Source organism: Ornithorhynchus anatinus, chromosome 12 (genome assembly GCF_004115215.2).
Source record: "Ornithorhynchus anatinus isolate Pmale09 chromosome 12, mOrnAna1.pri.v4, whole genome shotgun sequence".
In the NCBI taxonomy this organism is placed as follows: Eukaryota; Metazoa; Chordata; class Mammalia; order Monotremata; family Ornithorhynchidae; genus Ornithorhynchus; species Ornithorhynchus anatinus.
In genome coordinates this window covers 11277702-11566059 of record NC_041739.1, presented here as the reverse complement: position 1 = coordinate 11566059, position 288358 = coordinate 11277702, and the positions used below count along the sequence as shown (strand labels likewise).

Here is a 288358-nt window from a genome sequence, read left to right as displayed (position 1 = left end):
TGGATCAACAACAATTTCAAAAAACAATCTGTTTTATCATAGAGTGAGCCTATATTGACTTTGTCACCATCAGGACATCAGGATTAGCAATCTAAACCTAAAAAAAAGGTCTCCATACCTCTAATAGTCAGAAAAGGGAAATTTTGTGGCTGATACCCTGTCATTCTAGATATATCGGTGAACCTCAGATAAAAATACAAAATCAGATAAAAATAGAAATATGTGATATGGAATGGCGGGGGATGTAGATGCATAAAGATGATCTTTGGATGCAGGCCAGATGTGAGGATAGTGTTATGTTGTGTGGATGTGGACTTAAAAAAAAATCCTCTGGAAGACATTAGCAATTTACTGGTCTGACAATGGTGTTCTGGGGATATAGCTTAAGCTATATCACTGCCTAAACCATTTAATTTGGTTTTATATTTTACTGCACTATTTCTGGTTTATTGGTGAATTGTATAAGGGAATGTTCTTCTGTGTTTAAAAAATCAGATAAACCCATCTCAACTAGGGACCACCCAAAATAAAATGGGACCCCAGGCAAGGATTAACTTCTGTGTCCCTCCGTCCTTTGGCAGCACTTGGTTCAACTTATGAATCTTCTTTATTGTGCCTGCGCCCATTTGATGAATATGATATATGATTTGTTGACATGAGTCATGCCTGACATAGAAGATGAGGAGTGTTCATCAGGGATCTGTGAATCTGTTTATTTCTGCACAGGGCCTGGCTCTCTAGAGGGTTGGTTCCCCCTAGAGAACCTTAAGGTCTGCTTATGGGACTCCTATCCAAATGAGACATTTGTAATTTCCAGGTTCTTGCTGCATTTTAATAAGTCAAACTGTGTTTATTGAGTGCTTACTGTGTGCAGAGCACTGAACTAAGTGCTTGAGAGAATACAATAGAGTTGGTAAACGTAATCCCAGCCCTCAAGGAATTTATATAGATAGGGGTCTCTGGGATGGGGATTCTCTGGAGAAGACTCTTGCCACCATCTGTCTCTGCTTAACACATGTAGTACATGACAAATTGTGGGAGTTAAAAGAGGTAGAGGACTGCTTAGTATATCATGAACAGGGGAGGCAGAAATAGATTAAATTGAGTTTTTTAAAAATGGACAAATTGAAAAATTGGGACATACCATTGTGAAATTTCCAGGGATCAAATATTTTAGGCTGTGGCTTTTTTGACCACTGATTACAGCGTTAGCTGGAATAAGTGTGAAGCTCCTCAAGAAGCTACAACCTCAAGCCTTCAGGATAGAGATGAGTCCCCTTCAACTGGTGAGAGACTAATTCATCTGAAACAATCAATGTATTTGAGTGCTTACTGTGTGCAGAGCACTGTACTAAATGACTGGGAGAGAATAGCTGCAACTGAAATCACCTGCTCAGAGTGTCATCAATGAGTGGTAGTTACTGAGCAGTTACCTTGATCAGAGTCCTTTACTAAGTGCTTGGGAAACCATGGTTTGCCTTCTATTTGCCCTCCAAGACTCCTAAGTTAATGAGTATTATAGCCCACTGTCTTGATCACAGTAAGTGCTCAGTAAATACCATGAATTGATTGATGGTACCCTGAGCCAGGGGATTTCTGATGCAGCTGTTCAAATATCAGTTCTTCTATCCCTTACTCCTGGGCTATGGAACATCTTAACTATGCTCACTCTCCTGGGGAAGTTAGAAACATTACCCAGCAGGTGGTTTTAAAACACCATAGTTGATCATAAAAAGTGCAGTTCAGGTTAAATAGCATTTGAGGTGTTTATTTTTGCAAGTTGTTTCCTTTATCAACCTGACACATCAAGACCACAGAACCTTAATTGATGTTTATATGAACTGCAGCTGAGCGATTCTTCCTCCACCCCCTAGGGAGTCTTCACCATCTCCTAACAATGCTCTAGACATTAATGTGTTTTCCCCATTTTAAAGCCCAACCATTTCCTCTACATATCACCACTCTAAAAAGTGATACAGAACAAAAACATGGCCAGATCAGGCTCACTGTTTGCTAATCTAGTGGAATTGGTTCTTTCACTTCAGGAGGATGATTCAAAAAGGCCTAATATAGCCCTCCTCTTTCCCTCAGTATGCTAGAGGCTCTGTCCTTCATGGATGGGCTCTACTGGTTTGTGAATCTATTCTCTAGGAAAATAGAAAGCTGCCACATGATCCCTTAACTCTAGACAAAAGACATTCATAAAAACCATGTGTCAATGCCTACCTCTGGTGACAGCTGGGACTATAACAGCATATAAATGGTAAGGAACTGTACTTTAACTCAGCATGTCAAAGAAGGCTTTTTGGTATTCTTGGCAAAATGTCTTCTGTGAGGAAGAGCCTAGGAGACTAGTGATTGGAGTGCTCAGGAGAAGAACGCTGTGATGTCTGAGCAGCCATATTAAGTAGGGAAGAAGTTGGACCAGTACCAAAAGCCTACTGCTAAGGTTCAAAGTGACAAGAGAGAGAGGTTGGAAATGTGTAATACAGAAGAGATTTTTGGTCATATATGGTCCTTTTCAGCTACCCCTATAAAGATGCAGCATGGCCTCCTGGAAAGACTCTGAGTCTGGGCTTCTAAAACCCAATCACTTGCCTAAAGCAAATCTCGTCTACTTTGTAACTGTGGGCAAGGCAGTTAACTTCACTGCACCTCAGTTTTCTCATCTGTAAAAATTAAGATAGTATGCCTGTTCTCCCTCACTCTTTAATTGTATGCCCTCTGTAAAACAGGGATTTTATCTGACCTATTTATTCTATATCCATTTTAGTGCTTAATATAGTGCTTAGCACATAAAAAAAATGCTTAACACATACCACAGTTATTACTATGGACAAAAAAGAGTCCCCAGATCTGCCTGCGCCACAACCCAGCTTCATTAAAGAAATGAGGTTGGTGAGATTAACCCATGAGTAACAATATCATTAAAGGGGACATCTTAAAATCAGACGAGAAGATACACACGCAATGCACCTGTTGTTCACAGTCTCATTTCAGTGGGTTGGAAAGAAAAAGTATCCTCCTTTTTTCAAGTATACTAGAATAAAAGAGTTCTGAAGTCAAAACAAGGAGAAGCAGCATAACCTAATGGAAACAACACAAGCCCAGATGTCAGAGAATTAGGTTTTTAATATCAGTTCTCTCAATTGCTTGCTGTTTGACCTTGGACAAGTCACTTACCTTTTCTGCGCCTAAATTTCCTCAACCTGGAATGGGAGCCCAATGCAGGACAGGGACTGTGTCCAATATAGCTAACCCATTCCTACCCCAACACTTAGAACAGAGTTTGACACATAAGTGCTTAATACTTCATTATACAGGGTTCAGTATATAGTAAGCACTTAACAGATACCATCATCATTAACAACTACTATTAATTTTATCACAAGCCCTTAACTCATTCCTGCCAGGACCTTCCTGGAACCAGGAGAGCCTCCTTGACACATAGAAGTAAAACCACACATCTAATCACCAAGGTTAGTGTGAAAAGTTTTTTACTTAGTTTTACCAATGTGCAAGAAAGTGACACATTTACACACTCTCACTCACTCCACCATGGGTCCAATTCCAGCCCATTCCCTCTCACCTTATTAAAACCATCGCCCCTGCCCTCCTCCCTTCCTTAACTTCTATTTTTAACCACTCAATCTCCAGTGGCTCCTTCCCCTCTGCCTTCAAACATGCCCACGTCTCCCCCATCCTAAAAAAACCCGCTCTCGACCCCACTTCTCCCTCCAGTTATCGCCCTATCTCCCTACTACCCTTCCTTTCCAAAATCCTAGAACGAGTCGTCTACAATCGCTGCTTAGACTTCCTTAACTCCCATTCTCTCCCGGACCCCCTCCGATCTGGCTTCCGTCCCCTCCACTCTACCGATACTGCTCTCTCTAAGGTCACCCGTGACCTCCTTCTTGCCAAATCCAATGGCTCCTACTCCATTCTAATCCTCCTTGACCTATCCGCTGCCTTTGACACTGTCGACCATCCCCTCCTCCTCCATACCTTATCTCACCTTGGCTTCACGGACTCTGTCCTCTCCTGGTTCTCCTCTTATCTCTCTGGCCGGTCATTCTCAGTCTCCTTCGCCGGCACCTCCTCCTCCTCCCATCCTTTAACTGTTGGAGTTCCTCAAGGGTCAGTTCTTGGCCCTCTTCTGTTCTCCATTTACACTCACTCCCTCGGTGAACTCATTCGCTCTCATGGCTTTGACTACCATCTCTACGCAGATGACACGCAGATCTACATCTCCGCCCCTGTCCTCTCCCCCTCCCTTCGGGCTCGCATCTCCTCCCGCCTCCAGGATGTCTCCACCTGGATGTCTGCCTGCCACCTAAAACTCAACATGAGCAAGACTGAGCTCCTCATCTTCTCTCCCAAGCCCGGTCCTCTCCCAGACTTCCCTATCACCGTGGATGGCATGACCATCCTTCCCGTCCCTCGGGCCCACGATCTCGGTGTCATCCTTGACTCGTCTCTCTCGTTCACCCCACGCATCCTATCCGTTACCGAGACCTGCTGGTTTCACCTTTACAATATCGCCAAGATCCGCCCTTTCCTCTCCACCCAAACGGCTACCTTACTGCTACAGGCTCTCATATCCCAGCTAGACTACTGTGTCAGCCTTCTCTCTGACCTCCCTTCCTCCTCTCTCGCCCCGCTCCAGTCTATTCTTCACTCCGCTGCCCGGCTCATCTTCCTGCAGAAACGATCTGGGCATGTCACTCCCCTTCTTAAACAACTCCAGTGGTTGCCTATCAACCTCCGCTTCAAACAAAAACTCCTCACTCTAGGCTTCAAGGCTCTACGTCACCTCGACCCTTCCTACCTCTCCTCCCTTCTCTCTTTCTACCACCCACCCCGCACGCTCTAATCCTCTGCCGCCCACCTCCTCACCGTCCCTCGGTCTCGCCTATCCCGCCGTTGACCCCTGGGCCACGTGCTCCCGCGGTCCCGGAACGCCCTCCCTCCTCACCTCCGCCAAACTGATTCTCTTCCCCTCTTCAAAACCCTATTTAAAACTCACCTCCTCCAAGAGGCCTTCCCAGACTGAGCTCCCCTTCTCCCTCTACTCCCTCTACCGCCCCCCCTTCACCTCTCCGCAGCTTAACCCTCTTTTCCCCCATCTCCCTCTGCTCCTCCACCTCTCCCTTCCCATCCCCACAGCACTGTACTCGTCCGCTCAACTGTATATATTTTCGTTACCTTATTTATTTTGTTAATGAATTGTACATCGCCTCGATTCTATTTAGTTGCCATTGTTTTTACGAGATGTTCTTCCCCTTGACTCTATTTATTGCCATTGTTCTTGTCTGTCCGTCTCCCCCGATTAGACCGTAAGCCCGTCAAATGGCAGGGACCGTCTCTATCTGTTGCCGACTTGTTCATTCCAAGTGCTTAGTACAGTGATCTGCACATAGTAAGCACTCAATAAATACTATTGAATGAAAATACTATTGAATAAAAATTCTTTCTGCTTCCAACTACTGCTCACCTACTGTTTCACTGCTTGCATCTGTCTGTACCTCACATCCCTCTATGTACCTCCAGGTATCCTTTGCTGGCCTCAATGCAGCTGCCTTTAATCTGTTTTAGGCATGGCATATGTGGCCCTATGTGGCAGCAATTGATTGGCTCAGGCCCATTACTGAGTAGAACAGGGAGAAAAGGCCACACCTCCACAGGCCAGCAATCACCTGTCCCAGGTAAAGCCCATCAGTGCCTTTGTAAAGTCTCTTCCTCGTTGTTTGCGGGATCATGACCGGTCATTATTAAGGCAACTTGTTGTGGGCTCACCACAGATTTTATTATATTGTACAAAGTGGGGAAATGAAATTAGTTAATACACAATTTTATTTTCCCTACTTTATTTCTCCTCTTTTAACCTCATGTATCACAATACAACATTGCAAAATTCTCTTTACTCCTTGAGAGACATGATAGATCACCAAGTGGATTTTTGATTGGTTTCTGCAGAATCAGGATATGTCTATTCAGTACTGTGGAAGTCAATAGGAATCTGGATACACCCTGTCAATCTAATCATTTGGATTCCACTGTTTCTATATAAGGCAGTTGTTTCTATAGAGGACAATTGCCATTCTTCACTATGATTTAGGATCTATTATTACTGGAACAGCGTACCCTAGGCCTAATGTAAGAAAAAGAAGAAAAAAAAAGAAAAAGGTGCATTTTGACCAGGGAAATACAGATAAAGTCAAGTGGAGAGTTGAGAAATTATCTGGGTCATTTAATCAGTGCAGAAAGTCAATTTTGGTTGACTTGTTGAAAACTGAATAGACAATCTGAATACTAATTACCTGAAATATCAGGATAATTGCCTCCATTTTCCACTTTAACTTTTCCTATGCAGGCATATCTTCAAAACAAGTGCTTTTTTTTTCCACATGGGGAATTAGAATTTCTGCTTACAGGGAGGTAATTGGGCTTTCTTACACCTACTCAAACAGCAGGCTAAAGGCAGCAGGTTTCATGTTGTTCACACTTCTTTATTTCATCTGATGCATCTCTCCAGCCTCCTTCATCAAGGTGCAACTCATTTGTAAAATGAAGTCAGTGATAACACACCAAATGAAAAAATAACTTGTAGTTCATCCCTGAAACCAGATTCTGCAACACACAAATAAGATGTATTACTGTGTAACAACCCTGCATCTCTGCTTTGGCTTCTCAATTAAACAAGGAATCATGCTAATAAATGCATGTATTTATTCATTCATTCATTCATTTGCACACCAATTGGTAGAATTTCTGCACTGGGTTCTGCTGCTATTGAACCTCTGTTATTCAATCCTTTCTAGCTTTAGAGAGGAATCACTGGTCCCTGTGACCCTCAGTAGAACAATAAAAACCTCCAGTTCCATTTATAGTAGAGTGTTGGCCTGGGAGTTTCTAGAGGCTTCCAAAACTAGGCTGTAGCACATCTAGTCTTGTCTTGGACACTTGGATCCTAAAGCAATGCTTAATTATAGAAATCTAAGGCCAGGGGTCAAAGCTGCTGCTTGTATCTACAATCCCACCCAGTGAGGAGAGCTTTGCTTTCCTCTGGAGCTATTAACCCTGGCTCATGACTTGGCTGCCTGTCCTGATTTTCAGCCACATGAAAACCTCAGAATCAAAGAGGCCCTGAATGATCTGCCAAGCGAGGATGATTTAAGAGAAAATATCAATGGACTTTCCTTCCCAGGGGCTCCAAGTAGCACCGTGAAATCCTACTGATATCCGAGGGTCTGCAGAGACAGGTGAGCCTTACTCTCCCTATTGCACATATACAGAACCAAAGCAGATAAAGTTTAAGAGACTTGACTAAAGTGTTCCATGGGGAAACCAGACTAAGCAAGAGCAGTGTGTCCTAGAGAAAAGAACACGGTTCTCGGAGTCAGTAGACCTAGGCTCTAGTTCTGGCTCTTCTACTGCCTGCTAAATGACCTTGGGCAGTCACTTAACTTCTCTGTGACTGTTTCCTCATTGGTAAAGTGAGGATAAAATACCTATTCTCCTACCTCGTTAGACTCTGAGACCTCTCTACATTCCTCTCATTTGCCTCTCATCCCCCACAGGAATTATCCTGGCCCTCTTTCCAATCTGGCCCTATCCTGGTCCAACACAGCCATTCCTATTGGTCCTGCACCTCCAAACAAATCAAGAATGGCACCTGGATTAGCTTGTCTACCTCTAGAAGGAGCAAACCAAGTGCCATAATATATTTTTTCTTCATTAAATGCCATGTTAGGCGACTTGGGTTTTTACAGAGAGCACTGTAATAATAATAATAATGATGATGGTATTTGTTAAGCACTCGTTATGTGCCAAGCACTGTTCTAAGCACTGGGGAGATAGAAGGTAATCAGGTTGTCCCACATGGGGCTCACAGTCTTAATGCCCATTTTACAGATGAGCGAACTGAGGCACAGAAAAGTAAAGTGACTTGCCCAAAGTCACACAGCAGACAAGTGGTGGAGGTGGGATTAGAATGTACCAATGCTGGGAAAGAATTCACACTTGAGTCCTGTCCTAAGGGGGCTCACAATCTCAAAATGCCATTCAGGTTCCTTGGAGATTTCCTTTATATCGTTAAACCTGTCCACGTGGAGCATTTTTATATTCAATAGCTAAGAGCCTTTTTTCCCCAGAAGAATATACAAAGCTTAGTTCTAGCTCTAGAAAGGAAAATCTTGGTGAAAAATGGACTTTTTTTTCTTTTTGCCCTTTCTGTTTCCTAATAAGGACATTTACATGAAAGGTACCTCTATCTTAGCATGCTGACTGTGCTTTTTGCCCAACTCTAATAACACCCTGGGGATATTGGACGTCAGAAAAGCAAAGGCTACCCTACTTTGAGTCTTGCCTGGCTTCACTGGAGGTCGCTGCCACACACTGACAGTTTAAAGGCTGAGAGGCACTTGTTTTTTTGAGAAGTGGTTCATTATACAGCCGGCTACAAGTTGTTTAAGGCTTAAGAGATGCCCTCCTGCTATTTCCTGGAGAAGATCACTTTATTGAGAGCCAAAGCCTATTCTCCATACTGCTTTTGAGAAGAAGGACTGTCACATCCACACTGAGTCTTAGTCAGCCTGAACAGGACTTTTCTCATTCTCAATTTACTAGGCCACTTCAATCTGGTGTGCAGCTTGAATGAATTATCAACATTGAACTACTAACAAAGTACCTCCCTACCAGACAAAAATCACAAAATATCTTGGCTTGAAAGAGAGCAAAATAATGAAAAATGGTATTCAAATTTAATCAACTTTTTGATACACTCCTTGCACCAATGAATTAGAGACTTCTCTCTTTTAACTGACTAAGCCAAGCCAATCGAGAATAAATCTTTGTTTAATTCCAGGTCTGTTTTCCTACCCCTAAAAGAATTAACCGACTTTCTAAGGCAAAGATCTCTGAATCCCAGAAAACTCTCAGTTTAAGATTTGAGTGGCCATTTGAATTTATTCCTGTAGCTATGTCTTTCAAAAGACAATTTTTAAACAGAGCCAATTTAAGCAGACCTTCCCAACCACCTGTCTTTGATGAGGGTTAAATTTTCCACTGTCTACCAGTCTTTGCCTAGTATTTCTTGTCATAGTCCTGCTTTTGATGTTTCAGTGCTTGTCAGTGGGCTGAAACCTGTATGGAAATTGTTGTTAATTTTCCTTTCCTGATCTTCTTGCCAACTCTCTATGAAGAGCATCAACCATGGCAGGGTTTCACGGTGGATTTACTTCTCTATAATGATGTGCATCTACAACAGGGCAGTTTGGGGAAGGTTTTGGTGTTTTAACTCTTTGCTAACAATTCAAAAGCAGATTTTATGGCTGAATTGTACTTTCCAAGTACTTATTACAGCGCTTATTACAGCGCTCTGCATACAGTAAGTGCTCAATAAATACCATAGGATAAATGAATGAACAGCCACGGCAAATTTCCTTTAAGGAGAATGTAAAGCAAAAGATTGATGAAAATTGAAGATGTTATGAGGTGGGTCTTCCTTTAATTTATTTACTTATTTATTAATGTATATTCATGTCCATCTCCCCCTCTAGACTGTGAGTTCATTGTGGGCAGGGAATATGTTTGTTGTTATATTGAACTCTCCCAAGTGCTTAGTGCAGTGCTTTGCACACAGTAAACGCTCAATAATATGATTGAATGAATGAATGAATGTGCAGAAGGGTGCCAGCTTCTTTTTCCCTGGCAAGCTGAAAATTTGGCCCATATCTCCTCTTTGCTAATGAAGGAAGTGTTGGCCACCAATTCATTCATTCATTCAGTAGTATTTATTGAGCGCTTACTGTGTGCAGAGCACTGTACTAATCGCTTGGGTAGTACAATTTGGCAACTGATAGAGACAATCTCTGCCCAACAACGGGCTCATAGTCTAAAAGGGGGAGACAGACAGCAAAACAAAACAAGTAGTCAGATAAATGCTCCTCAATGGCTAGGTTGTGGGACACGACTGGGTTGATGCACCACTCTAATACTGGCCCACTTCCTAGTATGTCTTCCTCAAACAGTTTCTAACATAAAGTACTTGACTTAAAGCACAGACTTATTAAATTAGAAAACACATGAGTGTCTTTGCCTCAGATGAACTACCCCAGAGCGTGTGTAAAGAGAGAAGGTCAGAGGGTCCCAAACAGAGCTTTGCAGAATGCTCATGGTGAGAGGATTCATTCAATAGTATTTATTGAGTGCTTACTATGTGCAGAGCACTGTACTAAGTGCTTGAAATGTACAAATCAGTAACAGATAGAGACAATCCCTGCCCTTTGACGGGCTGGATGAGAGGCGGGTGAGGAGGTGGTGAATGGAACTGAGAAGGGGTAGGTCACAGCTAGGTACCTCATCAAGAAAACCAAGCCTGATGGTATGTCATGGAGGATGGAATAGTTCACAGTGCCAAAGGTCATGGAGAGGCTTGAGGGAGGACAGTTACAAAATGTAGCCCTTGATATTTGGCTAAAAGGAAGACATTGGTGACCTTGGAAAGTTCGGTTTCAGACAATGAAGCATCAGAAACCTGATTTTAATGGGTCAAGAAGAAAAGAGCTGGGGAGGAAATGAAGCCAGCAGTTGTAAAAGACACATTTTAGAAGTTTGGATATGAATGGGAACAGGGAGATGAGGAGATCATTGGAATGATCTGTGGGATAGAGAGAGAGCTTTTTTTAGAATGGGGAAGCTATATCATTAGGTGTATGTTCATCACAAACAAATAATTGTTCTTCAACCAATGTCATAACAATAGATATAGGGGACCCCCACTAAAGTTGAAGGTTGTAGCCTAAAACCAAAAAAAGCAAACTGCTTTTCGTAGTGGATGGATGATAAATGTATACAATTCATTTCTACAAAAAAGTTATACAGGCAAAAATTATCAGTAACTTCAAAAAGGGTTTATACAAATTCATGGATGAGGGGCCTAAAATGTGTTAGCAGGAGGGAATTTAGGAATTTAGAGAGAAATATTAAAGATGTTAAGTAGTACAACCCTAACTATTGTAATGGATGCCAAAGACAGCAACTACTCCATTGTTTCAAACATAGAGTTGCCATTTTTGGAGATGGAATACTGGGCCGGATGAATCAATCAATTAATCATATTTACTGAGTGCTTACTATGTTCAGAGACTGTACTACGTATGTGGAAAAGTACACTATAACACAGTTGGTGAACATGTTCCCTGCCCACACCGAACATCATGCCTAACCCAATATAGCATTTCATATGTTCTTGTTTTCCCAAAGTTCCAACTGTCCTGGAATGCCCACAAAGATGAACCTCTTTAAGAGGAGTGAAGACTAAGACTGTATGGAAATATTAGAAGGTGGGCAGATAAATCTTGATTATCTATGGATGAATTATTCATGTAGAATTTCTAAATTCTCATCAACTGGCCCCTACCTTTACTCTTCCCAATGTAAGACAGTTGCAGTCCACAGCTATGGCCAGAGTTGTGGCCTTCCCCATCCTCCAGTGAGCCAGAATGCTTCTCTCCAATATCCTGATGGGACCCAGGCAGCTTTTCTCTTTATAGTCTGATATTTTGCATTGCTTCTTTCCTCTCCTATGCTGTGGCAAATGATTCAGGGTCCAAAGATCTGGCTATGCTACTAACTAGGTTGCATATAGAAGTAATAAAAATATTAGTGGCTTTTGTTAACTGGTCACTTATGTAAGTGATTAGCACTGTAGTAAGTGTTGGGTTAGACCCTGGATAATCAGGTCCTTCATGGGGCTCAGAGTTTAATTGAGAAGGATCAGCCCCATTTTACAGATGAGATAACTGAGGCACAGAGAAGTTAGGTGATGTGCCCAAGGTCACAGAGTGAGTATGTGCCAGAACGGGGATTAGAACTGTGAGAATGCATGCCTGGGAAAATCATGAATTTTCATAATTATATGAAGTTTTATCATCCACTGTTAACAGGGATGTCTTTTTTTTCCAAAAGATTGAAAGGAATCACTGAATTACTTTGAATTTATCATGATAATTGTTCAATCATTATCTTTTTAAAACCCTTACAGACTATTTAAAATATCTTTTGTCAGGGTGCAATTGCATTTTACTTACTGGGACATTTATTTGAAATAAATTAGCAGTTCTAATTACTGGCACTTAATGTAGACAATTGATGGTTCAACCAAAGCTTTAATCTTCAGCCTAATCTCCTGGCTCTCCATATGAGAAACTCTGAACCCATAATTCACTACATGGTATCACCCTCTGTTGTCATGGAAATCAGTTTAAATCCACAAATAGAGAAGGGTTTAGGTGGAAGAATTTGTTGATATTCATCATTTCTTGCAACACAATGCCACAAGAGTAGAAATATTTGTAATCAAGCTTTCATAGAAATGGTGATCCAATCTAAGTGTTTTCAAGTGTTTCTAATGAAAAAGCAAACTGCAGTTTCCTACTAGATATTGCAGTTGGTCCAATAATAGTAAAGCTTGGCAAGGAACATGGCTACTTTGGTGGAACTGTGCTCTTCCAAGCACTTAGTACAGGGTTCTTGCACATTATAAGCACTCAATAAATGCTATTGATTGATTGTTCGAATGAATAGTATCCCGAGCTTTGAGGAATTTGGGAAAAACAGAAATCTACGTTGTAAAGTATTCAAAATGAGGCCTATTTGATAACAGGCCACAGTTCCAATGGTGGAAAAGTATGTAGTGACACTTCCAAAATTAGACATCACTCTGTGGAATATATGAGGGATGAGCCACAATTGTCATAGTACTGCTGTCAGCCACACTTATTAATATACACTTTCTCTTCAGTTTAAGAGGGGACTGTGCAAAATTGATTCAGAGGAACTTCATCATGTTCTGAGCTTCATTGTCAAATCCATCTCTAGAGTATTTTTACTGTCAGCATCTGATGCTCTTGAACACTTAATGCATTTAACATGGTCTCTTCTTCCCCAGCCTATCTGCATCTTTCAAATTTTGTGCAATTAAATTTCATCTGACTCCTCACTCTTCAGTAATGATGAGTTATGAACTGAGCAATTCAATGGCAGACTTCAGAAAAAAAAATGTCTGGAGGGGAAAAAGAAGATATATCCTTGAAAATGTACCTTCCCTAGTGATTTCTATTATCATTCTCATATGGGTGACAAGGTGAATTATTATAGTAAATCCAATAGCGAATAGTAAATGTGACATTCTACTGCAATATAAACATGATTTCATTGTAGTATCATGCTCAATTATCACCTTAGAGATGAAGAATGTACGAGAGAACTTCCTACAGATATACCTTAGGAAAAGAACATACTTGGTGAAGTCACTTCTCGGTGTTTCTGTTATCTCACCTGTAAAATGGGCATTAAATCCATCTACTCCTGACTTAAACTGTGAGCCCCATGTGAGACTGTGTCCAACTTGACTATCTTGTAACTACCCCCAGACTTAGAGTGTTTGGCTCATAGAAAGAGTTTCATAAGTGCCATTTAAAAAAATGTCAAATCCAGTTAGATAGATTTGGCTACTGCTGAAGAGTGGGGATGAAGACAATTCAGGCAAGGCTAGGGCAAATTGTTAATAATAACAATGATGCTATTTACACTGGGAAAGACAACCAACTCAATCCCTTCCATAAATGGGGTCACAGCTGAAAAGGGGAGGATAACTAAGTGCTCGAGAATCAGGTGTTCCTGGTGGAAACTTAGTTAGTGATCATTTTTCCCAAGGGGCTGATCCCCAGTCCTTCCCTCCTCCTCAGTAAGGGCTCTCAGGACCTAAGAAGCAGAACTATGTAATATGAGCATTCATATCTTTCTCTCCCCGAAGCATTAAACTCTGGCTAAAGGAGACAAGTAAGGTGGAATTGTCTTCAAGTAAATTGTGGCCCTAATGTGGCAAAGAGCACATTCAAAATATTGAGTTCAATCCCAGAGATCATTTTCACATACCCGGACTTGAGCGAAACTCCAAACGTTAAGTCCAGAGGCAATCAAGACCATGGAAGGCAACATATGAAATACCAGATCAACCCTGCACTGGACCTAGGAAACGAACTTAGCCCATTAAGGACTTGGTTTGTTACTTCCTGTTCCAAATGAAATTGTCTCTTGAACTTCCCTGTTGATTTTTAGTCCTTTGGGGTAGAATGGGGTTCTGCCACCTGTCTGCTGTGTGACCTTGGTCAAGTCACTTAACTTCTCTGAGCCTCAATTTCCTCATTGTAAAGGGGGGGAATAAGACTGTGAGCCTATGTGGGATAGGGACTGTGTCCAATTTGATTACCTTGCAAGTACCCTAGCACTTAGTACAGTAAAAAGAATAACGGAGACTTGGTTAGGCCTAGAGATATTGGGGTATGTGGCATCTGATCTGCCCAGATTATACATGGTCCACTGCCTGAAAGGTAGAATTGTACCAGCATTTTTCTTTCCTGTAGCAATCATTCCACCTAGTTAACTATCTAGTCTTTCTTTTCTACTTGCTAACAGTGCAAAGAGCTGTAAACACACATTTCCTTTGCAAAGAGGTAAATGTTAATTCTTAAATAAATAATTCTCTTACCTCACGAGCATAACTGACATATTTTCTTTAAGTTGATGAAAAAACTGGATGCCAGCCATAAATATAAAACTTTCCTAGGCTTCGTTTACTTGTAACTGTTTCCATGAGATGTTTCAAGGGTCAATCCTTTAGGTCTGTCTCATGATCAGTTTACAAGTCTCATCCCAAGTTTTTATTTGTGTAGTGATGACAGTTATTTGAATATGGACCTCATTGATGTGGAGTTACTTTCCTCCATTTTACTGATAGTGGGAGTCTCCGTGTTACATTTTGTTTGCTCTGAGCTCAATATTTGCTCCTTTGAGCTTAAAAGAAAGAAAGGACAGAGATGAAAATGAGCAGAGATAGAAAGGAGTGAGTTTTTTAGAGGAATAAGTAGGAATAAGAAAGAGTTGTTGGAGGAAGCCTTTAGCTTCCAACTGCAATCTGAAGAAAGGGAAGAAGCAGGTTTGATAAGTAATTAATATGTCTTTATCACTAAACACATTTGAAAAAGAAGACTGTTTCCAACAAACAGTTTTTTTAGTCACTAAATATGGCTGAGTTGCGTGACTATTCCTGATTTCATTTCTGTAACAAAATATAGGGAATGCAGCCAGAAGCAGAGGTAGAAACAGACTCTTTTTTTATATGGCATTTGTTAAGTGCTTACTATATGCTAGGTACAAAATAATCAGGTTGGACACAGTCCCTGTCCCACATAGGGCTCACAGTCCTAATCCTCATTTTACAGCTGAGGCACTGAGAAGTCAAGTGACTTGCCCAGGTCATGCAGCAAAACTGGTAGAGCCAGGATTAGAAGCCAGGTCCTCTGATTATCAGGCCTTTGCACTTTCCATTAGCCCTTGCTTCTTCTCATGCTGAACAGGGCAGGACCAAGGAATTTTAAGGTACCTGGCTGTCCAGTAAGGTCGGTCAATTTTTGCCAGCATAAAGTGGCGACACACAGAATGTCAAACTGCTATGGTGACAGGAGAAGTCTACCCTACCTGCACAGACTAAGCCCCACTTTTCCTATCTCCCACTTCCTTCTGCATCACCCTGACCTGCTCCCTTTGCTCTTCCCCTCTCATCCCAGCCCCACAGCACTTATATATATATCCGTAATTTTATTAATTTATATTGATGTCTATTTGTATCAGTGTCTGTCTCTCCCCCTCTAGACTGAGAGCTCACTGTGAATAGGGATTGTCACTCTTGATTGTTCTATTGTACTCTCCTAAGCACCTAGTGCAGTGCCCTGCATACAGAAAGGCAATTAAATGAATGAATGAACAGATGAGGAGAAGATCTCTGGTCATCTGGCTGAAGGAGCAGAAGCAACAGGTAGGTGCAGGGATCAATTTCCTCCCTTCTCTGGCTTGCACCGGAGTGGACTGGCAACCAGGCAAGAAACAGCAGCGGCCTCTCAAGATGAGCTTGGGTCTGATGGGGACGGAGCCCGCTCCTTGCCACATGGGTCAGTGAGGGACAGCCCAGTTCGCATAGCTATAAAGGCACAAGTCTAAGCCGCTTAAACTGGTGTCGAAATTTCCCATCCCCTTCGCTAAGCCCCGCACCCAAATAAAGCCTCCTCTTTGGAAGAACTGGAGTAAGAATAGGTATTCTCTTCCCAGTGCTCCATTCCAGGCCCTTCCACCAGGATTGGGGCAGATCAAAGTTTCACCCTGCCCAAACCAAGACCATTCTCCTTTGGAATAGTAGTGGCATATTCATTCATTCAATAGTATTTATTGAGCACTTACTATGTGCAGAGCACTGTACTAAACACTTGGAATGTACAATTGGGCAACAGGTAGAGACAATCCCTGCCAAATAACGGGCTCACAGCATATGAGAAGCAGCGTGGCTCAGTGGAAAGAGCATGGGCTTTGGAGTCAGGGCTCATGAGTTCGAATCCCAGCTCTGCCACTTTGTGACTGTGGGCAAGTCACTTAACTTCTCGGTGCCTCAGTTCCCTCATCTGTAAAATGGGGATTAAGACTGTGAGCCCCACGTGGGACAACCTGATTCCCCTATGTCTACCCCAGCGCTTAGAACAGTGCTCGGCACATAGTAAGTGCTTAACAAATACCAACATTATTATTATTATTATATGCAATAACACATTCCAATATGACTAAATTAAGAGTAATGCAGAATAATGTCTATAGGGAAGGACATAATCAGAAGTTATAATATGAGCTTGTCAACAATTTTGATCTCTTTCGTGGCCTAATGGAAAGATTCCAGGCCTGGGAGTTAGAGGACCTGGGTTCTGATCCCAGCTCTTCCACTTGTTTGCTGTATAACCTTGGGCAAGTTACTTATATTATCTGTGCCTCAGTTTCTTCATCTGTAAAATGGGGATGAAATGCCTGTTCTTCCCTCACTTAGACTGTGAGCTCCACGTAGGACAGGGACTGCATCTGTTTTGATTATCTTGTATTTATTGTTCTGTTATACTTCCCAAGCGCTTAGTACAGTGCTCTGCACACAGTAAATAAATACAACTGAATGAATGAACACCCCAGTGTTTGGCCTCAAGCTTAGCTCATTATAGTAGGTGTTTAACGAAACCACAAGTATTATTATAAACATTTTAAAGTTTCAGAAAATATATATTTCTTTAAATCTATGTTTATATTCACTACTACTTTTGAGATACTAATGAGTTTCTTCATTTTTTCAAAGACTAATGTTCAGTAAATTGGATTTCACTTTCTGAAAAGTCATACTTGGGTTGCATCTCTTCCTCTCCTTAGAGTTGCACATTTCTATTATATGAGAACATTTTATGTCTCAAGGATAAACATGATTTTTAAAGTTCAGGAAAAGGTTGAATCATGGTTATTAAATGAAATCAAATGGCTGACAACAAACCATTGATCAAGAAAGCAGACAAGGGAACCTGATGGTTACTTTGAGTTAATAGGAATCTTAGTACATTCAGCATCCAATGATAAATGTTATTCATGGTATCACTGTCCATGACCACTGAATGCACATCAATCAATCAACAGTATATATTGAGTGCTTACTGAGTATAGAGCACTGTACTGAGCACTTAGGAGAGTACAATACAAGAGTTGGTAGACATGCTCCCTGTCCACAAGAAGCTCAAAGTCTAGAGGGGGAGAGACAGAGTCCGCTTTGGCTTCCAAGTTGTTGTGGAAGGTGAAGAAACAGCAGAGCAACAACTGTTTCTCTCTCTCGTGCCATGGGACTAGCCCAGAGTGACCTACCCCAGCTCTGCCAGGTGACCTTGGTCAAGTCACTTCACTTCTCTGGGCCTCAGTTCCCTCATCTGTAAAATGGGGATTAAGGCTGTGAGGCCCACCTGGGACAGAGACTGTGTCCAACCCGATTTGCTTGTATCCACCCCAGCAGTTAGTACAGTGTCTGGCACATAGTCAGCACTTAACAAATACCACAATTATTATTATTATTATTAGAGTGATTCTGTACCACTGAACATCACTCCTGGAGGAAGAGGAGTTCTACTAGTAACAATGCAAATAATAATTGTGATATTTGTTAAATCTCTACGATGGGTCAGGCACTATGCTACCCTCCAAGGGTAGATAATCGGAACCGATACAGTCCCTGGACCACAGAGTCTATGGGGGAGAGAGAACAAGTATTCAACCCCCATTTTGCAGATGAGGACAATGAGGATCAGATAAATTAGGTGATGCCATACTGGGTCATAGTTAAACCTTTCTATTAGGGAGTGGTACACATTCAGAATCAATCAAACTCCTCTTATGAAATCCGCACCCTGTCATGGCTCCCTGAATGTCAAAAATAGTCATTTTTAAAAAAATACTTTAGGCCTCTGATGTGGTTTTGGGCTCAAAATACCCACTGTCATTGTGTCACAGTCTCTCATCCGTTTTCATCCTCATCTAAATAACCTGCTCAGAAATCCTTGCCAGACTTCTACCACCTGAGACATTTCAGGTGATGATGTGATTATCCCTCATAATGTATACCTGTTGAGAACTTGAACGGAGCCTGAGGAGCTACTTAAAGCAATAGAATATCATTCCACCAAATGTACTACTTCTTCATGCAAATAGATATTTCACTGAAACTTTAGACAGAAGAGGAAAAAGCTGAAACTCTAGGATTGTAGGATAATTTGGAATGTAGATCTATTATCTTGCTTTGGTAGTATGGAGACCAGTGTACCCTTTTATTTTTGTAATTAGTTTTCCACTCTATGTAGATCAATGTAAATGACCTTTAATCAGATGTTTAAGCCAAATGGCTTGTGGTATCTACCCCTAATCCATGTGGGTATGCTATTAGATTCACTTGTATTTTTTGAGTGCTTACCGTGTGCAGAACCCTGTACTAAGCACTTGAGAGAGTACAGAATAACAATTAACAGGCACATTCCCTGCTCATAAAAAGCTTGCAATCTAGAGGAGGAGACAGACATTTATATAAATGGAGGAGAATCGGTGATGACAGAAAACGTAAAACCGATTCCCCTCCATCTCCCTGCTGACTTCCTTCCCATTAATACTACTCTGAGTGAGTAACGAAGAATTGGAAGAGAAATCAAATGTGAACTGTCCATTCTGCTATTTATTAGAAACTTGGGTTGAAGATTGAAGATTCACTTGTATTTATTGAGTGCTTACCGTGTGCAGAGCCCTGTACTAAGCACTTGAGAGAGTACAGAATAACAGTAAACAGGCACATTCCCTGCTCATAAAGAGTTTGCAGTCTAGAGGAGGAGACAGACATTTATATAAGTTACAGATAAGTACATAAGTGCTGTGGGGCTGGGAAGGGGGGTTGAATGATGGGAGCAAGTCAGGGCGATGCAGAAGGGAGAGGGAGAAGAGGAAAGGAGGACTTATTCATTCAATAGTATTTATTGAGTGCTTACTATGTGCAGAGCACTGTACTAAGCACTTGGAATGTACAAATTGGCAACAGATAGAGACAGTCCCTGCCCTTTGACGGGCTTACAGTCTAATCGGGGGTGACAGGCAGACAAGAACAATGGTAATAAATAGAGTCAAGGGGAAGAACATCTCATAAAAACAATAGCAAATAGAATCAGGGTGATGTACATCTCATTAAACCAAATAAATAGGGTGATGAAGATATATACAGTTGAGCGGATGAGTACAGTCATGAGGGGGTGGGACAGGAGAGGGGGAGGAGGAGAGGGAAAGGGGGGAGAAGAGGGTTTAGCTGCGGAGAGGTGAAGGGGGGGGTAGAAGGAGCAGAGGGAAAAAGAGGAGAGCTCAGTCTGGGAAGGCCTCTTGGAGGAGGTGAGCTTTAAGTAGGGATTTGAAGAGGGGAAGAGAATTAGATTGTCGGAGGTGAGGAGGGAGGGCATTCCAGGACCACGGGAGGATGTGGCCCAGGGGTTGATGGTGGAATAGGCGAAACCGAGGGATGGTGAGGAGGTGGGTGGCAGAGGAGCGGAGCGTGTGGAGTGGGCGGTAGAGAGAAGGGAGGAGAGGTAGGAAGGGGCAAGGTGATGGAGAGCCTTGAAGCCTAGAGTGAGGAGTTTTTGTTTTGAGCGGAGGTTGTTAGGCAACCACTGGAGGTTTTTAAGAAGGGGAGTGACATGCCCATAGCGTTTCTGCAGGTAGATGAGCCGGGCAGTGGAGTGAGGAGGACTTAGTCAGGGAAGGCCTCTTGGAGGAGATGAGAAGGTATAGGGGAAGATAAAGTTGAAATTTTTGGCTAAAGTCGGGAAAGTCAGGGATATTCGATAACCCATCTATAAACTTTGGGGTAGATTCCTCAAGCATCCCCTTGCCTCTGTCAAATAGTGTAAGGACTGGATGGTTTACTAGATTATTCACTCAATCATATTTACTGAGTGCTTACTACGTGCATAGCACTGTACTAAGTGCTTGGAATATACAATTCGGCAATAGAAACAATCCCTGCCCACTAATGGGCTCACAATCTAAACGGTATAAAGATTATACCAGGGATGACAGGGCTTGGGATCTTATGTTCTACGGTTCCCTTCTTCTATATTTGAAAAAGACCTTCTTAGGAGGAGGGGTGTGGATGGGTACCTCAGACTGCTTATGCCTGATTTTTTTTTTCAGGTATCTGTTAAGCCCTTACTGTGGGCCACTAAACTCTGGGCTAAAAATAAGCTAATAAAGTTGGGCACAGTCGATTCCTCACACGAGGTTTGCAATTTTAATCTCCATCTTCCAGATGAGGTAATTGAGGCACAGAGAAGTTAAGTGATTTGCCCAAGATCACACTGTAGTCAAGTTGCAGAGGCAGAATTAGAACCCAGGTCCTTCTGACACCCAGGACTTTGCCACACTCTTTGAAAGCAGGGATTGTGTTTATCAACTCTATTGTGTACTCTCAAGTTCCCTGATTACAATAAGTGTTAAATAAGTAGTACTGATTGATTCCTCAGTGGGGAGGGATTCTCAACTGAAGCACACATGAACATCTTGGGGGCATCTTAGATGGAAAGACATGTTCCATGGAGACTCTGTAAGCTCATTATGAGCAGATAACTTGTCTGCTAATTCTGTTGTATTGTAGTCAGCCAGTCAGTTAATGGAATTTAATGAGCACTTACTGTGGGCGACCATTCTACTAAGCACTTAGGAGAATTCAGTAAGCGTTCAATAAGTATTAGTGATTGACTGATTGAAGATTCATGATCCTAGACTAATATGCTTTTCTCTTGAATTCTAATTTCTTGTTTCTTGTTTTTTTTCTTTTAAGTTTCATGGACTTGACAGCAATTCCCTAGGGATACAACAGTGATTGTAGACTAGACTACACTAGACTCAGGGAGAGACAGCTGAGCGAATATCTCCGAGATTCTTACTCAGCTTCTCATAATCTTTTCAACTTAGAGAACTGAATATATATAAAATCTCATACTTCTCTGGGGACTCTTGCTTTGTTTAGAATTGTAATTAATGTTGCTGCCACATATGTAAAGGAATAAGAAGCAGAGGGGGTCTAGTGGAATGCATGGGGCTGGGTTCTGATCCTGACTCACGCACTTATCTGCGGTGTGATCTTGGGCAAGTCACTTAACTTCTCTGTGCTTCTGTTACCTCAATTATAAAATGGGGATTAAGATTGTGAATGAACTCTGTGTGGGGCAGGACTGTGTTCAACCTGATGAGTTTATATCTACCTCAGAGCTTAGGAGAGTACTTGGCTCATAGTAAGTGTTTAACAAATACCATTAAAATTCTAATAGATTCTTGGACATTCTAGTACGTGTTATTTGAGACTTTAAGTTCTCCGTGGGCAAGAAACATGTCTACCAATTTAGTTGCATTGTACTCTCCCAAGTGCTTAGTAGAGTGCTTGGTATAAAGCAAACATTTCCATTTCACTGAATGGTTGATTGACTTTCCAAAGGATAGCCTTCTAGATAGTCCCAGATCCCTTTCCTATTGACTAAATAGTTGGGGCAGCTTTTCTGAACTGCCTCACTCCTTTCAAACAACTTTTTAAGCTGTTTGTTTTTTTCTCACCAAATAGAGAAGGAAACATGCACTTCTCCTGCTATTTTCGGTAAGTAGTAAATTTACTTGCTCTTTTTTTCCACTTTGGAGATGCTAATGAACTTTTACATGTGGGTGGAAGTGTAGAACTAGGTAACATCAGTTACTATGTCTGGGGGCAAAAATTCTGGGAAGGAAAGGTGTTTCTAGAAGCCACCATCTGCTGCCAAAAGAAGTTTTGAGCTCGTTATTTTAGAGAAAAATCTTCTAAAGTCTCTTATGAAAGAAATTAATGACTGAAGTGATAAAAAAATTCTGTAAAGAAAAACCATGATCCCACAGGGATTTTGGGAGTGAGGGTGTTAGCGCTCAAAAACATGGTAAACAGTGAGAAGTCCATCTCAAGCCTCCCTTTCTTCCTCTTCTTCTCTTTCTTCCCCTCCAGTCCCCCCGCATAGGAGAAACAATGCAGCCTAGTGGAAGGAGAATGGGCCTTGGCATCAGAGGACATGGGCTCTAATACCAGCTGGGCCACTTGCCTGCTACATGTCCCTGGGGCAGTCATTTAACTTCTTCAGTTTCCTCATCTGTAAAATGGGGATTCAATACTTGTTTCCCCTCCCTCTTAGATATGAATCACATGTGGGGCAGGGGCTGTGTCTGATCTGATTATCTTGTACTTACCCCAGCACATAGTACAGTTTTTGGCACAAATGTGGTTAACAAAAACTTATTTTATCATCATCATCATCGTCATACCTGGTGAGACCCCCGAATGGGCAGATTCTAGGCTGCACTGATCTTCCCTAAGGGGCACTTTAAATATTACACAGTACAAACTTGCGTATTTCTTGAAGTCAAAATGGAATTTATGTAAGTTCATGAGAACAGCACCTTCCCTGCCAAAAACACTTACTATCCGTGGGTGGTTTAGATGTCCCTAAACACCTAATTAACTGTATTTTTCTTATAAATTCCCTGAGCTGCATTCAGTTGTACCCATAACTAATAGCAACCCTGTCTCTAGGCAACTGGCCTTGATGTTATTAAGTTTCAGGAAGGGGAAAACAACAACCCGATTCACTGGAAGAACTTAACAAAGGGAGTTAATTCCATCCAATTTTCTGTATTCTCTGTTTATTATGAGTTTCCATTAGAAAAGAGGAAAAAAAATGCACTTGGCTGCAATCTAAACATCTTGAGATTTTTACACTCTGAAAATAATACATTTTCAGATGCCTAAGAGTCCTGAAAAATCCACTTTTCAGTAAACTCCAAGAAATATGAAATAACAAGATTAGCGAAGTGATTGGATGTAATATGTATTGATTATGGATTGAGAACTTGGGTAGAATTAGAATGTTCTTTTGACCCTATAATACTATTTAATGAGCATAATCTCCTTTCCTGATGAAATATTTCAGTCACGCTAATTTCTGAAGTTTCTCTTGTTGCCATTTTTGCTACTTAGGAAATGGACTTCTTGACTTGGAATAATATTGGTGGCATTTCACATAAGAGTTTAGGTTGTAGTTGCATTAGATGGCTGAACTGAGCCTCCCATATGTTCAGCGTGCTGCATTTAGTAATAAGTGTAAGTGCTCACTATGTGTCAAGCACTCTGCTAAGTGCTGGGATAGATACAATATAGATAGATCAGCTAGATCAGACGAAGTTCATACATAGTAGGGACTCAAGAGTGTTTTGGGCTGGGAAGGTGGTGTTCTCATGAACTTACATAAATTGACTTTAACCAGTATACTGTGTGGTTGTATTTCAGTGCTCTTTTTAAGGACAATCAGTGCAGCCTAGCATCTGCCCATTTAGGATCTCACCAGTGATGATGATGATAATTATAATAATACTGATAATAAAAATCTTTGTTAAGCACACACATGCCAAGCATAATGCAAAGTGCTGGGGTAGATACAAAATAATCAGATCACACACAGTCCCTATCAGATACGAATAGACTTCAGTCACCTAAAGATGACCTAGGTGAAAAATACTTAAGTTATGCACATTAATCACAGCCTTTTTCATGTGCACCTTTGTTATGTTGATATTGGACCAAAGAAAACTCATTTACCCTCATTATCTACTACTCCATGCAGAAACTGCAGAACCATTGCAATTCAGGAAAACTTGGTAGGACAAGTATCACTTAAACTGCTGATTTCCTAATAGAGAAATATGCTTTGGGGAGCCTACCAATTTATTATCTTTTTGAATCATTATCAAGGACTTAGGGCCAAATGGGAAAAAATAAAAAATAAAGACACAGCAAAAAACTTGGATCCATCTGACAATCAGTAATTGAATAACCAAGCAAGGAATCAGGGCAGCAGAAGTTCTGTTGTGCCTGTAAGTAGGGCAGTAGGTTCAATATCTTCATTGGCTGAACTAGGCAGATAGAAACAATGGAATTGCTGACAGGTACATCTGTCCAGGAGGCCTTCATCTCCAAGAAATATCATATCCCTGGTGTTAAAGGTCCAGGTTACAGGAAAGGACATAGAAAGAAAATTAACATTATGTCATTTCATAAGGGGACCATGGTACTCTTCTCCCTCTTCAGCCAGATCTGAATTTTATAGGCAAAATGAATATATGAGTAGAAAGAGGCCAGTAACTATTTCCCTGAAGCCTTTGTCCAGTTTTTCTTAGAGAATTAGATAATAATTACTGAGATTTCCTTCACTATCCCCTATTTTGGGGATTAATCTTGGGTAGTCCTGCCTGCTTAGGACAGGAGAAATGATCCATGACATCAATATGTTCTCTTTAGGCCAAAGTAGACAGGATCATGTGGGAAATAGTGATTGATTGCCGATGACTTCAGGAACCTAATGTCTCTGGAAGTTCAAACTAAAACTTGCTGTGGGCCGGGAATGTGTCTACCAAAATCCTGTTGCGTTAGATTCTCCTGAGTTCTTAGCACAGTGCTCTGCACAGAGTATGTGCTCAATAAATACAATTGATTGACTGACTATGAGTCTCTTTTCAAGGCACAGGACTTTGTAGATATGTCCAAGCTTGGGCTTTCCTAAAATAAAAAGTTAAAAAAAATGAAGTGTTCATAGATATATTCCCTCTTGGAAACTAAGGGCTTGATCTCTGAGGAAAATGATCTACTTGAAATAAAACAAAGGGCACTGAAGTTGCATGAGCTCCTTAAGAATGGGTTCACAAATGCTCTGGTATGTTTACAGGAGGCCAAATGCCTTTTTTTTTCCTTTTCTCTTTTTTGAGAATTGAAACTGAGGAAAGGTAAAAAGATGAACAAATTCATCAGGAAATTGGGAAAAAGAAAAAGTGAAGAAGGTTTATTGGAAGTGAGTGACTGATACAGCCAGATGGGGGAGAGTAGCAGTAATAGTTTATATTAAGTGCTTACTGTAAGCAGAGCATTATACTGTGGCCTAGGAAAGTGTATTTAGGTGGGAATTAGACATGGACCCTATCCCTTAGGGGTTCACAGCTCACTTTCCTGGGCTATGTCAAAGGAGTTGCAGGTTGAAGAAGTTACTTCACTCTTGCGTCTGGATTTGCTCCCTTTATTCACCCATGACCTCTGACTCCCAAGCCCATGGTCTTTCCACTGACCCATGCTGCTTCTGCTAAGACAAGTCTCCCCACTTTCAAATCAAATCTCCTTTAAGAGGCCTTCCTCGTTTAAGCCCTTTCTTTTCTGTCTTGCCTACACACTTGACTAAGTGCCCTTCATTACTTGATATTCACCTCAGCCCAACAGCACTTATGTACAGACCATTCATTTATTTTAATATGTCTGTTTCCCACTCTAAACTGTAGGCTCCTTGTGGGCAGGGAACAAGTATATATATGCTCTTCACATAGTAAGCACTCAATAAGTACCACTGATTGATCAATTGATTGATTTCTATTTAACAATATTTCCTGGTTCATCTTTAATCTACCAGAAGGGGGTCGACCAAGGGTAAATTGATTTACTTGGACAGCAAGTCCACATCGGGCGGAGAGTCGCAAGAAAGCCTGTCCTCGGCTCTCTACTTTATTTAATTGACAGATATATCAATAGAAGCAGCATGGTCTTGTGGATAGAGCAAGGACCTAGGAGTCAGAATGGTCTGTGTTCCTATCCTCGCTCCACTACTTGTATGCTGTGTGATCTTGGGCAAGTCACTTCACTTCTCTGTGCCTCAGTTACCTCATCTGTAAAATGGTCTCCATGTGCGACAGGGACTGTGTCCAACCTGATTAGCTTGTATCTACCCCAGGGCTTAGTACAGTGCCTGGCACATAGTAAGAGTTTAGCAAATACCATAAAAAAATAAAATCCTGCATCAAATGGTGGAGAAATGGCAACATTTCCCTTTACTCTGTCTTATTTAAAATGTAATCCCTGACGAATAGGATTGGAAACTCAGCAGCCCTGCGTTTTTTCCCTGCACCTACCCTGATGCTGGGAGATCCCGAAATGCCAGCTCCTCCTTCCCCTCAACTGTTTTATTTGCTATTCCACTACACTGCCTGTGAATTATTGCAATTGCCTTATTTAAAATAAAAAACTTGGTTTTATCTGGTAAAAGCAGATGCTAAAGCTAGATTCAGTAATTATCACATAAAATGAATCCATACATATGTATGGCTTTATCAGGTAGTAGCAGGTACTGACTATTTATCCCTCAAGCCACAATGGTTACACATTACAAATTTATGACTCTTCAGTATCTCCTATTCAATTTGCTTCTAGCTGCCTCAAATGGGCAGATCTTACCTATCTCTCCTGGGGCAATGATGCCGTTTTTCTCCCCCACCCCTCATTGCTTTCAGCTTCTATAACCCAAACTAATCTTGGGATTTCGGTGCAGTGTGGAAAAAAAAAACACTCCACAAAACATCTTATAAATCCAACTAAACTGCAGATCCTGCTGACAGAGACCTGTTTGTGTCAGGAGGTTAACAAACAGGCCAGTGAAAACTACAGAGCAGACAGCACTTTCAAGGCAAACGAGGATTCTGCCCAGATGACCTTGAAGTGTAGCACTTTAAAAGCTTTCATAGATAACCCCTCAGAATAAGAGTCAAGATGAAATTCAAGGACCTCTATGAGAAATCGCTCACTTCTAAAAATAAAAAATAAAATATCTATGTAAACAGGTCCTCACTGAAAGCCTTCTGTTTCTTGATTGTAAAGGTATTTCTCTCACTATAAGAAAATCCCCTTTCAGGACCACACCTGAGAGTTTCCAATACTCTACCAGTCTCGGGTGCAGGAGGGACAGTCAGGCAGAGACCTACCCCATTCCATTCCTAGCTTGGGTGGTGGCTAGCGAGTTGAAGGCAATCTGCTACAAGTCAAATCTCACCTGTGCTGGGCAGCAGTGGCAGGAGGGAGGAGGGTGGTGTGAGTCAAGGGAGGAGACTCAGGTTGTCTGTGCGGAAGAAGGCTAAGGTAAACCATTTGGTAAAAATACCAAGAAAACTCTTTAGATACACTACCAGAACGACTGCAGATGGAGGTAGGGCATTCTGGAAGAGATGTGTACCTGGAGTTGCTATGGGTGGGAAAGAGTTTGACAGCATAAGACAAGACATAAAGAATGTTCTCATATATAATTCAATCAAGAATATTTTTTGAGCACTCCTCAGGCAGAGTGTAATAGAGTTGGTAGACTCAATCCCTGGCTTTGAGGAGCATGCAGCCGACCGGGGAGGTAAATCTATAATATCTACAACTAGCTGTGTTGATTGGTATTTCTGAGAATCTACAGAGTGTAATGAAATGTGTTAAGCATTTGGGAAATATAACTGAAGCACAAGAAGAGCCCATGCCCACAGATAGATTACATTCTAATGGCAGAGACAGGCTTGGGAATAAGAACATGCAGTAGAACCAGAATATACTGTAAATAAGATTTAGTTCAAATCCAGAAGTGGAGTTTTTCAGCAAGTGATGAGGTTGGGGTGGTAAAGCTCTATTATTTCTTCGAAGGACAATTTGAATTTGCCTCAGGATGTTGCCCTCTCAACTGCTTCTCAATCCTAACCCCACGACACATACATAGTTCAAGTAGGATAGCTTTCCTCAAGGTTTTTTTTCGCTGAGATTCATTAAAGGATAAAAGTAGTCATAGGATACGTTTGTTTATACATTAGACTATAAAGTTAATAAAGTGCCTGACACATAGTAAGCAGTTTACAAAACCCACAATTATCATTATTCTCTGTGCCTCAGTTACTGTGAGTGCCATATGGGCCAGGGACTGTGTCCAACCTGATTAGCCTGTATCTACACCAGAGCTTAGAACCCGTCAAATGGCAGGGACTGTCTCTATCTGTTGCCGACTTGTTCATTCCAAGCGCTTAGTACAGTGCTCTGCACATAGTAAGCGCTCAATAAATACTATTGAATGAACAGTGCTAGACACACAGTAAGCGTTTAACAAATATCATCATCATCATTATTAACATCTATCCTTCTGTCTCTGTCTCTCTGTCTCTCTCTCCCTCTTTCTCTGTCTCTCACTTTCTCCCTCTGGCTCTCTCTGTATAAATGTTACACAATCACTCTGAAAGTGATTAAGGTGCTCCATTTTTATCCTGGATAAGGAGTACCAGAAGATAAAGTGTATGGCAGGGTTACTACTTTGCAACTGTGCCTCAAAGCTGCTTGATATATAACACCCATAATCATAAAATGACAGTAATGAACGAACTGAGAGGTAATAAATAGAATTGGATTTGTCTGAGGGATGATAAATATACTTCCTCATTTTGCATCACCGCCAGTAAAGACGACGCACCTTTCACCGAAGTGTGCATTTCCATAATCGCATTATAAAGTTTAATAAAAACAATAGGAGATAAAGCTCTGCTGCCGCCGTTGAACAATTCCCTAGGAGGCAATTCAAATGGCACATCGATTGACACGCCAACAAGGCCCAGCCTCATTGTCCATTCTCTTACGAGGATCCTGGGAATACCTGACAGGCCGCGGACAGCGAGAGTTGATGATAGCACAGAGGAAATAACTTCATCCTGAGAATGAGGGTGGACTATGAATCCTTCCTTTCTGGGGAGACTTTTGACCCTGTTCTGACATTTGCCCTACTAAAATCACATCATCTACAAGAGGTCTTCCCTGACTAAGCCCTCATTTCAACCAACCAATAAGTCAATCAGTGGTAGTTAGAGAGTGTTTACTCTGGGCAGAGCACTGTATTAAGCGTTTGAGAAAGTTCAGTACAGTAGAGTTGGTAGACATCATCCTTTCCCAGAAAGAGGTTAGTTTCCTCTATTTGACCTCCCTTCCGCATTGGTCATGCACTTGGATATGTGCCCCTAAAGAACTTGATGTTCATCCCACCCCCTTCCCCACAACATCCATATTTCTCTCCCATTTCCCCTATTTGTAATTTAATGTCTGTCTTCCCTCTAAACTTGTAAACTCCTTGCAGGCAGTGTTCATGTCGACCAACTCTATTGTACTGCATTCTCCCAAGTGCTAAGTAGGGTTCTCTGCACACAGTGAATGCTCAATAAATACAACTGAATCACTGAACATATTTGCCAAGCACTGGCTAGATTACTGTTGTCTACCTTTACACCTGGCACATAGTAAGTGCTTAACAAATACCATTATTACTAATATCACTCTCCCAAATATTTAGTATAGTGCTCCGCACACAGAAAACACTCAATAAATACCATTGATTAATTGATTTAGGATGATGGGAGACGGGAGATGAGTCATTTAGATGGTCAGCTCCTTGTGGGAAAGGAATATGTCTACCTGCTTGGTTATACTGTACTCTCCCAGGTGTTTAGTACACTGCTCTGCACAGAGTAAACACTTAATAAATGCCACTGATTGATTGACAGATGGGAGAATAAGGACTCGGTTGGGAATATAGCATAGTAAAGATATCTGCAAATAAGGAAATTGACAAAACAATAACATTTGAACTACCCACTATAATTTCATGTTCCTCTGTGAATTTTTAATTTAACTGCATTTTATCTTTAAACCAGCCCCTGGCAAAGTAATTATGAACAATCAAGACTCCGTTGCTAATTAACAATGGCATTATATCCATGTGTTAAGTGAAATGTAATAAAGGCAGGAAGCCTTCATCAGTTAGGATCATACTGTGTATAATACTTCTTCTCAGATGGAAGTTAATAATAAACTATGTAAGTGTGGTAATTTCAAACTGAAAGATGTCAAAGAATGAACAAATAGACTGAAGTTACTCCAGGGCAGAAACCATGACTTCTTTTGAATGTTCCCAAAGGCCTAGTCCAACCCTTTTAATAATGATAATAATAATTATTATTATGGTATTTAAGTGCTTACAATGTGCTAAGCACTGTTCTAAGCTCTGGGGTAGATACAAACCAATCAGGTTGTTCCATGTGGGGCTCACACTTTTAATCCCCATTTTACAGATGAGGTAACTAAAGCATAGAGAAATGAAGTGACTTGCCCAAGGTCACACAGAAGACAAGTGGCGGAGGTGGGATTAGAACCCACATCCTCTGACTCCCAAGTCCATGTTTTTTCCACTAAGCCATGCTGCTGTTGTCACAGTACATCAATAATAAATACTATGGGTAATTAAGAAAAAAATGTAAACTTTCGATCACTGTACTTATCATCCACATTGTGTCTTGGGCAAAAATTATTTTGTCTCCTAGAAATATATGAGCTTTTGTTGAGGAAATCCCAACACCCACCAGTCATTCAATCGTGTAAAGAACTGTACTAAGCAGTTGGGAGAGTACAGTATAACAGAGGTGTAGACATGCTTCCTTCCTACATTGCTGAGACTCATGCATTTTATTCCTATTCTCAGAATATGGCTGGGAACCTGGCTACCAACTCTGACATATCGTACTCTCCCAAGTACTTGGCACAGTGCTCTGCATGCAGTAAGTGTTCAATAAATACCATTGATTGATTGATGAATAGGTATATATGTTTATTTTTATTTATTTCTACATTTAATTATTGACTTGGCTACTTTATCCAGATAAATTTGTACTATTTCCTGCTATATTCTTGTTCTCCTTCTGCTTCCACTATTTAGAAACTTCATTTGTCTCTCTCTGTCTTTCCCATTAAATTTCTAGCTCTTTGAGAAGCAGGTAAGGTAGGTTTTGGTTCAGCTTTACTTTGCCAAGCTCTCAGTATTCATTCATTCATTCATTCATTCACTAGTATTCATTGAGCACTTACTATGTGCAGAGCACGGTACTAAGCGCTTGGAATGTACAATTCGGCAACATATAGAGACAATCCCTGCCCATTGACGGGCTTACAGTCTTAGTAGTACCTAGAACTTAGTCGGTAGTCAATAAATAGCCCTACCTGATTGAGAGACTCAAGTTCAGTCTGGACTGAGACTATACAATTCAGGTGTTTAGTATAGTGCTGTTACCACAATAAGAACTCCATAAATCCCATCGATTGATTTCTTGAGGTGTCACTCAATCCCATAAGCACAAAAAATGTTTCCCTTCATCTCTGCAGGGGTGGTGCAAACAATAATCTGGCCATGCACTTTCCTGAGAAAATTGAAACCATCAGGTATGATCTCCCTAAAATCTCCCCTTTTCCTCACCAGTCCATTCTCCTCTTCTCCCATCTTTCCCAGCAGTATCTCAAGAGGTGACCACCTGCCTTCTCCCAAAACGCACCCCTTGCACTGACCCCCATCTCTTCACACCTTCTAAAAATGTTTGGCTCTCCTCTTCTTCCCTCCCTGACCACCAGCTTCAACTGTTCACTTTCCATTGACTTCTTCCCCACTGCTTTCAAACATGTTCATGCCTCCCCATGAGTAGTTTAGAGGTGCAAAATCTGTCCATTGTGAAAGCATAAATGTTTCCCTAACTGATGCACTGAACTGTTTTTACCTACTCTTTATAGACCCTGTCTATAGATTAGCATATTTTGGACACACAATCAGGAGGACTAATTCTCTGGAGAAGACAGTAATGCTAGGAAAAGTCCAGAGAAAACGTGGATGAGGCAGACCAGCAGTGAGATGAATAGTGACCATAACAACAGTAACAGAAGAATGATTATAAAGCTTGCAGATTTTGGCAGAGGACTGGATTTTCTGGAAAAAAATATACCCATGGAGTCGTTATGAATCGGAAACGACTCAGCACTTGATGATAATAATAATTATAGACCCTTGGTCATAACCGTTCACTCGCTCATATCAGCCATCTCACAACACGGCCTGAATGGTACATGGTGTGGGGCCCAGGACAACAGCCTCTTTGGGCAGGGAATGAGTCAGCTAATTCCGTTGCATTGTACTCTCCCAAGCACATAGTACAGTGCTCTGCACTTAATAAGCGCTCAATAAATATCATTGATTGATTGATTGATTAAAGGGGCAAGGAGGTCAGCATGGTTCCAGGGCAGGTAATGGAAGAAAATGGTGGGTTGAAATTCATCATAAAAACCTAGCTAACACAGAGAAAGGGGGGTTGTGGTGGAATTACTGTCTTTGCTCTCTGAAGACATCACTGATTCCTTTGCTGAAAGGAATGGAAGGATTTGTGAATTTCAAAGTAAAGTCTCAAAGTAATAGACACTTTATGTAATAAACAGCATTCTAAAACCTTTAAAAATGACTTAACTAAAGAACTAAGGGGAACCAATAAACTTAGTTCCTCGAGGAGGCAAAATGTTTAATCCATGCCTGGCGGTAGGAAACACTTCAACGGTGGATGAGAAAACAATGTAAATTCTAGTCAGAGCTCAGTCGCAAAAGGAAAGGTAAAGCAGGACTAGGGGAAAAGTGGAACTGGGGACCAGTAAAGAAGCTGAGGAGACAATAAATAAAAATGCAGGATTTGTCTTGGCCATGGGTTTCTGGGGTTATTTCTAGCCTCGTAGGCAGTAACTCAATCACATTCATGGTTTAGGTTGCTTAGATCCTATTGAAAACGTTTCTGTTTCTCTCTTACCTGTTTGTACAGGTATGTGATTCTGTGATTTTATTTTCCTCTGAAATGTAACAGCACTCCTGTTTCAACTATGAAGATAGCTGTATTTTTACAGAACCCCACATTTAGGAAAATTTGAGTTGTAGCCCTCAATTTCAGTCCTAAACTGCTGACACACAGATGACTTTTCTTCTCACGGCATTCTAGTATGGGAAACAGAGGGAGGAGGTGACATGGACAGCGTGGCTCAGTAGAAAGAGCCAGGCTTTGGGAGTCAGAGGTCATGGGTGCGAATTCCGGCTCTGCCACTTGCAGCTGTGTGACTATGGGCAAGTCATTTAACTTCTCTGTGCCTCATTTACCTCATCTGTAAAATGGGGATTAACAGTGAGCCTCACGTGGGACAACCTGATTACCCTGTATCTACCCCAGCGCTTAGAAGTGTTCTGCACTTAAGCGCTTAACAAATACCACATTATTATTTTATTATTATTATGGATGGAAGGGGAGATGAGTGGTTTGGGAAAGAGGGGTCAGGTGAAGGGGTCTTTCCTGATGGCCTGGATGCTGAGCTGGCTCTGTCTCTGCTGGATGCCAGGTTGGTAGACTTTGAACCCAGTTGGTGTTTTTTGTGCCCTCTGGAATGGATGGGGGTATGAGGAATGGGCAGGGCCCCTCAGTTCCGGTGTCTGGTGCAGCCTCAAGTGCTGCTCACTTACAGGTCCCCTAACCTGCAAACATGGGGCCCACAGACCCCATTGCTCAGGAGACAGACTTTCAATTGTTTGGTTGGTTGATGAATTTGTTTGGATAACCTATCAGATTTACCAATCCTTAGTAGAAGCAGTCAAACCATGGAACAACATGGTGCTACCTCCCCCTGCTTATGCCAATGCCTAACCCCTCTGGGTCCTTGGACAGGGTCAACCCTGTCTAAGACTGATGCGGGCCCAGGAGGATTCATTTTTTGTCTTTTTTTTTTAAATAAAAAGACAGTGAGCCGTCTCACGGGTGTCTCCTCCACCTGCCCCTTGAATGGGGCCAGAGGGTCTGGGGTTTGATGAGAACTGCCTGTGCTTTTCTGCTTTGCCTGCTCTGGAATGACAAGTGGGGAGCTGGATGCCAGGCAGCATGAAGCCTTCCAAGAAGCTGAGTCAAAGCCACTTTACTCTCCACTCTGAAAAGACATTAGTTGACCAGGAGACAAGTGAGATAAATTAGGCACTATATTTATGAAATCCTGTCCATTTAAGAATTTGTGATTCAGATGAAAGGGACTGAAAGAGCCAGATGTGTCATTTGCTATGCTTTGCCTTGTGGAACTTCTAGTAATATTGACCAAACAGTTTTTTTAAAATTTTCCAATACACAAGTGGAGGCACAGGTTATTTGGGAAACAAGGATACGTACTGAATATTGTGAACAAGGAACGTGTCTCTTATATTGTACTCTCCCAAGTTCTTAATGCAGTGCTCTGCACACAGTTTGGGCGTAACAAATATGAGTGACTCGCTGACTGAAAGCTTGTTGACTGATTGACTGAAGTAGAAATTAGTGTGTTCTTGGGCTTTGTCCTTGGGCTTCTTGTTTTTGTCCTTTCCCAAGTGCTTACTTAGTACAGGGCACTGAACTTAGTAGGTGCTCAATAAATGCCATATCACTATCAATGTGATTAATAATACTTATGGTACTTGTAAAGCACTTACTATGTGCTGTTTTAAGCAATGAGATAGACACAAGTTAATCAGGTTGGACAGAGTCTGCATGGAGGGGAAATTGGGGTGAGCAGAGGTGATAGAACTCGCCTCTTTGGGAAGAGTTGCAGAATCCAGTGGTGTTCTCTGCTCCTAATGGGGGAGAAACTGGCAAGTTGGTGTGCTGAGGTGAGAGGCTTGGGATGGTACAGATACCCAGTGGACAAAATACAGGGAGCGTTTCTTAGGCGAGTTGAGTGATTCCCCTTCCGATCCTACAGTGAACAAGGAGAGAGGGTCACTGTGGAACATAGAGGCCCCATGTGGTTCTGCTTCGTTAAAAGTGTGAAGAGCACAGCCAAAACTATCTTGGCTCCATGAGTTCTGCTTAAATGGGGAACCGATGAACAGGATTTTCAACAGAAAGGATAACAAATCCACAGCAGTAAAAATTTCTCTGAAAGGCTAATGGTCCCCAATCTCACTGTCTGCTACAGAAAGAAAGAACAGGCCAGAGTAGGTACTATCGAATTCCCCATTTGAAATGAATATAGCAAATCATCTAAATGCTCCAGGCCTTGCTTTTTCATTATTAAAAAGTCATCTAGAAACAGAGACAATTTAATTATGCCAGCTCAAGCAGGGTGCATTTTTATAACAAAACAAAATAATTTAGATCATATATTTTGGTCAAATCACCTCATCATTGTTTGGTAAGTACTTGGGGTGTCAATATAATCCCATATTATTTCATCCAGAGTTGTTTTAAGATGATTAGCTGGTCAAATATTATCTACTTAACACAATGTGTCTGAGAACGATCTAAAACAAAGCTTTGTATAACAGGAATGAAAGGGTTTGTGATATGACTGCATGTTGTTAGCAGGGCAATAAAAAATACAAGAAAAATACAACATTAGACTCCACTAAAGTTTGCGACAGATCGAGATAATATAATGAAATATTTATTACTGACTAAAAGATATGGCTTGCCTTTTCGTTTGAATGGACTACTGATCGAACCACTTATACTCTAGCTTTTCATTCATTCATTCAATAGTATTTATTGAGCGCTTACTATGTGCAGAGCACTGTACTAAGCGCTTGGGATGAACAAGTCGGCAACAGATAGAGACAGTCCCTGCTGTTTGACGGGCTTACAGTCTAATCGGGGGAGACGGACAGACAAGAACAATGGCACTTTGTATTTTCCATGTATGGAGCAAATGTTGATAGGAGGCAGGGGGAGTGGAAGAAGAGCTTTATATTCTGTTTGATTCTCCCCTACTCATTAAGAAACGAATATGTACTCCTTGGACCCTCAGAAAGAAATTTCATCTGCTCCCTTCCACAATCTCTCCTTTACCCAAGATTATGGTAGGGTTATAGGAAGACTGTAAGCTGCTTGTGGGCAGGGAATATGTCTGTTATATTGCTATATTTGTACTCTCTCCAGCACTTAGTACAGTGCTCTGCTCACAGTAAGGACTCAATAAATATGACTGCCTGACTCAGTCCTCTTCTCAGGCACTTCCTCTCTGGTATACAGGCAAAAGTCACTTTGCTTATTTTTTAAATGGCATCTGCTAAGCACTTATTGTAGGTCAGGCATTCTACGAAGAGCTGGGGTTGATACAAGTTAATCAGGTTGCCACAACCCATGTCCATATTTAGGACTCATAGTCTTATTCCCCATTTTTACAGATGAGTTCACTGAGACACAGAGAAGAAGTTGAGCCACTGGCCCCAGGTCACACAGCAGACAAGTGGCAGTGCTGAGATTAGAACCCAGGTCCTCTGACTCCACAGCCCATGCTTTCTCCGCTAGGTTACTCTGCTCCCTGAATGTTCAGGGCAGTGCTGTACATTGGCCCAGAAAGTAGGGTGTCAAAGCTTGGAATGAGTGACTTCCTGCAACTCACTTGGCCATGTGCTTGGGGAAGTTGTGTGTGTGTGTGTGTGTGTGTGTATGTGTGTGTTGGGGGGGAGGGGGAGGGTATTAAGCACCAGAATGTGTTGGTGTGAATCAAAGAAGTTCTTTCTAGAAAGCAATATTCATTCAATAGTATTTATTGAGCGCTTACTATGTGCAGAGCACTGTACTAAGCGCTTGGGATGAACAAGTCGGCAACAGATAGAGACAGTCCCTGCCGTTTGACGGGCTTACAGTCTAATCGGGGGAGACGGACAGACAAGAACAATGGCACTAAACAGCGTCAAGGGGAAGAACATCTCATAAAAACAATGGCAACTAAATAGAATCAAGGCGATGTACAATTCATTAACAAAATAAATAGGGTAACGAAAATATATACAGTGGACGGGTACAGTGCTGTGGGGATGGGAAGGGAGAGGTGGAGGAGCAGAGGGAAAAGGGGAAAATGAGGCTTTAGCTGCGGAGAGGTAAAGGGGGGATGGCAGAGGGAGTAGAGGGGGAAGAGGAGCTCAGTCTGGGAAGGCCTCTTGGAGGAGGTGATTTTTAAGTAAGGTTTTGAAGAGGGAAAGAGAATCAGTTTGGCGGAGGTGAGGAGGGAGGGCATTCCAGGACCGCGGGAGGACGTGACCCAGGGGTCGACGGCGGGATAGGCGAGACCGAGGGACGGCGAGGAGGTGGGCGGCAGAGGAGCGGAGCGTGCGGGGTGGGCGGTAGAAAGAGAGAAGGGAGGAGAGCTAGGAAGGGGCAAGGTGATGGAGAGCCTCGAAGCCTAGAGTGAGGAGTTTTTGTTTGGAGCGGAGGTCGATAGGCAACCACTGGAGTTGTTTAAGAAGGGGAGTGACATGCCCAGATCGTTTCTGCAGGAAGATGAGCCGGGCAGCGGAGTGAAGAATAGACCGGAGCGGGGCGAGAGAGGAGGAAGGGAGGTCAGAGAGAAGGCTGACACAGTAGTCTAGCCGGGATATAACGAGAGCCCGTAATAGTAAGGTAGCCGTTTGGGTGGAGAGGAAAGGGCGGATCTTGGCGATATTGTAGAGGTGAAACCGGCAGGTCTTGGTAACGGATAGGATGTGTGGGGTGAACGAGAGGGACGAGTCAAGGATGACACCGAGATTGCGGGCCTGCGGGACGGGAAGGATGGTCGTGCCATCCACGGTGATGGAGAAGTCTGGGAGTGGACCGGGCTTGGGAGGGAAGATGAGGAGCTCAGTCTTGCTCATGTTGAGTTTTAGGTGGCGGGCCGACATCCAGGTGGAGACGTCCCGGAGGCAGGAGGAGATGCGAGCCTGAAGGGAGGGGGAGAGGACAGGGGCGGAGATGTAGATCTGCGTGTCATCTGCGTAGAGATGGTAGTCAAAGCCGTGAGAGCGGATGAGTTCACCGAGGGAGTGAGTGTAAATGGAGAACAGAAGAGGGCCAAGAACTGACCCTTGAGGAACTCCAACGGTTAAAGGATGGGAGGGGGAGGAGGCTCCAGCGAAGGAGACCGAGAATGATCGGCCAGAGAGGTAAGAGGAGAACCAGGAGAGGACAGAGTCCGTGAAGCCAAGGTGAGATAAGGTATGGAGGAGGAGGGGATGGTCGACAGTGTCAAAGGCAGCAGAGAGGTCAAGGAGGATCAGAATGGAGTAGGAGCCATTGGATTTGGCAAGAAGGAGGTCATGGGTGACCTTAGAGAGAGCAGTCTCGGTAGAGTGGAGGGGACGGAAGCCAGATTGGAGGGGGTCTAGGAGAGAATGGGAGTTAAGGAATTCTAGGCATCGATTGTAGACGACTCGTTCTAAGATTTTGGAAAGGAAGGGTAGTAGGGAGATAGGACGATAACTGGAGGGGGAAGTGGGGTCAAGAGCGGGTTTTTTTAGGATGGGGGAGACGTGGGCGTGTTTGAAGGCAGAGGGGAAGGAGCCCTTGGAGATTGAGTGGTTAAAAATAGAAGTTAAGGAAGGGAGGAGGGCAGGGGCGATGGTTTTAAGAAGGTGAGAGGGAATGGGGTCCGAGGCGCAGGTGGAGGGGGTGGCACTTGCGAGGAGGGTGGAGATCTCCTCTGAGGATACTGCAGGGAAGGATGGGAAAGTAGGGGAGGGGGTTGTTGGGGGGGAGGGGAGAGGCGGAGGGGTGACTTTGGGGAGCTCAGACCTGATCGTGTTGATTTTCGTGAGGAAATAGGTGGCCAGATCATTAGGGGAGAAATTGTCATGAGTCAACCTTCTGGCCCAGATTGAAAATTTTATCAAAACAAACTTCGTGACATTCAGTGATACAGTTTACTTCTTTCAGGATCGTGTTGTGACACTACATTGATTATATTATTCCTGGCAACATAATTTTTCTCAATCAACCTTGTTTATTAAGCATTTAATGCATGTAGGTCACTGCATTAGATGCTTGGGAAACAAAAAAGAAAGAGAAGGTGGAAATAAAAGATTTTTTTATGGTATTCGTTAAGCGCTCACTCTGTGATCAGGTTCTATAGTAAATGCTGGGGTAGATAAAAGCTAATCAGTTTGGATGCAGGCCACATCTCATATGGGACTCAGTCAATCTCCATTTTTCAGATAAGGTAACTGAGGCAGAGAGAAGTTAAGAGACTCACCCAAGGTTACACAACAGGCAAGGTGTGTATTCAGGATTAGAACCTGTGTCTGACTCTCAAGACCATGCCCTATCCATTAGATCATGCTGCTTTTCTAAAAGATGACCTCGAGAAGATTAGAATCTAATGGGCCAACCACAGTTATAACTAGATAAATCAATAATGAATATAAATTACATTTACAGGTAGATATACCAAAGAGATAATGCATAGCAGCTTAGGTGGCATAACCAGGTGTGTCCCCTACTTTGGTAGCGTTGCTATCAGAAGAGAGAATTCAAACTGTGAAAAAATCCCGATGTTCAGTTTGGGGCATTTGAAAGGAGTTCACTAATAACATCACAGCAGCCCTCCCAGAGAAAGGAATCCCAGTTACAAGTAAGAAGCATGAATAGAGCTCCTTGATAACTGGAACCATATCTTCAGGAGTAATAGTATTTTCAAGCACCAATTTCATACAGAGCACTGGGAAAAAAACATGCTGATGAAAATTAGAGAGAATCTCTGGCCCCCAAGGGATTCCGGATCTGAGAGTAAGGTAGGGGAGAAGGGGAGAGCGACAGACTCCGCTCTGAAAGAATGAAGCAATAAAAACACAAAATGATATAAAATAAGGCAACGTATATGGAGAGGCAAAATTTGGGGCTACTCAAAGTCCAACAGTAACAACCACCGCCAAAAGCACAGTCACAACAGCAACTGCGGCCTTCCCAACACAGCAGACAAGTGGCAGAACCGTGGTTGGAACCCAGGTCCTACTGACCACCGGGTCCGTGGTCTATCTACTAGGCCACTCTGCTTCCCTGACAAAGCATACGGTCAAATTGTCAACATAAAATATGCCTGGTACACAGCCCAGTAGCACACATAAAGAACTGGAAAATCAATTCAGAGGTCATTATATCCTTTGGTAGGGTGACAAAATAGGATGTCAGTAAGGCATTGTTTCCCATCAAAATGAGGGCCTATGCAACTGAAAAGTGTCGAACTTTCACCTATAGGCATAAGACCCGAATACACCATAGGTCTTCACCCCGCCCAAGTTCTCAGGTGGTTTCCAAGCAGCACCTATAAGCATGCTAAACATGCAAATACCAGACCCCACAGATCAAGGTCCTGAAAAATAGCGATTCATCAGCGTCGAGGAAATGTTCATTGCTATCATTCTTTCTTGGGAAGATTCGTGAGGAGAATGGATTCTGGCATTAAGATAAAAGATCTATTCACCTGTAGGGTGAGCTGAAATAGGACATGCACATGTGTTTTAAAAACTGTGATGTTGCATAGCAGCAGACTGTTGGAAATACCGGAGGCAAAAAAATCTGTTGGACTATGGAGAGAAACGGTTCCACACGCAGAAGCCTAGAGAAGATTTAGATACCGAGCAGCAGGCTTGGAAATAATGCCCACTGGGAAAAAGATCAAACCCATCAGCACAACAAAGGGAAATTTTCATTTGTAGCTAGTGATGAAATGTCAATCACATACCGATTGTTTCAGCCCTGGATAGCATGTAGTGTCTAAAGTTTTATTTTGAAACCTGAAGGACGGCTCTAGCTGCTCTTCTTTTATTCTATAAAAAAGTTTTTACAAAGCATCAGTGACACAGTGCATTCCGAAGTATTTCTGTTCGGTAGAATTTATTGAGCATCTACTATGCTTAGAGCAAGGTGCTGAGTGATTGGGAGAGTACAGTCAAAGTGAAAAGGCAATTTGGGACCCTCAAGCATGCAGTTGGTGCCTCAGGTAGCCAAGGATGTCAGGAGCACAGGAGATTCTGGGTTGAATAATAATAAAAATAATGTTGGTATTTGTTAAGCGCTTACTATGTGCAACACACTGTTCTAAGCGTTGGGGAGACACAGGGTAATCCGGTTGTCCCACGTGAGGCTCACAGTCTTAATCCTCATTTTACAGATGAGGTAACTAAGGCACAGAGAAGTGAAGTGACTTGCCCACAGTCCCAGATCTGACAAGTGGCAGAGCCAGAATTCAAACCCATGACCTCTGACTCCCAAGCCCGGGCTCTTGCCACTGAGCCATGCTTTAACTGAGTTCAAAATGGCTGCTCTTCACAACACTGTATCTGAAACAGGTTTGAGTTCAACCTGTCCTTGCTTAGAGTACATAGAGGACAGATCAGCTCAGCTTAACTCATTTTCAGTTGGCTTAGTTATTCCTTCCTCTACTTCACCTGGAGAATCAGGTTGGAAGCCACTGACATGGACTTAAGAGTAATAGAAAAGGTCTTAGACATTTAGAATACTTAAACTAACAAATAGATTTTTTTTCCTGAGTGTAGTAAATCTGAAATGAGTTATTTTGATTGGTTTCAATGGAACTGCTCACAAAGGCCAAAGTAATTTGAAACAAGCGGCCATGGGATTTGTAGATAAGCGGTCTTGCTTCCCACTATGTCACAGTTACTGAACAGGCATGCAATCCTTTTCCTTCACCTTAGAAAGCATCTTCTCTCATCTGGCTTTCTTCCTTTCTGTTATGCTGCAAAGTGTTTGCCAAAGTCTGCTTATGCACTCTCTCTTGGAAAATGTCCAGGTGCTTGTTTGGGAGGTCATTTTGTGGCTTGGAGGTAAAAATTGAACTGTGAAACAGTAAGCGGTAATTGGAATGGATATTACCAGCTAGAGTTATGTAGATGAGATTTCTGGCCTTCCATCTTCACGGTGCAATGATGTAATCGACTTGATTCTTGCAGAGCTTGTCTGGAGAGCTTCAAGTGTCTTTTCTTACATGGCAATATTGAAATAAAGGGTTGTTACGGGCAACCTGTTTCTCGGAGAAGAACTTAATGAGTCAATGTCCTTGTTCATTGATCATCCCCAATCCACATCTTGCCATTACATTCCGATCAAAAACCTCTTCCCGCACTTTAGTGCTTGAAATCTACCGTAATTAGGAGCCCCTCATGTTCTGGCACCTTATCAATGAATTCCCTTAGTCGGCTGTGTAGCGCAACAATTTCATCATCCTCGGCTGCCGAAGTCGGTGCCTGGTTTGAATGGTGCTTAGGTTTTCTGAGATCTCTCTGAGGAGCATAGAAATAAGGTTGGCATTGATGGGATTCAATTCCCAAAGGGATGCAGATGAATCTTTAGCCAGAAGGAATACATTTTCCTCTTAGCTCACAGAGCTTTCCTCCTGCACTTCACTCTCCCAAATGCAACCCGATGAAAAATATGCTGATGATTTAAAGAGCTCAGGATGGTTCATGCATTCTTGATCAGGAATGAAGCCCATGACCATCTATTGACTAAAAAAATGAGTTGGGATAGGACTTGGATCTGTACTCTTTGGGCAGATGATATTCACCTCACCCTCAACCCCACAGCACTTCTGTGCATATCCATAATTTAATTATTCATATTAATGTCTGCCTCATTCTAAATTTATGGTGGGCAGGGTACAGATCTACCAACATTGTATTCTCCCACGTGCTTAGTCCAGTGCTCTGCACAAAGTAAGTGCTCAATGAATACCATAGATTGATTGATTGGTTTACCATGGACTTTTCCCCCTGAAGGCTGGATCAGTTGTCCTTGTTGCTTCACTTTCTGCAAATGCTGGCATTAAATAAACAGGCTGACCTACAGATGCTGATGAATCTGTTGGTGAGAAGTAATAATAATAATAATAATGTTGGTATTTGTTAAGCACTTACTATGTGCAGAGCACTGTTCTAAGCCCTGGGATAGATACAGGGTAATCAGGTGGCCCCACGTGAGGCTCACAGTCAATTCCCATTTTACAGATGAGGTAACTCAGGCACAGAGAAGTGAAGTGACTTGCCCACAGTCACACAGCTGACAACTGGCAGAGCCGGGAGTCGAACTCATGACCTCTGACTCCGAAGCCCAGGCTCTTTCCACTGAGCCACGCTGCTTTCCAAGGAGAAGTATACACTGATAGACAAGCATGAAGACCTGGGACTTGGGAGAGGGGAAGTTATACCTCTGGAGGTCACCTGATCCATCCCTCTGCCTCCAAACAAGTAACAGTCAGGTACTAGGAAGAAAATGATCTCAAGGAAGAGAAGTGGGAAGATGAACCTGGAGTGTGTCTGAGCTACAGATCTTTAAAGACGGGGAAGGGTAGAGTTGGGGTTTCCGGAGCAGAGCTGGGGATGGGACTTCTGGGACAAGTTCTCAGTGGACACAACAGCAGCAGCAACTTTGCTTCCTTTCCGTGGTTCCTAAGTCTGGGTCAGTGAGAGGCACTGGGCAGTTTCCTTGGTAAGGACTCCAGAGTTTACTGGATCAGGTAGGAATTCCCCCTCTGAATAAGGATCTTGATTTGAGGAAAAAAAATGATTGTGGTGGGTGGGTGTTCTGGACACAGTAAGCTCTCAATAAATACCACTGATTGATTAATGGCGAGGAAGGGCCATTCATTCCACAGGTCATGTTTTTGTTCTGACTGGACCTGCGATGGTTTGGGGGCCTGGTTGGGAACCAGACAGCTTCCAAGCTAGTTAAATAAGCTGATGTCACTCCAGTTAAGTAATCAGACTTGAATACTGAACCTTACCCTTATGTCTGCTGCTCTCCCAAAATCAATGATGCTTTAATCCCACCTAAATAATGAGCCCCATAAAAATTCTATTTTCCCCATGAAATTGACATTAAACCTCCACATATACCCTAGTATTACCTGACTCTTCTCTACCCCAACCTCTATCTGTGGTTTCCTAGATTAGGCACATTCATCTTTAGGAATTACAATAAAAATTCCCCTCAGGGAAAAACAATCCAAAAGGAATAGAAAGGAGAAGCAAGTTATGTTCATTTGATTTTAGGCTCTCTGCCTCATTTCCTGAGTTCTTTTAGGCTTTGTGGAAATTTAGGCCAAATACCTTAGAAGGAATAGGCTGAAACATAGGTCAAGTTACAGAGAAGTCTGATTCCTGCTGGTACTCCCCAAATCTTTGGAAAATCTGCATTGAATTTTCCTTGCTTGTCCAACTTTTCCTTTCTCCACGGACCCTCAGCCCCACAGCCCTCATATACATATCCATAAAATTATTTATATTGCAGTATGTCTCCCCTTCTAGACTGTAAACTTGTTGTAGATAGGGGATGTGTCTACCAATTCTGTTATATTGTACTCTTCCCAGTGCCTATTACGGTGCTCCGTACACAGTAAACACTCAATGAATGCAAGTGATTGATTGACTGACCTAATCCCAACTCCTTATGTGAACATGGGAGACCTCAAACCCCTTGTCCAGAATCACTTAGACCATAGTCTTCTGTTTCCTTCCTCCTCCTGGAAGCTAGAGGAAGGGGTCACAGGCAGCTCTCAGAGGCAGAAACTATTTACCAATGGCTACCATTAGCTGAAGGAACAAGGAAGACACAGGAATGCAAACCCTTCTTGGGCTCTGTTCAGGACTCCTTGGAAACCAGATGGAACCTTTGAATGCCGGATTCTAGCTTAAAACCACTGGAGTGGCTAATGAAATGAAATGCCATGCAAGGGCATAACAAGGCTGCAGGAAATACAGATTTCCTTACAATAATAATAGTAGTATTTGTTAAGTGTTTATATGCCAAGCACTGTACTAAGTGCTGGGGTGGATACGAGATAAGCAGTTTGGACACAGCCCCCTGTCCCACATGAGGTTCACAGTCTGCGAAAATCATTGATTGTTGCCCAACATTTTAAAAATCTAACACAAACCAGGGCTAGCAAACTAGTGGAATAAAGTTGCTTATCACAGTAGGACTCCACTTAACCAAAGTTAGGTCATTATAAAGCCCAGTCAACCTGAACAAAAATGGATCTAAATATACAAATGGACCCATGCCATGTTTTCTTCTCACTCACTCAGCCTTCCCTTACAAGCAGTAGCATTTAATCTCCAGAAATAGAAGTCTGCAAACAGAGGAACACCGATCCCAAACTGACCACATCATGCTCCACTGGGATCCGTATCCATTCTCTTGATGCAAATTCTCATCTCTCTGCCAAATTCTTTTGTTCTGCTCTCCCTCCATCAATCTCTCACTGAACCCCCAGTTCTGGGTCACATCCAGAGTACCATTCCTCTATTCCTGCATTTCTGTCCTGCATTTGTGTGGCAATTTAAACACCAGCCTGACTCCAGTCACTATTCTTCCCTTCTTGACCAGCGTTCTCTTCAACTGTCATTTTTACGCCTCCTTCCCCTTAGCCTTCAAATATTCCCACATCACCTCATCCTAAAATAATAACAATAATAATCATAATCATAAAAACTCTGAATCCCACTACACCATCCAGGGGTTTGTTCTGAAGCCCCACCTCTCCTCACCTTAGGGATCGCAGTTCCTCCCATTATTTCAACTGCCACTTCTGAAGTTTCCAGGGAAATTATGGGTCAGAACGGTTGTTAATCTATGCATTCTTTATGCCAAATACTCAAGTACTGACTGGAAAAATTTGAAAATCAATGGTGCTTTAATACTGGAAAAGATGAAGTGTCCAAATATGGAGATGAATTGAAAATCTTTTGGCATAATTGAGATTCCCTTTTAGACTCTACCCATAAACGGTAGAGATTGTAACTAATTAAATGTTTTTATTTACCACAGTGCTTGGGACATAGTAGTTACTCAATGACTAGCCATTATATAATTATTATTATTATTAATTCAACTGCCCTCTCCCTCCCCTCAGCACGGTGCTCATTTGTATATATTATTTATTACCCTATTCATTTTATTGAGGTGTACATCCCCTTGATTCTATTTATCTCTATGATGTTGTCTTGTTTTTGTTTTGTTCTGTTTTGCTTTGCTGTCTGCGTCCTCCATTTAGATTGTGAGCTCATCATTGGGTAGGGATTGTCTCTATCTGTTGCCCTAATGGTACATTCCAAGCACTTAGTACAGTGCTCTGCACATAGTAAGTGCTCAATAAATACTATTGAATGAATAAATAAGTTTTAACCTGGTGCCTAAAGTCAGGAAAAAAAAATCCAACAACCGTAATTTGTTGTTCTAGTTATGCTTGTAATGGTTTGGAAATTTTGATTCAGAGAATAGGAGTTGGACCAGTACCCATGAAGCAGGACCTATATTGGAAGAGGATGTATCAAAAACGAACAGGAAGTCATTTTAAGCAGAGCTCAGAATCATTTTTTTTTAATTTAGAATAACAAAAGCATTGAAGAGTGAAGCTTTCTGGGGTAGGGTTGACCTGCATCTTTCAAAAGTAGAGGCTTGCTTTGGTGATTTTTCTAACAATTTATCGTAATTAGAGTGTTATTGTATTTTACTGTATTGAGTCACAGGTTTTATTTACAGGTTTTATTTAAGATACAGATGGCAGATCAGGAGGTTAATACTGTTTGTGTTTTAAAGAAGTTAAATCAGAGACAATAAAATCTGTGACTGTGCAAGATGTTTTTCTTTGTGTCTTGGACACACAGAATATTTTCTATGTTTATTGGCAAAGCTATGCCCACGAGCTGAGAATTTATTTTCAGCCTAATAAAAAGGCCGAAAGGAGACTGATCTTCATTCAACTCTCAGTCCTGACCAGTGAAACAATATGATTTCCTGGCAGTCTGGGTTAGCTGAATTAATACTTTAATCCTTTAATGCAGGGGCAAAGTCCAGTTCAATCTATTCTTTTACTTGTTTATCTTTAGATCTTTCAAGATATTCCATACATGAGACTCAACTTTTTGCAGTAAAATGTTTCCCATATTCCCAAAAAGTCTAGTCTTAAAACTTATGGACTCTCTCGACTTCTACAATGTTGTGTTTAGATGACTATTGCTAGAAATCTTTTCCATCCTTCTTATGGTCCCTAATGTCTCAAAATCTCCAGAAAAGACACATTTTTATCTTTCCCATAGACCATAAACTCTTATGGACAGGGAGCGCATCTACCAACTCAGTTGTATTGTACCTTCCCAAGTGCTTAGTACAGTGCTCTGCAAACAGTAAGCTCTCAACAAACAGTGATCGATTTATTGATCTTTGTATAGCTAATCATGTGGCATGAGTTGGGTTTTGCTATAATCTCCAATCATATCCTATCTCCCTCATTATTGTGTAAGTTAACATGGGCAGAATAGTGTCACCTCTTTGTTTTGTACTTCCCAAGCGCTTAGTACAGTGCATTGGACCAGATGGACTCCCATTAAATATGATGGATATGATGGATGGAAAATAAAATGGACTCCCTATTTTACAGATGTGGTAACTGAGGCCCAGAAAAGTTAAGTGATCTACTCCAAGTCACACAGCAGACAAATGGCGATGCTGGGATTAGAAACCAGGTCCTTTTGACTGCCAAGTGCATGCTCTATCCACTAGACCATGCTGCTTCAAGTGACGCTGCCCAAGTGAAGTCCCAGCACCTTGGACCCAGAATTGGATTTGAGTGGCACCAAAATGGCACCAAAATGGAACTGGATTTCCATGTGTGGGAGGATACAACTGTCTGTGTTTTCAGGCATGTGCAGGTGATGCAGAGGGCTGCTGGGATTTGCAGTTCCAGCTAGAAAAGCTGGGCATGTGTGAAAAGTCATGTGTGGTTTTCTGCTCCCTTGTCTGGAATGGCCATAAACATAGAGGTTTAGTGGGGTAGAAGGGGATGAACAAACCTGACCCAATTTCTATTGAGTTTGCTTTTGAGCTGGACAAGCCCAACATTCACGCATTTTCAAAGTATCCAACGACATTTATTCATTGTTAGCTCATAGAGATTTAAAGAGTAAATGTTTGCGTGCACTGCTGTCAGTTTGAGTGAGAACCCGTACATAGTGGAGACTGGTAAGCTTGGCTTTGTAATGAATGTTGGTTACAGTTGGCTGTGAAGTTGATTAATATGCGTTATTCACAGGCTCAATTTTTATAAAGAACTAATTAAAGGAGAAGGGAAGGACAAAAAGTATAACCATTGAAATAAATCACTGTCCGCCTTATAGAACCTCCTGATCTATATGAAGACACTTCTGAATAGTCATCGGAGAAAACTTTCACTTTCTCCTGCCAAATTTTCAGGTGTCCCAAAAAAGCCGGTCTCTAGAGTCCTCTTGCCAAAGATTCCCACATCAATATCACAGGCATTTGCAAGATTTTACATAAATCATCACTTGCTTCAGTGTGCCTAGAAAAGATCATACTACTCATGATTAGAATGGCATGCAAAACGTTTCGATTTCAGATACGTTTTTCAGGTAGGTCATTCCCTTCAAAAATATTCCAAAATCTTCTAGCCTCAAATTATAATAAATTGCTCATTATGAATAAATCAATGGTCTTGAATGGAAGAGAGATTATTTTATAAACATTATTATTGTGGTATTTGTAAAGTGCTTACTATGTGCCAAGCACTGTACTAAATGCTGGAGTAGATACATGATAATCAGGTCCCACATGTGGTTCACCGCCTAAGAGAGAGAAGAGGCACTGAATCTCTAAGCAGATGAGGAACCTGAGGCCCAAAGAAATTAAATGACTTGTCCAAGGACACACAGCAGGTATGTGGTGGAACCAGGATTAGAACCCTGGTCATCTAACTCCCAGGCCTATTCTCTTTCCACTAGGCCTGACTGCTTCAGAACATGAAATTGGTTATCAATCAATGGTATTTATTGAGCTCTTACTATGTGCAGAACATTGTACTAAGTATTAGGGGGAATGCAATACAACAGAATTAGCAGTCATGTTCCTTGCCCATAATGTGCTTACAGTCTAGAGGACTCGTTGTAGTTCATATGGGGAAAAAAAAGGATGGAAATCTTTTCTACAGAATAGATTCCATTAAGGGGCTGAGGAAACCCTTTGTGGCTAAGACAAACTCAGTCTTACTTCTCAGTGGTCCTTACCATTTCACCAGTGTATCCAAGTACCAGCTCTACAATTTTTTTGATTAGAGAAATCTAATATAGTATTATATGTATGCAACAAGAATTTATTTGTTTTTTCACCTTCCAATTTTTCTTACTCTTTTGGGTTGCAATTTAAATAGTGCTTTATAAAATGGAATTCATACGAAACCTCAAAGCATAAACCAATAGTCCATTTTTTTTAAAGAACTTGTTTTGCAGTTTAAAATGTTGCATTTATAAGAGAGTGAACGTTTAACCATCTTAATCCATTTGCATTCTGTTGAGATAAGTTATCAGGAGTTCGGTAATTGAATTTCTTTCTAATTTATATGGAGTCTGCCTGCAGGGGACACATTAACTGCTAGGCCCCAGATTACATATATTTTCAAATGCTCAGCTAGAAATCAAACACCAGCAAGCCAAAACAAATACTATATACAAAAGCTTGAAGCCATCTGTACTATAGAAACCTGGCATTTGTTTACAAATCTAAGGTCCGGCCATTCCTTGGGAATGGCAAAAATACTGAACAATACTTATTGTTAAAAGTGTGTCAGGGTTACGATTGTGCTCCCGATTCTAATGATTCTTAAATCTGTTAGAGGGATACTTGAAATTTTAAAATATCTCCAATTCAGATATTCCCCCCACCCTTTGCAATTTTTCTTGTTCTGTCTAGTGCAGTAGGAGCAAGTATACAGCAAATGAGTAGACCGGCAGGGCGTGATTCAAAAATGGATTGACGCATTTAATCCGAGGAAATCCTTCAAGATGATCCGATAAACCAGTGGTTTATAATGGCTACTGATTGATCATCTTCAGAATTTAATTTACTAGGTCACTAGATCTTCCTATCAGGGGCCGACGCTGGGGAAGAGAGATTTCCTGTGTCATTCCCTAGGAGGAAGGGACTCAGGCCGACCACTAGCATGTGGAACAAACAAATAACGGTACTTGTTAAGTGCTTACTATGTGCCAAGCCCTGTTCTAAGCACTGAGGTAGATGCAAGGTAGTCAAGATAGACACAGTCCCTGTCCTCCATGGGGCTCATTGTCTTAATTGTGAAGAAGCAGCGTGGCTTAGTGGAAAGAGCACAGGTTTGAGAGTCAGAGGTCGTGGGTTCTAATCCCAGCTCTGCCACTTGTCAGCTGTGTGACTTTGGGCAAGTCACTTCACTTCTCTGTGCCTCAGTTCCCTCATCTGTAAAATGGGGATTAAGACTGTGAGCCCCATGCAGGACAACCTGATCACTTTGTATTCCCCTCTCAAGTGCTTAGAACAGTGTTTTGCACATAGTAAGCACTTAGCAAATACCATCATGATTATTATTATTATTATGATAAATAATCCCTATTTTACAGATGAGGTAACTAAAGCCCAGAGAAGTGATTTGACCTGTGAAGGTCACACAGCAGACATGTGGTGGAGCCAGAATTAGAACTCACATCCTTCTGACTCCCAGGCCTGTGCTATATCCACTAAGCCAAGGTGCTTTTCTTTTTATTTAAAAAAAAATGACAAAAACTAAATTCCCCAGGGCCGAGGGCAGTCTGGAGCAGGGGCGACTCTCAGACCAGGTAGTTGTGTGGCCACCGTCCAGCCCACTGGGCCCTGCCTGTATCGCCATCACAACTGCATGGCTGAGTGGGGAAGGTGGGCACCAGGGCGGCGACATGTGACTGGCAGGGGAGGCAAAGCCATGTTGGGTTGTAATTCAATTGCTTTGCCTTGGGATTGGTAGAACTGATAGCATGCACAGACAAATCTAACCAAACCTCTCTTAGGCAAATCACACCTCAGTTATGGACCCTGAAGTGCAGAGTTTTTACGGTTTTTGCACATGCAGTTATTCAAGCGTACTTGTTGAGCACTATACTAAGTATTTGGGAGAGTACAATACAGTAGAGTGTATACACGTTCCCTGCCCACATTGAGCTTACAGTCTGGAGGGCAGAACCATTTACAGTTGAAGTGATTGTAGCAGAGCACCGTAACCCAGCAGATTATTTGCACGGAAGTGTCTGCAGTCTTTGCCAGAACACAAGAGCAAGCTATTTTTTAGGATTCCCAGGAGGCCTGACTGCCCTATAGGATGTCCTATATGGTTCTTCAGGCAGAAATCTTCACCACAGCTGAGATTGCCACATGCCTTGAAGAGCTGGGGCTAGAACACAGATTTCCCGATTCTAGATGGATGGACCCAATCCAGCGCTGTGCAAGTTCATTCCCTAGACTGTGAGCTCACTGTGGGCAAGGAATGTATCCATTTATTGCTATACTATACTCTCTCAACTGCTCAGTACAGTACTCTGCACACAGTAAGCACTCAATAAATACAATTGAATAAATGAATGAATATCTAACAGACAATGACTCTCCCCCACTTTAAATAGGAATGAATGAATGAATAATGGGAAACTAACAGTATGCCATATCACAAAGCTGAGAACACAAGCATTGCAAAGGAAAGAGTAGAACAAATTCTATTAAATTTTTATCTTCAAAGGTAACTTACTAGAACACTAAGTATTCTTGGCATCTCTTGACATTATTGGAATTGCCCTGACTTCGGCTATCGGATCCCAAAAGAGAATAAGCAGATTCAGGCACTCCTGGATGAGAGTTGGTAGCAGGAAGTTCAAATCTACCAGCACAATTCAGGCAAGTTAGTTCTCCTATTTGTCCGTTCCCCATCCAATTCCAAAACTCAAACTGAATAGTTCCAACATTCACCTCCTCCTAAACCCCATTCCTTCCTCTTCTTCCACTGCTGAAGACAGTGACCTGCCTCAAAGAAAAAGTTCAGTCCTGGAGGGATAATCTCCTTTGGAACACCTCACAGTACCCATGATATCTTTGGCCATAAATATTGGTAGAACAACTGAGATAAGGCTTGTACAGTGTATTGTACAGTGTAGGTAACTATTACCATCTGAGAGGTTTGTTTTTCCTTTTTAGAATTTGTATAGTTTGTACAGTATTGTTTTTCCTGTCTCTCTAGCAGCTGTGATATTTTTTGCTTCTATTTTTCATCTGGTATGCTGCAATTATGCTATCTTTTATCCATTTATACATAGTGCCTACTGCACAGTCCATCTTTAGAATTTCTGAGGATATTGTCCCATTACACATGGAAGTGCAAAACAAACCTGACAGGAATTTCAGATCTCATCTATCTCACTGACTATTGGCCATGTCCTGCCTCAGGCCTGGAATGCCCTCCCTCCTCACAACCCTTTCTAGACTGTGAGCCCATTGTTGGGTAGGGATTGTCTCTATCAGCTACCGAATTGTACTTTTCAAGTGCTTAATACAGTGCTCTGCACACAGTAAGCGCTCAATAAATACAATTGAATAAATGAATGAATATCTAACAGACAATGACTCTCCCCCACTTTAAATCTTTACTGAAGGAACATCTCCTCCAACAGGCCTTACCTGACTAAGCCCTCATTTCCTCCTCTCCCACTCCCTTCTGCTTCACCCTGACTTATTCCCTTTATTCACCCCACTCCCAGCCTCATAGCACTTATGTACATATAGGTAATATAAATCAATGTCTGTCTCCTCCTCTAGAAAGCAGCATGGCTCAGTGGAAAGAGCACAGGCTTGGGAGTCAGAGGTCGAATCCCAGTTCCACCACCTGTTCAGCTGTGTGACTTTGGACAAGTCACTTCATTTCTCGGTGCCTCAGTTCCCTCATCTGTAAAATGGGGATGAAGACTGTGAGCCTCACATGGGACAACCTGATTACCCTGTATCTACCCCAGCGCTTCGAACAGTGTTCTGCACATAGTAAGCGCTTAACAAATACCAACATTATTATTATTATTACATTGAGGGCAGGGAATGTGTCTGTTTATTGCTGCACTGTCCTCTCCCAGGGACTTTCTACAGTGCTCTGTATGTAGTAAGCGTTCGATAAATACAATTGACCGACTGACTCAGAGATCTTGTTGAGGAAGAAGTAGTGAGATATTGCAGGGAATCTTATATGAATGGAGATGGCCAGTTAGAAGTCGAGAAGATTCTGGATTAGGGAGTCAGTCTACTGTGATCACCTTACCTGTCTCAGGTCTCTTTGGTGTTTCTGAATGAGGTCATGGAAATCTACAATTGCAATCTCTCACTGTTTGGGCAGTAAGGATGGCATACTCTGGAAACTGATGTTCTGTTTTAGTAACTGCAGTTGATCTGATCCAGTGTTGATGAAGATATGTGTCTCCACGAGGGATTAAGTTTGAAGTCTCTCACAAACCCTTATACTCTCTTGGGCAGGGAATAATAATAATAATGTTGGTATTTGTTAAGTGCTTACTATGTGCAGAGCACTGTCCTAAGAACTGGGGTAGATACAGGGTCATCAGGTTGTCCCACGTGGGGCTCACAGTCTTAATCCCCATTTTACAGATGAGGGAACTGAGGCACAGAGAAGTGAAATGGCTTGCCCACAGTCACACAGCTGACAAGTGGCAGAGGCGGGATTCAAATCCATGACCTCTGATTCCCAAACCCTGGCTCTTTCCCCTGAGCCACGATGCTTCCCTAGCCATGCTGCTTCCCTATGTTTCTACTAACTCAGTTATATTGTATTCCCCCAAGTGTTTAATATAGTACTCTGCACAAAGTAAGTGCTCAATGAATACCATCAATTTATGTCTTCTAAGATTCAGTATTTTTCTTTGGCTGGAGAGGTGGTTGGCATATAGAGACAGTTCTTTTGTTTTTGAGTTTCATTCAAGCCATTTCTTTAAACATGAACTGGAAAGACCATCTCCCACTTAAAGGGCATAAGAGAGTCTCTCTCCCTCCTTGTAGATACAGTGGAAATACAAGCTACCCAAAATGACTGATAAATTATGGGAAATACTAATTTCAGTTCAGAGTCTCAGGCACAACATCAAAAACCCACACTAGAGAGTACTTACCTGGATGTTGCAAGGAATTACAGAGGGAAGTCAAAACCTAATTTCATATCATAGTCAAAGAATCTTACAGAGATTGCTTTAGGTAAAACGGTGTCTGTCTATGTAGCACCATTGGAATTTTCTCAGGGGTCACTGAAAACGATTAAATACGTTCACTGATTGTATTTTTAGAAACTGAAACTGTCAGATTTTCTTCAAATCTTGTTCTTGCAAAACAATGGAAACTCACCCAGGAAAGTGTAGAGAGCTAATATTTGACATGAAACAGAAACCGTGCTTTCCGGTTCCTTGCTCGAACAATGAAAATGCATTGTTCAGGAAACTGATGTCTGAATATCTGACAATAGATAATTTTTCTTATAAAGCAAATACATGTATGTGTGGCTCAGTATTCTGATCAAGGGGCCTTCATCTAACCTAGAATGCTTGACCTCTTGTCTTTTTGGTATTGTGAAAAACTATTCCATTTCCTAAGCAAACATTAGATACTTTTCAATAATGTTTTAATGGATAAATGAGCCATTTTGGAGAAAGAAAAAAAAGCAGCCTATTTTCTCCCTCCCGAGTATACATTTCAAGCTAATTGGGCTGATACTTTGATCCTGCCCTGTACTTTGAGGAGTTAGTAGGAACTGTGTCTCGTTCAGTCAGTCTGAAAAAGCAGAATAATGAGGTAAAATTGTTTTCTATAACTCTGACACTCTATTTCAATATTGTAACAATTTCATTAGATCTCCAGTTATTTTACTCTGGGACAAATGGATTGATTGAATTTAATTATGTGCCAAAACACTGGTGTAAATTCAAGGAAATCAGATTGGACAAAGTCTTTGTACCAACATGGGGCTCATGATCTAAGTAAGGAGAGCAGATATCTTAAAACCATTTTCCAGAAGAGAAAACTGAAGCACAAAGAGGTAGGGCCTGGCTAATACTCTTATTTACCCAATCCTAATGAATTTTGTGCCCTTCCATCCCCATGATTCATGATGCCATTTCTTCATACTCTGTAGGATGACAATAACATCAACTCCCCAGTTGAACTGATTTGAGCCCAACCTTGGGTAAGTCACTTTATTTCCTCATGCCTCAGTTACCTCATCTATAAAATGGGGATTAAGACTGTGAGTCCCATGTGAAACATGGACTGTGTCCAACCTGATTAGCTTGTATCAACCCTGTACAGACTGATACATAGTAAGCACTTAACAAACACGATTAAAATAATCGCGAAGCCTTCCAGCAAGTCTGATTCAAAAATGGCTTCTTTTGTTTACGTTACTTAGTTAGCTCTGAGTTACCCACGCTAGCCTGCAAAGATGAGAATAGAAATGAATGTCATTAGACCTGTCATTATAAATAGGAAGTGCTATTTGTCTTGTTTTGAACCCAAATCTGCATGGGGTGAGGTATTGTCAGCAGGGATGGTCCTGGGAGAAAATAGTATTCTAAATCACAGTATTTATTGAATGCTTACCCTGAGCAGGGCACTGGACTAAGACAGAGGGAGCACACAGAAGAATTAGTAGACACTTCACCAGGTGTATATCTCCGTGATTCTATTTATCTTGATGATGTTGTTTTATTTTGTTCCGTTTTGCTTTGCTGTCTGTCTCCCCCATTCAGGCTGTGAGCCCAGCATGGCTCAGTGGAAAAAGCACGGGCTTGGGAGCCAGAGATCAAGGGTTCAAATCCCGCCTTTGCCACCTGTCAGCTGTGTGACTGTGGGCAAGTCACTTTACTTCTCTCTGCCTCAGTTCCCTCATCTGTAAAATGGGGATTAACTGTGAGCCTCACGTGGGACAACCTGATTACCCTGTACCTACCCCAGTGCTTAGAACAGTGCTCTGCACATAGTAAGCACTTAACAAATACCAACATTATGTCATTGGGCAGGGATTGTCTCTATCTGTTGCCAAATTGTTTCCAAGTGCTTAGTACAGTGCTCTGCACATAGTAAGCGCTCAATGAATACTATTAAATGAATGAATGAATGACAGAGGCCCTGGAGAAAACATGTTTTGGGCCAGATGGAGAGCTGGGGCAGGAGGTTAGAGCTGTTGAAATTGCTTCTGTTCTTTTTCCCAGGGCCTGAGGCAGTTGCAACAGCCAGCATATAGGATATATATGCCAGAAGGTTTCAGGAGACAAAGAAAAGCACATCCCCTTTTGGCTATCTTCTTCCTCCTTTCAACTTCTCTATTGAGACCATTCCTTGGCTTGTTCAGGAAACTCTTGTACATTTTCCTTGGACAGTCCTCATCCTCACTACTCTTTAAGAAAAATGTGACTTCTATAAAATATTTCCAAGTTGCAATTAAGTTTGTCCTGGGGAGAACCAGCCAATCTCTCAGAACCTCATTTTAACCGTTACCTCCAAACTCTCTTCTCCATTCAATTAGGAGCAGAATTGATTCTGAGTTTTCTTCCACTTGCCCTGCCCGTCAATGAGTAACTTGACAGATGGCTGGCACTAGGAAGGAGAAGAGCAGCAGCGAGGCTATGGGACTGGATAATCTGCAAACTAAATAAGTAACCAGAGAAGAAGAACTGAATGCCTCATGACCTAGTGGATAGAGCGTGGGCCTGGGCATCGGAAGGACCTGGGTTCGAATTCCAGCTCTGCCACTTGTCTGCTGTGTGATCTTGGGCAAGTCACTTAACTTCTCTGTGCCTCCATTACCTCATCCGGAAAACGGGGATTAAGACAATGAGCCCCATGTGGAACACAGACTGTGTCCAACCTGATTAACTTGTATCTACCCCAGTGCTTAGAACAATGCTTGAAACATAGTGATCGTTTAACAAATACCATAAAGAAAAAAGATTTGCTTCTACTTCCTAGATAAACATGGACTAATAAAACTAAAAGGGTATTAGATGGGGGGAAAGAGGAATGCTGAAGATATTTCATTAATCTTGGGCAAACCTAGCTAGTGCTTGTGGAACAAGATTGCCATTTCCTGGGCTAAAATGGCTGGAGTAAATACTGTCAGAAAGACATCAAGTGTTCTTGGAAATTTTAATTTGGGTTTAAAATTCCAAGGTGTACAAGGTGCTATGCAGATACAAAAGTAAGTCACCATGGCCTTGTGGAAAAAGCATGGGATTGGGAGTCAGGAGACTTGGATTCTTTCATTCATGCATTCATTCATTCATTCAATCATATTTTTTGAGCACTTACTGTGTGCAGGGCACTGTACTAAGCACTTGGGAGAGTACAATAAAACAATGAACAGACACAATCCCTGCCCACAACTATCTTATCCTGTTTAGGCAATTGCCTACGTTTTGACCTTGGCTTAATCTCTTAACTGCTGTGTGCCTCCGTTTCCTTAACTGTAAAATGGGAATTAAATATCTGTTATGTGGGACAGGAACTGTATCTAATCTGATTATCCTGATTTGCTTCTATCCATCCCAGCGCCTGGCACATAGTAAGCATTTAACAAATACCATTATTATTATTATCCCAGTGCTTAGTATAGCACTTGGCATATAATAAACACCTATCAAATAGCACATTAAACCCTGGTTGAAGCCTACCAAAAAGTTAGCAACAAATTTTCACTTATGTCAGGTCCACAAAAGTCCCATCGTTAATATTCTTCAGGCCATGATACTTAGGGTCACAGTTTATGTAGATCAATCCTTTTATGTGTTAATAACTTCTAATGTCTTAATAATAATGCTACAAAGTCTAATCCTCCCAGGTAGTAGGTTTGTCACTTTGGGAAGAGCATAGACTAGTAAAATGACTTGTCCAAGGTCACACCTTAGCAGGCAAGTGGCAGAGGCGCTGACTCCCTATCCCGGGCTCTTTCCACTGGTCCATATTGCTTCCACGTTTGTCTTAGTCTAAGTGTTGATTTCACCATTAATGCTATCAGTTTGTGAACCAGATTGCCTCTAGTTTAAAAGTTCCTGGAGCATCGAAAGGGATGCATTTCGATGAAAGGTTGGGCTTCAGATCAGGTGACTTCAAAGTCTTGATATTGATGCCCTGGGTATTACAAAAATATATTAGTGGTTATTTATTGTGGCCTTGCCTTTCGCACTAGTGAATTACCATTAATTTAGAGTAATGGTAAACTTAATCTAGTGCGTAAACCAGGTTGGAGATCTGATTTAAATGATTATGCACCTGCTTCTTTCTTGCTGTGCTTGCTGTTTGGTGTTTCTTCAGCATTTTAAAGTCAAGTTCTAAATCACTGATTATTGCAACTAGCAATATTTTAAGCCTAGAATATCCACAGATTTGAGCAAACTATATAGTCTTTTCAATCAGGAAATCAAAAGGTTTATTAAGTGGACTTGATACACTTGATCTCTAATGACTTGCTGGCTGTCAATGAAATATATTAACTGAAAATACTGAATGGCAATCGATCAATCTATTGTATTTTTTGAGCACTTACTGTGAGCAAAGCACTGTACTAAGCACTTGTGGGAGCATGATACAACAGAGTTGGTAGGCATGTTCCTTGTCCTAAGTGAAAATGTCCATCCATGACTGGGAGGCATGTGATCGCTGCAGAAGTTTCATTTTCAATATCAGGAAATTCTGAGAACAATATCAGGAATTCTGAGACCTTGTGAGGCCACATAGAATTTAACTATGTTCCACTATGAAGTTTTAAATATAAGCTTCTAGAGGGCAAATACTTGTTCTTTAAATTCTGTCAGAGGTTCCCAAGCACCTCATAGAGTATGCTGTCCACAGTGGGATTTCAATGGATGCTTTTGTCAATTTTATGCTGCAGGAATTCCCCTTGTAAAACTATACCCAGGTTTTTGTGTGTGTATTGTACACATTACATTTAATTACAGTTTGGTGTGTGTGTATGTACAAGAAAGGAAGAGAGAGGGGAAGAGAGAAAAAATGAACATGTGCATTGAGTGATAGTATAGGCAGGACACCAGAACAAACCTTAAATCCCAAACTATGGTGAGGAAGAGGATGGGTAATAATAACATTAATGATGGCATTTGTTAAGCACTTACTATGTGCAAAGCACTGTTCTAAGCGCTGGGGGGATACAAGGTGATCAGGTTGTCCCACGTTGTTGTCCCAGTTTTAATCCCCATTTTACAGATGAGATAACTGATGCACAGAGAAATTAAGTGACTTGCCCAAAGTCACACAGCTGATAAGCGGTGGACCCGGGATTAGAACCCATGACCTCTGACTCCCAAGCCCGGGCTCTTTCCACTGAGCCATGCTGCTTCTCAGGGAATGGTAAAATCTAGATTGTTAGACAGTATAGATTGTAAGGTCCTTGTGGGCAGGGATCGGACCTATGAACCCTAGTACACTGTACTCTTCCAAGCATTTAATACATAGAAGCAGTATGGCTCAGTAAAAAGAGCCTGGGCTTGGGAGTCAGAGGTCATGGGTTCCAATCCCGGCTCTAACACTTGTCAGCTGTGTGACTGTGGGCAAGTCACTGAACTTCTCTGTGCCTCAGTTACTTCATCTGTAAAATGGGGATTTAGACTGTGAGCCTCATGTGGGACAACCTGATTACCCTGTATCTACCCCAGTGCTTAGAACAGTGATCTGCACATAGTAAGCGCCTAACAAATACCAACATTATTTTTTTTGCCCAAAGTAAGCACTCAATAAATGTCATTGACTGATTGATTTATAGTGATAAACTGGACAAGAGGGTTTCCACATAGGCATTCTCTGTGTATCCCCAAAATACATCCTAATTTTTAAGTAAGAACATTTAACCATGGCATGTTAGATCAATTAACAGGTCAAAATCCATTCTTGTACTAGGTGCTTTGACAGCATGTTGTGAGGTTTCTGAAATGTTATTTTAAATCACAAAATGTCACAAACTCCCTTCAGACCACTGAGAAATCAACTCATCAGCATATACTATGTAAATGTAGTAAGAAGCCAAACAACCTGCCAGAGAAGTAACTGATAATTTTTTTGATAGTAATATATTTCTGGTAGAGTATCACCTTAATGAATTACTTCACAGTTTCTATGGTTACTGGTATTCTCACCTCTAATACAACAAGCAAAATGCAAGTTAGAATACCTAAATATCCTAAACAAAAGCTGCCGTGTACATTTTCATATTTCAGTGCAGATTAGAAAAAGGAAATATATTTCCCCGAACTGTTAGGGATTTCTAAAATGATTAGATTTAAGATTAAATTGTATGCTGTATTTTGATAAAAAAAAAATGCACAGAGTAATCTTTTAAGCCTCTCTAACTTTCGAATTGGCAGTTCAATGACATATTGCTTAAATTTTTCTCTCATTCCTTTGCAACCATGTTTGCAATCTGTCTTCTGTCCTATTACCTGGGATTGACTGCAATTTTTAACTTGCTTTTTCGTATTTCTGGTGCCTCCAAAGCCAGACTGATCACTGAGATACCAAGTTGTCTTTATCATTTAAAGTGGTCATTAGTCCAATTTTATATCAAACAAGCTGGTTTTCAGTTGGTCTGTTATGGATTGCCTCTCTAGACTGTAAACTCACTGTGGGTAGGATACGTGTCTACCAACACTAAGCACTCCATAAATACGATTAATAATAATAACTCTGTTGTACCGTACTTTCCCAAGTGCTTAGTACAGTGCTCTGCACACAGTAAGCACTCAATAAATACGATTGATGATGATGAGATGCAGCATCAACATCTTTGTGCCCATTCAGTTGATCGATGGTATTTATTGAACATTCACTGTACTGTACTAAACATTTGGAAGAGTACAATGAAATAAGTAGACACAATCCCTGCCTTCAAAGAGCTTACAATCTAATAATAATAGTAATAATAATAATAGTATTTCTTAAGCACTTAGTATGTATCAAGCACTGCCTAAGTCCTGGAGTAGATGCAAAGTTAGTAGTTTGGTCACAGTCCCAACCCACATGGGGCTCACAATCTTAATCGTCACTTTACATCTGACATAACTGGGGCAAGGACAAATAAGTGACTTGGCCAAGGTCACACAGCAGTCAAGTGGCAGAGGCAGGATTAGAACTCAGGTACTCTGACTCCCAGGCCCATACCCTTTCCACTCATAGTAAGTGTTTAACAAACACCAAAATTGTTACTAGGCTATGCTGCTTCATAAATCTAGTATACAATACCCAGTATTGTAATTTTCAGTTCCCTGTCTCTCTCTCTCTGACTCAACTCCTGTGGGATTCTGTGCTCCAGTTCATATGGACATGAGAGGGGAACACAAAGGCACTGGAGCAAGCCAGAGGGCTGCAGAGAGGGGAGAGAGGGGTCAGAAATACCTCCAGATGAATGTCATATACTGGGTGAACTCAGGGTGCTTCTGCAAAATGACTGCTACCCTGTGTAGCTGGTATAATGTGTGTCACATCACATGCTTCTTAATGTTCTGTACTTCTGCCGTCAGCGTTTTGTAGCTCACGGCAAGGAACTTGGAGGAGCAATTTAGGGAGATCCTTTTAGACTGTAAATTCATTATGAGCAGGGAAAGTGTCTGCTAACTCGCATTGTACTCTCCCAAGAGCCTAGTACAGTGGCAAGCACATAGTACCATTTCTCCACTGACCTCTTGCCCACATCTTGCCTCTGGCCTGGAACCCCCTACCTCTTCATATCTGAAAAATAATTCCTCTCCCCACCTTCAAAGCCTTACTGAAGGCACACCTTCTTCAACAGACCTTCCCTGACTAAGCCTTCATTTTCTCTTCTCCCACTCCCCTCTGCATGATTCTTGCATTTCAATTTGTTCCCAATTTTCACCCCTCCCTCAGCCCCAAAGCACTTATGTACATGTCCATAATTTCTTTATTTATATTAATGTCTGTCTCTCCCTCTAGACACTCTGGCCTGGTACCATGTCCACCGACTCAGTAATATTGTACTCTCCCAGCTGCTTAGTACAGTGCTCTGCACACAGAAAGCATTCAATAAATACGAATGATTGATTGATTGGAAGTTTCGAGCCTAACTGGTTTGCTTATTGTGGAGCAATGTTCCAGGTTTCCTTGCTGACTTTGAGTGCTTAGACTTAAAGTGCTTGGATTGATATTTGGACCAGAACATACTTGGTGTATGTTCTATCTAGGATCTAAGATGCTGTACCTGCTCTAAGATAAATTCACAGAATTTGGGGGCCCTTGAGCACCATTCTGTCACCTTTCCCCCTTCCCCACTTTCATGGTTGCTAAAAGGAAAGGGAATGCAAGGAAATTTTGGAATTGGAGACTAACTAAATTACAAGTTCTTGCTTAATGAATGTTTTCACTGTGCATTTTGGGCAAAGTGCTATTAGGGATATTTTGACTACTGCATCTGCCTCCTCACTGACCTCCCTGCCTCCTGTCTCTCCCTACTCCAATCCAAACTTCACTCTGATGCCTGGAACAGTTTTCTTAAAAAAAGTTGAGTCTACAGCTCCCCACTGCTCAAGAAACTCCAGTGGTTGCCCATCCACCAAAACTCCTTAACATTAGCTTTAAAGAACTCTTGACACGCTAATTTCCTACTATAGCCACACACTTCACTCCTCTAGCACCAGCTTGCTTGCTGCACCCTCTTATCACCTATTTCACCCCTTTTCCAATCCTCCCTCTAGCCTTGAGCTCCTTCCTCATCCATATATACCAGACTACTACTTTCCCCACCTTATTAAGGTCACATCTCCTCCAAGGCCTTACCCTTTTAAGCCCTCTTTTACACATCTCCTTCTCCCTTCTTCCTCATCTATCTACTCGGGTCTGTGCTCTTTAGGCATTTGGTAGTCACCCCACCCTCTGCTCCACAGCACCTATAAATCATTTATTTATACTAATGTCTGTCTGTTTCCCCATCTAGACTGTCAGCTGGTTGTGGACAGGGAATAGGTCTACCAACTGTGTTCTACTGTACTCTCCCAAGCATTCAACATAGTGCTCTGCACACAGTAAGTGTTCAAAGATTACCATGGATTGATGATAGGAAGCATTCTCCCAACAATGTGGTTCTGTCTAGATAGAAAATAGTAGGAGACTGGAAAAAACAATTCCTTCGGCAAGCTCATTGCCTCAGCTGGCTTGATCAAAGTATATGAATTGCAGCATGAATTTTCCCTTAAAGTAAGATTTATTGAGAACAAACTCCCACATTTCAGGAGAAGTGAATGTAAGATAGTCTAGCTATAGAATAACCTATCTCCAGCACTAAATTGGTTTTGATCGAAAAATAAAAGGAACGAACTGTTTGAATGCAGACAATCACTCAGAAACAGCATCCAGGCATTCAGAAAAAAAAAAAAAAGATTCTTAGCATTGAAAACGAACCTTTTGTCTTTCTCAATATGACCAAAGAAAAAATGCAACTTGCGGATTTTGCTTATCATGTGAATGAAGCTAAGCAATTGGTCTATAGTAATAGTACTATGCATCAGATCCATTGACTCACAAATGTTTCAAGAATCAGAATCCAATGAAAGGGCATAACTGATCAGTCAGTCAGTTAACTATTCACTGAAGGCTTACTGTGTGCAGAGAACTGTACTAGGCACTTGGGAAAGTACAATGTAACAATATAACAGACTCATTCCCTGCCCGGAATGAGCTTACAGTCTAGGGAGGGAAGCAAACATTAGTACAAGTTAATAAATTATGGATAAGTATGTCAGGGCTAGGAGAGGGCTAGGAGAGCAAGTCATGGAGATGTCGAAGAGAGTGGAAAAGAGGAAATGAGGGGAAGAGAAGTCAGGGAAAGCCTCTTGGAGGAGATGTGCCTTCATAAGGCTTTGAAGGTGGGAAGAGTAATTGTCTGCCGGATATGAAGAGGGAGGGTGTTCTAGGCCAGAGGCAGGATGTGGGCGAGAGTTTGGAAGTGAGATAGATGAGATCGAGGCAGAGTAAGAAAATTATCATTACAGAAGCAAAGTGTGAGGATTGGGTTGTAGTAAGAGTATAGAGAGGTGAGATAGGAGGGGCAAGGTGACTGAGTGCTTTAAAGCTGAAGCTAAGGAGTTTCTGATTGATGCAGAGAAAACCACTGGAGGTTCTTGAGTTGGGAAACATGGCCTGCATGTTTGTTGTAGAAAAATGATCCAGGCAGCTGAAGGAAGTATGGACTAGAGTGGGGAAAGACAGAAGTCTGGGAGGTCAACAAGGAGCTGATACAGTTATTGAGGTGGGATAAGATAAGTGATTGGATTAATGTGGTAGGCTTTATGGTTAAGGGTTTGTAAGACAGGAAGGATGGTGGTGCTGTCTATAGTTATGGGAAATTCAGGGGAAGGACCGGGTTTGGGTGGAAGATAGAGAGTTCTGTTTTAGACATGTTAACTTTGGCGGCAGGACATCCAAATTGAGATGTCTTGAAAGCAGGAGGAAATGCAAGACTGCAGAAAGGGAGAGAGATCAGGGTTGGAGAGGTGGATTTGGGTATCATTAGTATAGAGGTGGTAGTTGAAGCCAGGTTAGTGAATGAGTTCTCCAAGGGAGTGGGTGTAGATGGAGAATAGAAGGAGACCCAGAATTCAACCCTGAGGGACACCCACAGTTGTGGGGCATGGGGTGGGAGGGGAGAAAGGGGAAAGAGGCAGAGGAGGAGTCCATGAAAGAGACTGAGAATGAGTGGCCAGAGAGATATTAGGAGAACGAGAAGAGGACGGCGTCAGCAAAGCTGACGTTGGCTACCTCTATCATTTTAACTCTATCATTCAATTGACAGTATTTATTGAGCACTTACTGTGTTAAGGCCACTGTATTAAACGCTTTAGCGGCAACAATACAAGAGAGTTGGTAGACACAAAGAGCTTATGTTTTAAATTACAGAGACATCTCAGAGATGCAAAAACATGAATGTATTCTCAGTTACAACACGCCGCCCACCTCCAAAATTATCCAGCAAAATTGTCAAGTGAGTAATTTTCTTTGAAAGTCACATGCCAAACCCAAGCCAGGTGTGTTTTCCCCGGCATTTCTGGATTCAGTACTTTTGTTTAGCACAGCTGCAAATAATTCTAGGCTATTTATAGAGAAATAGTCAACAATAGGTTTGCAATCATTGCTTCAGTGCTAATACATCCATGTTTTAAATCCATACACTTACATTACTGACCTGGCACTGAAATTACAGTTCTGCCTACTGTGCATATCATTCTGTTTTCTTAAGAAGTGAGTTGGTACTTAACATAAATGGGATCACTTCCTTCTATTATATCCAGTTTAACCCTGTAATTGAAAGAGAGCAGTTAGATTTTGTTTGCAATCTGTGGTCTCCTGTTTACTTCTGGAAATCAACTAAGTCCATTACTTTATTAAGGGGAAACATTTGGAAAGAGAGATTTCAAAGGTTCAGAACTTCACCTCTATTTGAATTTCAATCTTAAATATCCCCATTCCTTTTGGAATTCATTTAAAGAGAGCACCCGCTCACTCATTTGGGTCATGTGTTTCTCCAGTATGGTTTGATCAAACATTATGAGGAAGGGCAAGATCATATTTCATATGTATATATTCCTTGTACGGTGTGACGTTACCAAGGTGACTGCACCCATGGGAACCTCTGGTATCTAAATGCAGAGAATGATATGGCTTTCATTTAAAAATTACTCCTTTGATGGGGTGAGGAAATTCCATTTAAAAGAAAAAAATATATTTTCCTTCATAACTCTTCCCCATTCATCCAGTCTTTAACAAAATCAAGTAAATCTAAATGTAACAGAAGCGCATTTCTTTGTGTCAACAGAATTTGGAGCACAGAATGATATGTGGTAAAGAGAACGGTAGAGTCAAACGGTAAGAACTGATTAATGTCTGGAACAGTTAACAGCGCTGGCTTAGCTAATTCTGATTACATGAAACTTAGCTCCAAATATAAAGCACACAAAAATATTATTTCCTTCAAAAATATCTTAATTGCTTTAACAGCTCATCATTAAACAAATTAAGAAGAAAAAGGAAAATTATTAAGAACTCACTTCTTTTAGAGAATGCAATGGACGAGGCATTTCTTGATGGATTTTGTGTGGGCACATGCTTAGGAGATTCCATGCGGAGACTAAATGTGACAACAGGAGCCCATCGTTCGGCATCAACCCATTAATGTTTCGGGAGACCCAGGGGTCCACATTCCAATCAGTCCTGGCCGCTCCGGTGGATACAGAAAGGGACCTTGCTATAATGCTGTTAGAGAAGCAGCATGGCCGACAGGATAGAGTATAGGCCCAAAAGTCCAAAGGACCTGGGTTCTAATCCCAGTTCTGCCAGTTGTCAGTTGTGTGACCTTGGGCAAGTTACCTAACTTCTCTGTGCCTCAGTTACTTCATCTGTAAAATGAGGGGTAAGACTGTGACCCTTATGTGGGACAGAGACTATGTCCAATCCAGTTATCTTTACCCCAGTGCTTAGTACAGTGCATGACTTAACTAATATTATTATTATTATTGTTATTATTATTAACCAAGCAGCGCAGAACCTCTCTTTGGTGACCTCAACATTCAGTCATTCCATTAATTCACACAATAATAATAATAATTAATAATTGTGGTATTTGTTAAGCGCTTACTATGTGCCAGTCACTGTTCTAAGCAATGGGGTGGGGATAAGCAAAATGCACTGGATACATTCCCTGTCCCACAGTCTCAATCCTCATTTTACAGATGAGGTAACTGAGGCCCAAAGAAGTTAAGTGACTTTCCCAAGGTCACACAGTAGACAAGTGGCCGAGCCAAGATTAGAACCCATGACCTTCTGATTCCCAGGCCTGTGCTCTTTGCACTACACCATGCACAAGACACAACATTCTGTCTCCTTTAGAGTGTGAGTTCATTGTGGACAGGGACTGTGTTTTCCCAACTGTGTTGTACTGTACTCTCCCAAATTCTTAGTACAGTGCTCTGCACACAGTAAGAGCAGGATAATTACGATTGATTGCCTATATTCCCCCATTTGACTGCAAGCTCCTTGTGGGCAGGGAATGTGTCTACCAATTCTGTTGCATTGTGCTCCCCAAAGCGCTTAGTACAGTGCTCTATACGTGATTGAAGCAGTGTAGTGTAGTGGATAGATCACGGGCCTGGGAGTCGGAAGGCCATTTGTACTTATCCCGGCCCTGCCACCTGTCTGCTGTGTGATCTTGAGCAAGTGCCTCAGTTACCTCTTCTGGAAAATGAAGACTGTGAGCCCCACATGGGACAACCTGATAAGCTTGTATCTACCCCAGTGCTCAGAACAGTGCTTGGCACATAGTAAGCAACTAACAGATACCATAATTATTATTATTATTATTATTTCCCTCACTTTTGTGGTCCTCTCCCAAGCACCTCTTAGAGGACTCTGCACCCAGTAGATACTCAATAAACACTACTGAATAAATGGATGTAGCTACTTTCATTCATTCAGTAAATCATATTTATTAAGCATTTACTGTGTGCAGAGCACTGTACTAAGTACTGGGAAGAGTACAACACAACAAGAAACAGACAGGTGCCTGCCCACACCAAGTTTACACTCTAGAGCAGGGGAGACAGACATTAATACAAATTACAGATATATATAGAATCTAGAGATATGTGCATTAGTATTCTTTATGAATTTGGTTTATGAACTAAATCAAATCTCTCGGGGTGTAGAAATTACAAATGCTGTGTCTTTTATCCTTCTTTCCATGTTGAAATGACCACGTCCAGTCCTCTACAAAGCTTGAGAGACCATAACACTGAACAGATGTTGTTACATTGGCAGGTAACAGGCTGAAGTATTTTTTCAATTGCCCAATACAGTGCTCTGCACAAAGTAAGCGCACAATAAATATCTTTGATTGATTGATTGGAGTTGCTCCATAACCATTATCCATTAAGGCTCAGAAGGTTGATCGGGTCTTGTTGGATCTGGAGAGAGAAGCCCCTCTTGCCAGTTAAGGATGAGTTCCAGTATCCCCACGGCAGGCCGAGCCCACATCTCACTCCCAAATCTTTGGACCAATTTAATCTTTTAGGTTTGAGGAGTCGATCTGAGCTCCAACGGGACAGTATTTCAACACCTACAAAGAGCACAGAACTTTCTGTCCTTATTGTGCCCGTCGGACTTTCAGCGGAGAATTATGTGAAACCTCCTGATAACCCAGCCAATTCCTCTGCATATACCTGTCCAAATGGCTAATGATGACGAATGATGAGATTCTGCATATTCTCAGAGAATGTCAGTTTCATCACAGTGCTAAGGTTGGGCATTAAAATATACAACAGAGAAGTAAAATATTTTTAGTTCATGATTCCTATGTCCTTGACGTGCTTAGTACTCACTGTAAACAGGAAATTCCCCTTTCCGTGAGTTGAAAAAACTAACTAGAAGTATACTATAGAGTCTGACATATTAATATTCAACAAATGTCATTATACAAGTGCTTTTCCATATATAAGTAAATAATGAGCCCAATTTTCCTTGAGTTCAAGATTCTTCCTGGTAGTAAATTAGAAGGTTATACAGGGTGACACATTAGGGAACAATTTAAAGGTTTATGGAAATGAACTCATTTTTTTTAGGTGATGATCTAAGCAACCAGAATTTTTGTTAAGATAATAGCAGCAGACAAGTCTTTCTGAAAGAGTCCGGAAGCACAATGAAGAAATAATTGTGTTTAATTCCTTCTATTACACCTTTTTTTTTTTCCTTTCAGCCTTTCATTCTCTCCACTGTGAAGGCTTCTCAGTATCAAGCAAACGATCAGTGATGTTTATTGAGAACTTACTGTGTGCAGAGTACAGTATTCAATTGTATTTACTGAGCACTTACTGTGTGCAAAACAGTATACTAAGCGCTAGGGTACAGTACTAATCACATGGGAGATTACATAGTGGATATAGATGATACCTGCCCACAAGATAACAGATAAGTGAGGAAGAAAAACAAAATAAATTAAAACTTGATATCTACGTAACCCTTAGAGGTGAGGAATTTCTGAAGTCTGTGAGAAGTCACACACCAGCCCAGCAGTGGGCTGAAGCTGCATAACAACTCCAAGAACACCCTGGGTCATACTTTCCAGCATTCCTTCTAATTGCAGACATCTTGTCCTCAACAATTTATCCTTTCCTGTCCCAGAAGAAAGAAATGTGCTGACACTCTTCAAAGTTTAACTTTGGTCCAGCCCAATCAGTTAAAACCAGTCATAGGTATGAAGCCTCCTCTGAGCCAATGTACAAGCATGATTATTGTTTAAACTGAACAATTTTCCTTGATGGCTTCAAAAGCCATGCCAGGGAGGAAGTAAGGAGAGAATCATGCTTTATTAGGCATTTGCTGTAAAAAGCCTTGAAACTCAAGTTGGATTTGACTCATAAAGACTTCCTCAGTAGACTAGGTTTTAGTACCTTTTTCTAATATCACGGAGGGATGACTGATATTTATGGCTCAGAACCTTCCTGGAATCTCTGATAATGGCAGTCCAATAAAGTCCTCAGCAATTAACTCAGTATTTCCATTTCATGCGTTGATTGTTTCCTTCTAAAGATGCAGCATCTCTCCCAAGAATATCTTTAGACAGCAATAGTAGGGCACATTTTCCCTGGAGCCTCTCTCAGCCTCCCTCTTTTGCACCTGAAGCTAGTTAAGCCCGTAGATGAAAAGTTGCATGTTCCTCTAGATCTCTTGAATTCCCAAAACTCAAGGTAAGGAGCTACTCACACTTGCAGTGATGCGAGTTGAAATTTAGGAAGTCATCCGTAGTCCCCCAAAAGAGGCAGAGCCTAAGAACGTGGCCAATTCCAAATCCTCTCACTGCAGAGGAATTCCAGCAGTAAATCTCCACTCCTTTTCCCCCGACATGACAGCGTTCTGAAAATGAGAAAGCTCCAGAACTTTAAAGGGAAATCCTCGAATTGGCGGTTTGCCTTCTCTTGTGGGTTTATCCCGAATGAACTCTCCTCAACAAGAGCCCTGCCTGTACTGACTGGCAGCCAGTGACTTCAAGAAGCAAGTGACATTATATGTGCTTTGCTGGTGTGCAGTGCAGGATGACAGGGTATAGACACCATTTTGGATAGGTCTGCCCAATTCAGATCACATCTGACCAACGAGGGCATTTTTCCAGGGAGCACTAGCCCCGCAACTGATCCATAGTCACTGTATTTCCCCTTCTCAGAGCTCCCTAAATGGGGCTTGTGGGCCAGGAAATTTGGTGACAGGAGACATGGAAGAGAGGCTTGGAGGCACAAGTTAAAATACCAAAGATGTCTGGTGATGAATCCATATTAGACAGGGATTAAACCAGCTGAAAACTGTAATACCTGAATTAAACTGGATGACTGGTCACCCTAAGACTGACTGAACACCCATACACTTTCCTAGTCTCACTTCTGCTCTCCTCCCTAACTCCCAGCCCACCAGAAAGACTTCATAGTCAGTCAGTCAAGCATATTTATTGAGCACTTACTGTTTGCAGAGCACAGTAATAAACACTTTGGAGAACACAATATAACAATATAACACACACATTCCCTGTCTGCAGTGAGCTTACAGGCTAGAGGGAGAGGCAGACGTTTACAAAGAGAAATATATTACAGATATGTACTTAACTGCTGAGGGGCTGGAAAGAGGGATGAATAAAGAGAGCAAGTCAGGATCATCAGAAGGGAGTTATAGAAAAGAAAAAGAGGGCTTAGTCAGGGAAGGCCTCTTGGAGGAGATGTGCCTTCAGTAAGGCCCTGAGTGAGCAAGGGCATCACTTCTGGGTAGAATCCTAAACTTTCATCAGACATGCTACTAATCTATTACCATGCTACTAAGTGACATATAATTCGTTCATTCAATAGTATTTATTGAGTGCTTACTATGTGCAGAGCACTGTACTAAGCGCTTGGAATGGACAATGCGGCAACAGATAGAGACAATCCCTGCCCATTGATGGGCTTACAGTCTAATCAGGGGAGACAGACAGACGAAAACAATAGCAATAAATAGAATCAAGGGGATGTACATCTCATTAACAAAATGAATAGGGTAATAAAAATATATACAGATGAGTGGACGAGCACAATGCTGAGGGGTGGGGAAGGAAGAGGGGGAGGAGCAGAGGGAAAGGGGGGGAAAGGGGGCTTAGCTGAGGGGAGGTGAAGGGGGGCAGAGAGACAGAAGAGGGAAAAGGGGAAGCTCAGTCTGGGAAGGCCTCTTGGAGGAGGTGAGCTCTCAGCAGGGTTTTGAAGAGGGGAAAAGAGTTAGTTTCTAGTAGCTCAGGCTCCTTGATCAGTCACATGTCCGTATCGTCCCGTCAGCCATCAAGATTCAGAGTCAGGGTGTTTTCCCGTCATTGGGAAGTAGCGTGGCTCAGTGGAAAGAGCACAGGCTTGGGAGTCAGAGGTTGTGGGTTCTAATCCCGGATCGGTCACTTATCAGCTGTGTGACTTTGGCCACGTCACTTAACTTCTCTGTGCCTCAGTTACCTCATCTGGAAAATGGGGATTAAGACTGTGAGCCCCAGGTGAGACAACCTGATTACCTTGTCTCTACCCCAGCTCTTAGAACAGTGCTTGGCACATAGTAAGTGCTTAACAAATACCATTATTATTATTATTATCCAACTCAGAGTGTCCTCCAGTCAGTATGTCTTTCTGCAGCTAGTCACTCTTTGTCTGTGGGGCGGACAGTTGATTTAAGTGCATTTTTTCCCCCTGAAAGATCGAGAGATGTGTGCGTGTGCATTTCATTCAATAGTATTTATTGAGCGCTTACTATGTGCAGAGCACTGTACTAAGCGCTTGGGATGAACAAGTCGGCAACAGATAGAGACAGTCCCTGCCGTTAGACGGGCTTACAGTCTAATCGGGGGAGACGGACAGACGAGAACAATGGCACTAAACAGCGTCGAGGGGAAGAACATCTCGTAAAAACAATGGCAACTAAATAGAATCAAGGCGATGTACAATTCATTAACAAAATAAATAGGGTAACGAAAATATATACAGTTGAGCGGACGGGTACAGTGCTGTGGGGATGGGAAGGGAGAGGTGGAGGAGCAGAGGGAAAAGGGGAAAAAGAGGCTTTAGCTGCGGAGAGGTAAAGGGGGGATGGCAGAGGGAGTAGAGGGGGAAGAGGAGCTCAGTCTGGGAAGGCCTCTTGGAGGAGGTGATTTTTAAGTAAGGTTTTGAAGAGGGAAAGAGAATCAGTTTGGCGGAGGTGAGGAGGGAGGGCGTTCCAGGACCGCGGGAGGACGTGACCCAGGGGTCGACGGCGGGATAGGTGAGACCGAGGGACGGCGAGGAGGTGGGCGGCAGAGGAGCGGAGCGTGCGGGGTGGGTGGTAGAAAGAGAGAAGGGAGGAGAGGTAGGAAGGGGCAAGGTGATGGAGAGCCTTGAAGCCTAGAGTGAGGAGTTTTTGTTTGGAGCGGAGGTCGATAGGCAACCACTGGAGTTGTTTAAGAAGGGGAGTGACATGCCCAGATCGTTTCTGCAGGAAGATGAGCCGGGCAGCGGAGTGAAGAATAGACCGGAGCGGGGCGAGAGAGGAGGAAGGGAGGTCAGAGAGAAGGCTGACACAGTAGTCTAGCCGGGATATAATGAGAGCCCGTAATAGTAAGGTAGCCGTTTGGGTGGAGAGGAAAGGGCGGATCTTGGCGATATTGTAGATTTGTGTGTGTATCATCCCTTAATTCAAAAATGCTCATCAGGATTCCAAATCTAGAGACAAATTTTCTTGAGTCGAAATCCCTTAAAACACAAAACAAACCAAAAAAACCAATCCACATGGTTCCTAATGGTAAGCCCCTCCAGACAAGGACCCTGTCTAATTCTCACCTATATATTCTTTCCCAGAATTTAGTAGTGCTCAGCACACAGTAAGTGCTCAGAAAATACTATTACTACTGGTAAACCAGGCCTAGCTCCCTTTTCCTGTATACAGAAACAAAACTTGTGATTAGGAAAAATTGGTGAAATGTTTTGAGTTGGATGATGATGTTGACGATGGTGGTATTTGTTAAGTGCTAACTAGGTGACAAACACAGTTCTAAGCACTGGGGTAGTTACAAGGAATCAGATCAGACCCAATCCTATCCCACATGTGGCTCACAGTCTTAATCCTCATTTTACAGATGAGGGAACTGAGCCGCAAGCAAGTGAAGTGCCTTGCCCAAGATCACATAGTAGACAGGTGGGAGAGCTGGGATCGTGGCTCAGTGGTATGAGCCCGGGCCTGGGAGTCAGAGGTCACGGCTTCAAATCCCGGCTCTGCCACTTGTCAGCTTTGTGACTGTGGGCAAGTCACTTCACTTCTCTATTCCTCAGTTCCCTCCTCTGTACAATGGAGATGAAGACTGTGAGCCTCACGTGGGACAACCTGATTACCCTGTATCTACCCCAGCGCTTAGAACAGTGCTATGCATATAGTAAGCGCTTAACAAATGACATTATTATTATTATTATTATTAAAGCCCAGGTTTTTTTAACACCCAAGCCCATGCTCTATCCATTAGGGCATGCTGCTGCTTCATGGTGGAGGACACCTTTTGTGTTTGGCCCATTGAGACTGGGATTGCTGGGCATGTGATTTATTTTCTTGGATGCCTTTCGTTTCACTGGAAGTCTGCATGCCAGGGACTCAGTATTCCTCCCCTTGTCAGGGTGAGCCTACTTGGAGCGTGGGTCAGTGGAAAGAGCCCGGGCTTGGGAGTCGGAGGTCATGCGTTTGATTCCCCGCTCTGCCACTTGGCAGCTGACTATGGGCAAGTCACTTCACTTCTCTGTGCCTCAGTTACCTCGTCTATAAAATGGGTATTAAGACTGTGAGCCTCATGTGGGACAACCTGATGACCCTGTATCTCCCCCAGCGCTTAGAACAGTGCTCTGCACATAGTAAGCGCTTAACAAATACCAATATTATTAGTAGTAGTAGTATTAGTATTTGGGGATTTCTAGGAAGTTCCACAAGGTGGCAGCAAAGGAGGCGGACCAATTAGATATTTGGAAAAATCCAAATTGCTAATGGCAATTCTGGAGAATAATAGTAATAATAATGTTGGTATTTGTTAAGCACTTACTACGTGCAGAGCACTGTTCTAAGCGCTGGGGTAGATACAGGGTAATCAGGTTGTCCCACGTGAGGCTCCCAATCTTAATCCCCATTTTACAGATGAGGGAACTGCGGCACAGAGGAAGTGAAGTGACTTGCTCACAGTCACACAGCTGACAAGTGGCAGAGCTGGAATTCGAACCCATGATCTCTGACTCCCAAGCCCGGGCTCTTTCCACTGAGCCACGGAGCGCTCTGGGTGGGATTGGTAAATTATGAGTCTGGGAGTGTCGAATCTGTTTGCACAAGGTTCACGCAAGCACCAGTAGCGTGGCATCGACATTTAAACTTTCTATGTGCAGATAATAATAATGATAATGTTGGTATTTTGTTAAGCGCTTACGATGTGCACAGCACTGTTCTAAGCGTTGGGGGAGATACAGGGTAATCAGGTTGTCCCACGCGAGGCTCACACTCTTGATCCCCATTTTACGGATGAGGGAACTGAGCCATAAAGAAGTGAAGTGACTTGTCCACCGTCACACAGCTGCCAAGTGGCTGGAATTCGAACCCATGACCTCTGATTCCCAAGCCCGGGCTCTTTCCACTGGGCTACGCTGCAGATGGATGGGGACTGCAAGGGCTTTCCACTAGGAAATGAATTTCAAGAGGGGAAATTGCCAGACGCAGTTGGTATTGGAAATCGGAATGCAAGCAGATCAATTTCATGTGTATACGTGGATTTCTTATGCGCTTTTGCAAGTAGGGCTAATTTTTGATTATCCATGGTAACACAGGACATTCAATAGGGAAAATTGATATCCAAAAAGAGTCCAAAATTATAGTAAGATTTATCACAGCTGCAAGCAGGCATTCCTTGATTTGAGGCTCATTTCCTTCCCCTAATCCTGTGGTAGAGCTTCTCTCAGGACCCCCCAAAAAGTTGAACACTTGGGTGAAAAGGCCAAGCAAAAAAATCCTCGTTACTCTCCCAGCCCCACAATAGTTAAGTAAATACTTTTATACTCTTCTCTTTCCCAATTTATTTTAACGTATGTCTCCCCCTGTATACTCGAAGCTTGTTGTGGGCGGGGAACGTATCTATCAACTCTGTTGTTCTATACTCTCCCAAGTGCACCCAGTCGGAGGTCAATAAATGCCATTGATTGATTGGGCATGGATAGCATCTTCCAAATCTGTTGTACTTTCTCAAATTCTCAGTACAGTGCTCTGCACACAGTAATGCTCAATAAATACCATTGATTGACTGATTTATTGATTGACTCACTGCAAGGGGCATATCCTGCCATCATGCTTTCTGACACTATTTCTAAAACTCCTCTAACTGTGGTTAAACAGGGTGACTATAGCCCACGAGAACCAATCAGAAGGTTGGGAAAGAGGCTTTCTCTACTCTAATAATAATAATAATAATATTGGCATTTGTTAAGTGCTTACTTTGTACCAAGCACTGGGGTAGATACAAATTAATCAGGTTGGACAAAGTTCCTGGCCCACGTGGGGCTCATGGTCTTAATCCCCATTTTCCACATAAGGTAACTGAGACACAGAGAAGTTAAGTGATTTTCCCAAGGTCACATAGCAAACAAGTGGCGGAGCCGGAATTAGAACTGCCTCTTCTGACTCCCAAGCCTGTGCTCTTACCACTAGGCCACACTGATTACTCATAACTGGGGAGAGGAGAAAGAGGAAAGAATGTATTGCTACAGTCCACAGACATTATGGGGAGAATCAGGTTAGTCCTATTTTTACAGATAGAATCTTCTTACATTATTTAAACTCTGCTCTTACAGTGTGTTATTGGCTTTTCACAGACAGTTGACATTAGGTCCTTTCAAATGTCAGTAACAGGGCTGCAGTAACATTATTTTTAAAAGCAGATATAAATTGATTAGGGGGTCCCTGTTGTAATGGAATTGTCAAGATGATAAACCATTCATCTGAGCATCAGGGTTGACATTGATCTTGTTATTGTTCAGGAAGTAATGTAGCAATGTTGGGCCTCAATCGGACCCAGTAATTGGTGATTACTTCATGCTTAAAAGTGAAGTCATCGCAAAGATGAATCCTTTTCCTTTGGCTAATGGCTGTCACCATGAACAAGGTATGCATTTTGCTTCAAGTAAAAGGGGAAATTCTGCTAATCCAAGCCAAAAACAGCCTTTTCAGGAAGAGAATATATGCAGTTCTGCCCCATCTCCCATCAGCAAACTGTCATTTCTAGCCTGGGCTTCACCAAACAATTGATGAATATTTGCTATTCAGAAAACTTGACATTTAGAAAGAAAAAACTCTGGACCCAGATTTAAGATTTAGTTTTTAAAAATGAAAGTACACAAACAAACCTTGCACACCTATGGACTATAGGCATACAACCAACTACTAATCAAATCTGAAATAATGGATTCATCTTGGTAAGTGAAATAAAGTAAATGACTTGGGAGCCCGAGAACAATAAACCAGTGCCAAAAGGTCTTCCCCCATAAGTGAAAATAAATTATCCTCTATTCCACGGTAATAGCACTCATCCATTGTAAAGTGAAGTGTTCCCACACCACAGAATCAATGGGAAAATCAATTGGAAACTCACGAGTTCCTTGATGGAGCACATCGCTGCTCAAAAAATTGCCATCTGCGTGTGATATCATGTCTCACCAAAAGGCCATATATACTTTCACATCTTAGTACAAATGCTATGATATCTCTGGGCCAGGCCAATGTATACTCAGAAAACTTGGAAAAATCAACATTTTCCTCATGAGGTCTTTTGACAGAGGGCATCTGCCTAGGGAGAACGTGAGAGGGGTTGGGAAGAAACAGTTGCAACCATGATCATGGCTCTGGTCCAGATGTGGCAGAGTGCGAGGATACAACAGGAACGTGATCTCCGCCTGTTTGGAGAATTCAGGGTGATATTTGGGGGCTGAAATCTGCTAATCGGGCCAGAGAAAGATACATACAGTTCTCCTTTCGCTCAGGGGTTTTGTAGTTGAAGGACCCAGTGAAAAGCAGCCTGACCTCGTAGAAAAAGTATGGGCCTGGGAGTCAGAGGACCTGGGTTCTTATCCCGACTCTGCCCCTTGTCCTGCTGAGATTTTGACTTGCCCTTTGCTGTGTGACTCTGGGCAAGTCAGTTAACTTTTCTGTGCCTCAGTTACCTCACCTGGAAAATGGGGATTAAGACTGTGAGACCCACGTGGGACACAGACTCTGCCTAACCTGATTATCCATTATCTATCCCAGAGTTTAGTACAGTACCTGGCACCTAGTTAGCACTTAACAAGTACCATTAAAAATAATAATAATAATGGTGGTATTTGTTAAGCGCTTACTATGTGCAAAGCACTGTTCTAAGCGCTGGGGGGATACAAGGTGATCAGGTTGTCCCACGTGGGGCTCACAGTTTTAATCCCCATTTTACAGATGAGGGAACTGAGAAGTGAAGTGATTTGCCCAAAGTCACACAGCTGGCAAGCAGTGGAGCCGGGATTCAAACCCATGACCTCTGACTCCCAAGCCTGGGCTCTTTCCACTAAGCCACGATAAAACAACAACAACAAGGATGACTTCCCATCTTAAGCAGGCTATCACGCTATCATAAATACATAGTTTCTGCATGCATTATCTTGTTCAGGAAATATCACAAGATAGCACAAGCAGTGGACTCGGGGACGATAAGAGCCAGAACACTTCTAGTGCTTAGTACAGTGCTCTGTACGTGGTGAGCACTCAATAAATATGACTGAATGAATGGGACTTAGAAGGCTGGAATAACAAAGTCACCCTGTCTTCTCCCTCCTTAATTCTCACCCTTTTCAGACACATCAAGTCTTGGAGTAGTTAAAGAAAGCAAGACATCACACTAGTAGAATGTTGCAATACTTGTCAAAGCTGTATATGCCCTTTCTTCTGTATGATCACCACATCCATAGCCCTCAGAAAAAACTTCAATTTGAGATTTTTGTGGGGGCTTTTGTCAAATCAAGTTAAATTTTAAAAAACTTACATTGGAATTTCCACCTCAGTTTTATTAGTATTCAATTAAACATGAGCTTGGATTACAGGTCATCCAGTCCATTGTACTTCATTATGAAAACAAACTGCACAGTTTGACTTGTACAAAATCAGAATCCTGAGGTTTCTATCTAGGGTAGATCAATAATACATAATTGAATCAGTCACACAAATAAGTAAGGACATTCTGGTCTGGGAGTATAAGGACAGGAAGATGGAAGGGTAGAGTCAAATACAGGAGGGACACTAAAATGGAGAGAAAGGTGAACATGGGTGGAGAACCAGAGATGAAAGGAATACAAAAATAGGACTATTTGAGAATAGCTGCTGAATCAGTGCAACTCTATCATCGAGAACTCCCTGCCAAAGCTTCCCCATCTGATAGCTCCACTTCAAAAAGATGAAAAACTGAGGGAAATGACGAAAAGAGGATATTTCTGTGGTGGACAATTTTAGAGAACATCAGGTTCCCATCACCACTTCCACCCATTAAAGCAATCACAAGACCCACCTGTTAGAGATTGGGTTAAGTCTCACTGAAAAGGAAATGAAGGACAGAGTTTTAAAGAAAAGAAGATGCTTTTTTCCTTTTGGTTTAAATCACAGGAAATACCAGTAGTCAGATATCTTGAATCAGCACTTATGAAAAAGACAGGACTCGGCTCACAGAATTGTAAGCATCAAATATTTCAAATCTTAATCTTGGGGCAGCACCGAGAGTAAATTTTCTGAGGGTATTGCATAGCAACTACTACCAGGAAAAATATGTTATTCCACTTAGAGCTAAGAAATACTATAAATGATGAAGCCAAAGAGAATGCTTACTGAAAAACAAGGTATCTTCAACCAAATTTGTTTTCTGGGCCATCCTTGGTGAGGGATGGCAGAGAAGCTGACAAATGTCACTGGTCTGGGTCATCTATCTTTTCTGCACCAAGCAGAAAGTCCTGATCATTGGCTCTAAGGCATGACTGTTACTAATCCTTACATTTTTTTTCTTTCATGGTATTTATAAAGTGTTTACTATGTGCCAGGCACTGTACTGAGTGCTGGGTAGAGATAAGATAATCAATCAGGTTGGACACAATCCATGTCCCACGTGGGGCTCACAGTCTTAATCCCCATTTTACAGATGAAGGAACTGAGGCACAGATAAATTAAGAGACATGTCCAAGGTCACCCAGCAGACATTTGGTGGAAAGGGGATTAGAACACAGGTCCTCTGACTCCCATGCCTGTTCTCTTTCCACTAGGCCAAGCTACTTTTCCATGTATCTATCTATCCTCTAGACTGTAAGCTCGTTATGGGCAGGGAATGAGTCTGTTTATTGTCATATTGGAATTGGACTCTCCCAAGCACTTATTAAAGTGCTCTCGATATATATGATAGAATGAATGGATACATATCTATCCACCCACATGAATATGCAATAGTTTTTTAAAAAAAAACCAAGTAGAAAGGATCAAGCAGAGAATGATGATTACGATGATGGTATTCGTTAAGCGCTTACTATGTGCCAAGCACTATTCTTAGAGCTGGGGTAGATACAAGCTAATCAGGTTGTCCCATGTGGGGCTCACAGTCTTCATCCCCATTATACAGATGAGAGAACTGAGGCACATAGAAGTGAAGTGACTTGGCCAATGTCACACTGCTGACGTGGCAGAGGCGGCATTAGAACCCATGACATCTGAGTCCCAAGTCCGGGCTCCTTCCACTGAACCATGCTGGTTCTTTATGTTTAGAAGTGTTCAGATTTGCCACTTCAGTCCTACTCCTTAACCTTTCCGTAAAAACTGAAGGCTTTTGAACCCATCAGTGTTAAAGGCCAAAGTAAATGATGGAGCCGATGATTATGACAGCCACATACAAAAATGAAAAACACTGATTGATTGATTGATTGAAAAGGCTCTTAGCAAGTCACATACAATAGGCATTCCAAGAGGCCTGCCAACTTCCCAACAGACTGCTGTTCACCTGGAAATGATGATGACGATGGTATTTGTTAAGCATTTACTATCTGTCAACCACGGTTTTAAGTGCTCGCTTAAATACGAGTTAATCGGCTCAGATGCAGTCCCTGTCCCACAAGGGGCTCACAGTCTAAGTAGGAGGAAGAACATTTTACAGATGAAGAAACTGGGGCACAGAGAAGTGAAGTGATTTGCCCAAGGTCACACAGCACACAAGTGGCAGAACTGGGATTAGAATCCAGGCTCTATGATTCCCAGGCCCGTACTCTTTCCACCAATCCACGCCGCTCTCTGTTCATAGATTGTGATACCATGAAGGGGCAGTGTCCAAGTCTAATTCCCACTTTTATATTCTTTCCTTAAATTTGGAACATGCATTTAATCAATATTATTACTACTACTCCAAAATCAACCTTCCCTCTCACCACCTAATTTACTGGCCCCTGCCCAGGCATTGATTCTACCCCTGGGAGACTGTAGATTGAGAGATTGTCCAACTCCTCCGCTCTGGCTTTTAGTAAGGTGTCATATTCTCTGCGGGCACTCGACAGTTATTCCTTGATGATAATATAAAATGTCCTAAGGTCGTTACTTAGTCTAATTTGACTCCACTCTCCCTGACAAAGGAACTCAACCAACACAAAGTGGCCAGGTGCCCTGACCTCTTTCCATTGCATTCCCAACTTAGCTTTAGATCACATAACGATGTCCATGGGGGATTATCCCTTTCAAGAAACAAGAGGAACCAGGGCGGTTTAGGCTCTGAAGTGTTAAGTCAGAAGCAGAGAGCTCTGAGGTCAGTTCTTTCTCTGAGAAATCTCAGCTGTGATTGCTGGGCAAATCTCTTTTCCTCCCCGAGGGCTTACTTATGAGAGAGCTCCCAGGGTTTCTTACTGGTTGCTCATCCTGTTCGATATGTGTATAAAGCCACTGGGGGAAAATCGAGAGATTTGGAGACACTGCTGCATGGCCTATAAATGCACTTTGGCCCTCCTTATCCTTTCCATCAGACTGAAATTTCACAGTTTTATTATTTTCCTGCCAGTGCCCAGTAAACTGAATAAAAATGACCTTGCTGACTTTCAGCTGGGGAATGATACTTATTAGCAGAAAGGGTGGGAGGAAGAATGAGAAACCGAGTTACTATACTTTCAGTGGAAGAGAAGACTTCGACTTCTGCCACAGAAGTCCCCATGCCTCCCACTGACTAGGGGATTTCTTTCTCGTGGCTAGATGAGAAGTGGAGCTCTTCACTAATTATACCTTGAGTTACCTTAGTCCCAAATGGATTAAAGGCTTGCAGATTCCCCCTCACCCACCCCTTCACCTCTTCCAAAAGACCTTCCCAGAATAAACCCCCCTTTTCCTCAGCTCCCCCTCCAATCTCCATCTCCCTGTCTGGCTCCATTTGCTCTAGCCCAGCTCCCCGTCCCACAGCACTTGTATAGATATGTACCTATCTATAAAGAGAAGCAGCGTGGCTCAGTGGAAAGAGCCCGGGCTTGGGAGTCAGAGGTCATGGGTTCTAATGCCAGCTCTGCCACTTGTCAGCTGTGTGACTGTGGGCAAGTCACTTAATTTCTCTGTGCCTCAGTTACCTCATCTGTAAAATGGGGATCATCCGTGAGCCTCCCGTGGGACAACCTGATTACCCTGTATCTCCCCCAGCACTTAGAACAGTGCTCTGCACACAGTAAGTGCTTAACAAATACCAACATTACTATTATTGCTTTAGGGATGTGGAAAGGAGTGGTATCCCTCTCTGCTCCCTGAGACTTTCTTATCCAGGATATGGGAGATCCATTTCTCCTCACTTCTTATTTTACCTTATTCAGCTTCATGACCGCCACTACCACCCCTCGCTAAGCAAATAAAATGTGAAAAATGCTGTTTAATGAAAGACGGTGCTTGCCCACAAGAAGATCATATCTCGAGTGGGGTGGGATGAGGAAGAAGAGGAGAAAAATCTGGAACCAATGTAACATCTAATATTTTAAACATCAAATCAAGTGCTGGCCAGCAAGGCACCTTAAGGAGGTAGGATAATTCCATCCCACTGCCCTTAAATAAAGTCATCAGTGTTCCCAGCTTTCTCTGCTCCTTATGGTGGCCAGTGTGGCAGTGGGAGCCAAATGGTGATCACAAGGTGATCAGTCAGTCAATCAATTCCATTAATTGAAATCCTACAGTGTGCAGATCACTGAACTAAGCCTTAGGATAGTACAACATAACACAGTTGATCGACCTGTTCCCTGCCCAGAAGGAGCTTACGATCTGGACGATGGAACTCGGCCTGCTCTCCTTTCCCCTCCCTCTATACCAGGCAGAATGGGCTAGTAGAAACAGAAAGAAACTGGGAGCCAGGAGACCCAGCTTCTTTTCCCAGCTCTGCAATGATGGACGACTCCCTTAATTTCCCTATCCCTCAGTTTCCTCAATTTAGAATGGGAATAAAATACCAGTTCTCCTACTCCCATAGACTCCAAACACCATGTGATCAGGGATGGTATCCAACCTTATTATCTTGTATCTACCCCAACACCTAACACTATGCTTGGTCCACTGTAAGCTTTTAATTAACACTCTCATTTTTTCTTATTTATTATTCACTTGCCCTCTCAATCTACTCTATTCTTTAGTTTTCCTTCTCTCTGATTCCTTGTGCTTACCCACTTTTTTTCTTGAATCAGGTTGGTGATCTCCATGCACTTTTTATGGCAGTGATACAACCTTGAAAAGCTGAGACTGCTATAACACCACCAAGGCTTTATGTAAGATGACTTAGCTTGATTTAGGGCCAGTGGTTGTGACCACCCTACTGAAAGAAAAGCATGTTGACCTTATTGAAAGCAGTGGTGACGGAAGTGGAATCACCTAAAGATCTCAGGGGTCTGTGAACCAAGGGTGAAAGTCCAAAGCAATCTTTATTCACGAAAAAGCTTCTGAATATTTTTTGTTCCCATTATTCCTATTCAGCCAACAGAATCTCTATGAGCATGCATCTGTTCTGATGTTTTTAAAATATCTGGTATTCATCCTATCCCCTATCGCCTTTCCCCACATCTGTTTTCGAGTTTTTCCACTTTTCTACATCCGATTCACTACCTCTGGCGTTCTTTTTTTTAAAAAGCAAAACATGAGCAAATCCAAATAAATCCCTTTTGTAAATTACTACTTTAACAAATCCAAAACCATTTCTTAAAAAAAATTATTCATTAAACAATAAGATATTAATTATTGACAGCTGCCGAGTATCTTGCTTTCCTAGAAAAAACAATAGTTTTTCTTTAGAAAGGGGAATGCTTTTCAAATCTCCTAATGCTTTCCTAATGATTAAATACTTTGTAACATAGATAACCCCTTACACCTTCCTTGCTTATGGAGGTGTCAGGATCTAATGAATAGAACTCAGAACTGAAAGTCAGGAGAACCAGGCCCGAGTCTCACGTCCACCACTTGCCTGCTTATTGCCTTTGGGCCAGTCACTTAATCTTCTTGGGCCTTGGAGATAAACGATTGTGAGCATCATGTGGGACAGGGACAGTATCTGGTCTCATTACTTTGTGTTTACTCCAGTACTTAATAGTAGGCACTTAAGCCATAATAATTATTACCTTCAATTTTTCTGCCACACAATTAAAATCCTATTTTAATGATAATAATAATAGGGTATTTGTTAAGTTCTTACTATGTGCCAAGCACTGTTCTAAGTGCTGGGGTAGGTACACAGGTACACAGGTACACAGTCCCCATCCCACTTGGGGCTCACAATCTTAATCTCCATTTTATAGACAAAGTAATTGAGGCACAGAAGAGATGTGACTTGCCAAGGTCACACAGCAAACATCTGGCGGAGCTGGGATTAGAACCCAGGTCCTCTGGTTTCCAGGCCATACTCTTTCCATTAGGACTCGCTGCTTTTCCTATTTTATGCTATAAGTAAAGGCCTCATTCCAAAATTATCTTTTCCCGCTTAATCTTAGTATTTTTCATTGTTAAAGATTGGGGTATCCTTTAAAGTACTGTCCAAACAATAATAAAAAAAAGTGATTCCATAATAAATTTTAATTCAATGGCATTTATTGAGCTTCTACTGTGTGCAGAGTACTTTACTAAGCATTTGAGGTACGACACACTAGAATGGTATACACAATTCCTAATGGGTAGAGATCGTGTTTAACTATTCTATTGTGTTGTACTTTCTCAAACTATTAATACAGTGCTCTGAACACTTAGAGCTCAATAATACCATTGATTGAATGAGTGATTATTAGTGCCATTATTAGAGTTTGAATGTATAAACTTGATTCCCTCTCAGACATAATAAAAATACCAACTGTTTTGCTTTTGAGAAAAGGTTCTAAATTCAGGCCCATCCCTCTTCAGCTTCATGCCCTTATAAGCTCTATGTAAGTAGAGAGAGAGAAAATGTCTTCAACCAAACAAGTGTATGTGATTTGGAAACTCCTCTATTCTATGGACACAGTTTTACAGGTGCTCTCACAACATGTCTATTGAGTATAAAGGAGAAATCCTTATTATTTTTTTCAAACACACTAGAAACAGCTGAATTTATTTTCCAACTGCATGAAAGATTTTTTTCTTGCTCTTACTGCCTTCAGGAAATGGGAAAAAATGAGACTTTTCTTATATTGTACTTAAGGGAATGCCACTGTCGGGAACAATTCATTCAGCAAGTGCAGTTTATAGAAAGCAGGCACTGAAAAAGGCATTCAATATTCCCAGCATTCTTTCATGTTAAAGTATCGTGATTTCCCAAAGTTACTGGGAATAATTTTCATACCAAAAACATTTTGCATAACTATGAGGATTGATTAATAATTTTTTCTAAAAGAATATGCATATCCCTTCATTGGAAAGCTCATGCCTATTATAGCGGTTGTATTCATCTTCAAAATTGATATTAGCCATAATACAAATGTCCTTTGTATATTGGGCTCCCTAAATAAACCCTACTCTTTATACAAAAGTCATTTCCTCTTCCATTTTTCTGGCAAAATATATTGCAGCAATAAATTAATATGAACGATACGAAGAAACTCAATCAGGATTTTCTGCTTAGCTCCTGTACCAAACTGGCTCATGTATTAGACCTTAAGCGATGCATTCTTAACATTAAAGCAGGAAAGCTCATCCATAAAATTGGGTTAGAAAATAGATTTGAGGAGTTAACCAGTGTAATACAAAGGTGTTTTCCTAACTGCAGGGGGGGGGGGTATTTATTTTTTTTTCCCCCACTAGAAACATAAAAGCTGAGTGGACCCTGGGAAAAAGAGAAGACGATCTCAAGCTATGGAGCCCCCAGACAAATTTGAATCGTCGTTATCAGTTATGCTCATCTGTGATTCCTGGAGGAGAGCATTTGTTCAGCCTCCCAGATTTATTTCCCTGTCATGGTGGTTTTGATATTCAGCCGACAATCTGCACAAAGTGACTGACAGGAGCGTAAGCAAGGGCTGTCAGCAGAGAAACGGGATGACGACTGATTGCATTACCATTTTAAATGGTCTGTCTCACTCTGCTGAGTGTTGTGATTTTGTTCTTCCCCTTCCTGTCATGCTCCATTAACCAAAGCCCACTGTAGTCTGGGTACGTTTTAGTTTCACTCAGCCCACCACTTGGCATAGCAACTGCAGGTGCCTCGAATTAGGATGAAACACAGCCTCATTTTCCTTCCCTTCTGCATCCTCCCCATGTGAAGAGGAGGCTGGGACACGTTTGCACGATATGCCGTTCACCACCAGGCCCTGAGGATGGCATTTTGGGAGGGCTTTTATTTTTTGTAAATTGCTAGTGGGGAAGGGTTTGTGAGTTATGCCTCCTGGCAGGGTGTTCTGAAAGAGATCTACTTTGTTTCTTGTTCATACTTCAAAGGCTCCTTTGAAAAGAGAGAGACGAGTCAGAGTATTTCTACCCTATAATTCTCATCAGGGTCTAGGCATCAGGCTTGCTAGTCAAAACACCGCCTGCGGCAAAACCAAGGGAGCTTTTTCTCACCACATTCATAATTCATGGAATGACACAAAAATTAAATAGGACCATGAAACAAATAATAAACTAGGAATTTAGTTCCACACAATTTTTTTTTCCTTCGCAAGTCATCGAAGATTTAATCGCCTTAGAAATGCAACTGTTTGTTTCTGCATAGGTGTCATTAAGAAGCAATTAAATTGCAACTTGAGTCTGTCTTTCTCCTTAGACTTTAAGCTCCTTGAGAGGAGGGATTATACTCTCCCACAGACTTTGTACAGTGCTCTGCACATAGTAGATGCTCAAAAAATGCTACTGATTAATTAGCTTGAAAACAAAACTACCCTTTCAGCTTCTTAAAAAAGACTTACAAGCAATGTAGTTTAAAGGGAAGTTCTGCTCCAACAGAGGAAGAAACGCATAACCTGCAAAATGTGATTCCATAAATATTGTTGCTTCAAATCAATCGATCAATCCATCTAAAATGGTCTTGATAGTGTGTCTTAACAATCCTCTGGGAGATAATATAGATCCTATATAATGATCAGTGAAGTTCAGCATTTGTGACCCAGGAGAATTTAGAAGTGTACTGTATTCTGTTTGGCAGCTTCACCGGATGAAATCAAAGTACTGTGATTGTGCCACCCTCTAAAATGGTTTAAAAGCAGCTTACATGCTTTTTTTTTTTTGGTTTGATTTAAGTGGTATTTATTAAGTGCTTACTGCATGCCAGGAACTGTACTAAGTTCTGGCATAGATATAACGTTGGTATTTGTTAAGCGCTTACTAGGTGCAGAGCACTGTTCTAAGCGCTGGCGTAGATACAGGGTAATCAAGTTGTCCCACGTGAGGCTCACAGTTAATCCCCATTTTACAGATGAGGTAACTGAGGCACAGAGAAGTGAATTGACTTGCCCACAGTCACACAGCTGACAAGTGTCAGAGCTGGGAGTCAAACCCATGACCTCTGACTCTGAAGCCCAGGCTCTTTCCACTGAGCCACGCTGCTTCCCATAAGATATGAGATAATCAAGTTGGACATAATTCACCTCCCATATGGGACTCATTGTCTTAACCCCCATTCTACAGATGAGGCCCAAGGAAGTTAAGTGGCCTGCCCAAGGTCACAGCCAACAAAAGGTTGAGAGGGGATTAGAACCCAGGTCCTCTGACTCCCAGTCCTTGGCTTTATCCACTGGGTAACACTGCTTCACATGAAGAGGGTAACCACATGTCCCAGTTTTATGGGGAAAGACTCAATTTACAACAAATTACATCATAAGTTCCATAACTATGAGAAATATTCTTAACTCTGAGTATGCTCAGAAGCTCGGAGTCCACAGAAGGGATTTTGGGAATTTTAGTCTGGAAAATATTTCCTTACACTCTGAGAATGTCCAGACACATCGCCAGTGTGCTATTTTACAAATCAGCATATCTGTAGACAAATACAACCTCACAGATTGGAAAAGTCTTCCAAGCAAATCTTCCAAAAAGGCATTTTTGAAAGCCAGGACTAGCTGGAGCTAGCAGAGCTTGCTCTGAATTGCCTTGGCCTTCTATCATTGGTCCCTAATTCTTCAAATCCTTTCACCAGCCCCAGTTCTTTCCAAAGTCCCCAGATAAAAGAGAAGAGCAGTACTGGAAACACTTTTTAAAACAATATCCACCTCTTGATGTCCCTGGTCTTTGCAAAACTTCTACTCAAGGAGAGTAGCACTTCTGATATTTGCCTCTCAGGCTCATCTGGCTTGAGACTGTGCCTCCCTATAGTTTATAAGGGCTTCCCTTCATATGGGTCCCCCTTTCAGTTTACCACAAAGCAAACGCTCGGGTATCCTGCTGCAATCCAATCTCCTCACACAGCGAGTAACACATTTTACTCCGATTAAACTTTATGTTTAATTTCCCTTACCCACCCTCCCCACACTATTGACTGCACTTGGCTGTGTATCCCTTAAACACTCTGATACCCACCTCAATCCCACAGCATTTCTGTAGATATCCTTATACTCTCCTCTTTCTATAATTTATTTTAATATATGTTTCCCCTTTTAGATGGGGAACTTCTTTTAGGCAGGGATTGCTTCTGCCAGCTCTATTATATTGTACTTTCCCAAGAGATTAGTTTAGTGCTCTGCACACAGAAAACACTCAATAAATACCAGTGACTGATTGATTGATATCTGTCCAATGGAGCTGAGTTTCTCTGATCGATACTCAGTGCTGGCCAGCTGATTCATTCAAGGATCATGTTGAATCCTGGATCAGGGAATCTTGTCCTGCCAATTGAAAATAAATGTGATTCGTAGGTGAGGTTGGTGAAAGTACTAAAAAAATTAGATGGATGGTCCTGATCTCCCAGTCATATTCAGATGCCTGCTAGAGTTTAATCGATCAAATTGGTGCTTGTTGTCCCTGTCTGTCAATCAGGCAAAAATCCATGTTGTCATATACTTATTCTGTTTTCTACTTCTCTGTAAACATATATATGCATATCTAATGGATGTGTCCTGACTGATGACAGCATGAAATTTTCATTTCCCAATGAAAATCTTTAGTTGAGGGTAAGGTTTCCTGGGTGTAGGTGCTACATAGTCTTGGTTTTCTGCAGACTCAAGTCATGGTCCATCCATCTCCACCTCCAAAAGAAAAGCCTTACCTCCAGCTTTAAGCCATTCAATTTACATCATCTCACTAATTTTTTTTTTACCAGAACCCACCTAGCTCCTCTTAGAGAAGCAGCGTGGCTTAGTGGAATGAGCCCGGGCTAGGGAACCAGAGGTCATGGGTTCTAATCCCAGCCCCGCCATTTATCAGCTATGTGACTTCACTTCATTGGGCCTCAGCTACCTCATCTGTAAAATAGTGATTAAGACTGTGAGTCCCATGCAGGACAACCTCATTACCTTGTATCTACCCCAGGGCTTAGAACAGTGCTTGGCACATAGTAAGCACTTAACAAATACCATCATTATTGTTAATGCAAACCTACTCATGTGCCTCAATCTCGTCTATTTTATCGCCGATCCCTTGCCTATGTCCTCCTTCCAATCTAGAAGACCTTCTCATTTCACATATGACAGACCACTACTTTCCTCACCTTCAACACCCTATGCCCTCCCTCTTCTGCATTGCCTGTAAACTTGGATCTGTACATTTTAGACTCTTGATATTCACTCTACCCTCAGTCCTACAGCACTTATGTACATATATGTAATTTATTTTGATGTCTGTCTCCCCACTTGGGACAGTAAGCCCATTGTGTGTACGGAATGTTCTATTAACTCTACTGTATCGAGCTCTCCCAAGCATTTAGTTCAGTGCTCTGAACACAGTGAGTGCTTAATAAATACCATCGGCTGATTACTCTCAAACCACAGAGCTGATTCTGAAAAGTGAATCATTTGCTGTTGCAGAAGTGCCTTGAGCCTAGCCAGAGCATAGAACACCTTTCAAATGACTCAAAGACTTTCGATGGTGCAGTGGCAGGCTACATTAACTGGCTTTTAACTTCCTTCCTAATTTCCGCTGGACTCACATTCATATTAAGTAGATCCTTTGCTCATTTTATGGTAGTTTTTCAGCATTCCTTTTTGGTCATCTTGTGGTAAGCAGACACGACTCATTTCAAAAATTACAAATGGATGTGAATGGGGATATGAACTACAGGTGTAATTCTTCACCCATATTTGGAGAAATATTCTCTTGCAATACAAACTATTTTCTCTAAACAAAAGCTAAACAGTGTCAGCCCATAATTCTGTCTGTATCTCTGTAAGGAAGAGAATATGAATAGTTCAGTTTGGAGGATGAGAAAATGAAACATAGCAACTAAGTGCCTTATACAATGCTGTGAAAAAGAAAAGCCACTAAGTTCATGGTCTTTCAATAAATAACACAAAAACCCATTTTTTTTAAATGTCCACTGATTTTACCTTGGATTTCTTTCCAGTACAACTGCGTGCTAATCCCAGGAATCACACATCTCTGCAGAAGAATTCACACCCCTTATATACCAATCTACATATGGCAGTCTTCATCTTTAGTGCAAAATGTTATTGTAGAAGTCCCCTTTATTGGTTTTCCTTGCTACCTTCCCTTGCTATTTCAGTGAAATTTTCTGAATTTTCACTTAGCATACTGGATGCTAAGACAGATGTCTTGGAGAAAGTGATATTTTTTTCACCTAAAACTTTACCCTGCACTCCTCCCATGCTTCTGCCACATTCATTTTGTGACAAGATCCTTGATATCTTGTTTATTTCTCTTTCAGTGGCCTTCTTAGTATAAACAAACAGGCCTCAGGATTTTCCAAACAAGAGCCACACATTCTGGCTGGCTCTGAGTCCATTCAACTCATGCAGGTCGAATGAAAGATGCTACAGTCTGCAGGGCACTATGACATTAAAATGAATTACAGATATAGACATAAATGTCTGAGAATGTAGTATTATTACTTCTCAGGATGGAATCTTCTGACGTCAGGATAAAACCGTGGGACAATGGCATTGAAAAAGGCTGCTCTATTTAGAGCGGTGAGAAGTCCACATCTAAAGACCATCATCATTTATCATCATTAATGGAGCTCTTATTATGTGCAGAGCACTGTACTAAGCACCTAGGAGAGTACAATACAACGGAGTTGGCAGGCATGTTCCCTGCCCACATATTTATTGACACTTGGCATGGATCTCCTGCATCCTCAAACACTTCTGTCCAGTCAGTAACGTTTACTTTGTTCCTAATCTGGGAATTGAGATTTTGTTTGTTTCAGGTCCTGCAGCCTTTTCTGACTGGGGGTCATAAAAGGAAAGATAGTGATTTCAATTGACTCCGGGACTCTGTACATGGCAGTGCTTTGTTTGGGCTGGGGTTTGCTGGGTCTCAGGACTAGAACATTGGTAGATGCCTGAGACTCATTCTAGAAGCCTCAGAGCAGTTGGGGAGTGAGCCATTAAAAGTGATCCAAGAAGGATGTTGTCAGCAAGACAGAAACTTTGAAGCCAGCCAAGTAGCCTCTGGGCCCCATTGTTGCATGAATGCTGCAACAAAGAAAAGCCACTAAACTTCATGTTCTTTCAATAAATAACACAAAAACCCATTTTTTAAAATGTCCACTGATTTTACCTTGGATTTCTTTCCAATACAACTCTGGAAGTGGCTGGAGATTCCAGAATTTTCACTCCTCAAGCCCTTCTCTCCCTACAGCTCTCAACCTCCAGGAGGAGACTGCCACATCCCTGGATCAGGGGCCTGGCACCTCACCCACAACAAATAAAGGTCTAGACAATGGTGAACACCTGGATCCTTTGAATTTCTGCTTCATTCCTCAGAGACCCAAGTGCTACTGGGAAATTCACCCACATTTCCTTTCCCAGGAGTGATTAGGATGGCTGCTGGAAGCAATTGCGAATACCAGACACTGAGACTCTGGAGATGACATATACTTGATCATGGACATGCGGTACCACATGGTGATGACACAGACGCCATTTTGTAGGAGAGCTCTGAGCTTTCCCAAAGCAGTGGTGATTATTTGGGGTGATTCTCTGGGGTCTCCAGTCACTTGCTTAAGATCTATTGCATTTCTTTCCCAGCTGCTTCTGAACCACAACTTCTGAGTAGTGGAGCTTGGTGACAGAAGCCTTGGCAGGGAGGCTGGGAACTGAAAATTAAAATACTAGATGGACAACAGAATATTCGATGTTAAATCTCTCCTGGGCAGGTGGAAATCAGACTGCCCAGCAAAAAAGCAGATGATTGGCCACCCAGTCTCAGGTCCTTGGGGCATTCAGTGGCAAGACTGTGAAACAGCATGGCCTTGTGGATAGAGCATGGGCCTGGGAGCTGGAAGGACCTGGGTTCTAAACCCCGCTCTGCCACTTGTCTGCTGTGTGACCTTGGGCAAGTCCCATACCTTCTCTGGGACTTGGTTTCCTCCGCTGTAAAATATGGATTAAGACCGTGAGACTCATGTGGGACGGGGACTGTGTCCAACCTGATCAGTGTATATCTACCTCAGTGCTTAGTACAATGCCTGGCACATAATAAGTGCTTAGCAAATACCATTAAAAAAAGACGAGGCAAAGTGATGCTTCCCCTGAATGCTTCCTCTGCATCTTTCCCCTGAAGACAGTTTTCTTTGCACGGAAACAAAATATTTATAAACAACATCCTCAGTATAATTTTAAAACATGCTAGTTTGCTCTAACATATTTTTCTACTCCCCTGATTTATATGCTTTATGGGATTCTGGTTTCTACAAGGAGACTCTTAAAACCTCAAAAGTACTGTAAGGATCATCGTGTGTGTGTGGGGGTTGCCATGGTAACCAAGCATTTGGAAAAAATAATAAGATAACTGTAGAGTATTCATATGGCCTATGCTTTTGCAAAAGATTTCCTCTCTTTGGCTTTAGTAACTTACCTTCTTGCTTTTTCCAAAATGGGTCCAACCCTTTATCGTATTTATTTTTCCTGGAGCTGAGCTAAAATTGGATCCTTGTATATACTGCTATTTTTCACAGTGCATGGTTTTCAAGTTATGCATCAGAGACACTTTTCACACGATGTTAATGTTCAGGATGCAAAAAAACAAAAACTCCTTACTATTAGCTTTAAAGCCCTCAATCACCTTGCCCCTTCCTATCTTTCTTCGCCAATTTCCTAAAACAGTCCAGCACATTCACGTCATTCCTCCAAATCCAACCTACTCACTGTACCTCAGTCTCAACTATCCCAGCACCGGCCCCTTGACCACCTCCTGCCTTTCACCTGGAACTCCTTTACCACTTCATATCTGACAGACCATCACTATCCCCACCTTCAAGGCCTTATTAAAGTTACATCTTCTCCAAGAGGCCTTCCCCGATAAAGCTGTCATTTCCGCTACTCCATTTCCCTTCTGTATTGCCCTTGCACATGGTTTAGAATGCTTTATTCACTCCAACCTCAGCCGCTCAGTGTTTATACACATATCCATAATTTATTTCAGTGTTCATCTCCCCCCTAAACTGCTGTAAGCTCATTTTTTAAATTTTTATGGCATTTGCCAAGTGCCTATTATGTGCCAGTTATGGTAATTATAATAATAAAAACTGTGGTATTTGGAAAGTACTTACTATGTGCCAAGCCCTGTAGACAGACAGGCAGGTATTTGTTAAGCACTTACTATGTGCCAAGCACTGTTCTAAACACTGGGGAGGATAGATACAAGGGATTCAGGTTGTCCCATGTGGGGCTCATAGTCTTAATCCCCATTTTACAGATGAGGTAACTGAGGCACAGAGAAGTTAAATGACTTATACTAAGCCCTGAGATAGATTCAAGATAATCAGGTCCCACCTGGGGCTCACAATCTAAGAAGGGGAGAGAACAGGTATTGAATCCCCATTCTGCAGATGAAGGAACTAACACAGAGAGAAATTAAGTTGCCATACAGCAGACCAGTGGCTGAGCCAGAATTAGAACCCAGGTCCTCCGACTCCCAGTTCCATTCTCCTTCCACTAGATCTCATTGCTTCTCCTTGTGCTCAGGGATTATGTCTGTTTATTGTTATATTGTACTTTCCCAAGCTCTTAGTACAATGGTGTGCACACAGTAAGAGCTTAATAAATATGATTGAACAAATGAACTCTATTATATTGTAATCTCCAAAGTATTTTAATACCTAATTGGCAATAGTTCATTACTGTAATCAGTAAAATCTTCCTGTGTATGAAATACATAGGTAGCAGCATGGCTTAATGGAGAGAGCATGGGCCTGGGAGCCAGAAGGGCCTTGGTTCTAATCCCGGTTCTGCCACTTGTCTGCTGTGTGACCTTAGGCAAGTCACTTTTCTTCTCTGGGCCTCAGTTACCTCATGTGTAAAAATAGAGATTTAGAGTGTGAGCCCTATGTGGGGCAGGGACTGTGTCCAATCTGATTAACTTGTATCTACCCCAGAGCTTAGAACAGTGCTTGGCACATAGTAAGCATTTAATGAGTACCATAATTATTATTATTATTATCAGAAGATCATGGCCCACTAGTGAAAAACATCAACATCCCTGATCTATTATTTACATAGTATTCACATGGTTAGCATGCTAACCCATTAGAAGATATGGTCTTGAGGAAAATTGGTTAAAGCAAAATTATTTTTTCCTCTAGAATTAGCCAATCCTTCCCTGAAAATATATTTTTGGAAGGATGTTTCCATTTTTGTGGTAGTTTGCTAATAATAGGGGCATTATTTAAGATTCATTAAGTTCATGATGTATTTACCCATACTCCCAGGGCAATCAGTTTCTGGTAATATGACTAGTCAGCTAGCTATGGCAAATGTTGGAGTGATAACTTTAGACCCACCAGCCTAGACCATAAGCTCCTTGAGGGCAGGTATCATATCTGACTCGCGTGTACATATGCAATTACTTTAGTTCAGTGCTCTGCACAAAGTAAACATCCTATAAATGCAATTGATTGAAGAATAACAATGATGACCTAAATCTTCTGGCCTTTTGCTTTGTTCATCTCCATCCAGAGGTTCCACCGCTACACAAATTTGAATGAGCTCCTTATCTTTTTTGTGCCGAGAGTTAAATAAAAGGGGGAAAGACAAGGCACTACAGAAAAAAACACAATTCTTATGCTTTTAACCCTAGTATATCACCTTCCCCAACACCAAGATTAATGGCTCAGGATCTTTCTGATTCTTGCAGCTATAGACTAATGCGTAACTTCTCTGTCCCCACAGTCAGATATTGTTGTTTTTGGGCTACACTTTAAGTGAGGAAATAGGAGATGAAGATGTAGAAGGAGGTTTCGTGAGATGACCTCAGCTGACAGAATCATTTGCAAAATCAACAGTATATAAGAAGTTAGTGACAGGGACAAACTGACTACTAAGGGGTAGTGATCACTGAACAGATAGTTGAACAGATAGCTACTGTTGTTTAGTCACCATTGTCAGTCTAGCCTTGTTTTGACTTAGGAGCGTGATTCTTAACTTATGTTTTTGTTTGCTTTTCAGTGCAGGTTGCTGGATGGGCGGACACAGGGCAGTAGGTCTATGAGTCCATGGTCTTCAGGCACCTGTCATACATGACTGAAGAGATGCAAGGGATTTCTGGGTGCTTTGGTCTCTCCCATCCAATGCCCGGGGGCTTTGGTAATGCCTCTCAGACCAGCAATGAGATGAAAGGGATGTAAGCTTCTTGTGGTCAGGGACCGTACCTATCAACTCCGTTATATTGTATTCTCCCAAGTGGTTAGTACAGTGCTCTGCACACAGTAAGTGTTCTGTAAATACCACTGATTGATTGGTTGATGCCAAGTGGAGAGGGGACAAACCGAAAAAGTCTATGTCAAAGGTGACAGCGGGGACCCAGTTGCAGGCTTGTTGGCAGTCTTGGTGGGCCATGTCCTCCAAGGGAGAGTTGTGTCCACCCACTTCAAGACCTGCAGTAGCAGGACTTGATTAGTAAGAAATTCATACTAGGAAAATAATTTAGGAATAACACTATTTCCTAGAGTTGCCATGGACCGATGGGAGGTGGAAAAAGCTCCAAACATTTGAAATGGCTCCCATGAGGTCAGAGAAGAAAATTTCCCTGTGCAGATTCTAATAATGGAACATGGCAAGCTGGCCCCTAGAAAGGTCCACTCTTCTCCTATGACAGAATCTATTACCAAAGCAGAATGCATGGGGAAGAAATGAACATGGAGCAGAAATGTGGAAAATGTAAATACTGACCAGGTATCCCTGGGGTAAATCTAATGTCAAGTTGAAAAATGTTCTATAATTCTATAATTCACGTTTGGTTATGACACTAATTAATCATACTTTATCAACCAGCTAATGTTAGGGGAATTTTCTGATACTGCTTTTTGTCACATTTCAGCACAGAAGAAGACCCAAATGCCAAAAGGAATTAGGTTGAGGTCATATAGACAGGTTTTGTTTTCCTTCCGTATCAAACTCGTGATGTCTCTTGATTGCATAGGGTGTTTGACAGGAGCAATTAATTCTACACTGCTCCCCTCCTGCCATTATCATTTTTAGCCTCTGAGCCCTAGCCAAAGCGACCAGGGAAGCAACAAGGGGTGTGTTTGGGGGGCAGACAGATGGAGAAGAAAGGCTGAAGACTACAAAAAGCCCAAAACAGATTATCAGGCTGGAGTCATATGCCACTGATGTCCAGGGATGCAGAGTTGGAATTATGACTGGGACACAGCTAAATATCACAGGTTTAGTCTGTCTGGGCCATTTTGGAGCCATTATGTACAGAAGGAAAACTTAATGATGTACAGAGAGAATCAGGTGGCTTTGTGAAAAGAACCCGGGCTTGGGAGTCAGAGGATGTAGGTTCTACTCCCAGCTCTGCCACTTCTCTGCTATGTGACCTTGGGCAAGCCACTTCACCTCTCTGTGCCTCAGTTACCTCATCTGTAAAATGGGAATTAAGACTGTAAACCCCATGTGGAACAACCTGATTACCTTGCATCTACCCCAGCGCTTAGAAAATTGCTTGGCACATAGTAAGCGCTTCACAAATACCTTTATTATTATTATTATTATTAATGAAATTTAAGCATCAGTAAACACAGGTGTCCCTTCCTTTGCCAGTGTTGACTCAGGCTTAAAGGGCATAAAGTTTTCCCTCTACACCTCCTGCCCTCCCCAATGGAAATATCCCCTCAAAAATTGTTTCTAGTCCCATGCAGAGAAGAGCCATTTTCTCTGCTTCTTTACTCCCTGTCACTGTAACATTCTGATGATTTACTGTGAAGTTATTACTATGCAATTCGAGGGAAACCCTTTAATTTACCACTGAAGCCAAAATCCCTTTGGAGTAAGGAGATGGAAAAGTACCAGGCCTGGCTCCATATTAAAAATTTATCTCATTCAAAAAGCAGCTGAGAGTTGGTGTTGGGCAGAACTCTGCATAAGCTTTTTTTGCAGAATGTTAGCTAAATAGGAGCTATAAAAATAATGTCTAAAATAGAAGGGCTTTCCTAGAAAATGTGCCACAAAATCTTCAATTAGACTTTTAAAACCAAATGTTAAGCTACAGAATTCCTATTTGCAACAGAACACTTTTTGAATTGAAAAGATTTCATCCCAGCAGTGTGAAATGCTCAGATTTGTTTTTGTGTAACTGCAGAGGATCTAGAGTGGCTTGTTTAGTAAAGGAGAAGGAGTCAGCAGAAGGACCGGGATAGGGTTCTTAGAATCAGGAGAAAAATCCCAGTTAATCTAGTGAATTTGTGTAACAGCACAAGGGTTTCTAGCATTGAAAGACAAGCCTTTATGTGACTGTTCAAGAGGCCAGAGAAGAGCCTAAAAAGCTTCTTCACGTTTTACCTGTCTCTCTCACTTTAGCACTACACCGGCTAAATTAAGATTCCAAAACCACTCTGAAGGAACACAGTTGGACTGCAGGGTAACTACAGAGAGATGGAACTTGAATCTTTCTCTAGAGTCTCAATTGGGGTTCCCAAAGCCAACAATTTAAATTCTATAACCAGTGAGGGCTTAACCATGTGTACAATGGAGTGCTGGGCTCCATTTCTAGGGTCCTCCAAGGCCAGAAAAAAATCCCAGTGCACCAGTGTTAGCCCACCAGTCTCACTGGGCAGAATTACCCATGAAACCTCCTTGGCTTTCCCACAGTCCTTGGCTTGGAACCAGGTAAGAAATATGATGAAGTTAAAAAAAAATCCCAGCAAGCCCTAAGAAGCATCATAGCCTAATGATAAGAAGACTTAGGTTCTAATACCATATCTGATTCTGCCCACTGTAGAACCTGGGCAAGTCACTTAACATATTTAGACCTCAGTTTTCTCATCTGCAACACGTAGATTAAACATCTGTTCTCCCTCTTCTTTAGACAGTGAATCCTTGCAGGACCGTGACCATGAACACATACAGCACTGTGCCTGACATGATTATCTTGTATCTTGTATCTACCCCAGGGTCTAGTATAGTGCTTAGCACATAGTAAATGCTTTACAGCATAAATATTATTATTATCCTCATCATCATCACCATCATTACAAACTTGCTCCTGAGGGCAGGGATTGCATTCACTTACTCCATCTTACTTTCCCTAGTGCTTAGTAGAGTGCTGTGCATGCAGTAGGCATTCCAAAAATGCCATTTATTTATTGATGGATTTTCTCTGATTTCCCTCCCTCTTACCCTTCCCCTAGCTCTCCCAAGACCTTTCTGAAATATCTCCAATCTGGCCCTGCTCCAAATCACTGGTGTCCTTAGTCTGGCTGAACACACAGGCAGGATCAAAGCTTCCCCCAGGGTAAGCAGAGAGACAAGCCCTCTGGATACATGTTTTGAGAGGCAGGAACTAGAATAATCCACTAATTTGGGAATCTCAGTATCCCATAGGAATTAAACAAATGAGGTACTAAAAAGAAGATACGCACCATCAACAATGATTAGGAATTGAAATAACTGAATCGTGAGAAGTAAGTCACTAATACTTGTTGAGCTATAGCCAAAGAATAAGGAGCAAAAATGAATGTGTCAATATTAGGGGAAAAAAGGGACAAATAAACCAAGAGCATGAAAAACGAAAGTATTCATTAGCCATATGTTCCAGATCAAAGAATGCCCCCCGTTAAATGAGGAAAACCAAGAGGTCTAAAATTCACGCTAATTAAATTGTTTAAAATATCTGAAGGTATTCTGAACTTGAAACAACATCCTGTGGGACATAAGGATTCCAGGATTCCTCTAAGATCACTCTGTTAGGCGGCTTGATCTAATTCTGTGTTAGAAGAAAAGTGCTCTATCCTGGAATATGGACAGAGAAAGTTCACTGCTCATTGTGGGCAGGCAACATTCTACCAACTCTGTTATACTGTACACTCTCAAGCAATTAGTACAGTTCTCAGCCTACAGTAAGCACTCAGCAAATATGATTGATTGATTGCTCCAGAAGCAGCGTAACATGAAACATGAAGGTCAATGAGCCAATAAATTTCCTGACTTAGCCAGAGCTACCCAATCTCAGTTCATAAGACTGATTTCATTTAAGTCAGATTTTTCTAATCTATGCTTTTACATGAAAAAATGTTCCCCCTTATTTGATGACGATGATGGTATTTGCTAAGCGCTATGTGCGAAGCACTGTTCTAAGTGCTGGGGGGATACAAGGTGATCAGGTTGTCCCACGTGGGGCTCACAGTCTTGAACCCCATTTTACAGATGAGGTAACTGAGGCACAGAGAAGTTAAGTGACTTGCCCAAAGTCACTCAGGTGACAAGAGGCAGAGCTGGGATTAGAGTCCATGGCTTCTGAATCCCAAGTCCGGGCTCTTTCCACTTACCACACAGGTTCTCTATATTGAGTAAATACAGCAGCTAATAGTTCAACCTATGAGTCTGAACTCCCAAATTGGTGGGTAACAGAAGAGTTGATTGGATTCTGAGAAGAACAGAATAAAGCACCAAGAAGCTTGAACAAATGGAGTTTGTGTCTTCTAAAATGTCTTTTTTCTCATCATAATCTTTCGTTTTGCTAGTTCTCTCCTGTCCTCACTTTTGGAAAACACACAGATGGCAGATTTTAGAGTCGATCTGGGAATGGGGTTTTTTTTCTGTGAGAAAAGAGAAAACATTTAAGAACCCCTACTCTCCTTGTATAAAATCTTAAGTATATTTTAATGTATTTCACGATTATCACTTCATGGACTAGAGAACTGCTAAGGGAAAATAGCTTTCTGAATCCCTTTTTCCGTTTGAAAAGGTTACGTTCAGGTTTTGTCATTTTTCGTCTTCATTCTGTCCAGGTCTACAGGACCTAGGAAGCAATCAAAATTGTCTTTGGAGAGGTAGTGTTTGTTGGCTTAATGCTTGTCACTGCAATAAAACCTTCTCATGGGCTGAGGGAAAATAGAATTCCTTTGTTATGTCTTCACTGAAGCACTTCTGGCTCAGTCACTGGCCACTGCCATCTTTGAGGACAAAATGGAGGCTATATAGCAAAATGGAGGCTGTATATTCACATCCCTTGAGTTAACTCCTAGGTATCTTGAAATACCGAAATATGTATTTGAAATACTGAAAATAATCTGCTCCCTGGGATCTCCAGAGTTTTTGAAATGAAATTTTAAAATGCTTTAGCAGAGCAAGAGCCTATGTGATTAAAGAAAGTCCTTGTAATTGATCACTATGGCCTAGTGGAAAGATCCTAGTCCTGGGAGTCAGAGGACATGGGTTCTAATCCCAGCTCCGCCATTTACCTGCTAGGTAACTTTCATAAGGCACCTAAAATGGATGCACCTCAATGTTATCACCTCTAAAGTGTAGATTCATTACCTGTTCTCCCTCTGACTTGGACTGTGAGACCCGTGTGAGACAGGGTCTGTACCTGGTATCTACTCCAGGACTTAGTATAGTGCTTCAACATAGTGAATGAGTAACAAATGTCACAGTTATTGTTACTGAAAGTTCAAAGTAGCAAGCAATATATGACAGCAGGGTGAAGAAGGGGGAAGGTAACGTTGTTATAGCGGAAAGAGCCTGGACTAAGAATTAAAAGAGGTAGTTTCTACTCCCAGCTTGTAACTTTCCTGCTCTGTGACCTTGGGAAGGCACAATTTCTCTTTACCTTTGTTTCCTCATCTGTAAAGTGGGGATACATATCTGCTCTCCTTAACCCTTAGATTGTGACCCTGTGGGAGACAGAACCTGTGTTTGACCCGATTATCTTGATCTACCTCAGTACTTAGCAAAAAGAGTTCTTCAACTATTTCTGAATTCTGGCCCCTCTGATACTTCAGTATGTAGCTACTTTTTGGTGCTGCTCATCAGAGGCTTTCTGTAACAGACAGAATATCATTGATTTCAGCACAATTGTAGACAAAGGGGATTGCTCTGGGGTGATAAGAAAATTGGGGTCAGGTAGTTGTTTATACTTTCACCAGGTGGCTTAACGATTTCAAATCGCCATGATCATCGAGCGCTACTTCCTGGCACAGGGCACTCTCCGTGATCATTAATTAGCACACTGCAAACCCCACTGGCATACAGACACAACTCTAGGATTCCGAAAAATATTCATTCTTTTGCCACTTCTGGAAATGCACATAAAATGCAGATCTTCTGCCTGTGGGAGCCAATAATATTTCAATTAATATAAGTAGACTCTGCAGGCTTGGATTAAAGGTTTAGCAATGAATGCTTTGATACCTTAATATACTCTAATAATCTAATCACAATGTAGCAATTCGCTAATGTTGTATAAATTCTCAAGGTCTCTTTCATCATCATCAAATAGTATTCGTTCAGCAAGACTAACAGTAATAGCTCAAGTTTATGTATGCAGAGAGGTCTCACTGGTTTCCTACTGAATGGGAATCCCCATTTAGTGAAATCTCATCATAAAATCTAATCTCAGTCAATCCCTTGGCATAGAAAAGATTAATCTGACATTTTTAATGTACTTGTTCCACTATCTGTAGCCCTGAATCTGAAACACGTTGGCTCCCTTCAGTAAATAGGAACCATGTTGTAACATTTATATAATAAAGCCTTTATTTCCTATTTAAGGTTGCTGTGGGCCGGGAATGGATCTGTTATACTGTTGTCAGTACAGTGCTCAATAAATATGATTGATTAATTGATTTTAGAAGGAAACTATTTCTCTAGTTCATGAGTGCTATAAGCTTGTTGTGGGCAGGCACGATATCTACCGAATCTGTTATATTGTACTCTCTCAAGCACTTAGTACAGTGCCCTGTACACAGTAGATCTCAATAAATATGATTGATTGCTGCTCTTTAAGATCAAGGAACAGTTTCTGAGTAGATTAGAATTTAGGTTTTTTCAATATGAATGATAAATTACTTCTTTTACTCTACAATGAAATGATGTTCTGGTGAAATCATTTCTATTAAAATAGTATGCACTGTGAATAACTAAACGGCAACAAGGAAAGACAGACTTCTAGTAGGTTTATTTTCTCATTTCAACAATGACAAACCACAAGACTCCCACAATGCATTTTTGTATATTTGCTCTCAAAAAGAGATCTTCAGGCTGTAAATTAGCTTGGCTCAGTGGAAAGAGCCTGGGCTTCAGAGTCAGAGGTCATGGGTTAGACTCCCGGCTCTGCCACTTGTCACCCGTGTGACTGTGGGCAAATCACTTCACTTCTCTGTGCCTCAGTTACCTCATCTTTAAAATGGGGATTAACTGTGAGCCTCATGTGAGACAACCTGATTACCCTGTATCTACCCCGGCGCTTAGAATAGTGCTCTGCACATAGTAAGCGCTTAACAAATACCAACATTATTATTGTTATTAATAACGTTTCTACTGCTGACCAAACTGCAGATACCATTTCATGTTCTAAACAGTAATCGACAAGGGCTATCTGCCTGGAGTAGAGCTAAAATAATAGGAGGACCGATTTTTGACCTGGCCACCAAAGGAGATGGGATTTTGAGAAATGGAGTGATGTGACTTGTGTTTTCAAGGGGTGAACCAAAAGTCAGGTTGAAAAAAGTTCAAGGAATCTACTTGTTTCATTACGGTACAACGTGACTTGACTTGTGAACCAAACAAGGGAGATTTGCTACTTGTAGTTTTGAACACAGTCCAACTTGTAAGGACTGGAAAACTACAAGTTTTGTATAGGCAGATTGGTGGCCATGCCCTATGATAATTAATGTAGGAATCTGGATTGTTTAAAAATAGTAAAGTATGATTCATTTTTATTGTGGACAGGGAATGTGTCTACCAACTCTGTTGTACTGTACTCTCCCAGTCGTTTAGTACAATGCTCTGCACACAGAAAGTGCTCAATAAATATGATCGTTTGATTGTTTCAATCGCACTTGGGAGTAGGTCATTTTGCCTTGTTTTTGAGAAGTTTACCCTATTGAGAGATGATGTCAAGAGCTCACCATCCTATGTAGTCTCTCTCTTTCCCACAGCCCTATAGGGAAACTGGGAACTCTCTGCCACCATGATCAGCAGCATCAGAAACAGAAGGCAGGATTGGAAGGTGGAAAAGCCTAAAGTGCTATCTGTCATTCAGAAAGATATGTCAAGACAGCTTCAAGGGGCAGGCCTAATGTCATGTTATTTTGCTACTGTTTAATTTGCATAGTTGTTGATTATGTGAAGTACACACTTTTGCTGATGCTTCCTCTATGAAAATATTGGATAAAATGAAAGTAGTTCTGGAAAATTATCTTCAAAAAACATTTATCCCTGGGCCAAGGCATGGGCCGTATCTTTTCGGCCTTCCATTAAGTGAAAGAGTGTCAACCTATCATTGCCTCTGACAGAATGAAAATTTATGACAGAGGCTTCCAAACTGGACTGTGTGAGGATTACCCTTTCGAGGATTCAATTAGGAAGGAGAATCTTGGCCCAATATAAATCCATGAAGCAATAAAAAGAAAAGCAGCAGTCCACCGGAAAATGTTAGCTGAGAGGGAATGTCCCAATTCCCTAAAGCCTCAACAATAAATTTCCAAGCAGTGCACCATCCCAGCGTTCAGGTGCTATCTCAGGCGCTCTGCCCTTTTAAGAGGGCCTGGTATTTTCCACGTTAAAGTAATAGGATTTATTGTGTGCTCACTATGAGTGCTTGGAGAAAAAACACTGGTGGGAATTAAATACATTCCCTGTCCCTCGTGGAGCTCACAATCTAATACCTTAAGTGGGTAGAAGGGAATGGAGAAAAGGCACAGCAAGAATGATGAAACATTAAAACACTAAAGCACAACATATACAAATAGACAAAATAGGCAGCATTGCCTAGTGGATAGAGCATGGGTTGGGAAATCAGATAAACCTGTGTTCTATTCCTGGAGCTGCCACATGTCTACTGTGTGACCTTGGCAAGTCATTTAACTTCTCTATGCCTCAGCTACCTCATCCATAAAATGGGGATTAAGATAGTGAACCCTATGTGTAAAGAAGCAGTGTGGCTTAGTGGAAAAAGCATGGACTTGGGAGACAGAGGTTGTGGGTTCTAATCCCTGCTCTGCCACTTGCCAGCTGTGTGACTTTGGGCAAGTCACTTAACTTCTCTGTGCCTCGGTTACCTCATCTGTAAAATGGGGATGAAGACTGTGAACCCCATGTGGGATAACCTGATTACCTTGTATCTACCCCAGCGCTTAGAACAGTGCTTGGCATGTAGTAAGCACTTAACAAATACCAGCATTATTATTATTATTTTGGGGTCTGTGACCAACCTGATTAACATGAATCTACCCCAGTGCTTAGTACAGCACCTGGCACATAGTAAGCACTTAACAAATACCACTAAAAAAAAAGTCTTTGGAGTTATAGAGGAGTCCAAAAGCATGTGGGAGCAAGCTGAGACCGGGATCCTCAATGGTGGGACGGGAAAGAATGATTACATAGTATATTTTTCAGTGGCAGTGTAAGAGTCCAAGAGCACACAGGAGCAGGTTTCATCCCTCGCCCAGAGTATATGGAACATGCTGGGAGCAGAAGGAAAGGCAGCGGTGCAGTGGTTATCTCAGTGCTTTTCTCAGAGATGATGGAAGAGTCTGAGAGAGCATTATATTAGAGATATCCAATCTTTCTGGCACCAAAAGAGAAGTGAATGAATAGAAAGATAGAATGAGTTTAATAGCTATGGGTTGGTTAGTAGACCTATTCTCTGCTTTGGTTAGAAGCTTACATGAAGGAAGCTAAAGTAGTGTTGTCAGGAGGAAACCCAAAGATGTGGAACTACCTCTGTTACACACAGGAAACTTAAAGGATCATCCAAAGAGACAAGGTCAGATAGGGCTGCCTTCAATGCTAAAAATCAGCTCATTTATAATGCATTTGGGAAGAATGGCAGATGGATACAATGAACATTAGAATCAATTAACAATTCTTGGCCTGTTTTGTCCTGTTCTCTTTGAGAAGAAATAACTCTCTTCTTAGGTCAAGAATCCCTCAGTGCTGGGACAGTCTTTTAAAGTCTTCTATTGATACACAATCGTGCAGAATCAAACAAGAATGACAAAAGATACCTGGATTAATGACAGAACAGGAGTTTCTCTGTATTTTCAGCTAATTGCACTAATATTGTTTTCTGTCACACATTCCCAAGCAATTTCAAAAGATGTTACTCAAGACACATCTTGATACAATATAATATGACACAGTCACAAGTTGACTTCAGTGTGACAAAAATTCTAAAATGGAGTCCTTTATGAGCTTTAGTTATAATTATTTCTGATACCAAAGCGATAGAAATTAATTAAACTAGTGCCATAATTAATTAATTGCACCCTTAGAAGAAGATCTTACTGACACTCATGGCTCCTTTAGAAGGGCTTTCCAAAATTTCCACATTTTTAGCCTAAACTCTAGTAATGACCTCCATGGAGAAATCATTTACATTCTGGGACCTCATTTCCATAATCTGCAATTGCTAAACTCAAAACGCATACTTTCCTTACTTTGGTTATTGCCTGTGGTCAAGTATGAAGGGATAAAAAAATCTGGCTCCAGAGAGCCAGTTATTCAGAGTACAAAGATAAAATTTGAAACTTATCCAAAGCTGAAAGTGGATAAAACATTACTAGTATTAATGGGGCTTTGATTGCCAATTGCAATAGTCCGTCCAGTACTGCTTTGTGTTTTACGTATTAATTAAATGTTGCTCTCTCCATAAAAAAATCACACAGTAATGAGGAATAACAAGAATATCATATAAAAAAATTGACACAAGATTTATGGCTAAAGAAACTGAGTTTCTATCAGTAAGCTTAGTATATATGATTGGTAGAAATTCTATTGACAATAGAAAAGTTGATGATTCCATCTTATTATCCCTAGAAAAATGATGTAATTTCAAAAAGATGATTATTACATCATAAGATTATATTAAAATTATATTATCATTGTAAAGGATACTTCAGGAATATACTCAGTGTACACTTTCTAAGACATAATTCATATTTAATACTAGATTTTAGGACCTTAAGCATTTAAAAAAAATTATTCTACTGCAGAAGGTTTATCTTCTAAAGTTGTCTGAAAGAATACTCCATCTAGAGAGTTGGAGATTTTAACTCAATTGCGAGCAAGACACTTTGTGACAGCCTAGTAATGGCTGAGTTTTTCTGGAGCAAATTGGCAATCCAACCAAGTTAAATTCATGAAATCTAGGAATCAAAAGACAAGGAGAGTCAATTCCCTTGCCTTGGGGAAAATTTCACTAAAGTACTTCAGACTGAGAATCTCTCCTATTTTTAAAGACCTCAAGAGAGATATTACAAAACCTCCCTCAGGAATCAATTCCAGGGTTTACAAACCTTTGTGGAAGGTAGATTGCTTTGTTCTTAATCTAAATCCATGATTGTCTTATCTTACAAAGCACAGATTGTTAGGAGTATATGAATATGTAGGGACTGCATGTGAAATATATTGCAACAACCTGGTTAGCACTCATTAATTAGTTCCATGAAAACTGTCAAAACTCTAAAGGGTTTCCTATAGGAAAAAATGCATAAATGCATCAATGTAACCTCTAAATCCCCCAAATTGACCAGAACAATATAAACTTTTTTTAAAAAGGATAAAATTCAATAAATATAGTTATGGGATCAAACAACAATACAAATGTACTTCACTAAGCATTATTTATTTAGCTTTCTGTGCACTATGTAAATATGCTACTTAATTTTCAAAGTATTGTCTTTCACATCCTATGCAGCCAAAAGCTTTGGTGATGGTAAATTGATGATGGTAATGATGATTGGTGATGGTAAATTGAGTCAGGATTCAAGTATTGAAATGAAGCTCAGCACATCACATCAGCTGGGTAGAAGATGTGAGGAGACTGGATGACATCCAGATATCTAAATAACTAACTCCATGGGGAGCTGAAATGGGGTAACTACATAAAAGACAGATAGAGGAGATATTTTTTTAAGGTACAATGAAGAAAAGCTTCCAATGAAGCATCACAGCAGAAGGTAGCTGGGTTGCACAAGAGAAGACAAGTCAGTCTGGCATTTAATAATCAGAAATAGGGCTATTGTTTAGTACAGGGGCTTCAGGAAGCTTGTGAAATTTACAGAAAAAGAAACTATCCAATCGCATTTATTGAGCACTTACTGTGTGTGCAGAGCACTTGGAAAGTACAATTCAGCACTAAAAAGAGACAATCCCTGCCCACAGCGGGCTTAGAAGGGGAGGAGACAGACATCAAAACAAGTCGACAGGCATCAATATGAATTAATGGAATTATAGATATGTACATAGACACCCAAGTGCTGTGGGGCAGGAAGAGGAGGGTAGAGCGAAGGGAGCAACTCAGGGTGACGTGGAGCTTAGAAAAAGACCGGCTTAGTCTGGGAAGGCTTCTTGGAGGAGATGAGCCTTCAGTAGGGCTTAGAAGGGGGGAAATGTGATTGGCGGATTTGAGGAGAAAAGGCATTCCAGGTCAGAGGTAGAAGGTGGGCCAGGCGTTGATGGCAGGACAAGAGAGAAGGAAGCACAATGAAAAGATTACCACCAGAGGAGAGAGGTTTAGCACCAGAGGAGAGAAGTCTAGCACCAGAGAAGGAGAAGGAGGAGTAGAGGAGGATGGAGAAGAGGGAGAGGAGGACAAGGAGGAGGAGGACGAGGAGGACGACAAGGATGAGGATGAGGAAGATGAGGAGGAGGAGGAGCATCATGGGTACAAATGCAACAATCAATCAGTGGTATTTATTGAGCATTTACTGTATGCACAGCACTGTATCAAGTGCTTGGGAGAGTAAAATACAACAGAGATGTAGACATGATCCTGCCCCCAAGGAGTTTACAGTGTAATGGCTTACAATCTAGGACAATCTTTACATATACATGCTATGACTACACATCAATCTCATCCTCCATATCTCCACTCAGTAATAAAATCTCACTTCCAGTAGCATTATCAACAAACTAAAAATGTAAGTAGACAAATATTTATCCACATGTATGTAAATGTTCATTAATATGCAAACAAAATATAATTCACATGTGCAAAAATAAATCTTTATATAATGTGTGTAAGTATTATAGCTGAATTGCTACTATCCTACATAAGATGAAAAGTTAAAAATAAACTTGTCTATTTCAGATGACTTTGTGGGCTGAAAACATTTATGTAATCTGACATAAATAAGGAAGCACTAAAGTCTGTCCTCATTTGTACTGCGAATATTTCTTCAAGTATATTTTCCAACTAAAAACAAATAAATATTTTACAGGCACAGGATTATAAAAGTGCCAAAATTTCTAAGGTGAATACTAGAATGATGTTTTACCTTGTGCATCATGGCTGATAATAACAAATTTGAATTACAGAACTTAATTTAATCCAGTCCAATTAATATTTAGTAGGAACCCACAGGGTGCTTGGCACTATACTAGAATGAATTTTCCTATACCTATGTATATACACACTGAGTTAGCAATTTATCCCATAAAAATGGTGATTTATTCATGAGTAGCCTCTGGATAGGAAAAACTCTAGTGTAGATTCCAGCTAATAAGGCAACTTTTTCACATTCCATGAGGATGTTTTACATCCAGTTATATTGCCCCATCTCCCTCCTACCATTCTTCTCCAAACTCCTTGAGCAAGTTGTCTACACCAGGAGTCTCAAGTTTCTCTCCTCCAATTATCCCCTTGAGCCCTTCCAATCTGGCTTCTGTCCCCTTCAGTCCACAGAAAATGCCCTCTCAAATGAGCTCCTTCTTGCCAAATCCAACCTCCTAATTCTCCTCAACTTCTCAGCTGCCTTCGACACTCCTTCTCCTGGAAACTGCAAACCCGTCAATGGGCAGGGATTGTCTCTATCTGTTGCCAAGTTGTACATTCCAAGCACTTGGTATAGTGCACTCAATAAATACTATTGAATGAATGAATGAAAACTCTCCAACTTCCGCTTCACTTTCTCTGTCCTCTCCTGGTTCTCCTCTTATCTCTCTGGCCACTCATTCTCTGTCTCTTTTGCAGGCTCCTCTGCCTCCCACACTCTAACTTTGGGTGTCCCCTCTAGACCATAAACTCATTCTGGGCAGAGAATGTGTCTGTTTACTGCTGTCTTCCAAGTGCTTATTGTTAATCCCCATTTTACAGATGAGGTAACTGAGGCACATATAAGTTAAGTGTCCATGTCAAACAGCAGACTTGTGGCAGAGCCACAATTAGACCTTACATACTCTGACTTCGAAGCCTGGGCTCTTTCTAGTAGACCAGACTGTACTAAGCCCATGGAAAAATATGATATAACAATATGACATCCATTCCCTGTCCAAAATGAGCTTACAAGCCTAAGGAGGAGACAGACATTAATATCAATAAATAAATTACAGAGCTCATGAAGAGCTCTCCTTAGCCAAAGCAAAACATAGGTGTGAGGCAATAGCTTGATAACCGATGCCTCAAACCTGATTTGTTATGCTCCTACCTCTGATTGAAGGCAAGGGGTTAAGAGTTTTTGAATTGGGGAATTATTAAGCCGGAAATAGAGCTGATTTGGCCTATTAAGTTAGGATTATAATGTGGTTAAGGGCGCATAAAGTTCTCCAAATAAATGGGGATTAAGACTGTGAGCCAGACTGTGTCTAACCCAATTTGCTTGTATCCACCCTAATGCTTAGTTCAGTGCCTGGCACTTAGTAAGCACTTAACAATTACCATGGTTATTATTACAATTATTACATAAAATTCTAGCACTGGATCTCACTTTGGAATTGTTCCTTTAAAGACAGGCTCAATGAGGGACTCTAAGCTATGCTGACATCTAGAAGGGTGACTGAGGGACAAAGGAACCAGAGAACTGAAGTGCAGATCCCCATGCCTGGCTTCACTTCAGGATGAAAAGAAATATGCTTGGAACTGCTTTTTACAGTTCATTATACAAGTAGGATCATCAAAAGAACACAAGCTCAGATGTTAATCATGCAGCTTAACAGTTCTGGTTAGGAGAGCTTGGTGGAAGCAAATGTGAAACAATACCAAAATTTTTTTTAAAAATCAACACTTAACATAATAAATAATAATAATAACTGTGGTACTTGTTAATAATGATGATATTTGCTAAGGATTTACTATGTGCAAAGCACTGTTCTAAGCACTTACTATTTGCCAGGCACTGTTCTAAGCGCTGAGGTAGATACCAGATAATCAGGTTGGACACAGGCCCTGTCCTATGTAGGGCTCACATACTTCAATTAATTCTCATTTTACAGATGAGGGAACTGAGGTGCAGAGAAATTAAGTGACTTGCCCAAGGTCAGACAGCACACAAGTGGTGGAACTGGGATTAGAACCCTGATCCTTCTGACTCCTAGCCCCATGCTCTGTCCACTAGAGCACACTACTTCTTTTAACATACACACTTGATCTTTCTCTGACTATATCTGAAGGCACCAAGGTACAGGGAATCTTTTGAATGATGGGCTCTAGCCCCAAGAGAAGCAGTGGGGCTTGGTGGATAGAGGCCGGGTCTGGGAGTCAGAAGGCCATGGGTTCTAATCCCGTCTCCACCACTTGTCTGCTGTGTGACCTTGGGTAAGTCACTTCACTTCTCTATTACCTCAGTTCCCCCATCTGGAAAATGGGGATTGAGTTTGTGAGTCCCACATGGGGCAGAGGGACTGGGTCCAACTCGATTTGCTTGTATCCACCCAAGTGCTTAGTATAGTGCCTGGCACTTAGTAAGCGCTTGACAAATACTATCATTCTTATTATTATGACAAATGGTCAAATTTCTGTTCTGGTCACAAGGCGCCTGGATTCTGAAGCACTAAAATGCCATTCAGTGTACCATCTCAATGCATTGTTTTCTTCATCAGTTTCTGTTAATTGGATATAGTTTAGCTACCAATAAATAATGTCACCAGGTGTACAGGGAGGCAAATTGACTCTTTCAAGCCACTAGGCCTTTGTTCGAATATTATAGAGGAAGTAAATGGGAAACAGATTCTGTCCCCTGCCCATGTTCCTCCCTGCTTGTAGATTAGGCATTTAGAGAAGCACATTAAATCTTTCAGGCCACTAGGGGACTATTTAGTGTATTACTGGCCTTGAGTGGATTATTAACTCATTTCCTCTAGTCTGAAAAAGTCAGGGCATTTAATAGAAAACGCTTTTTGCCTATCATGGGAAAAGGATGCCTGATAATGGTAACCTTTACCTCCTTCTCTCTCCACCTTGTTCTGGGTAGGAGTTCTTGAGCTCAGTATTCTATGAGACCTAAAGGAGTAATAAATCTTGGCAGGACAGAGTGAACAAACAACTGAATTTTAAAAGACCAGTCACAGTGCACATACCAAAAAATTGAATATGCCAACCTCTCCAACTATACACTCCAGGAAATATATAAAAATAAAAAGTTTACAAATACAAAATGTCAAGGCTTCATTCACTAGGGCAAGTTGTGTTTTAGCAAACCTTAGCTGAGCTTAGATTTGTGTATGCTCGTTTGGATATTTCATTCATTCGTTCACTCAAATGTATTTATTAAGTGCTTACTGTGCGCAGAGCACTGTACTAAGCATATGGGAGAGTACAATACAACAATTAACAGTCACATTTCCTACCCACAAAGAACTTACAGTCTAAAGGTGGGGAGACAGACATCAGTACAAATAAATAAAATTACAGATAGGTTCGTAAGTGCTGTGGGGCTGGGAGTGGGCAAGAGCAAAGAGAGCAAGTCAGGGCAATGCAGAAGGGAGTGGAAGATGAGGAAAAGTAGGGGTAAATTTTTTCTACTCGACCTGGTTGAGGCCTATTTAAAAACTGATTAGACAATCACACAATTTACAAAGTCTTCATAATGAAACATTTGTTAAAATAGCATTGAGTAAAATAAAATATAATGTATATTTTAGGTCCCAGTCTAAGCTTTCTCCTTAATAGTCCCAGTTTATCATTTCCTCCCATTTTCTTCAGTTATAGCTGGCTCTGTTAGTAAGTCCAGAATCACTTAAACACTTGTTCAGTTTCTGCACGCCCACACGAGGTTTCCCAAATCACTGGATCTAATTCCTGTCCCTATCCCTAATCCTTGTCTCCATTAAGCCTCATAAGCCCCTTAGGGATGCACTGGAATCACTGAATCACTGGATTCCAGTGCATCACTTCCCAATAGTAGCTTTGGAGTAGGATTCCAAGGTGGGGAAGCTAGGGATAAGGATACCACCTGTCTCTCAGAGAACATGAGAACTCAAATTTCTCCCTTTATAATATCTCATCAAGTTTTAGTTTCCGTTGTCCTAGAATCCATTCTTCATTGGTCTCCAGATCCCAGAAATTAGCTGACGATTTTTAGCCATTTGTTTTTCACTGACATGCATGAGGATCAAAATCTTTTATTCTCATCCCTTAAAAAGCAAAATAGCTTTTTCTCTTCTGAACATGAAATTTTCATGTATTAGTATGGGTTCACTTAAATATCAATAAATCAATCAATGGTATTTTGAGCACTAACTCTGTACTAAGTGCTGAGAAGAATACAGCAAAATTAGTTTGCTTTAAAGAGAAGCAGTGTGGCAAAATAGAAAGAAGAAAGTCTTGGGAGTCAGAGGACCTGGGTTCTAATCCCATCTCCACCACGTGTCTACTGTGTGACCTTGGGCAAGCAATTTAACTTATCTGTGCCTCAGTTAGCTCATTTGTAAAATGGGGATTAAATCCTACTTCCTCCAACTTAGACATGTGGGACAGGGACTGTGCCCAGCCTGAACAACGTATTTATCCCAGTGCCTAGAATAAATAGTGCTTGGCAGATAGTAAGTGCTAAACAAATATAATATTTTTCAATTTTTTAGTTTCCAATAGAGTAAGCAGACATCTAGATTTGCTTCAGTAAAGTTGTCTTGAAACAATAATTTTGTCCAGTTGCTTGTGTCCAAGACTGGGTTAGGTTGGTCAGTCCTGGGGACTTGTTTGTTTTTTCCTCCAATGGGAACATTCCAAAGATGGACAGCTAGATGGTGGAGAAGACATGCTCATATTCTGGGCAACCCAGTTTTGAAATTTCTGGGAGTGACTGGGAGTTCTGACCTAATGAAAAGGCCCTGGTCAAAACAGATGATCTCTCAATGGGTCTAGCCCTTTCTTGAAAGAGCTACTCCAATATTATCTCCATTCATCCAATAATAATTATGATTCACACTTATTTGGTACCACATCACTGGTCTAAGAGGTGATATAGGTATAAGACAATAAGATCTGAAACAGTCCCACTCCTCTACAGGGCTTACAATCTGAAAGTTTGGGCCAAAGTGTCTTATTGTACACTCATCAAACTATTCTTCCTGTTTTACACCTTAGGAGAGAGAACAAAATAGTGTAACTTCTGGATCCATGAAAGAGTAATCCAACTGAAAAAACACACAAGATAGCCAGGGTGGGGGCACCCTCACAATTGCCATTGATCACCTGCCAGTAACAGTTTCTCCCAAACTAGTGACTTCCTCCCCCATTAAGTCAGGGTAATGGGGGTATATTTCAGCACTCTCAGTAATGCATACTTTTTTAAAGAAATGCTTTAGCATTCTCCATAGACCTGCTACAGCCCATTCAATTGTACTTTCCAAGCACTTAGCACAGTGCTCTGCACACAGTAAGTGCTCAATAAATACTATTGAATGAATGAATATTAAGAGTAACACTAAGCAATCGTCCTTAATATGAACCAAATTCAAAATGGCAGCATCTGCTTGAAAGACCTTCTGATTTACTCTATTAGTGAATTCACTTTAAGGGTCTACCTTTGGAAAATGCTTTGCCAATCACTTTAATGAATCTTCCCCTGTATTCTGGGCAATGAGCTGGTGTTTTATGAATGGGTTTCTTCATTTTACAATTGATCTAGCTGACTCAGAAGAGACAGGGAACTCACTCTTGGGCTCACAGAAAATGGGGATGCCCTAGAATTCACTTTTCCTGAGTTGTGTTTTATTTGGACCACGGTGTACACTGTCAATTTTGATCTTAAGTTCATTTAGCTCTAACATGTATTCACTTGATTCCTCTCCACTGCTCTGATTCTAATGCCCATTCCTTAAGGCAGCTTGTTAAATTTATACCGAATAATATATAAACATCAATTGTTGATAGCATTTTATGCTGCTTTTAAATAGATTGGTCTGGGAGACTTGCTTTTGCTGATTATATCCTGTTTGATTTATTGCATAGTTATAAATCTCTGGGTCCCTTTGGAAATTGAGCTATACATTTTGTCCAGCAGAGTAAATCATTTTATTAAGGTCCAGAGGGGTTCTGTGTGCATATTTATTTTATGTTCCTGAGATTGTCTTCATTTGTCTGGCAGAATGGGAGGGTACCACAAAGTGAACCAGTTTATTAGGTTAATTATCCAGAAAAAGTAGTTTAGAGAGAGTCTAATAGTTAAAATTCAGAGAGTCTAAATTTGTTCATATTCTCCTCTAAACATAATTGAAGTTTAGATCTTGCTATATAAATGCATCGCATATTCACACAAAGATGGAATTTGAATTTCAACTTGTCCCAATCCTTGTATCTCCACCAGGCCTAAACAGGAACCATGTTGCTGCCCTCCGCCATAATTTATTGTGGGTTTGATGAGCTCAAAGTGAGTCTACTAATGAATGCCTGAAATCACAAGTGACTATAACCAAAATTCACCCATTTATCATAAATCATGGTTTTGAGCAGTGGCATAATCTCAATATTTGATTAAATCAATGACTTTGTAGTGACTGCTTCCAAACTGCAATAAAAAGGAGCTAAATAGTAGACTGAAAGATAACTGAAGGTGCATCAAGAAGGAATCAACATTTGTTTATGAGAGGCATTCAGGTGTGGTCATCCTTAAAGTAGTTCAATTGTTTTTTCCAGAAATGATTTGATTTTGATTCACTGAAGGACAGTATTAATGCCGATCTTCAGTCTTTATATCCTCCATTGGGGCTTGGTATTTTATATATACCTCCATATGATGGAACATGTCAAACATTCCTTCTAACCTATATATCACCAAGGTGATTATGCAGCCCAGAAAAGCTTTTTTGGAGTAAAAATATTTGAGAATATCTTGGCTTTGTGGGATTTGAGCTAAACTCTTTTATTAGTTACCCCATTTTCTCTACCAGTGTAGATACAGGATAATGGAGTCAGACATCAATTCTACCCCATAAGGAGCATACAGTCTAAGATGGAGGAAGAACAGGTATTTAATCCCCATTTTACATTTGAGGAAACTGAGACAGAGAGAAGTTAAATGACTTGCCCAAGATTGTACAACAGAAAAGTGGCAGGGCCTGAATTAGAATCCAGATCTTCTGATATATTTTGCTTTCAATTTCAAGCCTCAATGAAAAGATTTTCCAGTTTATTATTCAAGAGAGAAATTTACAAGGGAGAGAGAATATCAAAAACAATTAGGAAACAGCTGCTGTTTAGCATTTGCTGTTAAACTTCAAAATCCTGAGAAGGTGGTCCTTCAAAAGAATCAATTAGTCATTTCAGACTGAATAGAACTCATCGCCATCTCTATCCTGCCCAGCAACAAAGATTCTCATTAGCTGAGCGAATCTGTGCCTGATTTTCATGACAAAATTTATACTGTAGAAACATTCTGCAAAGCAGTGGAAATCTTAGAAAAACTGAAGTTAAGTATTATGTCTATCAGCTTCATTCTGGATGTCATGGTCTGGGCATAAGGACTGACGTTGAATTCTTACATTAGGAGGGAGGATATTTCTTGGCATGTTGATTGCTATATTCTGTAGACAAGAGATTGTCCAAACTTGTGCAACTTTTAAATCATTTTTTTAAATCTCTTCCACTCTACAATGATTAAGAGCAGGCTGTAGGGAATCATGAAACAAAAAGCCCAGAAGCCTTTGCAAACTACATACTATTGAAACTCAGGGTTGAAGCAGACTTCCTAAAGTGAAACCAGTTAACAATATGTCCCTCACAACCCAGTGCCTTACAGGCTTCAAAGGGTGCATTCAGAGTTACCCACCACAACTATACCTGGATTTCCAGTTACATCTGAAAGCAGGATCTATGGTACAGAATTTCAAATATCCATGAAAACATATACATCCTGATTTTGCCTTTATTTCTTCAAATTTTACCATGTATTTTTTTACTAAATCAAGAAAAGGGAATTCAGAAAAATGTATTTCTATATTTTACCCATGAATTGGGAAATACTTTTTTTTTCCCTTGACAATCACAGATGACATAAAATACAATCAGCCAGATAATAAATATGATGTGAATGTTCCAGTGGGCACAGCATTAAATCAATCAATCAATCAATCAGAGAAATTTACAAAGAACTTAGGAAAGCTCAAAACAACTGAGATGGGAGATACGTTACCTACCCACAGTGAGCTCACAGTCTTGAGGGGAAGACAGATAGGCATATAAAAAATATGGATATTTACATTAGTACTATGGGGCTGATGAAGGGGTGAATAAAAGAAGAAAATGAGGACAATGCAGAAGGAAGTAGGAAAACAGGAAATGAGGGCTTAGTCATGGAAGGCCTCTTGGAGGAGATGTGTCTTCAGTAAGGCCGTGAAGATGGGGAGAGTAATTGTCCATCAGACATGAAGGGGGAGGGCATTTCACAACTGAGGCAGGATGTGGGCAAGAGGTCGGCCCTGACTTGGTTGAGATCGAGGCACAGTGAGAAGGTTAGCATTAGAAGAGCAAAGTATGCAGGCTGGGTTATAATAATGATATTATTTGTTAAGCTCTTACTATGTGCCAAGCACTGTTCTAAGCTCTGGAGGAGATCCAAGCTTATCAGGTTGTCCCAGGTGGGGCTCACAGTCTTAATCCCCATTTTACAGATGAGGGAACTGAGGCACAGAGAAGTTACGTGATTTGCCCAGAGTCACACAGCTGAGAAGTGGCAGAGTCGGCATTAGAACCCACGACCTCTGACTCCCAAGCCTGGGCTCTTTCCATGCCATAACACATGGCTATAGTAGGAGAGCAGTGAAGTGAGGTAGGAGAGGGTGAGATGATTGAGTGCTTTAAAGCCAATGGAAGGAGTTACTGTTTGATGTGGAGGTGGATGGGCAACCACTGGAGGTTCTTGAGAAGTGGGGAGACACAGAGTGAACGTTTTTGTAGAAAAATGATCCAGGCAGCAGAGGGAAGTATGGACTGGAGTGGGGAGAGAAAAGTGGCAGGGGAGGTTAGGAAAACGGCTGATACAGTAATGAATCCCAACTAAGAACTTGGAGTTCAGTGCACATAGCACTATTCTAGGTCTCCCTCCCGCTCTTCTCTACCACCTTTTAGGTACCTCCAACCTACCTACAGCCCCAAAAGTGAATGACTACTTCATTCGGTAAATATGGATATCTGATTGATTTTTAAAATCTTCAAGGATGGAGGCTTCCCAGCTTATTTCAGTTTCCAATTCAGTGTTTCAGTATCTTACCATTCTAATAGTAAGGATGTCGTTTGCATGTCCAACAGAACCCTTTACCTGCTGCATTTTTTCCCGGTTTTCTTTCTTATAACCCTCTGAGATACTGGACCACAACACTTCTCAACTGTTTCCCAAGTGATTAAATCCACCCCTGAGTCCTTCTCTTTCAGAAGTATGAGCTCCAACTCCTTTAACCTTTCTTCAAGTAAATTAAACTTCATCCCTTTGATAGTTTTCCCTTTTCTTCTCTGTACCCATTTTAGTTTCTCTACATTGCTTTTAAAATGTTGCAACAAAAACTAAAGTACTGAAATAAGGTGGTAAACAAGGAAGGGTATGTCTAGAGAGATCGCATCCTGAATCTTGCATGTCATACTCCTATTAATACATCCTAGTACAAATATTGGCTTTTTTTTCATAATAGCACTGCAATGCTGACAGATTTTGCTTGTGTCCATCCATGACCCTTAGATCATTTTCTGCTTTTTTTGCCCCCAATTATTCTTTGCTTAGTCTGTGTTTATGATGTTTAGTCTTGCCTCTAAATGCACTCTCGTGCACTTACCCCTACTAAAGTTCACCAATCTTCTGTATGACTATTTCAAACACTTTGAAATGTATAAATAATTTGCAAATCTTAATACCACCATATTTATCATCTGCAAACTTCCTGAACTTATTCCCAACTCCTTCACCCAAGTCATATTACAGATGCATGCTCTTTGCCCTCAAAGAACTTCCAGTCTGATAAAGGTATCAATCAATCAATCATATTTATTGAGCACATACTGTGGCCAATGAAGTATGGCCACTGAGTAGAGACAGATGGTAAAGACTGTTTTTTTAATTTACCGAGCTCATATCAGATCAATATTTACTGCTATGGAAACATGCATCAGCTAAGGTTAGGGGAAACAAATCAATATATGGAATTTACTCCCTTCGAAAAGTAATTAAGTGATAACAAAAACACTGCACATCTTTTTAAAACTGAATATTATCATTTGCCTGAACGAAGTGATATGAGGCCTGACTTAAGTCAGTATTTGGCTTAGGTATATTTCAGACTGGAGCCAAAAGTTATGATGTATTAGCACCTGCCAGGGTCTGGAGAGCTGCTGCTAAATAAAACTGAAATATATTTAGTTCTGTAGGCGCAAATGAATAAGAAAGGTCAATGGTAATGTTTACAGAATCCCCACTATGTGCAGTGGTTAGTGGTCCTGAAGAAGGAGCAAAATTGGACCCTCCCCCCCACAGTACCAATCAATCAATGGTATTTATTGAGCACTCACTGTGTGCGGAACACTGTACTAAGCATTTGAGAGACTACAATGTAAGAAAGTCGGTGGGCACTTTCTCTGCCCACAATAAGCTTACAATCTAAAGGACGAAGTTACAGTCTAGAGGACTCACATAGCAAATAGTACATAATACCTGGATTGTGAGCCCCTCAAGGGACTGGATCTATGTCTAATTCCCCAGTGTGAGCTCTTCTCCAGGGTTTAGTACAATGTTCTGCATACACTAAGAACTTAATAAGTATTATTACCATTACTAAAAACCCAATCGTCAAGCAAAAAACCAATTAAGAATAAAGTACATGGACATACGCAATATATATAAGACTATGCAAAGCAAGAATATGAAAGACACCTTAATGTTTAACTAATAGAATATGGAATATGTCATCATGAATGAAGGGCAGGTTTCCAGCCATTACAAAGACTGAAAGCACTTAGTATAACATTCTGCAAAAGATAAGCACCATAAATACCACTGGTTAAGAACTAAAGGGTAACTGGAGTGGATGAAATAGCCAGAACCAAGCGAGAGATTCAATAAGTAAATAATAATAATAGTAAGATTAATAATAATGATAATTGGGTATTAAGCAATTACTATGTGCCAGGCACTGTACTAAGCACTGGGGTGAATACGAGCAAGAGAAGCAGCCAGGCATAGGAGAGAAGCAGGGTGGCTTAGTGGAAAGAGCACAGGTCAGCGTGGCTCAGTGGAAAGAGCATGGGCTTTGGAGTCAGGGCTCATGAGTTCGAATCCCAGCTCTGCCACTTGTCGGCTGTGTGACTGTGGGCAAGTCACTTAACTTCTCTGTGCCTCAGTTCCCTCATCTGTAAAATGGGGATTAAGACTGTGAGCCCCACGTGGGACAACCTGATTCCCCTATGTCTACCCCAGCGCTTAGAACAGTGCTCGGCACATAGTAAGCACTTAACAAATACCAACATTATTAGGTCTGGGAAGTAAGGTTATGGATTCTAATCCCAGGTCTGCCACCAGTCTGCTGTGTGAATCTGGGCAAGTCACTTCACTTCCCTGGCCCTCAATTACCTCATCTTAAAATGGGGATAGAGACTGTGTCCAATCAAATTTACTTGTATACACCCCAGCACTTAGTACAGTGCCTTGCACATGATAAGCACATAAATACGTTAATTACTATTACGTAAGCCAATCGGGTTGGACACAATCCCTGGCCCACGTGGGGCTCACAGTCTCCATCCCCATTTTACAGATGAGGTAACTGAGGCACAGAGAAGTTAATAGGCTTGCCCAAAGCCACACAGCAGACAAGCGGTGGAAGTGGAATTAGAACCCAGAACCTTCTGACTCACAGGCCTGTGCTCTATCCACTCAGCAATTCTATTTCTCATAGTACTTCTCTCCAATTTCTTCAGCATCAACTGGGATAGCTGATAATCATGCTTGTAAAGTGGACTGGATCAAGATGGAGGATAAAACAACTTGGAAGGTATCAAGCTCAAAATGGTGGAGGTACTGGAGGGTCATCTTGCCTCTTTGTTTCGATGTCTGTCTCCCCTCTTCTAGACTGTGAGCCCGTTGTGGGCAGGGATTGTCTCTGTAGCTGAATTGTACTTCCCAAGCACTTAGTACAGTGCTCTGCAAACAGCAAGCACTCAATAAATATGATTGAATGAATAAATGAATCTTGCCCACCCTCTGATGCTCAACCTCCACAACTAGCTGAGGAAGAATGTAGTCTTTCTGGCTATTTCCAGTGCTGAAACACTTCAACCACTCTCCTTGCTTACAGGTTTACATCATCCTGCTCCTTAAACCTGGTCGGAACAAATCCTTTTCATTCGACGTTGTTCTTGGTGTCTTCCTCTGCTATACTGAACTCTCATTCCCTCACCGCAGGCTTATCTGGCTCTAATGAATCTGACCTGACGTTGGCTTTTCTGCTCTCTGTAGTTTTTCATTCATTGTGCACAACTGTATACTTTTGGGACTTCCCAGTCGATAACAACTGCACTGTAGATACATAGGGGTTAGGAGGCTCAATGAACACTGGCTGTCTTTTGGGGTCCCTTGGGTCCATGAAGCCCATTCTGACTGTGGGGAAGGCCTCGTTGACCCTGTGAGGGTGTCAGGTGGACTCTGTACTCTCCTGAGACCAGCCACTATTCCTTCCCCATCGCTGCTGAAAATGCTCGAGTCTCCTCAAAAACTAATACCAGACTCTCCCCCCTCTGCCGGGGGAGTGAGGGAAACCCTTTCACACAATAGCCGGATCTAGTAGTCTCTACTACTGATCCTCTGTGAAATTGAGGTTCCCCTTCTTTTTGAAGAGGCATGTGATAAGAGTTGTGTACTGTGATTGGGTGGAAAAATCCCCAGCACCCACTGACCCTCCCTACAGACTCTATTCCATGTCCGGATGAAAGCCCTGAAGTCACAAGGCCACTTTTTGACCCAGGTCCCTTCAAAATATAGCCAATGCAGACTCAACTGTCCTCTGTCCTGCTGAGATCTCTGAGCTAGAAATGGACTGATTTCTGTGATTTACAGAAAGAGTAGGGTCGGCTCGTCCCCCGACCCTGGTCATCGCCTGCTTATTAACACTATTGTAGTGTGCCTTACTGTAGCATGTTGCTATATTTGCGATCTCGCTTTTTATTGTTTATTGTCGTCAGATTTTGAATTTGATCAGGTCGCCCCTTAATCGAGTCTACCCCCGACCCTGGTCATCACCCCTTTTATTAACACGACGATATTGTATCATACTGTATCATGTAGCTATATTAGCACCACTGTACTGTATCATATTGTATCATGTTGCTATATTACCGATTTCGTTTATTACTGTTTATTGTCAGTGCTGCCACCCACCTCTCTGGCCTCGCCATGTCCCTCCTCCCCCCCTCCCCCCTCCCGCCCCTTCCTATCCTCCCCTTCCCCTTCCCCTTCCCCTCTCTCGCTCAGCTCTTTCCCGCTCTCTCCTCTGTCTCCTCCCCCCCTCCTCTCTCCCGCCCTAGAACCCCACTTTACCAGCGCTACCCCTCTTCCCCCTCCCCCTACTCTTCCCCCCACCTAACCCCCTCTTCACCCCCTCCCCCCTTCTCTCTTCCCCACCCACGCCCCATCCCAGTCCTCTTGTCCCACCGCCACCCCTCATCCCCCTCTCCTCGTCCAGGGCCCCGCCACCTCCTTCCCATCCAAACCCTCCCCTCCCCCCGCCCCTCCCCCCCTCCTCCCCTTGCACCCACAGCTACTTTCAAGTGTGGCCTCTGGAACCCCCGCTCTGTTACAGGCAAGCTACCTTTCATCCATGACCTTTTCCTCTCCCGCTCTCTCCTCCTCCTCGCCCTTTCGGAAACATGGCTCTCTCCCGAAGACACGGTCTCCGCCGCCGCTCTCTCCAGCGGAGGCCTCTCCTTCTCCCACTCCCCCAGACTCACCGGTAAGGGAGGAGGCGTCGGCTTCCTCCTCTCGCCCCGATGCCGCTTCCGCACTATCCCTCCTCCCCCCTCCCTCTCCTTCCCCTCCTTCGAAGCCCATATCATTCGCCTCTACCACCCACTCCAGTTACTTGTCGCCGTCATCTACCGCCCTCCCGGTCCCACCTCCGACTTCTTCAACCACCTTGACCCCTTTCTCACCTTCCTTCTCTCCTTCTCTCTGCCCACTCTGATCCTTGGAGACTTCAACATCCATACGGATGTACTCGACGACTCCTCTGCCGCCCGCCTGCTATCCCTCCTCGACTCTGCCGACCTCCTCCTCCACCATACCGCGCCCACTCACCGACTCGGTCACACCCTCGATCTTGTCATCTCCTACCGCTGCACTATCTCCTCACTCACCAACTCTGAAATCCCTCTCTCGGACCATAACCTCCTCACCTGCCTCATCTTTCACACTCCCTCCCCCTGCAAATCTTCGCTACTGCCCCACAGAGACCTCCGCTCTCTCGATCCCATCCGTCTTTCCAATAGCATCTCGCCTCACCTTGCCGCCCTGTCCTCTCTTCCCACTCTCGACGATCAGGTCTCCGCTCTCAACTCCACCCTCACTACTCATCTCGACTCTCTCGCCCCCCTTTCCCTCCGCCGCTCTCGCGCCACTAACCCACAGCCCTGGATCACCTCCTCCGTCCGCCTCCTACGCTCCTATGCTCGAGCTGCCGAGCGCCGCTGGCGAAAGTCCAAGCACCAAGCCGACCTCACACACTTCAAATTTATCCTTTCCTGCCTTAACTCTGCCCTCTCCTCCGCCAGGCAAAGCTTCTTCTCCTCCCTCATCGACACCCATGCCCGTCACCCCCGCCGATTGTTCCGGACCTTTAACTCTCTCCTTAGGCCCCCTGTTCCTCCCCCTCCCCCATCTCTCACCCCTAATGATCTGGCCACCTATTTCCTCACGAAAATCAACACGATCAGGTCTGAGCTCCCCAAAGTCACCCCTCCACCTCTCCCCTCCCCCCCAACAACCCCCTCCCCTACTTTCCCATCCTTCCCTGCAGTATCCTCAGAGGAGATCTCCTCCCTCCTCGCAAGTGCCACCCCCTCCACCTGCGCCTCGGACCCCATTCCCTCTCACCTTCTTAAAACCATCGCCCCTGCCCTCCTCCCTTCCTTAACTTCTATTTTTAACCACTCAATCTCCAAGGGCTCCTTCCCCTCTGCCTTCAAACACGCCCACGTCTCCCCCATCCTAAAAAAACCCGCTCTTGACCCCACTTCCCCCTCCAGTTATCGTCCTATCTCCCTACTACCCTTCCTTTCCAAAATCTTAGAACGAGTCGTCTACAATCGATGCCTAGAATTCCTTAACTCCCATTCTCTCCTAGACCCCCTCCAATCTGGCTTCCGTCCCCTCCACTCTACCGAGACTGCTCTCTCTAAGGTCACCCATGACCTCCTTCTTGCCAAATCCAATGGCTCCTACTCCATTCTGATCCTCCTTGACCTCTCTGCTGCCTTTGACACTGTCGACCATCCCCTCCTCCTCCGTACCTTATCTCACCTTGGCTTCACGGACTCTGTCCTCTCCTGGTTCTCCTCTTACCTCTCTGGCCGATCATTCTCGGTCTCCTACGCTGGAGCCTCCTCCCCCTCCCATCCTTTAACTGTTGGAGTTCCTCAAGGGTCAGTTCTTGGCCCTCTTCTGTTCTCCATTTACACTCACTCCCTCGGTGAACTCATTCGCTCTCACGGCTTTGACTACCATCTCTACGCAGATGACACGCAGATCTACATCTCCGCCCCTGTCCTCTCCCCCTCCCTGCAGGCTCGCATCTCCTCCTGCCTCCGGGACGTCTCCACCTGGATGTCTGCCCGCCACCTAAAACTCAACATGAGCAAGACTGAGCTCCTCATCTTCCCTCCCAAGCCCGGTCCGCTCCCAGACTTCTCCATCACCGTGGATGGCACGACCATCCTTCCCGTCCCGCAGGCCCGCAATCTCGGTGTCATCCTTGACTCGTCCCTCTCGTTCACCCCACACATCCTATCCGTTACCAAGACCTGCCGGTTTCACCTCTACAATATCGCCAAGATCCGCCCTTTCCTCTCCACCCAAACGGCTACCTTACTATTACGGGCTCTCGTTATATCCCGGCTAGACTACTGTGTCAGCCTTCTCTCTGACCTCCCTTCCTCCTCTCTCGCCCCGCTCCGGTCTATTCTTCACTCCGCTGCCCGGCTCATCTTCCTGCAGAAACGATCTGGGCATGTCACTCCCCTTCTTAAACAACTCCAGTGGTTGCCTATCGACCTCCGCTCCAAACAAAAACTCCTCACTCTAGGCTTCAAGGCTCTCCATCACCTTGCCCCTTCCTACCTCTCCTCCCTTCTCTCTTTCTACCGCCCACCCCGCATGCTCCGCTCCTCTGCCGCCCACCTCCTCGCCGTCCCTCGGTCTCGCCTATCCCGCCGTCGACCCCTGGGTCACGTCCTCCCGCGGTCCTGGAACGCCCTCCCTCCTCACCTCCGCCAAACTGATTCTCTTTCCCTCTTCAAAACCTTACTTAAAAATCACCTCCTCCAAGAGGCCTTCCCAGACTGAGCTCCTCTTCCCCCTCTACTCCCTCTGCCATCCCCCCTTTACCTCTCCGCAGCTAAAGCCTCATTTTCCCCTTTTCCCTCTGCTCCTCCACCTCTCCCTTCCCATCCCCACAGCACTGTACCCGTCCGCTCAACTGTATATATTTTCGTTACCCTATTTATTTTGTTAATGAATTGTACATCGCCTCGATTCTATTTAGTTGCCATTGTTTTTACGAGATGTTCTTCCCCTTGACGCTGTTTAGTGCCATTGTTCTTGTCTGTCCGTCTCCCCCGATTAGACTGTAAGCCCGTCAAACGGCAGGGACTGTCTCTATCTGTTGCCGACTTGTTCATTCCAAGCGCTTAGTACAGTGCTCTGCACATAGTAAGCGCTCAATAAATACTATTGAATGAATGAATGAATACTTAAGGAGACACAGGCACACCACTTCGTATGTGGGTTTCAACAAACATCTGTAGCTAGGCTGATCAGAAAGAGTCCCTAACTTTTGTAAATTTTCCACAATTATTGAAGTCACTCTGTCCCCAAATGAAAATTATGGAAATACCCATAGATTGTGTGGCTCCCTGCAAGGACTTCTTTCTGGCTTAAATTAATATTTGGAAATCAATCTTCATTTTATTTATCAGGGGCTTTTTAGTGGTCTCTGCTGAAATAAATCACTTCAAGTAGGTGCCACAGTGATATGGTTCAACAGCACACTAAAGATGCAAGCTATCCTCATTTATTAGAAAAGTAGTGTCCATTTTCTGCTCGTGAAGGCATTGCAAATATTTTTCTGGTAGTGGAATAGTGTATTTGCTGTATAACTGACTTGGGTTCATACTGATTGTGTGGAACTATGATGCAAAATTTGTATGCAAACAGTATGCCAATGTGCAACACAAATGCTTAAATGTGGAATTCAGCCGAACAAGCTTTCTAATATTTCCTTTTTACCATTTCAATTTGCTCCCTTTCTAAACCAAATAGTTTGAAATGGCTCATATGTCTGCATTATATCTTTCTCAGATAGGCTATTCATTATGCAGGCTTCATGGCATTTTCCTTGGGAAATAAAATAAAAAGCTGAATTAAAAGTAAAGCTTGGAGAGATTGCCTTTTTGGTTCATGTCCATCATTATTTATTGACCTAAGTACATGCTGGCCTGTTGATATATTGCATAAAACCTCTTGATTTTTCTCATTTCCACTGGATGGATACAGCAACTGAAAATAGGGTTTTATCAAAATACATTCATTTTATTCAATCTATTTTATAGCTCACATTGTATTATGTACTTGTTTTTAGGAGTCATCTTCACTTCTGTACAAACTTTTGTAATAACTACTCTTATTTAGAGGATGTATTTTTCTTTAGTGGTAGAAGTATTTTATTAGCCCCTTGAGGGCAGGGATCATATCTTCTAACTTTATCGTACTCCCCTATATGTTTAGTACAGTGCTCTGCATACATTAAGTGCTCTATCAATACTATTGATTGATCTTTGATGCCACAGAGGTAGCATTATCTGTGTCCGTCGTTAGCCTAGAGAGGCTAATGCCACTCCAAACAATAGTTTTTAATCAGAGTGGTGATCCCAGGGGATACCGATTTTTGATGTGGCTATGTAACTCTATCATGAGTAGAGAAGCAACGTGGCTCAGTAGAAAGAGCCCGGCTTGGGAGTCAGAGGTCATGGGTTCGAATCCCAGATCTGCCACTTGTCAGCTGTGTGATTGTGGGCAAGTCACTTAACTTCACTGTGCCTCAGTTACCTCATCTGTAAAATGTAAAATGGGGATTAACTGTGAGCCTCACGTGGGGCAACCTGATTACCTTGTATCTACCCCAGTGCTTAGAACAGTGCTCTGCACATAGTAAGCACTTAACAAATACCAACATTATTATTATTATGAGCTTAATTATATCATAAACATGTCAAGGATCAATATGATCATGGATCACTGTTCTGACAACTTGCAATCTGAACAGCAAAGCAGTTCTTTTAGTCATGCACATGAAGACACAGTCTCCCTTTCCATTTTGTCATTATTTTTCAGTTCCCATTACAGCTCAGTGTTGGAAACCTCTCTTTTCAAATTTATTGAGCTTGGCATTTTCAATAGAAAATTTTACTATTAAATGTCCCCTGATGAAACAACTTTGTTTTAGGGAATAAGAGTTTTAGTGTTTTAGAGAGGAAAAAACAAACAAAAAATACAAGATTCAAGTGTTTTCCTCAAAGAATAATATGATGACATACATTAATGGAAAGAGCGAATTTTTCACCCCACATTCATGCATTCGTTCATTCAATTGTATTTAGTGAGTGCTTACTCTGTGCCGAGCACTGTACCTAAGCACTTGGAAAGTACAGTTCATTAATAACGAGAGACAATCCTTGCCATCTGGGATTTTACTGATCCCAAAACAGTTGAGAAATAGTTTGAAACCTTTAATGAACTCTAAACACATCTGTACTCCCCAAATCCCTCTCAAAATCCACTCAACCAACAGTAATAGAGATTGACAGACCTGTTTCTCCGAAACCTTTATCTTGGAGCATGCTTTCCCTTAAATTTAGCATAAAGAAATGCTGCCTTTTTAAGACAGAACCCATCACTGTTCATGCTCATGTGTACCACCATCATATCCGGTATTGGAAAGGGGAGTTGGAAGTTCCCCCCAAATATTTGTAGTTCAAAGAAAAACCAAGCATTCTGGAATGTTCTGATAGGGGTTTTTTAGGCCTAGTTTAAAACCTGGCTATCTGCTCTCAGGAAAGGTGGCCCTGTGAGCTCATTGTGGGCAGGGAATGTGTCTGTTTCTTGTTGTACTGTACAGTGCTTTGCACACAGTAAACACTCAATAAATACAAATGTATGAATGAATGATACCCTCAAACCTCTGGTGCTAGCATTTGGAAAGTACAATTCAGCAATAAAGAGAGACAATTAACCTGCCCACACCAGGCAAAGCTGTGGCAGATTGGGGTGTGCCAGGATTGTCAACAAATTGCATTGGCCTTTGGGGCCTGGTCTAGCCTTGTAGAAATTGATGGGGTTTGAGGTGAGCTGGATCATTTCTGGCTCAAGGATCCCTAGGATGCTCTTCCCTTCCTTCTTCCCACCCAGAATCATAATGTTCTCAGGGAGGAGGATCCTGTCCTCTCTTTCCTTTAGGTCTGCCTCTTCCCCTACTTTGAGGACTCCGGTTGTCCAAAGGAACCAGAACAGCTCCAGCCTCTTTGCAGAGGTCTTCAAACCAAGCATCCTGCCCTGTTGACTTGCATGTCCTTGGACTTCAAGGTCTGGAGCATATCTCTAGTGATGGAACCACAGTAATCCAAAATGCCTGTAGGAATTCTGGGGGTTGGTGGGCTATCCCAGGGTCTGTTGAGTTTCTCTGAAAGCAAGAACTATATCTACGGAATCTATTGTACTATCCCAAGGGCTTACACGATGCTTTTTATATACCGTACTGGCTCAATAAGTACTATTAAGCACATACCATTCCGAGAATTTAATGCATAGTAAACCCTTTATAAATGCCACTGATTGAATGATTAAATAAGTTCCAACTTAATAATAATAATCATAATAATAATGTTGGTATTTGTTAAGCACTTACTATGTGCAGAGCACTGTTCTAAGCGCTGGGGTAGATACAGGGTAATCAGGTTGTCCCACATGGGATTCACAGTCTTAATCCCCATTTTGCAGATGAGGTAACAGACACAGAGAAGTTAAGTGACTTGCCCACAGTCACACAGCTAAGTGGCAGAGCTGGGATTCGAACCCATGTTCTCTAACTCCCAAGCCTGGGTTCTTTCCACGGAGCTATGGTGCTTCTCTTAACTTCAACTTGCTAGGAAGCCCAATCAATCAATCACATTTACTGAGCAGTTCTTGTGTGCAGAGCACTGTTCTAAGCACTTGAGAGAGTACCATATTTACTCAGTGAAATGTCAGTTCAACAATAATAATAATGATAATTGTAGTATTTGTTAAGCACTTACTATATAGCAATCACTGTACAAGCGCTGGGGTGGATTCAAACAAATCGGGTTGGACATAGTCCCTGTCCCAAATGGGGCTCACAATCTTAATCCTCATTTTACAGATGAAGTAACAGGCACAGAGAAGTTAAGTGCTTTGCCCAAGGTCACAGAGTAGGCAAGTGACAGAGCAGGGATTAGAGTCCTGATTCAACAAATCCTTCTGCTTCCTCAATTGTAGTAGAAAATAACAGATTAACTAAGGCATTGGCTGTGCATATGCAATAAATTTAATCATCCCAGAATCACTCACTAACACTAGTTGAAAGAATATTCCTCAATCATATAATAAAGAGTCATCAACTAACAAAGAAGGAACTATGTCTTGGAAATCATATTGGGACCTGTCTCTAAGGACCATATGACTAAGTCCCAGGAGAAAAGAAGCCTGAAAATATTTCTTAGCAAGCAGTATTCACAGAAGAATTTCTGTTGTTGACATAAATCCTCCAGACTTGTGCCCCTGTGGATTTTATGAGGCCAAAGTATCCATTTTTTATGGTATTTGTTATGCACTTACTATATCAGGCATATTAAAAAACACTGGGATGGATACAAGCTCATCAAGTTGGAAACGGTCCATGTCCCAGTGGAGCTCACAGTCTTAATCCCCATTTTACAGATGAGGTAACTGGGGAAGAGAGAAGTTGAGTGATTTGTTCAAGGTCCCACAGCAGACAAGTGGCAGAGCTGGGATTAGAACCCAGGTCCTTCTGACTCCGAAGCCCCTGCTCTATCCACTGGTCCACTGTGTGGTAGAAAACTCCATCCAATAACGTGGCCATAGAACCTTAATCAAAGGGATTTCCACAAGGCTTAAAATGAATATTTCCTCCCTTTCTTCTTCCCTCTTTGCTGAAAAAGAGATAGATATATTTAGCAAAATTCTCCATCCAGTCAATTCTTTTAGAAGAATACCCAAACTCATAAAGAGGCAGAAACACTCCACACAGAGAACAAAAGGTGGCTTCTTTCTGTATATATCCAGACCTGTGGAATTTGGTTCTTGTGGGCAGTTGATATGTGGACAATTTAGTTTACGCTCCTTCACCCCAAGCTTTTCAATTTTCTGGCATTCCAGGAAAACCAAAGGGTTATCTGCCGGAATTATCCATAGCGCTTCAATCAAGGAGATCTTTCTGAGTTTTATCATCCTTCATCAGTTCGGCACTACTGATTTATGGGTTGACTGATTTTAATATTTATTAAACTACTAAGAGGGTCTTTATTTGAAGCTGAATTTCTAAGTCCTGGAGCTGCACTTTATAAAACAGTTTGATTCTGAAAAGAGGAGCATGCTATATTACTCCTGACATTGAGCAGCTTTTCTGCAGTCAAAAGTACAGAAATAAACTTAGGAGTGAATTAAACCATTAAGAAAATATATGGGGAAATGTTTCTCTGATCTCAGAATATCTGCAAACTAACAATCTCAATTTCAAATTCGACTTCCAAAACATCCTGCAATTCTCTCTCAGAAGCAAGGTTTCCCAGAACAGCTCATGCTCCCATAAAGCCCATAATGACCCAATAGATGAGAAACAATGTAGGAAACTACTGCCAGGGGCGAGAGTAATTTAAAATATCACGCAAGGAGCAATATAAAAGTGGAGATTTAAAGAGAATTACAAAGCTGGTTTTTAATAATTTAGACTCTTTATAGAATTTTACATAAGAACGGAACCATCGATTCTGAGTTTGCTGCGCTAATGAACAATTCAATGTCCCAACTGGGGTGGTGTATGGAGCCCTCTGATTTCTCTCATTAAAAAAAAAACCTTTAAAACATACCATATATGCTCATAGAGGAGCGGCTCATTTAACTGACCACTTCAGGAGATTTATGGAATCCGAGCCACACGAGCCACGTCAACTGATTAAAGAAGTTTTATGGAGGTGCAACCAGAGGAGAATGAGGCCATCTGAACAGAGTCCATAAATATGGCCAGGAGTGACAGGCCTTTCAGAAGTGTTTATTAAATGAAAGATCGCTTTATCACACTGACTGCCATGTTTCACCTGAGGCTCCAAACCTCCCATTCTATACACATTCATACCTATAATTGTCTAAGATAGGTCTTGTCTCAAGATAGGTCTTGCTTGTATCCTGGACACCTACTTTCCTTTCCTCTGCCCTTCTCTCTTACCACATAATGGGAACCTGCATGCCAATAATGTATTCAGAGTAGAGGAGGAGAGTTTTATTAGCCCACAACCATCTTGATCTCGCATTGAATGAAGGAGAAAGGAAAGGGAAAGGGCTGATTAGAGACCCCAAGCATTTGCACTTGAGACCCTGTCTGGGATATGGAATTTACAATGGGTTCTTTTTTTTCTCGCTGTCCGGACACCATTTGCTCAAAGGGACATCTAGCATAGAGCTGTTCAGATTTGGCTAATGATGCCTCTCTTTTGATGTCTCATTCACAGTCGGGTTATCAGCTAGGGTGGCTCATTTTACACTGGAAAAATCTAGATATAATACACCAGCGTAATCCAGGCACTTCCAATAGATGTGTTAGGCAAAAATTACCATTTTTTAGACTTTTCTAGCCTTTCATAAAATGTTCACGATGTTCAGCTTATCACACTGTCTAAGCTTCCTGATATCATTTCTGCTACTTCAAATACTACACTTAAAATTGGGAATTAAATACTAGAAATGAAGAAATGTAAAGTCAGCTCAAACAGTCAAAAATTAGACATTTCTTAGATACCAATGTTTGAAATAACACTGACTCAATAGTTCACTGGCCCCGGAACTTGTGTCATTGTGGCTTGTTTTTTAACCTTTATTTATGACCTCCAGACCTCTTTATTCATTACCTCTTTGTGAGCACCTAGTACTCTCCCAAGCACCCAGTACAGTGCTCTGCAAACAGTAAGCACTCAGTAAGTACCACTGATTGATTAATGAATTGAGTTGCGGAACCATGGGAGGGAGGAAATGGTGAAGAGTAAGAAGGTGATCATGGTCTCCGAAAGTGAGAAGGCTCTAAGGAAGATAAATAGGATTCTGCAGCCTGAAGACAAGCAGGGGAAATGGTTGGACTGGGGGAATTTCAGGATCTGGAGGGTCCAGCCACCACACTTGTCTCATCTAACACCTATTTACTCTAAGTGTTACTCTCTGCCCCAGTCTCCTTCCCATCTGAGTCACCAGTGCTGTTGTTTCATACTTCCAAAGCACTACCCCACGACTCAGAACACTTATATACATGTCTTTATCCTCTTTTGCTTCCTCTAGCTAATATTGTGACTCCCCACACTAGATTGTGAGGCTCTTATGGGCTGGAAACATGCCTCACAATTCTGTTGTACTCTTCTAAGCACAAGGTACAACACTGCGTACCAAATAAGTACATCAGTGTCATAGATCGATGGATTAAATCATGATGGTATTTATTAACCACTTACTATGTTCTAAGCACTGTGGTAGATACAAATAATTAAATCAAGCACAGTCCCTGTTCCACACAAGGCTCACATTCTAAAAGGGAGGAAGAACAGGTATTTTATCCCCATTTTACAGATGATGAAACTGTCGCACAGGTAGATTGAATTGTCCAAGATCATACATCAGTTGGTATTTGTTAAGCGCTTACTATGTGCCGAGCACTATTCTAAGCGCTGGGGTAGACACAAGGGAATCAGGGTGTCCCACGTGGGGCTCACAATCTTAATCCCCATTTTACAGATGAGGTAACTGAGGCACCGAGAAGTTAAGTGACTTGCCCAAAGTCACACAGCTGACAAACGGCCGAGCCGGGATTTGAACCCATGACCTCTGACTCCAAAGCCCGTGCTCTTTCCATTGAGCCACGCTGCTTCACATCAGGTGCAGACAGGACTAAAAGAACATAATTATAATAATAATAATAATGTTAAGCACTTATTATGTACCAAGCACTATACGAAACGCTGGGTAAATACAAGCTAATAAAGTCCTAGCTGCATTCATAGTCCACGTAGGAAGGAGAACAAGTATTGAATCCCCATTCTGCAAATGAGGGAATTGAGGCACAGAGAAGTTAAGTAACTTGTCCAAGATAACACAGCAGATAAGTGGCAGAGCCACTATTTGAACCCAGGTCCTCTGACTCCCAGGTCAGTGCTCTTTCCACTAGACCATATTGCTTCTCCTGACACCTAGTACCATAGTATTTCCTCTAAGCCATGCAAGCAAGCTCTGGTGAACCCTCATGGGAATCTTCACAGATCACTCAAGGAACAGAAGTGGAGGAACAAAGTTTGAAGAACACAATCTGTATTTCTAAAGAATTTGCAATCTGATTCAGGGTCTCACCTTGAATTTACCAGGGTCACAATGTGACACAATTCTGAAATGTTGATCTGATTGTGATATAATTATTTGTAGAGGAATCATTATAGCCGATGGAAAAATAATACTTCAAGGAGAAGAAACACAGAGGTGGAAACAAAAACAATTTGCTCTGGGAACCTTAAGTGAATTACTACCAAATCACTTGTATATTGTTAGCAGAATAGGTCAGGGGTGGGTGGAATGGAGAGGGGGGTAGGAATTCAATTATTCCTGTGTTTCCATTTATTCTCCCTTTCCTGCCCCCACAATAATACTAAAATAGACTTAACTAGCCAGATTACTTGGGTGGCAGAGACAACTTATTTTAATTTTTTCCTAATTAACCAGTTCGGTGCGAAGAAGGAGAGGGAACAAAAAACTTTTCAAAGTTATACTTGTCGTCTTATGCCAGAGAGTCGTCTCTGACCCATAGTGATGCCACAGGCATATCTCTCCCAGAACACCCCACCTTCATCTGCAATCGTTCCGGCAGTGGATCCATAGAGTTTTCCTGGTAAAAATACGGAAATGGTTTACCATCGCCTCCTTCTGTGCAGTAAACTTGAGTCTCCACCCTCAACTCTCACCCATGCCGCTCCTACCCAGCACAGGTGAGTTTTGATATGTAACAGATTGCCTTCCACTCGTTATCCACTGCCCAAGCTAGGAATGGAAATGCCTCTATTTGACTCTCCCTCCCATAGTCAAGACTGGTAGAGAACTGGAAATTCTCTAGTTGCGACCCTGAGAAGAACGAGGAATCCCAATAGACTCTGTAAAATATATCCTTAGAAAAATGTCATCTGAAACTGATAGGTTCACACGTAAAACAATTCTGCAATGAGTTCTCATAATTTTATATAGATATATATATATATATACTTGTATTTCTCTCCTCTCTCTTTCTCTCTATGATGTCACCTTTCAAGCAACTGAACTTGCTGATAATCCCACTAACCAATCTTAGTAATATCATGAAGTTTGAAGACAGTGGTATGACTTTTCATCTTGGATTTATGAGCTTGATTGATGCATCTATCATACTGTCTCTTTTATGGATTTATCCCATTTTAGGGTTTCCCTTTTCCAAAAAATTACCCTTCAAAAGTAGACTTTTTGTGGACCTGCCATCAGGGCATCATGACAGAAAATAGAGACTTAGTCCAGCCTGCTGCTTTTTCTCTTCTCAGACTTAGAGCTCCATTTTTTGCTGCAGGATTCAGCTTTTCCGTTGGCTTTCTACATCATACTGGATTGTCCTTTTAGCTGTACAACTACAAGCAACAATAATAATACTAACATTTGTTAAGGGCTTATTATGTGCCAAGCCCTCAATTATTCAATCCTACTTACTGACCACTTACTGTGTGCAGAGCACTATACTAAATGCTTCTTGTCTTATCTTATGCCATCGAGTCATTTACGACCCATAGTGACACTACAGACACATCTCTCCCAGAAGCCCCATTCTCCATCTGCAATCATTCTGGTAGTGTATCCATAGAGTTTTCTTGGTAAAAATACCTAAGTGGTGTACCATAGCCTACTTCCCCACTGTCAACTTGAGTCTCTGACCTCGATTCTCTCCCATGCTGCTGCTGTCCAGCATGGGTGAGTTTTGACTTCTAGCAGATTGCCTTCCACTCACTAGCCACTGGCCAAGCAAGGAATGGAATGGACAGGTCTCTGCTTGACTCTCCCTCCTGTAGACAAGACTGGTAGAGTACTTACTAGAAATTCTCCAGGTGCGACCATGAGAGGTGGACTAAATGCTTGGGAGAGCACAATACAACAGTACAGTACTACATAAATATATGTACTCCCCCTCAGTGAGCTTACTGTCTAGAAGGAGCTGTAGCTATTAATATAAATAAATTATGGATTTGTACATAATTCTGTGGGGCTGAGGGAGGGGTGAATAATGGGTGCAAATCTAAGTGCAAGGGTGGCACAGAAGAGAGTAAGTGAAGAAGAAATGAGGGCTTATTTGAGGAAGACCTCTTGGAGGTGTGATTTTAATGAGATTTTGATAGTGGGGAGAATGATTGTCTATCAGATATGAAGAAGGAAGGCGTTCAAGGACAGAGGCCAGACATGGGCGAGGGACAGTGACCAGATAGATAGTTGAGTAAGTTGGCATTAAAACAGTTGAAGTAATAATGTTGGTATTTATTAAGCGCTTACTATGTGCCGAGCACTGTTCTAAGCGCTGGGGTAGACATAGGGGAATCAGGTTGTCCCACGTGGGGCTCACAGTCTTAATCCCCATTTTACAGATGAGGGAACTGAGGCACAGAGAAGTTAAGTGACTTGCCCACAGTCACACAGCCGACAAGTGGCAGAGATGGGATTCGAACTCATAGTGTGAAGTGTGTGGGCTGTGGTAGGAAATCCGGGACACAAGATAGGAGGGGGTAAAATGAATAAGTGCTTTAAAACCTATGGTAAGAAGTTTCTGTTGATGCAGAATAATAATAATAATAATTATTATTATTATCCTTATGGTATATGTTAAGTGCTTACTATGTACCAGGCACTGTACTAAGCACTGGAGGGGCTGAGCAATCACTGGAAACTCTTGAGAAGTGGAGAAACATGGAATTAATTGGTCTGTAGAAAAATGATCTGAGCAGAAGAATGAAATATGCACTGGAGTGGGAAGAGACAGGAGGCAGGGAGGTCAGCAAGGAATGCTGATTTAGAAATCAAAGTGGGATAGGATATATGCTTGCATAACACGGTAGCAATTTGGATGGAGACAAAAGAGCAGATTTTAGCGATGTTGTGACACTCGAACCGACAGGATTTGGTGACATATTAAATATATGGGCTGGATGTGAGAAATGTATCGAGGATGTAGATACATTAAGTGCTGGGATAGATGTGATACAGTCAGATCAGACACAGTCCCTGTCCTTCACGGGGCTCTAAGTAGGAGGAAGAATGGTAGTTAAATCCATTTCACAGAATGAGGAAATGGAGGCATCTAGCATTTAAGTGACTTGGCCAAGTTCACAAGTAGGCATGTGGCACATCCCAAAGGCAGAACCCCAAATGTTGCTCAAGAATGAAGTGTCAGCCCTACTAACACAATTCTGCTCCAGATGATTTCCAGAAAATGGACAGCATTCTGAAGGTGTCTGCAGGATGAATCCTGTGCTTTGCCTGAAACATAGAAATCAGGGTATTTCCCTTTTACTTCAGGAGCTGCTGTGCAATGTTAAACTATTCTCTGCTTACATTTTGAAAGATCATGAGACTCACCATGCCCAGAAGGATGAAGGAACAATTTTCACTATAGAATTAGGGGATGTTTCCCACCACCTTGTTCTCCATGATGAAATCAGAGAAAAAAGGTAGGCTCAGAAATGAACATCAGCTCCACGGTTGTCAGTCACAAGTTTCCCCTTAACCTGTCGGCTTTCATTGCTTTGCAGAAGATGAAAAACTACTTTGAATGGCAAAATGAGTGGGGTGAGATTGTGTGTGTGGATGCACACACTGCAGAAATGGAAAGTGACATTTCATTCTGCACGGTGCTAAGCACTCGGCATTATTGTTCATTGTAAGTACCATCCAAAATACACACGCACCACAGCGAAGAGAACTTTTCTTTCCGGCGGACTGCCCAAAATCTTTATTTTCAGCTGAGGTCTGGCTGGAGAATTGATTTCAAAGTCTAAGTTTGCAAGATGTGGAGGTTAGGAGAGGTGTCCAAGTGTGACCTGTCCATTCAAGTGACACATGGAAGATTATCAATCAATATTCCAGCTCCTTATCTCTGAGCAGTTAGGCCGCTCATTAGATGCTTGGTATGAATGGCTGCTTCAACCAGCAGGTAAAATAGACAGTGACCCAAAGCCCACCAGCAGCAGGGGAGCTTGTTGGGGACTCTCTGTCCCTGAGATGGCTATTGGTGAACTTACTGGTGCTGATTTTCCTGGAGCCGCTCGTCAATGTAGAATGCAGCAAATGTGGAATCAAAAGAGAGACAACTGTCTCCATCTTTATCTCCCTTAAATTTTAAAAAGCCAAAGTAACCACTTTGATTGCTAGATGCATTCATTAATAACCTAATCACAGTAGGATGTGCCGTTAGTAAGCGCTTAACAGTGTTCTGCACACAGTAATGACTCAATAAATACTACTGACTGTTATTCCTCCCTGGAAGGACTTTCTCTCTCAAATCTGCCAAACCACATCCCTCCCTGCCTTGAAAACCCTAATGAAAAACACCTCTTACAGGAAGCAGTGCAGAAGAAGCCAATGGTAAACCACTTGCATATTGTTTTTACCCAGAAAAGTCTATGTCTGTAAGTCCATAAAGTCTCTATGAATCAGAAACAACTCAATGGCATTTGACAACATAGAAGGCTATGCCAGAGCAGTTCCTACTCCTCTGTATTAAGAGGCCTTCCATGATTTGAGCCCTCTTTTTTCCCAGCTCCCTCTCCCTTCTGCATTGTCTATACACTTGGATCTGTGATCTTTGAGCATTTGATATTTGTCCCACTCTCCACCCCAGAGCACTAATGTACATACCTTTTTTATTATATAGTATAAATTGCTTATTTATATCAATATCTGTTTACACTTCTAGACTATAAGCTCACTGGGAGGAGGGGATGTATCTTCCAACTCTCTGTTGTAGTGTACTCTCCCAATAGCTTAGTATGGATCTCTGCACAAAGTAAACTCTCGATAAATATCACTGATGATGATCTGTCAGTCCAACACATATATATTGGTGCATATTCACATTCTAATTGAAATGTATTTAATACAAAGAAAATGGAATAGAATATCAGGATTCTACAAGATGAACAAAACAGTAGTCACTCATGAAGAAGAAGAATATTTGCCGGAAGTGAACTAGTCAGGCATGGAATCAACAACATGGACCGAGTGAAAGCAGACAACCTGACGAACCATGATTCATTCATTTATTCTACCGTACTTATGAAGCATTTACTGAACCTAAGTGCTTGGTAATGGTAATAATAATGATGATAACTGTGGTTTTGTAAAATGCTCACTATGTGCCAAGATCTGTACAATAAGCCTGGGGTTTGATAGAAGATAATTAGGTCCCATGTAGGGCTCACACTCTTAATCCCCATTTTACAGATGAGGTAACTGAGAAGGTGTGACTTGCCCATAAAACAAGGCAGAATTGGAGCCCAGGTCTTCTGACTCCTAGGCCCATGCTCTTTTCTAGACCACTGGATATCAGAAGAAACATCTACAAGACAAAGGAAGTGAAACCTTCCACAAAGTGGCAAAGTTGTGGGCATCTTGGGGTAGGAACAGAAGGACAGTTGAGCCAGGCAGACAGTGTTTAGAACAAAGCCTTGTAAAAGACTGTGATAAGAGGAAGCCAAATTGAAAATAGATTTAGGCCCTGAAGGAAACAGTAGCAACATTACTGCAAGGAACAATCTTGTCCTCATGATGGAAGGGATTACCAGAAAGAAATCTTGCCATTAACAGTACTATTTCAAACCCTGAAGGATAGCCCCATAAATAAAATACATGGTATTTGGTAAGCCACTGCCCTGTACTAAAGGCTGGGGTAGTTATGAAATAATGAGGTCAGATGTATTCCCTGCCCACACAGGGATCAGAGTCGAAGGTGGAAGAAGAACAGGTATTTAAGCACCATTTTACAGCTGACAAAACTGAGGCACAGAGAAGCTAAGTGACTTATCCATAGTCAGACAGCAGGCAAGTGGCAGAGCTGGGGTGATCATTATGATTATTAAGGTAGTTGTTAAGCACTTACTATGTGCCAGGAACTGTTCTAAGTGCTGGGGTCTTGCATTGTCTCATGTTGTTGAGTCATTTCCGACCACAGCAACTCCATGGACATATCTCTCCCAAAACGCCCTACCTCCCTCTGCAATTGTTCCGGTAGTGGATCTATAGAGCTTTCTTGGTAAAAATACAGAATTGGTCTACCATTGCCTTCTTCTGGGCAGTAAACTTGAGTTTCCACCTTCAACTCTCTCCCACACTGTTGGTGCCCATCACAGGTGAGTTTTGACTTGTAGCAGATTGTCTTCCACTCGCTAGTCACTGCCCAAGCTAGAAATGGAATAGGTAGGCTGCTTGACTCTCCCTTCCTTAGCCAGATAGGTAGAGTACTGGAAGTTTTCCAGGTGAGACCCTGAGTGGGAAAGCACTGGGGTAGATATGAGCAAATCAGGTTGGGCATTGTGCCTGTCCCACATGAGGCTCACAGTCTTAATCCCCATTTTAAAGATGAGGTAACTGAGGCACCGAGAAGGAAAGTGACTTGTCTAAGGTCACGCAACACAAGTGGCAAACCCAGGTCCTTCTGACTCCCAAGCCCATGCTCTATCCACTAGACCACACTGCTTAGAACCCGAGTCCCATGCTCCCAACCCTGTGCTTTCAACTAGGCCACGCTGCTTCTCTATTTGTGCATCTGTAGGAAAATAAAGCCGCAGTATAGTTACATCTTATCAGAGCTGGGTAGCTGGTTGTAAACAGGGAATAGCCCAGAGTCTGGCAAAATACAGAAGCAGCGGGGCCTAGTGGATAGAGCCTGGGCCTGTGAGTCAGAAGGACCTACTACTACTTGTGGCATTTGTTAAACGTTTCCTCTGTGCCAGGCACTGTATTAAACGCTGGGATGAATACCAGCAAATCGGGTTGGACACGCTCCCTGTTCCACATGGGGTTCAATGTTTCAATCCCCATTTTACAGTTGAGGAAACTGAGGCACAGAGAAGTGAATGGATTTGCCCAAGGTCACACAGCAAACAAGTGGCAGAGTTAGGATTAGAACCCAGGTCCTTTTGACTCCCAGGCCTGTTATCTATCCACTAGTCCATGCTGCTCATCCTGGCTCCACAACTTGTCTGCTATGTGACCTTGGGTAAATCATTTCACTATTCTGTGCCTCAGTTACCTAATCTGTAAAATGGGGATTAAGATTATGAGCCCCGGTGGGACAAAAAACTGGTCTAATCTGATTATTTTGTACCTACCCAAGCGCTTAGAACAATGTCTGGCACACAGTAAGCACTTAACAGATACCATTACTTTTTTTTTAACATCTCCAAATGGCCGTACCAATCTGAAAATTGTTCTGAGTGTGCTGGCATCACAAGGGCCCAACTTTGGGAGGGGGCTGGGGTGCAACCCCACCTCTAGCTCTTGACTCATCAGGGGCTGCAGCCAAACCGCTCCTATTTTTCCACAGCCCTGAGACTCTGGGCTAAGGATCCTTGGAGTTGAGAAGACCCCGAGTTCCAGTGAAACAAAGATAGCAGCTCTGTTCTTGACCCTCCGCTGGCAGGACACAGATGCCGACTTTGCCCCAAGAACCTGAGGGGGCAAACCTAGATCCTCATAAGCTTACAGTGGGCAGGGATTGTGTCTACCAATTCTGTTATTGAAGGCACATCTCCTCCAAGAAGCCTTCCCAAAGCCCTTCTCTCCTCTTCTCCCACTCTCTCCTGTGCTGCTCTTACTTGCTCCTTCAATCTTCCACCCTCCCATCCCCACAGCACATATGAATATATCTGTAATTGATCCATCTATTTATTTATATTAATGTCTGTCTTCCCCTCTAGACTGTGAGCTCATTGTGGGCCGGAATGTGTCTTCTTGTTGTTCTAGTGTAAAAATAATGTTGGTATTTGTTAAGCACTTACTACGTGCAGAGCACTGTTCTAAGCGCTGGGGTAGATTTACAGGGTAATCAAGTTGTCCCACGTGAGGCTCACGGTCTTAATCCCCATTTTACAGATGAGGTCACTGAGGCACAGAGAAGTGAAGTGACTTGCCCACAGTCACACAGCTGGTGAACGGCAGAGCCGGGACTTTCCCCAGCATTTAGTACAGTGTTTTGCAGACAGTAAGGACTCAATAAATACGATTGAATGAATGAATGAATGTTGTACTCTCCCAAGCACTTAATATGGTAAGCAGTAATCTATGGTAAGCGCTCAATAAAAATGACTGACTGATTGATTCCTCAATAGGAGGCTGGCCCTATGCTCCCTCACCCTACCCATCCCCAGCCTTACATCCTCTCGCTGTGACTGGCAAAGTTCCAGATAGAAAAGATTGTTACTTTTATTCCAATCCATGTATACACGTAAGATATCCACAGGAAATTTATATTTAGTGGAGAGTGAAGGTAGAAGCATATTTCAGAAATACTTGATTTTGCTTCTGATGACTCTTACTCCAGACCAATGTTGATAAATGATATTTATTTATTTTTTCTAATTTAATTTAAAAATTGATCTTCGCAGACTAATCCTTTAATGTTCCTTGTCCAGCAGGAAGCTCTCGGATCTGAGCGGAATGTTAAAATGTAATCAGGTAAGAGGCTACAGAGTTCAGTCGTGCTATTGTGCAGTTTCTCAGGAAGAGCAGTTGGGTCATATCTGAGCGCACGAGGGGGATGGAAAATAACTTTCTCTGATAACCTGATTGGGGCCGAAAGGAGGCTTGGATGGCTGAGGCTATCAGAGAGAAAGGTCTTCGAGGGCAGTTATAGTTACAGGAAGACTTCAAATCAAACTCGGAGAACAGACCTTGTGTGAAAATTATAGATTGTTCAAAGTAGTTTCCAATTCCTTAAAAAATTTAGCTCTAAAGATTTGGAACTAAGGCTGATTTTTTTTTCCTGTCTGAAGACTCCTAGAGGTCAGTTATCCTTCGTGTGAACATTCAACCAGCCTTTCCAATCAAGAGATTAAGCATTTGAGAGACCCTTTTTTCCTTCCTCCCAAACACCCTAAGGAAATCATTTTTGCCAAAACTAATTCTTAAACTTGATCTACTTCAAAACAATGAAATATTTTGTTCTTTTGGTCTTAATTGTAATCCTGACATCATACCTATTACTAAACCTTTCTGATTTCTATTTTTTTTTTGTCACCACTCTTTGGATAATTCATCTCCTAATGGCCTGGTGGCCAGCCCAATATTAAGTGGATCCAGCAGTGTAATACAGTTCAGTGTAAGTTAACCTTGCTTCTCAGTGGTGACATGAGTTAATTTAATTCCTGTCACCAGATTTCACAAGGGGTCTATTGCCCATTACCTCAAGTTAATGCAGCTGCAAGCCATTATCTCCCAAGCTCCCCTTGTAAAATATATATACGACCCTTTTTTATAGGCTCAATCTAAATGGAGAAACAGTATGCACAGTGTGTACACCGTATGACCACAGTAAGCCCAGGGGAGGAAACTCAGAGTATGAAAAATACACTGAATGAGGAAAGCACCTATGGATCCCATGTTTGGTATATACCCTCATCAGTTTGGACGTTTTGTCCATATAAGACTCCCAAATTCTAAAGTGCATACCAAAGTGTATAGAAAATCCATTAAGGTGTTTCATTAAAAATACAAATCTGTATTAATCAATCAGTAGTATTTATTGAGACCTTACTATGTGCAGAGCACTGTACTAAGCACTTGGGAGAGTATCACACAACAGAATTAGCAGATACATTCCCTGCCCAAAACAAGTTGACTGTAATACTTCTGATTTTAGCTTCATTGACAACTCCCTACCTTCTGGGTTTTAAAACAGACATCCTACTAGTACTGGATGGAATGGAAGTACATGAAAATAGTTGAATAGTTCTCTCATGTTAATGAAAACTTGAGCACTCAAGAAGTAATCATTTAAATGGGGGATAAGGGACAGATTGCTTGGTCCAATCGGAACTTGATTAAAAACAGCCTGTGGTGCACAAAGAAACTAACCTCAACCCAGAGGCAGGTTTGGGTCCAAAACAGTTGGTTAGAGTCCAGAACACTTGGTTAGAATAGATATTCCTTTCCCAAGTGCATAGTAGAGTATATTGCACCTGCCATAAATACCTTTGCCCTTTGGTGCAGGACCGGATTGCCACACTGGGAGCTAAAGTTGTGACAAACCATGATCTTGGAGGGTAAATGATACAAGGAGCCTCATAGAGATGAAGATTTCTCTAGACCTGTTCAAGTGATTCTTGGACCTTGGACTTGTTCGAGCTTTAGAAAGAGGGTGGGACAGGCAAATGAGCTTCACTCCTGATTCTTGTGATAGGGAGGTCTGATTGAGATCTCTACCTGAGGTTTTATTTGTGTCCCTACACAACTTGATACACCAGCTTGAAATATCCTCTTTCCTGTTAGCTTGTTGTGGATGGAGAATCTGGCCCGAACTCTGCTGTACTGTTTTCTCCCAAGCACTTAATACAGTGCTCTGCACATAGAGAAGCAGCATGGCTCAGTGGAAAGAGTATGGGCTTGGGAGTCAGGGGTCATGAGTTCGAATCCCAGCTCTGCCACTTGTCAGCTGTGTGACTGTGGGCAAGTCACTTCACTTCTCTGTGCCTCAGTTACCTCATCTGTAAAATGGGGATTAACTGTGAGCCTCACGTGGGACAACCTGATTACCCTGTATCTAACCCAGCACTTAGAACAGTGCTTGGCACATAGTAAGCGCTTAACAAATACCAACATTATTATAGTAAGTGCTCAATAAATACGATTGATTAATTAGGATAAAATGAGTAAAATTTCACCACTATTATATTTATCATCTGTGTCTGAATACCGAATTCAGAATCACTGGAATCTAAAGGGCTGGGATATTTCCTCTATATTCCCCTGTAGCATCTGTCACAATTACAAAAGAACTAACATTGTATGGATCTACTGTACTGTGAAAATCCAGACGCTTAGAGTGTCTGATTTATTTTCTACAGTGTGGATATCTAATGATTACGCTTTGAGCTCCAGGGCAAAGACTGTACAGACAGTGAATCAATACCTCTTCTAGGATATTTTATAAAACTATTTTTATATCTATCTATGCCTAGATACTTTATGGATAATTCCTCATTCTCCTGTTTACTGATTAGTAATAGATCATTTAGATAGAGTTGATTTTAGTTATATTCTATACTTGAGTGTGCCTTAGTTTTCTGTATATGTCCTATAATTCAAACTAAATTTGGTAATCACAGAAATGCCAGGGTTACAGAAAACTTGACTCGAAAAGCCTTAAAGATCATGGGAGAGAAAAAGATCTCCCAAACAAAGGTTTATTTTCTCAGGATGTGGACTGTTTTCTTCCTCCTTGAAATTTCTCAGGCTTCAGATTTTTAATGAGACCAATGGCTTTACAGAATTTAAAAACTATTCTTTAAGTTAATGGTTTGATTGGCCTCTTGGCTAAAACAGTGCAAGTTGGATGAAGATGTAACCATGTAGATACTTACTGATCATGATGCAGACTGAAAATTGAAATGGTTTGGCCAGTGGTCTTAATCAGCTGTGACATCACTCATAATTTAGATATTTAACTGGATGATTCAAATGCTAAATTAAACTTAGGCTTTGCTCATCCAGGTATTTCAAATATTTTTTTCTTTAATTGCAATACATGAATATTCAAAGCCAGAATGATTTTTTTTGTTGTTTTTTCTTTTGGGGTGGGGGCAGAGGGGCAGCCGATGTAGTAGGTGGCTGTTTATTCTGGATAATTTGCTAGGGGGGACTTGGTTTTGGTGGTTTCCTGATCACTTTTTTTTCCAATCTTTATTTGTTATATACCTATTTCTTTCTCTCCTGCAGGAGAGAAAGGGTATGGAAGAAGGAAAGAGACCAAAGGGAGTTAAACAGATAGGGGAAGATGGAAGAATAACCTAGGCAATAGCTTCCCAGTGATGTTTTTAATTGAGAGGAAAGGAGGGAGAAGTTGGAGAGGCAGGATGAGAGGTTAATGGAAGACTACAGGAGACTCTACTTCTGCCAAGATAAGAGGAATGGTGGATAAGGCAGGGAATGAAGGTTCAAGAGTAGCAAAATTTAAAAGACTTTGAATATACCAGTCAGGCCTCACTTGGTCATTAAACCCTGGTGGTCAAAGGCATTCCTATTCAAAATTCTCTATTTCCCTCTTCAGTGATGTTATTTGTCCAAGTATCTTCCACAGTGGGACTGTAAAGACAGCATTTTCCTCAGGGTCACCTTTGTTAAAGGTTGCAAATGACATCTTCATGTTCTAATCTGGGCTCTGCCACTTGTCTGCTGTGTGACCTTGGGCAAGTCACTTCTCTGTACCTCAGTTATCTCATTGTTTAGACTGTGAGCCCGTTAATGGGCCGAGATTGTCTCTATCTGTTTCTGAATTGTACACTCCAAGTGCTTAGTACAATGCTCTGCACATAGTAAGCGCTCAATAAATACTATTGAATGAATCTATAAAACAGGGATTAAGACTGTGAGTCCCAGGTGAAGCAGAGACTGTGTTAGCTTTTATCTACCCCAACTCTTAGAATAGTGCTTGACACACAGTAAGCAATTAATTTCATCATCATCATTATTCTTTTTTATTATCATTATCATTATATCTTTTAGTCAAGTCTGATGTTTTAATATTGAGAATAGGATCTAGAGCATCCATGTTCAGTGGAATCTGTGACAATCATCCACTTTGAAGATGTTCCTGAATTAATCAATCAGTAATATTTATTGAGCGCTTTATGTGTGTAGAGCACTGTATTAAGCACCTAGAAGAGTACGATATAACAATATAACAGACTCATTCCCTGCCCACAGTGAGCTTGCAGTCTAGAAGGGGAGACAGACATTAACGTAAATACATAAATTATGGATGTGTTTATAAGTGCAATGGAGTTGGGATGGGAGATGAATAAAGAGAGGAAGTTAGGGTGACTCAAAAGAGAGTGGAAGAGAAGGAAAAGAGGACTTAGGGAAGGCCTCTTGAAGGAGATGTGTCTTCAACAAGGCTTTGAAATGAGAGGAAGAGTAATTGTCAGATATGAAAAGGGAGGGTGTTCCAGGCCAGAAGCAGGATGAGGGCAAGATATCAGTGGTGAGGTAGATGGGATCGAGGTCCAGTGAGTAGATTGGCGTTAGAGGAGCAAAGTGTGCAGGCTGGGTTGTAGTAGGAGAGTAGCAAGGTGAGTTAGGAGGGTACAAGGTGATGGAATACTTTAAAGCCAACGGTGAGGAGTTTTTGCTTGATGTGGAGGTGGATGGTCAACCACTAGAGGTTCTTGAGTAGTGGAGAAACAAACTGAACACATCTGTAGAAAAATGAACTGGGCACTGTGGTCCGTCACTGATATAACTGTGCTAGCAGCGGTGATGACCATAATGTGGAAATTTCTCTACTGATTCTATTGTAATGCAAATCACCACCTGCCATTTTTGTTCAACTGAACTGAACCATCCTTTTGGAGGCTTTCTGTTCCTGTGAAAAGAGCAGAATCATTTGAGAACCGCTAAACAACATACAATAAACACTGAAACAGAAAATCCTATAAAATATTGTTTAGAACTTGTTCCAAAAGACAGAAACACATTGGGCCATTTTTACACGGTGATATTGTTATATGCAGGAGAACATATAATAAATTATTTCATATGCTCTTATTCAAATGAATAATTGGGGTGAAGGTAAATACCATTAGTGATTAGCAAGATTTCTTTTCATTGACCTAGTAATTTAGTTTCTGTTTAATGGACTCTACAGAGGATATCCACCTTACGGTTTAGTAAAAGGAACTTGAGAGTAGGAAATAGAGAGTTGGTTCCTCATCTCATCTCATCCCAGTGGCCTGTAGGTAGACCTTGGGCAAGTCACTTAGCCTCTTTAGTCCTCAGTTTCCTTATTTGTAGAATGGAGATAAGCCAGACTGTGAGTCCCTGAGGGACAGGGATTGTGATCATTCTGAAAGTCTCATATATTCTCCAGTGCTTCTCTAGACCATGAACTCATTTGGACAGGGAATGTACCTACCAACTCTATAGTTTTGTACTCTCCCAGGCACTTAGTACAATGTTCCAGGCTCAGTTTGAACTCAATAAATACAATCGATTGCTTAACCCAGTGCACGTGCTTAATATCATCATTATTATTGTTTGCAAACTGGACTCTAATACACTCTCCTGCAGAAGGAATGCCCCTGCTCATTCATTCATTCAATCATATTTATTGAGTGTTTACTGTGTGCAGGGCACTGTGCTAAGTGCTTGGGAAAGTACAACACAACAAAAAACAGTGGCATTCTCTGCCCACAATGAGCTTACACTCTGATCACCTTGTATCTATCCCAGTGCTTAGTATGGTTGCCTGGAAGGTAGTAAGCGCTTAACAAATATCACAATTACCATTATTATTATGTTACAAGTAGTGTATTCTGCAGTAGATAAAAGATCATCAGGTCAGAAACAGAGCTCCTGTCCCACAAGGGACTCAATGTTTAAATATGAGGGAGGGTGGGTATTTATTCTCTATTTTATAGTTGAGAAAACTGAGGCACAAAGAAGTTAAATGACTTCTCCAAAGTTACACAGCAAGCAAAAGGCAGAGCCAGGTTAGAATCCAGGTCCTCTGACTCCCAGACACATGATTTTTCCACTAGACCATGCTACTTTTCAAGATTCTGGTGTCTCCAGCACCTGCCGGGAATCAGGGTAGAAGGAATGTGACCTCAGGAACTGCCAAAATAAAATAAGCCTCAATTATTCCTACTAGTTGCATGGGAGACATTTGATTATGTATTTTTTAAAACACTAACAAAGCTAAAGTATTCTTATGCATCAGCAATATTAAAAAACAAAAGATAGGCTATGCATGGGTTGAGATTTAATGTAGGTCAACAGCGGTTTATATATTATCCTGGAATTAATTTCTTCAATTCACTAGACATTCTTTAATATTTTTTAGTTGAAGTCATTCCTTAATGCCATTATTTCGGGATTATATAAACAAGTGGAAAACTTCATAAAGAAGATTAGTATGTCCCTTGGGGAAATTTCAGATGGAGGATGGCAACGAATAAGCTTTATAATGTTAACCAAACAAAGCTTCAGGGCTTTCCAACAGTCTAGAGTTGCAAAACCTTTGGACACATTGGCTTCTTGAACAGTGTCTTCATGTCAAGTTTAACATAATTTTGGGAAGACAAAATCACAAATATAGTAGGTTCTCATAATATGGAGATTATGTTTTTAATAGAACTCATGTTATGGAGAACTTATTTTACAACACACATGGCTTGACCAGTGATGTATGCCCAAGTGTTCCAACATCATCATCGTGTTCTATCCAGACAGACATGTGTTATTGCCTAAACATTCCCTAATTCCCCAACACTCTCTCAGGATCTCACCTGGAGAGTTTCCAGTACTCTACCAGTCTCGGCGACGGGAGGGAGAGTCAAGCAGAGGCCCACCCATTCCATTCCTAGCTTGGCCAGTGGCTAGCAAGTGGAAGGCCATCTGCCACAAGTCAAAACTCACCGATTCTGGGCAGCAGCAGCGTGGGAGAGAGTCGAAGGTGGAGACTCAAGTTTACTGCTTGGAAGGCAGCAGTGGTAAACCATGTTCATATTTTTACCAAGAAAACTCTTTGAATCCACTACCATAGCAATTGCAGATGGAGAGCGGGGTGTTCTGGGAGAGATGTGTTCATGGTATCCCTATGGGTAGGAAATAACTCGTCGGCATAAGACAAGACAACAATTCCCCAACAGCAAGCCTCAACACATAGTAAGCACTCAATAAATAGGAGAAGCAGCATGGCTCAGTGGAAAGAGCACGGGCTTGGGAGTCAGAGGTCCTGGGTTCAAATCCCTGCTCTGCCACTTGTCAGCTGACTGTGGGCAAGTCACTTAACTTCTCTGGGCCTCAGTTCCCTCATCTATAAAATGGGGATTAAGACTGTGAGCTTCACATGGGACAACCTGATTACCCCAGCGCTTAGAACAGTGCTCTGCACATAGTAAGCGCTTAACAAATACCAACATTATTATACCGGCTCTGCTGCTTGTCATTCATTCATTCAATAGTATTTATTGAGCGCTTACTATGTGCAGAGCACTGTACTAAGCGCTTGGAATCAACATTTCGGCAACAGAGACAATCCGTGCCCAATGATGGGCTCACAGTCTAATCAGCTGTGTGACTTTGGACAAGTCACTTAACTTCTCTGTGCCTCAGTTACCTCTTCTGTAAAATGGGGATTAAGACTGTGAGCTCCACTTGGAACAATCTGATCACTTTGTATCCCCCCCAGTTCTTAGAACAGTGCTTTGCACATAGTAAGCACTTAATAAATACCATCATCATCAATAAATGCCATTATTTGATTGATTCAAACACACATTATCAAAGACCTGACTGTATTGAGGTTCTGGAATAAAATCAATCAGTCAGTGGTATTTATTGAACTTTTACTGGGTGCAGAGCACCGAACTGAGTCCTTGGGAAGTACAATTCAATAGAGTTGGTAGACACGTTCTCTGCCCATAAAGAGTTTACAGTTTGCAAGTGTTTATGTGAGCTCACCTCGACACAACTTCATTGGATGGAACATCACTATAGAATGTACAATAGCAGGGCATTCATACAGCCACTGCATGTTGAGCTCAAATGCAGTACCCAAAACTGGAGACTGAGGGGAAATACACATCATTCATTCATTCATTCAATCATATTTATTGAGCACTTACTCTCTGCAGAACACTGAACTAAGCACTTGGAAGGGTAAAATATAACAATAAACATAATATTGAGAAGCAGTGTGGCTTAGTGGAAAGAGCCTAGGCTTGGGAGTCAGAGGTCATGGGTTCTAATTCCGGCTCTGCCACGTGTCAGCTGTATGACTTTGGTCAAGTCACTTAACTTCTCTGTGCCTCAGTTCCCTCATCTTTAAAATGGGGATTAAGACTATGAGCTCCACATGGGACAACCTGATAACCTCGTATCTAACCCAGCACTTAGAACAGTGCTTGGCAATAGTAAGCACTTAACAAAAACCATCACTATTAATAAGCACAACATTCCCTGCCCACAACAGCCTCAGAAAACGAGGCTTGGTAGCTCAAAGTCATGGCACAGAGGCACGACACACCAGTCTGAGGTGTTGCGATAAAGAAAGGAGTATTTTGTTGTTGTTTTTTTGAACAGAGGCTTCGAGAGCATTCTAAGTCTAACAGGAAAAATGGACAGCGGCCCCAAGAGCAACAAACAGGAAACAGGAAAACTGTGTGTAGTGTGACATTGGTCATTTGGGAAATAACCCTGGCTAAAATGCAACATCACTGAAACTGTCTCTAAATGCCTAGGAAAGCTATTTCTTTCAGATAAGATAGGCTAAATGGCCTACACTTGAAGGGAAAGAAATATTTCAGATTTGCAATTCACCAACCTCAGGATCCATTTAAAAAATAAGCAGTTGCTTATTCTCACCTGAGTAATGCCAGCTCATTTAAAAAACTGTTTCCAGAGGACAAACTAAAGTAAATAATAGAGTATATCTTTGTACAAATGGAAAAATATTTGAAATTGATTTAAAACCCAGGAATTTCCTTAGTGACTATAATCAGCATGCCAGAAGCTTGACATGGCATATCAAACCCCAAACAAATCCATGTTCCTTTTGAAACAGCTTTCATGTCACTCCATTAAGCTTTCTGAGAAATAATTTATTGTAAAATATTTTACTTTCTAAGAAATCTAACTGGACTTGAGTAGTCCATAAAGATTTGAACAAGGCAACTACAGCCTGGTGCCATTCTGTAAAATCTAATAGTAAACTCCCTTTTGGGGATTTTGAAATGCTTCTGAGGCTGGGAGTTACATATTTGTCCTCTGAGGCATCAACAGTCTCAGACACATTTGTCCTCTCTATTTTATTCTTCATCTCATATGCTTTAGATTAACTGACCAGTGTCAAATGATACAATATACAACAGTTCAGGATCTTACATAACCAGTGTCAAAACCCTTCAGGCAACCAGGACCCAGAAGACCTTTGAGTAGCAAACACAGTGATTTCATTTAGTTAAAAATGCAACAGAGGGTAATTAGCTCAAGGTGACATCCATACCATTCATCCCTTTAGTTCTAAAGGAATGACAATTTTCTTAACGCATTTGACTTTGGAAAGGCGGCTCTTAATCACCTACCAAACTTGGTTTTCTTGCTTGATCTAGCTTGTCTAGTTTTTAGGAGGAACCCATTAAACTGGTTTCTCTAAGAGTACCTGCCTCTAAGTTACATCCCAACAATACAGCAGTTGAACCCCATGGCCAAAGGAGGGCAGACACTGACAGAATCAATCAATGGTATTTATTGAATAGTTACTGTAATAATAATAATAATAATAATGTTGGCATTTAAGTGCCATATGCAGAGCACTGGTCTAAGCTCTGGGGTAGATACAGGGTAATCAGGTTGTCCCACATGAGGCTCACAGTCTTAATCCCCATTTTACAGATGAGGTAACTGAGGCACAGAGAAGTTAAGTGACTTGCCCACAGTCACACAGTTGACAAGTGGCAGAGTCAGAATTTGAACCCGTGATCTCCGACTCCTAAGCCCGTGCTCTTTCCACTGAGCCACACTGCTTTTCTCAATAATTATGGTATTTGCTAAGTGTTTAACTACGTGCCAGGCATTGTGCTAAGTGCTGAGGTGGATACAAACAGATTGTGTTGGACACTGTCCCTGTCCCACGTGGGGCTCACGGTCTCAATCCCCATTTTACAGATGAGGTAATTGAGGCCCTACTTGTATACAGAGTACTGTACTAAGTGACAGGTGGGTAGACATGTTCCCTGCCTACCAGGAGCTTACAGTCTTAAAAGTGAGACAGATATTAAAATAAATGACAAATATGTACATAAGGGCTGAGGGTGGAGTGAATAGCAAGTGCTTAAAGTGTACTGATCCAAGTGTTAGGCAACGCAGGAGGGAGAGGAAGCAGAGAAAATGAGGGCTTAGTTGGGGCAGGCCTCTGAGAGAAGACAGAGAAGATGTAATTTTAATGAGGCTTTGAAGGTGAGAAAGTGGTGATGTGTCGTGTATGAATGGGAAGGGATTTCCTGGACAGAAGGAGGATACATGGGCAAGAGGTCAGCGGCGAGCAGACTAGATCAAGGTACAGTGAGTAGGTTGGCAGTGGAGGAGTGAAACATGCAGGCTGAGTTGTAGTAGGAAATCAGGGAGGTTAGGTAGGAGGGGGCAAGGTAATCCAGTGATGATTGCTTAAGAGGAGGTGTGATGCAGAGGTGAACAGCCAACCACTGGAGTTTCTTGAGGAGTGGGGAACAGGGAATGAATGTTTCTTGTTAAAAAATGATCAAGGGCATCAGAGCGAAGTATGGATTGGTGTAGGGAGAGACAGAGGGCAGGAGGTAAGGAGGTCAGCAAGCAGGCTGTTGCACTACAGGCTGGAAAGGATAAGTGCTTAGATTAATAATAATAATAATAATTATGGTATTTAAGTGCTTACTATGTGCCAAGCACTGTTGGTTCATCATCCCCTTGATTCTATTTATTGCTATTGTTCTTGTCTGTCCGTCTCCCCCGATTAGACTGTAAACCCGTCAAAGGGCAGGGACTGTCTCTCTCTGTTACCGATTTGTACATTCCAAGCGCTTAGTACAGTGCTCTGCATATAGTAAGCGCTCAATAAATATTATTGAATGAATGAATGAATGTTGGTAGCAGTTTGGATGGAGAGGGAAGGGCAGATTTTAGTGATATTGTGATGGTTGAACCAACGGATTTGGTGAGAGATTAAATATGTAGGTTGGATGAGAGAGATCAGTGGAGGATCATCTAGAAGCATCGTCTTAGAAACAGTGTGCTCTTAGTGGAAAGAGCACGGGCTTGGCTGTGAGAGGACATGGGTTCTAATTCCAACTCCACCGCTTGTCTGCTGTGTGACCTAGGGCAGGCCACTGAACCTCTATGTGCCTCAGTTACCTCATCTGTAAAATGGAGATTAAGAATGTGAGCCCCATGTTGGGGCAACCTGATTATCTGTATCTACCCCAGCACTCAGAACAGTGCTCGCCACACAGTAAGGGCTTAACAAATACCATAATAATAATAATAATGCCAAGGTTATGAGCTTGAGTTCTCTAAAAGAGTGGATGTAGATGGAGGAGAAAAGGGGAGCCAGACCCAAGTCAGAAGCTCACTTTCCAACTTGTAGTCAACTGGGAAGGGTGGGGCAGTTTCTCACCAAAAACTACTTGCCTAGTGATGATGATGATGTTGATGATGGTATTTGTTAAATGCTTACTATGTGCCAAGCACTGTTCTAAGCACTGGGGGAGATACAAGGTAATCAGGTTGTCCCACGTGGGGCTCACAATCTTAAACTCCATTTCATATATGAGGTATCTGAGGCCAGAGAAGTTAAGTGACTTGCCCAAAGTCACACAGCTGACAAGTGGTGGAGCTGGAATTAGAACCCACAACCTCTGACTCCCAAGCCCGGGCTCTTTACACTGAGCCACGCTGGTACATGAAACTCCCCATTCCAAGCAGGTTTTAATGGATGTATTTTATCACTAGTTGGCTGAATTTTAATTTTTGTTGAGAACTGGATTATTTTCTATTTATTATAAGTATCTACCCTATCCTACACCAAGATTCTGTGCAAGTAAACATCTCAAGATATTGGCATCTTATTGCTGAAGAAGATGCCATAATGGCATTTGGAGACACCCCTTCTCTCTCCCCCCCACCCTCCACACACTTGGCAGAGCTGACCTACTTAACATGAATGGCTGCAGTGTAACCATTTTAATGCATCTTTGGATTTGATTCTCAATCGGAACACGTGTCCCTATATTCTCCTGCCAAAGTCTTCTCTGGAGTAACTCAAGCACCTAAAGACACTGAAAACTAGTATTTTTTATGGCATTACTACCTTTTTGTCAAAATAAGGGACTAGATATGTGCCTGACTATATTTTTGTACAAAAGTGTTGTAAGTGCTGCCCTTCTCTAACAGTCACACACATGAATGTAAATCCAATCAACAGTGTCATTTTGAAATATAAATGAGATTGGTGATTGCATAGAAACACCTATCAGGTTCTCTGTTTTGCTTTCATATTTATAATTAAGTCCCATCTCTTTGAGATTCTAGACAAGTTGCACCATTTCTAGAAATGCAACCCCTTATGTAGAAAAACTGGAGAAGATCAGACATTTGTTCACTCTTTTTCATCATTTTAAAGGCCACCGTCTTGTTCATTTTCACAGATCACCTACAACCAGGGTGCTGTAAATGGCGGATGGCATCTCTGCTCTTATTTCAAGAAAACAAAACAATAAAAAAAGCCAAGGAATGGATGAAAATTGCAACTGAGGCCAAAATATTTGCACATAGCTTATTAAAATGCCCTGATTAATATTCATCCAGAAGGAATGTTTCAAACTATGCTTTAGTTATAACCGCAATTAAAGAATTAGTTTATGCTTTTTTGATGCATACATGCAATTCATCTCAAATATTGCTGACCTTCTACACTGCAGGCACATCCTTGCATTTTACTTTATTCAAACTGATGAAGTATAAATAATCTTATCTGCAATATATGAAGTTTACTATTTGAGGAAGAATATGTCAATACCTAATACTTATATTTCCTAGGAAAGGGAATTAAACAAACACACAGAAACAAAGTGCCAAACAATGTCTGTGATTAAAGCATCATGAAGCTCCACAATAATAGAACAGCATTATACCTGCGTGGTTACAACTGTGAGACACTAAAAAAAGCTGAAACTATAAAGAGCTTAACAGGTAATGCATCATAAAGCTCATTATGTATTGTACTGCATCTATGAGTTACAAAAAAACACCCCAAAACTTGTTGGGTCATCTTTTTGAACCATAACAACATATTTCAAGAAATCCTCCTTCCTAGAAAAATGCATGGAAAAGTGTTCCTATACTCCTAGTAGTTTTATCCACTGCTGAACACTCTGATCTGAGTTCACTGTGAAGTACAATCTGAGAGGTGGCATTGCCTAAGATTTTGTTATTCTCTTTGCTTCCTTGAATAATCTCATCAGATCCTTTCTTAGGTCAGCTTATATTGTTTTGCCACGATCCTCTCCAGTAAAGTTACTTTCACCCATTTTCTAGACCTCTCACCTATCTCTCCATGTATTTCTATAGCAACTACAACAGAACCAGGTGATTAGAAGGGAGCATAGATTCTTAAAAACCATGACAAAGTTTTGCATGTTAGGTGTATTGCAGGGGTGAAATACATGGTATCTTTAAACTGGGATCACTCTCCTGACAGAGTTTATGATTGTTAGTTGGAGGAAAGCGAAAATAAAATGGTTCTCAGCTGGGCAAGTGCCGAGATAACCAGACCTTGTTGGATTTATCTGTCGTGGTCCCTGTCCTCATAGTTATCCCAAAGCCCATTTTCTCTCCTACTTAAAACTGTGAACCCCCTGATTACCTTCTATCAACCCAGGGTTTAGTTCAGTGCTCAGCACATAGAACTTATGCTTAACAAATACCACTATTATTATTATTGCGAGGCGGGGGAGGGGGTGTCTCAAGCTCAGCCCCTTGCAGTTGCAGTGGCATTGTTGGAAATAGCCAGATATCCCACTTGAGTGCCAGAGGAGAGAAATGTGAGGTTTCTTCTCTTTGCAGCCCTGTGGAGCCAAAACATATAATGAAAATAATAATGTTGGTATCCGTTAAGTGCTTACTATGTGCAGAGCACTGTTCTAAGCGCTGGGATAGATACAGGGTAATCAGGTTGTCCCATGTGGGGCTCACAATCTTAATCCCCATTTTACAGATGAGGTAACTGAGGCCCAGAGAAGTTAAGTGAATTGCCCACAGTCACACAGCTGACAAGTGGCAGAGTGGGGATTCGAACCCATTACCACTGACACCCAAGCTCAAGCTCTTTCCACTGAGCCACACTGCTTCTCTTTTCAGAAGCAGTGTGGTCTAGTGGAAAGAGCACGATGCTGGGAGTGAGAGGATCTGGGTTCTAATCCACTTGTCCGCTGAGTGACCTTGGGCAAGTCACTTCACTTCTCTGTGCCTCAGTTCCCTCATCTGGAAGATGGGGATTCAATATCTGTTCTCCCTCTGACTTAGACTGTGAGCCCTTGTGGGACCTGCTTATCTTGATTCTACCCCAGTGCTTAGTATAGGGTTTGACACATAGTAAGCACTTAAATGCCAAATTATTATTATTCCAAAAAACTACATACATTTCTTCCCCTCAGTCTTCCAAGTGGGATTTCCAAAGCCAAGGCCAGAACAACTACATGGAGCTGGATCTGAGATATACACCACTCTTCCCCAGTTAGCTTTACTCTGAACATCATGGGAGGTTTCTGTTTCCTTGAGAGGAAATCTCCCAAGGCCAGGCCTTACTCAGCAAATCTTTTCCCTTCGGACAGTGAAGCAGAGTACGCAGACAAGGACAAATCCAGTACATTAAACAGGTGCTGAAAATCTGTTTGTGTCACTTTTGCTTTAAAATGATGCATCTGTCCGGGACATGATCGATCACCAAACCATACAGCCATTGCCAATCTGAGGGAGCTGTCTCACCCTACAAATCATTGGTTCCTTAGGCAAATGGATAGTAGAGGGAACAAGACTGAAAGGAAGAGTTGTCCAAGAGCCCATACTTACTGGAGTGACCCCTGTTGGGAGAATGTCCTAACCATTCCCCATGCAGACCATTCCCAATCACTTTACAGAAGTGTCAGTGACATTCACACCTGCTGAATGTCTGTAAGCTTGTTGTGGAAAGGGAATGTATCCGTCTATTGTTCTATTTTACTATCCCAAGCGCTTAGTACAGTGCTCTGCAAACAGTAAGCACTCCATAAATACTACTGACTGATTGGCTTTGTGCCTTACCTAACAGAGACTGAGAAAGCATTGTTATTTGTTCTGGACCACTCGGGAATTCTTATGCCCTGGGGTGTAGTGGCTTTCTGTAGGCCAGAAAAAAAATATTGCACTGCATTCTTTTTTCAGTTATGCTCTTACTTGGTTCGAGCAGCTCCAAGTTGACTTAAAAAGCATTAGCATCCAATTCACCTGCATGTATTTGATAATATTTGGAAGAATTTAAAGTGGTGTTATCACTTTGAACTCCCTTATTGCTAATCCTCAGAGATATTTTGTATTCAATTAAAAGGTGAAGTGAATAGGCATATTTGGTAGGCTTAATTCTCCCCCCATTTTGAAGGGCATGAAAATTTCACCCTTTTAGAGTACTGGGTTGATCCCGGTTTGACCAGATCGATGGGGGAATCGAGGTAGGAACAATGTCCATTTGGGGGTTCACACACAGCCTCCCCTATAGTGTTCTTCTTCCCTCATACCTCACCATCGTGGAGAGTGACAAACTCAGCGCCAGAGCTACAGGATTTGGCAGACAGCCCTACTCCCTTGGTACTGCCAACCCACCATGACTGCTTCCGTTCCAGCCCAGGCTCCCCAGTTTTGCAGCCCTGGAAGGTGGAAGAATAGACATCAAGGGCATCAAATGGTCAATCAATCAATCCATCATATTTATTGAGCTCTTACTGTGTACAGAGCACTGTACTGAGCCCTTGGAGGAGTAATTATAACAGAGTTGGTAGACATGAGAGACCTAAAACTACCAAATATAGACAAATTCAAAATCAAATACCAGCAAGGCTCTAGAAAAACCCGACAGCCACATCTAAGACACCAGCTAAGAGGACTTTTAAAAAAATCCTTCCAAATCCTCTCAAACATTCCCTGGAAACCTCGCCCAGTCACACTTTACGAGGAGCCCATTTAATGTGTTTTGTTAAAATATGGGCAGTCGACAGTCACTTTTGTCTACACATTTTCGGTCATCCCTAGGTAAGGGACTATGCATTTTAAAGGGCAGCACTGTATGCTATTTTTATGATGTTTTAGCAATATGATTGTTATATATAATTGAAACACACTAACGTAACCCATTACTCCTCTATAATTGAATACTCAATTGGGAGAAACTTGGTGAAATAGGATAACTGGACTGGTTTCAGGAATCAATCCACAATTTGTAACATTATTCCTACAGGACAACTGGTTCTGTCATATTTTGACCTAAAACACAGTTTTCAGGAACCAACTACATTATAAATCCAAGAACTGTCTGCATGTACACTATTACCATGACTATCAGATGGGTATGTAAGGCTAAGACACCTAGATTTTGCGATGTAGCCAAGATTATACATCCAAGAGAAAGGACATAAGCAAGCTACTTACTCGGTATTAGAATCTGTGATGATGGGGATTATGTAAAAATCCAGAGAGATGGATGAGCAGCTAGAATGATTTCCCCTACAAGTAGCAGCAGCTCTTTCTATATTACCCTTGGAAGACTATTTCTGACCAGTAAATGGAGGGTGTTTTTCAGAAAAACTGGTAGAGAATTCCAAATACAGAGGCAAGTGATATGTATTTATCATCGGGCGAGACCAGAGCATTTTTAATTTGTATGCAGCTTTGAATGATAGAATGTTTATGCTCTTCCAGGAGCACATCAAACCATTTGCTGTGGAGAACAGGGGGATCTTGATGGGTCTGTAAAAACCTCTCTGTGCTTGTTGTTAAAATCACAGCATTGATCCAAATTTACTGTGCTGTTGCCATCTGGAACCATAGCGGGAAAGTCACATTAACATCACCATTCTTCTTGTCTCATGCTTCGGATTGGAGAGGGCACGCTGCTTTCTTTTAGCCAAAGAGAATCCCCTTTTCATCAGGCAACTTGTGTCCTGATAATCTTCACAACTCAGCTTGACAAAATTTTGATCTTTAAGGCATTTTTAGTTCTTTGTGCTATTTTTTTTGTTTGTTCTCTGTCAAGCAAAGCTTTAATTTCCTTTTTTCTTGTGGACAATGTCATATAGTAAATGACTGAGCATACATTTGGGGCTATAATTTTAGGATGATGTTGGGAAGAAAAAAAACAAAAGTCACATAACCCTCTTTAGTAGTGTCAGTTTTTGACATGTAAAATAATGATTACTCTTCAGTAGGATCTACGGAATCTTGGCATCTGCCAGGAATGCTGTTTGTGAAAGATGCAGGATGCCGCCTGGCAGGTGAAGCAAGAAGGTGGTTGAAGCCACGGGTTCTGCACCTGGAATAAGCTTTCCTGCTTCAACTGGTGGTGCCGAGGTGACTTGGCAGGGGCAAAAATCTCCTGCTCACCACCACTGACAGCCTTGCTACTCTCTCTCTCCTCCTCTACCATAGGGGGATTTGTTTTGGGAAGGGAGGGACAGTGGTTGTCATAGGTACAAAATAATCACTTTCTCACAGGAATGTATCAAGGGAGATGGCTGGCAACTAACCAAACTGAAATTATGGATAGAAGGTTGGTAAGTGATTAAGCCTAATGCAGTGGTAAAATGGATTTATCCCCATCCACATATAGACATAATCAAATGTATAGTCAATTATTTATTCAGTATTTCATCCTGAAATATTCATGCTACCCCTGTTATTTGTTCATTCTTCCTTCTGCTCCCACTGTTTGTAAATATGTTTTATCTGACTGTCTCCCCTATTAAATTGTAAACTCCTTGAGTGCAAGGAAAGTGTGTCTTGCTTCTGTTATGCTTTATGCTTTCCCAAGCCCTTTGTATATATAGTTGTCCTTCCTATTCAAGAAAGGCTTAGTATTGAATAGTGATTTTTATTCAGTAGGTGCACAATATCTGCCGTGGATTGATTTACTGGTGACAAAATAAGTAGGTAATAATAATAGAGAGACAGAGCTATGTATAGTTATAGAGCACTTTATTCCTGATACATAATTCGCTTTGCAGTTAGGTCAGCAAGGGGATGGGATGCTGACTTTAGACTGTGGGCTCACTGTGGACAGGGAATGTGGCTGTTTATTGTTATACTGCCTGCTCCCAAGTGCTTAGTATAATGTCCTGTATACAGTAAGTGCTCAATAAATAGCTGAGTGAATGACCTCTGCCTTACTTTGCACACCAGGGGCTGAGGCTGAATCAAGGGGACTGATACTCATACACCCAACACACACTAGAGCACACATGCTCAAACACACATGCACACATACCCTCTCCCCTCCCCCCTCCACACACACACCTCCCCTAAGCCTTGCCAAGAGTATTAGACTCCTAGGACTTTACACATCAATCCAGTGGCTAGCAACTTCTTAAGATTTGCTGATTCACTCTAAAGATCCCTTAACTGGGAGCTGCTGGCTTCTGACCCACCTATGTTAATACTAATAACTGTGGCATTTGATTAGCGCTTACTATGTACTACTAATAATAGTGATGCTATTTGTTAATCACTTATTATGTGCCAAGCACTGTTCTAAGGGCTGGGGTAAATACAAGGTTATCAGGTTGTCCCACATGGGGCTCACAGTCTTAATCTCCATTTTTACAGATGAGGTAACTGAGGCCCAGAGAAGTGAAGTGATTTGCCCAAAATCACACCGTTAACAAGTGGCGGAGTCAGGATTAGAACTCACAACCTCTGACTCCCAAGCCCATGCTCTTGCCACTAAGCCATGCTACTTCTCAAGTACAGTATTAAGTGATGATGATGGCATTTGTTAAATGTTCCAGGCACTGTTCTAAAATCAGGGGTAGGTACTACCTAGTCAGGTTGGACATGTCCATATCCCAAATAGGGCTCACAGCATTAATCCCCATTTTACAGATGAGGTGACGGAGGCACAGGTAAGTGAAGAGACTTGCCCAAGTTCACACAGCCAACAAGTGATGGATCTGGGATTAAAACCCATGTCCATCCGACTGCCAGGGCCATGCCCTCTCCACTAGGCCATGCGGCTTCTTTCCAACAAGCCCATGTAACCCTTATCCTAAAATAAACCCTCCCTTGTTCCTATGGCTCCCTCCAGTTATTGCCCCTTCTCCCTTTATAATTCCTCTCCAGCCTCCTTGAAAAAATTTTCTACACTTGCTGCCTCAAATTCCTCTTCTCCAACTCTCTTTTCAATTCCCTGAAATCTAACTTCCACCTCTTTCACTCTATGGGAACGGTCCTCTCTAAGGTTACTAATGACTTCCTTCTTGCAAAATTCTTGCATAGCCTCGTCTTGTCTTAGGCTGTCATGTCATCTCCGACCCATAGCGACTCCATGCCTACAGCTCTCCCAGAACACCCCACCTCCATCTGCAATCATTTTGGTAGCATATCCATTGAGTTTTCTTGGTAAAAATACCAAAGCGGTTTATCACTGCCTCCTTCCTTGCCTCAAGTAAACTTGAGTCTCCACTGCTACTCTCTCCTATGCCACTGCTGGCCAGCACAGGTAAGTTTTGACTTGGAGCAGATTGCCGTCCACTCGCTAGCCACTGCCCAAGCTAGGAATGGAATGGGCATGCTTCTGTTTGACTCTCCTTCCTATAGCTGAGACCGGTAGAGTACTGGAAACTCTTCAGGTGCAACTCTGAGAGGGGTTTTGCATAGTAGCTATCATAATATAAATAAATGTGTTGAGCTTATGCCTTTAATGATTTATGTATTTCTAGTTGTCATACTTTTTAAAATAAGTTCATTTGGCTTTCCTGTTCTCTGCAGCTTTCATCTGAACAAAATTTTCGTTGTATAGATCTTTCTTTTTCCTTTTTTCATTTCAAATAGGCAAAAACGTCCAAGGAAAATGAAAAGATTTTGTATTATTATAAAGCAAATATAAAGCATACATCTATACTTCTCAAGAATTCTTTTCATAGAAGCAGTAAAGCCTAGTGGAAAGAGCAGGGGCCTAGGAGTCAGTGAACCTGGATTGTAATCCAAGCTCTGCCAGTAGTCTGCTATGTGACCTTGGACAAATTACTTAATTTCCCCGTGACTTAGTTTTCTCAACTGTAAAATGGGGATTAAATACCTGTCCTCCCTCCTAAATAAACTGTGAGGCCTATGTGGAACGGGGACTGTGTCCAACCTGATTAACTTAAATCTACCCCAGTGCTTAGAACAGTGCTTGACACATAATAAGCACTTAAATATAATAATGATAGTGTGGCTTAGTGGAAACAGCATGAGTTTGGGAGTCAGAGGTCATGGGTTCTAATCCTGACTCTGCCACTTGTCAGCTGTGTGAGTTTGGGCAAGTCACTTAACTTCTCTATGCCTCAGCTATCTCATCTGTAAAATGGGGATTTACCCTTGTATCTACCCTAGCACTTAGAGCAGTGCTTGACACATAGTAAGTGCTTAGCAAATACCATCATCATCATTATTACTATTATAATGATAAAATTCAATGGCCTCTACTACATGCTAATCGTCTTCAAACTTTCTGCTGCCATCAATATTGCGGACTACCCCCTTCTTAAAACAATCTAACCTTGACTTCACTGTCACTGTCTTCTCCTACTTCTCCTCTCGGACTGCTCTTTCGAAGTCACTTTTGCTGTCTTTTCTTCTGCTTTCCACACGCTAACTGTAGGGGTTCTTCAAGGTAAAGTTTGGTTGCCCTTCTTTTATCTATCAACATCCACTCGCTTAGGGAACTCATTTGCTTCCATGGCATCTGCTCGCAATTCTGATGGATGATCTACTTCTTCAGCCCCAACCTCTCTCCTCCTCTGTCATCTCACATTTCCTCCTGCCTTCAGGACATCTCTGCTTGGATGTCTAGCCAACACCTAAACTGAATATGTCCAAAGCAGGACTCTTCATCGTCCCATCCAAACTCTGTCCTCCTCTTTACTTTTCTATCTCTGTAGACGGTACTAATATTAGTAATAATATTAGCATTTGTTAAGCACTTACTACGTGTCAGGCACTGTCCTAAGTGCCGGGGTAGGTACAACACAACTGAGTTGGACACAGTCACTGTTCCACTTGGGGTTTACAGTCTTAATCCCCATTTTACAGATGAGGGAACTGAAGGCAGAGAAGTGAAGTGAGTTGTCCAAGGTCACACAGCAAACAAGTAGCAGATCTGGGATTAGAACCCAGGTCCTTCTGACTCCCAGGCTCTATCTACTAGAACATATCTCCATTTCACAAGCCCATAATCTTGACATTATTCTTGATACATTTTTCTCTCATTCAACCCACACAATCGATCTGTCATGAAATCCTATCAGTTCTACCTTCACAGTATCTCTAGAATCTGCCCTATTCTCTCTCTCCAAACTGCTACCACTTTGATCCAAGCATTTATTTCCTGCCTTAACTACTGCATTGGCCTCTTCACTGACTGCCCTGAATCCCATCTCTTCTCTCTCCAGTTCTAACTTCACTCTTCTCCCCAGATCATTTTTGTGGAAGTCCATTCTGTCCAAATCTTCCCACTCCTCAAAAACCACCAATATTTGCCCATCCACCTCCGCATCAAACAGAAACTCCTTACCATCAGCTTTAAGACACTCAGTCAGCTCTCTTTGTCTCTTACCTCGCTGATCTCCTACCACAACACTACCTTCATACTCTGCTCCTCTAATTACCATCCTACTCTTTGTACCTCAATTTTGTCTATCCCTTGCCCTCATTTTCCCTTGGACCTGAAACACCTCCCCCTTTAAATAGTAATAATAATAATAGTTGTGGCATTTGTTAAGTGCTTACTATGTGCCAGGCCCTGTACTAAGCACTGGGGTAGATACAAGCAAATCAGATACATATCCAATAGTCCACCACTTTCCTCACCTTCAAACCCTCCTAAAATCACATCAGCATGATCTCATCAGCCAAAGCTCTGGGGCTTAGTGGAAAGAGCGTGGGCCTGGAAGTCAGGCACCCTGGGTTCTAATCCCAGATCTGCCACTTGTCTATTGTGTGACCTTAGGCAAGTCACTGATCTATCCATGTGCCTCAGTTTTCTCATCTGTAAAATGTGGATTAAGACCGTGAGTCCTATGTGGGATATGGCCTGTGTCCATTCTGATTAGCTTGTAGCTATCCCAGGCTTAATATAGTACCTGGCACATAGTAAGTGCTTAACAAATACCACAGTTATTATTATTATTACTATCTCCTCCAAGAGAATTTGAATTCCCAGACTAAGCCTTTTATTTTCCCTATCCGCCCTCTGCTTTGCATCATCTATGCACTTGGCTGTGTGCCCTTTAAGTACTTCGAGTCTCACCCCAGCCTCACAGGACTTGGGTAAATATTCTTAAACTCTATTATTTACCCTAACCATAATCTGTTTTAACTGTCTCCCCCTGTAGACTGTAAGCTCCTTGTGGACAGGAATGGCTTCTAATGACTCTATCGTATTGTACTTAGTACAGTGTTCTGCACAAAGTAAGCACTACATAAATACACTGATTGATCGATAATTGCGGAATTAGTTAAGCACTGGTATTGTGCAAGCAGTACACTAAGAATTATGGTAAATTCGGCAAAAGCAGATCTGACACAGCCCCTGTCCCGTATAGGGCTCAAGTTCTAGCAAGGGGATGTTAAGGCTTTGGGAATTTTACTGATGGGAAAATCAGTAAATGTGGCTTCCATTCCAGCATGCCAGTGATTTATTGGATGAGGCTAAAAACTATCTTTCTGCCTCAAATTCCTCATCTGTAAAGGTAGTAACACTATAATACCTGTCCCTCAACTTCAACTCCTTTATTGAAGAGTGATTGCCAACTGTTCCCAGACTTGTAAATACAAACTCTGGAAAATACGCTTTTCTTTGTACCATTCTGCCAGCAGGATATTAATTCCCTTTTCTGAGCTCATCAAAAGCCCAGAAAAAAATTGCTGAAATTGCATCATTGATCTGTCAGGAAATTCAAACTGCTTCGAGGCCAGTTGCCAACAGAGGTGATGAAAGGGAAAATGCTGTTTAGAAATAGATCAACCCAACAGTGTTCTGAATATTACTGGTGTGGACTGTGAGAGGGTGTGGGGGAAGGAATCAGAATGGCTTGAGTGGGTGGGTGGGGGGATAGAGGGGGAGAGAGCCAAAAAGTGCCAAAGATGAAAAGCAGTCACCAAGGAAGTTCTGTCAGTACCCAAAGAGACCTTTCCCTCGCTCTCTTTCCCAACACTCATTCATCCATTCATAAAACGTCTGTTGGTGTATTCCTTTCAAGGGCCTTGGAGTCCTTTGGGAGTCAAGGTACTGCGGAATATGCATGTAAAGTACTATCGGGTTACCAGGCAGCCCGGATGCCTGAAGTTTTGATGGCAGGTGTTAAATGGGAGAGACAGAGACAGGGAAAACAAACTCGCTCTTCTGAGTTGCTGCGTGTAATGTCATGCTGAAGGCCATCAGAATTTAAATAGGGCATCTGAAACACGACCTTCGCCGGGCCTTGCTGACAGCACTTCATTTCTGGATAGGCCATTATGCCATTTTTAAGGCTCACTTCTTCAGTGCCCTGGCCCATAATTTCAGCTTTGTTCTGCTGTAATTTTGGATGGGGAAGTTTAAATTACAAGGTCGTTTTAGAACTGCTTATTTGAAATTTGAGGCATGAGGGTGACCTGGTCTTACCTGGGTTCATAAATAAAGTGATGGGAAACATCTTCATATTACATATAATATCCTCTAGATGCTAAAAGGGAATGTTTCCACCGACTCTGTGATATTGTCCACTCCCAAGTGAGTGCTCAATAAATATGATTGATTGATCATATGGTATTATTGTCCAGTAAGGTGTTGCAGTTTATACGTATCTAGACAATGTTCCTGCTCTCAAAAACATTCCATCTTGAAATAGTTTATAAAAAACCTCACATATTCATGTGCATGAAGATACTTCCACAGGTCCAGATCCGGATGCCCCAAGGTTGTGTGTTTGCACTCTCCTTCGATTCTCCCTTTCCCCTGCTCCCCCTATCCCCGCCCAACTCTCCCCCCCGGCACGCACCCAGCCCAGAACAGCATGGACTAATGGAAAGATTACAGACCTGGAAATTAGGAGATCTGGTATCTAATCCAGCTCCATCCCTTGTCTCCAGTGTGATTTCAGGAAATCATTTAACTTTTGTAATCTTTAAAATGGGGATTAAATCCCAGGCCTCCCCCTAAATCTCTGAGACCATGTGGGAGGGGGACCAGGTCTGGGAGTCAGAAGGACTTGGGTTTGAATACACTTGTCTGCTGTGTGACCTTAGGCAAGTCACTTAACTTCTCTGAGCCTCAGTTACCTCATCTGGAAGATGGGGATTGAGACAGGGATCCCTGTGTGGGACGGGGATTGTGACCAACTTGATTTTATTGTATCTACTCCAGCACTTAGTACAATGTCTGGCACAAAGGAAGTGCTTAAGAAATACTACAATTATCATTATATCTGATCTGAATGTACTGTCTATACCCCAGCGCTTAACTCAGTTCTTGGCATATTGTAAATGCTTAACCTTAATGTTGAGGAATTCACAGTAGAGTGAAGCTAGTCCCATTCCTGAAACAGAGGATCCATTCTAAAATGTCTCCCCTTTTCCAACCCATTTTTCTTACACTATGTCACCCTAAGACTTCTCCTGCCCTTGTTGGAGAAAGCACACTTCCCACCACATCCATAGAAAAATCAATAGCAAGAAAACACGTTTTTGCCCTTGTCCCGTACAAGTGCCTACTCCAAGAGTAAAGGACTGGGGTTGGAAGTTGAGAGGAAGAGTCTGCCAATTCATTCTGCATTCCTAGCACACCACACCCTTCCCCTTTATTCATGACTTTTCCTTAATATGCACCTCCTCTGCTTTATTTTATGGGTGATAACAGTATGACATGTTGGCACTTACATCTTCAATAATATTCCAATAACTATAATGAAAAAAGATTGCTAGTCTTATTGTTCCCCATGGTAGGAAGTCTGCTTCTGTCACAAGTGACACATTTTTCTTGCTAGAGTAATTATGTGGGCACATTTTATTCCTGTTTTTCAAAAAACATTCTCTTTGTCAGGTGCTCTCAGTGATTACCTTTGAACTGAATTTATTGGACATTCCAGTGCCTCCTATATTTCTTTTAACGGCAGCGCATTTACGACCAACACAAATGGGGCAGCCGGTACTTAACTACGGAATGATATATGGCCCTGGATTTGGGACTCTCCTCCTCTATTTTCATTTTGAAGTCCTGGGCCCAGTTGAATATCATGTGCTTTGTTCTAATGAATTGCTGAAGTACAAAGGGTGAATGAATTAATTGTTACTTTCACTTGTGATTAAAAAGATGACAGAGAGAACAGCAGGAAATTTATTGTTTATGTTGGAACAGTCAAGGTCAGGATGAAAAACTCTATACATTGCTACTCTGCTCTATCATACAACTCATAGCAGCATCTTTTCAAAAGGCAAATCGTCTTTTCGAGGTTTTAACTCACAAAGGAAGAGACGGATTTAAACCAAGCAATGAGGAAGGGTATTCTAAGAGAGGCACTCTCTTTGGTTCAGAACTCTCTGGAAAGGACAGAATACCCCATTACTAAGCATGGATCCAATTTAAGGAGGGTGGAATCCTGGCTTTGGAAGATGCTCATATCAAGATTGTAAGCTTGTTATGGGCAGGAAATGTGTCTGCTATTTCTGTTGTAGATTACTCTTCCAAGTGGTTAGTACAGTGCTCTGCATATAAATACAATAAATATAAATAAATATAAAACACTCAATAAATACAACTGATTTATTGATGGCAGTGATTTTCAGTATCCCCAGATTTTACAAACAACTACGTGACCCTGAGGAGCTCCATGAAAGAAGACTAAATGTAACAGGAGGCATGCTTCCTCCACTCAATTTTTGAAGTGCCACATTTTCAATCTGGCCCTGCAGATGTTAATTTAGAAGCTGTATTAAAAAGTACTGAATTCCATATCATTATAATCATGATGCTTTGACTTTCTGATTCCTGGGTAATCAAAAACTGGACTCGAATGAACATTATCAGGAAAAAATGGATAATGTAAAAGCCTAATATCAAAGTGAAAGGATTAAGGAAATAAATATTTCTCTGTTCGGAAAGCTACTGTGAATCATAGCATGAACTTTGTAAGTTATCCATTTTTTGCTTGCAACTAGTCATATGGAAAAATGAATTCCAGATTAAAACTTGAGATTTCCGGTAAAGGATCCTGAGTATACAGAGAAAGATAATCCTCTCTCTTTTGTGAAAAGAGCCATTGTTTTCATGGCAGGGAGTACTTTATTTCTGCCTAATTTCATCTAAAATTAGAAAAAAAAGTTTTAACTCATATGGACTTTGGAAAAAAATCACTCCTTCTTAAATTTGCCGCAATGAGATTTTTTTTTCACCAATCTCATCAATAGTTTTCACTGGGTGGAAAAAATTAAGCCATAATTCAACTTACAATTCTGTTCATGTGCCATAGACCTCAATTTAAAAAATAACTTCAATATATGCTGAGCACAGAAATAGAAATGCTTTACTGCGAAGGAAAATGATCACATTGTTTTTAATGCTCTAAATGGTTGGCAGAACATAGATCTAGAAATTTCCTGCCCACAAGTTACTTAAAGTTTATATAAAATAGTTGCAGAATTTAGTCACCTGAGTTTTGCATGACTGTCACTATAAATGAATGAATGAATCATAATGAGCTTGTAAAGGTAAATGAGCTAACTAAACCTGCAGTGGCAAGCCCTCCATAGATTTATGTCTACAAGTAGAGCAGGGAGAGGAGAAGGAATAATACATTCTTCCTCCTTGCTTAAATATGGTGCCCTAACTCCCAAGACCCACACCTGAGCATCCAGGCCCTAAGGGCAATGGCTCCCATTTGGAGGCACAAACAAGGAGGAGAATAGAAGTCAAAGAATAGCTTGATCTAGCCATTTTGCTGTAATACTTCCTGACTTTAAAGACTATACTGAGAGGTGGATTTTCTGGGTACTAAGGAAGGAAGGACAAGACAATTTTTTGAAATTTTCTGGATTCCCAACCAACACTGAGGAAGCCAAACCTTGTCCCTGAAGGAGCTGAGAGAGTGGGCTGAAGTGTTGGACCACATACCACTGAACTTTCCTTCCAATGGAGTTTCAGAATGCATGTGCATTAAGTCCTTAGTACAATGCTCTGCACACAGTAATCGCTTAGGAAATACAATTAAATTGAATGAATGTGGGCGAACCTGGTGACCAAAGCCACTCGCACCTTCATGCCCAAAGTCCTGGGAGTCAAGCCTCTGCCCCCGGGTCAGAGGTTATTTTCCCATCATTTGGGAATCTTGGGAATCTTAAGAAGCAGCATGGCACAGTGGATAGAGACCCGGGAGTCAGAAGGTCATGGGCTCCAATTCTGACTTTGCCACTTGTCTGCTATGTGACCTTGGGCAAGTCACTTTACTTCTCTGGGCCTCAGTTCCCTCATCTGCAGGATGGGGATTGAAACTGTTAGCCCCATATCGGGCAGGGGCTGTTCATTCATTCATTCATTCAATAGTATTTATTGAGCGTTTACTATGTGCAGAGCACTGTACTAAGCGCTTGGGATGAACAAGTCGGCAACAGATAGAGACAGTCCCTGCCGTTTGACGGGCTTACAGTCTAATCGGGGGAGATGGACAGACAAGAACAATGGCACTAAATAGCATCCTTGCGCAGGGGCCATGCGCAGCATGCGCAGCATGCGCAGGGGCTGTGTCCAACCCAATTTGTTTGTATCCACTTCAGCGCTTAGTATAGTCCCGGTCACATAGTAAGTTCTTAAGAAATACCATCATCATTACTATTATTATTATTAGGAAGAGAGTTGGCCAACTACTGCTTTATGGAATCTAGGACTGTCTTATGCCACCACAAAGGACAGCCACACAAACCTGTTTAGTGCCTCTCCCTCCCCTTGTAAATCATCATGAGCAGGATTCCCTAAGGAGACCAAAGAAGAGCCCAAAACAGGACAGGATCAGTGTTTTAGGAAACCTTTCTACCTTCTATAATCTCAAGCGCTGTTGTCACCCTCTCGTTCTGAATCACAGCAGATCACACGTCAAAAAATCCCAACAAATATAAGGAATGAGGGATTAGCCACAACAAATTTAGGAACAAAGAAAGAATGAATTTTGAAAAGTAGTGTTTTTTTCCCCCTCCCTTGCTGGGAAAAGGAATTGGTTATAAAATGCCTTGGTCAGAAAATGAATTGTTGATGTCTTTCTCACACGCTGGAAATAATAATAATAAAAAAAAAACCCAAATGCTTATCTGCAGGAAGCCTAGACCTCCAATTCCTTTGTTTGGAGGGCAAATCATCCTCTCAGTAATTATTATTTCACATTTGTTAAGTGACTACAGAGTGAAGAAGCTGTTCAGAGCTTATGTCAAGAAATCATCCCAGCCCTCAAGGAGTTTTCAATAGAAAAAACACAATTAATAACTCCCCGAAAATTGTATTTCCTCATTTTTCGGTTTTTTTTTCCATTATGAGTATTTCCTCATTGGAAGGCGAAAAAGAGAAGAAGAAAGAAGGCAGGAGGGAGATGGAAGAGGATGTCTGGGAGTAGAAGAAAGGTCTGTTTTCCTGCAGGGGGCCTACCTATCTCAGGGTCTAATGAAGCTTCAGAGTAATTTTTGTCAATCAAAAAGTTCCATTTGTTCATTTAGTCTTCCTACCGCTTGCTTCTTTGTTGCTGGATCTTTCTTTTTGGAAAGAATTACTGGTAAGTCGGCTAGAAGTTCATGCTCCTTAACATCTAATCATGATGTGTGGAGAGAGGGGAGGGAAGCAAGTGATTCGGGGTGACTGCTCCACTACTGTACTGTACACATGTTCCAGAAAAGAGTCTATGTCCTTTTTTCTCTTCTGCAAGCAATTCATTCCCAATGATTATTTTTTGGCAAAACTTCCTTTAATTCCAAAGAAATGTTATGCTTTCCCTCAGAGACTGGGTCAAAATAAGACATAAATGAATCAATTTTCAGATTGTTCCTCCAGCAATTTTGTATTGAAAAGATTAGAGAATGGTGAGTGTCTCATTCAACAATCTTTGCAGCACACAGCCTTCAAGTTGCTTCCTTTCAAAAATGTAGTACTCATTTCTAAAAATGTTGGTTTGTTGCATTCCCCGAGCTACAAGTAACAGCAATATGTAGACTGATTTAACTCCTTGAATGCCACAGGGACAAGAGAAAAGTAGTCACAAAACAGTTTTCAGACCGTTCAAACAGTCACCAAGAAAACATGCTCCCCAAATATGCCCCGTGACCTTTCAGAATACAGTCATTTATTCAGTTTAGTTGCTTTCAGGCCTGCTTTTGTGGCCAACCTGAGAATACTATCTGGTTTATTCCAATTCAGTTTACTTACCAGGACCATGGACTATCTAGATATCCAATTTATGATGGGAAATTCTCTGCCAAAAATAATATATTGCCTCTATAGTTGTGCCTATTATGTCTTTGTCAACAGTTCAATCCTTTATAAACTGCCCATCCTAATCTCAAAATAATAAATGATGCTACTCCCAAAACTATGCAAAATGTCCTAATTCCAAGGCTTTCAATCACAGATATCTTCTAGAAGAAAAACATAAAATGTCCAACCCCCCTTACGGGTTCTCCATAAATGTTGAGAAACGTTGAGAAAGTTGGAGGGGTTGCTCCCAGGTACATGTGAATGGCTTTCTGAGAAATTCAACGGTGCCAAAAAGGCTAGTCATAGAAGAGAGTTACAGTCACTATAACAGGCATCGTATGTCAATGGACATATTCTCTTTAACACAATCGTTGGGGAGGTTATCAACAGGGACCGCCCATGGTCTCAGCAGCATATATATTATTTTAATGTCTGTATCCCTATTTGGGCTGCAAGCTGATTCAGTGCTTAGCATACAGCAAGAGTTCAATAAATATCACTGATTAATATAAGTGATTCTCTTCCCCTCTTCAAAACCCTACTTAAAACTCACCTTCTCCAAGAGGCCTTCCCAGACTGAGCTCCTCTTCTCCCTCTACTCCCTCGACCACCCCCCCCTTTACCTCTCCGCAGCTAAACCCTCTTTTCCCCCTTTCCCTCGGCTTCTCCACCTCTCCCTTCCCATCCCCACAGCACTGTACTTGTCCCCTCAACTGTATATATTTCCATTACCCTATTTATTTTGTTAATGAATTGTACATTGTCTTGATTCTATTTAGTTGCCATTGTTTTTACGAGATGTTCTTCCCCTTGACTCTATTTATTGCCATTGTTCTCGTCTGTCCATCTCCCCCGATTAGACTGTAAGCCCGTCAAACGGCAGGGACTGTCTCTATCTGTTGCCAACTTGTTCATCCCAAGCGCTTAGTACAGTGCTCTGCACATAGTAAGCGCTCAATAAATACTATTGAATGAATATACTAAGCACAAATTTGCATGAAGAGAATGAAGCAACCAAATATACGCTAAATGAAAATGGAATGATTCATCCTCCTCCAACTGTATTATTTTTCAAGCTCGGGCTGAGGACATCAAAGGAGACGAAGAGGTTAAAATGTGTAAGATCTACCCAGAACACAGACAAATCCAATCTTCAAAGTGCACATCATTCTTTTCACACAATTAGTTAAATTTCTTAGAAAAAAATCATTCTTATTTGCTTTTTAAGAACTATTTCTTTAAAAATAGGTTGTGTACTCTTAATGGTAAATACCACTTTAGTATCAATTTGGATCTTCCAAATTGCCATTTAATTCAGCAATTTTAAATAATGTACTAATGTCATTCATGCTGGTCTACATCTATCGAATGAATTGCTTTCTCCCTGTATTCATTTAGGTGTCATTTGCCCATTTTTATTAGCAAGTTAAGGTCTTCTAAAATATTCATGAATATTTAGATAAGTGAGAGGTTTATATTTAATCTTCCGATTACCTCTTCCCAGAAGCAATCAGCCCATTTACCATTTCACAACATGTGAATTAAGTTCCGCTATCATTATCACAATTCCAATCATTACAGAAACAATAAGAATAGAGACAAAAAAAATGATGTTCAGCAGAAAGCTGCCACCTGCTGAGTTAAAATTTGTATTTGTTTTGCATTCCCTTTCCTCTGCATCTTCGTGATTATTTACTCTGCTGAGAATGCCCCCTGCCTGCATGGAATTTCTAAACCTTTCCTTCAGTAATGCAGGAGGAAGGTTAGTCACCTATTTGTTAAATACCTTATTTATTAACAAGCTTTTTTTCTTTCTTTGAACTGCATTTTTGGAGTGCTGAGATTTACTCATTTGCATTGATTATGTTTTTCATAACCCATTATTATGAGATACACTACTTGGAAATTAGCTGACAGTCTTTTCCTTCCCATTTTAATTATTGCAATAGATTTTCAAAATGTCATTCTCCCAATTGAAACTCTGAAGTTCACTATAAGATGCCACTTAGATATGCACCACAATTTTACAGAAACAAGTCACCAAGCACTCAGCCAGCCACTTACCCACTTTTTCTTCCTCTCCCAATGTGTAAATTATTTAGTGACTCCCTTCAATAGACTGTGATCTCCTTTAGGGCAGAAAGAGTGTCTGTTAACTTTACTAAACTCTCCCAAGGTCATAATTCAGTGCTCTGAACATTGAAAGGCTAAAATATAGCTAACTGTTTGATTAGACAAATCTTCAGTATTCTGGGTCCTGGCCTAATGGGAGTTTATGATATCTTTCCAAATGAGGGGTGTTTTGGGTTGTCTATAGATTCATTTACGTACACCCATTGCCATTCAGGCAGAGATTGAAGGTAGAGAAATTTGCCTGATATATTGGGAGTCCCCAAATTCTATACTATCATAACACCTCAATTATCTCTTCGCATTCTATTGATCAGCCCAGAATGGAGAGACCCTGATTACTGACTTCTGAGAAAGCTCATCTTATTCTTCAGTAATTATACCAGCTGGGTAATAATGATGGAATATAGAAAGTGCTTCCTAGGTGCCAAACACTGTGTGAAAACGTGAGGTAGAAACAAGGTAATCAAATTGGACTAGGTCACAGTGAGCTAGGAAGAGGTCTAGATAGTGGAATGATCTTGCTATTTGTATAAAATGCAGAAAATTAATGACAAAAATAGCTGATTATAACCTGTCTTGAGAACAGCATGCAGTCATTTGATTCCTGCAACTTTCATTTTTGTGAAGTGAAATGATAATTTTGTAAACTCATAAGAAAAGATGATATTATGATGAGCCCGGCTTGCAGATGCACTCCAGCACTCGTAATAAAAGCTCTGTGGTTTCAATGCCTGAATCTGATTGACTGACTCCATTTGAATGAGAGGAGAGTCATTTGCCATCCCTTGCTATTTTTCTTTAAGGTGAAAAAATTACATTACTAATAGTAAATTAACTTTTCTGTCTTTTGATATTGTGCTTTAAAGATTTGAGTATTTGACTATTTTGGTTTCTAGGGTAAATTAATAATACCAAACTTTCTTTTCCTTTGAAAGTTTCTCTTTCTTGCACACATACACCACCACCACCAGATTTGAAATGAATAGAATCTCGAAACTGATCTTTTATTTAAAAAAAAACACAGGAAAAGAAACCGCTCAACTCGCAGTGGGCCTGCAGAGGTTAGAGTGGGGCTATCAGAAATCTACAGAGAAAATCCCTTGAATTGTCTGTGCCGCTTACACTGGGGGATGTAGGGAACTGGAAGACTGTAGACTCTAGACTTTAGGCTGGTTATGGGCAACATGTCAACTGATTCTGTTGTATTGCACTCTCCCAAGCACTTAGTACAATGTTCTGCACATAGTAAGTGCTCAATAAATATCAGTGATTGATTGGAAAGACTTCTGCACTCTGGGTTCACTTCAACTTAACCATGCCCTGACAATCAATCCATCACTGGTATTTACTGAGTGCTTACTCTGTGCAGAGGACTCTACTGAGTGCTTGGGAGCATACATTAATAGTGGTAGACACACACTACCCTCAAGGATCATACAGTCTAATGGGGAAGTCAGACATTAAATGGAGGCAACCAAATATAAGAATATGTACTTCTAAACTGAAAACTCTATGGGCAGAGAACATGTCTACCAAATCTGTCATATTCTCCTCTCCCAAGCACTTAGAACAGTGCTTGGCACACTGTAAATGCTCAATAAAGATGATTGATGAAATATAATGAAATATATAGGGGTCAATAAATCAATGTGAGGAAAAAGGGCTTTGAATACAGGGATAACACTGGTCTGACACTGGTCCGGTCTGACTGTACTTATCAAGCACTTAGTACAGTGCTCTGCACACAGTAAGCACTCACTAGATACAATTGAATGAATGAATATGAACTTGGACTTTGATCCCATGTGGGACAAGAATTTGTCACTTTTCAGTGATCAGGTAAATTTAGGCCAGGTCTTCCCTTAGGGTCTGCCTGTCAGTGTTTCCAGGGTACAAAGCCCTGGATTTGAACTGGTATCATAGTGAACAAGCAAGCAGAGGAGCAATTTTTTGCTCACCAGAGTTTCTTCTCCAACCCCAAACTCCTGGCCCAGGATCTGTGTTTATTTAAACTCCAAACACCAGTACCATTTCATAGTCAGTCATGACACCTTAGTTAGGATATAATTCCCTCATCTTGAATCCCCAGATTTCCAGCAAATCACACCATTGGCAAACCTCTTCCTCCACCCAACACCCCTAGTCTTTAAGACTCAGGCCTGCAGAGAAAAATTAATTTCAGCCCATCCAGTGCCATTCATGCCACTACTTCCCTCTCTTTTTTTTGTTTTTAATGGTATTTGTTAAGCACTTACCCTGTGCCAGGCACTGTACTAAGTTCTGGGGTAGATACAAGTTAATCAGGTTGGACACAGTCCCTGCTCATCATAAGCCTCACAGTCTTAATCCCCATTTTCCAGATGAGGTAACTGAAGAACAGAGAAGGTAAGTGACTTTTTATGATATTTGTTAAGCAGTTACTATTACTATGTGTCAGCACTGTTCTAAGCAGCCATGTATTAGATACAAGTTTATCAGGCCAGATACAATCCCTATCCCAGATCGGGTTCACGGTCTTAATAAGAGGGAGGACAGGTATCGAATCCCAGTTTTGCAGTTGAGGAAACTGATGCACAGAGAAGTTAAGCAACTTGTCCAAGGTCACACAGCAAGCAATAGCAGAGCTGGGATCAGAACCCAGATTTTCTGACTCCCTGGCCTCTGTTTTATCCACTAGGCCTTACTGCTTCTCTCTACACTTGTTATCCCAAATATGTGATGGAGAAATACTGCTTCCCAGTTGCCCAAGGTCCCTCAGCAGGCAAATGGTATAACTGGAATTAGAACTCAGGTCCTCAGTTTCCCAGGCCTCTGCTCTTCCCCACTATGTCATGCTGCTTCTCTCTACCATTTTTATCCCAAATGCTTGGTGGAGCAATGCTTGGCGGAACCATTAAACTTTTAACTTCTGGTCTTGTTCCAGTACATTGGTTGATCTCTTTTGTATTTCAGGCACTAAATTGGCTTTGACCTTTGGAAACGTAAATGGCTGAGACTTATTTTCTGGAGACGTGACCTCTTTCCCTAAGTCAAATCACAGTAATTGAGACCTGTTGGAATGAGCTTGCTGATTTTCTCGAGACAAGAAGGGCAAGACATTGACCAAGGCCTGGACCTGGCTTCCTGGTCTGGTCCAATACTGATGTGGCTGGCATTTACAGAACTATGAGAATTGGCCAGGCTAAAACCAAGAATTCAAGAGTAAATATTTAGTTAAACTATTTCCTTATGGGCCTGAGTCTAAAGGCATAATGATGGATGTACTTTAAAAATTGAAAATGACAATACTTAGGAAGAGGATGTTCAGTAAAGACTGGTTTGAAATGAACAAAGTGTCAATAAAATATGAAGAATGATATTGTATTGCAAAGCTTATAAAAATTCCAGGATGTTACAGAGCATCCCACCAACCCAAGAAATTCTGCTCTCTTGTAACTAGAAAATGGAATCCCTATTTTAAGTTCTCTATTATCAATACATGATCTTCTGGTTTACTTTGAAGAATAACGTAAGCAAATGAAAAGTCAAATATTTGATTTCCCTTCTCACAACAAACAAATGGCAAGGATATTCCTACAATATGGGGCAAAAATGGAATCACATTATAAAAAAAAATCATTCAGTCAACATCCCCCTAATTCTCAGAAACCTCTAGTGATTGCCCATTTACCCTCCCATTAAAGAGAAGCTCCTAACCAAGGCTTTAATGCAGTCACTCAGCTCTCCCTTTCCTATTAACCTTGCCAATCTCCCATTACAGCCCAGGTAATGCACTTCACCCCTCTATTTCCAACCCGCTCACTGTACCTCAATCTCATATGTCTCGCTGACAGCCCCTTACTCATGTCCTCCCTTTGGACTGGAAATCCCTCTCCTCTGATATCTAACAGTCCACTGCTTTGTCTTCAAAACCTTACTAAAATCACATCTCTTACAAGAGGCCTTCCCTAACACTTCATTTCCCCAACAATCTACTTTCCCATCTATGTGGCCTTTGCACTTTTGGGTCTACACTCCTCAAGCATTTTGATTCTCTCCCTACCCCCTGCTCACAGCACTCATGTACATTTCCTTTATTTTAATGCGTGTTACTTTTTCTTCTTGAGGGTAGAAATCACATCTATCAATCTTATTGTAATGTACTCTCCCAAACTCTTAGAACAGTGCACTGAACATGAAGGATTCATTAGATACCCTTGATTGATTACCTTGTTTTTATTTTTAAATTAAATATACTGTGCAAAGCATTATTTTAATGTTAATGGCTGCTAAATGGAAGACATTCATTAGGCCTTACTGTCTTTTAGACTCTGATCCCGTTGTTGGGCAGGGATTATCTCTATCTGTTGCTGAATTGTATATTCCACATGCTTAGTACAGTGTTCTGCATATAGTAAGCTCTCAATAAATATGATTGATTGAATGAATAATTAATCCTCATTTTACAGATGAGGAAACTGAGGGATGGAAAATAAGTGACTTGCTGAAGGTTACACAACAGGTAAGGGAAAGCTTCCTGACTCAAGCCCAAGCTCTTTTCACTAGGCCATGCTCTTTCTCTACAGAAGAAGAAAGGATGAAGAGCAGAGCTTGTGGAACACAGTTAAAGATAAGAGAAAAAAGAGGTGGTGTGAGAGCCAGCAAAAGAGACTGAGAAGGAGTGGTCAGTGAGGTAGCGAAAACAAGAAGAACAGTGCTTTAAAGAAAGCGGGGCTAACGAATTTGGGAGAAGAGAGCAGCGAACAATAACAAAGGCAGTCAGAAAGTCCACCAAGACTAAAGATGAAGAAAAATCCCAGAACAACTATCTCTTCTGTTTGATACTTCAGAGGGAGAGGTGCTAATCTGCATGATTGAAGGAAAGTAATTCATTCAATCGTATTGAATGAGTGCTATGTGCAAAGCACTGTAGTAAAGGAATGAAAAAAGAAGCCTGGAAACATGGACACGATATGAGGGCAATTAATGGCTAGAAAAACAGGAGAGGGAGAGGAATAATAATGTTGGTATTTGTTAAGCACTTACTATGTGCAGAGCACTGTTCTAAGCACTGGGGTAGATACAGGGTAATCAGGTTGTTCCATGTGAGGCTCACAGTTAATCCCCATTGTACAGATGAGGTAACTGAGGCACAGAGCAGTTAAGTGACTTGCCCACAGCCACACAGCTGCCGAGTGGCAGAGCCGGGAGTCGAACCCATGACCTCTGACTCCGAAGGCCAGGTTCTTTCCACTGAGCCACGCTGCTTCTCTGAACAAGCCTGAGCAGGGGAAGAGCAGAGGATGAAATAAAGATAGGGAAATATAATAATAATAATGTTGGTATTTGTTGAGCGCTTACTATGTGCCAAGCACTGTTCTAAGCACTGGGGTAGACACAGGGCAATCAGGTTGTCCCACGTGGGGCTCACAGTCTTAATCCCCATTTTACAGATGAGGTAACTGAGGCACTGAGAAGTTAAGTGACTTGCCCAAAGTCACACAGCTGACAAGTGGCAGAGCTGGGATTCGAACCCATGACCTCTGACTCCTAAGCCCATGCTCTTCCCACTGAGCCATGCTGCTTCTCAATATGTAAACAAGAAGTCCACTGGTTTCAAGTACAAATATTGCTAACCTTGACAAAGATACATCTTCAATAAAGATAACTCCCCTGCTCTCGTATTTCATCTAGGATGCTTTATCCTAGTTCTCAAGGATTTTTATTAAAGTCTTCTGATCACTGATTTGCAATCAAATCATTTTTACCTACAACTTTGTACAATGCAGTTCTATGTGATTCCCTACCACCCAAACAATGAGTACAGAAAGACTGAAGCTATACTCTAATTCAAGAGAGCAATACCCTTTTGCATTCACATTACTTACTTTTTTCTGCGTACATACTTTCTGGCCATTATTACAAGAAATTCCCCACTTATTCATTCTTACTGTGTCCATTTTATCATGAATTAACCTTGTCCCTGCAATATGGAATTCAAGCCCTATTAAAGATCCTTGCCTCCTAAAAGGGCACTGAAAATGTCATCTAGGAGAGTAAAATGGAGGCTTCATTTAAAGAACCACAAAAAAAATGTGGCATTGAGAGAAGCGGCTTTTCAAATTGTAAATAAAGAAAAAGTTAGAAAGAGTTGGACTAGGGAGGAGAGAAAGAAAAGTAAATAGGCAGCAACAGAGATATAATAGTTTACTTTTCTAATGAGGGTGAGAAAATAAAGAGTAAAACATGATGAACCAGTGATGAATGCAAATCGACAGTAACCTCAGGGTGGTTCTAAATAGCTGGCTGGGAACACCCTAGTTGTGGCTTTCTTTACAAGTAGAAGAATACAGAAAAAGTTGCTACAGATGCTGCTGTGTTGTTTACACGGCACCCCGATGAATTGCACACCACAGGCGAGCAGAGAAAGCGAGGAACTTCAGTTCCACAGAATTTGCTGCAGGGCTTCCTTGCAAGCCAGTTCTCTGTTGTGAATAAGACACTCCCACGACACCGTTTAAAATGGGCAATTATAAATCCATCACTGATCATTCTGCTGCGGCTGATGGCTCTAGGAGATTACGATAAGAATGTTGAGCCACTTGGCTGTTTGTGGCACAAACTCTGTTTTGCTTATGAAGGATGATGTCCCATTTTGTGGATATTTGACAAACCATCCTCTCATCTTCCAAGTTCCAGATCTAACCTTGCCATATGGGTTTCGGAGAGGAAAATTAGGAACCCAGCCCCCTAATTAGTAATAGTATTAGTAATAATTATGGCATTTGTTAAGCGCTTACTATGTGCCAGGCACTGTAATAAGCTCTGGGGTGGATACAAGCAAATCGGGTTGGACAGAGTCCCTGACCCACGTGGGGCTCCCTATCAAAATCTCCATTTTACAGATGAGGTAACTGAGGAATAGAGAAGTTAAGTGACTTGTCCAAGGTCACTCAGTACACAAGTGGCAGAGTGGGGATTAGAACCCATGAGGGGGAGGAAGGCCAGAGTTTGGGAAGACAAATATATTAAACTGTACTATCCCAAGGGCTTACTACAGTGCTCCACATACAGAAAGTGCTCAATAAATTCCATTGACTGATCCGTTGTTATTTATTTACTGACCAGAATGGCAAACCCAAATGAAGACTGGGGGGATTCTTACCTCTTTGATTCTGCACACTTCTCTGAGAGGCCATTAGCAAACTGCCTTCATACCAGTAAATCAGTGGTTTCTATTGCGAGCTTTCTATGTGCTTGGGAGCGTAAAACGGAGTCAGTGGAAATGTCCCTGACCTCAAAGACTTAACATTCTAGAATTGTGTGGTGGTTACAAAGCAACACTGACAACATCTATTTTATTATAATTCCAGGACAGACTGCTTCTCTTCCAGTTCTCTGAGTTAGTAGCTTGATTAGATTATTTCATTTTGGCATCTACCTGCAACTGCATCTATAAATGTGAAAAATCATTATGAATCTGAGTCTTCCCCCATCAGTACCAAAGGGTACATGAAGCTGCCTCATGTGAAGTGAAGGGGTTTGGTACCTGCCTCTGAAACAGGACAAAACCTGCTTCAAGGAGGGAGTCACTATCAGGGCAGGAAGATACCTGGGCTATTGTCTTGTCCGCTCCCTGACTCTGCCCCCAAGTAAAGAGTACTAAAGCCATTTTTGCCTGAACGCTATGTGGCTAATGAATGGCAGTCTGTGAATATCGCCAAGATCTGCCCTTTCCTCTCCATCCAAATGGCCATCGTACTTGTACAAGCTCTTGCAATATCCTGGCAGGATTATTGGGTCAGCCTTCTCTCTGACTTCACCCCCTCTTGTCTCTCCCCACTCCAGTCTATTCTTCATTCCGCTGCCCTGATCATCTTCCTGCAGAAATGCTCTGGGCATGTCACTCCCCTCCTTAAAAGCCTCCAGTGGTTGCTCGTCAACCTCCACATGAAACAAAAACTTCTCACTCTGGGCTTCAAGGCTCTCCATCATCTAGCCCCCTCCTGCCTCACCTCCCTTCTCTCTTTCTACTGCCCACCCCATAGGCTCTGCTCATCTGCTGTTCACCTCCTCACCGTCCCCCGTTCACGCCTATCCCACTGTCGACCTCCAGCTCACATCCTCCCGCTGTCCTGGAATGCCCTCCTTCCTCACCTCTGCCAAACTAACTCTCTTCCTCACTTCAAAACCCTTCTGAGAGCTCACCTCCTCCAAGAGGCCTTCCCAGTCTGAGCTTCCCCTTTTCCTCCTTCCCCTCCGCCCTCTGCTCCCTTCCCCTTCCCCCTTCACCTCCCCTCAGCTAAGCCCCCTTTCCCTCTGCTCCTCCCTCTCTCCCCTCCCCTTCCCTCAGCACTGTGCTCATTTGTATATATTTTTATTACCCTATTTATTTTGTTAATTAGGAGAACATCCCCTTGATTCTATTTATCGTGATTACATTGTCTTGTTTTGGGCCCTCTGTCTCCCCCAATTAGACTGTAAGCCTGTCACTGGGCAGGGATTGTCTCTATCTGTTGCCGAATTATATATTCCAAGTGCTTAGTACAGTGCTCTGCACATTGTAAGTGCTCAATAAATACCTTTGAATGAATGAAGAAGGATATTAGTTATCTAAAGTGTTCCACTGGTCCATAAAAATAAAAAAGTAGGGCTTTCTTTCATAGATTTATGCACTTCTGTTCCCCATAACATGTGGTGAAAATAGTATTCATTTTCTTTTTACATATGGTACCTGTTAAGCACCTACTGTGTGTCAAGCACTGTCAGGTCAGGCCCCGTCCCTGTCCTGGACAGGCTCACAGGCTAAGTAGGATGGAAAACAGGTATTGAATCCCCATGGACTGACAGGCTAAGTAGGATAGAAGACAGGTATTGACTCCCCATTTTACATTTGAGGAAACTGAGGCACCCAGAAGTTAAATGAGTTGCTTAGGGTCACGTTGCAAGCAAGTGGTGGAGCTGAGATTAGCACTCAGGTCTTCTGACTCCCAGGCCTATGGTCATTCTTATAGGCCATTCTGTTTTCTACATATACTTCATCAGGCAGAGTGAGGCAGGGGCAGACACACAGTTCAATGAATGAATGACCAGGCGTGCAGGGCATTACAATATTATTCATTCAACTGTATTTATTGAGCGCAGAGTGTGTGCACAGTACTGTACTAAGAGCTTGGTAGGATACATATCCTTTTCTGCCCCCTGGCCACCTCCAAAAATGGCACTGTGTCCTCATGTCACCTACACACTTGTCTACCCACAATCCTATGTGGGACAGGGACTGTCCCAGGGCTTAGTATAGCACCTCAGTCTTATTATAGAGCCTCAGCATTTAGTACAGTGTCTGGCACATAGTAAGCTCTTAATGAATACCATTTAAAACTCACCTGAAATACTTGAAGTAAATATCTTCATATAAATACACATGCCCTTTTCCCTCTTACTCTTACTTAGAAGCAGCGTGGCGCAGTGGAAAGAGCATGGGCTTTGGAGTCAGGGTTCATGAGTTCGAATCCCAGCTCTGCCACTTGTCAGCTGTGTGACTGTGGGCAAGTCACTTAACTTCTCTGTGCCTCAGTTCCCTCATCTGTAAAATGGGGATTAAGACTGTGAGCCCCACGTGGGACAACCTGATTCCCCTATGTTTACCCCAGCGCTTAGAACAGTGCTCTGAACATAGTAAGCGCTCAACAAATACCAACATTATTATCTTACTCCTACCTGTAAATTATTTTAGTATCTGTCACCACAGATTAGATTCTAAACTTCTTAAGGGCAGGAATCAGATCTACTAACTCTTTGGTATTCTGCCAAGCCCCTGTGTGTGCTCTGCCCACAGTAGGTGCTCGATCATCTCTGAAAATGAGATTCCTACACCACCCCTGATACTAGGAAACCTATAATGGCCTTGGGCTGCAAGGGAACCATTATCCTCTCCCAACTTGAGTCTGTTCAGTAATTCTACTCTGAGGACAGAATTAGGTTCAATATTATTTCAGCTACAGAGCAAGAGGACAAGTGTTGTTCTTTCATTCACAGCACTTCCACTATCTCATTAAAAAGCCACTGGGAATTTTTTCACAAAAGCCTATATCTCAGAGTCTACATTGCCTAACTGGGGAGAATAATTTAGCAGTGAAGAGAGGTAAATTACAATTCTCAGTTGAAAGGTGCTTTTCAAATCTGTTATATTATTAGCATGTCACAAATTCCATTACAAATATGGCCAGTGTAGTGTTGATTCAGAGTTTCCCCCGTTCTGCAATTTTTTTGTTACAATGCAGAAGAGTGATGTTTTGCTTTGGATTGAGAAGCCAAGGAACTATTGCGGAGAGGATATAAAAGGAGTTATGAAATATGACTGTAAGTATACTCTAAGGTTGACTTCAGGGGCTGTGATTTATTTGTTCCAAACACAAAATAATCACATCAACCTAAAATTCCCTGGGAAGCTTAGAAACACTTTCTAGGCAATTTCCTGACTTGGGCTCACGGACAGCCCTCCAATTGTCCGTCCCAACAATGTGGTCCTACATAGGCTACTAGTAACTTGTATTGATTGAGCATCCATTTTGTGCAATGCACTGTATTGAGGGTTTGGAAAAGTACCATGCATGTATGAAACATTTTCTCTGCCCCCAAGGAGCTTACTCTCCAATACAGGAGACAGAAAGAAAAATGTTTACAAATAGTGTAATTAAATAAATATCAAGTACTGAAGAAGGATATGAATACATGAGTGTCAGAGTGGTAGAAATGGCTGTTGATATCGGAGCCAAAATTGGGAGCATATGTTAAGGAGACAAAGATGTTACGATAATATTGGACATTTTCGAGGCAATTCAATAGTTCTAGAGGAAAGGTTTTATTATATGATCAGGTCTCCAAGATGAAGGGAAAATGGCAATTCCTGTAAGGAATGGCGGATGACCTTTCTTCCTGAAACCTGAGAGCTGACAAACTGGCAGAGGAATCATTCTTCTGTTCTCCCTCCTACTTAGACAGTCCCTGTCCCACATGGGACTCTCAATGTCCAACCTGATTAATTTGTACCTAGCCCAGTACTTAAAACAGTAAGTGCTAAATACATAGTAAGTGCTTAATAAATATCATTAAAGCATTTATGAAATACCACCCCACTCTCTCATCTTTATCCACCATGTTCCCACTGGAGCATAGAGTGCAATGAGGAAGCAGGCTGGCAGGAGTACAGCACAATCAAATGGTGCCTCTGAAGTCTTTACCTGTACTAGTCAGCTACAGCATTTAACAAAAAACGAAAAAATGCATCCTTCATTACAAGATCCACAGACTTATTTACTTCCAGGCCCAACCATCCAATTTGCAAAAATATAACAAGATTCTGTCCTTCCACATTTGAGTAAATGGATTATAGTTTAAAAGAATCTATTCCCAGGGAGAAATTTAATTAAGGCTGGGAGTTATCAGTTTTCCAGAGACAATCAGAATTACACTATTATTTTACAGATAGTTAAGAAATAATGTAAATGGCTCTTCCAGATAGTTTAGATAATGAGAAAAATAAATAATATGCCAAAGATTTCTTCAGGGATATGATTTTTTTTTCATTTTACATGTTTTAGATTAGGAATTCGTAAAACTAACAAAGAACCAAAATAACAGAAGTCATTAAAAAAAGCATTAAAAACATTAAAGTAGTTTTAACAATTATATTGAAGTGAAACCCCAGGACCAAGTACATTAGCAGTTATTGTGGAAACTCTATCACCTTCCTTTATTTGGCCTTTGGAAATTATTTTAGACGCTCCCAAACAGGGATCTTAAATAACAGATAGGCTGCAGTCATGAGACCAAGAGGTGAATGATTATGCTTTAATCTCCCTCTATGGTTCTTTTTAAGGGAGTTGCAAATTGGAATGGACTAAATGGTAAAAAGCTGAATCTCAGGCAATGTGGGTCACTGGATCAAGTAACTGGGTAACTGATGGCTCCTTACCTGTCACCCCGTCTGCTTCAAAATGGGCGGTAACCTCAGGAGACTCACATCACATCACTTACTCTTATGATGCTTTCAGTCAACCTGTATTTTCTTGGCAAGAGTCTCACTCCCAGTTGAACGCTTTGCATAATACAGTGTCCTACCAAATTTATTGCTCTATGGGAATACTTCAATAAAAATGGATGCCTTTGAGTCAATCAGGTGTTAGAGGTTTGTGGGGTGGCTGGGTGAGGGCAACGACCCAACATCCTATACTGTCGCCTCCACACAGTCGCTCCAAACCCGCTGCCGTCCACATCGATGCCACAGTGGATGTGGAGGGAGGGGAGGAAGATGAGAGGATACACGGGTGCAGGTCCCAACTGCTTTCCCTTCCCATTCCCTGTCAGCTGATCCAGGAAAATCACAGAAACAAAACCCACAAGCTGAAGTGTTGAAATAACTACAAGCACAAATACTCAGCTTCAAAAAAGCCCTGAACAGTTTTCGCCAGGAAAAACTTTTTTTTCCCCCTTCCTGGGCTCTCTTGGTGTGCCTCTCCCAGTCAACTTGGGTTGACCTGGGATGCCCTGGACCAACTCCTGCCCCAATTTCTCCCTACCCCCCCCTTCCCCACTGACATGAGGTGTGTGGGGACTTTGTTGACCCTCTGTTACAGCCAGGAGCTTTACTGACTTGGGGAAGTGGCGGGGGGTTGATTCATCCAATATATCCATGGACCACACTAGCTGTTCCAGGCATTTAACTACCACCAACCCATTGTCCACGTTTTCCCTCTAGCCTAGAACTCCCTCGCCCTTCATATACGACATGTTGCCAGCTCTCCCTGTCTTCAGAGCCTTATTGAAGTCCCATCTCCTCCCAGAGGCCTTCCCTAAGCTCTCATTTTCCCTACTCCCTCTCCCTTCTGCGTCACCCATGTACTTGGACCTGTAACCTTTAAGTACTTGCCTTCACCTTCAGCCCCTCAACACTTACACACATATCATTGTACTCTGCCATTTCCACATCTGTATTCATACGTTCTGTTTTGCTTTACTGTCTCCCCCGTTTAGACTGTGAGCCCGTCATTGGGCAGGGTTTGTCTCTATCTGTTGCCAAATTGTAAATTCCAACTGCTTAGTACAGTGCTCTGCACATAGTAAGCACTCAATAAATACTACTGAATGAATGAATAAAATCGGCTTAAGAGAGATGACATTGCATTCATTCAATCATATTTATTGAGCGCTTACTGTGTGCAGAGCACTGTACTAAATGTTTGGAAAGTACAATTCAGCAACAAATAGACAATCCGTGCCCACAGCGGCCTCAAGTTCCATTTCCCATCCTTCCTCTGGCCTGGAACTCTTTCCCCTGTCATATACGACAAATGATAGATTGAGAAGCAGCAAGGTTTGGTGGAAAAGGCACAGGTCTGGGAGTCAGAAGGACCTGAATTAGAATCCTAACTCTGCCACTTGTCTTGTGCGTGGCTTTGGGCAAGTCACTTCACTTCTCTGGGTCTCAGTTACCTCATCTATAAAATGGGGATTAAGACTGTGATCCCCATGTGGGACAGACACTGTATCTCATGTGATTAACTGGTATCTGCATCAGCATTTAGAGCAGTGCCTGGTGCACCGTAAGTATTTAACAAATACCATTAAAAACAAAACCCAAAAAAAACAAAGAATCCCACTCCCCACCTTCAAGCCTTATTAAAATCACATCTTCTCCAAGAAGCCCATCCCCAACTATGTCCTCCTTCCCCCTACTCACTCATCCTTCCGCATCATCTATGCACTTGATATTCACTCCATATTCAGCCCTAAGGCACTTATGCACATATCCATAATTTATTTATTCTAATCTCTGTTTCACCCTCTAGATTGTAATCCCACTGTGGACATGGAACCTACCTACCAACTCTGCTGTATCATACTCACCCAAATGCTTAGTACAGTGCTCTGCACACAATAAGTGCTCAGTAAATATCACTTACTGATTGATCTGGTTCTCACTTCAAGATGCCCATTCGAAAGGCATACCTGTTCTCCAACTTCATCCTGCTTACCCAAACACCAGCAACCCCTAAAATCGAAGAAGTGCTTGTGATATGACTATGCACATATGATTATTCATATTACTATGAACAGGTAAATTTTATCATTACCAGTTCACATTTCCCCTATTTGCCCTTCCCACTGCCTCGTCAGTGCATTTGGCTCTGTACCCTTTAAGCATTCTGTATTCACCTCACTTTCTGCTCCAAAGCACCTATGTACTTATTCTCGTACTCTCTTATTTATGGGTAGGGTATATGTCTATCAACTGTATTGTATTCTCCCAAGTGCTTAGTACACAGTTCTGCACACAATTAATGCTCAATAAATATCACTGATGATGATGGTTATCTTTAATTTAATGTCTGCCTCTCCCTCTAGACTAAGTTCCCTGTGGTCCAGGATTGTTTCAACAGTAATAAATAATAAATGTGCACTTTATGCATTTACCACATGCCAAGCACTGTTTTATTGTGCTGAACTCTACCAAATACTTCCTCAGCATTCAGTAAATACCAGTGATTGAAGTAACTTAATTTTTACATGCCTCAGCTTCCTCATTTCAAAATGAGAATAATTTACCTATTTTCTCTCGACCTCTTAGACTGTAAATCCCATGTGGGATAGAGATGGTATCTGATCTGATTATTTTATACCCAACCCAGTGGAAGGTATAAAGTATGTATTTAGTAAATAGCAAAACCCTCCAAAGAAGGACCATTATATTTCAAAATGTATATTTTTACATATGCATGTAGAACACATTTTGATACTCAGCTATCATAACTGAAGTGACAGCAAAATATCACATCGCAAGGAACAAAGGTCAGATTAAACCTGATCTTACATATTTATTTGCATTCAAGTCTCAAACGGCTTATCAAATAAAATCTTTGAATATATTCTGAATGGCAGGGAAACTGCAATTATTTCTTCCTTAGTGACAGTCATTTGGGATAAATATGATGGTGAGATGGTACTACTGCAGCCACAGGTGGAAGAGATGGCTGTTTCAATCCCTGGAGCTGCACCCAACTCTCCCAACCCCTGAGAGGAGTCCCTCTGTATATGGTCATCTCCAAACGCAGGAAGGAGTTTTATCTCCAAGTGAAAGTATTTTGGGCCAAAGACTCCAGGGCTGAAATCCCAGGGCAAAGAAAGGAGGGTAACTGCACAGGGCACAGAGCTGAAAGGGAGGAAAAACAGGCATTTCTCAGTCCCAGGCAGTGAGCGAGCGGTTTATAAGGATAAATTTTCCACTACTTCAGTAGTTCTGTTCCTTAGAGAAGCAGTGAGACCTAATGGATGAAGAATGGAGCTGGGAGTCAGAAGGAAATGGGTTCTATTCCTGCTTCCACCACTTGTCTGCTGTGTGACCTTAGGCAAGTCATTTAACTTCTCCGGGCCTCAGTTGCCTCATCTGTAAAATGGGGATTAAAACTGTGAGCCCCATGTGGAACAGGGGCTGTGTCCAACCTGATTAGGTTGTTTCCACCGCAGTACTTAGGACAGTGCCTAGCATATACTAAGTGCATAACAAATACCACAATTATTATTATTATTAAACTGCCTCCTCCATTGACTGACTAATCAGTAAGCACTGGATCCAGAATCAGGGTCTCCTGAACTCTACTCAGGGAGGTGGGAGCTAGAACAGTGGAGATACTAGAGACATAAATCAGTCCACTCTCCCTAACTGTCCCCACTCACTGATGGAAAGTGTTGGCTGCTGAAACGCTCACTGTTGGAGCAGTGAAAGAGGCAGTGAGATTCCATGCTAGGGCTCAAAAATATACTGGAAGACGGCTTACCCCTCAGCCATTACTGCAAATGTTGATTCCAGTGTGCCCATCTAAGGCTTCCTCCTGAAAACATGACAGCACATGTCCAGAACCACGGAGGGAAAACCAAGGATGAACTCCGTCTCCATTTGAAGTAGGCTGCATTCCTGGGAAGATCTGGACTATGATAATATACCCATCATGGAACCCTGTTTAGACTCAGTTCAGAGTGGGAGATCCAAAACAAATCACTGTGATACTGCAGACCAGGCCTTACGCTGATGATTTAGTGGAGTTTATTAACCCCCGGGGCAATGGCACTTTAAAAACAAAGAATGAGAACGGTCATCTACTTCCAGGCTCCCCGTACATGCATACATACTGTCCTCTCCTTTGGCCCTAACTCATATGAGGAACCTAATAACGGGCCAACAGTCTCTTAAAGAATACGTAACTTAACAGCACCCCAGCACCAAATCCACTAGCTTTTTGTCGCCAAAGTCGCTCAGAAACAGGACCCCATTCTTCCTGAGTCAAGGGAGGAGAGGGACAGTGCAGGAAGATAGACTCACCTTACCTCTCCATCCCTGAAGGCAAATAGAGAAAATTGAGAACAGTGACTTCAACCTACCCCATGAGTAAAGTAAAACTAGATATGTAGACATCTCCATATTCCTCCACTTCTCTTTCTGTATCTTCACTACAGATGCCTGTCAGCATCTCTCGTCTCTACTGCCATTCCTCCTTCTCTCGTTCTTCATCTTCCAATTGAGTTACCACTTTTTATCTGTTTCCTTACTCTCTTTTTCCATTGGGCTCCATTCCCAATTTTCACACTCTTTCCCCAAGGTTTCAGTTACACCCCCAAAATGGATCACAGCGCCCACACTAACCTAGGCGGGAGATTTCCTCCGGCCACAATAACATGTCATGAAGGAACTGGGTGAACTCCACCAGACATCACTGTGACACGTCTGCTGTTGGTCACATTATTCTCATTTCTCTAGAAAGCTTACGCACACAGGAGGGGAATTCGTCTGGGTAGACCCTCCATATGGTTCCATTTAGTTGAATCTTCGGTCCTCCTGCTGGCTGCACAGTGGGACTTCCGTGTGAAGAGAGAGATGGTTGTGATGCTGCCAGCATGGGAGCAGGTGGCAGGAAGATACTGGAATAGCCTGCCTTCCTAGCTTCCCCCCATGCTGTGAGCACTGTGTCTGGATCTGCTGCAGTTAAATGAAATTGAATAACACTTAGTGACAGTTAAAAGTATCACTCTGCAGCAGAGAGACTCAGCAGGAAGAAACCAGTGGTATGGATGGGTCTGTGGGGTTCCGTGAGTGCTCTGTGACAAAAGAGTAGGGAATGAGAGGAGTCGAAAGACACAGGTGAGAGTAAGGTGCCCACTGATAAAACTTGAAAAAGCTAGATGGGCCTTCATTGGCCCAAAACTAGTGTATGCTCTTTATGTTACACAGGTTCCACAGTGGAAAGTGATGACAGCATATGGAGTCTTGAGAGTGTCACCACAGGGACACTTGACCCACAACTCTTGCTCCAGAAGCAGCATGGTGTAGTGGATAGAGCACGGCCTGGAAGTCAGAAGGTCATGCGTTCTGATCCCAACTCTGACACTTGTCTACGGTATAACCTTGGGCGAATCATTTCACTGGGCCTCAGCTACTTCATCTGTAAAATGGGGATTGGAACTGTGAGCCCCAAGAGGGACAGAGACTATGTCCAACCTGATTTGCATGTATCCCACCCTGCACATCGTTCTGTGCCTGGCACTGCTTAAATACCACAATTATTGTTATTATTATTCCAGAGTCATCCCACTTCCTTCCCAGGAAACAGAAGCACTACTTCTGAGCCATGGAACTCAGTGGCAAGAGCTGAGGCAGGAGGAGGTTGGGAATTTTAAAGAAAAAATGGACAATAGCAATAAGATGACAGACCAGCTGAAAGACTGACCAGTATAAAACCAGAAGAACAGCTATTCCGGATGAGAATTAACTGTTTCGGGAAATGTTTTCTGAATTTTGAAAAGTTTGGTACATGGCAGAAATTCTCCAAGCATTGTAGTTCTCAATTAATACTGCTGACTGATTGAGTCTCACAACAGTTTTCTACATGGCTAAGTAAGAAATTGAGAGTGTATCTGAATATCTAATGAATTTGATCTAAGAGTTTAAAATCAAAATCACCCAATTTTGAGTGTTTGTCATATTGGGGCAGGACAGCCAGAGTTATATGGCTATTGCCATAATGAGAAGTGGTTACTAAAACTTTTAAAGAACTACTCTGCGGCAAATTGCCTGCAGGACTGCTTTAAAATGCTGAAAAAGTTGGAATACCTAGTAACATCTTATACTCTGCTTTCCTCTGAAAGAAAAAATAGTCAGGAAACACTGATAGCTGACACATGACATACATAAGTACGCACATCTCCCCTCTCCTCAAAAACCTCCATTTGAGGCCCATCTTCCTCTTTACCTTTGACTTCAGAGCTGTTCACCAATGTGCCCTCTCTCCTCTCTCTTACATTTTAGCTCTCCTTAATCCTCAGCTTTCACTCTTCCTACCCACTTATTAACTACCACTTTTTTGATGCTCTCCTCCCAGCCAAGTCCACCAGACTTGAATCCTTCCCACCTTTAAAACTCTTCTAAAACCCAACCCCTTCGAACAAGACTTTCCCCTCAATTATCCACACTCCAAGTCGTATCCACCCAACAGCTGCCATTCATACTTGTTAATTTATTTCTACCCACACTAAGCATTCATACATCCAAGTATATTTCAATTAAACATTCAAATTATTCACTCAGATTTCATCGTTTGTAACTCTTCATTCATTCAATCAGATTTCTTGAGCGCTTACTCTGTGCAGAGGAGGGCTCTGAGTGCTTGGGAGAGTGCAATCCAACAATTAACAGACACATTCCCTACACCTACAATTCTGTGTCTCTCTACCATATTCAAATGTAAGCTCCTTCTGGATAGGGAACATTTTGCATGGTTCCATTGCACCTCCCAAGTGCTTAGTATAGCTCACAGCCCCCTGTAGATGCTCAATAGCTAGCGTCAATACTACAGTTGCTCATTAGACTGTAAGCTTTTCAAGGACAGGGGCCTTTATCTTGCTCTTGTAATTGCCCTCAGCATAAAATGGGCACAGATTAGTACTCTACTATTCTTGCTACTTCTCTTTTGCACTTGTTCATTTTGACATTAACTTGAATCCCTCAAGGCCAGTGGCTCCTAGAGTGATTAAAGGAGGCTTTTTTCCCCCTTCTTTAATGATCCCTTAATTGATGATGGTGTTGCAAATATACTACAGAGTCAAGACATCTTTAAAAATGAGGGCAGGAAATACAAGGCCTTAATCCTTATTAAGCCATGAAAATCTTGGTCACCTCTTATTTAATCTACATTGCTCCCCACAAACCAGAATACCAAACACAATAAACATACAGGAAGGCTGCTGACCCAAGTACTAAAATGTGCTATTAATTTGTCCAGCACCGTAAAAACAAAACCAAAAGATCATGGGTAAAACACTGATCTCTGTTCCTGTAAAAATTTTGAGGACTAGAAAGCCACGAAGAAATTACTTGGTTCCGTTAGTGGAGCAATCTGGTGAATTCTACTTGTTTCTATTAAGAACCAAAGAATTCAACCTTATTGATTGGTTGTACATTTTGAAAGAAACACTTTTCAACCACGGGAGGAAAACACTTATTTTGCTCAAGGGAGAACAATCCACAGAACTGCCCTAAGTTTTCTGAAGGTTGTTCTCTAAACAACAACAATAACAACAATTCTTATTATCGTTACTGTATTTATTAAGTGCTCTTTCCTAAGCACAGTGGGATAAACAGAAGACAATCAGATCAGGCATAATCCCTTAAACACTTGAGGCTCACAATCCAAGACATTGGCCCATTTTAGCCCCATTTTCCAGATGAGGAAACTGAGGCCCAGAGAGGTTAAGTGACTTGCAAAGGCAAAGGAGGCAAAGGAGACTAATGCTAATAATTAATTTTAAATGTCAATCAGTTAACTGTTCAGAGGTACATTAGGAGCAAACTCGAACACCTCTTTAAAAATCTCAACAGTTAACCATTCATTCAGAGAAAACCTGAACCTCCTCCACACCTTGGCCTCGTTTGGAGGGTACACAGAACAGCTGGACTGGCCAGACATTTCATCGTCCTGAGCACACCTGCAGAGCTCCTCCCAGGTAGAAGTGCCTTTTGAAGTGAATGAGAGGTCTGTACCCGAGGGCTCTGGAAGGGAGCCGACCAGGATCTTAGACATAGGTGGCAAAGAGGCTGGGAGGTAAAAATGTTTCAAACAGTAGTGAGAAGCTTTGATCTAGACCCAGAGAAATGATTCATTGTGCCTGGTGAAAAATATTAAATCAAGTTTGGCCTGGAATTTTCTTTTTCTATCCTGTCAGTACAAAGAGATTTTCCAAGGAAAAAAAAGATATTGTCATATATTATTCTATTATCAAGAGATGCAAATTAGCCCAGACTTGTTAGACCCAAGGCCTGAGAAGAGCACTCGGGTGGTCCTAAAGTAAATTAGGCAGCTGAGATTTTTAGTGACAATGTTATATTTGACCACAACTCCGAAATTCTGCACCCTTGGATTTTTGATGGCTGTGGGCATCAAATTTGGCTTGTCTCTGATTCTGGCTTGGCAACGGTTGTGGATCAATAATGGTTTCATTTATACTAGATGCCAGGAGGTCTTCAACTGAAGGGCTATAGTTGCATTTCCAAAATTGGAAAAAAAGGATCCAAGCAAATGTTTCTAATAAGATGACTTTTTCCATAGTCCTATAGCTTCTTTTTTTAATTTCAAATTTTTAAAATTCACTATGATTGAGCCATGCTGATATAAATGAAACAACAACAACAACAACAAAAAAACTCCAGATAGGGCCTGTGAAAATCCTTGTGGGCTAAGCTTGGATATGCTCAAGTTTTTGTTTTTATTTTATGGTATTTGTTAAGCACTTACTATGTGCCAGACACTGTACTAAACCCTGAGATAGGTACAAGATAATCAGGGTGTCTACACATACAGTTCCCAGTCTTAATCCTCATTTTACAGGTGGGGCAACTGAGGCATAGAGCAGTTAAGGGACTTACCCAAGTTGACACAGTAAATAAGTGGTGAAGTGGGGATTGGAATTCAGATCATCTGATTCTCTCCATTGAGAATCAGCAATGGCATGGTGGATAGAGCTTGGGCCTGGGAGTCAAACATCATGGATTCTAATCCCGACTCCACCACTTGTCTGCTGTGAGACCTTGGGCAAGTCAATTCATTTCTCTGGGACTCAGTTACCTCATCTGGAAAAGGGGATTGAGACTGTGAGCCCCAATTGGGACAGGAACTGTGTCGAACCCAATTCGCTTGTATCCAACCCAGCACTTAGTACAGTGCCTGGCACATAGTAAGTGCTTAACAAATACCACCATTATTACTAGGCTATGCAGTTTCTCTGATGAGTATCATATGAGGAGTTGATAAGTATCTTCCCCTTCGTATGGCTTTCCCTTCACTGACCCTTTAGTCACACCTTCTCTCTTGCCTGGAACTCCCTCTGTCCACCTCTGACAGTCCACCATTCTAGTAATAATAATCACTGTTCTACAAGAATTTTGCCTCCCCCTGGAAGCCTTCCCTGGCTAATCTCTTAGCTCTCCACCCTATTTTCCCTTCCTTCTAAGCACTTGGGTTCATTCCCCCAAGCATTTTGATACTCAGGCCACCACCAAAGCACTTAAATTCATAGCCTATTCAGTTGCTTCCCCTACAGTCATTTTAGTGCCTATCTTCCTCTCTAGAATCTAAGCTCCCTGAGGGCAGGGATCATGTGTGACTACTGCATTTTACTTTCCCCAAATCATTAGTACTATGATCTGTAACACAGGAAGGGTTCGATATATACCATTCCACTACAGTCAAATTGCAGCTTTGTCTCCCTGCCCTCCTATCATGGCAGGAAAGAAGAACTCTCTTTCTACCCCCAGCATGCCCCGCATAGGATGAGCCAGGTATAAAATCTGCTTCTGTAGCTCATCAGCCCCTGTTCCACTGCAACCAATTGATAAATCCAGTAAATGTAGCCCTCAGCCCACTGTGATGAACTCCCTTCTCTTCTGGCCACCCAGGGCCTCTTTCCCCAAGGTTCTGGGAGCGACAGCCATGCTGCCTTCTGGAATTGGTACCGGCTCCCCTCCATGGACCCCATTCTGTTTTCCTTATAATAATAATAATAGCAATAATAATAACTGTGATATTTCTTAAGCACTTACTATGTGACAGGCACTGTGCTAAGTGCTGGGGTAGATACAAGCAAATAAGGTGAGACCCAGACCCTGTCCCACAGAGGCCTCACAGTCTCAATCCCCATTTTACAGATGAGGTGACTGAGACACAGAGAAGTGAAGTGACTTACCCAAAGTCACACAGCAGACAAATGGAGGAGCTGAATTAGAGCCCATGACCTTCTGACTCCTAGTACCATGTTCTTTCTACTACATCATGCTACTTTGACCACTCTAAAGGGAAAGAGGACAGCACTGGCAGCATGAGTCTTCATAAAACCACAGGAAAGCTAGTGGTTGCTGTAGCTGTTGTTGGGCTATAGGTATACCGTGAACTCTAAATCACGAGGAGCCTGAAATTTTCCTCTAGCCACAGCCCCCTATTGACTTTTGTTCTTATTTAGTGACTTGTACATCTGGCTTCGTCTTTTATGCTGCTTTAATATTTTATTGTTTCATTGATCCTGGTGTGTCTTTCTCCAGTTCACTTCCCCATCTATATTTATAGAATGTGAGCCTCTTGAGGAACCGGGGTGCCTTGTTTTCTCTTTCCCAGCAATTAGTACAGTGTGCTGTATACAATAAACTCTCAATAAATACCAGTGATGGATCGACTGATATGGATCATCCTTTAGAGACAATGATCATTTCAATTCCTCATCACCTCCCCTTGTGTGAGACTGATGGATTCAAAAGAACCTAAAAGAATCTAAAAGTATATAAGATCCAAACTGGAAAAGGAGTTATATTCTTATAAACTAGATGCCAAATAAAAGGTCCTTAGTTGTGACAATGACCTCCTGAGAAAGGAAGGTCAATTAATGCAAAATGCCAAGTCCATTTTCTAGAAATTGAGAGATCGAAGAGCTAATTATTTAAAAAAAAACAAACATCTAGGCTACTCTGGGTTTTAGAGATGAGTTCGAGGAAAGAGCACCTCTTTGCAGGATCTGTCCAATCTCTGGATAGCAGGAGGAAGCCTGAAGAACATCCAGTGACAAGAAGCAGTGATACTAGTGGATAAACCTGGTAATCAGAAGGAATTGGATCCTAGTGCCAGCTCCACCACTTGCCTATGTGACCTTAGGCAAGTCACTTCACTTCTCTGTGCCTCAGTTACCTCATCTGTAAAATGGGGATTAAGACTGTAAGCCCTATGTGGAACAGGGACTGTGTCCAACCTGATCACCTTGTATCTACCCCAGTGTTAGGAACAGTGCCTGGTACATAATAAATAATAGCTTAATAAATACCATTAAAAAAAAAATCCAGTGCTCAACACCGAAGCAGTAGAGAAAATACGATTTCCAATGGCAAAGCTTGTGATTTGCTATCTTGTATCGCCTTCCCCATTTTGTCCCAGAGCAAGAGAATCAAAATCAACAACAAAAACAGCCAAAGTGAAGCATGTGAAAAATGAAGCTGGCTTGAAAAATGCTGACAGGATTAATCTTTTGAAAAATAACGTGAAAAGCCTACTTGTTTGTACAGCGAGCCTCAAGCTTCTCAGTACCATCGAATCTCTAGATTTACTGTAGTTACACAGCCAGGCAGAACTGACATATCTTTAAACAGAAAAACCTGAGGGGAAAGGCAACTTGAGTAGCTGCTGAGCCATTAGTCACATTTAAGAAGCCAAACTTGTTGTTCTCCCAAACAGATTGCTAAACAGTGAGACATTACAGTCATCATTGGACAGTTGGGGAGAATTCTGAGTGGGTCTCGGTGTATCTTGATGCTCTAAAACATCATTTTTTATTTGTAGAGAAGGGTTGTGTATATAACTGAATGAATGTTCACTGTAAAAACACAACTTACTTAGGAATTTATGAAGGGGTAATAAATAGTCCTATGGTATATTATTGTATAGCAGCAGTAAATTGCTGCTTCCTCCCCAGCATGTCTCGGTCCCAAGATGTTAACATTCTGAGTTTCCTTATCTCTTTAATTTGGGGGAAATAAATCTACAAAAGCCTCAAGGTCCAAGACCTATGAGTCATAAAAGATCTCAGTCATTCCCGGTTTTCCTTTCAGTCCTCAGTTCCATCCATCATCCCTGGACGTGAAGCCCTTCACAGTGCTTAAAAGATGGGTGAGGGGGAAAGGGAAGGAGGAAAGGTGAAATGCAAAAGGATCTTTTTTAAAATGCCATTAATTTAAATGAATATATTTCATCTTTCTGGCTTTATGTTTAGAGCTTATTCCAGTAAAAGATTTATATGATTCTTTCAATTTATTTATTCCATCTCCCCACTTCAAACCCACAGGTGCTTCTTTAAGGCATGGAATTCACTTTGAAGTACCTTGAACTGCAAATGGAAGCGGTAGCAGGAGGTCCCAGGTAGGGCTGATGGTGAGTCAAAATCTTCTTTCTATTCTGACACTTAAAAAGGATAAGGACTAGAATATTGTGAGTGAAGACCTTAAGATCAAGTTACCCTGACTACCTTCACTTCCTCCCCTCCAACTTTCTCCTTGACCCCCTGCAATCTGGCTTCAGTCCCCTTCACTCCAGTGAAACTGCTCTTTGCAAAGTCACTAAAGACCTGTCCTTGTCAAATCCAACACATCTCCTCCATTCTAACTATACTAGGCTTCTTGTCAGCCCTTGACACTATAGGCCACCCCCTTCTCCTGAAAACATTATCTAACCTTGGTTACAGTGACCCTGGTCCTCTCCTGGTTCTCCTCCTACTTCTCTGGGTGCTCCTTCTCGGTCTCTTCCACGGGCACGTCCTCCACCTCCCTCTCTCCAAACTGTGAGGATCCTTTACGCCTCACTTCTGGGTCCCCTTCTAGTCACCATTTTCATCCACTCTCTTGGAAGAACTCATTCACTCCCATGGCTTCCACTACATTCTATACACATATGATCCCCAAATCTACCTTTCCAGGCCTAATCTCCCTCCTTTCCTGCAATCTTGGTTTTCCTTCTGCCATCAGAACATCTCTACTTGGATATCCCATTGACTCATCAAATTTAACATGTCCAAACCTGAAAGCCTCAAGTTCCCACCCAAAACCCTCTTCCTCTGACTGTCCCATCACTGTTGGAAAACCACCATCCTCCCTTTCCCACAAATCCACCAATTTAGCATTAGCCTCAGCTCATCTCTCTCCTTCAAATGGCATATTCAGTCTGTTTCCAAATCCTGTCAGTCCTATCTTAACATCCTTCCAAAATTATTAACCTGCATTAGCCAGACAAAATTTAAAGTTGCAGAGATTGTACTAATGCAGATTTGATGTGTATGGATCTATAATTCTATTTATTTAGATCAATGCCTGTTTACTTGTTTTGATGTCTGTCTTCCCCCTTCTAGACTGTATGCTTGGTGTGGGCAGGAATTGCCTCTATTGCTGATTTGTACTTTTCCAAGTGCTTAGTACAGTGATCTTCACACAAAAAGTGCTCAAGAAATACGATTGAATAAATGAATTAAAAGTGGCATCTATTGCTGATGGGAAAACTCCTCCCCTTCCCAGCCTTCCTTACTCCAAGTATTAGAAACATGACAGGCTCGATCTGTGGGAAATGACTTGGGGCAGTTAAGAGGAGAAGACTTGTTCTGTTAGCTATTCATTCAGTTTCCTTCCCACTCCTTTTCCCTACTTCAATACTCCAGCCTGAAGGATTTGGTAAGCAACGCTCTCCTAAAGGGATAGTCATTCAATCGTATTAATGAGCACTTATTGTGTACAGAGCACTGGACTAAGGGTTTGAAACACTAGGTATAATTAGGATCCCTCTCTGACCTTTCCTAATTCTCTGTTGGACAATCTCCCTGAATCTTTCCAGCTCTAAAATATGCTGTCTTGAACATTAATGGTCTGGCAGAGGTGCCTTTATGATATGAATAATCTTTTTCAGTTTCCACTTAACCCAGCACCCAAATGCCTTTGTTGTAGCTGTCTGTATAGATTCCTGTAGGATACCACTGAGGCATTCATGACAGCTGCAATTTTAATGCCCTCCTAAAAGTCCACCTCTTCCAGGATTCCTTCCCTGATAAACACACACCACCCCAGTCATATTAACCCTATACCACCACCACCATCAACCCAAACCTGTATATTTTATTTCTATCCTCAGCACAAAAGTACATTTTTTATGTCTAACTTTTTCCTCAGCTATTTCTTTCTTATAGATGTGACCTAACTCCTTTCATATTGTTTTCCTTCTCCTATCACTATTTGTGAATATTTTTATCTAACTCTTCCATTAACAGATCTTGAAGGACAGCTCTTATAAGGTTGTGCAGGGCAGTGGTCATATATTTTGCATCTCTTGTACTCTCAAGTGCTATGTACAGAGCTTCACATTCAGAAGGCTCAATAAATAAGACTGTTGATGACGATGATATGGACTGTGATTGGGCATGATGTCTGAAAGGAAAAAAAAACAGCCTTAGCAATGAGAATGGTGATGTTGGGATGTTACCTGCATGATGATGGTGATCATTATCAGTGGTATTTTTTGAACTCTTCCTGTGTACAGAGCACTATACTAAGCACTTGGGAAAGTAAAAATATGAGAGTTAGGCTGCCCAATGAACTTACAGTCTAGAGGGGCAAGTTAGCTAATCTCTGCAGTGCCGGTAGCCTAAATGGGATAAGATTGAGCGAGGGTATCGGTGGAACAGATGCCACAGTTCAGTTGGGAGGCATGGGTTTAGTTCAGATATAGAGATATTCTCCTAGGTCAGCCGAAGAGTGAAGCATCTTGACAGAATTCTATGATTTCTTTGTTGTTGCAGACCACAGCCAGAGAATCAGAGCAGCCCTATTGTTAGTGTCATGTCTATTTTGGAATTCTAAGTGACTCTACTCAAGAGTCAAGAGTTTTTTGAGCTTTTCAAGGGTAAGTACTGCTGACACTAATAGTTTGGCTAATAGTTCACTAATTTTATGATACACTTCTCATTTACCATCAGATTTCAAGCATTTCCTGTTTCCCCAGTTGTTTCTTTGCCTTTCCCAGTGTAGCATAATCTGGATCCCGTGACTTTAGGATATTTTCCATAAAAGATTTCCCAGTCTTTCTGAGCCTGAGAAAGGCTCTCTAGTCCCACTTTAAAAAGTTTGAAGAGGGAGCATCACTTGTCTCAATTTGGAGACTGGGTACAGAGGAAATTGAATCATTCTCTCCCTTTCCTCCTCACAACAATGCCGTGGATAACGGAACATTCTGACATTCTTTCCTAAGGTCCTATCTCATTTAAATCCCAAGTGAACTAATCAGTGCCTTTGGTCACTCGATTTTACTTTTCTATTCTGAATTCACTCAGTTGCTGCTCGGCAATATTTTGGCTGATTTGAGTGATTCAGTGTGCCTCATTGATGTTGAACAGAGGAATGTATTATTATCCACAAGCCCCTACAGACTGGTAGGGTTAATTTGATCACTTTGAACTGCTCCAAAGCCTCATTCAAACTCTCTGGAGCTTCTCCTGAACACTTTATCAGTATTAACTACAAGCTTTGGATACATAGCCCCCCAAATGAAAACTGATATCAGAGAAGGAAAGTTTACTCACCGCGAAATTCAATGGCCTCTGTGAGAGTAATGTTAGTGTGTCAGAGGAAGATGAAAGACTGAGAAAAGGGAGGAGGAGGAAGACGAAGGAAACATATTTCCTTTATGGGTTGTGCTATGATGAGCAGAGGATCGAGTAAATGAACAATATAGTGGAGGCAGACATAAAAGTCACCACAACTCAGAGCCCTTGACCACAGGATAATATTGGCTTTTTAAATTGAATCAGGAAAGTCATAAATTGTCTCTGGAGAAGCTGAATAACAAAAAAGTGTAAACTTATACTCATTTTCAGCAATAAATATTGCCTGAAATGGGAAAAATTTATTTCCAAAAGGCCTAGAACACTCCAGACTGGGTGCTATAGTCTTTATAGAGATTAGATTAATTGATTGAAGAAGACAAGACCACTAGAGTAAATGACTAATGTCTTAGGGATGGAGAAACAAAGCTAAGGCTGGATTTGTAGAGCACTGTCACTCTATGTTCTCAGTTTATTCAATAAAAAATGCATTTTGGTAGAAACTTTTTATTTTGGAGAGCATGTGAGTCTAATGGACAATGCTTTCCTCAATATTGGGTGTTCTGAAAATCCTTCCACAAAGTATTTTTTTCTTAGAAACTACTGGAAAAGTGAAAACGATGAGCAAGGATTTACCATGACTTACAGGTTGGAATTCAGGTTGATTTTGAACAGAGCAAAGCAACCCTTCTAACCCTATTTAAGAGTGTCTATACTTTTATCATTCATCCACTCAGTCATATTTATTGAGCGCTTACTGTGTGGAAAACACTGTACTAAGCACTTGGGAGAGTACGTTATAGCAATAAACAGACATATTCCATGCCTGGAACGAGCCTACATGAAGAGTACACAACATAGAGCTGTATCGTAAACTTCAGATAGAAGCAGTCAAGCTAAGTCACATACTTTCTGTATAAATGTGGCAAATTATACTACCCTATAAAACGTCACATTATAACGTATATTTGTTAGACTTACTGTCTTTTTTTTCATGGTGACACAGGTATTATGTCGCTTAATCGCGTCATGATATGTGAATTTAGTATGTTAAAACAATCAGATTTGCCTCAGCAACAAGCTTTCAACCAGTCAATCCTATTTATTGAGTCTTTACTGTCTGCAGAGCACTGAGCACTGTGCTAAGCGCTGGGGAGAGTACAACATAACAATGTAAGAGATATATTCCCTGCTCACAGTGAACTTTCAATTACATTTCTCCAATAATATTTATGTTCTGATTCAATGAAACCAACCACATTATTTGTGACCAGAAGTTTTAGTTTGTCCAATTAATCAATTCCTACAAAACATGAAGTGAGTGAAGGGTATTCACATCTTCCTGACTGAATTTACACACTGCCACTGGGACTGAAGAACTCCTCTTTTGCCTGAAGTGAACAATCTACCGATATACTCTTTTATTTTAGGTGTGATTTGACAATTTTGTCAAGCACAGATAGTGTTGACAATGGCTTTATTGAGAAGTTTTCAGCAGTTGGGTAGATAGTTGGTCTTTAGATTCATTCTCTTATGAGTTAGACAAACCTGTTTGATATTTGAAGGGTTAAGGATGACCGGGGTCTGACTTAGGGGATGTTAATTTGTTTCTGTAGAATGATGGTCTTCAAATCTAAACCACAGAGAGTGAGGTGATGCCCCACTTTTTCGTAGACCAGTGAAAGGGCTCAGAGTTCTGCTTCTGCTCCATTTATTCCCCCAGGAATAAGAATTGTAGTCTGTGGTTGGCATTCTGTTCTGCAGTCTTCTACCTCAATAGCTTCAACCTTTCACCTCTCTTACAATTTCTCATTTCTTCATGCTTTCAAGACATCCTTAGCATAGATAATGTGTCATAATTTAAAACAAGTATGGCAAAAACTAAGCTGCATATCATTTCCCACCCTAAACCTTCTCCCTTTCTACCTCTCCCATAATAGTTGACCTCCACTCCTCTCCCTAACCCAGGCATTCACAACTCTTGTGTAATCTTTTACTCCTCTTTGTCTTTCACCTCCCATATTTACTCTTTTGCTAGATTTTTTGCTGGATTTTTCCTCCTCAATTTCCTTTCTATCTATATGATCATGAACCTTAGATAATGCCCTTCTCACTTCTTAGTTGGACTATTGCATCAGCCTATTTACTTGTCTCCATCTCCAGCCTTCCCTAGGCACTACTGTCCAATTCATTCTAAATCAGTGGTATTGCAATCAACAAATGGTATTTATTGAGCACGTACCGTGTGCAGAACATGGTACTATGCATTTGGGAGACTACCATAGAGTTGGTAGACACATTTCCTGCCTAAATCAAACAGTGTGAGGAGCACCATGGCCCAGTGAATAGCACATGGGCCTGGGAGTCGAAGGATCTGGGTCCTAATCCAGACTCCACCATCTGTCTGCTGTGTGACCTTGGGTGATCCACTTAACTACCGTGTTTCTCAGTCACCTCATCTGTAAAATGCAATTAAGACTGTGAGCTCCATGTGGGACATGAACTTTATCCAACCTGATTAGCTTGTATCTACCTCAGTGCGTAGTACAGAGCCTTTCACAGAGTAAGTGCTCAACAAATACCACCAAAAAGAATGAGCTTACAGTCTAGAAGGACCAATTATTTTAATATAAAGGATACGTACATAAGTGTTGTGGGACCATTCAGTATTCATTATTATCCTTTTCAAAAGCTTCCACTGTCTACCCATTTCCCGCCAAATCAAACAACTGTTGGATTCAAGGTTTGCCATCAGCTGTCTCCTTATCTTGGAAGCAGCCTGGCCTACTGGAAAAAGCACAGGCTTGGGAGTCAGACGACTTGAGTTCTAATCCTCATCTTCTCCTCCCAATCCTGGTCCTCTCCTTGACTTCCCTATCACCGTGGATGGTACGACCATCCTTCCCATCTCTCAGGCCCGCAACCTCAGTGCCATCTTTGACTCGGCTCTCTTGTTCACCCCACACATCCGATCCGTTACCAAAACCTGCCGGTCTCACCTTTATAATATCGCCAAGATCCGCTCTTTCCTCTCCACCGAAACGGCTACCTTACTGCTATAGGCTCTCGTAATATCCCGGCTAGACTACTGTGTCAGCCTTCTCTCTGATCTCCCTTCCCAATCTCTCTCTCCCCGTTCCAGTCTATTCTTCACTCCGCTGCCCAGCTCATCTTCCTGCAGAAACACTCTGTGCATGTCACTCCTCTTCTTAAAAACCTGCAGTGGTTGCCTATCGACCTCTGCATGAAACAAAAACTTCTCACTCTAGGCTTCAAGGCTCTCCATCACCTTGCCCCTTCCTACCTCTCCTCCCTTCTCTCTTTCTACTTCCCACCTCGCACGCTCCGCTGCCACCCACCTCCTCACTGTCCCCCATTCTTGCCTATCCCACCGTCGACCTCGGGCCACGTCTTCCTGCGGTCCTGAAATGCCCTCCCTCCTCACCTCCGCCAAACTAATTCTCTTTCCCTCTTCAAAACCCTACTTAAAGCTCACCTCCTCCAAGAGGCCTTCCCAGACTGACCTCCCCTTTTCCCTCTGCTCCCTCTACCCCCCCCACCTCTCCGCAACTAAACCCTCTTCTCCCTCCTTTCCCTCTGCTCCTCCCCCTCTCTCGTCCCATCCCCTCAGCACTGTACTCATCCACTCAACTGTATATATCTTCATTACCCTATTTATTTTGTTAATGAGATGTACATCACCTTGATTCTATTTATTTGCTATTGTTTTAATGAGATGTTCTTCCCCTTGATTCTATTTATTGCCATTGTTCTTGTCTGTCTGTCTCCCCCGATTAGACTGTAAGCCCATCAGAGGGCAGGGACTGTCTCTATCTGTTACCGATTTGTACATAGAGAAGCAGCGTGGCTCACTGGAAAGAGCACGGGCTTTGGAGTCAGAGGTCATGGGTTCGAACCCCGGCTCTACCACTTGTCAGCTGTGTGACTTTGGGCAAGTCACTTAACTTCTCGGTGCCTCAGTTACCTCATCTGTAAAATGGGGATTAAGACTGTGAGCCCCACGTGGGACAACCTGATTCCCCTGTGTCTACCCCAGCGCTTAGAACAGTGCTCGGCACATAGTAAGCGCTTAACAAATACCAACATTATTATTATTATTACATTCCAAGCGCTTAGTACAGTACTCTGCACATAGTAAGCGCTCAATCAATACTATTGAATGAATGAATAATCCCAGTTTCACCGCTTGCCTGTCGTGTCACCATAAGGAAGTCACTTATCATCTCTGGACCTCAGTTTACTCATCCTCAAATGGTGATTCAATACCTGTTGTTTTGCCATTTTGGGATAAATGGTTCCAGAAACCAGGCAAGGGCACTTTTATTTAGTCACAGATTAAAACTCCAATTTTCAAATTCCTCCCAATAGATTATACATTCTCTATAGACAAGAGATTTTGAATTTTTATTTCCTTTGACACTCCCCATAGTGCCCAGCAGAGAGGCCTGCAGTCTGTGGGTGTTCATTAAATACTGTTGCTGGGGAACAAAGGATGAGGAAAACAGAATTTAGGAAAACCATTAGGAGTTTTGGACTGCAGGCAATTTCTCATTTAAACAGAAAACGTGGTGAAATGCAGCCCATTTCTTTCTCTTACAATTTAAACAGGAATTCTCTCACCTCATTCAGTTTAATCCTTCACCAATTTTATCTTTCCGATCTTTTCTTAGAAATTCCTCATTGCTCATTCTGCTTCCTTCAGCGTGGTTTTTATTTTTTTTACCTAGCTGAACTGTTAATCTCGCCTTCACCGCAGGGCTGAGCATCATGCTTGTTTCCCCTCTTTTCCCCTGCTGTTTTCTCCTGCAAAACCAACTATGAAAAAGAACTTTATTTCCACATGACAAAATGTATGAACACAAAGTAAGTCATTTAGGCCATTGTCATTTTTCTCCTAAACCACTTCGAGTCCCTACTGCACCTTTAAAAGCGGGGACAAGAATCCAACTTACAAATTCGATAGCACACAGGGATTGGTTTCTTAGGCAATCTGTTGGTTTCTCTCTTTTCCCAGAGAGCTGATTGTGGAAAACTGACAGCAAATTTGGGGGGGATGAGGAAGTGAAGAGGCAATATTTTTCGGTGTGCATTACTGACTTCCCAAAGTCATCACGTAATCTTCATCCTTCCACCCCATTTTCTTCTCCCCCTAGGCCAGTGTAATCTTCCTCCCTTCTGTGACTTTTTAAGTTTAGCAATGAATGAATCTAGGCTCATGACTTCTATAATTTGGTAGTGGCTGAAACGTCTCTGAAACACAGTGACCTTCTTGCTCTCACATGGAATTGTGGTGGTGGTGTTCATTTCTTTCACTCATCTTATGCGTTCACTGGACGTAGTGTTTGTTACGTGGGTAGAGAACTACTCCAATAGACACTAAAATCAGCTTTTTAAAGGTCCTGCCCTTTCATCCACCCCTCAGGTGAACAATTCTACCAAATTCTTCCCCTGTCTGGGATGGAGAAAATTGCCTCTTTGTCTAAGTGTATCTGAGTGATGAGAGCTCTGATTGATCTCAGGATAATGTGTGTCAGATAATTTAGAGTTTAACACCTTCTTTTGATCTCCATAACCATATTTTCAGCTTGGAGGTAATTTGCTTAAATGTGCCTTGGAAACCTCCATTTAGAATTGTACACTGAATGAATAAATGAGCAATAAACACATTAGGCCCCTTCTTCAAATGCATGATCTTGATGATTGAAAATGCAGCTTCTGAAAAATTATTTTCCTGAAAATTTGGATGAGCAGAAGATGGGGCAAACTCCAGCAACTCCCGTGACCTGGTATTGTTTCAATCAATTCATTCATTTATATTTATTGAGCATTTACTAGGTGCAGAGCCCTGGACTAAGCACTTAGTAGGGTACAATATGACAATAAACAGACATTCCCTGCCCACAGTGAGCTTATCAGTCATATTTATCAAGTGCTTATTGTGTGCAGAACACTGTACTAAGCACTTGAGCAATGTACAAAGCATGTCACTGGCTCCTTAGGCAAGTTACTTAATTTCTCTATGCCTCGTTCCTCTCATGTAAAGTGGAGATTAAATACCTGATGTCCCTTAAACTGTGAGACCCAGCTGGAGCAGGGACTGTCTGACCTGAATAAATCTTATCTTCCCCAGTATTTAGTACAGTGCTTGGCACAGAGTAAGTCCTTAACAATAATAATAATAGTGGTGTTTATCAGCACAAATGCCATCCCACACAGCGCATTATTGTTCCACATTATTGCATTAGATCCTGCATTCCATCCAAGAGCTTGCAATTTCCTCTACATTTTATCCCATAAATCCAGAATTGTTTTGCTAAAGAAATGCATAGCACCCCAAATAAAAGAGCACAAAACTATCATTGCAAGCCAGGGATGCATGCTACCTCGCTTAAAATTTTCAGTTGCTAAAAAGAAATAAACATTTAGGGTGGTTTCTCTTAGTAAATAAATTTCCTCAGGAACAGGTTAAATTCTGGACAGAAATCATTCAATTACCACAGATTTACTAAGAATTCTAAATTAACTGGGCCTCAGTTACTTCATCTGTAAAATGGGGATTAAGACTGTGAGCCCCACGGGGGACAACCTAATTACCTTGCATCTACCCTAGAGCTTAGAACAGTACTTGGCACATAATAAGCGCTTAACAAATACCCTAATTATTATTATTATTCAATCATATTTATTGAGTGCTTACCATGTGCAAAGCACTTTACTAGACCTTCAGAGTCTGACGGAGCCTAGGAGAGACTTGCATCAGCAAAATGCTTTCTAGCAGTAGCTGAAAACTCCTTTCTTATCTCTGTTTCTTCCTGCAAGCTGTGGAGGACCCATGCTACTCGCCAATCTTCCAGCGCAAGTTCTGCCTGTTCTCCACATGTCTCTAAACTGTACAAGTCCCAAGAGCAATCCATCTGCCTAATAACAATGAGCACATTCCCTTTTCCAAGAACTGTATGAACACCGATGTGTGTTCCCAACACTGCTTGTAAACTATCATTGTCCTTCCTCTTTAGAAGACAAATGACTCCCAGGAAAGCCGGGAACTGCCTTGGCTCAAGAAGGTGAATCAGAGATAAGCCACGTGGCCTAGCAGAAAGATCACAGGCTTGTGAAGCAGAGGACTAGCGTTCTAAGCCAGACTCCAGCACTTACCTGCTGGGTGACCTTGGGCAAGTCACTTAACTTCCCTGGCTCTTAGTTTCCTCACCTGTAAAATGAACATTAAATACTTCTTCTCCCTCTCTTGGATTCAGCCCACACTGGTTAGTCCTGGTACATAGTAAGGGTAGTAAGGGCTTCACAAAGACTATTATTATTATTTTCATCGTTATTACAGGTAGTAGTAGTAACATTCTTCGCTTCGAGGATTGGGCCCCCAAACCCAATGACTGACCCCTTTTCTGCCCTGCCCCTGATGCTGTGAACCTCCAAAACCAAGAGTTGAAAGTAGAAGACGTATTCCAATCCTGCAGCATTACAGTGTCAGAAGTTGAATTTGCAGAACCATATGGCTGCAAAGTATGGGCATACAACATAATGCAATGGCATCATTTGAAACAATTTATGAAAATGTGGGAAGGGTAGCTTCCTTTCTCTAAAACCCCACTCAAGCCTAAACAGACTCCTTTTTCTAATATGAGTAATGGTGTTTAGGTACAACTCAGCACCTGCAGTGTGCTGGTACTTATACCCTGGAATGGTATAAGGAGACACACAAAAACTCTGGGGACGGGATAAATATCAAAATCAACTCAGGTTCAATTGTGGTTTAAAATCCCTACTCTCCAGAACTTTTCGGTGAAGTTTACAAGGACTTCCAAAAGCTCAGAGTGGCTAATCAGTAAGCGAAAGCATAAAACTTCATTTAAGCAAGTAACTCTTGAATTGGCTGCTGTGTTTGTGCTATTACAGTAGAATGAAATGGTTTCAGTTGTTTCTAATTGTTCTCTTTCAACTGTTAGGATGTAACAATACCTGTTCTCCTTCCTACTCACACTGTGAGTCTCTAATGGGACAGAGACTGTGTCCACCCTGGTTAACTTGTATCTACTCCAGCTCTTAGAATAAGTGCTAACGAATACAATAACAATAAAGTAATAACATGCGACTGCCACGATGCTGCTTTCTTTCTCCTGAGGATTTCCTTCCTTCTGTCAGTAGATTTACTGAATGCTCTTCTCTATGTAGGCTAGCTAAACAAATTCAGACAACAAAAGGGTCAGAGTTTTAACAGTAAAAATGCCACTGTAAAGTGGGATGCGAACATCAAAACTATTAAAAATTTGGCTAGTGAAGCCTCTTTCACTCTCTTCTCTGTACCCCAAACACCATTAATGGGGAATTTCACCACAAGTGAATGGCCCTGGACACCCAGAGACACACAGGCTGAAAAAGTGAGCATATGGTTTAAAAAGGGAAACACGTATAGAACTTTCTCTCACTAATTTAGATCACTTTTCGGGACAAAATGTGCCCTGGGTTACTCATACTCAAACAGCCATTGACTGCGCAGACTGCTGCATGCTGTGTGGTAAATGTTAACAGTTGATTATTTCTAGGAAGGTTTATTTCTTAATCAGAAAATGCCTCCAAGAAAACAAGAACGATCTGTTGTGGACTCTAAAAGCCCACATTTAAATTCCAGGGATCATATTCTGCTTCATAGTCTGTTCTGATTCACTTCCCCGAAGAACTGCCTTGTATCTGGGTAGAGCAGTAGACCAAATGTTTGAAGACATGATTTTAGGAAATAGAAGTAATGGGATAAGGACAAGCCTTGGAATTTATGCACATTAAAGTAAATAGTGGATAGTTGTAGGCACTACGAGCAGATTAAGATCCAAAATCTTTGTTCATCATTATCTTCTCAGACAAACTCAGAGAAACTGGGTAAAGCATTAACTGCTTAGAATGTGCACTAATGTCCTTCACCTCCTGGTGATTAATACCAATTCAACTTTAACACATACTGAACATAAAAGCACAGGCCTGGAAAGCAGAGGACCTGAGTTCTACAGCTTGCTCAATCACTTGCCTTCTGTGTGACCTTAGGAAAGTCACTTAACTTCTCTGTACCTCATTTTTCTCAACTGCAAAAAATGAAGATTCAGTACCCATCCTTCCTCTACTCAATGACGAGTCTCGTGTGGGTCTGTACCTCAGTTTTCTCAACTGCAAAAAATGAAGATTCAGTACCCATCCTTCCTCTACTCAATGACGAGTCTCGTCTGGGTCAGTACCTGTAGTCAGCCCAATGAATCTGTATCTACCACAGCACTTAGAGGCTGGTATTTGTTAAGCATGTATGTCAGGCACTGGAGTGGATACAAGTAAATCAGTTTGGTCACAGTCTTTGTCCCATGGGGGGCTCACATAATCAATCCCCATTTCACAGATGAGGTAACTGACACACAGAGAAGTTAAGTGACTTGTCCAAGGTCACACAGCAGACAAGCGGTGGAGCTGACATTAGAACCCATGACCTTCTTACTCCCAGCCCTGTGGTCTATCCACAACACCATGCTCAAACAACTTGGCAGGCTCTAGAACCAACCTTTAAGCTCCTTTAGCTCTGGCAGGCCCAGGCTGCTTGATGACAGTTCTAGGGGTGAACCCAGTAATCCAGGGGCATGCTAGGAGTTCCTCTCCACTATCAGCCCGGCTTCAGAGACTGGCAAGGGCAATGGATTGGAGACTGGCCTCCTCTTGCTTCCAGCTGATTCCCTGGCACATTTGGAGGCTCTTTTCATCCCTGCTAGGCTTTAGCAGACTTATTTAGGCCCTAACAGTGCTCCAGAACCAGCCAAAGATCTCTCATACAGCCCCAACAAAGTCACGTTAGATGATTCTTGCCTCTGGGAGCCTTACCCAGTGGACTCTATGCTCCTTGAAACCCCACTCCAAAGAGTTTAGACCCTAACTTTGCCCCCACACTAAAAATAATAATAATAATGTTGGTATTTGTTAAAAGCTATGTGCAGAGCTCTGTTCTAAGTGCTGGGGTAGATACAGGGTAATCAGGTTGTCCCAAGTGAGGCTCACTGTTAATCCCCATTTTACAGATGAGGTAACTGAGGCACAGAGAAGTTAAGTGACTTGCCCACAGCACACAGCTGCCAAGGGGCAGAGTCAGGATTCAAACCCATGACCTCTGACTGCCAACCCTGGGCTCTTTCCACTGAGCCATGCTGCTTCTCTAAATGAAAATTTGACACTCCTAAAAGCAAGTTCCCTATGACTTGATAACTATTTCTCTGCATGAGATTGCAAAATTCCTTTGTAGCACAATTCCTCGAGATGGAGGTGCTGAGTTGCAGAGAAGCTACCTAAGGGAATAGAGTCAATTAGAGCTGAAGCTGGAAATAGGATGCTGGAATCCTATCGCCAAGGCCAAGGCTAAGATTAATAGACTCGAGCAGTTTGAGCAAGTCCCAGTATTCACCTTGGAGAGAGGCCCCTGGGATAGCCAACAACAGGGAAATGGCCTTTGTCGGTCATGGAGAGGTAGCCTCTGAGCAGGACCTTGAGACTCGCCCAAACCTCTCTCCACAACATCAAAACTGCCATTGTCTGGACTGGACCACATTGCCCTCTTTGTGACTTTTCCTCAGATTTCTTTGAACTCCACTCATTGCATCCAAGATGCCAGAAATGATTCCTTGGGGAGCCGGCGCTATGGGATGTCAGAAGAGCTGATACAGCAAGCCTCCTCAGAATCAGGCCTTTGACATAGTAAGGCCCGAGGAAAGGATCTTTGGACTCTAAATTGGTAAGCCAGTTTGTGGTCCCATTTCTGCCACTGGTCTGCTGTGGCAAGTCATTTTTACGTTCTATACCTCGGTTTCAGCACTTGTAAAATATGGATAAGGTACCTGCTTCTCCCAGATAATCAACTGATCAATGGCATTTATTGAGCACTTACTGGCTGCAGAGCACTGTACTAAGCACTTGGAGAATATAAAACAATAGAGTTGGTAGACAAGTTCCCTGCTCACAGGGAGCTTACAGTCTAAAGGTGGAGAGAGACAAAATAAATTACAGATAGGGGAAATGGGAGAATGCAAGGATATGTACATAAGTGCTGTGGGGCTGAGAATGGAGTGAATAAGAACCCATGCTTAGATTTTGAGCCTCTTATTCATTCATTCAATAGTATTTATTGAGCGCTTACTATGTGTAGAGCACTGTACTAAGCACTTGGAATGTACAAATCGGTAACAGATAGAGACGGTCCCTGCCCTTTGACTGGCTTACAGTCTAATTGGGGGAGACAGGCAGACAAAAACAATAGCAATAAATAGAATCAAGGGGATGAACATCTCATTAAAACAATAGCAAATAAATAGAATCAAGGCAATGTACATCTCAGTAACAAAATAAATAGGGTAATGAAAATATATTCAGTTGAGCGGATGAGTACAGTGCTGAGGGGAGGGGAAGGGAGAGGGGGAGGAGCAGAGGGAAAGTGGGGAAAAGAGGGCTTAGCTGAGAAGAGGTGAAGGGGGGGTAGAGGGGGAGCAGAGGGAACAGAGGGAAAAGGGGGAGCTCAGTCTGGGAAGGCCTCTTGGAGGAGGTGAACTTTTAAGTAGGGTTTTGAAGAGGGGAAGAGAATTAGTTTGGCGGAGGTGAGGAGGAAGGGCGTTCCAGGATGGCGGGAGGACGTGGCCCAGGAGTCGATGGCGGGATAGGCGAGAACAGGGGACGGTGAGGAGCTGGGCGGCAGAGGAGCGGAGCGTGCGGGGTGGGCAGTGGAAAGAGAGAAGGGAGGAGAGGTAGGAAGGGGCAAGGTGATGGAGAGCCTTGAAACCTAGAGTGAGAGTCCTTATGGGACAGGAACTATTTTTTTATATCATTCCCAATGCTTAACCAATCAATTGCATTTATCGAGCACTAATTGAGTGCTGAGCATTGCATTAAAGGCAAGGGTGGGTACCATACAACAGAGTTGGTAGACATGCTCCCTACCCACAATGAGCTTACAGTCTAGAGTGGGAGACGGACATTAATCTCAGTAAATAAATTATGGATATGTACATAAGTACTGTGGGGTTGAGGGAAGGGTGAATAACAGGTGCAAATCTAAGTTCAAAGGCCACACAGAATGGAGTAAGAGGAAATGAGGGCTTGGTTGGGGAAGACCTCTTGGAAGAGATTTGCTTTTTAAAAGACTTTGAAGCTGGGGAAAGTCAGTTACAAAGAGGGAGACCATTCCAGTCCAGAGGCAGGATGTGGGCAAGAGGTCAGTTGCCAGATAGAGCCAAGTGTGAAGACTTGGTTGTTTAGGAAACCAGAGGAGCTAGGTAGGATGGGGCAAGGTGATTGAATGCTTTAAAATCAATGGTAAGGATTTTTAGTTTGATGTGCAGGTGGCTCATGAGGACTAGGGAAATATGGACTGAACATTTCTGTAGAAAATGATCTAGGCCACTGAGTGACATATAGACTGGTATGGGGATAGACAGGAGACAGGGAGGTCAGCAAGGAGGCTGATGCACTAATCAAGGCAGGATAGGATCAGTGTTCGGATTAGCATGGTAGCAATTTGGATGGAGACGAAGGATGGATTTTGGCAATTTGGGGAAGGTTGAACCCACAGGATTTGGTGACAGATGGAATATTCAGTCATTCAATTGTATTTATTGAGCACTTACCCCGTGCAGAGCACTGTACTGAATGCTTGGAAAGTACAATTCAGCAATAAAGAGACAATCCCTGCCCACACCGGGCTTACAGTCTTGAAGATGTGGGTTGAATGAGAGAGAGGAGCCAAGGATAATGCCATGGTTATGGGCTTGTGAGACAGAGAGAATGGTGGGAGGTATTAACATCCAATAAGTCCTTAATACCATAATCATTATTTATTATTACTGAGCATTCCTTAAAAAATAATTTCTGGGTTTCTTAGGACTTAATCAGCTCTCTCCCTTCTACCTTACCTCACTGATCTCCTACTACATCACAGTCCGCACACTTCACCCCTCTAAACTCTAACCTTGCATTCTGTACCTCCATCTTGTCTACCCTACCACCGATCCCTCGCCCACATCCTCCCTCTGGACTGGAACTCCTTCCCTTTTATATGCAATAGACCAACACTCTCCCCTTCTTTTAAGCCTTATTAACAAAATCACAACTTCGCCAAGAGACCTTCTCTGACTAAGCCCTCAACTCTCCTACTCCCTGTCCCTCCTTCACAGTCTATTCATCTTTAAGCACTTTATATTCACCTTGTGTTCAACACCGTGACACTTATGTACCTATCCATAATTTATTTTAATTCTGTCTCCCCTCTAGACTGTAAGCTCCTTGTGGGCAGGGATCATGTCTACCAACTCTGTTGCACTGTCCTCTCCAAAGCCCTTAGTACAGTGCTTTGCACACGATGCTCGATAAATACCATTCATTGATAGATTCATGTCCTGCTGATAACAAATAAGCATTTCACAGATAATTGTAGGAAACATATCCTCCTGAAAGGCTGTTCTTTTTACCAGAACATTAATTGGAAACCATTAATTGGAAACTGATCACAAAATGACTCATGCCCAAGGCCATAAATATAATCTTGCCTTTTCTTTCAAGTTATCTGGTGAACCACAATTGAGCCACTGGGTGGGACTGTTGAAGACCAGGCTTGGTTGAAACTGGCCTTTTTAGGTTTTATTCATCTTGCTGTCTCAGTCATCTGAAACTACTGGAAAAAGATGGGTTTTTAGCCTGCATAGACACTTTCTGCATTTTAAACAAACATTTGGTTTCTTATGTGTCTCCTTTTCTCTGGAAAAGTATTAAATTATTTAAATTTCCTTTCCTGGATCTGCCTTTTGAAAATCCCCAAGTGTCCTTTTCATCGGCAGTTGGAGAATTCAGGAGGAAATCATTTCTCAAGGTAATAAGGTAATTGTATAAGAAACAAAAGAACCATTTTCCCCATTTAAACCCTCAGGAGCTAAATTGGGGGTTCTCCTCCTTAGTGGGGAGGATATCACAGTGCAGTTTATTTTGGAACACAAAGATTATGTGTTTCATAAAAACCAGTCAAAATGCATATAATGACAGATTTTCTTCTTAAAATTCATCTGTTATCTGGGAATGTAGACTTCAGGCCTAAGAAGCATAAAAATGCCATTTTAATAAGGCAGATGAGAAATCCAGACTTTCAGAGTTGAAAGATGAAGGTACACCACTTCCCAAGCCATGTGATTTATACTAACAAGTGCATAACATTTATCCTACCCAAAGAGACAATTTGAAAATATTCCCTTTTCATCCTGTTGCCAAGGGATACCGCATGAAATATTGCTATAAAAAGCCCTATCCAATTTATTTTGTACTTATTCAACTCATGGCAAGAGTGGCCACCTCATAATAGTTAAATAACACCTCTTGGTCAGAGGGTAACACCAAGTTTTTGTCCTCAAAATGGCGAGATCTCTACAAACATGATGAAAATTGGTGTTCGCCACCAGGACTGAAATTCGCAGGTAGCTACGGCTATTCTCACCAATGGGAAATGGTTCTTTCTCATCCTACAGACGTGGATTTCAGAGCTTTAACCCACAGGCCCAATCTCAAATCACCACAGACTCACATTTGGGGATATGGATGTTAAAAATGTAGATGACATCAGTCTGGAGCTGTGTTGGATAGAATCCAAATGATACCAGCTTGGAACCTGCAATAGCCTTATTGGCATTGGACAAGGCCAAAGCTCACTTCTCCGACTAAGTACGTATCATTCTCCCAAAACGACTGTAAAACAGTCACACTGTTGAATCACTGTGGCAATTAATGCTACAGTTCCCCACAATCCAACAAACCACAACTCTCCCCTTGTTCAGAGCCCTACTAAAAGCCTGCTCCCTTCAAATCTTCCCCAATGAAATTCCAACTGAGTCATATCAATTCAAAAGTTATTTTAATGCACTTAGATATTTTAAAACCTATGTCAATTCATGTATATATGCATAATCAATTATGCAGCCAACTCTTCCCATTACTTTATTTGTAAATAATGTTTACATTTGTCTCCCCTATTAGAGTGTAAACTCCATGTGGTCAGGGAATATACTGTACTTTTCTAGGGGTGTAGTAGAGTGCATTGTACCCAGTGGGAATTCAATATATATTGCTGCTGCGTGGGTTCTTATCTCGACTCTGCCACATCTGCTTTGTGACCATGGGTAAGTCACTTCAAATTTCTGTGCCTTAGTTACCTCAGCTGTAAAATGGGGATTAAAAGTGTGAGCCAACCTGATTACCCTGTATCTACCCCAGTGCTTAGAACACTGTTTGGCACATAGAAAGCAAATAACAAATAAGAAATAACAAATACCATAATTATTGTTATTATCATTATTTCTATTACTACAACTAACATCACCACCATCACCACCACCATCCAGTCCTTTTAACTCTGGTCAGGAAGATATGAGCAGGGTGAACTCTGGAATGTCTCCGGACGTGACCCGCAAATTCTGCTGTGTTGCTAATGATCCCATAATTTGTAAACAGTTCAACCAGAACCCGTTTCTTCCAATTTCAACCTTAAACTGCTTCGTAACTATGCTAAAGGGGGGGAAAAAATAGATGAAGAGGGTCTGCTTGTGTTAGCTGTCAAGAGGAACAAGAACGGTATACCAGGCATTTTCTAATCTAACAGCAAGAAGATTAATGGGGTTACATCTAATTCCATAGCCAAGTCACCATCAGTACACCACCTCACTGCAGTCACCCTTCTATTGTAGTATCAAGAGTGACCGTTATACTATAGCATGAGTTTCCTAAAGACTCCTTTATTTAGATTTTCTTTGGAAACAGTTGGCTTGATAGCAAGCTAAGCAGGCCTTCCTTTAAGAAGGAGCTTCCAAATTAACTCAGACAAAATCATAACAAAACAGCCTTGGAGATTCGTAGTTGGCTGCTGTCCAATGTCTACCAGGAATTGACAACTCTGAGGTTGAAGAGTGGACCCCGAATACAATCCCCAAAATGCAATCTAATAGGTGAACAATTTTCAGTACTTTCCGGATCTGTTTCCAACAGCATTGGAAAGGTCCATGTTCCCTGCCTTCAACAAGCTTACACTCTAGTGGAAATCAGAAATACAGAACATAATCTAAGCCCCCTCTATTTTGAATCGATTACTGCTCATGACTGTAATTTTAGATTCTGCGTGGAGTGGAGAGGCTTGTCATTCAGTTCAGCCTGTGCTCCTCATGACTACTACTGGATGGGATTGTTGTGCCGCAGCAGCAATCCCCAAAGGAATAAGTACAACCTTCCCTAGCCAGAAATCAAACCAGTTTACAAAAATCAGTTTTTCAGCATTCAGTCATTCATTCAATCGTATTTATTGAGTGCTTACTGTATGCGGAACACTGTACTAAGCACTTAGAAAGTACAATTCAGCAATAGAGACAACTCCTGCCCACACTGGACTTACAGCATCCTTAGGGATAATCTTACGGCCAATGCCCAAGAGGTGAGAAGGGTAACACTGACTTCAACACTGAGCAAAACTCAGCCAGGTCAAGGGAATTATGGGCCACCAGCTGAAGGATAAGGAAGTCAAGATAGGGAAGCCATGATGAGTTGAGGGGAATGGTGAGTTTCAGGGGGCTAAGGAGGGACCACAGTAATAACAATAATAATTATGGTACTAGTTAAACACTTACTATGTGCCAAGCACTGTTTTAAGTGCTAGGGTAGATATAAGTTGATCAGACTGGACAAAGTTCCTGTCCCATTTTGGGGTCACACTCTTAATCCCCATTTTACAGATGAGGTAACTGAGGCCCAGAGAAGTGAAGTGACTTGCCCAAGTTCATAGAGCAGACATGTGGTGTAGCTTTGTGTCTCTCTGGCCCATGCTCTATCTACCAAGACACGCTACTTTCCTGCCCATACGCACACACACACACCTGTAAGCCCCATAAAGAATGGGGACTTTGCCTGACAATAATGTTGGTGTTTGTTAAGCGCTTACTATGTGCAGAGCACTGTTCTAAGCCCTGGGGTAAACACAGGGGAATCAGGTTGTCCCACGTGGGGCTCACAGTCTTAATCCCCATTTTACAGATGAGGGAACTGAGGCACAGAGAAGTTAAGTGACTTGCCCACAGTCACACAGCTAAGTGGCAGAGCTGGGATTCGAACTCATGAGCCCTGACTCCAAAGCCCATGCTCTTTCCACTGCGCCACGCTGATCAATTTCTATCTACACCAGTGCTTAGAGCAGTGCTTGACACATAATAAATGTGGAATAAAAGCTGCAATAATAATAACAATAATGGTTTTAGAGATCTATTTTTGTGCTGAACCAGCCATAATGGTGTCATTCAAAATTTAAACTAGGTCATGAGGATAGAGCTGGGAAAAACATGAAAACAGGAGGCGGTAATAGGGTGGTTTGTGTGGACAGTTTCTGGCACGGTGTCATGGCTCTCTGAAATCCTGTTTGTCCTCTTATTGAAAGTGCAAACCTCTACCAAAGATGCAAATAGAGGCTGAGCAGAATTTTCATTCTGTCTTAGTCACTTATGGGATTTTTACAGTGGCCTGATTCAGTCTCCTTCTTTATGTATTCCTTCGCAAAACACAATCTTCTATCATCCTTGGCTGTGGCTCTTGACACTATTTACAACAAAGATAATTGTACTGAGTACATTAGCGATGCATTCCAACAGACCACTTTGCCTTCAAAAGCCCCAGAGAATTTTCATTTATGCTAGCCATTCTTCTTGGCAGAGACCCAAAAAACACGCAGTGTGAAAGAAATACCTTGTTGGAGGACAAATCCCTTTAAAAAACAAAGCCCAAGCACGTATATTTTGCCCTGTGAATAATCCCCCTCTGTCCCTCCTCAAACTCCACCTCTCATAAGTTCACTTTCTCATACTTCCTCTCCTACTCCGAGTCTCCCTCAACACTGACATTCAACCTCACACAGACACATTCAAGCACACAGACTCAACTGTTGTAGTTTGGGTTTTTTTTGGTATTTGTTAAGAGCTTACTACGTGCCAGGTATTTTTCTGAGGTAATCAGATGGACACAGTCCATGTCCCACATGAGCCCAATTCACAGATGAGTAAATGAGGCATGGAGAAGTTAGGTGACATGCCCAGGGTGTCACAGCAGACAAGTGGCAGAGCTGAGACTAGAGCCCAGGTCTCTCTGGTCTATCCACTAGGCCACATTACTTCTCCCCAATTCCCCGAGGACCCAAGAAGGTAGGAGTGCTTGTATGTGGAGGATCTCTCAACCCCAATTCATTTTCCTTCTCCCTAAGTCACCCATCTCCTCAGGTTTTCGATCTATTCAGCTACATCAGCACATGTGGATAACTTCTCACCACTGGTTATCTTCAAATAAGATATGTGTGCTGAGCTGTTGCAAGTAATAACTATTCAATCAATCAATGGTATTTCATTCAATCATATTTACTGAGTGCTTACTGTGTACAGAGCACTGTACCAAACACCTGGGAGAATACAACAATAACAGACACAATATCTGCCCATCACAAACTTAGAGACAGTGAGATTTATTGAGTGCTCATTGAGTGCAGAGCACTGTATTAAGTGTTTAGGAAAAAACAATTGAACATGAACTGGCAGACACACTCCCTGCCCCCAAGGAGTTTACAGTCTACAGGGAAGATGGATGTTAAAATAAATTACAGATGGGGAAAAAGCTTGTCAGGATAATTTCATAAATGTTGTGGTACTGGAGTGAGCATCAAAGCACAGAAAATACTGGGAGACTCTTTTTCTAATCTTTTTTCCTCCATTCTAGACTGTCAGAATGACTCCTTGTCAGTAGGTAATTCATTCACTCAATAGTATTTATTGAGCACTTACTATGTGCAGAGCACTGTACTAAGCTCTTGGAGTGTACAATTTGGCAACAGATAGAGACAATCGCTGCCCAATAATGGGCTCACACTCTAAACAGGGGAGACAGACAGCAAAGCAAAACAGAACAAAACAAGCAGTCTAGCACAGATATCCTCAAGATCAATTAGAATCATAGAGATATACACCTCATTAACAAAATCAATAGGTAATAATATATACAAATATGCACAGTGCTGAGGGGAGGGGAAGGGGGAAGAGCAGAGGGCAGGAGAGGGGGAGGGGAGGAGGAGCAGAGGGAAAAGGGGGTTCAGTCTGGGAAGGCCTCCTGGAGGAGGTGAGCTTTCAATAGGGCTTTGAAGAGGGGAAGAGAGTCAGTTTGGCATATGTGAGGAGGGAGGGCATTCCAGGACAGCAGGAGGACGTGGGCCAGGAGTCGACAGCGGGAGAGGTGCGAACACAGGACCGTGAGGAGGTGAGTGGCAGAGGAGCGGAGAGTATGGGGTAGGCAGTAGAAAGGGAGAAGGGAGGTGAGGTAGGAGGGGGCAAGATGATGGAAAGCTTTGAAGCCCAGAGTGAGGGGTTTTTGTTTTGTGCAAAGATTGATAGGCAACCACTGGAGGTTTTGGAGGAGGGGAGTGACATTCCCAGAGCATTTCTGCAGGAAGATGATCCAGGCAGCGGAATGAAGAATAGACTGGAGTGGGGAGAGACAGGAGGAAAGGACATCAGAGAGGAGGCTGACACGATAATCCAGTCGGAACATTATGAGAGCAAGTACCAGCACGATAGCAGTTTGAATGGAGGGGAAAGAGCGGATATTGGCAATATTGTGAGGGTGAGACCAGCAGGTGTTGGTGATGGATTGGATGTGTGGGGTGAATGAGAGAGCAGAGTCAAGGATGACACCAAGGTTGCAGGCCTGTGAGATGGGAAGGATGATCATGCTGTCCACAGTGACAGGGAAGTCAGGGAGAGGACGAGGTTTGGGAGGGAAGATGAGGAGCTCAGTCTTAGACATGTTGAGTTTTAGATGGTGAGCAGACATCCAGGTGGAGACGTCCTGAAGGCAGGAGGAGATACGAGCCTGAAGGAGGGGAAGAGAACAGGGGAGGAGATGTAGATTTGGGTGTCGTGCATCTACCAACTCTGTTGTATGGTAGAATAAAGTGTTCTGGACACAATAAACACTCAATAAATTATATTGATTGATAAGGCCAAGCAAGTTATTTTCATTTCAGGCTCCATCATCCCCACATTGGAAGCTCCTTTTGGGGAGGGAATGTGATTTGGACTTCAGTTTGCTGTAGTATTCACATAATGCAGTGCAGACCACAGTACCCAGCAGTCACTCAAAGACGTACCACTCCCACTGGGTAACAACAAGTAACTTTCCCTTTTATTTTGCATCTTTTTTTCAGGTTTCATTGACCTTCCAAGTCAGGCTGAATATACTGTTTGGATAGACTAATAATACCCTGTCTAAAATGCTCCTAATAGAAACAGGCAGCCCAAAACACCAGGAACAGATCAAAAATGTTTCAAATTCAGACTCTGAGTGACTGTGGGATCAAAGGAGTGCGATGTCTCCCTTAATATCTGTGGCTTGCATTTACAACGTTATTGTGGTGATTATTTGTAAAATCAGACTTTGACTGTGAGTATTTTTTCTTTGAAGTAACAGTTAACCAGTCTAGTTCCTTATTATTACAGTGAAATTGGTTACAGAAATTCTGATGTTTCAGAAATCCCCTGGGTGAACCGTCTGCTTGTTAAATTGGAACACATGCCCCAATTAAACAGGAGACATTCCGCCTGGTACCCTCCTTTCAACTAAAGAGCCATTCTTTATTCAAGCTCATACAGCTTTGCTCAGTCAAATTTTAATGAGATGGGAAAATAACGCGTGATGATCCACTTCTAGAGGATTAAGCAAGCAAACCATCTGCAGGTGGAACTAGATTCATCTTTAGCTAAGCAAGGGCAATACAAATGAGCCCTAGGTAAGAAAGAAGTCAATGAGGCATGGCAAACATTTCGTAGTTTCAGCTCATCTAGTAGAGAGGAGCAGTGGTTGTCCTTCATACTTGAAGCAGGCCTGTGAGTGTGCTTAAAAAAGGCACGATGAGTCTTCCTAATTCATGCACCCACAATACTGTCCCCAGTTGTGCTGATGTATTTTCTGTTTTTTAAATTATTGTTAGTAATAATAATAATAACAACAGTACATATTCATCACTTACTATATGCCAAGAACTGTTCGAAGCACTGGGTGTTGGACACAGTCCCTGTTTCACATGGAGCTCACAGTTTAAGTTGGAGGGAGTATGATCATTCCCCATTTTACAGATGAGGTAACTGAGGCACAGATTGCTGGAGGTCACACAGGATTTGCTGTTTCCAGTGTCCAGTGTGGTTTGGGTGCTTGTGTAAGGCAGGTCATTCTTAAGGGAGACCTTTTTTTACTTATGGGATTTAGGAGTTAGTCATGGTGTCATCTAATAAGTGCTTCCTATGTGCCAAGCACTATGCTAGATTCTGGGGTAGCTTTGAGATAATCAGATCTGATCGTCTAAGGAAGTCAGCTTACAAAAGGGGTCAAAATTTTTGATATCTCCATTTTACTGATGAGGGCAGATGAGGCACAGAGAGGTTGATAACTTGCTCAGGGTCACCCAGAAGTCCTGGGACAGAGCTGAGACTCCTAAACTCCCAGGCCTATGCTCTTTCCACTAACATACACTGTGTCCCACATGACTTCATAAGCATCCTATATATGCCTGAGCATTTCTGTTGGCAGAAATTTTTCACCCTGAACAGTTCTAAAATGTTTTAGGACTAAATCGTTTCCTCTTCTTCAAGAGCTCCAGTTAATAGTTATTGAACGTACACTAAATGCCCAGAACTGTATTAGGCTCCTTTAAAATGTCATTCAGTCACCTCCCCAGTTGAAATGAGAACATTGCCCTTAAAATATAGAGGTGTGTTTTATTTAAAAGAAGCCTGAGGTTTTGTTCAGTGATTGAGTATTACAATAACGCTGCACTGGCAAAGAAAGCTATAGGAAATGCGCAGTTCCAAGTGAAGAGTTTTAAGAAAACCTAAGCAATGAAGCTTTTTTTTTTCATTTTGCCTGGAAACGCACTGAGGACTATTGTCCCCTGGAGAGTTAAAATTACAGAGGCTTTGTTGCCTAAATAAATTGGAGCTTTAAATACTTCTTTTTTAAAGGCCTCAGAATAGTTGGTCTACAATATACTGCATAGTGATACCACTACAAAAGCCAGAAGTTTTGCTAAATGTTTTTCCTCTGACCTAACCACAACTCATCTGCAAATAACTTTGCATGATGCAAGCTTTGAAAATTTATACTCATTTTGCCTTTCAGTGGGCTGTTTCCTTGAGAGAGACTTTATGGCCAGTTTCCAGGACTGCAAGCTTTAGCTTCACTGGAACACGAGGGTTCAGAAACATGAGAAGCAGCATGGCCTAGTGGAAAGAGCTTAGGCCCGCTCCACCTTGTGTCTGCTGAGTGACCTTGGGCAAGTCACTTAACTTCTCTGTGCCTTGGTTTCCTCATCTCTAAGATGACTGTGAACCCCATGTACGATATGGGTTGTGCCAACTTGATTATCTTCTATCTAGCCTCCATGCAGTGCCTAGTATATAATAAATTTTGAAATATCATTTTTTTAAAGTGCAGCTAAAATCCAAATAGGATGTCTTTCTGTCTTAGCACAGCATATGGGAGAATTTCATTCAGAGTTTGGTGTTGAGATTCAGTGATCTCTGCAAGGTTACAGGAAGCAGTTTTAAACTCCTGGTTGGGGATCAGAACCTTTGAAAAAGATACAAGTGGAGATGTAAGGACATTGACCTTTGGTTTCGGTACAGTCCTTTCAAAGAATTTCAATGTAAATGTAACTTAAAGCCACAAAACTCCCACCTTTACTGAAAGAAGTATATGCTAACCCAGCACCTGAGTTTTTTTGTTGTTTTTTTAACCGTAACTGCTCACACAGCAATCCTCTGGCGAACATGAATGCTAATTAATTATAACTGCCAAAAAAAATTAAAAGGAAGTTTACACAATAAATGAAAAAAGAATCACAAACAAAAGCACAGCAGGAAGGATACTCCATTACCCCGGTGTCAGTGGTCCCTTTCTGAGTACAGTACATTTGGTATTTTGAAACGATTGTCAAAGATTTGCGGAAAGCTTCCATAAATCACATTATCTTTTAATAGCTTTAAATATTAAATTGCCCTGAATATTCCCTGCATTTCAAATAAAGTATCACGACACAAGGCTCTAACAGCTACCAACAGGTTAGAGCTTTCAATTTGGAGTATATTTGCAGAGTTCACAAAATCAGATTTTTTAAATGTCTATGAATGCTGCCTTTCTAGCTAACATAAAATGAAAGAGCTAGTGGAGAAGAACTCTATCATTCACTGACCTAAGTAGCAATCAGTTACACAAGTAGGTCCCTAGTACCTAGGGACTAGGGACGGGGAAGCAGCGTGGCTCAGTGGAAAGAGCCTGGGCTTCAGAGTCAGAGGTCATGGGTTTGACTCCTGGTTCTGCCACTTGTCAGCTGTGTGACTGTGGGCAAGTCACTTAACTTCTCTGTGCCTCAGTTACCTCATCTGTAAAATGGGGATTAACTGTGAGTCTCATGTGGGATGACCTGATTACCCTGTATCTCCCCCAACACTTAAAACAGTGCTCTGCACATAGTAAGTGCTTAACAAATACCAATATTATTAGTAGTAGTAGGAAAGGGCTTGTGAATTCAAGGACTTTAGGGGAAGCCAAAGAAATCGGCCAATGAATGCACAAATTTCAGGCTCTTCATTAAAGAAGTCAATCAATCATAATGATCATAATGAGTGCTTACTGTGTGCAGAGCACCATACCAAGCACTTGGGAGAGTACAGTGTAACAGGGCTGAATCAAAACAATCCATCAGAGGTATTTACTGAGCACTTACTGTGGGCAGAGCACTCTACTAAGCACTTAGAAAAGTTTAATAGAACAGAGTTGGTAGACATAAACCTTGCCCGCAAAGAGTTCACAGTCTATATGGAGATGGACATTAAAAGAAGTTATAGATAGAGGAACTAGTAGAGTATAAGGATTTGAGTATCAAAGTAGTCAAGGGGTACACAGCCAAGTGGATGTAGAGGGAGCAAATATGTATATATGAATATATACTATATGTGAATAGGGAAAATAAGATCTTAGGGAGTGCAAACTCTGTGGGTAGTGAGCCTTGTGTTTCTGTTATGCTTCAGTGTACGGTGCATAATACAATGCATTGCATTCAATAGGAACATTTTTTTTTCCAATCCTGCAACCTTGAACTCTTCATGAATCTTAGTGACTCCTTAGTGACTTGATAGTCTACGGCTTTCAGAAGAAACTTTGCTTGCCATGCTGAAGAAAGACCCACCTCTACTGTATAAAGTTTTGAGTGAATAGAATGACTTACAGGAGAGGGAGAAAGATGCCACAAACAATTCTGAGCAAAGTGTTGTGAATTAAAGACAGTCTCCATTTTCAAATGGAAAACCAGATGCCAGTATTTTTGAGAATGGCCCTCCAGGAAGTAATTGATGAGACTCATAAATCATTGAATGACTCCATCAAAGTAAATATCAAATAGGCATCTTTATTCGTACTCTTATTGAAAACTCTTTCTACAGCCAAGAACTTTAAAAGCCACTTACCCCTAATGTTAGAATCCTTGAAGTTAAAATTTAAATACAACGCTAAGAGAAGAGAAATCATCCATTCCCATCAGGGACATAGAGGGGAGAGAATTTCACTGAGGAGAGAAAGTGTCTGGAAACCTTCCTTCACGTATGACCTCTTTCTTGAGGAGGTATAAAAGCTAGCCCCTCCCCCTTCCCCCTGTGCTCTCCTGAACTGTGTGTTTCCACTTGTTTAAGTAAAGTGCTTTTTACAATGATAATGAAAATGGCTGTGACATTCATTCATATCTATATACTAACACCAAAGGATTTTTGTTATTAACAAGACTTACACAATTCTTATCCTTTCCCCAATATCTAGGCCCGGGGGCACAATAATTTCTCACCACTGATCTAAACTCTCAGAATAGGAATAAATCAGTTGCCCCTTTGTCAAGAAACACACTCTTATATTTTGAAAACTTAATTCCATGTGTTTTAATACAAGAGGTCTCACTGAAAATGAGCCAGTTCAATGGGGCTTGATTTTAAGTGAAACCTGGTTTCAGCGTACCCCATTATCTTACTTCCTACCTGATTTTCAAATGGTCCAAATCCCCATCAGGGTGGGGATCCCTGTGAAGACCTCCTTCAGGAAGCTTAGTCCAGTTGTCCCCTAATGACATCCCTGCCATTATCTCCTTCTCCACGGTCCAAGTTTACTCCTGGGTCACGCAGTTGGACCACTTTCACATCAGCTGCTGCTTCCATCCAGGAACCATCATGCTATCCTGATTATCTTTCCCGGCCACTGCTTGCCTTGGATTGGGTGAGAGAAAGAAGAAGGGAGGAGGAAGAGGAATGCAGCCTAATGGAAAGAGCACAGGCCTAGGAGTCACAGGAATTGGGTTTAAATCCCAACCCCACTACTTGCTACCAGTATGACCTTTGGCAAGTCACTTAAATTCTCTGGGCCTCAGTTTCCTTATCTGTAAAAAGGTGTTCAATTCTTATTGTCATTTCTGCTTGGTCTGTGATTCCCAACTGAGAGACTGTGTCCAACCCGATTATTCGTATCTATTCCGGCACTGAGTAGAGTGCTTGGCACATAGCACTTAAATTTCAATTTTGAAAAATGTTTATTATTATTATTGGAAAGAGGAGGATGTGTTCATGACACACAAATACAAGCAGATGCTCAAAATATTTTTTCTTGTGGTGGGAGGGTGTCAAGAGTTATTACTCCTCTCAACTTTGGGAAAAACAAAATGAATCAGAAGGAAGAGAATCATAATCTAGAATTTTAAAAACCCAAATCACAGCTTTATCCATCAACGTTATCAGTACAAACGACAGCATTTTGAAAAGAGTCAAAAGTTTGCAAAGTAAAGGAATACAGTTATTAGTGATCTAATTTAATGCTAAATCCTTTCGGCTGACGGCTCACACTTTCTAAATTTGCACATTTCAACTTCAACACTAGAAGGCTAAGACGAAAGGGTTAAAACTCATTCAATGCTCTACTTGTTACTCTCAGGGCTTATAGAATACGATTTGCAAAATTTAATTGAAAAAGAGAAAGTATGAAAATGTTAAATGCTCTAATAGTTCTCTTCCTAAGGCTTAGATAGTGTGGTTGTCAAAGATAACGAAAATGGGATGGTAGTTAAAAGCTATTTGAAACTCTACAAAAATGTCTCGGGTACTATGCAGAATTGCTCAAATTGTTGTTGCACCTATTGCAAAGGAAAGGGTGAAACTGTGCCTAAAATCCATTTGGTCTTGTTTGTTATGCTTTTCCCCCATCCCAGAGCAAGGAGAGATAAAATTAAATTTACCATTCATCTGCGATAGAGATCAGGGCTCGAATCGATATCTGGTTACAACCTCGCATTTCTCATACCTTGGTGGTTTTTTATTATTTCTTCATGTGAACCTTAATGATGTACTGTATGCATTCTATAATAGTCAGACTATTAAAACTGAGATCTTACTATGAGCAACCCCCCGTGAACTCTGTGTCTGTGTATTGATGTCCTCTGACAAAACCCACTGTAACCTTCCGTGTCCCTGGTTGCTCTGGCCCCCAGATCACCTTATAATGAAGGCTGGAAATTAGAGTTGCATTCCTGATACCCAAGGAAACACACGGTGATGCAGTCTGATTTTCAACTGAACCACATGACGCTGTACTACTTCTTCCTTTTGTCCAAACTACTGAGCTTTATTCTCCAGTTGGCCAAGTTCCTTTCAGAAGTAATTTGGGCATCTTTGAAAGTGTCACTGATCCCTTCCAGTCAACAGGGTTCATGTTAGCAAATTACTACTTTGTAATCATGATAAATGTGATGTTTGTTCAATGTTTACTATGTAATCATGATGATGGTATTTGTTAAGCACCTACTATGTGTCAAGCAGTGTTCTAAGTGCTGGGGTAGGTACAAGATTATCAGATTGTCCCACGTGGGGCTCATAGTCTTAATCATCATAGGAAGTAACTGAGGCACAGAGAAGTTAAGTGACTTGCCCAAGGTCACACAGCAGACAAGTGGCATAGCCAGGATTAGAACCCACAACCTCTGACTCCCAAATCTGTGCTCTTTCCACTGTGCCATGCTGCTTCTCAAGTACCAAACACTATATTAAGTGCTGGGGGAAATATGAGATATTCAGGTTGGAAACTGTCCCTGTCTCACGTGGAACTCAAAGTCTAAGCAGGAGGGAGAACAGGTATCAAATCCCCATTTTATAGATGAGGAAACTGAGACCCCAAGAAGTTAAGCCATTTGTCTAAGGTTGCACAGCAAGCAAGTGATGAAATTGAGATTAAAACCCAGTTCCTCTGTCTCCCAGGCCTGTGGTCTTTCTGCCAGGCCATTTCTCAATGTTCTACCTAAAACCCCAGGGACATGAAAAAAATTGATATAGCTTCCAAAAAGGTGGACAATTAAAAGAATTGTATTTTATCTGCCCTGTCTAGACCCAGTTCTAGTATCTGGGCCTTCCCGGGCTTAACTGGGATCCTAGTATAGGACCAGAAAGGACTTTGGGGAATTCTACCCCAAATATACGGTAGTCCCAGCTGCCTACGGTGAGCACAGTTCATTAATAAACTCACTATCAACACATGGCAGTTGTCCTAGTCACCACAGCTCACCTTCCCAAAGTCCCTTGTCCTATCTTACCCAGAAGGCTGTACTGCAACAATTCCAAGTGCGTTGGTCAGATATGGGACCCAGAGGCAAGGCCTGACCCTGGTGGACTTTTATAAGTCTAACCACAGATTGAACTGCTAAGTCTCTCTCAAAATAGATCTGCCCATTTCAACCCTCTTGTGGGTGGGGAAAGTGTCTACCAACTCTATTGTATTTTATCCTCCTAAGAGCTTAGTACAGTGTTCTCCACCCAGTAAGTGCTCAATCATTCAGTCAGTCATTCGTATTTATTGAGTGCTTACTGTGTGCAGAGCACTGTACTAAGTGCTTGGGAAAATACAACAATAAACAGACACATTCTCTGCCCTCAACAAGCTTACAGTCTAGGGAGGGAGGCAGGCATTAATATAAATAAATTACAGATATGTACATAAGTGCTGTGGGGCTGGGAGAGGGGATCAATAAGAGAGCAAACCAGGATGATGCAAAAGGGAGTGGGAGAAGAGGAAATGAGGGCTTAGGGAAGGCCTCTTGGAGGAGATGTACCTTCAATAAGGCTTTGAAGACAGGGGAGAGACATTGTCTGTAGGATATGAGGAAGGAGGGCATTCCAGCTCAGAGGCAGCACGTGGATGAGAGGTTGGTCATGAGATAGATGAGATTGAAGTGCAGTGAGAAGGTTAGCATTAGAGGAGTTTAGTTCATTCATTCATTCATATTTATTGAGCAGTTACCGACTGCAGAGCACTGTGAGAGGGCTGGGTTGTAGTAGAAGAGTAGCAAGGTGAGGTAGGAGGTGGCAAGGTGATTGACTGCTTTAAAGCCAATGATGAGGAGTTTATCCTTTGTAAAAGGTGAGGTGAAACTATTTCTTCATTTTGGGTTATTTTTTTCCCTTCAAGAGTCTATAGTTTCTAGAAGCTCCAATTAGGGAGACATTCACCACTACCCTCTCCAGCCCCCTTATTTCTTTTCTCCTGTCTTCTAGTTAGAAAGATGTTTGGGTGCTGATTAGCGTTTTCTTCTGCAGTTTGGTAATTAATTACTGGAACAGTAAGAGGTGTTCTATTAATCTGTTTTTCCTCCCTCTTTCAAGCTCAGTTAGCAAATAAAATACTGAAACAAAGCAGTTCCCCAGGTCTGTAGCACCCTCTGCTGATCACCAGGAAATCCCAAGCTCTGTTGCCCAAAATGGCTTTTCAGGAGCCTTTGGAATTTTTCATGACACCATGATGGCTCTTCTCCTCAACCTCTGAAGAGAGAACGTAATGGGAAGGGAAATTAATCAAAACCAAAAGGGTAGCCAAAGAATCTACCATCAGTTCTTTGACAGAAAGCACAAAGGATTCACTCTTCTTCAAGGATGTCCTCACATGATCTCCCCACACCTGATGGGGACATTTGATGGGCCTGCTCAGAATCTTTGATTTTTTCCTACATGACTGAGACGTGGAAGGTGGAAGCACCATAGGCAGCAGCAGTGACAGGATGCCAAAGGAGTGAAGAGAGCTGGCTTCTTATCTCTCTGATCCTTGACAGTTAGTGGTCCCACACCTCAGGTTCCCTGGCAACCAAATAGGGGTGTCAATACCTCCTCTCAACCTACTTCCTAGAAGTACTCTGCCCTTTGTGAAGATCGGAAATATTGGCCAGCTCATTCCTAGTCCTAAATAGCTCCCACTCTTCTTTGCCCAGCAACAATTAACTTCCATTTTAGTGATCTGAGTGGCTTTCTGACAGCCCAGCAGAAAGGCCAATCAGTATTAATTGGACTTGTCCTTACCATAGTTGGCAGTATGGCTTCTCATATTACTGCTTCTATCCCTGCCCAATTAATAAGCGACTTCAATATCCACTTTTGGCCACCTGCTTTTGTTGGTAAATAACCAACACTGACCTCAGTTAAAAGTCTGTGAGGTCAAGAAAAGTGAGACTTCAGGGGAAGAACTGAGGCTTTGGAGAAGAAGCGGGGCAACTGCATCATGATCAAATAGCTAGATATCCTCTATTTTAGACTGCTCTAGATTCATGGAGGTGCAGTGATTAGCCAAGGGCCTGGTCTCGGAAAGTCCATATGCTAACGGAGTGGTATGTGTTATGGAAAATATAATGAGCAAATTTCTTTTGGGAAGCATACCAAAAGAAATGAAGCTTTGTCATTAATGATCTTGCAGACTTAACAATGATAATTGTCACTGAAATACTGAAGAATAAACAACAGATCTTCCAAGTTACCTTTCCCTTAAGGACCATGGGAGGACAGAGATATTTATTTGGTTCTCATCTGGAACCATTAACTTTCCATTTACCACTAACCTGTAACTTTGTGACCTTATGGGGGTAAAACAGAGTGCACCAAAGATTAACATTTTCCCATTTTATTTTTATGTTCCTTCTTAAACTTCTACTTTTGTACATTTCAGAGGGTAACCACCTTTTCTTGCCACTTTGGTAGATTTTAATGTTAAGGACTGATCGAAAACACCTCCAGAGGATATTTTATATATTATAAATTTCCTTATTTATTCATATTAATGTCCATCTCCCCCTCTAGACTATAAGCTCATTATGGGCAGGGGAACTTGCCTACTAATTATGTTGTATTGTACTCTCCCAAGTGCTTAGTACAGTCCCCTGCACATAGTAACTGCTCAATAAGTACAACTGATTGTTTGATTCATGTATGAACAGTTGGTCTGATACTGCCTTTTTATTTAATCAATCATGTTTATTGAGCACTTACTGTATGCAGAACACTGTGAGAAGCAGCATGGCTTAGTGGAGAGAGCACAGGCTTGGGAGTCAGAGAACGTGGGTTCTAATCCCAACTCTGCCACTTGTCAGCTGTGTGATCTCCAGCAAGTCACTTAACTTCTCTGTGCCACAGTTACCTCATGTAAAATGGGGATTAAAAATGTGAGTGCTTACTATGTGTTTAGTACAGTGCTCTGCACATAGAAAGCACTCAATAAGTACTATTGAATGAATGAATGAGCCCCATATAGGACAACCTGATTACCCTGTATCTACTCCAGTGCTTAGAACAGTGTTTGACACGTAGTAAGCACTTAATACCATAATTATTCTTCTTATTATTATTACTAAACACTTGGGAGAGTACAATATAACAGAGTTGGTATATTCCCTGTCCACAATGAGCTTACAGTCTAGAGATCAAGGCAGACATTAATATCAGTTATAGACATTTACATATCCTGTTGGCAAATGTGTCCTCCTGAAAGGGATATTTTAAAAGTATGTACCATAGGTTGGTGAAAATTATGACATGCCTGAAAATGAGAAGCAGTGTTGCCTAGTGGAAAGAGCACATGACTTGGAGACAGAAGACCCAGGTTCTAAACCCAGTTCTGCCACTCACCTGATGTGTGTGACCTTGGGCAAGTCACTCAATTTATCTGTGCCTCAGTATCTTCATCTGTAAAATGTGAATTAAATACTTGTTCTCCCAGCCCCCTTCAACCGTGAACCCCGTGTGTGTGTGACAGAAACTGTCTCATCTGATTATCTTGTCTCCATCCCAGTGCTTGGCACTTAGAAGGGCCTAACAAATATTATTGTCATTATAGCATTTCCAAATTTTAATCCCATAGTACCCCAAAGATATTTTGAGAGTTTTAAATCTGCTTCTGTGGTAGCATACAGTACAATCAGTTCTCTTAAACGAGGAGGTTGTGTTCTCACGAAACTCCGCATTAAGGAAAACTCAGGGGGAGAAACTCACAGCTTGTGACACGATGCATGTAGAAAGCCACTATTCTGAATACAGCCTGTATCTGAAGAGACTCAGATTGTCAGAAGATTTTCTTTATCCCTAACAATGTTCTAACCAAATTGTGGAGAGAGAAAAATCTTCGAGCAGAACTGGGCAGACTAGTATCTGCTTAAGTTATTGATTCCTCAAATGATGTTACATCACCACTGTCATCGATTTATATATACTTAGTGCCTTTCTGGGTGCCTGACAGATGCGTTTTGAGGCATACGTTTTGTCCATGTTCTTAGCACTTTGTTGGATCTTAATAACTGATAAATAATGAATGTCATGATCACTTTAGAAATTGCTATTCCATTCATTAATACTAATTAGAAGCCCTGCTGTTTGACCCATTGGAAAGAACACAGTTTGAAGAATAAGGAAACCTGGAATCTAGTACTGGCTCCGCAAGAAGCGGATGGCTGCGGCTATGCCTTCAATCAATCAGTGTTATTTATTGAGCACTTACTGTGTTCAGATCACTGTAATACACACCTGGCAGTACAGGAGAGTTAATAGAAATGATTTCTGCCCACAAGCTAGAGGACAGAGATTGTGTCTATCAACAATTTTTATTGTACTTTACCCAAGTGCTTAGTACAATGCTCTGCACCCAATAAGCACTCAATTAATGCCAGTCAGTCAATTTGTATTTATTAAGCACATACTGTGTGCAGAGCACTGTAATAACTATTTGTATTTGTTTTTTTGTATTTTGTATTTTGTATTTGTTAAGCATTTGTTGTATTTTTTGTATTATTTTGTATTTACGTATTTGTTAAGCGCTTACTGTATGCCAGACATTGTACTAAGCGTTGGGATGGGTGCAAGCAAATCGGTTTGCACACAGTCCCTGTCCCATGTGGGGCTCACAGCCTCAATCCACATTTTACAGATGAGGTAACTAAGGCCCAGAAAAGTGAAGTGACTTGACCGAGGTCACACTGTGTAGACAGTTGGTTGAGTCAGCATTAGAACTCATGACTCCTGACTCCCAGGCCCATGCTCTGTTCAATATACATGCTACTTCTCATATTAAGCACTTGGGAGAGTACAGTATAACCATATCTAATTGATTGTTAAGGAAATATACAAAAGTACTGGGGCAAATATCAGAGTACTTAAGGGGATCCGACCAAAGTGCAAAGGTGAAGCAGAAGGTGAAAGTTTATGACAAAGAAATGCCTCGGGCATTCTATGCAGTGGACAGGACCAGCAGCAATCCTGAAAAATACATGGCCCTTAAGGGCAGCAAGAGTGCCGTGGCTATAAAGCCAACCGCCTGCTAGATTATGGCTCTATGTATGGTCCAGCAATGGAACTCTGCTGCTGAGCTAAAAATGCATCCCATGTGTAAAACATTTTGTGCTTTTTGCAATAATCTAACCCCTGCATACTATACACTCTATGTCCCAGCAAGAGCATGACCAGCAAGCCAGAGAGAATGTGAGAGGCCCTGTTCAAACTAAAAGCCTAGAAACCATTCTTCCATGCAGGTTCTCAGTCCCCAAATCTCAGACCAAAACTCATCTGGTGCTCTCACGGGCAGACTCCATCACTTGTGGAGGCCCTCTGCGTGCAGAGAACTGCACACTTGAGAACATACAATCAGAGCGAGAGACACAGAAACAGCCTTTAAAAGTCTTGCAGTTCAAATATATGGCATAACCAATGACAATTCTTTGAGTTCACAATTATTAAAACAAATTAAAACCCACCTAGGGTTGTACTCTCTGTAGTTCTCCCTCTTCCTTTAGAAACAGAACAGAGAGTAAAGTGATCTGAACGTTATCCTCCAGTTCTCAGCTTCTATAATTTTTTGGAATTTTCTGTCTTGGGCTAAGTGGTCTTGGCCCCGCTTGCGTGATTTGAATCTTGCCCCTACTGCATATAATAGGGAAAACATTAATATCTGTTCCCCGGTGGACTCTTAAAAATGATAAATTGATAATAATGGCAGTCGGATTTCAATCATATTTATTGATTTAGAACACTGTAATAGGCACTTGGGAGAGTACAACACAACAGTATAGCAAACACATTCCCTGCCCACAACAAGCATACAATCTAGAGGGATAGGTTTATGGCCTAGAAGCCATAAACAGTATAAACGACTGTGGTTTTTGTTAAGTGCTTACTATGCACCAAGCACTATGCTAAGTGTTAACTAACTCCTCTAGACTGTAAGCTCCTCCTCTAGATCGTAAGCTCCTTGTGGTCAGGGAAGTGTCTACCAACTCTGTTATAGTGCTGTCTCCGAATTGATTAGTACTGTGCTCTGCACACAGTAAGCTCTCAATAAATATGATTGATTTATTGATTATAAGGACACCAAACACAGTCCCTTTCTCAAATGGGGCTCACAGTCTAAGGGAGAAAGGAACCAGCCATCTTATCCCCACATTTGATAAAGAAGCTGAATCATAGAGGAGTTAAGTGACTTGCCCAAGGTCACACAGCAGGTAATTAGAAATCTTGGATAAAACCCATATCTCCTGACTACCATGTCTTTCCAATAGGTCTTTCTGACTCTCAAAATGTGCCGACAGAACATGACAGTATTTAGTCAGGGAAAAATATGAAAATCAAAAGGTCACAAAACATCATCCAACTAAAAGGCAGCCAATCACATTTTAAAATAGGTTGGTCAGGATCAGGTGTTATACTGGAGAGTCTCATCTTCAGCAATCCCCTACCTTCGGCACCCTGCCTCCTTCCTGCTGCCAATTTCCATGGCTCAGACACAGTGCCTGTGTTCCCAGGAAACTAAGAGCAGAACACAAAGGCTTGGGGGTAAGGGTAAGGAGAGGAATCAGGGCTCCCTTCCCAGAAAAATACTCTAGGTTTGAGCAAATTTGGTGTACTTCCTCCAAACGGTGAACCTGAACAGTGAGTCACACAGAGTATGCCCCACATAACAGAAATACTACCTGCCCCTCAATACCTGCTATTCTGGAGTGACATCAGCTGCAACTCCACTGCACCAGTAGTTTAGATAAACCCTTTTTAGGATAAACGAGAGGGGAGTTGAGAGCAGAGCGGTAGAAAAATTGTGCTAACATTTTATAACAAAACCCAGCCCTTCAGTAACTATGGTACAGAACTGGATTTGTTTCTAATTCTCTGAAGAGGGTACTCCATACACTGTGTTCAAACACTCACATCTCTTGGAGCACTTATGAATAAAGCCCCTTTAAGAGAGGTGAGTTGGAATTTACATTTTCCGGGCAGTCCCCACCGATATCGTTTCCTTTTTGACTGTCAACCATTGATGGGTGCAGATGTCTCTGTTTACAGGCCTAAGCAGGAAGAGAGGAGGTGCTGAAAAAAGTAATTAGTCTGAAGTGGCAGAATCAGTCTGCCATTCTGACTTTGGTAAATATAGAAGTTGTTCAGTGCTTGGGAAGTACAACAGTCTGCCGAAAACTGTGACCTTCCCATGAGTCTGGATGTTTTGTTTGTTTTAATCTGCTTGTGTGATCATCTGGAGTCTCGCAAGTCAGCAAAGAGGGCAGAACAGAGTAAGTGTGGATTTTCCCCTAGACAACTGGCTTTTTTTCTTCCACCAATGAGGTCTGAAGCAATGAGATAAGGGCAGATTCCCTAAAGAGTCATATTTATTGCTTTGTTGTTAGTGTTGACATGAGTCAGTGAACAGAGGGATTTGAGTTTTTTTTAACTTAGGGGTAAACAAAAGACTCAGATTTTTTTTTTTTAGAACATCCAGGTCTGGCTTAAAAAGTGAGAAAGAATTTTGAGTCAGAAACATTCCTAAACATAGCTTGAGATATTAGGTGATATTAAGGAATGCCACAAAAGATAGACCAGTTCTGCTGCTTTTAAGTGAGTTTACAACACCTGGCTCAAATGAAATGAAAATGGTGGCCTGTTGTTCTTCCTATCTTCCAGGCAGAGCTAGAGAAAAGGTGAGCAATCACCGTTTACATCTGAAAGGTAAGGAACAATTATCAAGTGCTCACCTTGAGGGATAAACTGTGGCAGAAGGGAGGGGAGGATTATTTGTTCCTTATCTCTATTTTGTCTTATGGCCGTAAGTAAGATTCATCCTCCCTTAGACTCACTCTCATAACTAGTGCAGATTTTATCCAGCCCGAGAGCATCTGAAGCATTACTAAAACCTAGAAAGATCACATGACTCATGCTAACCATGGAAGATCTCAGGATTCTGAGCCCAGGACAATTTTGTATAGCAATGAAGTGGTTGGGAGGATAAGGGATCCAAAATTATTAAAATCATTAAATTGCTGGTTAGTAACATTGAGCTGCTGAGCCACGGGGTGCCAGAGAGATAGCCTTTTCAATGTGGGAATGAGATGGTCCACTTATAGGAAGCAATTGATCATTGCCATCAACAGCACTGATTGTCTGCTATGGGCAGAACGTCCTATGCAGCATCTGCCTTCAAGGATCTAACAGGTCATTCAGACATCATTCTCCCCTGCAAAGGGCTCAATAACACTCACAAGCATTACTTAACCTTCCCTGTGAGAAAGTTAAGGCCTATAATAACCATCACACACAAGGAAAAACTGAGCACTTAGCATTCAAAACAAACACATAACTGATATAGACAAGCGCAGGGGGTCTTGATCCCAGCCTAGTGTTGTCCTATCACAGGAAAGACAAATGTGTTACTGAGACCTCCTTAAATGCAAAAAGTAGCAAGGAAAAATGAAATGCTCTGAAAATAAATTTCTGGCGAATCTGAAAGAGGAGCATCTAGTATCTTGACAATCTTCTCAATCGTCAAGACAAACTAGTATTTGAAGAGCAGTAGGCAGGTCTGCTGTGTGACCTTCTGCAAGTCACTTAACTTCTCTGTGCCTCAGTTACCTCATCTGTAAAATGGGAATTACAACTATGAGCCCCGTATGTGAAATGGACTGTGCCCGATCTGATTACCTTGTATTTTTCCCAACACTTAGAACAGTGCCTGGCACATAGTAAGCACTTAACCAATACCATTAAAAAAAAAAAGCAGACTGTTTTAATTGACATAATGGTTCTTTTTCAAGTAAGTACCTTCTTAACAAGGCTAGTTCCGACTTCAACTCTGAGTTAAAGGGGTTTTTTTTGCTTTTGTTTTTTGGTCTGATCATTTCCCCTATTACCAGTAGGATAAAGCAGGACTATCTAAGAACTCTGCTCCTGTTCAATTTATACAAGGCAGCTCTGCTGAGGAATGAAATAAGTGATCTGATAGCTGGTGTTGAAATATAATTTTTGGAAACACTTCACACTCCAGAGACTATGGTCCAAAATCCCAGCACTCACCAGGAAATACTATTCTGGCTCTGCCACTTGTCTTTTGTGTGACCTTGGGCAAGTCACTTCACTTCCCTGGGCCTCGTTTACCTCATCTGTAAAATGGTGATTAAGACTGTGAGTCCCTCTTGGGAAAACCTGACTACCTTGTATCTACCCAAGCACTTAGAACAGTGCCTGGAACATAGTAAATGCTTAACAAATACCATAATTATTATTATTATTATTATTATGTGAATGTAACTATAGGTACAAGCAAGAGAATACTCAGATAGTTGTGAACTTTTCAAAGACCTGGATTTTAATCCCAGCTCTGCCACTTGCCTGCTGTGTGACCTTGGGCAAGTCACTTCACTTCTCTGTGACTCAGTTCCCTCATCTGTAAAATAATAATAATAATTACGGTATTTGTTAAGTGCTTACTATGTGCCAAGTACTGTTCTCAGTGCTGGGGTAGATACAAGAAAATCTGGTTGTCCCATGTGGAGCTCACAATCTCAATCCTCATTTTACAGATGAGGTAACAGGCACAGAGAAGTTAAGTGACTTGCCCATGGTCACACAGCAGACAAGTGGTATAGGCAGGATTAGAATCTATGTCCTCTGACTCCCAAGCCTCAAATGGGAATTCAGAATGTGAGCCCCATGTCAGACATGGGCTGCATCCAACCTGATTAGCTGGGATCTACCCCAGTGCCTAAAACAGTGCCTAGCATATAGTAAGCGCTGAACAAATACCATTAAAAACAGTCATCACAAAGCTATCGACCAACAGTAAGATGTAAGATGTTAGTAAATGTACCGGCCGGTAACTGGAAAACTGTATAAAATCCAGTCTTTTTAATGGCAACCCAGAAGTAAAAGCTGTCATGGAATTCTGTCTAGGCAGTAGTCCAAAATTACAGAACCAAAATTACAGTCAAAAAATAAAGAACCAGATCAAGAACACCATCACATCCTTTGGGGGACTTTTAAAGGGTATGATGACCACATGCATCTTGCTTCATATTAAATTGAAGGCCTAGAGAACTGAGGTTCTAGCCAAACGTCATTAGTGATCACATTATATTTGGCTTCTTGAGCGGTTCCATTAGCTATATTTTCCTGCCAATCAAGTGGAAAAACAGGATCACCAACAATCCCAAGCTCATCATAGGGAAGCTTTGCTGGCAGGAATGAAGGATGACAGGATACCCAAGCAGCTGCTGAATGGAGCGCTGAGATGGAGTTTCCAAAAGTAAGGTAGAGGAAGAGGATTAAATTGAGATGCAGAAAATTAGATTCAGATTCAGAAAATATTGCAATGTAGCACAATGTTAAACAACAGCAGTGTCAGATACACTAGCCAGGCAGGTGGTGAGCAGGAAAGAAGCAGCTCCCTCTTGCACAGAACCTCTGTCAGTCAGTCATATTTATTGAGTGCTTACTGTATATGCTGATCGCTGTACTAAGTCCTCAGGAGGGAACAAAATTACAATAAACAGTTCCCTGTCCACAATGAGCTTACAGTCTAGAGGGGGAGACCGACATAAACACAAATAAATAAATAACAGATATGTACATAAGTGCTGTGAGGCTGGGAGGGGGGATGAATGAAGGGAACAAGTCCAGGGAGGTGCAGATTGGAGTGGGAGAAGAGGAAATGAGGGCTTAGCCAGGGAAGACCTTTGGAGGAGACCTTCCTTCAGTGAGATTTTGAGAAGGGAAGAGAAATTGTCTGTGGGATATGAGGAAGGAGGCCATTCCAGGCCAGAGGCAGGACTTGGGAGAGAGGTCGGCGGTGCGATAGACGGGATGGGGAGGCAAAAGGAAATAACCGAAAACAGTGTGAGATATCGCAAATAGACAATTAACCAGTATACCAGGAGATGTTTTGTAGGTGCATGATGTGGAAGAACCAGTTCTCCCTCAGCCCCCAGCCCAGGGTTAAGTCCAGTATAAATTGTGTCACCTTTGTATAACTGCCACAAAGGTATACTTTATTTTCAGTAAGAGAAGAGCAGGGGTATAACTGAAAATACTGATTCATTAGTCAAGCACATCAACCTGAGAAAATAGAAGTGACTATTGGACGTAGAATACATGGAAAAGTCACTGCCCAAACCTTGTCCCCCTATAACAAATGATCTGCTCAAACTGAGTAAGAACAGTAGCATATTTTATAGGTATGTAATATGTTCAAAGGAGAATGCCTATTGTAAAATATGGCATAGTTGCCTCATCCTCTATCCCAGATCATTTTCTAAGGTAGTGGCATTGTTTTAGAAAAGGCATTTATTTCCAAAGGATTCTACTTGAGAAACTTAAGAAAAGCTGAATGGGACCAAAAAGAATCAAAAGAAACAGTTCTGGTTATATATAATTTTCTACAAAGATGGTACTACATACACACCACTCACGTTCTTTCTTTCTAAGATTCTCCCTCCTCACTGCCCCAAATACTTTCCATTCACTCTGCAACAGAAGTATTGTCATCAGCTGCACTTTCTAAAATTAACAGCAATCAGGTGAGAATGGAGATATCCCAATTCCCAATCAAATGTTCTGTCTGAACTGAATATATTACCTCTTTGGATTAGAGAGAAAACATTGTTTTGTTAGATCTCAGTGACAATGCACTCCCTTTGTTGAATGAGTGAGACAGAGAGAGAGAGAGACAGAAATTCCATTTCTAGATTGCCAAATGGAACTGTTACGGTTCGTCGATGGACTATCAGTTTCCAGGAGTATGATTTCCATTAATAAATTGTACTGGCCAAAGCACTTGAATCAAGAAAAGTTGCGGCTTCCAATTTAGCAATTAAGCAGAGATGTCTGCCATCCCCACTGAATTTTACCATTTCAAAAAATTATACTCAGAAGGTACTAAAGTGCTGAACTGGCTCATAGGCCCAACCCATTTGGAATATATCATCTTTTTCACGGAGCCCTGCCAATGGAGTTTACTTCAATTCTCACTGCTCTCAAGATAATGTGCTCAAAGAGGAAGTCTCCCTTTAATGTCTCTGTCAATCTGCTGTGTGATTTCTTTCTCCTCATAGGAGAGCAAAACAAGAAAGAGCTGAAGTGCAACTCACTTTGTTGGCTTACTCCAGCAAAATCATTCCTCTGTATGAACCAGTGCTTAAAGAGGGAAGAAGGAAGATTGAGGAATTGTATTGTTGCTTATACACATCAAATTGCTCTCTTGTCCTAGTAAACATTTTCCCCCCTTTCCCATCCTCTCCCTATTTTTTCCTTGAAAAGCTGTACTAGGGTCTTTATTAGCACATTTCTCTGTCAAGTTTTATTGCTCCTCCTCCTTACTGTTCTTCTCAATATAAAAGCCTAGTTGCTATTTTAATTCTGTCCTTTTAATTCATTAATTCAATGCCTTTTCACCCTCCATTGGTTTCTTCATCTAGCTCTCACTCAGGCTATTACAACTGGATTTAATTTCAGTTAGTTCCTTCTATTTCTGTAGAGTTTAGTGAATTTCAACTCACAGCTTTTTCCTTAGCAAACATCCCTAAATGCATATTGTTTCATCACCCATGAGCCTCTATTAATGGAACATTTCTTGGCAGTGCTAATTTTTATTACAGTTTGCCTTCTCAATCCTCCAAATCAACCTCCTCACAATGCTGACCAATAAATTCTTCTTGATTTTCCACTCTTATAGTTGGAGATCAGTTAATATGTTTAGTGTGAAAATGGAGGACCAGTGTGTCACTTGCCTTTGACAGGAACATGATTTTGTCAACAACCACTAGAAAAGAACAAAGCCACTACAGCCTTTCCCAGCAGCCTTCAATCACTGTCCCTAAATGCTGCAGTAAGAACCTTCTCCAAAGTGTCAACAGATAGGAAGTATATCAAAAGCAGCCTAGTCTAGTGAAAAGAGAATCGGCCTGAGAGCCAAAGGATCTGGGTTCTAATTCCCACTCTGCAACATAGCCTCAGTTTCCTTGTCGGTAAAAGGGTGAATCAATACTTGTCCCCCCTCCTACTTGTACTGTGAGCCCTAGGGTGGAACAGGGATTGCGTTCAACCTCCTTAATTTGTACTAATCCAGCACTTAGAACAATGCTTGACATTCAAGCAAGACTAATAAGAAGAAGAAGAAGAAGAAAGTTCTAAAACCTGACCAGCCTACAGCCTTTTTATCAGGCTATTCAACCTCCAGGAGGTTCCCAGATTAAAAAAAAAACAAAAAACAAATGGCAGATAATTTTGCAATATGGTTTGTATACACTCTTGTCAAATATCTATTTGTAAAACTAATTTTAATTTTAATGGCCTAGCAAATCTAATCCTTGTTCTGGAATTCTGATTTGCTTTTCAGAAAGGAGAACAATTACAACAGACTGGAGAATTTCTCTCGAGATTAATTTTAAATTATAATAGAAAAGTTCTCATGAAATCTGGGCGGCACAGTCTAAAGCAGTCCCATTAAAATCCCCATCGTATTCCATGGAAGATATTTTTTAGATTCATATTTGTTATAATCCAGAGGTTACATCAAATAATCAATGGTATTTATTGAGCATTGACTATGGGAAGAACACTGTAGTAAGTGCTTGGGAAAGTACCACTGCAGAATTAGCAGACACTTCCCTGTCTTCAATGAGCCTACTGTAATGATATGGTTGATGTTTCCCAGTATCGTTTTATTCCTTGCTCGATTTTTGTTGCCGGCTTTAATTTCATACAGTGTTTTGAAACTTTGATCTCTCTAGCTGTGGAATCTGAGTGCATCTTAAAACTGACCGATCCCTATGAAATCTTCTTGCTTCACGACAGAAGAGGTGAGATTTAGTCATTTCTGGTGTTTATAATGCCTTTTTAGTCTTCTGAATAAATCAATTCTGATCTTGATTATCTGCAAAACAGCGTTAATATATTTTATACAAATGCATTTGCCACATATTCCATTGTGCTAATATTTGTTCAAATGAATTTAAATCTGCGTTGATCTAGCTAACACTCCAGCTGTATTTGATTCCGCTACCATAAAGGAGGCATTTCAAAAAAAAAAAAAAGCTAAACAACCTGATGATTTAACATTTTACAAATCAACTCTTCATTTGCTTTTAGTACTAATTCAGGGTTTGTAAGAGCAGAGTCCTGAGTTTGACTTACTACATTTGGTCATCACTGAGAGGAAATTAGCAAATATCCTTCTCCTTGTCTTCAAAGTTTGCCAAAGCCCACAGGGTCAAGGGTCTGAATGAAATGAGTCTGCCTGCTAAGGAATTTGATTTTGGGGGAAGAAATGATTTAATAAGCATGATATGATCATAAAGCTCAGAGCACACTTCTTCTGGGCGCTCTCAGAGCAAGGACATCATTGTTCCTTTTGGGGCTTATCTCCTAGAACTGACTTCTTCTGGTCAGAGTCTGCCCGTGAAACCAGGAGAGGAGAAGTCTAGGACGAGGGAGGAGTGGATGGTCAAAATGAGAAATGAAGAAAAATAACACTTTCATTTCCAATTCCATTAAATTTAAAGGTTGGCAAATGGGGCCCTGAGTGCTAAGCGCTGTCCTAAATGTATGGGAGGGTACAACAGTTGCAATCAGGAGTGGAAATAAACTGCAGCAACCCAGAACGGCACACCGATAAAACATTGTCTTCTCTATCTGATCTGATTTGAATTTTTCCAAGAGGATGCCTTCTAACTCCCTGGACTCCTTAGTCCAAGATGGGAAGTGGGATTGATTTAGAGAACCCTCCCTTGGATTCTGGAATTTTAGAGAATATCAGACATTCTTTTCCCTGACAGAGTAATAAGATTCTGCACATAATGTGTGGGAGGACGGTCAGCGCTTCACAATTTTCAACGAAGACTTGAGGCTGGGCAAAGAATAATTGGAACCCAAATTAAAGTCAAAAGTCTATCTGTGCCAAGAAAGAAATGCAAAATGTACTGTGTCATGATAAATGCCACAAGACACTATTCAAATATCCTGATGATTAAGCAACATATGGTGGAGAATTCTCTGAATGTAGCTAAAGAAAAAAAGTGGATGTGGAAAGAGAATTCAACTGACTTGTCCAGAAGCTGGTAGGAAAGGTACCTAGATTTTAGTGTATTTCCTTAACTATGGGGTTTCAACATTAGTTACGCTTTATAGTACCTTTTTATTACCCGCCTTGCAAAATTCGAACCACATTAAAAAAACCACCATCTGGTGAACATCAGTCCAAGTAACGGGGACATAATTCTCATACGACCATATGACAGTATGTACTGAACTATAAATAAAACCTTCAAGGTTTCACTTTTCCAAGTAGCCACTTGGGCAACTGGGATAAGAGTATAAGGTCCTTCCCTCATAATGGACAGATGACTTAAAAAAATAACAACAATTGGGATATTTAAGCATGCAGTATGTACCAAGCACTGTACTAAGCACTGGGATAGTTACAAGATAATCAGGTTGGACACAGTCTGGACACAAAGTGAGTTGCTCAAAAGACATGAGAAGGAGCTGGGATCAGAACCCAGATTCTTCTGACTGCCAGGCCTGTGATCTATCCACTAAGCCACACACTATTTCTTGTCCAAAGTCACATTACAAGCAAGTGGAGGATCTGGGAATAGATTCCAAGACCTCCAATTCACAGGTCTGGGCTCTTTCCACTAGGTCACCCTGCTTCCAATTTCCCATCCATGGCTTCTAGAGCCAGAATCCCACATCTCAGAGGGTCCCAGAGGGAAGTGCAGCCTCATTCTGACCCTCCCCAATGTCTCGAGCTTATGTTTACTTCAGAAGGGGATATTGGTGTTCTCTGCCACTTCAACTTTAAGAAGCATGTTGAAGAGTTAAGGGGAGAGTGGAGCAGTGGGGAGTGGATGGAGTGGATGAACTATGTGACTCAGCCACAGTGGTACCCCTAGGTACCCCAACCAATCATGCACAAGAATTGCTTGAAATGTGTCCACACTGTAGAGAAGCAGCATGGCCTACTGAATAGAGCATGGGCCTGGAGTCAGAAGGACTGGCTTCTAATCTTGGCTCTGCAACTTGTCTTCTATTTGACTCTGAGCAACTTAACTCCTCTATGCCTTAGTTACCTCATCTGTGAAATGGGGATTAAGACTGGAAGCCCTTCCCTGACTCCCTTCTGCATCACCTTGCACCGCTCCCTCAGCCCCACAACATTTATGTACAAATCTGTAATTTATTAATTTTTACTTAGGACAGGTACTCTATCCAAACTGATTAACTCGTACCTACCTTTGACAGAGAAGTAGTCTGGCATAATGGATAGAACATGGGCCTGACAAGTACCAGAATTATTATTTGCTTGTGTCCATCCTAGTGCTTAGTAGAGTGCCCAGCACACAATGCATATATGCTATTTCCCAACTTTTAAACTTAATTTTCTTGAACAATGTTAATCAAATCATTGAATTGTGTACTATAGTATCTGTTTTTAAAGGTGGCTCTTCTAGGAATTTTAAAAATCAAGTCAGTAGTCTTCCAATAATAATTCCTTGATTTGCTGGGTTAGTGTTAATTTCAGGTTAAATCAACACCATTTACAGCATTCAATGACTACCTACTTTGTGCAACAATAAACTAACCGCTGTGTGTCATATGATCTGTATATAATGAACAAACCAATAAGCAGGGTAGAAGGTATTCATTCAATAGTATTTATTGAGCACTTACTATGTACAGAGCACTATACTAAGTGCTTGGAATGTACAATTCGGCAACAGATAGAAATAATCCCTGCCCAATAACGGGCTCACAATCTAAACATGGGCAATAGTGTTGTCAAAATAAGGTATATCTTTCTTTTAAAATTCCTCACTTCAATCTAGATAAAATGTGATACCAAGAAACTACGAATGGAAAGTTGTGCTCTCTTCCCAAAAGGAAAAATTACCCCTTAAGAATTATAATCAATTCTCAATATGAGTTAACTGTGAATTTGTTTCTCTTACCTCCAGCTGTTGCACTATCATTAGCATCTCCAATAGAAGATAAGTGAGTAGAGGGTGACTAACACTTTGATTTTTCTGCTCAGTAGGAATCTGTTAAACAGGTAAGTGGAGAAAAGTCAAAATGAATGACTAAATCAAGAGTATATGATTTCCTACTTTTCAATGCTCTGCCACCCATTCATTAGAGCGGATAATTAAGTGCTCCTGAAGCAAGGAAGGACTTAGATTGTTGCATTTTAAAAGATAGCCTTGTTATTTATCTCTGAAAAGATAAGACCCAAGCCATTTATGTCAAAAACTCATGGTTAATCCTTTCAACAGTCCACAATCACGAGTCCATTAAAACCTAGAATTTCAATGATACTTTGGGTCTTAATAGATTGATCAATCAGATTTACTGAGTGTTCACTTTGTGCAGAACACTGTACTAAACGCTGGGGTGAGTACAATGTAACAGAGTTGATACATATGTTCTCCGCACACAATGAGCTTACAGCCTAGAAGGGGAGGCAGACATAAGTAAAAATTAATAAATTACAGATTTGTACATAAATGTTGTGGGGCTGAGGGAGTGGTGCAAGGGTGATGCAGAAGGGAGTCAGAGAAGAGGACATGAACCTTTAGTCGGGAAAGGCCTCTTGGAGGAGATGTGTTTTCAGTAATACTTTGAAGGTGGAGAAGGTGATCATCTGTAAGATAGGAAAAGGGAGGGAGTCCCAGGCCAGAGACAGGATGTGGGTGAGGGGTCAGCGGCAAGTCAGATGAAACTGAGGTACAGAGAGTAGGTTGGCATTAGAGGAGCAAAGTGTGAAGGCTGGGTTGTAATTAATTCATTTAAAATCATGAAGGTAAGGTAGGAGGGGGTAAAATGATAGAGTACTTCAAAGCCAATGATGAAGAGTTTCTGTTGAATGAGGTAGATGGAAACTACTGAGGGTTCTTGAGGAAGGGGGAAACGGGATGTACTTTTTTTTTTTTGAAAAAATGATCTGTACAGAAGAGAAGTATGGACTGAAATGGAGAGAGACAGGAGGTAGGGAGGTCAGCAAGGAGGCTGATGCAGTAATCAGGGGCAGGATAGGATCAATGTTTGCATGAACATGATAGCAGTTTAGATGGAGAGGAAAGGGCAGATTGTAGCAATGTTCACATTGTTTGAATTCTGCTGTTTGAACCAGCAGGATCTGGTAACAGATTGAACATATGGGTTGAATGAGAGAGATGAGTCGAGAATCATGCCAATGTTACAGGCTTGAGAGACAGGGATGATGGGCTACGAGTTAAATGATATGGGTTGTTTCCAGTATGATTCATAAATAGGCAAGATCGTTTGCCATCTTCAAAACCTTTCACAACTTCAAACTTCAAAAATGCTGAACTTTACTACATGCAACAGGATGTGCAGAAATAGTGGCTCTTTCTTTAAGTAGCATTGTCTTGTGGGACAAAATAATTCAAAGTTTCATCATGGGTGTTTTGAAATAGTCATAAATCACCATCCGCTTCTCTGAAGAACAAATTTTATCCCTAAAGATTCTTCCCGTAGCTTAATTAAAAGAACAAAGCAAGATGTAAATACAGAGCTGAGCCATTCTAAGAGAAATCTTAGTAATATAACAATTTCCCTAAAATGACAGTAACTAGCTGTCTAATGGATCTGGTGTTAGAAATCTGCTGGCATAAAAGCACAGATCGAGTGGAAAAAGCACAGTCCTGGGAATCCGAGAACTTGAGTTCTAATCCTGGCTCTGGCACTGTCTTGCTATCTGGCCTTGGGAAAGTCACAACTTTTCTGTGCCTCAGTTTTCTCTGTTTCCCTTTCTAGACTGAAAGCTACTTGGGGGCAGAGATCATTTCTACCATTGCTATAGCATTAATACTCAATCAGCTGCTTAGTATAGTTCTCTGCAGACAATAAGGGCTCAATAAATCATCTCCATCTAGACTGTGAACTCGCTGTGGGCAGGGAATGTGTCTGCTTGCTTTGATATTGTACTCTCCCAAGCGCTTAGTACAGTGCTTTGCACACTGTAAGCGCTCAATAAATACGATTGAATGAATAAATGAATCCAGCACTTGGGAGAGTACACTACAACTGAATCGGTAGACTAGTTCCCAGCCCACAACAAGCTTACAGTCTAGAGTGGGGGACAGACATTAACATAATTTATAAGATATAATTTATATCTGCACGATTGAGGATGGAGCAAATATCAAATGGCCAAAGGTCACAGATCCAAGTGCAGTTAATACCATTGATTAATGGATTGACAGGGGGCTCAATACCTGTTCTCCCTCCCACTTAGACTGTGACCTTCAGGTGGGACAAGGACTGTATCTGACCTGATTATCTTGTATTGACCCCAGCACTTAGTACAGTATTTGACACACAGTACTTGCTTCTTAATAAGTACCACCATTATTAGGGTAGGAGCTCAAACTAAAATTAAGGTTGCCCCATCAGAAGGGGCTGGTGAGTCGGAAAGTTTTGATGAGCTAGGCTTTCGTTTTGGGAGAGTATGTGAAAGAAGAGAAAGGGAGAGAAGTTTGATATAACTAGAGCACCTGACATGTAACTAAGCAGGAACTTTGAATCTCCACTGGGTGTGGACAATAAAAAGATTAGACTAAAGAAAGCCACAGGCAAATTCAATTTGTGTTTCTTTACTCTTTATTTTAGTAATTGATCTGACAAATAGGTAGCCTATGACTCTGTTTATCAAAAGTACAAGTGAGAACTGACTCTCTAGTTGTCCAATTTTATCAAGATTATTAGTGTTGCCAAAGTCCAATATATAAAAGGGGTTTTCACAAAAGAAAAGCAGCTATTGAGCCCTAAGAATCTCTTTGATCAAATTAAAAGCCCACAATGGCACCACTGATTTAATGAGCATTTTCATCTCTTCAAGTAATGGCATAATTTCACCTCTCTGAAAAAACAGTGACATGTTTTGGGTTCTGAGTCAAGAGCATTATAAAGTATAAATTCTATTTCATGTACAACTTTTGCATAAAATTCAGAATTAAATTCCTTGTACTACAGTTGGGCCACATATCTGGCCTCTGAAGGCTTTTGAATGGGTTTTTACGGTCACACAGCCAGCAATATCAGACACCAACAAAAATGTTGATTCACTTAGTTTTCCATAAATCATGTTCTTACTGCCTGGTTTGGCTAAGGACCTAGGTGACATTCTATGGACAACCCATGACTACCTTGAAAAAACATGATCATCAGAAGAAAAAGAAAGCCTGGAATGCCCTCCCTCCTCCTTCAAAGCTTTATTGAGGATACATCTCCTCCAACAGGCCTTCCCTGACTAAGCCCCCCTTTCCTCTTCTCCCACTCCCTTCTGCGTCACCCTGACTTGCTCCCTTTATTCATCCCCCTCTTCCAGCCCCACAGCACTTATAAGCATATCTGTAATTTATTTATTTAAAATTAATGTCTGTCACCCCCTCTAGACTATAAGTTCATTGTGGGCAGGGAATGTGTCTGTTTATTGTTATAGTGTACTCTCCCAAGTGCTTAGCACAGTGTTTTGCACACAGTAAGTGCTCAATAAATATGACTGAATGAATGAAACAATGGAGTGCACATACTTGATACGAGTCAAGGTGCACACATTTCAGCATGAGTTCTCCTCAACAGAGGATTCTTCAGGAACACAGCCCCATATTCTAAGAGAACTGAGTGCACCCAATTTTTTTATAGTATTCATTAAGTACTTCCTATGTACCACGCATAGTACTAAGCACTGGAATTCTACCCAAATGGCAGAATACTTTTTAAAAAAGACAATACCACCATCACACCATGTGTGAGTAAATATATTTATTTTTGAATTTTGAGGAAAGTATTTGAGAAGTGTTTTTCACAGTAATGAAGAAAATGAGATTTGAGAAATTTAGTTGATAGCATATGATTCCCACCCTCTGGGAAACACAAACCAACAAGCAGGGAGCATCATTAAAAGTCCTTGAATCACACATTCAGGAGCCCCTGTCTGCTGAGAACTTTCATCTAGAGATTGACCGTTAATCTGAAGAATGAGTGTGCAACAGCCTGCAGCTAGTCAATTCGACTCTCAGTCAATGATAATAATAATAATAATAATGTTGGTATTTGTTAAGCGCTTACTATGTGCCGAGCACTGTTCTAAGCGCTGGGGTAGACACAGGGGGAATCAGGTTGTCCCACGTGGGGCTCACAGTCTTAATCCCCATTTTACAGATGAGGTAACTGAGGCACCGAGAAGTGAAGTGACTTGCCCAAAGTCACACAGCGGATGTCTTTTAGAGACACAGAGTGGATGCTATTACTGAATTCTACTCCCTTCAGAACATTCTGTTCAATCATATGAGGACTGACAAAGAGATAGAAAACTAAAACAAGAAGGCTAGTATGCTTAGTTCCACCATAAAGCATTTTTTGCCTAGATCTTCAATGGTACTAAACCTTGGATTAAAATTAGTGGATGTTTAAGTGATTAACTGAGTCTATTTGGATACAGGACCTGGTGGTATTGGAAGAAAAGGTTTGTGAATGGGGCCCAGCAGAACAGAATTTTTATCTATCTCTGTGTTCAGTACAGTGCTTGGTACATAGTATGCACTTAATACCATAATAATAATAATATTACATCATGGGTGGTAGGAGAACTAGATAAATGGCCTTTAGAATATGACATTAACAGCTTCAAAATTCAGACCAAACAAGCTTTGTGACTGAAAGCCCTCAGTTTACCACACAGATCCCACATAGGCATTTTAAATGCAGGTATACCAACACCATTCCCATGCCATAATCAACCCAAGTGGAAGGTTAGGATCCTAATAACAACAATGACAGAATTTGTTAAGCGCTTACTGTGTGCCAAGCACCATTCTATGCACTGGTAGAAACAAGGTAATCGGGTTGTCCCACGTGGGGCTCACAATCTTAATCCCCATTTTACAGATGAGGTTAACAGGCACAGAGAAGTTAAGTGCCTTGCCCAAGGTCACACAACAGACAAGTGGTGGAGCCGGGATTAGAACCTATGTCCTCTGACTCCCAAGCCTGGGCTCTTGCCACTATAACCCAGTCATTCATTCATTCAATTCATTCATTCAATTGTATTTATTGAGCGCTTACTGTGTGCGGAACACTGACTAAGCGCTTGAGAGTACAGTACAACAACAGACACATTCTCTGCCCACAATACACTTGATTGATCACCATCTTTGAGCTTCAAAGGCAAGTATGTACTTAGGCAAATATATTTTCTCTCATTTTTTCAAAGCTCTACCTCAATGGTGTCAAGGCTGACCTGCAGTGACCCTTACCAAGTGGATACACAGATGTGTCCCCCACTCGCTCCCCTCCCCCGGGGGAGGATTGCTCACTAAAGCTCTATCCATGGCAGTAGCACAAACTCAGGTCACTTAATGGTGGTGACCTCTGCATCAACTGTGGTCAACATGAGCCATTTTTGCCCTATCTGGAAGCCCAACAAGCACTACCTGCCAGAGTACTCACAGCCCTGAGTGGCAGCTGTGATTTAATAGATAAAACTGCTGCTAGGGCAGAGACCAGGAAGGAGAAAATGGCTGAGCCGGGGTTTTTGGTTTATTGGTTTTTTGGCTCACTCTCCCTTCTATTGTTTGAAACATATTTTGCAAATCCACACTTTACTAATAACACTTGCAATCACATAACACCTCTCTGTGGGGAGCTCAAATCACTAATTAAAGTATAGCAGATCCCTGTGAGGTATTATTAAACTTTAAATTAGGTTTAATAAAAGGCTTTATTCTCAGGTAGACATCCCTCAGTGGAGTATAATAATTCCAGTACTCCAAATCCCGCAATCATTCTGGAGTAGGCATTAAGTTAAAATTAGGTGGCCTTTAGCCAGGTCCAGATATCCTAATCATTGAGCTGTAGGGACACTTGAGTTTCAGTATGTTGATGATGAATATTATATAGAAGAATATATATTATATAGAATATTCTATTCTTTGTATAGAATATTGATGTTCACAATGTAGATCAATAAAATGGATATGACATTTATTATAGAGACAATTCTTCATGCTTCTCAAACATTCATAATATGTATAAATATGCTAATAAATCTGGTCCAAATATTATTTAGCCCAGTGATGATACTTTGTAAGGGTTTTTTAATATTGTTTCATTTTACTTTAGGTGAATAAAGTGGTGACCAAGTAGAATCAATTGGTGGAGTAGGTCTATCAGGGTTACTCAGGTAAATAACTACAGGCTAACATCCCTAGTTAAAAATCTGAATATCAGTCACAATAAAGCACTAGGACAGTGTGTCTTCTGATCCCTCATGACTTTTTTTTACACCTCATGGACTGCAAGGATCATAGTTGTATCCAGACTTGCAGATAGTCACTTGCCTGCCCACCTGAGGCAACTAAACCCCACAGGGAAGGTGAGAAGTTTTTCATTGATTTTGGATTCTTCTTTGCCTCCTTGATACTTCTGAGTTTCTACATAAACATTCCTCACTTCCTAGGTCATATTTGCTAATGCCTGCATTTTCATTTACCTTTCCCTCTGAAGTCACAAACTAGTTAAAGAAACCAAAGACTGATGAGTGCTTCGAGAAGTAGATGTTTGCTTCTTTTCTGTACTAAGTTCTGGGATAGATACAAGAAGATTAGGTGGGACACTGTCCCTGTCCCTCATAGGGCTCACAGTTTTAATCCTCATTTTACACTTGAGGTAACTGAAGTACAGAGAAGTTAAGTGATTTCCTCAAGATCTCACAGCACACAATTGGCAGAGCTGGAGTTAGAACTCAGGTCTTCTGTCTCTTGGACTCATGATCTTACTACTCTGCCACGCTTCTTCTCTAATGCATCCTACTTTCATTTGGACTATTCCACAATCATTTTGGGTGTAAATTTGAGATTTATAGATCCAGAAACCTCTCCTTGAGTACAGAATAGTAGAGATAAGTGAATCCTCTGGGCAAATGTCATCTTTCCACACAAGCCGGATCTCCGAATTTCTCTGAAGCCTTTCAGAGCTTCTTAAGAGAGAGAAAATTCTCCACTGGTGGAGTGTTAAGATTAACTTCCATAATATTCAAACAGAGTGAATCCCTTAAAAATTGGCCACTCTCCTGTTACAACTCTTTTTCCGGAAGACCCACATGGGACCAATGTCTCCTTAGAGTTTTCTGTTCGATTCAGGCCACAAACCTGTCCAAAGTGCCATTTCCCAATGATGCAAATATTGTTGGCCCTTTTGGAAATGTGGACTGGGGGTTTGGTTTAAGGCTGTGAGAAGGAGAAGATGGCATGTCCATATGACAAAACCGTGAGGGGTCTCACATCCATGGCTGACTGAACTTCATCTTCCTTCTACCCAGGAAGATAGAGGAAAATATCAAGCCATTTTGGAGTATGACATCAAGAACCAACTGCCAATCATGAGATCCGAGGGATGATTTGGAAACCTTGGTGAAGAAATATCTGTAAGGAGGTTCCTGACATTGCAAATCATTGGGAAGATTGCTATTTATAATTCTGGAAACAAGTTGATCTGTTTGCATTCTGATAGCAATGGATGTTGTAGCAAACTAGGATAAGTTAAGATTCACTAGTAAGGGATAATCAATATCTTTGGGGCCATCATTATTTTCAGAATAGAAAAATTCTTACATGAATGGGAGACAATTTAAAATATTAAGGTCGTGGCAGAGGAACTAGGGATGATTTTATTCAGTAAGCTTCCACTGAAATTTATCCCAGTTTCAGGATGGATGGCAAGTTTCAGGGTGTGAGGAAGCATCACACTATTCCCCCAAAATCCCATTGGAGTACGACCACTGTTTGCACCCATCCCCACCCCAATATTACTTACTGTTCCTTTCTAATAGCCATTGATAACTCATATTTTTATCTGTTAATTCATTTAATACTCTGTGTCTCTTCTGTCACTTTTCCACATACGACAATATTTTGTCTTCCCTTGTTGAGCTGTGAGCTCCTAAAAGGCAGGGAAGCCTTAAAAAAAAAAAGATGTGCAATAGTTTACATCTACTCCAATACTCCTAATAGTTGACACAAGGTTCTGCACATAATCACACTCGAAAAATACTTTTGATGAGGGTCATGTTGTAAAATGGGGGCTTATTTTAAGACTGTGAGCCCCATGAGGGATATGGACTGAGTCCAGCCTGATTACCCTGTATCTTTCCCAGTGCTTAATATAGTGCCTGGCACATATTAAGCACTAAAAACCATAAAAAAATTAAAAATGTAAATAAAAGAACCTGAGATCCAAGGAGGGGAACACAGAATTGGGGTCAATGTAAACACAACATGATGACATTCATTCGACAACGTTCATTCACTCTTACAGGATGCCTTCCTTCAGAGGTGACCGAGAGCAAGGAAGCCTATGGGCAATTCATATTCACTGACCACTTACTGTGGGCAGAGCACTGTATTAAGTGCTTGGGAGAGTATAACATAACAGAGTTGGCAGGCATCTTCCCTTCCCACAACAAGCTTACATTCTAGAGGGGATAAGATAGAAGCCCTCCAAATGAAACTGAGAGGAGTCTCCAAGATAGCATCAGGTTTGGCCTTTGCTTGGCTCCAAACTCACAGAAGAAGGAAACTGTCCTTCGGTGCTTGTCGGCTTCTTGCAGAGGCCCCAAAAGTGTTAAACACAGTTGCTTTAAAGACAAAGGAAAATGAATTTTAATTACCTTACATCATTTTCTATTTGATTTAAAGCAGTGCATTAATGGGGAGGGGAAAGCATTCAAAATGATTTTTAGGATCAAAGCTAGCTTCATCCCCTAATGGGACCCATTGTAAAATTCAGTTCCCTAACAAAGTACCCCAGGGGGTAACAGATGGATTGAATTTAATATTAAAATGTCTTCAGCCATGGAGCCTGTCTGACTATATAGGCAGCTTGTTTTCACGCTCCATTATGTCATCTACATCCTGATTTGTACACTGAATCTGTTTGCTATAAAGCAAAATTCACCATATCAAGGGAGAGAAGTTTTCCAAGCTGATTTGTATCTGAAATATGAGAAAGGCACAACAGATGCGGACTGCTTTGAATAAAAACACAAACAGGCATTTAAATCACTTACAGTATAGCATGCCTTGGGTTTTGTATGAATTACCTTCTCTTTGCATTTGTAATTAGATGTAAAACAGATGGAGAAATGCCGGTTTAAAGTGATGCTTCCATTAAAGTAAGTTACAGTATACTGCTAAGTGACTACTCACGGAGAAGAGGATTTGTTCATTATGGAAGATTTTTATCTATTCCAAGAGTTATCTGCAGTTTTCTCTCAATGACCCTGTGGCTTCTACTGGAGTACAGAGGAGTGTGGAATTCAATTTTCAATCCTTGTATATATTCGAATATCACCTATGATCATTCTGCACTCTAGCAAAGGGTTATTTCACTCTCTTCCTTTTACAGATTAGAAAACCTAGACAAAGAGAAATTGAGGCACTGTGTTAGAGTCACCCGCAAGGCGTAGGCAGAGCCATGATTAAAATCCAACATTTTTCAAGCTCCCCATCTCTGGCCATCATCAGAAACACAATTCTTAGAAATCTGATTTTGAGCAGAGAACAAAGAACCCTTCAGAATTCTAACGTGCCCTGTACACTGGTAGAGAAAACACCCAGATAGTTTGCTCCAAGAAAGAGCACATGCATTTCACCTTAGGAAGCACTAGACAAGTGAATGTGAAGCAAACGGAATTGTTTAAAAAAATAAATGGATTAAGTCCACATTTTTAAAAATTTCCTTAAAAATATCTGATCCATCCAGCAAATAATAGGGGAATATCCTTCATGTCTTCTCTAGTCATCTCTCAATCTTGTTTCTCCATCTTTAACCCATTTATCTTCCCTTCCTACCCCCTTCTAAAAGCCACTTCCTCCTGGACGCCATCCCAGACTAGATTCTAATTCCAGCTCTACCACTGATCTGCTAGGTGACCTAGGACAACTCGATTAATTACAGATGAATAAATTTAATGCATAGAGAAGTTAAAATGCCCACTCGCCGTCAGTTAAACTGTGACCCCGTGTGGGTCAGGGACCAAGTCTGATATAAAAGTCTTCAATCTATTCTTGTATTCTCATGGTACTTGGTATATAGTAAGAACTCATTAAGTAATCTAATTTGTAATACTTGCAGATTACTGTATTAAGTACTTGGGAGAATTCAGTGCTCTGCACATAGTAAGCACTCAATAAATACGATTGAATAATACAATAGAGTTGGAAGATAAGATCCCACCCACAAAGACATTAGATATTACTAACGGGGGAAGGAAACGTTAAAATTAGACGGTGAGCCCACGTGGGTCAGGGGCTGTGTCCCACTTAATTCATTTTTATTTACTCCAGTGCTTAAAATAATATTTGACAAATACTAAGTGCTTAATAAATATCATTAAATTAAAAAAAATTACAGATAGGGAAAATGGCAGGGTATAAAGATATGTAGTCCTCTAGACTGTAAGCTACTTGTGGGAAGGGAATGTGTGTGCTTACTGTTGTATTGTACTCTCCCAAGGGCTTAGTATAACGTTCTGCACCCAGTAAGTGTGCTTAGAAAAGTGTTCTGCACACAGTAAGTGCTCAATAAATATGACTGAATTTTCCCCTCTAGAGGTGGGGAAACCAAAGTACTTAAGAGGTAGAGACCCGAGTATATGGGTGACACAGTAGGGAGAGTAAATATGGAAAGTGAGGACTTAGAAAAGGTATCTTGGAGAAGATTCGATTTTAGCGCACTTTGGAGATGGGGACAATGGCGATCTGAGGGATATGAAGGGAGAGGTAGTTCCAGGACAGAGAAGGACATGGGCAAGGGGTTGGCAGCAAGACACCCAATTTCAAGGCATAAAGAGTAGGAAAGTGCTCAAAAAAATGCCATTTACTGATGAATGTGGACAGAGCCTGCTCTCCTTGAACAGAGGCTTTGCAAAGATATGTATCGAGATAGTTTCTGAGAAGAGCAGAATCTTAAAATAGCAAACAACTCAATAGAGCCCTCTTTAAAGTCTTATTAAGCTTCATTAAGCACATATCTCCTTCAAGAGACCTTCCCAGATTAGGCCTCCTCTTCCCTAGGTATCTCTCTCCTTTCTGCGTCATCTATGTACTTGGATCCATATCCTTTGGGCATTTGATATTCAACCCACCTTCAGCCCCACAGCACTAATGTACTTATACATAAATTATCTATTTATATTAAAGACTGTCTCCCCCTCTAGACTGTAAACTTGCTGTGGGCAGGGAACGTGTTAACCAACTTTGTATTACTGTGCTCTCCAAATCCCTTAGTACAATGTTCTGAGCGCAGTAAGCGCTCAAATGTCACTGATCGATCGACCGGGCTTTCCGATCAGACCCACCAGGGTGAATAAGATCTTCCTCCTGGCAGAGCCATCTTCGAAACAAAGTCACCACTATAGTATCAAAGTCATTTTATTAAGTTAATTTATTGGTAACGAGGCTTTTAAGAACAAAAAACTAAATATAAAGTTGGACGAACTAGGAATCAGCAGACACCAACTGAATACTTTTGTCCCAAATACCCTGACTGGAAAAAAATAATCTACAGACCTGGGATTTGTGAGTTGACCTTGTTACCACTCACTGCAGCATGGCTTAGTTGAAAGGGCATGGGCTTGGCAGACATAAAACATGGGTTCTAACCCCGGCTCTGCCATCTGTCTGCTGTGTAACCTTGGGCAAGTCACTTAACTTCTCTGGGCCTCAATTACCTCATCTGCAAAATGGGGATTATAATAATAATGTTGGTATTTGTTAAGGGCTTACTATGTGCAGAGCACTGTTCTAAGTGCTGGAGAAGATACAGCATAATCAGGATGTCCCACGTGAGGCTCACAGTCTTCATCCCCATTTTACAGATGAGGGAATTGAGGGACAGAGAAATTAAGTGACTTGCCCAAGGTCACACAGCTGCCAAGTGACAGAGCCAGGATTCAAACCCATGAGCTCTGACTCCCAAGCCCGGGCTCCTTCCACTGAGCCATGCTGATTAAGTCTGTGAGCCTCACGTGAGATAGCCTGATTACTTTGTATCTACCCCAGATCTTAAGCAGTGCTTGGGAAATAGTAAGCACTTAACAGATACCATAATTATCATTCCTCCCAATCGCCTACTTCCTTTCTTCTTTGTGACCTAACTGTCCTGTCTGCTTGTTTTCCCTCTTCCTCCTGTCCCTCCCACTTCACCCCCAAATCAATCAGTGGTATTTACTGAGCACTTACTTTGCGCAAAGCACTGTACAAGGCACTGTACAGTACAACAGAATTAGACTGTAAGCCCATCAATGGGTAGGGACTATCTCTATCTGTTGCCAATTTGTACATTCCAAGCACTTAGTACAGTGCTCTGCACATAGTAAGCGCTCAATAAATACTATTGAATTAGCGGACGGGTTCCCTGGCCATAAAAGAGGATTTTAGAGGGTGGGATACCCCATCATCAACCCTAAAGGCAGGGATGGTGGCTTTATGGGAAGCAGTGTGGCTCAGTGGAAAAAGCCCGGGCTTGGGAGTCAGAGCTCATGGGTTCGCATCCTGGCTCTGTCACTTGGCAGCTGTGTGACCTTGGGCAAGTCACTTAACTTCTCTGTCCCTCAGTTCCCTCATCTGTAAAATGGGGATGAAGACTGTGAGCCTCACGTGGGACAATCTGACGATCCTGTATCTACCCCAGGGCTTAGAACAGTGCTCTGAACATAGTAAGCGCTTAACAAATACCAACATTATTATTATTAACTCTTAGAGGAGTTGTCCGTTCATTGCAGATGCTCATCCTCAGTGCTGAAGGTGGTTGGACATTGGACTTTGGAGAGAAAAATGGACATTTTTTCCTTCTTCCCAAGGCGCTTCTACGTAGAGGATTACCAAGATAGTGACTACCCTCTCGTGGCGGTCCACATGAACTGCCTCCTGCTTTTACCGCCCGGCCTTGCTTATCTGCAAAATAGACTCGAGTGTCGTCAAACAAATGCTAGCCCACTTCACCGAAACTTCCAACCCATCATGAGTTCTGGACTGTGGCAGTTCCTAAATAAGTCTGGTTGCCCGGGAATTAATTTCCTAAGCTCCTCAGGCTACTATAAGATGATATGTTGGGTCAGAGTAAAGTTATTTCCAACACGGAGTCATTTCTCAAAGTAATAAACCAGCCTGCACGGAAGGCCCGGTCATTTTTCTCGTTGGAGAGTGAGCTTTCCCCCCTCACAGATCCTTAGCCTCCTTTTTTGCAATGGTATTTAAGTACTTACAGTGTGCCAGGCACTAAGTGCTGATTAAGATAATAATAGTAATGATGGTATTTGTTAAGTGCTTACTATGTGCCGAGCACTGTTCTAAGCGCTGGGGTAGATACAAGGTAATCAGTTTGTCCCATGTGGGGCTCACAGACTTCATCCCCATTTTATAGATGAGGGAACTGAGGCACAGAGAAGTGAGGTGACTTGCCTAAGATCACAGAGCAGTCAAGAGGTGGAGCCGGAATTAGAACCCACGTCCTCTGACTCCCAAGCCTGTGCTTATGCCTCTAAGAACACGTTCACAGGCTTAATTCCCATTTTACAGATGAGATAAGTGAGGCCCAGAGAACTGACTTGTCCAAGGTGAGGCAGCTGACGAGTGGCAGAGCTGGGATTAGAACCCGGGTCCTCTGGCCTATGCACTTTCCACTAGAAAGTCCTGGCTAACCTCCTGACTTAACTATTCCACCTGTTTTACCCAACCATGACTGGAAAAGTCACAAGAAACCAGGAAGTGTTAAATCCCAAGTTCCTGGGAAGCTCTTCCAGCTCAGCCTCCCCAAAAGTCCTTGAGACTTTCACATTGAAATCCTTCTGACAACGATGGTACTCTAACAGCAAAAACAACAGACATGCAAGAGATCACAGACCACTTTAGAGCCTCAGCATCAGACTATGAACCAAAGTCAGCCTAAAGGATAAGGTCGTGTACCAGGCAGCACTGGGAAAACCCTGAACAGGACTGAAAGCCGTTATTGAATTCTACCTCATAGGACTTTGATAGATGACTCAGACAAACTCTACCTTTACTCAGTGTGGAAATGAACATGGTTTATTGTAGACCATTGTAGGCAGCATATTAAGAGGGAATCTGAGCCAGAGACTAGAGTTTATGACACCAGCTGTTCTCTTTATTAAGAGGCTAAGAGAAGATCATGGTCCTTGACCCATACTTTCTAGCAAGCTGGAATTCTCTCTCCCCTCCGGCAGAGAGCCTCTCCCCTCACAGGGAATTCCTTCTGCTCCCAGTTGGTCTCTTATTAGCCTTGACCTCAATAAAGCCTAGACAAATGCATACAGCCTCTAATTCAACTACCCTGTTAGAGGGACTCTAATTAGTGCTCTTATTCTCACATACCTTCTTTACCTTCTCCTCTTCCTGGCAAGATTATTTCTCCATCCTTATTGATACTCAGGCCTATTGCTCTCCCAAGTTGCTCCAGACATTTAACTCCTTCCTCAAAGCCCCTGTCCCTCGGCATCCCCATCTCTTGCCCCTAATGACCTGGGTACCTACTTTATTGAGAAAATTGAAACTGTCAGGTGTGATCTCCCTAAAATCTCCCCTCCCCCTCCCCAATCCCTCCATCATCTCTCTTTAAACTCTCCCATCTTTTGCAACAGTATCTCTGCCTTCCCTCAATATCCACTCTCTCCACTTGTGTTTCTGACCCGTTTTCTTTGCACCTTATCAAAATACTTGGCCCTTCCCTTCTTCTCTATTAGCCATCTACAGCTGTTTGTTCTCCAATGGCTTCTTCCCACTGCTTTCAAACATGCCCATGTTTCCCCTGGCCTAAAAAAACCCTCCATTGGCCCCACAGCTCCCTCCAGTTATAGCCCCATTCTTCCTACCATTCCTCTCCACATTCCTTGTGTAAATTGTCTACATCCACTATCTCAACTTCCTCTCTTCCAATTCTCTCCTTGACCACCTCCAATCTGGCTTCCGTTCCCTTCACTCCACAGAAACCACCCTCTCAAAAGTCACAAATGATCCCTGCCAAATCCAACAGCCTCTATTCCACCCTAATCCTCCTCAATTTCTCAGTTGCCTTCGATAATTTTGACCACACCCTTCTCCTGGAAACATTATCCAACCACAACTTCACTGACCATCCTCTCCTGGCTCTCCGCCCTTCTCTCAATTTCTTTCACAGGCTCCTCGTCTGCCTCCCACCTCCTAACTGTGAGTGTCCCTGCAAGGTTCTGTTCTGGTCCCTTTTTATTCTCCATCTACACCCACTCCCTCAGAGAACTCATTTGCTCCCACGGCTTCAGCTACCTTCTCTGTGAAAATGATTCTCTAATCTACATCTCCAACCCTGATCTCTCTCCCTCTCCGCAGTCTCACATTTCCTCCTGCCTTCAAGACATCTCTACATGTGTCTCCACCTATCGCCTCAAACTTAACATGTCAAAAACAGAACTCCTTATCATCTCACCCAAGCCCTGTCCTTCCCTGTCACTGTAGATGGCACCACCATCCTTCCTGTCTCACCAGCCCATAACCTTTGCATTATTCTTGCATTATTCTCTTTCAACCCATATACTCCATCTATCATTAAATCCTATATGTTCCACCTCCTCAACATTTCTAAAATCCATCATGTGCTCTCCATCCAAACCACTAACATGTTAATCCAAGCATTTATACTACCCCTCAAATTATTTTATCAGTCTCCTTGCTGACCTCCCTGCCTCCTTTCTCTCCCACTCCAGTCCATCTTTCACTTGGCTGCCCGATTCTTTTTTCTACAAAAACATTCAGTCCATGTTTTCCCACTCCACAAGAACTTCCAGTATTCACCCACCCAGCTCTGCACCAAAAAGAAACTCCTTACCATCAGCTTTGAAGCACTCACTCAACTTGCCAGGGGAGAGTAAAATATAACACATACACACACCAAAATATAACACACTGATTGATTTATACTAGCCTGCCACACCACAGCATATTATTAATACCTTTCAACTTCACAAAAATTTCAAATAAGGGCAAGGAGAATGCTTGAAAATATTGTGAACCCCATTTCTAGGTTTTTAAATTTCTAGGGGTAACAAACTCTGATAGCAATCAATCGAATTTACTGCACACTTATTTTGTGCAGAGTACTGTACTAAACGCTTAGGAAGTTACAGTATAATAGAGTTGGTAGACATGTTCCTTGCTCAGAATGGTTTTACAGTCCAGAGGATGAGCACCATAGAGGCACCATGAGATCATAATTAAATAACGTAGATCATTTAATTATGCATTTCTATGGACAGGCAACGTATCTTGTGATTCTGCCCTACTTGCCAAGCACGTAGAGTCATTAACTGCAAAATAATAATAATAATGATAATTGTGGTGTTTGTTAAGCACTTGATATGTGTCGAGCTCTGTATTAAGTAGGGGCTAGAGGCAAGATAATTATGTTGAACAAGTGACTGTCTAACATCAGGCTCTTGAATTTTAAGGGGAGGGAGAACTGATAATATCCAAATCCCATTTTACAGATGAGAAAGCTGAAGCCCAGAGTAGTTAAGTGACTTGCTCAGTCAGCACAGCAAACCTGTGACAGAGCCAAGATAAGAAGCCACATTCTCTGACTCCCAGACCCATGCTCTTTCCACTAGGCCACTTTGCTGCTAATTCTGTGCTTAAAACCATTACTACTTCTAGTACTGCTACTGATGGAATTAAAAACACCATTAATACTAATAATAATACTTGGAGAATGCTTGGAGAAGCAGCGTGGCTCAGTGGAAAGAGCAGGGCCTTTGGAGTCAGGGCTCATGAGTTCGAATCCCATCTCTGCCACTTGTCGGCTGTGTGACTGTGGGCGAGTCACTTAACTTCTCTGTGCCTCAGTTCCCTCATCTGTAAAATGGGGATTAAGACTGTGAGCCCCACGTGGGACAACCTGATTCCCCTATGTCTACCCCAGCGCTTAGAACAGTGCTCGGCACATAGTAAGCGCTTAACAAATACCAACATTATTATTATTATTAATACATGCTTAATCAATAGCATTGTGCTCTCCACTTGTTCAGGTAGATGCAATATAATCAATTCAGACAATTCCTGTCCCTTATGGAACCCAGTGTCTAAATGACAGGAAGAACAATTTAATCTCCATTTTATAGATGAGGAAAGAGGCATAGAGAAGATTAGTGACTTGCTTAAGATCATATAGCAAGGAAGTGACTGAGTCAGAACTATGACCTGAGTGTCCTGACTCTTAATCCTGGACTCTTCCCATTAGGCCACACCATTTCTAATGCTCAATAAGCTGGCACCTAGACTAAGAGATGGTGCTTTGTTTGTAAAATTTTGCCTCTACAACCAAAAGGCTCTTCAGGGATCTCTAGGTCCAGGACCGATATGATAGAAAAATTCCCTCCTGCCCCTCTCCCTGATCTCTTGACAGATTTGTAACCACCAAGAGTGTACGGTTCCAAAGCCTGTTCCCTAAAAGAAAGCACAGAGGATTAACATCAGTTTCCTCAAAAAAAATGGTGACCTTGAGCATGTGCTTGCCAGACTTATTTGAGTTTAGACTCAGCCATTCTGTGATATGAGGTCAATTTTTGGAACAATTTCATCATACTCATTTCTTTCCAGAATAAAGAACATGACACTAAAATGGAATTTAAAAGAGTGTCTCTTCTTTCCTAAATGCAGTACAGAATCAGCCTGCAATATCATCTTTGGACTAAGGTTTAGTTTGGTGAATATTTTTCACTGCCCCTTAGAAATATTTTTCATGACACCAACACACCAAAGGAGAGCCTGCATATTGAGACTAGAACTGTGGTCCATTCCGAACATAAATATAATATCAAAACAGTACATTAACAACCCACTAGGCTACCATAATTTGTCTTGAACAATTTGAGAGCCACTGGGTTGTCAGAAGTAGAGTTTTGTGGAGACATTAGATTCTGAGCAGATGATCATATGAATCAGTATTATTTGGCAATCATCATAGCTTTGAAAAGATATGCACAGTGAAATAGATTTACTTTGTGATTGTTTGCAGATGCTATCATTCCCTTGAATCTCTGTTCTTTCTTATCCTTAAAAGTATAATAAACATGAACATTCTCACTAGAGCACTGCAGTTTTTAGAATGGATGTGCCTTTATATCACTTCCATTACCCAACAGAGGGCAATTTGAGCCATTCAAAGGGTACTTTGGAAAAAGATGCCTACATATCACTTTCACGCAGGCTGTTTGTTCAATAAAATCAAGGGTTTCCTCAAAATCTAAGCAGATAGTAGGGTGCACAGCGGGCTATGGAAATGAGGACCCTAACTACTCAGATAGACCAATTTGGATGCAGAACTATTCCTGCCAGGATTATCACCGCCAGTGTAGGAAATTGGGTTTGAAAAAGAAATATTGAATTCCAGAGATCAAACAAGGACACCGGCATTCAGATAATTCCCATCAAGACTTCAAAGGATTCTTTTCTCATGAGCACCTAATAAGTTTTGAATTTTATTTTGTCATAATTTTCTCCATCATATAAAGATGAGCAATCTAACACCAAAACACCACATGGAAGATACGCATCCCATTTGTACATGATTAGGAAGAAAATGTAAATGGTGTTCAGCGGTATTTCATTGGTTCAGTTCTTTCAGTCACATGTGACTCTTTCATTCTTTAAATGGTATGTGTTAAATGCTTACTTACTACGTGTCAGGCACTGCACTAAAAGCTAGGATAGATAAAAGATAATTGGATTGGACACAGTCCCTGTCCCACTTGGACCTCACAAACTTAATGCCCATTTTACAGACAAGGTAAAAGAGGCACAGAGAAGCGAGGTGACTTGCCCAAGGTCATAGATCCGACAAATGGCAGAGCCGGGACTAGAACCCAGTTCCTTCTGACTCCCATGCTCTGTGCTCCATGCTCTATCCACTAGGCCTCACTAATTCTCATGAACCATACATATTTGTGGTTCCATATAATCCTATATGCAAGATGTTTCCTCCTCCAGTGGTTCACTTCCTACTGTTACATTCACACTAAGTAGTGTTAGGTCAGAAAAAGGTATTTTCACTGAAAGCATCCCCTTCAAAAAATACATGCCTATCCGGTATTGAGTCAGCCATTATATCAAAACACATATGCAATCCTTTCCTGATTGCAGGATACGATGGTGATCTAGCTGCAGTGATAGATTCCCAGCTTTTAGCTGGGATGTGGCATAGTCTCTATGTTTTCCTGTGTCCTTCAATCATCTGCTGGCCTCCCCTTGCTAAATTTCAGTTTGTCATAAAGCAATATCCTTCCACCGTCTTGGGTATCCTTCCATCGTCCTTTCTCCTCACGCACACCTCCTAGTCCAGCTGCATTCCCGTGAGTATACCCTCAATGCCAAGAGGGTAACTTCATTCCAGTTTCCCACTATTTGTAATCTTGTCTCACCATATGGCATTGAATATAGCCTCTAGGTGACACTGATGGAACTGTTCAAAAGTGTCAGACGTGGCTTCTGATGGGAGAGAGGCTTCCCAGCTGCAGAAAGTTTGCACAACACTATAACTCTATAAACCTTTAGCCTAACGCCATAGCATTCTATTTAACAACCTCCCAAGTGATCTGCCAGCCTCCTTAATTCACTTTTCTACTTCCCTGTTACAGTTACATCATTGGTCAGTGACCTGTCTAGGTAACATAATTCTGTGACTATTACACATTCTACTATCGATAAAGATTTTTGGTTGGGTATATGACTTCTCTGGTGCAGGCTGAAGCATCATCTTGTTTTGCTTCAGACTCCCGTCAGCCTGAGTACCTCACTGAGTCGGTGAACCAGTTTACAGTCATATTCATCATAATAGTAATTTTGGTATTTGTTAAGCATGCTGTACTAAGCACTGGGGTGGTTATAAGCAAATTCGGTTGGACACAGTCCCTGTCCCACATGGGACTTACAGTCTAAATCCCCATTTTACAGATGAGGTAACTGAGGCACAGAGAAGTAAAGTGTCCTGCCCAAGGCCACACATCAGAAAAGTGGCAGATCCAGTATAAGAATCCTTGAGCTTCTGACTCTCAGGCCTGTGCTCTATCCACTATGCCATGCTGCTAAAGCTGTAGAGGTAGAAGAATTCCTGGAGAAGCCAAACAGTACCCAAACCCCTGTATCCAGGTTTCCTGTTACATCTACTGCTGTGACTGTTTAGAATTAATTGAACAGAATGGGCCCCACTACTCATCCTTGCTTTAATCCACCGGTGATTGGAAATGGATAGGGAAGGTTATCCCAAGCTCTGACTCAGCCAGGCAGGCTGTCATAAAGTAGTGTGACAAATGTAGAACATAGGACACCAAGATCTAATCTCTGTCCCCTCAGAAGTTATATATTTTTATGGTATTCAATAAGTGCTTACTATGTGCCAAGCCCTGTACTAAGTGCTGGGGTAAATACAAGCCTATCAAGTTAGACACAGTCCACGTTCCACAGAATTAACTCCCAATATGCAGATGATTTAACTAAAGCACAGGGAAATTAAGTGACTTGCCCAAGGTCATACTGCAAACAAGTGGTAGAGCTGGGATTAGAACCCAGGTCCTTCTTATTCCCGGGGCCTGAGCTCTATCTACTTGGCCATGATGCTTCTCTGGGTTAGGTTATATTTATTCTGTATCCTTTAGATTATCTCCTAAATGATACAAAGCAAATAAAGATAGAAATTTGTTCTCCTGAATGAATGGCACCAGATAATAATAATAATAATAATGTTGGTATTTGTTAAGCGCTTACTATGTGCAGAGCACTGTTCTAAGCGCTGGGGTAAACACAGGGGAATCAGGTTGTCCCACGTGGGGCTCACAGTCTTAATCCCCATTTTACAGATGAGGGAACTGAGGCACAGAGAAGTTAAGTGACTTGCCCACAGTCACACAGCTGACAAGTGGCAGAGCTGGGATTCGAACTCATGAGCCCTGACTCCAAAGCCCGTGCTCTTTCCACTGCGCCACACTGCTTCACTGCTTCACACTGCACCAGATGGTACCAGACCCTCTGTGGCCAATGATGGCAGAATCCTAACCACCCCAGGTGTCGGCCAAGAAAAGAGTCCATGGGATTTCACTCTACGTCTCATTCAAAAACCTAATGCACCTTTCTTTCAGGCCTGAGGTCTCTATCTGGTTCATTTAGCTCTTCAAAACCCTTTCTATTAGAGCAACCTTGCCTTGCATCTCAAGAGCCACATAAATTGCAGTTTCCCTATTCTAGCCCCTTACCCCTATTATAAATGTCCAAGGGAAATTAGTATTGACAAGCAGTCAGGCTCACTGGAGTTACTGTTAACACTTCTAATTCATCACAATTATCCACAAGTCACATTCTCTTATGATTCCTTTTAAATGAGTCCTTTAAGTTATTCCTTTTCAAAGGGTTATTTGGTTCTAACTGAATTACCTCATTCACTTCACTCTTTTCACAGCAGTACAATTCCTAAAGTGTCCTGGCTTGACAATACTACTGTTTTTCAGGAATTCTTCTTTTGGAAGATCCTTTAAAGTTAGTTTTGAGCTCCTGGTTGCTTGATCAGATGACTTTCTTCACCTCTTTTTTTTTTCCAAGGGTCACAATCACATTCTAAGATCTTCACACAGAAATTCAAATTACTTTTCTTGTTAACCTACAAATATTGTTCAAAGATTGTTGTGAAAATATTATAGAAATCAAAAAGTCTTTTCCTAGCTTCCAGGTAAAATTGAGGGGGAAAAAAATATAGTGATGTCTTTTTCATAACTATTTAATGAAGTTGCTGGTTTTATGTACATTTAGTTAACCTTTACCAAGGACTTCAAAGATGAAATTCCCAATAGCACACATGTGCTTATTATTATTTTATATTGAGCTTTCCACCAGACGCTGCAGATACAATGCTATCCATCTCTCTGGGAAAAACCCATTTAAATATTTGTTAAAGGGGCTGAAGTACTCACATCTCAAAAGAGTAGGAGGATCAAGAAAATGTAAAATTGGAATATCCTGGGACAATCTGGCTGGATTTCTAATTCTCACAGAGATATTGGAATTTACCTAACTTCAAATGAAAAAGTGTTACATTTTGATCAGATCAAATTTACAAGCTAATTATTCAAGTTCTTTCATCAATACATACTTTTACCTGTGAACATTGACCCAATAAATTTTTCATACTGCCACAAAAGTTGGAAGCCGAACATAGGGAGACTTGGTCTAATTGTAATTAGATTTTCTAAAAAGAAATCTGCCACACACTTCACATGAGGAAGTGTTCATATTCTGGAAGCTGTCATAGCACATTAGGCTGTGCTATGGTAACCCCGAGAGGTAGAACAACTCAAAGAGAGTGTGACATATGAATCTGACCAACTTCACACCTTGACAATATTAAGATCAAGCATATTTCCCCCTTCCCCCACTTTCAACTGCTCCTAGTGCGGGAAAATCTTTTCTTTTCTTATTTTGTCACTATAGTACTTATTGAGCACCTGTGATCAGAGAACTGTATTAAGTGCTTGGGTGAATGCTATAAGATTCATTTCTGTTTAGAGAGATATTAATTATGATGTTTCTCTAAGCAAAGTGAAGCATGGGTTGCCTCCCAGGAGCGTTGTTTCTCTGAGACTCCCTCTATTATTCTGCTCTTTAAATAGAATCTTCTCAGGGTGCAAATTGTCTGGGGAGATGGAGGAATTCAGTACTTAGGGTGATTATGTGTGGCTAATGTCTCAGCTTTTAGTCTATCTTTTAATCTTAGTTGGTCTCCTGTACTTTGAGAGGTTTTCAGCATCTGGTCTCACTATCCTCTTTTGGTATTTAACGGTATTGGGCGGCTTCTTAATTAGGGAGAAATTAAAATATCTACTCTTTGAAATTTTCTCAGCTATGTTAGTGGACTTACCGCACCTAAATCCTAAAACTATTCCCAATCAATCATATTTATGGAGCATTTACTGCTTGGCGAACACTATACTAAGTGCTTGGGAGAGTCCAGTAGAATTGCTAGACATGCTCCCTTTTTCTTTTTATAAAAATTACTGAATTAAAACTCAGAGGCTAAACAGAAATGAATCATATAGCATTCACCCAAGCACTTAGTACTGTTCTCTGATCACTGGTGCTCAATAAGTACTATTGACTGATTGTAGCCATCGCTGAGACAATTAAGGAAAGAAAATAGTTTCCCACACTAGAAGCAGTTGAGAGTGGGGGAAGGGGGAAATATGCTTGATTTTAATATTGTCAAGGTGTGAAGGTGGTCAGATTCATGGGTCACACTCTCTTTGAGAAGTTCCATCTCTCGGGGTTACCATAGCAAAAACCTAATATGATATGACAGCTTCTAGAATAAAAAGTCAAGTACAATGTGACACCTAAAAAAGAAAAAAAGCCACACACACATCTTGCCATAAACTGCATGTTTATGAATGTTTCTGAACACTCTACATATATTTGTGCTTTCAAAGTTGTCACAACGTTATCCAACAAAAGTTTATGTGCCAAGACACTCCTTGTAGCAGATTATCCTTCTTTAGAAAGAGGAGAGCTTTACTCAAGACAAAGACAGCGGTATGATGAATTGCATACAGAAGGTGGTGTCCAGTGGAGTAGATTAGCAAAATAAAGACAGATGGCAGTGAATTAACACTTCTTTGTACCGCAGTTCACTGTCATTTACTAATAAGTGAATCTCAGAAAGCTCTGAGAGAAGCGGCTTGCAACTAATGCTCTCTACTTATACCTTAGAGGCTTGGATCTGATTTTCGAGAGAGAGTGTTCATGTGCCCACGCATCTGTGTGTTTTAGTGTCTGCTACATACATTTCCTTTTCTTATTCTGACAGTAGTTCAGGGAACAGGACAGTTCACCAAATTTTAGAATGGACCATATATTATGTCTTTTGAAAATCCAGATTTCATCGACTACAAGGAAGAGGGGGAAAGAAATGGGGTTAGTCAGCCCTGCAGCATTCTGAGCCTTAAAACTGAGCCCATACTCATCATACTCCAGATACGGAGTACACAGAAGTCCAAGAATCTTATGTGTGCAAGAGCGGCTGGCTGAAGGAAGAGTGAAGGCCACCTGACATCATCTGGCCAATTACGGTGGGGAGGCCATCCTAGAGTCTCTGTGATTTTAAGGGCACCCTATATAATCTGATGGAAGGGAATCAACTTTGAAAGGCAGACAGCAACTTCACTCAACACTTTTTGGAAAGGTTCACAACATTGCTTCAGTCTCTCAATGCACTGCAAACCAAGAACAAATGCTAAATCATTAAGTAAAATTGAGCTACCTAGAGCTACTTCTCTCAAACTTCCTGCAGATGGGAAAAAAGAATGTGAATTTTTGAGATGGAAAACTAAAAGATAAAGTCCTCTCTTGAAAATAAGTTTATCTTGCAAGGATGCTTAATTCAGTATTCATATTACTTGACAGTTTTATAGCACCTTTCCAAAAGCTATACTAACTTTAGCTAACGCAGCACTTAAGACCCGAAGTATAGCGATCTGAATTAGCCTCCCACAGTTTCCCCGCTTGACCCCTCGAGCTTCCAGCCTGGTTTATTTATGATTCTCATTTATAAAGATGCACCCTCTGCATAGAGCCTTCAGGCAAGAAAGCTGTGTGAAAAATGTACAAGCGTCAGGAACAAAAACAAACCAAAGTCCACCACACAATTCCCCTTCACAGATGTAGACATCGATTACCTGAAGATACACCTCTTGTGCAGCATCAAGTTGGCAGGATCCTGGGGAATTGCTGTTTCACCCCACAAAGGACAGAATATTTCAAAGTTGAGAAGCATTGAAGGAAGTCAAGTTAGAATGGGAAGCTAAATCCTGTTCCCAGTACAGCTGGATCTTCATCCTATTTAAAATAAAAAGGAGAGATTTCCGTTTCAGGATTGGATTTGCTTGCAGTTACTTTGGGGAAAAAAAAGGTTTAAATTTCCTCTGGGTGACAAGGGATCTGATTTCTCATCCAAGTAATAGAAAAGCAGCTTGGCCAAGTGGAAAGAGTATGGGCCCAAGAGTCTGAAGAGCTGGGTTCTAATCATGACTTTGCCACTTGCCTGCTGAGTGATCCTGGGCAAATCAATTTACTTATCTGTGCCTCAGTTACCTACTCTGTAAAATAGGGCTATAAAGCCGATTCTACCTCCTCAATTTAGAGTCTCATGTTGGACAGGGACAATACGTTCTGTTTGCTTACATTGTGTCAACCCCAATGCTTAGTTCAGTACTTCAAACAATCATGCAAACAATTAGCTCACATTCAAATTTGGCTTTTTCTCCCTTTATGGTTTCCATTATAGGAGACAAATTCTTCTCTCAAACTCAGGGTGCCTTTTGGAATTGAACACAAATTTGAAAATGTAATAGGCCTTTAGAAGTGCATTACTCATTTTGGACATGGCTTCTTATTCTCACAAACGTGGACAATCATAAAACCTTTCCCTCATGGGGACAGAGGGATTTGTTGAGGATCATTTTGGGTAACTGCATTCTCAGTCAACCTGTCCCAAAGACTGCACTGTACAAATCCATGAAATTGAAAGCTTCCCAAATCAGACATGTACTATACTGTAATTTCATCTTGTAAGGTGAAAATGAGATCCATTAGGCATTTCATGCCAAGGCAGGTCAATTGGATTATAATTAGCTCTAAAGGGCCCTTACAGAATCTATTAGACTTTCTCTTTGCAGTGAAGTGGCATTCAAAATGATTTTTTCCCTGCCTTAAAAAAAAAAATCAGAGAAGTAGTATCTCATCTGATCCCTACAAGCAGATACGTATTGATAGATATAATTGAGGGCAAGCATCATGGGAACTATCAGAAGGTAGAATGTAATCTTTACAGATAAATTGTTCCTACCGGCCGTGTTCAGAGATGGAGGAGTTCCTTTGCCCACTGGGAGCAGTGAATACTGTCCACTGACAGATGGATAAGGAAAGCATTAATAGCCCAATACTCTTCACTAGAATACAGGCAAGAAGAGCCCTAAAAGGTCATCAATATGGAACCCACCTGACATCCCTACCAGAGAAACATGGATTTACTAGCTAAGAGACCCAGATTCAGTTGAGTTTCCTGGGATTCCGGGGATATCGTGTCCCTGTTGACTGTCAACTGCTTCAAGGCAGTGAATGTACTTTGCTTCTGGTGTTCCATCCAAAGCACTTAGGAAAATGTTCTGCCTATGGTAGGTGCTCTGTTAGTACCACTGGCTGGGTTGGTCACCACCTAAAAATATTTCCTTCTCAGGAAGTATGGAGTCTGTAGTCTGGAATAAAGGATGAATCTTAGTCCTGAGGCTTTGGGACCAAAAACCTTCCCAGGGGAAGTATGGAGTCTGTAGTCTGGAATAAAGGATGAATCTTAGTCCTGAGGCTTTGGGACCAAAAACCTTCCCAGGGGAACTGGTGATTGTGTTAATGGTTTGAGCAGTGCCCCTCACATTCTCTCCCATCAGTCATGTTCACATTTTTTTTTAATTTAAAAAGGAGTGAGGCAAGTGGACTTCAAACCAAACCAAACCAACATTGCTTTTGCATCCTCAGACTTTTTTTGGTATTTGTTAAGTGCTTACTATGTGCCAAGCATTGTACTAAGCCCTGGAGTAGATTAGACACAGCCCATGTCCCACATGGGGCTCCCAGTCTTAATTCCCATTTTACAGATGAGGTAACAGGCACAGAGAAGTTAGGTGATTTGCCCAATGTCAAACAGCAGACAAGTGGTGGAGCTGGAATTATAACCCAGATCTTTCTGACCACCAAGCCTAGGCTCTATCCACTAGGCTACATTGTTTCAACTGTCGCTTGAAAGTGATAAAGTGAAATCATAGGGATGAAAATAATGACCCTTCATTTGGATCAAGAGTAATAGACATTTTCAGAGTATTTCTATCATAAGATTACTCCTCTCACTTTATTATAAATTGGAATGAGAAATGAATTACCCCTTTTAAAAATAGGTCTCAATTTTTAAGCTATACCTCAAAGCTGGCCTTGAAAGAACTGTAGTATGATTGATTACTGTCCCCATCAGATCCAGTTACTGCCAGTAGCAAATTTCATTTTCATACATCTGCAATCTTTAGTTCAAAAGTCAATATAAAGAGAGCTGGAGTAAAACAATTCATTTTCTTGCTGTTTACTTAGTTATTAGCATTTGAGCTGGTGAGAGCAATCAAAAGGGGCATCTGCAAAAAGATCAATGTGCTTATGGAAAGAATTAGGGCTAATTGAAGAGAAAAACTCATTTTGCATTTACAACCATACTCCTACTATTTAAAAAGAGAAAGGAAATGATTTTCCAAATTTGGAAGCACATATTGGGCACTCAAATACTACATGCTTGCCCTTATTTCACTAAAATAGAAATACAATGACAGAGAAATGCACAGGAACTCAAGTATCATCAATCTCATATCTTGTATCTACACCAGCACTTAGATCAATGCTTGGCCCATAGTAAGTACTTAGCAAATTCCATCATCATCAATCACTGGAATATTATTATGATAGTACCATTCCTACAGTGTCTCTGACATCTGTGGCTCACCAAAGATTAGGCCTGCTGATAGTAACCACATTTAGAAATAGACTTCACGCTTTCAAAAGTAATCTTCACTTGGGTGCTTTTAATTTGGTCTAGGTCTTTAAAGCCATCTGGGTTTCCTTACTCCTAGATGTAATTTGACTAGTTATTGAGTTTATAGTGAGTGGTGCTCCTTTAAGAGTACACTCATGATTCTTACCCCCTGGTAACACTTTCGGTATTTGAAAGACTACTGTTTTGGGGGACATATGGATAATGGCCATTATGGATTGATGAACTCTTGATTACCCTAAGCTATATAATGTCTTCACTACCATATTCAGATGGTAAAAACCAATCACTGCCTGAGAGGAAAAAGATTAAGCTACAGGTTGAATAAATTGCTGGTGGATAAATTCACTTTTTTCTGAATTTTGGCTTTTAATCAACGCTTTGTCTTTCAGCTAACATATTTTGCTTTCATTTCAGGATAAATTTCTCATAAATTAAACATTGCCTGTATATTTTTTTTAAAAAGTATTTTCTCAATAAAGAACCATCACCTTGGACCAGGCACTGGTCGTATAGCCTAGATTGACTAATGCAGTAGTTTCCTCACAGGTCTTTCTGCCTCCAGCCTTGCTCTCTCCAGGCTAAGCTCCACTCTGATGCTTGGCTCATCTTTCTAAGATGCCATTCTGCACACACCTCCCCACTCCTACAAAACCCCCAAGAGTTATCTATTCACCTTATCTGTCAAAGACACAGAAATCTCTCCATTACCTGTCCTCTCCTGTCTCATACCATGGCCCAGCTCAAACCCTCCACTCTTCCCAAGCTCACCTTCCAATACTGAGCTTCATTCCTACCTCTGACTTCTGCTTACATGCTTCCTCCTTTCCAGAACTCCCTCCCTTCAAATAGGCCCCACAGCTCTTCCCATATGTAAAACTCTTCTGAAATTCCATCTCCTCCAGGAGACTGTCCATAATTATTTTTTCTTCTCCCTAGGTCACAACCTCCCTATTATCTCATCACATTTGTACCACATTAGCATCTTTGGTCTTGTTACTTCTTCTTTCTGTATTGTACATACTATTTTAACTCTTCTCCCTCATATCTTTAGATCATTTTATGTCTGTCTCTCCCATATGGATCAGGTCATCTTCTACTATACTCTAAGGGCTAAAGACAGTACTCTGCACACAGTATTCAAAATACAATTGAATGAGCCTTGGAAATTGTTTCAATATCTTTAAATTCATAAAATATCTCCAGCATTCTAGCCAATGAAATTGGCACCCATTATCTCCTGTGTGACAATGTACTGTTGCAAAACAGGGTCCTCATCTCCAAACCAAGATTTAGGTATGATTGCCTTTGAGTTGATGCTAAAAAGTTCAGTTCTTTCAGAAAGTGCCTTATCAGTGCCATCAACAAGTAACAGCAATGTTAGAGAAGCAGCATGGCTCAGTGGAAAAGAGCCCAGGCTTGGGAGTCAGAGGTCATGGGTTCAAATCCAGTTTCTGTCACTTAGCTGTGTGACTGTAGGCAAGTCACTTAACCTCTCTGTGTCTCAATTACCTCATTTGTAAAATGCGGATTAACTGTGAGCCTCACGTGGGACAGCCTGATTACCCTGTACCTACCCAGCAATTAGAACAGTGCTCTGCAAATAGTAAGCGCTTAATACCAACATTAATTAACGACAGGATGGCCGTCTGGTTTTATCCCTAGTTTCAGCTGGTCTGTCCCTTTCCCAATATGCATTTGGCCCTGAATATTGATATCTTGTATTTTAATGTTAAGGATCCACTTTTTATGGTATTTGTTAAGTGCTTACTATATGATCTAAGCACTGGGGTAGATATAAGTCAGTCAGAACAGACCACAGTCCCTGTCTCACATGAGGCTCCCTGCCTAAGTAGGAGAGAGAATGGGCATTGAATCCCCATTTTAAAGATGAGGTTATTGTGGCATAGATAAGTTAAGTGACTTGCCCAAGGTCACCCAGCAGGCAATGGGCAGAATAGAGATTAGAACACAGGTCCTCTGGCTCCCAGGCCCATGATTTTATCGACTAGGCTATGCTGCTGACTTGGCATCACTACCTGACCAAGCTAACCTGCATAGTGTCCCGTGGGTTCAAGTGTCTGAATCCACCAAAGCCTTTGGTGGCCAACCTAGGCAACTAAGATGTAAACTTCCACTTGGCCTTCTGCAAACACCAAAAAGGAGTGATGTAGCCAAATACTTTCTTTTGGCACACAAATCATTCCAAAAAAACCCAAAGATTTCAAAATCTAAATGCAACTGTTATCTGAATAAAACGTTATACTTAGTCAAAAATTGTTTTTTACTCCCAAATCCATATACCGTATTCATATTTTGTACAGCAGGAGACCTTTTTAACCTACATAATACACCAGCTAGTCCAGACCTTCAAATATGAGCATGCTTAAGAAAGACAATGGAGAAGCTCCACTAGCTCTTTCAGATCACTAGGACACCATTTAGCAAATTGTTGCTTAGGTGAGCTAAATGGTGCATAATGGTTTACAAGAATTAAATTTCAAAGCACTGAGAAAATCTAGAACAGTACTCAATTGTTTGCTGCAAAGACCCTTAATTTCAGGCAGGTGCATTTCTTTGTAAAGAGTGTACTGGAGAGGCAGATTTTTTCAGCAAAGAAAATGATTTACCGTTTCTATGGCTTCTGAAGTACCATAAGAGAGTCAGAACTGCAACCTTTCCATAGTGACACATTTACCTTTTGCGGACTTAGGATCAGAAAACAATTTTTCTGCCTGGGCCAGGAATTTGTCTGTGAAGCTTGGTCGTCCAGGAATGCTTACACAGTGAAAATTGAGCAAGAAAATAGAGTTAAACTTTCTGCCCAGTAATTATTCTTGCTGTCAGCAAGAGTAAAATTTAATGCCAAAACAAAACCTGTAGAGTGGAAAGTATTGCCCTGCAAAAGTCATACCACCTTCAAGTAATTTTCCTTGGGATTCAAAGACAATGGGTGGACAAAAGAAGTGACGACTTGTTTTTCTACAGTAGTCCTAATCTGAGCACATTCATGATGTACCATTTCTCTTCCCCACAGGTTATAATCCTCCATTTGCCTCTTCAGCTCCTCCACACCAATAATGTACTTGCATGCATTCCCCCCGGAGCCCTTCTGTACTTAGTGATTTGTATATGTACTTCCAATTAAGTATTCATATCCACTTTCTCCTAGTTTATTGTGATATTTGTTTAGCATTTCATACATACCAAGCATTTTACTAAGCACTGAGGTAGATAAAAGATAATCAGGTCAGACAGTTCCTGTCCCACCTAGGGCTCACAGTCTAAGTTGGAGGCAGAATGGGTATTTAATACAATTTGGCAGATGAGGAAAGTGAGGCACAGAGAACAGTTCAGGGCCTGATCGGAGGTCATATAGCTGGCATGTAGCACAGAGGGGTTAAATCCAGACACTCTGGCTTCCAGAATCATGCTCTTCCCATTAGACCATGCTGTTTCTCCTAGTTGGTTCTAATTCTGGTTTAGTGAGCTCTAATTCCAGCTTTGCCACATGGATGCTGTGTGACCTTGGGCAAGTCATTTAACTTCTCTGTGCCTCAGCTTCCTCATTTGTAAAAATGAAGATTAGATACCTGTTCCACCCTTAGATTGTTCCTTAAACTATGAGCCCCTTAGGGAACAGGCACTGTGATCTGATTTCACTGTATTTACCCCAGTACTTAGTACAGTGCTTTGTAATTAATTTAATTAATTTAAATTTAATTTAATAATTTTATAAAATTATTTAAATTTAATTTAATGAGATGTTCATCCCTTTGATTCTATTTATTGCTATTGTTTTTGTCTGTCTGTCTCCCCCGATTAGACTGTAAGCCCGTCAATGGGCAGGGACTCTGTTGTCGATTTGTACATTCCAAGCGCTTAGTACAGTGCTCTGCACATAGTAAGCGCTCAATAAATACTATTGAATGAATGAATAGTAAACACTTAACAGATACCATGATTATTATCATTATTAATAAATGGAAGGGATTCATCATGCAAGATATTCCAGCCTTTCCTTCCTGAGTTGGGAGAGGGAGAGGCCGGGGAGAGAGGCACTGGAGAGGAAGACCTTATGCCAAGGGAAGTAGAAGTCACCAAGTTCAGACGAGAGATGGGGAACGGCTGACGCGTGAGGTGAAGGAGAAATCCCAGCTGCTCCACAGTGGGCTGTCAAAGCCAGATAAGCAAGCAAGCATGGAATTGAGATTCAATTTGTGCTGGTCTAGAAATCAGGAGTGCTGAGAGCAACACTCCCGAGAGTCTCCTGGAGGAGTTTGGAAATTGAAACTCCCTTTCAGGCCCTCTGATAAATGGCTGTCACTGCAGAAAAGGGGGGAGCCTCCTGAGAGACCTTCTACATTGGGCCTAAAATACACATTAGTCACCCAGGGCCAGGGGACCAAATCCCAGTACTATAAAACAAATCCAGAGCAAATCCAAAGCCACCATCTCTTTAGTTATTGCTACTGTGGGACCTACTGAACAGTTTTCTGAGAAAAGGAGGAGGCCATGTTCTTCGTGGCACGAAAGGATCGCATGTTGAAGAGCTGCTGTGGTCAGTCGTGGATACCAACTGATCCAGAGGTAACAGAGGTTTGTTATGCTAGCTATGTGTAATGTGATGTTCTAGGGAATCTTTCACAGAAACACGTAGAACCCAGAGCATTCCCCCGGGGTATTTCAGGCAAGTCTTTCCTCCAGAGCAGCTGTTTCCCTCCCAGTTCCCTGTGAACACGGACGTCGCATCTGAACGGGACAAAGGAGCAGCCCTAACCGAAGCACAGGAAGGCCTGGAACAGACTTCCAACATTATATTCTTTCCCTCATTGAAAGCCCTTCTAAAAAGCCACCTCAAACACGAAGGCTTCCTAATAACCCTCCACTGCTTTGGTAAAGTCATTTACTAGTGTTATCACCGAAACCACACACCTTCCTGTCTCTCCTCTTTGTCTATTGATTGATCATTTACTGCCCTTTTCTCTCCCACTATGGTTGGATTTGGGTTCCATCACTGGAAGCTGTCCTCCTGGAAAATGGGGTCACCACATGAGTGGGCCACTCAAGTCATGGCCACATACAGCAAATGTTAAAGGTCAGGAAATTTAGCCACTGTTCCCCACCCAAACATAGCACTCAGTCTGGTAGACTACCTGTGTCCTTCACCTGATTTGCTAAAAGAAGTTCTGCTATCAGAAGATGAGTCTCCCTGGACAACAGCCAAGGGGCAGTGAGTTCCTAAATCCACCCCTGCTTCCCCTGCATCTTTGAAATATTTTTTCTGCCTTCCTATGCTCTGGTTCCTTCAAGGACCAGTATCTACTTGAATATCAACTGACATCCATTAACTATATCCATCGAGCCAAAGAGTCAAGCACGATTTCATCACTGGTGGATTTTCTGCCCTTCACACCCTCTTTGACCCTTGATCATTAAATTGGTATTTGTTAAATGCTTATTGTGTGTCAAGCACTGTACTAAGTGCTGGGGAAGATAGAAGTTAATCAGTTTAGACACAGTCCCTGTCCTGCATGGGGCTCTCAGTCTAAGGAGAAAGGAGAATAGGTATTTTACCTCCATTTTACGGGTGAGGAAACGAAACTCAGAGAAGTTCAGTGACTTGCTCTGTCTCCCGGCCTTCTGCTCTTTCTTCTAAGTCAAGTTGCTCCTTGCAATATTTGATATTACAAATTGCTCATGTAGGTAAGATAGATCTTGAGAACACCTCAGATAGATCACTAAAAGTCTCGTGCAGATCTGCAGCCCACCTCCAAAGCTGGAGTCTATCATTTCTCTATGAATACCTTTTGTCTGGATTTGGACCTTGTATCCCCATTAACCTTTCTCTATCAGTTAATCTCCCAAGAGCCATGTCTTCCGAATCCAGTTTTTCAAGCCCTCTCATTTCAGTTTCATAAAAAAAACTGCCAAGGTAGCAGCAATATGGCCAAACCCAATAATGTGACTTCTTGTACTATACCTAGTAATAGCTCCAGTAGAGAATTCTTTAACATGCAGTCCACATTGCTGCATTTTAAAATGTGCTTTCTTCAAAATAATACATGATGAAAATGGGGAAGTGCACATGGGTAATGTGCATGTAAATTTTAAAAGTATGCATTATTTATAAGCATGGAACTTATGAATAATGAATTCTTGAGGCTAATGTGGCTATGCCCCAGCTGTGCTAAGAGAGAGTTGAGTCACTTCTCTCCCAAAAACCCATTCATTCCCTGGGGTGAGCTTCCTAGCTTTAGTTCACAGCTGGATCGAGCCAATGCCATCTATAGCATATTAAAGTGTGACTCTTATCATTTGGGTCAAATACTTGTTTTCCATTTGAACTCATCTAAAATAATTAAAAATGCTAAGCAATGAATTACCATTGTTGCTGGGTCAGATTCTTCGACTTAATGGTCTCTGATATTGAAGAGGGTGTCTGATGTAAAACATTAAGAATCGTTTTCTGCCTCCAAGTTCATTAACATTTCATTTGAGTAAGCAAATGAGTTTTCCTTTTTCCAGAAGACATAAGCGCAAATAAATCTTTCCCCGGGCCCAGATTTCAGACACAGTGGAGTCTTTTCCATAATGGGAACTGGGATGTCAACAACTCGGCACTTCTTCTCATCGAGGTGTTTTGTCTGGTGCTAGAAAATTCAATTACCTTTGGGTAGAAGCACACAGTGGTTTTATGTGATTCTCTTCTGAAACCTGGAGCTTCCTTCCGGCTGATCTTCGCTTCCCTGCTTTTTTTCCCCAAGCCTGCCATCGTTTGGTAGTGCGTCAGCAAATCTCATTCTCATAGATGGGGAGAGAAATAGCAGTCTCAGCTCACACTTTGAATCTAGTTAAGATGAGATGTTTGTGTGTTGTCTTCCTGCCAAGGGTATTTTCTTTTTTTCCTCTAGACAAATGTGAAACAAAAGCCACTATCTTTATCCTTTCTTTACTTTTAAAGGGTATCCTGATTCCGGATCTTCTTTTAAATTGGTAGTTTCCAAACAAGGGCCGCTATCTTTATCCTCTGTTTATTTTTAGAAGTTTACTGATTCTAGATTTTCTTTTAAATCTAAAGTTTCCAACTTCTGGGTTGTTGCTCAAGACCCCTTTGGGCTCAACCTAAAGCTTAATAACTTTAGAAATTACTGCTTCCTCCCATTTCCAAGTACAGGATTGAAGAATTTGACCTTAGCTTAATGATCACTAGGGCTAGGGTTTATGAAAGCAGTTCCCTACATTAACACTCAGTGTCTTGGTTGAGACTGCTTCTTTACAGAGAAGTGGTGTAGCTCAGTAAAAAGAGCACAGGCTTAGGAGTCAGAGGTCATTGGTTCAAAACCTGGCTCTGCCAACTGTCAGTTGTGTAACTGTGGGCAAGTCATTTAACTTTTCTGTGCCTCAGTTACCTCATCTGCAAAACTTTTCTGTGCCTCATCTGTGAGCCTCACGTGGGACAACCTGATTACTCTATATCTACCCTAGCTCTTAGAACAGTGCTCTGCACATAGTAAGTGCTTAACAAATACCAACATTATTATTATTTATTACCAGGCAATGAAAAGCATCACTTTAGTTTATTCAGGCTGCATTCAGCGGAGGGGGAGTGGGGGTTGGGGGGTGGGAGAGAGACTGGATGTTAAAGGCATCCTGGGCATTCAGTTTTATATCAGACAACTCGATTTTCAGCCAATCTGTCCCCTGTCCAGTACTGATACAACAGGAGGTGCCTTTCCATCTACTATTTTTAATTTAAGCACCTAGTTTCCTGTGCTGTGGCTCCTGTCACTGAGTTTTGCAGTCCTGAATCAGATCCCACATTTACAGGGCCTTGGGAAGGAAACCAGCTGCTCTGGAAGGAGGTGGGAAGGTCTTCCCCAACGTTAGCTCTGACCTCCCTTCCTCCTCTCTCGCCCCGCTCCGGTCTATTCTTCACTCCGCTGCCCGGCTCATCTTCCTGCAGAAATGATCTGGGCATGTCACTCCCCTTCTTAAACAACTCCAGTGGTTGCCTATCGACCTCCGCTCCAAACAAAAACTCCTCACTCTAGGCTTCAAGGCTCTCCATCACCTTGCCCCTTCCTACCTCTCCTTCCTTCTCTCTTTCTACCGCCCACCCCGCACGCTCCGCTCCTCTGCCGCCCACCTCCTCACCGTCCCTCGGTCTCGCCTATCCCGCCGTCGACCCCTGGGTCACGTCCTCCCGCGGTCCTGGAACGCCCTCCCTCCTCACCTCCGCCAAACTGATTCTCTTTCCCTCTTCAAAACCCTACTTAAAAATCACCTCCTCCAAGAGGCGTTCCCAGACTGAGCTCCTCTTCCCCCTCTACTCCCTCTGCCATCCCCCCTTTACCTCTCCGCAGCTAAAGCCTCATTTTCCCCTTTTCCCTCTGCTCCTCCACCTCTCCCTTCCCATCCCCACAGCACTGTACTCGTCCGCTCAACTGTATATATTTTCGTTACCTTATTTATTTTGTTAATGAATTGTACATCGCCTTGATTCTATTTAGTTGCCATTGTTTTTACGAGATGTTCTTCCCCTCGACGCTGTTTATTGCCATTGTTCTTGTCTGTCCGTCTCCCCTGATTAGACTGTAAGCCCGTCAAACGGCAGGGACTGTCTCTATCTGTTGCCGACTTGTTCATCCCAAGCGCTTAGTACAGTGCTCTGCACATAGTAAGCGCTCAATAAATACTATTGAATGAATAGTGTAGATTCTGTGGATCCAAAGTGGCTCCCATATGACATCACCACTTTTCAGACTCTGCATCACACATACAACATCCTGGGTCACACCTTCAGCAAGATAGCATCCTCTACATTTGAGTTCCACTCTGGTCTCCCTCTACCTCTTTGGCTGCTGCTTCTCACTCACTCTCTTTGGCTGGCTCTGCTTCTGCATTTCACTCCCTAGAGCCCGAGTTCCAGTGAGGTGAATAGCAACTGCTTAAGGTGTACAGATCTAAGTGCACAGGCAAAAGAGAAGAGAGGATAGATGGGGGGAATGAGGGCTTAGTCAGGGAAGGTTGAGATATGATTTTAGACTAGCTTTAAAGGGAAGGAGAGTAGTGGAGTGGTATATCAGATGTAAAGGGGGAGGGGATTCCAGGCCAAAGAGAAGATGTGGGGAAGGGCTCAGCTGAGGGATAGAAAAGATCCAGGTATAGTGAGAGGATGGGTGTAAAGAAGCAAAGTGTGGGGGCTGGGTGGAAGTAGAAGATCTTATTTACTGAGCTCTTACTGTGTGCAGAGCATTTGGGAGATTACAATATAAGAGTTGGTACAAACATTCTCTGCCCACAAGAAGCATTTACTGTACGAAGCACTGCAGTGGATACAAGCAAAGCTGGTTAGACACAGTCCCTGTCCCACATGTGGCTCACAATCCCAACCTCCATTTTACAGATGAGGGAACTGCGGCCTAGAGAAGTGAAGAGAATTGCCCAAGGGCACAGCAGACAAGTGGCGGAGTCAGGATTAGAACTCATGACCTTCTGACTCCCAGGCCCTTGCTCTATCCACTAAACCATGCTGCAGCAATGCTGGGGAGAGGCTCTTTACATCTCCCACCCCGATACAGAAGAAAAAAAGGAATGAGTCTAAGGGGTTAAAGCTTTGTTTCCCATCCTTTCATCCTCACACCCATCAAAAAGCATCTAAGCTATTGTGATCCCTCTTCCGGTGCGAGCCCGGAGCGAGGAGAAAAGATCCCAAGAAATGGAACTTCCTTTCTAGCAGCATCAAATAAGTCAGCAGAAGCCTCCACAATATAAGATAGTGAGGCTGGGAAGACTTTTAAAGGCAGTTCAGGGTAGGGAAGGCGGTGTTGTGTGGCTTATTGCTGCCCTTTATTTTCAGATCCCGTAGAGTTCTCTGGTCTGTCTCTAACGCATCGATGGGCAGACGGTTATATAATGTGAAAGTGTCACGTGTGTAAAAACCTTAAGTCACTGAGAAAGGAAGGTTCATAGTAGAATCTGCAGTTGAGCTAAACACACCACTCATGTCACAGAATGATGAAGTACATGAACCTGTTTTGAGAAGTGCAATCAGTGGTACTTATTGAACACTGTGTGCAGAGTGCTGTGCTAAGCACAGAAGTAGAGTTGGTAGACATGATCCCTGCCCTCTAAGAAATGAAACTCTGTAATGTCACCTGCAATGCAGGCAGAGAGGATATGTGAGTTTAATTGGAGCCTACTTATAGAACTATATTTTATTAATCATGCCATGCAGCTAAATAGGTCATCAGTGATTTAGAGTGTGAATATCTTTACACTCCTAAGATCAACATGTGATGTGGTGGTGAAATTTACTGTCAGACATTTGGGGAATGCTGAGGCTGTAAAAATCTGCATTCTGCCCCCTTTGCTCCACAGAAAGCCATAAATGACCTCCTTTCTTGCCAAATCAATTGCCTCTACTCTGTTCTAATCCTCCTTGACCCCTCAGTGTCTTTGACACCGTTGACCACCTTATTCTTCTGGAAACATTATCCACCACCATCCTGTCCTAGTTCATTTCCTATCTCTCTGATCACTCATTCTCAGTCCCTTTGGAGGGTGCTTCCTGTCCCTCCCACCCTCGAACTATGGGAGTCCTTCAAGGTTCACTTCTGGGTCTCCTATTCTCTAACTATACTCATTCCCTTGGAGAACTCATTTACTTCTATAGCTTCAACTGCAACCTCTTATATGGATGATTCCCAAGTCTATCTCCAGTCATGATCTCTCTCACCTTCTGAAGTCTTGCATTTCCTCCTGCCTTCAAGGCATCTCTACTGGATGTCCTGCCAACACGTCCAGTTGAATATGTCCAAAATAACTCCTTGTCTTTCCACCCAAACCCTGTCCTCCCCCATATTTTCCTGTCTCTGTAGACAGCATCACCATCCTTCCTGTCTTTCAGCCCATAACCTTGGTGTTATCCTTAACTCATCTCTCTCATTCAACCCTCACATTTAATCACTAAATCCTGTTGATTCAACCTACCCAACATCCCAAAACTCTGCCCTTTCCTCTTTACCACGTTAGTCCAAATACTTATCCTATTCCACCTTATCACATCAACCGCCTTGCTGACCTCCCTGCCTCCTGTCTCTCCCTGCTCCAGTCCATACTTCAGTCTGCTGCCCAGATCATCTCTCTACAAAAATGTTCAGTCCTTATTTTCCCACTCTTCAAGAACCTCTAATGGTTGCCCATCCACTCCCACAAACAGAAACTCTTTACCATCAACTTTAAAGTTCTCAATCACCTTGCCCCCTGCTACCTTACTGCTCTCTATTACAACCCGGCCCTCACATTTCACTCCTCTAATGCTAAACTATCATCTAACCTACTCCACCACATCAACCTCTCACCCACATGCTGCATCTGGCTTGGAATGCCCTTCCTCTTCATATCCAGCAGGCAATTACTCTCCATCTTGAAGGCACATCTCCTCCAAGAGGCCTTCCCTGACTAAGCCCTCATTTCTTTTTTTCCCTCTCCTTTCTGCATTACCCTGATTTGCTCCCTTTATTCACCCCCTCAGTACCACAGTACTTATGCATATACCCATAATTCATTTATATTAATATCTGTCTCTCCATCTAGATTATGAGCTTGTTGTGGGGAGGAATGTGTCTACCAACACTGCTATATTGTACTCTCCCAAGCTCTTAGTAGAGTGTTCTGCAAACAGTAAGCACTCAATAAACATGATTGATTGACAGTGTACAAGATGAAACCTTACGGGGGGATGGGCTGGAAATCACCACACATGGCATTGTAAATTATATTCTGTTCTCTTCCTGGGTCCCTTCATCCCTCCCCATCTTTTTCCCTTCTTGCATGAACAAGCATGATCTCCTAAAGCTGCTGAGCAGGGTGAGTCACCCAAATTTTCCCACATTCATCAGATGGTAACTGATGAAATGTTAAGTGAAAACCTCTAGACTCGTAAACTCATCCTTTAGTCAAAGTTCACTGTGGACAGGGAACACCCCTATCAACTCTGTTATATTACACTGTACTTCGTGCAGGGTTGGATACAAGCAAATGGGGTTGGGACACAGTCCTTGTCCCACATAGGGCTCACACCTTTTAATCCCCATTTTGCAGATGTTAAGAGGCACAGAGAAGTGAAGTGACTTGCCCAAAGCAGCAGACAAATAGAGCTGGAATTAGAACCCAGCTCCTTCTAACATCCATTCTCTTTCCCCTAGGCCACACTGCAATCAATTGTATTTATTGAGTGCTTACTGTGTATGCAAAGCACTGAACTAAATGCTTAGTAGAGTACAAAATAACAGTTGTTGGACACACTTCCTGCTCACAATGAGCTTATGGTTTAGAGGGGTGAATGAGAGGAAATCTATCAATTTTTTTTTTTACCAGGATCCTGAAATGAGACACAGGAACAGTGCAAATGGTGAGTTGGTAAAAGGATGTAAAAGCATTCGTGAGTTTCTGACAGTAAAATTTATCCCTCTAGTGCTGGTTGGTTGATGAAGGACAATATATTTCACTCTATAGACTCACTGGAGTCAGTGGATTTTATTTTGATTGTTTGCTTTTGTTTTAGTTTTAAAATGGCCTTGCCCTCAAGCTCAGTGCCTGGGGTACTACCTCCTTTATTTCCTATGATCCTTTTCTTTGCAATGCCATCAAAAGACATTTCTATTGGGAACATGGAATTTTTTTCCCCCTTCACTTGATTATCTCTGCAGCTGATGACATATGCAAAATCGCAAAGCAATAGCTGGTAACCTGAGTCTCCCACTTTCATCTGTAGGGTATTCCACTTTCCATTTGACTAGTTTAGCTTCATTTCATCTACTGGAAGGATGCCAAAGTCGTTGGCTGTTTCATCTGAGCAAGCGGTAGCGAGGTTCTAATGAAAGCATACAAAGACTTGTGTTCATTTAGCTTTATCTAAAGACAGAGTGATCTGTCAAATCTTCAAGAAGATGATGGATGGGAGAATGACATCTTTTATAACTGATCAGAAGACAAATCACTGGGAGCTCAGGAGGCTGACAGAGCAGAATTAGCCCAAATGCCAATCCGTGCTCAGCGGGTAACCTGCCATCCTCTACCACTATTTTATGCCATGTAAGGCTGTTTGATAAAAAGCATTCCTTTGAACTTTGAACCTGACAAGAAGAAAATTCTCCTCTGGGAAATGCATGCTTGATAGTCACAGTCTAGTATCCAATTATATAGATAGTCTCTTTCCAGCTCGGTTATTTTTCCACATAGGCTATTTGGAGTCGGGACACCATTATTTGAGGTTATTTCAACTTGATGCATTTGCAGAACTTCTTACTGTATCCTAATTCTTTCCCTTTATGCAAGTCATTTTTGTCTCCTTCATTAAGCTGTAAGATCCTTGAGAGCAGGGAACAGGTATCTTTCTACTGTTGCACTCTCCCAAGGATTGACTACAGTGCTTCAAAATCCTTAGGAGCTCAATAGGTACCACGGATTGATTTAAGAAATTATTATAGCATTGCTAGCCTGATGGCTTGAAAGAGAGAACACTCCTCCCCACTCAAGCACTGAATCTAGCTGGTAGTGGGCAGGTAATGTGTCTGTTTATGCTATATTGTAGTCTCCCAAGTGTACAGAGCTCTGTACATAGTAAGTGCTCAATAAATACAATTGAATGAATGACTCAGTCCTGTGTTCTTTTCTTCTAGGTCTGAAATACTTTAATGCCCATCGCGTTGATGAAGCATTGGAATAGGCTACTATGGGAGGTTGTGAAATTCCCACTGGAGAGTCATCCTTGAGCATCTTTTATTTGAAATAAATATGGACCTCTCAAACAATCCCCATTGATCAGCTGCTCAGCTCATCGGGCTCTGCCACTTGTCCACTGTGTGACTTTGGGCAAGTCATTTAACTTCTCTGTACCTCAGTTACCTCATCTGTAAAATGGGGATTAAAACTGTGAGGCCCATGTGGGACAACCTGATTATCTTGTATCTCCCCCAGCTCTTAGAACAGTGCTTTGCACATAGTAATCACTTAATATCATTATTATTATTATTGTTGTTATTATAAACCTTTCATTTTTCCCTTTCAGGAGCCTTACCAGAACTGTGAACGGCTTCAAATAATTTTAATGGTATTTTCCTGAAACCATATGTCTTGAGCCCTTAAATGACAGAGTATCATGGGATTGTGCTGGAGACACTTTAAAATTATGGGATTTGAAGTTGTGGTGTGTTAAATAGAAAGAGTTGGTTCATTTCATCTATCATGTCTCAAGTTTTTTTGTTACTTCTACCATGAGAAAAACCGCACGGTGAAACAATCTAGTTCATTTAAAGCTGGTTGGTCCTAAGCTCTAATACACAGTGACCAGACAATTCGTGATAATAGGGACAATTTGGGGTCAAGTAGACTTACTTCTAAATGGTGAAGGAGAAATTTTCTGTTCCTTGTAACTCTGTCAGCTGAAAACTCAAGCCCATCATAAAGAGACATAGTTCCATCTTTCTGATGGTTGTTAAAGGTGACAAGTGAAATGACTTCTGGCAGTTTCACTCAGCTCCCCAGGGAGCCTGAGTCAAATTTAAGATACAAACAGTAAAAGAATGTTGCATGAATGCGATACAGGATTTGACAAGTTGAAACAGAGTCCCATTGGGATTGGAATGGGGAATAAAACAAGTCAAGTTCTATTAAAGTGTCTGCAGGGCTCAAGGATTATATTATTCACAGGGCAGAAGTGACAGAGCATTAGGGCCCTGTCTCCTAACCCCAAATCAGTTCATCTCTATGATACTGGACACCACAGGGGCCTCATTCCTTGCAGCTATTGTGAAAACTAGTCTCAGTCACAATACTACCTTGTGGAGCTATAAACAACTGACAGAATGAATTATTTTG

The 288358-nt window shown here is 41.7% G+C and overlaps 1 long non-coding RNA gene and 1 other non-coding gene across 2 annotated transcripts; one reads left to right on the top strand and one right to left on the bottom strand.

Annotated features, from left to right (window-relative positions):
* The first annotated feature begins 148209 nt into the window (after window positions 1-148209).
* On the top strand, window positions 148210-148347 carry LOC114815851. Its single transcript, XR_003763653.1, has one exon. It is a non-coding gene; the product is annotated as a small nucleolar RNA SNORA7 (small nucleolar RNA).
* A 94075-nt stretch (window positions 148348-242422) lies between these two features.
* LOC120638719 lies at window positions 242423-245823 on the bottom strand. The gene is made up of 2 exons (XR_005660612.1): window positions 245737-245823; window positions 242423-242660 (listed from the first exon to the last, which is right to left on the bottom strand). It is a non-coding gene; the product is annotated as an uncharacterized LOC120638719 (long non-coding RNA).
* Between the last annotated feature and the right edge of the window lie 42535 nt (window positions 245824-288358).